This window comes from Pleurodeles waltl, chromosome 1_1 (assembly GCF_031143425.1).
Source record: "Pleurodeles waltl isolate 20211129_DDA chromosome 1_1, aPleWal1.hap1.20221129, whole genome shotgun sequence".
NCBI classification, from domain to species: domain Eukaryota; kingdom Metazoa; phylum Chordata; class Amphibia; order Caudata; family Salamandridae; genus Pleurodeles; species Pleurodeles waltl.
In genome coordinates, this window is record NC_090436.1 from 841,008,807 (window position 1) to 841,297,164 (window position 288,358).

Sequence of the window (288,358 nt, forward strand, 5' to 3'; positions counted from 1 at the left end):
GTCTGAGATGAGACTGTTTTTCTCACCCAAAGCAATCTCATACATGACGGAATGCTGAAGCATTTGCCACTCTCCACAGAGAATTCACGTGCAGGTCTCTCAGGCAAGGAAGTAGAACCAACGATGCCATTTTATCATGAACAAACTGGGGCCCCTCCTTACTGTCTCTCTACAACCTTTATCCAGAATTATTTCATGGTCTGGCAACAACACACACTGGCTGTCTCCAGTTTGTATGACACATTGATTCATTCCGCTGCACCAACATTGGCCACACTTCGAATCAAATGTCAAGAGAAACCTAGGTACAGTGCTTAATTTGAGCTGGTGATTGCCAGTGCGGAGCACCAGCACTTATTTTTGGGAACCTGCACTTATTTCCCCACATCAGATATTCATCCAGTGCAACAGCACAGATCTGAAATACGGAGGAAGGAAAAAAAACAAAATCATCACAAAGGGAGAACGCAGTAACCTTCAAGAGTGAGAAAAAGGGCAAGACGTTTTCCTGCAGTGGATTAAAGACTACCTGCATTGGTATTTAGGATAGCAACTTTGAATTGCACTGGCTGCTGGCTTCTGAGCAGAGCTTCAGGAACTAGCACTCTTTCTTTCATAGATTAAGCGCTGCCTAGATACAATTTGAAGATGGCATATTGACTAATATCCAAGTCTATTAAGAATCAAGGGTTTGAGAGGCAAGACTTTACTTTCACATGAATGGTACTGCTACCCACAATGACTGAATTAGGCACCTATGCATTTTGAATGAAAGTGTTAGAGGTGTAACCATGCAGATTGGGATACCATGCACATTCTACAGGCCTGCCTCACAATCACCCAATACTGGTCACTGGTATGAGAGTCGTTACCAAGATCCTATCGCCAAGAATTAATTCACAAGGCTACTCTGCAAACTATATCGGATATTCTGGGTTTGACAATGTAAAACCTTTTTTGATTTGGGTTACAAATTATGTGTGCAAATTGGAATTTGTAATGGTGCCTATGACAGGGATGAGGAATTAACGATTTTTCTCTTAAAATAATAGGATTATCTCATTTATAACTATGAATAATAATGTGGTATATTTATGCCATATTTTCATGTTCGACTGGAGGATGTCGCTCTAAAGGCGCCTCTTGGTTTTCTCCCCATCTCCACCAACTTAAATGAGAATGCAGCCGGTTGGAAAGGAGATGGAGAAAAACCTATGATGACTCTTTAAAACAGGACTATAGCAAAGCCATTAGTTTATTCCACTTTGAAATTAAATCAGCCGTATCCATTTATTTTGCCTCTAGAATTGAGCAGGCGTCTAACTCCCCTAAAGAGCTCCTTTATGTGCTTAAAGAAATTGTACAGCCACACTCTCACACAGACTTTATGGATGCTTCCTAAGAACACAGTAACAACCTCGCACTATTTTTTCAACAAAAAATATTAAATATCTATTCGACCTTTCCAGCAACCTCCCCTCAGGCTTCTGAGTTGATAGGTCAGTAGACATTGTACCCCATCTCCCTTTTGCTATTTTTTCTCCTCTCCGAGGACATGGCCATGAAATCACTTGCTACTCTTAAGTCAGGCTCTCCCTTTGATCCGGCACCTCCCCATGTGCTGTCTCTAGGTGACCCGTTATCACACCTACCATTACTAATCTTCTGAACTCCTTACTTTCTAGGAGCTCTGTTCCGGACCAGTGGAAACATGCCATTGTCAAACCCCTGTTGAAAAAGCCTAATCTAGACGCATCCCTGCTTAGTAATTATAGGCCCATCTCTCTGTTGCCTGCCCTGTCTAAAATAATTGAAAAGCATGTCAATGTCCAACTTTCGCGCTTTCTGGAAGATAATAACATCCTTCATCCTACTCAAATGGGTTTCAGACCTCTCACACCACAGAATTAGCTCCGATTGCAGTCACAGAAGAGGCTAGAAGGCATCTTGATCAGGGTACTGTGACGGCCATTATACAGCTGGGCCTCAGTGCTGCCTTTGATACCGTTGATTATGATATATTACTTATGAGAATGAGAGATGTCAGAATCTTGGGTGGTGCCCTGAGATGGCTCTCCTCCTTTCTGGAGGGGAGATCATTTCAGGTCCTCGACTGGTCTTTTCTCTATAGCTATTTTAAGAGCAGTTGTGGAGTGCCACAGCCTATGTTGTTTTACATTTATATGTCTCCTTTAGCAGAGATTGTTAAGCCTCACGGGCTCTCGCTGGTGTTGTATGCAGATGACACTCAGTTGGTAGTCTCAATATCCACAAACACCAGCACAAACTGTCCGTCACTCACCCCCTGCCTTCAAGCGGTGGCCGGATGGATGTCTCAATGTAGGCTTAAACTCAACGATAACAAGACCTATGTAATGATACTAGGACACCATCCCCATCTGGATTACAATCCTTCTATTCTGGAACCCTTGGGAAATCTCCCTCCTCCTAAAGTATTTATTAAGAGCTTGGGAGTATGGTTGGGCCCTCAGCCTACTATGGCACACCATGACAAGAAGGTTTCCGCCACATCTTTTGGTCTGCTTAGGCTTCTGAGGAAGGTTTACAAAATCCTCCCATTTGTTGCAAAGAGACTTATTGTCCGGGCCCTTATCATTTTACGCCTGGATTATGGTAATGCATTGTACCTTGGGGCCCCGAAATATATGATCAGGAAGTTGCAGGTGGTGCAGAATGCCTCTGCCTGTCTGCTCCTAAATATACCGAGACATGTATCAGCTTAATCAGCTATTTCTTCACTCCACTGGCTCCCAGTTGAGCATCACATAACGTTTGTAACCTTGTGTTATGTTTACAGGTCTCTGCACAATAGAGGTCCTTCTCTGCTTAGGACATTAGCTTCCTTCCATATGCCAGTTAGACCGCTCAGGTCCTCTTCAGCAGCTTTAGCCTTCGTCCCTAGAGTAAAGAAGTCTAGATGGGGTAGAAGTTCCCTAGCGTACCTCGGAGCCAAGTTATGGAACTCTCTACTTCTCAGTCGTCGCCTTACTAGTCCTGAACTTTCCTTTCAGTGAGCACTAAAAACTTGGCTATTTAGAGTGTAACCCCTCAGACTATCTCTCTGAGTCCTTTCTCAGTGCTGGGAGGCCTTCGGGTAGCCATGCGCTCTATAAAAGACTTAATATAACATAACTTAATTATTTTAAAATTAATTGAACTTCTGGTATTCTGCTCACCCTACTCCTGCTCATTCCTCTCCCAATTATCTAGCCGCTGCGAGTGTCTGGAGGAACACGGAAAGCAAGATGGACACACAGACAACAATGATGTAAATGGACTGCAGTGTTAGAAAGCATGTATTGTGAATGAACATTTCCATTGTGTATTCCAATGGATCATTTTGAAGTACTTTCACTGTTAGTTGTGTTGCAGGTGTGTAGAAGAACATAATTCTATGAGCAACTGTTAAGAGAATGTTAAGAAATATATCGTACATCTCTGGAGTGCAGCTCGTGAGAAAGGAAGCAGAAGATTTCTTTTACCTTAAGAAATGGGATTAATATTAAGAACCTTCCAGTTTTCCAAATTTGTTTTTGAATGCCATTTTGACCTAACCATGATCATATCATGCTGAGTTTGTAGTTTTATCGATAAATATGCATATATTATGTATACAAGCTCCTGGTTTTGAAGGATGGAGGCAACATTCCATTTTCCTCCTGAGAATCTGTCCAATTATTTTGAGATTTCCCCACTTAGGATGATGTCAGTACTCTTTACGAGTTTGACACTTAGGCACATATTTATGAAAAAGTGTGGCATTGAAGCTGATGCACCACTTTTTCTGCAACCTCTCCCCCCCACTGGCACGTAACAGCACTATGGTTGTGCTGTATTTATAATACGGCGCACAATGGCGGTCATTATAACTATAGCATCAACATTTTTATGCTATTTTGTGACTTTGCTACACTAACATCAAAAATGTTGATGCTAGTGTAGCAAAGTGCAAGGAGGCCCATCAGTTTCTATGTGTGCATCATTTTAACACCTGCTCTGTGCAAGCATTAAAAATGATACCAAAAATGGTGCAGTCAAATCTATTAAATTTTACTGTACCATTTTTGTGGGCCTCCTACTGCCTTATGCCCCCCCTTGCATACATTATGCCTTGCACAGGCATAATGTGGTTCAAGGGGTTACAAAGTGGTGCAATGCAAGCATTGCACCACTTTGTAAATATGGTGTGAGGAAAAGGTCACCTTAACCCTGCCTTAGCATTAAAAAAATTATGCTAAGGCGGTGTTAAGACGATGCAAGGGGCTCTTAAATATGCCCTTTAGAATTCAAAGAGATTTTACGGACTAACTAGAGTTTCAGTCATGTCCTGTGATTCTGTATGTGAGGCTTCACGACAAAATATGCAAATTTCTCTGTAATGCTTAATTTGACAATTCTGTATCAAACCTTTTAGCCTTCATTTTGAAATCTGGGGTCCATTTAAATAGCGGTACAGAAAGTTATTGGGTTCATTTCATACAACATCGCCATGACCCCAGCTATCAGAAGTCCCCACACACTTGAACTGGTTAAAAAATTATTACCATGGCCAAGCATGAAAGCATAATTTATGCACTTAGGGACAGAATTATTAAGAGGTTGTGCATTGGTCATGCCTTGAATTGGTGCCAGAACAGGCTGCCTAGTGCCACACACATTCCTTTGCATCATAGGGGAACGGTTTGTGGGTGATGTCTAGCTTAGCTTTTTGTGATGGAAGGTTAGACTTTCCGTACAAAAGAAGTATGTTAAAACATACATTAAACTTTTTCAAACATTGTAGGTATGATGTTCCATGCAGCCGACCACCAAAGTTTTAATGTATGGAGAAATAATAAAATTTCTCCAAGTTAACACCGGCCTCACAGAGGTGTTATTGTTTGGCACAAATCCCTGTCAGTCAAGTCAAATAAACTTTATTTTGGCTACAAAAGCCATAAAAGCGCATAGCTGCAATAAATACAAATAAATACACAAGGTAATAAATATAACAATACATAAAATGATAAAAATGGAATAAAGATGAAATACACTCACACAGTGCGATGGGACAGTCTAGTTGGAATCATTAAACAGATAAGAATTTCCCTCTGACAAACCAGCTAGCTCTGAGGAACTTGGCAATGGCGATCACTAGCGTTGGCCTAGTGTCTGAGGATTCGCAGGGCTATTTCAGAGCTGTGGACACCCAGCAGTCTACATGCCGGGGCCAGCCATTTCCTACGTGAGGCGGTGTACGCGGGGCAGACAAAAAGGACATGAGGGAGATTCTCGACGGGGGCTTTGCAGGCTGGACAGGCGGTTGATTCATTGTGTGACCAGCGGCTGGTGAAAAGTCTTAATGGTAATGTTCCAATGCGGAGCTGAAAGTACAGTTTCCTTTCCCTTGGGACCGTGATTATGTCCCAAAAAGACTCATACTTGGATGTCTCTTTTAAGTTAACAAAGTCACAGGATAATGTAGCGTGAAGTGCAGCTCCTATATCTTCGTGATCTGCCATTTGCCAATATAGTTTCTTTAATTCGCTTTTCGAGGGAAAGACGGAGGTGGTTGGTGAATTCCAGAGTTCACTGAGCCCGATTGAGTAGAATGACCCCTTGATGTATCGTAGCCAGGGAATTCTGTGAAGATGATCAGCTTTTAAAATAACCTGCAGGGCTTCAGTAAAGGTTTCAAGCTCTGGAGTAGTCCAGAGACGCCGCCAGTACAGCAGAGGGCGTAGGCGGGCTTTATGACCAATGCGTTTTATGCCAAGATCTTTAAAAAGGGGGAACAGTGGAGTGCTTGGCGGAAGGGACACAAGGTTTCTCGGGAAGTTGTTCTCTGCGATGGTTATGTCTTGGATTTTAGCATAACCCCATAGTTCGGCCCCATAAAGTGCTGAGGTCACAGCCTGGGCTTCGTATATCTGTATTGCTGGGCGAATTGGTTTTGTGTGTGAAAGGTGAAAGTTTTTTGATAGTACCCCTGTTGTTTGCTTTAGTTTTAAGGCTTGCTTTCCTATGTGTGATTTCCAAGACATGTTGTCAGTCAATGTTATACCCAGGTAGCTGAAAATGCCCACCTTCTCAAGTGTGGTGCCCTCTAGTGTAAACTTCCCTCTGAAAGATCTATGGGGATTAAGGGTCATTAGTTTTGTTTTAGAGGCATTGATTTCAAGTCCCTGCATTGAGCAGAATTTCTCAAAACACGTTAGGAGTTTCCTTAGTCCACTAGGGGTCTTGGATATCAAGAGAGTATCATCTGCAAAGAGCAAGACCGGGATTTTTTGTGTGCCAAGAGATGGTGCGTCAGCCTCCACTCTAAGCAGGGAAGGGACGATTTCATTGATATACAGAGAGAAGAGGGTTGGGTGAGGACACACCCTTGCCACACACCCCTTGATACATGGATTCTGTCAGTTAGTTGACCCTTGTTGTCCCACCTAACTCGTGCGTGGTTGTCCTCGTGGAGCCGTATCAATATTGCTAGGATATACTCCTTGATTCCCATTCGGGAGAGAGTGTCCCCTAGTTTGTTGCGAGGTACTAGGTCAAAAGCAGACTTTAGATCCACAAAAGCTACATAAAGGCTCCCTTTGCCAATAAGCACTGTTTTCCAGTATAGAAATAGGAACCTGAGAGCTTGCTCAGTGATAGATATTTTCTTCCGGAAACCGGCTTGGAGAGGACTAAGGATATCATGTTCGGTCATCCAGTCTTCGATCTTTCCCAAGAGGCAGTGGCAGAAGACTTTTTGCACACAGTCAATTAGACTAATTGGTCTATAGTTGCAGGGAAGTGATCTGTCGCCCTGTTTAAAGATTGGGATAACAATAGCCCCTTTCCAGGTCTCTGGGATAGGCGCCCCAGATGCTATAGCGCTCACTATGATGGTGAGGTATCTTGACCAGGATGCTATGTCGGCTGAGAACAGGTCTGCTGGGACACCATCCGAGCCAGGCGCCCTGCCGCGTTTTATGGTGCCTAGGGACTAAGTTATGTCACTTTGTGAGAACAACTGGGGTACTTGAGTGGTGGGTGCTAAAGAAGTATTTAGGCAGGGTTCCATGGGAACAGGAGTGGGGCTATCATGGGCATGGGAGTACAGCCTGCTAAAATGGTCTACCCAGTCCTTCGGGGCAATGTTGGTTGTAATGTCCAATCTTCTGCTTTCTGGGCCTCGCGCTGCCAGGGACCAGAACAGACTACAGTTCCTCTCGCGGACAGCGTCACTAAGTGCTGTCCACCACTTGTCATCTTGGTCACGCTTGGCTTTGCGTATGGCTGACTTGTAGGACTTTCTAGCTAGGCGGATGGCAGTGGCATTCTTGGATTTAATAGCTTGGATTAAGCGCTTATTTTCGGGACCGACACATTTTATTAAACCAGCGGTGTCTACCTATGGGTCTCTTGCCATCATGGGCTGGGGATACTAAGAAGTGGGCTGCGATATCCCTGAAGCATGATGTGTGGATTAAACTTTTTTCCTTATAGTGGATTGCAGGACCCACCTCTAGGTTCATTAATGTAGTCTTTATGGTGTTATTGGCTGCGTTGATGAGTGTGTGCAAGGCCACAATCTTGTCCCACTTTAGGTGTCGTTTGACGTTAGCCAGGCTGATACCCTGTGGTGCTGCTACCGAGGAGTTAATCATGGGCGAGAGGTCGCCCAAAGCTAACGTGTGAACAGAGAGAGGATTATGATCACTTTCAGTTCTTTCAACAATCGTCATATCGATGACTAGGGGCCATAATCGTATGTCAAATAGACAGTAGTCGATTCTGCTGCTGTGGTTGGTTTTGTTGAATGTGTGATGGCCTTTGGTGTCTGATTTGGTTCAGCCATTTAATGCTCTGAGCCCAAATTCCATGGTCAGTGACTTAACTTAGACAGCAACCTGCGTCCATCTCTTGATGGGTGGAATGGACAGGGCGGGGATAGACCAAGCTTGATCCTCCTTGTCTGTGGACCTAAGAACATCCCAGTCTAGAGGTTCGAATGTGACATCAAAGTCACCTGCCACAATGGTTTTATGATGGCGGGGGCAGTTTTGCAAAAGGGCTGCCAGGTCACAAAGGGTTTTGGAGACTTGACCCCCCCTGACCCCTTGGGTGTAGATATTGACACACAAATCCCTGTCTACAAATGTTAGTAGGTCGGGTGTTGGGTCAAATATCAAGAGTGGTAACCTTGGAAACACCAAGATGCTCCCTTGACTGAAAATAAGGCAAAGTACTAATTTGCATTACTTTTAGTAAACTTTCCAGTGAAAATAAAGTTTTGCACTAGAAAATAAATGAGACCTCAACACTGTGCCGTGTTTTGTGTCTCTTGTGGGGATTTTACAGTGGCACCAAGTGTTGATAGATTTGCTCCTAAGCCACTATTTTTAAGTTAGTATGGGGACATTTTGTGAAAACCACATTATGTGAAATCGAACCATTAGATTAACAAGCCCATCATAGCAACAGTGGGATAGTATATGTGGATCTTTAACCCAACACTTCACCTGTAAACTCAGGGCCATATTTATACTTTTTGACGCAAAACTGCGCCAATGAAAGTTTTGAGTCAAAAAGTTTAACGCCATTTCTTTGCACCACCCGGGCGTCAAATTTTTACTCTAACCATTGCGCCACCTCGTAAAGCAAAATGACGTTAACGTGGGGAAAATGACTTTAATCCAGTTTACAACGTCGCATACCGGATAGGTGCCATTTTTCTCCGCAATACCGTCAAAAAGCGGCGCAAACACAGCAAAATGTGCAAAGGAACCCCAACATGGGTCCCAGAACCCAGGGGAGACCCCAGGAAGACCCCATCGACCAGGAACCAGCCAGGAGGACCCAGACAAGAACCAGGAGAGGGAGAAGAAGAAAGGGAAGTGTTGTTTCAGTGTAGAGGAGCACGAAATACTGGTGAAAGAGGTGACGGAACACCAGCATTAACTTTTTGTCACCTCAAAATTGTGAGGAGAGAGGCAATTTGGCAACCAATTGTGGACAAGATAAACAGTGTGGCAGAAGTACGGAGAACAGTCACTGAGTGCAAGAAACGCTGGCATGACTGCAAGCGCAGGACCAAGAAAAAAATGGCAAGGAACAGGAAGGCAGCACTGCAGCCTGGAGGTGGGACTCCAGCACCGCAGAAGGCCCTGGACCAGATGGAGGAGATGGTGGCACCCATCATCCCAGAGGAGATCGTCACAGGGATTCAAGGATGGGACAGCGCAGACTACCAGGAAAGAACACAGATGTAGGGTAAGTTGCATGGGGTACAAAAATGCCTAAATGTTAACTGCAAGCAGGGAGAGGGACATACCTACTACATAATGCATGTCAGCCCTGAAAATCAGGCAGTGGACAGGGCAAAGGGACACGGCACAGGTGCATGGGCTGTGCATGGGAAACCAGGGGTACAGCACAACACAAAACCAACAACCTTTGCATGGGGGTACTTTGCCATGCCAAGGATGTTGGAAAAGCAAAGCCGGGCCAGGAGGGTAGGGTGCAATGCAAAACTGGCCTGCTGTCACACGACAGCTGGTATTGTCACAACATGAACTAGGGCTCAGTTTCCAGTCTCAGGCCATATCCGCAGGTGGCATTTACCATTAACAACAGTTACCACTACCAGCTGTGCTGTGTGTGCAGGTCAAGTAGCAAATGGCAGTTAGGTGCCCATGGATCAAACACACCCAAAATAGAGGCATCAGGATGACGACGTTATCAATCCCATGTAATTCCTAACAAAGTGTAAATCCTGTCAAATGCTCATGTCCATATGTGCAATAAACATAATGTATTGTTACGTACATTATGAAGTACACAGCAGTAATGTCATGCCCATGCTGCACATTATAGGATCCACCCCGTTCCTGTGTTACAACAGCTGCAATGCCACATTTCAACATCCCAACTGTCATACTGCTAAGACAACAGCATTGAGGGGGAGGACATATGCGTCTAGCAAGTTAAACACACCTGCACAGTCATAAGAGGAAATTGAACACTGCCAGGCACATTAGTGCAATCCAATGTAGCACACATTCCCCAACATCAACATGACACACTACCAATGCTGACACCTGTATCATTGCCATGCCAATGCTATACAAAGTATGTGCTTGGTCTCAGCAACATAGAGGTGTATGTGAAATATCAGAGACTGGGTCAGTCCCATATTGTTAAGTGTGGTGCAAGTGGCATCAGAACACCCACAGTCCTTTCCAAGGCCTCACCATGCTAATGGAAGTAGACGGAGGGTTGAGTAGGACAAGAAACATACAATTTAGACAGAACCTACACCTAGAGGATGTGACACAGATAATTCCCCAAACTGCCCACACTACATGTGACATGCAGGTGGGGCATTGGCCTGTGAGAATGCTAATATTAATGAGAGGAACAATGAACAGGGACCAAGATTACAATGTCTCACTAACAGGAAGTCAGTAACGTCACATTACAACTGCCACAACACAGACACACTAATTGTACAATATCTCATTGCAGAGGACGATGGCTCTCCTGTGGATATGCCTGTCCTGGACTTCCCTGATGACATGGATGACGAGCTGACAAACATTAGCCAGCAGACCCTCCAAGATGTACTTGGAACCCTCCTGACCCGACCCTCAGTCGCAAGTAAGAGTACAGATGGAGCAGCCATCACAAAGGACCCACCCACCACCCCAATAGTATGACCTACCAGCTCCAACCCAGCTGAGGACTCTGAGGACACTGGTACCACCTTTGAGAGGACGGTAGTGGGAGTAGAGCGGGAGCTGGCCAAAGAGGTGCGGGTAGGGATGCAAAATATGGCAGCCAGCCTTGAGGGGATGCGCACATGCATGATGTCATATGCAGAACAGGCAGCAGCCAAGCAATTGCTACCATCCCTCCTCCAAGGACTACAACAATGTGTGAGGGATTTCACCACAGCACTTAGAGAGTTGCCACAACACCTGGCATCCCAAACATTGCACTGCATCCACAAATGCAATCATGACCCCCCTCAGGGCCGACCTGGCTGCCTATCACAGTGATGTAGTTGCTATACTCAAGAACCAGCAGCTCCTCCTTGCTGCAGTAATGCCCTTTATAGCCCCATAGTTGGCAGCTACTGGGAATTCTGACTCCACATCTTCCAACACTGAAGTGTGTGGTGCCCCTTCAAACCCACCACCACCAAGGGCAGAGGAGACGACACACACATCAGAAGAAGACGCGGAACAGATCACCTTCACCCGTAGGAGTACCCAGTAGCACAAGTTCATGCCAAATGGGCACTGATTTCCTAGGTTCTATGCTTGTTAACATGCAAGTCTTGCTACAGTTAGTAACATGCACTGTTTTCCAGCACACTGTTCACCTTACCACTATGCACTACAATTGTTTCTCACTACCTCATTGGCAATTCATGTTCCTCTGCACTGAATGACACTTCACCCCAGCATGTCCAATGATGTGTCCCTCACCGTTGCACTTGTGTTTCGTCACAATAGAAGGTGTCACACTAATGCACTTACAATCCTGGACTATGTCAATATTGCACTACAGCACCTTAAAATAAATAGCTCTTACACAACCACTTTGTCTCTGTGTAATGTGACACATCAACTGTGTAGGAGATTTGTGATGTATGTAACATGTCAATAGCCATAGAAGGTCAATACAACAGTGTAGAAAGAATGTGGGCTGATAACTATGCACTGGGGTCTGGATTTTATCATCATCCTTTGGCTTATTTCTGAAGTTGAATGAGAACAAACAGTATAATGCTGTGTAGAACTGAAAAAGTCTGCTCCAAATTATGTATAAGGTGAAACTCAATATGGCCAACATTCCCTTCAAGACAATCTTTAGGTATGTGACATCTGACTATAAACTTTAATCACACACACACACCACACAGCAGGAATGGATGTGTACGAGTGTATGGGCAATTATGTAACCTGAGAGTACAATGTAAGAAATGATACGTGTCAGTTATGTATACCGAACTTCATAAGAGTATGACATCACTCAGCTTATCATGGTTCACATGAACATCAGGCTGCAGGCAGACGTCCCACAGTGGCCAAGATTCCAATTCAGGACTCAAATGATGACAGATTTAATAACACACCAACCTTTACAACAAATTGGGAACCATAATAACCTTGAGTGGTGGGTGCAATGGATGGCAGATGCATAGAAAAGTAGCTTTGTTGTAGCTGCCAATGTGACAGCTCAGTTGAAAGTGGGAATAACCATGTCAATAATGGGATTCTGATGCAGGATGGAACACAAATGCAAATACTAAATTGACACTTCAAACTCATGCCAAGGCCCTGATCCCCAAGCATATGACACATACTGTAACGGAGTACCTAAAACTTTCTTTTTTAGTAATAAAGGAAACTTAAACTAGGGGAAACACCTTAACTAACCTAACTTATCCTAACTATACATTACCCACAACTGGCCCTAACTACCCTAAGCTAAACTTACTTACCACATTTAACTAAACACTCTAAACATCAAATCTCCATCCCCCTTATATGACGGGGCACATGTAGGACAACATGTTCTAACCTAAATACATACTAACTTATCCAAGACAAATGTATGTTTTTTTGTATTTTTTTATATTATATATTTGTTTGTATTTTTTTTAAATATACTCAGAAACCCCAACGTCATCCCCCACCCAACCACCCAGAAAAATTACATGTAATAATATAACACCCTCTACCCCCAACCCAAGTATACTAACTAAACTAACAGCCTACTCTAACCTAACACTAAGCCCCCTATAGCCACTAAAGAAAAGAACGAGGAAAGAGGAGGGAGGGGAGGGAATCATGAGTGAGGATCCATAATTTACAAATTGGCCCTTTGCAGGATCTTTTTGATACCCCGCAGTCTCCTGCTATTGCTGGACACCTCCTGCTGCAGTCTGTCTATCCTGCACAACATTCATTGTATGTCACGTTTCAGTGTCTGTAAGTCCTGATTGTCTATCACACCAGCTGGGGTTGTCTGGGTACCACTTGTAGATGACATTGCTGGTGCCAGTGCTGTGGTTGGAGGGGGAAGCACAGGAGGTGCTGCTTGTGGGCCCAGAGTGCTACAGTGGCTGTCATCCTTGGGGCCACTGTGGTCTGAATTGTGATGGTGGCTGTTATGGGCAATGCTGGCCCTCCTTGGGCAAATGCACTCCATACCCCGGTGTCTCTCTCATGGCGATATCGACGTGCCATATTGCGGAACCCAGCCTTCACATCTAGTATGTGCGGTAACGCACTGCCCGCCTCTGGAATTCCGGTATCTCCTGGCCATTCATGTTGGCAGCTGTAAAAATAGAGAAAGCCAAACATTACTGACATCATTGTGTGATACATCTACAGATGATATTCTAACACTTCTTCAAAAATAGCACATACAGTCCAAATCACAGTACAGATGATAGAATGTCCCTGAGGAATGACATGCCAACGCAGCCTACTGATCAACTATCTAACAGCACAGCAATGCACAACAAGGTGTACACTTAATTAAATGATCTGTGCATCTTTGTACTGCTATTAGTCACATAACAAATGCTGCAAGTACTCCACATGTGCCAGGCCAACTAATAACTATCTTTTGAATGATAGTCAAGGCCTACAAGACCTGGGATTTGTAAATGGAATGGGCTGGACGGTATGCAGTAGGTAATCATGAAGGTGCATTGTAGTTGGGAACACATGAATGTTTGAATTACATGTGTGTCTTCTACACGGGGATCATTACACCTAGGTACACATATTTTCTAGCCCTAACCCTGTGCCTCGGGGCGGATGGACATGCAACACATACTTTCAAACATCAAGGACAGCCAGGAAGCTTTGGACAGCTGTCCATGGGTTTAGTCAGTCCACCACAGGTAAGGAGCGCTGCCAACTAGGATTGACTCAAACATTGGACAATCACATCAACACAAATTTTCTCAATGTGGACAATTGTCAACATCATTACATCTCACTGACACTTTTCCAACATTAAGCACATTGATGCAAGCACCCATCTGGCCTTGACCTGTATGCACGCCTATGGCATTTACTCAAGTGCCACATAAATACAGTACAACATGTGGAGCTAGATGCTGCCAGAAAGTCAACCATACAGTCCTACATGTTCATTACTTAACAGGGATGCTCAAGTCTGTGGGTAAAACTTCTGCATCACTGGTCTGTGTGAATCAGGGTATGACTTGCTGACCAAATCATGACACTGGCCACCTCCAAATTAATCATTGGCATACATGTTGCAACAAACCTCCCTGTTCACCTGCCCATGCCTCTAGCTCAGCACTTGACTCCCAATATATGACTCTCTGCCACTGAATGTCCAACTCGAACATGGAACAAAATGTCAACCTCCAGTCAAGTCACATATCAGATCATGGGCCAGCACATCATACCTTGCAATGAGTCCAACACACAGGAGTCAATCACAGAACAGCTGCAAACACAGGACAAACATATTAACACTTACTGGATACGTCTGGGTCCACAAATCGATCCACTTCACCAATTGTACATGGGGCGGGTCCACCTGTAAAACATGGAAGGGTGATATGTACTCAATGTCTGCTCACTCTACAAAACTTGGATCAACAAATTACTGTGTGTGACGTTTTATATGAAAGAGCAGCACATCAGACATGACCCCCCACCCCCACCCTGACTCCCTCCCCTACACCCCCACCACCCTGCCACCCCCCAAAGGTGGCAGGACCCCCCTCCCCACCCCGACCCCAAACATCACAGCACTCACTCACACACGACATGCACGCAGGCACCACCAACACACACACGCACACACACTGACATACATGCCAACATCCACACACACAGTCTGACACACACACCCACATTCAAACATACATGCACACATCCATACAGATATGCCCACAGACATACACGCACTCATTCCCAATCACACAACACCCCGCAAGCATAAACGCACTCACACACCCCCTCTACATACACACACGCACACCCCCATGCACGCACACAACACCCCCCACCCCCCTCCCCTAACAGACGATCGACTTACCTTGTCTGTCAATCCTCCGGGAGGGGACGGGATCCATGGGGGCTGCTCCGCCGACACCACACCACCAACAGAACACCGCCATACCGAATCACAGGACGTGATTCGGTGGGCGGTGTTCTGTTGGCGTGGCGGTGGAGGTGGAGCAACCTCCACTTCCCCGCCTCCCGCCAGTATGGCTGTTGGAGGCTCTCCGTCCGAAAAAGGACAGAGAGCTGCCAACAGTCATAATACGGCGAGCGGAAAACCGCTACCACTGGCAGTCTTCTGCATGGCGGTCCCTCAGCGGTCTTGAGAAAAGACCGCTGAGGTCAAAATTACCCCCATAGTCATGCAAACATGCATTGACACTGTCACTTCAGTGAGTGATAGACACACATATTCACACATGCACTGGCCCTAACAATCATGTGGTGCCAAACAGGATTACTCAATTTTGTGCTTAATGAATTCTAGCGGGTACTCCATTTCGTCATTTGTTATTATGAGAGACATGCAATGCCACATTCCTGGTGCAGTGCAATACCAGTGACTCAGGTATTGTGGCTTGTGCAGTTACTGTGTGATGCTCATGTGGGTTGAGTTTCGTTCAGGAATTATTGTGCTTTCAAATGTCCATTATATGTGTGCAAGTGTTGTATGTAGGGTAAATATGCCATATTGGCAGTGTACCCAGAGGCGTATATGCCCCCTATGACAGCATGATGGCAGGGATCCTGTGTGTTACTTGACAATGTTACGCTAAACATGGATTGGCCATTTATCTGATTCAAAACAACAAAAAGATGTATGCTGACAGTGTCTAAATTGAGCATTCGTGACAGAATGCATGGGCACAGGTGTAGTGTAGTCATTGCACCTGAAATGTGATACTCTGGGCCCTGTGTACCTATATCAAGTATTGTAAATCACATTTTGCCACATTCATTAACTTAGATTTGCCAATTTGGGTGATCTGTGATAATACAACTGAACTGACACTGTGCGCTAATTAAAACATGGGTTAGCAAATGTCCTACTTCTGCAATCTTGATGAGGTAGGTCTCTATTTGAAAGCACCTTGGGAATTGCGGCACTCACAGGAATGCAGGCCGGCTGATCTTAGCATACCACCATGTCTGTGATAGCCTTCACACTGATAAGTTAATAATTGTACATATGCTGCACTATATCAGCAGGGGTGTACCAAACATAAAATAACAAACTATTTCATCACTTAAAATGAATAATGGAAGCAGTCAGTGGTCCCTTGCACAACATCATGCAAATAAATAGTTTATGACCATGCATTCACAAAGAGCAGGGATCCCATGATGACCCATTCACTTTAGAAAATTGTTTGGCTATAAAGTGACACAGATGGTAACTGCAAAAGCTCTGTACCAGCAACTGTGCCCAAGGCAAAAATGTTGTTGGGCCATTGTACTCATTGATAGGATTTCAACGCCTACTCCGAAAAGCCACGAAATGAACCTGTTTTGTGCTACTGGAATCTGGTAGCATCCGGGCACAATTAGGTTTGGCCATGTGAAAGATTTTCTGTCCAGACGTAAACACACAGAAACAATTAACTTAGGGCCAGATGTTTTTGTTTTTTTATGTGTAGCCTTTGCTTCATTTGTTTACGCTGCAGCTATGGAAAGAAGCACAAAAACGTTTGATAGTGGCAAGTGTGCTATACTTTGGCATCCAGAAATAATGCAAATGCTGCACAAATAAAGTAGAAATATTGGCCTAAGATATTAGCAGAGGTTAGGAAGATCTTTGTACGTATGGTCATGAATACTGTTCAGAAATGGTTTAAAAAAATGGGGACTACATTGGTTTGTTGTATTTGCATGTGAAATACATCCCATTCCTGGAACACTCACAGGCCCTGAATCAGAACTTGGTTTGTGCCGCATTACCATCATCTATTGACGCCAAAGCAGCAGTAATTTACAAGATAAAGTTGTCTTTTGTAAGTTTGTGCAGCTTTTGCGTCAATAAATGATGGTAATGCGTAGCGAAAATTTGATAAATCAGGGACACTGTTTGTTCAACTTGCATTCCACATGTCAACAAACATTGCATGCAGCATGTCACAAAATCTGCTACTGTCACTCCAGAGCATTGTACTGTACACATTAGTCTAATTTGTACTCACCAACAGGGCCACCAATCACCACATCTAGGTGGTCTAGCAGGTCCTGCTCTTGGGCCACCAGGTCAGCCCAGAGATGTTTCAATTGGTGGTTGTTGTGCTGGCTGTTGAAGAGGTTTCTTAGGTGGAACAGCACCTTTGCCCAACTGAGCCTCCTTGCCTCCGTGTGATACCCCTGTGTCACCCGGCCCCCAGCCTCCAACATCAGGGGGAGGAAGTGGCACACCAGCCACACGAAAGCCCCCAGCTCCTCCTCACCCATTCTCCCCAGACGTGGCATTCCCAACATCTCATAAACAATTAGGATAGAAAAGGGTGAAGAGGGAAAAACAGGGAAAGGAGGTATGGAAAGGAAACTTAAATAACCCACAGACAGCCCAACAATACCCCAACTAACAATACCCACAAACACACTTCCAACAGTACAAAGACAAATCTAATTACAATAAATGGCAAAAACACACTTACACTGATTAACACAGACACTTACCAAAAAACAGAATACAATACCAATAGCACACAGGAGACAAAAGCACAATATTCACAGAGACAACTCAATACACAGCCACACAGTCTAGAATAATCACAGACTGCAAAGTGAAAGTGAAAGTACACCCACTGTACCATTTCTGTAAACAGGACATCCTATTACATCACTTCCTGTCTCAATTGCTGGGCTTTTTTTGATATTGCGTGAAAATTTATGATGCATATGGGGTTTGTGTCAATACTTTTTGATGCATATGTATGAAAATTCCACTGCATTCAAGGATCAATACATTTTTAATGGTTAACTGATTTTCTGGGGTTCGATGTTGGAATTAACGCTAGGGACCAATCAATGTATTATGGGTGTGAGCGTAATTTTTTAACGCATATGTGTTATATTTTTATGCATATGTGTTATATTTTGATGCATATGCGTCTTGTTTGACGTTTTTGCATCAACAAATATGTCTTTAACTGTGTTTGTGTCATTTTTCATTTTTTAACATGCATGCCGCCTATAACTATACAAAGATAGGATGGTATGATCTGCAGTGTGTGTTCTAGTGTTTGGGCACATGTGGCAGACCACATTACTGCGGACCATAATACTCATGTTGTGGTGCCGGATTAGCTCTCATAACAGCAATATAAACTTTTGGAAGAAAATTGGTATTTCCTAGTTTGAGCAGGTGTTGCATCAATAGAGGATAGCAAGGCTACGCAACTAAACAAATAGACTCCTGGCCTGTGTGCTTATGTCTGTGAATTGGCTATTTCATTTGTTGTTGTGCCTCTGTGTGAATGTCACAAGACAATTTCTGTGTTATGTGCATGTATGATTGTGTTATATTTGTGAATAACCATCAGATGCCATTCATTGAGGTACATCAGTCATGATATGTGTTTGTTATATCTGTTGTGTCTTATGCTGTGTGTACTTCTTTGACTTTGGGGACAAAACATTTCCCAGGATGAACTAAATACAGGATAGATAGAGGATGGTTGATAATAGCTATGTCAGATATGTAACCTATCACATTTAATGAAATGTTGAAAACCACCTCATGGTCACTCGTGTATATACTACCCATGAGTCAGGCATTTGAACATGCTAGGTAGGTACAGTGTTTGTGACACAGAGGGGGTTATTCCAACTTTGGAGGAGGTGGTAATCCGTCCCAAATGTGACGGATTTACCACCAGCCGTATTACGAGTTCCATAGGATATAATGGACTCGTAATACGGCTGGTGGTATATCCGTCACTTTACCGTCACTTTTGGGACGGATTACCACTTCCTCCAAAGTTGGAATAACCCCCAGAGTCTCAAATCCAATCCTAAAATTGTTATGTACTCCACAGTTTGAGTCGTGTAAATGACCTATGTTTCTCCTGTGGCTGTGGAGGACCAGCAGACCATGCTGCATGTGTTCACATATTTCCAGTGGTTCATTGAACAAAGGTGTCCAGTTCAAGTGTGTGGCCATGTGTACCCTGTGTCAGTACTGACCTCCATGTTGTCACAGTTACGTGCAGGTCTAATCATGAGTCTGTGGAGCCAATCCCTGAATTAACAGAGTATCTTTCAAAGCAGATTTGACCTAGAGCCAAAGATCAACTAATGACACACATGGAGATAGTCCAGCTACTTTAATAAGGCTGACGACAGGGCAACCTTGGTGTGCTTAAAAACTTTATGGATCAGTAATAGGAAACAGGCAGCTTTCATCACAACATATGTTCACAGGGTGGGCTCCAAAATTCCCACTGTAACAGGGAACATCAGTGCCTCAGTGCTGACTAATTTCAAAGCTAGTCACCACGCAAGCACCATCAAAAGGTGGCAGCAGAAGTGAATATGTGTGTGGACCGTCAGGGCACAAACATGTTTTGTCCTTACATACACATTAGCAACCCTTGTTTGTTGTGCTGGAGGCACCGTACCGAATCCATGCATACAGACATAGCACACTGTCACTGTTTGGCACTAATGAATACATGCAAAGCCAGACAAGGGCTGGATTAGGCCATTTGAATACATGTCCCAGAACAGAATACGATAAGTAAACTGATTAAACTACACTATAGATTTGAGGATTCATCGTAGATCTACCAGACACAATAACCCAGGAGGAAAGAGAGGGCATGGAAAGCAACTATGAGACAAAGGTAGCCACAGGGAACCTCTATGGTTTATGCAAAGGCAGGAACCAGTCAGGCTAACAGGATGCAGGCTCTGTCAGGAACAAACATGAACAAGGCAAATACACAGTGAGCAGACACTGACTGGGAAAAGCAGGAACACCACTGTGGGAACAAAAAAATAAATGTGCTGTGATCTGCCAAGGGCTCTGGTACACAAGTGATTTGTATGCCAATGCAAAACAAGGAGATTCAGAAAATGGCAGCTTCTAAGCAGTACCAGGCAGCAGCAAGGCCAGTGCAGGTTCAAATGGCTGGTCTGCATGGAAGTGCTCACAGATGTGTGCACCTTCAGTCTCTCACAAGTCCTGGAGTTGAGAATCTAGTTCAAAGGGCCAACTGGACTTTTCACATGGGAAGCAATGGACAGTTGATTACAGGTCCTACCGAGTACCAGGCAGTGCATTATCCGACCTGAAGTCCATGCAGACTAATGAACTATGACTATGGCATGCCATACTGAAGAGGGAAGCACACAGGAGTCAGAATGGCAGTCTGGGTGTGTGTAGATGAAGATTCTCAGGATACAGACAGTCCATTTACAGAGCCCCCTAAAAAAGGGAGGGCAGAGACTGAAAACATGGCAGTGGCAGGACTTATTACCTGGGATGGACTGCGCAGGGCATGTCTTGTGAGCAATACGTGTCATACTTGACATCCATTTTCAGCTTAGATGGACTTCTTGTCACACATGTTCATTGAAGAGATAGCTGATGTCACACTTACTGCTGTCAAGGGTCTGGTCATACATTCCTTTTACCAATGCAATAGCACATCCACTGCCTCATGTATGAAACTGTTTTTTACCTTATGATTGATGGTGTCTTAGTTGTGTGTAATTTTTTTCAATGGACCATGTTGGCAACATGGATGTGTCTCATAGCTGTGGCCTCCGATATTGCCCTTCAATTGTGAAATAGAGAGGATATATGTCATTTACACTGTGTGTGATGTTTGCTGTACATTCATACCCATCAAATGTGATGTGTTTTTTTTAGTATCCTAATCTGTATTCCTGAAATGCTCCATGAGGCTAAACTCTGGTTATGATTCCTAGGGATCATGCGATGCATAAATAATTACCCAGAGCATGATTTAGTGATGAAGCGAAGGGTTTAATTACATATGATAATAAAGTGTTGATGGTGACTATAGTTAGAAGAAATTTTGTATGATGTGTTGTCTCCTACGCAATCCTGCAGCTGTGTTTGGATGTTCACCCTCATTTTCACGGGTAGCATCTTCCTCTTCCTCCTCTTCAGGCATTTGTGGATCTGGTTCATAGAGGGGAATGTTCCTCCTCACACAAATGTTGTGCAGGATGGCACAGGTCAAAATTATCTTGCAGACCATTTCAGGGGAATATAGGAGGCTGCCTCCAGTAATGTCCAGGCACCTGAATCTGGACTTCAGGGTGCCAAAAGTCCTCTCAACTATGGTGCGTGTCTTACGATATGCGTCATTATACGCACCCTCTGCTGCTGTGCTTGGGTTGGGAATTGGGGTCATGATCCATGTCTGGATCCCGTAACCCTGATCAGCTGAAAGAGAAAATGAGGGCAAGTATTTGGTTGTTGGTTGCACCATGATTATCACTTTGCATGGCAATTGTTATCTTGTGTCGTCTGTGACTCATCAGTGTTTGTGGTATTGTGTGGGATCCTAGGCTTCTGTGATGTTCTTTCTGCATTGGCTTCTTTAACTATCACAACTGGTGTTTGGCTGATTGACATGACATCAGTGGTATATTTAGAAACTTGCAGTTCAGTGTGTATCTCCCATACGTTATGTAATGTGAAAGAAGTATCTGTGTGCCTACACTGGAGGTGACATGATACTTCCACACACACAATCGATTCCACTGTGGTGGTAACACGGTTACACTATATGCCCTGAACATCCCATCCAATTTGACATATATGATTTCAGATGAAATGCAACAGTCAGGCCCTTTGATTTGGCTAGGTGACAATGCACAACTCATCTCCATAAGTTGGCAGCACTGAAGTGTTCACAATTGACAATGCACAATTATCTCATGTGTGACACGTTCTATGCAAACCTATTTTTGTACCCTCACTGAGTTGCCTCATGTGCAAACGTGTACCTACACTAGTGAACCTGCTCCAGGTAAGCTGGCTAACTTGGTTGTGGGGGTTGAGGTTTTAGTGTCAGAAGGTCCATCTGCCTGTACATCTGTTATGCACATTGGAATTGTCTCAATCCGTATGTGTAGCAGTGTGCACTTTGCATTAGTGTCACATCCACATGTTTTCATGCCACAGTCCACTTCCTTATTGCTAGCTGGCAATGTCACCCCCGGAGTGATGTGAGATGTTGGTACTGCCTCAATTATTCCATGTCACCTTCATTAGAGTCAGCATCATCATGCTATGTGTCTCATGCTGTTTGACCTGCAGCAAAACATATTACACACCCCTTACACAGGACGTATTGCTTGGAAGGGTGTGGGATTGAGTGTTATTGATGTGAAATTGAAAGATTCATCTTCCAAGTTGTACTGCCAATTAAGGCCATGTCATTGTCACTGTGTGTTTTAAATAGGTCCTGTGTGGCTCTGAAGAGGCATCTCTTGTTATTTGCATCTGTCATTTGTCCATGGGTGCGTACCCCATTGGGTCAGGATATCAAACATGACTACCAGTGTCACAACCTCAGTGTCTTCCTGGCCACGTGTCAATGTAGTGGTGTATGTGTTGGGTGCCCTACAGGGTTGCTGTGCTGTGTGTAAATAACTAGGTTTCTGTACTTACCAACAAGCAGGCCATTGCCACATCGCCCATCCTGGAAGTGCTGATTGATGGTGCTGTGGCAGAAGATGAATGAATCATGTACACTCCCAGGATACTTTGCCATGATGTTGGTGAACAATCCATGGTGATCCATAATGGCCTGCACTTTGGTGGTGTGTGTGTGCTTCCTGTTGCAGTATAGATGCTCCATTGCAGCAGGTGGCACAATCCGTACATGTGCGCAGTCAATGGCACCAAGCACATGCAGGAAGCCATTAATTTGATAAAACCCCTGTTTGGTCTCCTGCTGCTTCTGCTGTGTGTTGGGGAAGCTGATGTGGTGGGGTGTGAGGGAGATGATGGCATCAAGTACCTTGGGAAGGAAGGCAGAAAATGAGGGCTGTGAGATCACGGCAACCAGGGCACCATTGGTTTGAAAAGAGCCACTTGCCAACGTTTACAGGACAGCTAGCAGCTTGGTCTCCAGTGGAATGATGTGGGGTGTCTGCAAGCTGGCTGCCAACTGTGGCTCAATGTGGCGCAGCTGCTGTATGGCTTGCCAGTTTAGTCTGTACCTCTGGATGATGTCATGTTCCCTGAGGCCCTGAAGGGTTGTCCTGGTCCTGAATATCCTCTCCTGCCTTCTGCGTTGCCTTTGGGGTCCCTGTTGGTGTGGTGGTAGCTGCTGCTGTTGCTCCTGTGCCCTGCGTCTTCGTGCATGCTGGATGAATAGCACCTCCATGTCTTCCTTTTTGAGCTCTAATGCAGCCTCAGTGAGTTTTCGTTAAGTAGTGGGGTATTTGCCCCAATTTAAATCAGGATTTGCACCATTTTCCGACTCCGCCTACCAGATGTGCATCTATTTTGTGCGGTTGGATAAATATGGGCACGGGTGTTTAAGTCATTTTTTGGAAGGGAACGCCTACCTTACATCTCATTGGCGCAAGGCGGTTTCACGCATCCAGGAAATGGCGCACACTGTTTTTTTTTTTACATTAGACGGGTCTAGCGTTAAACTATAAATATGGTGTTAAGTTTGCACCAAATTAGCGTAAAAAATGACGCAAATCTGGTGCAAAGGGAGTATAAATAAGGGCCTCAGTGCTTTTCCCAATCACTTCCCACCTCACTAGGAGCGGCAAAACATGGTCATAGTCAGCACACATGGGATTCTGGAACATAAAGCACCCAGAAGCACAAACCTTGGCATAGCTATTGCAATTCAATAAGCTCCCTATCTGCATGTAGATGAGTTTCTGCACTGCTTTTATACAGTGGAAATAGGTGAATCCAATAAACACTTTTATGTGAAAATTGTTGCTGTATTAATTTATTTACAAACTTTTGTAGCACCCTTACAATACAACAAATGTTCTTTTCAACTATTATTCTTATGACACATTTATTGGAAATGAAAATATATTCATCATAATGTAAACACATCCACAATGAGCTTTGGACATAGTCCTTCATCAGGGGATATTCATGTCTCTAAATCACATTTTCACTTTGGACCCGAAGAGATGCAGTGATTCTATCAGGAAACCAAGTACAACTGGACGCCTTTTATCAATTATGACTCCTTACATATAATGCCTCATAATCCACCGGGACTTGCAACCGATGAACAACATCCAGTTCTTCTACCACATCTGTCAGACTGGGATTTCTGAGTAGCGAAGGAGGTACCTGGTCAGTCTGGCAAGATGTACACCCTATCCAAATCCAGGTTCACTAGCTTGGTAGAAGTAGTGGCACTATTGAACGATATAGTCGTGACATATAGACATTTACAATATGTATTAAGGACTTTGAGTAGTAGGCAGGTTCCAGTAGGACCTCTAGCAGAGGGACAAACTACCATTCAGGCAAAAGGCCAAAGACAAAAAATGATATGATGGAGAAAGAGCCCAGGATGCATGACGATAATGAGCCTAGACCTCAGTGATCAATAACGTTTCCTGGAATCATAGAGACCTTTGATGTGCACAGAGGATGCTCTGCTCCCCTTCCTCCAATGTGCATGTTCTAATCCGAGCCATCAGTAATGTCAGCAATCCACATCATTAGCCTAGAGTATGCAGCCCTCACCTCCGGTAGCCTTGCCAGGCACAGGCCTCCATGTTATGCACCATCCACAGGCCCACACACCTCCCAGTATGTACATGCAAGTATCATGCTCTGTCCAGCGCTACAAACAATCCATGTAGACCAAGAGTAAGTTAAGTACAGAGCCAAAAATCTTTACATGAGTGGGCAGGAAGGAACTATTCCAGAGATACCCAGATAAAAACGCCCATTCACACTACGATCACCACAGTGATTCTGTCACTTAAATCCAGGTAAGGGCAGCAGCACTCTACTACTCTAAGGGTAGTTCTTGGTGCATCCCTCCCAGTCTAAGAAGACTGCAGGACTATGAGAAAGGCCTAGGCCATGGCACATGGTCTGTGTCCATCTATGACCACAAATCGGTACCAGGATCCAGATATCCGTGTGGTTGGGGTACTCAGGGCAGGGGTGCACAGCCGTCATTCTGAAGAGGACTTCTGCATCCCAATAAATGATATCTACATGTTTTGATTTTTGAGGCTGTAAAAATATTAAGCTGGATAAAATATGAACCAAGTATATGCACACAGCATCAGAATAAATGCCATATTGAACTAAAAGTGTGTGACAAACTGGCTTTCATTTTTTTATTGTTGTGATTGGACAGATTGTTTTTTACATTATCTTCCACTGTCTGTCTCTATTTGGATGGCTCTTAAGGGGCCTTCCCTATTGATGCCACGTCTATAGAGAGTTATGTTATGCCATGTTATGTTATGTTATGTTATGTATATTTATTCGTACAATATCATCCACAAGGGTATCTTGGTGCTGATCAGGTGTGTGTACCTAACCATGCCTATGGTAGGTTGGTTTATTGAAGAGCCAGGTCTTCAGCTTCTTGTGAAATGCAAGAAGAGAGAAGGAGGCTCTGATGTGGAGTGGGTGGCCGGTCAACACTTTAGGAGTGATGTAATTAAATACCTGTCCTCCTGATCTGATTCTGTATCTGTGTGGGATGTGTGTGAGTAGGAGTCCTGCAGAGCAGAGGTGTTTGGGTGGTTGGTGGGAGATACAACTGTTAAGGTAGATGGGGTCTAAGTTGTGTAATGCCTTGAACGCTTGTGTGAGGAGTCTGAAATGAATGCCTTTGTGCAGTGGGAGACAGTGGCGCTCCCTGAGGTCTGGGGGATGTGAGTTCTGTGTGGGAGGTTGAGGATGAGTCTGGCTGCTGAGTTCCGGGTGGTTCATAGTCTTTTATTAAGTTGCTTGGTGATCCTAGCACAAATGGTGCTCTCTTAGACCAACTGGTAGTGATAGCCTTTCTAGTGTTACTTGGAAGCCATTTGAAGATATTCCTTAGCATCTTCAGGGTGTGGACGCATGATGCAGTCACTGCATTGACGTGCGACCATGTCCAGTTTGATGTCAATGATTACTTCAAGATTTCTAGCATTATTGCTGGGTGTGCGTTCTAGTTATGCTGGCCATCTACTGGAGTCCCATGGTGAGGTGTTCTTGTTGAAGATCACTACTTAGGTCTTGTCAGTGTTGAGTTTGAGACAGTTGTCTTTCATCTAGTTAGCAACTTCGATTATGCAGGTAGTGAACTTGTTTCTTTTATTGTAGGTCTAATGTAAGAGGGAGAGTATGAGTTGCATGTTGTTGGCTTAGAAGAAGATGTTGATGTTGTGTGTGCAGTTGATAATGGCCAGAGGGATCATGTATGCCTTGAAGAGGGTTGGAAGGAGCGATGGACTATGAGGCACTCCAAAGATGGGTTTGCGGGCTTCTAAGGTGTAAAGTGCCAGGCTGACAGATTGTTTTCTATCTGTTAAGAAGGTGAAGATCCAATGGAAAGAGGTTCCTTGGATGCCAAGTTTGCACTGGCATCTGATGAGGATTGGGTCTGAAACTGTGTCAAAGGCTGTAGAGAGGCCCAGGAGAATGAGGGCTGCCATGGCTCCTCTGTCAGGGATCATGTGGATGTCATCTGAGGTTGCAACATTGAAAGGAAAAAAACTCTCCCTCTGGGTTGTCTCTTTGGGTTTTCTCTCAGCAGTGTGTCGGGGTCAGTTTTGTTAATGTGGTAAGCTTTCCACACAAGATGGGCCATTAATTCATACATAAAAACACATGTTACATTTTCAGTTCCTGCATTTAAAATATCAAAGGAAAGAGTCCTGTAAGTAATTGGATTATTTGTTGAGGGGGTGAAAACACCACTCAGCCAACAACCACAATCCTTGTCAGGGCGAACAACAAAAATGACTTAATTAACCTGTGCTTAACCTTCTGGTAGCTCAGCAAGAATCTGTGAGGCTATGTGTAAAGTATTTATGCACCACACGACCAGTAATAAAGTGTAAACACAACAGAAGAAAAGAACCTGAACTGATTTAGAAACAGAGAGTAAAATTATACCAGAATGATAGAAATCCAATTAAAGCACTGGAGATATTCAATTTTACATTTTCTAGAGGAATCAGGGGCTAAACTCACAAAGCTCGGTTGTATACAGGGACAAGATTTGTCCCACTTCAAAGACTAGAGCAAAGAGATCTATTTGCATTGGAGGAGATCGTGAGGAGCAGGATGGCTGTCACAGATGGCAGAGTCTAGGTGCAAGCCAGCCTGTTCACAGATGCAACGAGCCCAAACTTCACCATTTCACCTTTTCTTCTGTAGAGAAGCTCAAACTAATGCTAGCCAAGGGCTGAGGACCTAGGGGCACCTCTTGGGGATAAGGAACTCACTCCAGCACAAGCCAGCAGGGCTCAGACAGGTCTATCTATTTGCAGGTCCAGGTGGGTCTAGTTGCAGTAGGTCAGCTGGGCAGGCCTCTGGAGCTTGCTGTGTCCCTTTAACTTATACATGAGGTCAGCCAACTGATCCTTAGACTCACTCTGTCTTAGCCTGTGATGAAGGTAAGCAGGTCCAGTCTTCCTTCTCCGACAATGAGGGTGTCCTTCAACAGCCAGGCACTTATTTGGCTGCAGAGCAGTCCTTCTTCTGTAACATCCACAAGTGCTTGAGTGTTCTCAAGAATGTTTTTGGAGGTCCAATATTTATACCTGGGGCCAGCCTTTGTATAGAGGGACTCTCTTTATCACCCCCACATCTGATTCTGAAAAGTTCTTCCCCTTCTTCTGTCAAGGCTCCAAACTGCCTGGGGGGTAACAAAAGGCAGACAGGCCTGGTGTCAGATTCCTTTATGTGTGTGTGAGTCAGAACCCTTTGACCTGTAAGTGGGGCTGATTATAGCTCCTCCCCAGTCATCCTGCCAAGATGCCCCATCCTGTCCACACCTAAGCCCCCTCTTCATCACTGTCTGGAAGGAATCCACAAACTCCAATAGCAGAGCCACTCACAGCCATGTGACTATGGATAATGTCAGAAGGTAAAAATGGTTGGGAAAAGAAAATGATGAGTTTCTAAAAGGGGCATTTTCAGAGCTGCGACTTAAAATCTGGCTTTACCATTAATAAGCATTTTAAATTACATCTTATTTAAGTGTAAAAACATATTTCTATCTGCTCCCAATCCAAAGTTATCACTTATTAAAGGTAATAAAATAACTCAGTATTAGCCAATGGAAGAGATAAGCCTTACAACAGTGACAAATGACTTTAGGAGTTTTTCACTCTCAGGACATGTAAAACTTAAACACACATTCCCTGATTTTTAAATACAATGTACCATGCCCTACTAGCCCTTCAAACCTACCTTAGGGGTGATAGAAGTATTAAAAAGAAAGGTTTGGGCTTTGGAAAAAGTTTTTTTTGCCAGGTTGAAATAGCAGTTTAAAGCTGTACTACCGCCTTCAGTAGCTGGCTGAGGTGTGTTTCTAAAGGTTACTTTAGTGGGTGGAACAATGAGTGCTGCAGGCTCACTAGTAGCATTTAATATACAGGCCCTTGTACAGCTAGTACCTTCTACTAGAGACTTCTATGTAAATCAAGTGTGCAAATTAGATGTAGTTCAATTTTACCACATTTGAAGGTGAGAGCACAAGCACACTAGCACAAGTTAGCAGGTGTAAAGTGCACAGAGTCCTAATGGCAACAAACATAAATTCAGCCAAACAGGAGGAGTGAAAGCAAAGTGTTTAGGGTAATGTCACTCCAACGATGAACAGGACTAACAGGACCCTACTATAAATATTTACAATTGCACAATGTAATTCCACTTTTATACCAATTCCTCATTGTTGAATAGATAACATTTCTACAAATTTTAGAAAATGTAAAAATTGCTGTTGATTAATGTAAATAAATATTCATAATAATCTACCATTATCATTTTGTTCAGTTATTATTTTTAATGAGTATCATGTTTATACTTTCTAAATGTGAAGAAGTTAGGTATCTGATGAAGCTGCATTGACATGGAATTCTGAAGCTGAGGACATATTGAGAATATTAGTGGCTGCACCAATTTCCAAAGTTTATACAGTATTATCTGCTATTGTCTCCCTTTCTTTTATTGACTCCTGACGAATATTCTCGTTTTGTTGGTCTCGATACCTTAAGGAATTTGGGGGGCATATTTACAAGAAAGTGGCGCATCATAGATGATGCACCACTTTTCTTGCGCTCCCCTACCGGCACCTAACGACACCATGGTTTCACCGTATTTACAATGTGGCACACTATGGCAGTCATTAGTGCAAGATCATCAAAAATGTTGACACTATTGTGGTGCTTTGCTACACTAGCATCAAAAATGTTGATGCTAGTGCGGCAAAGCACAAGGAGGACCATTGACTACAATGGGTGCATCATTTTAACGCCCGGTCTGAGCAGGCGTTAAAAATTATGGAAAAATGGCACAGTGAAATGTAAATTTCACTGCACCATTTTTTAAGGTCCCTTGCACCAGAATGCCTCCTTTGCATACATTATGCCTGACATAGGAATAATGTGGTGCAAAGGGTGGCAAAGTAACACAATGCAAGCATTGCACCACTTTGTAAATATGGTGTGGCAGTGAAGCCACCTTAGCGCTGCCTTAGCATCAAAAAATTATGCTGTGGTGGCACTAAGGTGGCGCAAGGGGCTTGTAAATATGCCACCTAAGTGTTGGACAAAGAGGCCCATCTTTGGTGGTCCCTTTGAGTATCAAAACAGTGTGTCAAGGTTGTTGTGTTCTTATTGTTTGTATGTCTTATAGCTTGAGGATGGCCTTTCTTTGTAGAATGTGATCTCCGTTGTGTGTAGATGACATCCTTATGAAACATATCATGGAGTTGTTACAGGGATGAAAAAGGTTGGTGTTTTGTACTTTTCCCTCCTTTGTGTTCTCAATTTAATTTTAGTTTATTGTATTCAGTCTAATGAGACCCTTGCATACCAAGGTTAACAGCCTTTTTATGCATATGTAATATTGATGGGGAAAATGACTGAGTGTTCTATTGTGTTGAATGCATGCAGACTTTGGAACTGAGTGTGGTGAGACATTATCCTTCACTATGCAAAGTTTAATATTAAACCACGTGTGGCCTAGCAGCTCTGGAAGGGTCTAGGCTGTGGAGAATATAGCACCTGGCGATGTGGGTGGGAAAGCCACCCGAAACCATCCCATCCCAAACACTACCCTTAGCTGTTCTTCAAACTCAAACTTTCCCACCTCATTCAACCAGGGCATCTTTTGCATCACTCTTCTTGAGAAAACACACTTTCAAGAGAATGGAGGACCACATGAGTGGCCCATCGGGATGCAACAGCATCAATGGATCTAGGTAGCAAGGTGTTTTCTGCTCAAATTGAGAGGAGTGAAGAAAAAGAGCAAGGAAACATTGGCAGGGACCTGAGTGTCTCTTCCATGGAAGTAGGATCCAGGGCAACGTGGAGAGGCAGTCCAGATTGGAAGAAAATGAACTCAAATAGGACACACCAGAATTTGTGTAGGAGAGTAAGTAGGGGAAGCATCAGAAGTGATAGAGAAGTGGGAAATGGGAAGCAACAATTTGAGGAACCCCACGGAGTAGGGTGTGGATGAAACAGACAGTAAACAGTTTGCTTGGGGCTTTGAGCAACTAGTGAGCAGAGCAGGGAAGATTCATGAGGTGAAGCCTACAAAGTGGAGTACATTAGGGGCCTTAATGAGTTATCCAGAGATCTCATGATCATAGTGATGGAGGGACCAAATGAAGCTAGAGGCGAACAAACAGGAAGGGTCAAAGCATCGGCAGAGAGTTGAAATTCAAGTCTGTTTTGTATTACGTGATGGAGCAAGTGAGGTTAGGGTGGAGAAAGGGGAGATATGCAGTGAGGACTGATGTGCAACATGGGGAATGATCGTAAGGCTGGAATGGAGAAAATGGAATTGATGAATGGCCCTTAATATTGCACAGAACCTGTGCTAACAGAGGCTGTGATACCACAAAGGGGAAATAAAGGTGGAAGTTCAAAGGCCAAAAGTTATTTAAAGCATGGAAAATGCAGTGCTAAAAACATGGCAATTAAGGTGAATTAAGCAATGTATGGGCATGAGGCGGGACCTAGCAGGCTGGATTATATGTTAGAATATTGTGAACAACAACATTGTGACACCAGAATATCATGTTAAAAAGGTTGTGGAACAGAATATTGTTGAATAAGGTAAGTATAACAACATTTTAATTTATATAGCATTATAAGTAAAAAAGGATGTATAAACGAAATAAAATGTTTAAACAACTAATGTTAATAAAGTGTTTATTTATATTTACATTAAAACTATAAAAAATGAATTCGACAACTTTCAAATTACATTAGATGAAACATATTAACAATAACTTAAAAGCAAAACATAGCTAACATATACATAACCAAAACATGTATGCAACTGAATTATAATATTAGAATGAGTCTAAAACTTTAGTTTTAATTAGTACCGTGAACTAAGTAAATAATATATGCATTATATTGTTCATATATATTTACAAAAATGTAATTGTCTAAAAATATATCAAATTAATAATAGTAATGATAATTTAAACAATACAATTAAAACATTATTTTAACAATAACATATATCACAATGAATTAAAAGAATAAACATAAAATAAAAAGAAAGATTTAAAAAGCATAATAGCTTAAATAATATAGACTTAAAAATATGAAATATTCAAAAAAATAACAACTATTAAAAATAAATAATACTAGTAAAAATGTTAGACTCATGTGATTATCAGGTTAGCTGATCTAACTTAAATGTAAGCAAAAAAAGAAAACTGGTAACCTTTGGAATGGTTACATTTACTATTGCCATTTCAATTGTAACAGAAGCATGAAGTGTTTACCTTTGGTAGAGGTTAGATTTATTATTCGCCTTCAAATCTAAGGAAAAGCTTGGGAGTGCCTGACTTTGGTCAGGTTAGATTTATTATTGTTACTTTATCTAAACAACAATAGGGACAGTGTTCGACTTACTTTAATATTCCTATCTGAATATAAGTAAAAACATTGAATGTTTTTGAATTGTAAAAGATCGAGACTCTCTGACGCTGTGGATGGATGTTACTCAACCCTATGCAATTAAACTACTGCAGGGTTTGAATGATATTTCTTTATTGGATTCTAAATGAATACTACACAGATAAATTGATATAAAAAAGATAGAGGGGGTCATTCTGACCCTGGCGGTAAAATCCGCCAGGGCCAACGACCGTGGGAGCACCGCCAACAGCCTGGCGGTGCTCCCATGGGCATTCGGACCGCGGCGGTACAGCCGCGGTCAGAAACGGAAAACCGGCGGTGTACCGCCGTTTTCCCGCTGCCCTGGGGAATCCTCCATGGCGGCGCAGCTTGCTGCGCCGCCATGGGGATTCCGACCCCCATACCGCCATCCTGTTCCTGGTGGTTTTGGCCGCCAGGAACAGGATGGCGGTAAGGGGTGTCGTGGGGCCCCCGTAACAGGGCCCCACCAAGATTTTCACTGAAAATCGCGACGGGTGCAACTGCACCCGTCGCACCCCTTCCACTCCGCCGGCTCCATTCGGATCCGGCATCCTCATGGAAGGGTGATTCCCGCTGGGCTGGCGGGCGGCCTTCTGGCGGTCGCCCACCAGCCCATCGGGAAACTCAGAATAACCGCGGCGGTCTTTTGACCGCGCAGCGGTATTCTGGCGGCTCCTGCCGGCCCTGCGGTTACCGCGGCCGGCGGGAGTCAGAATGACCCCCAGAATGTTGTATTTCAGCCCTAAGGAAACACCATGATAGTTGTGAAACATGTTTTGGCCTTTTTATGTGTTGTTTCAACAGACGCAAGTCCGTCTGCGCCCGTCCGCGCCTGGACCGCGCCCAGCGCCACTCCCCCTGGTCCGCACGCCCCCGCACCACCATACGTCGCTACTCGGCCAGCGAACCCTTCACCCTCAACCCCGATCCCTCCACAGCTTGCTTCCAGGCCACACCGAAGCACACCAAAGGTCCCTTCTCCTGCCGCACCTGCAACTTCACCTGCAACAGAAAAAGGAAGCCTGAAACAACCAACACCAACCACCTCCACTGCATACTCCTCAACACACGCTCCGCATGAAAGCACGCCATCCAGCTCTGGGACCTTCTCGACACCACCGCCCCAGATGTAGCCTTCTTGACCGAAACCTGGTGGAACGACTCCTCAGCCCCTGACATCGCCATAGCCATCTCTGACGGCGACAAGATCACCAGAAGAGATCGCACCAACGGAATCGGAGGAGGAATAGCCATCGCCCACAAATCCACCCTCAAAATCCACACCCACACAGATGACACCCTCAAGACAGCTGAACACCTACACTTCCAGATCCACACTGACCCCAACACCACCCTCAGGGGAACGCTCGTCTACCGAGCCCCAGGACCACGAGCCCCCTTCAGCGACACCATTGCTGACCTCACGAGCACCCACGCCCTCGCCTCTTCGGACTACATCCTCCTTGGAGACCTCAATTTCCACCTGGAGAACAACAACGACGCCAACACCGCATCGCTGACCGACAACCTCTCCAACCTCGCACCCAGACAACTAGTCAACACACCCACCCACATCGCTGGCCACACCCTCGATCCTATCTTCTCTGCAAGCAACCACGTCACCTTCAGCCACACCACCGAACTCCACTGGACCGACCACCACTGCGTCCACTTCACATTCAAGAAACACACCGAACACCACCGCACCCCACTACCTCCTCACCGCTGCTGGAGCAAAGTCACCGAAGACCAACTGACCAGCACCCTCGCCCAGAACCTGCCTACCGACCCCACCGATTTAGATGCCACCGCCATCAACCTACGACGGTGGATCTACGGCTGCGCCAACACCCTCGCACCACTCAAGAGACCCACTGTCAACCAAGAAAAGAAAAAAGCCGCCTGGTTCACAGACGAACTCATCACCTCCAAACGCAGCTGCCAGAAACTAAAGAAGAAATGGCTCCTCGAACACACACCCAACAGCCTGGCAACCCACAAGGAAGCCACCCGCAAGCACCACCAACTAATCCGACTCGCCAAACGCTCCCACTTCACAGAACGCCTAAACAACAACGCACACGACAGCAAAGAACTCTTCTGCATCGTGAAATAGCTCTCCAACCCCAGCGCCAACGTCAACGACATCCCACCATCCCAAGAACTCTGCGACACCCTGTCCACCTTCTTCCATCAGAAGATCGCCGACATCCACGACAACCTCAACACCACGCCTCCGCCAAACTCACCCCCGACAACTCCTCCTGCGCCAACCGCCTTACCGCCTGGACCCAGGTAGACGACGCCGAAACTTGCAAGACCATGAACTCCATCCACTCAGGATCCCCTTCAGACCCATGCCCACACCACGTATACAACAAAGCCGACTCTACCATCGCACCCCAACTTCGAAAGGTCATCAACTTATCCTTCGAAACTGCGATTTTCCCAGACAGCTGGAAGCACGCCGAAATCCATGCCCTCCTCAAGAAACCCAAGGCAGACCCCAACGACCTCAAAAACTTCCGCCCGATCTACATCCCGATCTACATCCTCCCCTTCCCGGCGAAGGTCATCAAGAAGATTGCCAACGCTCAGCTCACCCACCACCTCGAGGACAACTCCATCCTGGACCCCTCCTAGTCCGGCTTCAGACGCAACCACAGCACCGAGACTGCTCTCCTCGCCGCCACAGATGACATCAGACAACAAATGGACAACGGCGGAGATCCTTCTCCTACCTCGCCGCCAAAACCTGGAACACCCTCCCGACCCCCCCTGCGGCAGACCCACGACCTTCTAGCCTTCAGGAGACTTCTCAAGACCTGGCTCTTCGACCACTAGCAGCACACCTAGCCCCCCTCCCCCCGAGCGCCTTGAAACCCTCACGGGTACGTAGCGCGCTTTATAAATATCGTAATTGATTGATTGATTGATTTCGTCTTTATTTAAAGGAACTAACTTTTTCAAGAATTGGACGGTGTTGCGAACTCTAATTTATGTTACTGACTTATAGTAAAGGTTACATATATAAATATAAATCCTAGTGATTATAAACAAACATTTGAATACCTAAGAACATAAAATTATTTAAAAAATAAAAAATATATACTATGTAGACCATTGAAACTAAATGTAAAAAAAATATTTATACAAACAAAATAATTTAACAAATGAAAAAGGAATTAACAATAAATGCACTTCCTTCCTTAATACCAAAAAAAACAACTCCCCACAAATCTTATGATAAATTCTAAATAAATCTGTAATAACTTTATAATATTATTAAAATGAAATAACTAAAATTAATACCAATGATAAAAATAAAATACATTTAAAAAAAATATTTATTAAATGCACTTAACAAGAAACATACCCAATAATTTACATACCAAATAATTAATTAACATGTTTACATAATTAAGTACCAATTAAATATTTAATTAAAATGTATACATAATTCGAATGTAAAGATAGATAGATAGATAGATAGATAGATAGATAGGTAGATGGACCGAGCTCCCCATTCAAAACCAACAACTCACAATGAATATATGAATTACTAATATTACTATTATACTATAACAAATTAACATGTATATTAAAAATCACAAAAAAACACCAAAGATATAAAATATCAATTAATCATATGAACCATGTATACAATTAATCACCAATGAAGTGTTTAATTAACAAAAAAATAATTACATATAAAGAACAATAATTTATAATTCAAATAACTTCTTTCCCTATCACCAACAACCTGCTACTAAATCATAAATTACTAATTACATGTGAAAAATGTAATTTCACAGTAAAATTTACAAATTATACTCAAAAAATTAAAACAATTACAATATGACATCCAATATATATTATATTATTTCAAATATATTTACTACGGCTATATTATAGTGAACAATATTATATATTTTGATATGTTTAAAAAACAATATTATATAAATAAAAAATTATATTCCTATCTTATATATTCTGTTCCCCGATGTTTTTGTAGTGACAAAATTTTTGACATAATGTTCATATCACTCCATATTTTTGATTCAATATTTTTGTTGTTTGTTGCAGGCTGAAAAGTATTCAAGACAAGTTCAAAGCAGAGAGACGTTTGAAGCCACCTAAAGACCATTATATGCAGATGTCTGTCAATGGTTTAGAAGCACACTTTTGATCAGTTTCTGGATTTTTGGGATCCGATGAATCTTTTGAGGAGTTTTGAGAGGTAAGGTGAAACAACAATATTACCATCAATTTACAGTGTAACCCAATTTCCGACACACTGTGTTTCAGAGAAAGTAATGAAAGTTACAGAGTTTTATTACAAATTCAAAGCTAGCGTGATGTATATGAGTCTCAGAAGCATACTATATAAGTACAAAATCACTAAAGTGAATAAAAGCTTCTGATCAGATTAATTGTACTAGCATACGACATACAATCTTTCAGAGTTAGCAATACACGAGATGAGAAAAAGCACTGGATGGTCTGAATCCAGATTAAGGAAGGGTGGTGAACTCCACTCTTCTGGGGAGGTCCAAAGAGCTTTGGCACTCTGTGCCCTAAGCAGAGCGGGGAGTTTTGAAAAAACTCCTCCAGCCGCCGGTGGGGTAAAGTTCACCGGTGCACTCATCCATTCAGCTGAACAAGACATCAAATGGGCGTCAGGCATTCCATAGTCTGTGTCACATTATGAGTAATGGTGCTAACTTGTGGTGTCCATGTTAGAGTCAGGCCTATCCCTACCCTGTGGCCGTGACGTTATCAGTCCTAGCCAGTAGCATGATGTCTAGTTTAGTAATGTCACCAAAGTTTATTGTCTAGGCTTTCTCTAGTAGATATTCACTAACTGTCCTCACAGACATATTTGCTCTGCTTCTCACACCTCGAAAGGGTGTCTGCGCTGGTTCCTTCTTGCAGACATTCACCCCGTTTCCCTCAGTGAAATGGCTGTCTTGGTTTTGTTCCCCTCACAGAGAGGGAAGCCCTGCTCCTTGCCCCTCACAGACCCGACGACCTCAGCTCCTTTGCTCAGTGACATACACCCCCCCACCTACCCCTCACAGACATGGCCTTGTCTGATTTTTTTGACCACCATGATTACAGTTTTGAATCCTGTGGAGTCTGCACAACTTTTAGCCTCCAGGACTTGACATTGCTGAGTCTTCACTGTGAGGGGAATCCAGGGGGCACTGGATGCTGCCAGCCAGAAGGGAAAGAGGTGATGTAAGAGGAGGAAGAAGGATGGTGGCACAGACTGATCTCTGAGAGGTGAGTGCAGTGCAGGTGGCTGCTCCTGCGATGCGAAGGGGGCAGTAGCGGAGGTAACATGGGGTTGGGGGCAGCTCTGTCATAACAGCACCAGGCATAAAAGCACTGTGGATGTGATCGACGATGTCAACTGCTGCGATTTGTTTATGTTATTGTACTTAAACGTGTGTGTACCTGCGTGCAATGCATATGTCTTCAGTAATTTGTCTATAACACACCCCTTCCTTGAGAGCTCTCCTGTCATTGATTCAATGCAGAACGAAGGAAGCGCTTGCAGATTTGTCAATAGCCTACCTTTCTGAAAACAGCCTGGTTGATTTGTCCATATATTGTTCTTTGACAGTGGATATCTTGTGCCTTATGCCATACTCCCTGCATCCTCTTTCTAGCAATTCTGGGTGATTTGTGTGGAGTGCTAGATAAGGTTCAAGGGAAAAGCAGGGTTTGTTGGTAACGCTAGAGCATGTGTAAAGAATGTTACTGCTGTCAAATATCCCTGTGCGTGCCTCAAGGTCTCTGGGGCATGCCTAAAAGTTAGTTTCACTCATGATGTGTATCAGTGTATTACTGTCTGGGAACCCGGGAGCCAGACAGCCATGTTCAGAATCAAGAAGTATAACAAAAACTAGGCCACAGTAGTCTAGGCATGGTAGAGGCCGCCTCCTTGCTATATGATTGTGACTCTCAGCAGAACTCCTGCCGAGAAATCAATAATGCAGGCACCCCCACTCCCCTGTGCTACAACAAGGGCTTGTTCACTGAGAACAGGACAGAGGTGGTGGGGGTGGGGGTGACCCCTGCACTGATGGGAGGTGTTTTGGAGATGTGCTGCCTTCCTTCCCTTGTCACAGGCATAGCGCAATCCGCCACTTTACTTCAGTGCTGGATGTTATCTGGGTAACAATGATCATGGTGACAACGGAGTGCAGGAAAGGCAGGTGGAGTGCAAGGCTGAAGTCCGCCTCTTAGGCAGTGCAGATCAGAGGAGATACCATCTGCAGAGGGTTATAAGGTTACATTGACACCCAAACACAGCACTCAACAACCAGTCCTGATTTACAGTGCCATCTGCTGCCCCAGGCTGCAGTCAGCCTGTTGATATATAGGAATAAAAACATTGAGCTCCACATGCCGTCCGATAGGAAGGACAGCTCCCAGAAGATGCTATTTATCTCACGAGAGCCACTTAGCCTTCTTGACACTTTCTACACAGTGCTCACCCTGGTAATGCCATTTTTCTCAGTCTGCAAGTATTGGCAAGTTTTCTGTGTGCTTCACGCCCTTTAGCTGACACAATCACATGATCATGTGAACATCCACATTAGTATTAGGACCGGGCGGCATTCTGCCACATTCGGAGCTCCATGGAATTTCAAGATACCTTCCTTGGAGTTCTGTGGAATAGAACTCTGCATGCTCCTCTCACCCCTAGTCCAGATTATGATTCTCCTGCCTACACAATGAATCTGAATACTCTATCTGTTCTAATAGAGTAAAAAGGGTCCCCTAAGAATTCTCTGAATTAAGGGAATTGGAAATTAATCAAAAGTGTCAGCATCACAGAAACCTCAGTAGAAGTTCTGCAAGACAGAGGTGCGTAGCATAAAGCCACTAAAGAAGGGAGGTTTTTACCTCTCTAAGGGCCACATTACAAGTTTGGCGGGTGGACTGCCAGACTTCCATAGTGGCGGCTGACAAAAGACCACCATATTGGCAGTCATATAGACAAAAAAGCCACACTGCCACACAGCCCGTCGACCAACCACGAACCATATTACAAGTTGAAAGTCACATTGGCAGTTCAGCCATGGCAGTCTACCAATGGCAGTCTGAACCACGATGGTTCGTGGTCACCACAGTAAAAAAGAACACCACATTGGATGGATTTGAAAACAACACAGCTGACACAAATTGCTACACTAGACACACCTGCAAAGCACACTATATAACAAACCTCTTAACACAACACAAGCCTTTGCATCTACAACACCAAACACAGTAGCTACAGTGAACAATAGAAAAAAAAATAGAATAGGCACCCTTGCAATTCTCCAACATCACGCACCACACCATTCACACCTCATTTTTCCAGGCAAATCCATTTGCACTTCCCAACTTCACAAACTCACCATCACCTGATAATTTCAATCCTTTCCCATAGCACCACCATATCACCCCAGAAAAATCCCTGTTTCCTGATGATGAGTTAAGAGTCATGGTGGATCAAATCATAAGAGTAGAGCCTCAATTATTTGTAGAACAAGTCCAGCACAATACTATCGCTAGGAAATGGAAATGTGGCAAAGGATGGTCAACAGAGGGAATTCTGTAAGCCCCACCCCACGCACAAGGGACAACATCAGAAGAGGTGGAACGACCTGAGGGGGAAGGTACATTCCATTGCATCCAGGCACCAGCTGTAGGTCCTTAAGACTGGCGGTGGTTCCCCATCTCCTCAATTACAACTCAGATCCTGGGAGAAGAAGGTCTTGGCCATCCTGCATCCCGAGGGCTTGACCGGAATACCTGGTGGAGTGGAGTCAGGTAAGTCACAACACTAAAATATCTCACAAAAAATGTATTGTCATGCATGCTCAATGCTCACTTTTGGCCACCTACACTGTCACCTCACTCAGCAGCCCAGTGTCCACCTGTCCATAGACCAGTGTCGGGCATATCACATGTGAACTGGACTCACCTGGGTGACCAATAGCTGTGTACTTTGTGTGTAGTACAGGGATAGACAGCACTACAATTTCCAGCAGGCACTGTTCTACAATTACAAAAACCAGAACAGTGTATCATACTCAAATATACCTTGTTTGGCAAATCCCTAGTGAAGTGTACCCACCTAAGAGGATGACATTTGTGTAGTGTGTGGGTAGGACAGGCACTGACAGACTGCTAAGGCCAGGAGGCACTGCTACTGTCACTCCATCCAGCCACCACAGTGTCCTCTGCTCCAATGACCCTTGTTCCTGAACTCACCATTGAAGGGTACCCACCTGAGAGGTTGATATCTGTATAGGGTAGTACAAGCACTGACAGGACTGCTAAGGCTAAGGCCTGGAGGCACGGCAACTGTCACTACAAACACCAGAACAGTGCCCCCTTCCCTGAAGACAACAGCATGTCAAAGCTCATGTGTTGTGTACACACTGGGGTAGTTGTCAGTTATTGTGAAGCAGTGAGAGTGATAGGACTGCAACTCACAGCAGGCACTGCTCCCTCTAATCAATACTCCAAAACGGTGTCCTCTCCTAAAATACCCCTATGTACCAAATCATCACAGAAGTGTACTCACCTGGGAGGAAACAAACATTATAGTGTGTGTAATACATGGAGTTACATAGCTGCAACTCACATGAGGTTCCCTTACTGTCCCTCCAAACACTAGTCCAGTGTCTACTTGCCTAAATACCCTTCTTTGAGAATTCACACATGAAGTGCACTCATTTTGGGGGCTGACATATAACAACTGCATGAAGTACAGAGAGTGACAGGACTGCTAAGGCCAGGAGGCTCTGTCTCACAAAATCCAAACACAAGCCCAGTGTCCATCTGTCCTAATATCCTTGTTTGTGAACTTGCAATTGAAGTGTACTCACCTAGGAGGATAACTTATTTATTCTGTGTAGTACTTGGAGTAACATTGCTGTAAATTTGGGGAGGGCCAGTCCATGTAACTCCAATCACCAGGACACTGTACATCTGTCACAATGCATCTGTTTGTGAACACACAAATGAACTTTACTCACCTGGGAGGGACCAAGAGACAGATCATGGTACACTCTGTGATGTGGCCAAATGCCTAGATCCATCTTGAGCAGTTAAGCCAAGACAAAATTATTGTGGACAGGAAGGACAGCTCAACCTGTGTGCACCCAAAAAAACATAAGTCAAAGGGGTCAGGATGCATCACATGAATGGTATTGGCAGCAGACACATTCACGATGCACTGACCACATGATGACTACAATCACATATAAAACAATGTCCAACGTCTGCCTGTACAACAGTCTACTAGGAATTAAAAGGATTAAAGCCACATCCTGCCCAGTCACTGTTTTGCAAGATGTATGTCACACATTCTGCAGCTGGTTGAATGAAATTGAATTAGTATATCTCACAATTGTCAGGTCTGTACAATAGACAGGATGTGTACCAGTCACATAAGGAAAACCTGTCAATCCAATGTGTACACGGCCTTGGCTAAATGTCACTGTAAACTATTGGAGGCAGATATCACAATACAACCTGTAACATTGTATCTCTAACATCAACAGGTGGAGCTGCCACTAAAACACTGAGACAGCAGAAGAGACTGCCACCACCCACATGGATGAAGCTCTCAGTGATGACAACACTCTTGCATATCTGGACATTGAGAACAGCTCTGGCTCATGAGGGCAACCCGGTCAGACGATAACAGGGAGCCTCACCATGACCACACTGGCTCCTCCGAGCCTGGAAGTATCTACTTCTCAGGCAGCCATTTGCACCCGAACCTGTGTCCCGAGGACAGTGAATACCATCTTGTGCCCCCCAATCCAGGATCCTGAGTCACCGCAACATACCTCTGACAATGATGGCCCTGGAACTAGTGGTAGGGGGCAAGTTGTGCCAAGGGTTCAGACATGTGGGGATAGGGTGCATGGGAGGGATGTTGTGGGCCAGCAGCATGAAGTCACTGGGGATGGTCCTGGCCAGGACTCCATCAGCCAAGTCCTTGGAGCCTATCAACAGTCCCAAGGCGCAATGGGCCAGGTACTTACCAAACTCAAGGAAATCAAGCAGCTGCAGATCAACTTCCATCAAAAGTCATTGAAAAGTGGGAGGCCACAAACACAATCCTAACCTCCCTGTAGGGCTTGTTCAGGGAGATTAGCAGTATCCTGTACAGGGGCCATGAACAAAACTACACCCCATCCTTTGATTCAGCAAAACCACGGTTCTTCTACATCGGTGGCAGCCACAGGAAGGAAGGCCCTGTCAGGGGAAGCACCTGCCCCAGACACCCCTGCCTCTATAGCTGCAGAATCCCCCTGCAAGCAGAAATGCCCACCCAAGGCTTTAGGAGGTGCAGATGGCAAGACACCAACCACTGCCAGCAAGTGAATTCTTCCTGATTTCACTCCTTCTTGTGCCAGTTATTCACTCTGTTTATTGTTCTCCAACCACATTCCATATTCCATGGTAGTAGGACACTGGACTTTGGACTCCAAATGTTAGGCATCTACTAATATGATTTCATCCACCATGACTGATCCCCTCAATTTCATCTTCTGTAGCATCAGATTTTCATTTCCTGCACCCATGCAAATAAACTCCCCAATCAGAAAAACATTGCCGCTTTCTTCTGTTCCACATGTTGAAATGTTGAGATGTAAGCCCTTGTGATGCACATGAGGAAGACACAAGATTTTAATTAAAGGAGGGGTATGTCCCAGGTAGCATCATGCTGAGGATTAATAGCAACACAGTGATACTGGTCACACCAAACATTTTATTGCACTGTACAGTACATAAGCTGTCAAAATATCTGGACTGTTATACTCAAGAATGTCTGAAGCAAAATAAATCAGACTAAATATGCCAAAGTGCCATACCCCAGACCACAGAAGAGAGGGCTTTGTCAGACTTTGTCCTGTAGAATAGGCTAACAGATTAGTGGATGTTCTCACCCGCTTGAGCTCATCAGATACCAAAACAAGGTTTGCCAACATTACATAAGCCATGGCAGAGGGCAATACACCAGTCCCTGGTCATACGTCCATCCTGATACAATGGCAAATCATCTGTGCGTGTGATACAACCTATCTCAGTGTTGTGGCACAGGCACTTTGGCCTGCAATGAGGAAACACATCTACAGCTACAAATAGGTTATACAGGATCATTGTCAACACATTGTGAAGGGAAAAAGCAATGACTGCACTTGATTGGAATTATCTAAGGCCATATGATTGCACACATGTGAAAACTGGACCAATACACCCCATCAAACCAGTGTATACTGCACTTCAGATTTCCCCACTCACCCAAGCTACCTTGGCACAGGACTCATACACCCTAAATATGTGACCAACATTACCTAGATCAATCCATGTCCTCTTCTTATGTCAGAACAGCATAGAGATACCAGCCAAGGTCACAACTCTGAAATGTCCACATGAGGATGGCATGGTGAAGGTACCTTGATAATGAATAATACAAGGAGTTCGGATTGGGAATTTATACCTATGACCTTAAGCTCATAGCAAACATCAGTGGATACACTTACATTAAAATGAGACTGACACACACCCTTCAGATAATCAAGGTAGTGAAATGTTCAAGTCTGACTTAGGCAGAAATGCTTGAATGTATACGGAAAAGCATACCATCCACAATCTGTAGGGAAAAACACCCTACTCCACACATCCTGACAATTACAGTTCCTCATACAGTTACAGTGATAACATAGCAATACTTACGTACGCTCAGGTAAAGTAATGATTGATGAGATCTGCCTGCAAGCCTTCACCTTCCTCCTCATCACTGTCATCCTCACTTGGCATTTAAGGATTCTCAGCCGGTGGCACTGCTGGCTCTCCCTCATCTGGAATGTATGGGATATTCCTTCACAGGGCAATGTTGTGGAGCATGCAGTAGGCCACAATGATCTTACACTCATTTTTGGGTGAGTAGAGAAGGGCTCCAACTGTCTTGTCCAGACACCTAAATCTGGCTTCCAGGAGCCCAAAAGCCCACTCCACAACCCGCCATGTTCTTCCTTGGGCCTCATTGAATCATTGAAGCGTATTTCCCCTTGCGTAGTTGGGTTCCTCATCAGCGTCAACAACAATGAATGGTTTGGGTATGCAGAGTCCACTGTTATGGAATTTAACATATGTGCAACTATTAGTCCCTCTTATTGGATTTGTTGCAGCAGACATTGTACATACACAAACAGGAAAGATTTGACTTACCAACCAGTCAGCCCAACTCTGGGTACAGTTGGGACATCAGTTGAGGGATTGTGCTGTTCCGCATAATGAAGGCATCATGGACTGAACCTAGGAAACAGGCACAGACTTGTGAAAGGTGGAGATCTCCCAAACAAGCCACTTGGACATTGATGGAATGGTACCTCTTTCTGTGTCAATTCACTTGTTCATTGCAATGCGGTGGGACCAAGGCAACATGTCTACCGTCAATGGTTCCCACCACATGTGGAATGCGTCCCAAACCATAGAAGTCAGCCTTCACATGGGTCAAATCCTCACGTTAAGGAAAGCAGATATAGCTGTCCAGGTGTTTCAACATTGCTGATAAAACCAGTCTGAACATAGGCTACAACATCCCAGCAGATAGGGCCACTTTATTTTGGAAGGACTCTGTGGCCAGGACCTGCAGAACTACCATAACTTGCACAATAGGTGGTATGCTAGTTGAATGATAAATGGCTGGCATCAGATCTTGCTCCAACTGACGACATAGGTCCGCAATTGTTAGCTGATTCAGATGGTGAATCTTGATCATATGGCGTTCTTTCATGGTCTGAAGATATGGCAGTGGACGATAGACAGGAGAATGTCTGATCCTTCACCTCCCTGGGGACCTAGGTATGACATGTGAATTGCCAGTATTAAATGTGTCCCTTGTATCAAATCACTATATATGCCTAGCAATGTACAACAATGGTTTCTGAGTAGAAGGAGCTGCGTGACAGGAAAAGACAAGCATTTAATGATGCAAAAGCCAACTATTTCAGAGGTGTGACACATTTTTCAGAGCCATATAACACGTTTCTGGCCTCTAAAATGGTGGATGCCTGACCTACTCCACAAGACATTAGGAACAGCCTGTGACCACCCGCTGGAAATTGTCATGGTGGTTGCAACTGCGGCAGACACAGACATAGGCCAATGGCTGTGTCCGCTGGCAGTGACGGCCACGTACGTGGCAGATGTAACCACCATGTTCTGCAAAATCCCTCGCTTGGCTCCTGACACTGCTGCCAGCAAGACCTCCACTACCTGAGCTTCAGTGTACCACCTCTAGTAGCAATCATGCCACATCCAGCAGGTGATAGGGCCCCAGCCTTCTCACCAGAGGATATGGATAAGCTTGTGCCGGAGGTCCTACCCTTGTATGAACAGCTCCATGGTGCACCAGAGGAGCATGTAAGTGCCTCATGTGCACAGGTTTCTCTTTACTTCAACATATATTCCCCCCCCACAATCTAGAGTGTCACCGTGTGTGGCAGAATGTGAACTCAAAGCCCTGTAGGTGCAGCCAGTGTGCATCAATGGGCGAGTCAATGCGCATGTATTTGTGTTAAGTGCCAGGTGTTGACTCCTGATACATTGCGGTGCGTGTGCATTGAGTGTTCCCTGATCCACCTTGTGTTGGATGAACATAACTAGGTGAGGTGAAATAAAAGCCATCCCCAGACATCTCTCAACTCATTGATGTTATCAATTTTAGAGCACATGTATTTTCATGACAGCGTGAGCTGTGTATGCATGTTGTATGTGCCAGTTGTGTGTAATGTGAGCTATGTGTATGGTACCACAGACATTTCAAACCATATCTGCTCTTGCTAAGCTGTTGTTTGGAAGGCATATCCTGACTTACTCTGCCCCTCTGGTTGGCACAAGAACACCACATGCCAATTGGCTGTTGGCACCATGATGTACTGTCATGCATGGAAGTGTTGGGAATGGAGTTTCATGTAGGTCTGTCTGCTCAGCCTGCAGGGACCAGGGCCTGCCAAATGTATCTCACTGTATTTGTTCAAGTCTGGGCTGGTATTGAATCAATGTTGTTGTGCAACTGTGGCACTGTGCCTACTCCCTGTCTCCCAGCACATTATGTTATGAGGCCACATATTGCTTCTGTGCTGATATCCAGCATATTGAGGCTCTCTCCTCTGACAACAATATACATGGTATTAGGGGAGGGCTGATGATCTGTGACTGAGGTGCACTTGGCATCTTTGTCAATGTGTGTTTCAGAGGCTTGACTGGTCCCTTGATCTCACAGCCCTGTTGTCACTTTCCTACAGGTCACGTGTCTTCTATGCAGGCTCATTGCATTGCTGACATTGCATTAGTGCAAACAGTGTGTTATTTACTAATGACCCATGATATGTGACTCAGTTGTCTGGTCACATTAAAGAAAATGCACAATGCATACCTATTTTATTGTGAAGGTAATCTATGTATTATGACATATATGTAAAAATGTGTGTTTTTTGTTGATGAGACACACAGACCCCCACCCCCTTAAGAGGCATGAGTATGCATCTGTATTTGCACATGTCCACACGTGGACAGACTAGATTCTTTCTGTGCTCACCATGCCAATCCCTTCATTGTTACCCGTGTGTGAGTTTGTACCCTGGCTGTTGCCTGAGGGACTGTATGCAGAGGATTATTCTCACAGATTGGGAGTGTTTTGATGCATTCATGGCATGATGTGTCTCATAGTGTCTCTGATCTCTTTCAGATTGCTAGATCATGTCCCACAAGATGTCAGTTGACCTACCTAGTCAGTGTAGGGCCTGAGCTAAGTGGTGGGTAGGGCTGCATATTAGGAAGTGTTTGGAGTCATTTCCCTGTATTCAATGACAGTTATGTGCCACACGTGTCGGTATGGGCAAGACAGGAGGTTCTTATATTGGTAAACCGACATGTATGTGACTCAACCATTTTTGATGGGACTTGACATAATTTCTAGTCTTGTCATTTGCATCCATGCAGGTCAACGCCCATCAGAAGAAAGGGTTTTTGAGAGTCATTGCCAAAAAGATGCGGACCCTGGGGGTCGACAGCCGGCGGGGCGCCTGCTGTCCCAAGAGGTGGGAGGTGTTGCAGGAGATATGCTAATATGAGAATATGCTAATGAGTTACGCATAATAACTAATGAGAAAATTTGACATTTGATTAACAGTAATTGAAAATAACATGTAATGTGCAAAATGTGCCCACGGGGAGTGGTCACCATCTGTGTTAACAGTACTAAATAATGTGAATGTTTAATAATTGTACTAATGTGTTATAATGAGAGATATAAATTTGTTATGATATTTCATATCCTTAAATTAGCTATACCAGAGGCCTAGTCGGCACTGGGCCTTGCTTGCTTAAACGTGGAGACGTGATGAGCTGCCGCAGACTGGAACTGGAGAAAAGAGTCCTTGAACTGTACAGAGTTCACCATGAAACACTACTAGAAAAATCTGCAAACTTACCAGCGGACAGGAGACGATCAGAACAAATTGATACAATTATGTGTAGAGTAGGCTAAATGTACTTTCCCAAGACTCGACCAATAGAGCTACAGACTAAGAGTTGGGAGACACAATTTTGTTACCTGAAGAAAACGGATGATGTACTCATCAACAAGAGGACCTCTCATGTTAATGGAACTTGACTCTCAAAATAACGTAGACAAGTGGTAAACAAAAATTATAGGTTAGAGTCATAAACCCTGATAAGGTTGACCAATGGGCAATTGTGGGACGGCCTGAGAGACCCTGATAAAAAGTCATGACATGAGAGGAAAAATCAGAACGGAGAGGTGAAAGTTGATGACATCAGGAGACGCTGTCCGAAGTGCTGAAACTTGGGATTGCCACCTGTGAGCCCGAGTCTTTTTGATGACTGATGACATGGAGACAAAGTCTGACTCGTTGCTGATCTATCTTGGATAGGTAGCTATAACTTGACTGACTAATGAATGCTTTTTTTTCTACCAACTGCGCTGTTTTAAAATGTTTTTCTCTTCTAGTTAGATTTCCCAAATTAATGATTTTTGACTAAATTGTTTTAGCATGAAGACCCACATGCTGATGCTAATTTTGAGATAGGTAGACTGACAAGGGTGACTTAGACTGACTGACTTATATTGCTGAATTATTTGATTGCTCATGAATTGCTATGCTTTGTTTAACGTTGGTTGCATATTAATAATGTGCTGAGAATTAATTGCTTATGTTGCTAATATAGTTTGGTAATCATGATATTGTTGAATAAAGGTTTATGATTAGAACTGTAACTAATAGGGAATAAAACAAACTAACTTTCATATGAGTGATAGTGGTTTTTCTGATTAGATTAGTTCATGGTATTTTAAGTTGATTGGATTGATTTGTTGAAACTGTCTTTTACTTCCTATATTTGACTAGGATACCCTATGCGATCCAAAAGGTTCATCAACCTATACGCGTCCCCTTGTAAATTTACTTACTAGGGAGAAGGCGCGCTAGCATAGGACCAGAGATGCTGAGCCTGGATGATTGTGGAGGCCCAGCAGGGGCTGTCCTTCTAACGTGGGCTGGGTGCCCGTCGGACAATGACCCCCCCAATGGCCCACATTCTGGCAGTGACCTACTCAGAGCTGGATGAGTGTTTGTGGGCAGCACAGCAACCACAAGGGGGTGAGTACACTGCAAATTCCTTCTTGTGCCATTGCCAGGTGATTAGGTGAGGTAATAACTGCTCCTGCTGACAATGAGGGATGAACCATGTGTCACACAGTAAATGGGAAATTGTTTGTGTTAACATGTCATGTGTTTCAAACTGGTGTGCCTTGCCTTTTGGACCTGGGACCTAGGATAGAACTGGTGGTAATCCTCAGACCATTTGCTCAACACGGACCACAAATAGTTATGCTCAGTGATCCTTTATTTACTGGCTGTTGTTCTATTGAGTGTAGATCACTCTTCCTAAATTTTACAGGCTAAAGGTAAGTGCAGGTGTCCATCGTATATATGACATGGCTTACATAGCTATTTGTTTGCATTCCCTTGGTAAGTGGGGAATATCTATTGACATGAATGATGTGTCATCACTGTTGCCAACACTCCTTGTGCCTACATGTCAGCATATGTCATTTTCTCTTCAGGAAACATGATTATGTTGCAGTTCCATGCATGTTTTACCTATGTTGATGGGATTAAATCTGTATTCCCTCACATGTATGTGCATGGAAAACTCTTAATAGAATAGTAAATCAGCAATGGGCATCCATTTCATGATGTGCCACAGACAGGAGTGTGTCACCATTGTTCATTGTTTGACATGTACCTTCATGCGTCATAGCATGTTATTTGACATGTAGAACTGCAGTAACTATGAGAGAGGTGACAGGTAGGAACAGAGTGTGGAAACACTTTGTGCTTATCTATGCCCTTGATGTGGAATCATGTGGAAGAGTGAACTGCACATGTGTAATGATTGAGGATTGTGCCTTGACTGTTGGCATGCATCATGGTGTGAATTGCAGTGATGTTGACATCACATGTGTTTGGGTACAGGCATCCATCCACAGGTAAACACCATGATTGACATGTCCAAGATGTGGTTAGTGATGTTGGTGCTCATTGGGCACCAGCTTGAGGGCCTTCTAATATTTTCATATAAAGTTCTGTGTCACTCCATCATGCAAAGGACAGATGTCTACAACAGAAACACTCAGAGGATGTCATTGTAATGGGTGACAGACAATAGTGGTGACTATCCTGGGCTTTGCTAATTCATTGTTTTGTTTTTTCTGGGGACATCTCTCCCTGACATATTGAACCTGACGTGAACAGTGTTAATTTCAATGCCACATGTGAGACCTATCTGACTTACATTGATACTACCTCCTTGACTCTTTTGTGACAGATGTCACTTGGTGAAGAGTACATTGTCGAAATGTTTCCTGTGTGACATGGTTATTTCCATGTAACCTACTGCAGGATATTGAACTGCAGAACATCATTTCAAAATGGTGGTTAATTATGTATGTGCTATATAGATGTTTGCATAACCTTTTGTCGGATATGTGGGAATGGAATTTACAATGGGATACTGTTGATTGCCATTATTTGACTGAGATCTGTAGCATGTGGCTCAGCTTTGAGGATGAAGAGGACTCCTAGTTGTTGAATGTTTAGTGTGGTTCCAAGACTTCACCCATGCAATTGTAGTCATCTGAGTTCCTGATTTTACTGTGGGCCACTGTAGTAAATACAGATGGCATGCATGCAAATGTCATGGCACATGTATGCACCACTCAGGTGAGTAGTTTTGCTGGGGCCTATTTGACCTTATGGTATTGTTAGTCAATCTGAGTTGTGGTTGAGGTGTTATCATGGACATGTGATGACCATATTCCTCTTTTACCTTGCAGCATCAGCACAGGAAAAGTAGAGGAGACGGGGTTGAGACAAGTGGGGATGCATCTGGCCTTGGGACCTTGGGTCTAGAGATAACTGACACAGAGGGACCCAGTGGCCCGGAGTGCGAGGGGAGTGCCACGGGAGAGTCTGGATCTGCATCCCCATCATCCTCGGATTCCTGTTCCAGTGGCCACTCCCGAGTGTTGGCAGAGCCATTGGGGCATCCCCCAGCACCATCTTTGTCTGCCACCCCCTGTTCTATCACCTCCCTTCCTGTTGGTCCCCATCCAGTTGGGCGTGGCCCTTCACCCAAGAGAGTCAGCGTCTCCTTTGCCACAGGTACCTTCACCACATCTCCTGTTACTGCTGCTGCCCTCAGTGAGGAAGCTATTGACCGTCGGAGAGGTATCTCTTTGGGTCAGTCAGCCAATGTGAATGTCATCCAGGGACTAGCGACCGAATTGCAACAAACAAACCAGTTCGAGGAAGGCATTCATGGTGCAATGGCTGGCTTACAGAGATTTATTCAGGCTCTGGCTTCCACACTAACAGCAACCAGTCACCCCCCACCTTCTGTCCCCCCTCTACCTACCTCTTCCCAGTCCAAAACCCCACTTCCCCTACCTACCCAAAGCACACAAACAGATCTGCAGACATCCACCTCAACAGACAAACAGAGTGCACACAAACACAAGCACCCCACGAAACACTGGCATACACACAAACAATATCCACCTACAGACATGACAACAGCACAACTTTCCTTTACACCCACACCACCCTCAGCATCACACACACAACATCAAGCATACCTACAGACACCACCACAACAGTCACTGACACAGCCACCATACCCGTCCTACCTGCAGACACCACCCCAGCAGACCTGCAGACATCCACCACAAACATCACACCTGCAGACACCACAATTACAGACACACATACATCCACCACATCCACCATACCTGCAGTCACCACCTCAACAGACAGCCACCCACACACCACTGGATCCCTTAGCACCTCCATCCCCCCAAGCCCAAGACACATAAACTCCCTCACTTACCCACCCAACAGACACCAACCACACACAGGCATACCTCACATAAGCACATACCCATGACATCCACACTTACACTGCCTACAACCACTCCCTCAATCTCCAAATCCCAACCCCCTTCTTATGACCGTCCTGTGTAGCTAAAAAATGGTTCCTTTGTGAACTTGACCTTTCCCCTGTTCTCCCTACCATACCACACCCAAAAGGACTCCACCCAGATCCAAGGCCGTCCATACTACCTCCAAGGCCTCCCCTGCCCCCATGCAAGCACCCATATCCCTCACCACCAAGAAGAAGCCCAACCCTCCCAAGAAGAATACCACACCTCACAAGAAGACCACCCCTCCCAAGCCCAACCCCCTCCTCCAAAATCTGATCATCTGACCCACCCCACCTCTGGATAATCCCTCAGGTGCCTGCCTGCCCCCTTGATGCCCCTTCCTGTGAAGGTTCCCTGGTAGTTAGGAGTCCAGTGTTGTTGGCACATTACTGTGCTATTATGGACCATAAGATGGACTGACCAATGGCCTTTATTCATATTCATTTTTTAATAATAAACCCAAACAGTTGTTGTTTTTGGGGTACATCTTTGTCCTGCAATTCCTTTTCTGGGTTGATGTCGTTCCTGAGTGGCTTTGGTTGTGTGCCTGCTATTGTGTGTGTTTGATCCTGGTTGTTGCCCCATGTGCTGTTGTTTGCAGTATGTGAGTTTGTGGGCAGTGCTGGTGTCCCCCGAGAGAAGGGTATATGTTGTGTGTATAGGTATGTGTGTGGAAATGCAAAGCTTGTGTCATGGCCCAAAACGCTATTTTTAAGGTTAATGATGCAGGTAGGTGTTTGTACTTATGGTTGTTGGCGTCCACATCTGCGCGGATTTCATTGTCTTTGGATGAACAAGACCAGCAGCATGACATTTGTGAAGGGCTCCATAGCAGCACTGGACATGTAAGTCGGCCTGCAGGTGAGTGTCTTCCTTTATACTGTCCGTTTCTGCCTTCTGATATATGGTGGTTGGACCTCCATGGTCACATTGGTGGTGTGAGACCTCATGATAAGTCTAGGGGTTACACAGGCTCTGCTGACCTGTTTGTGCTTCCTTGTGACTGTGGTGGTTTGTGCTACCTGGCAGTGCCAGCAGACAGCTGGCGGTCTTTTGTTAGTATGGCTACCATACTCATAATACAGTCCAACCACCAGATCAATGGCGGTGCGACTGCAACCACCTCCATGGTGGTCCACGGCCCACCAAACTCGTAATGACCCCCTAAATGTCTATGGGCCCGCTCTAGTCAAAGGACAAAAGGAATCTGAATCTCTAAGTAACTAAACATCACTCTAAACCTTGCAACCATTAAAGAGCTGACGTCATTATCGCCTCTAACATTCCACCTTGCACACACAAATTGGGAAGCCTATTAGGCTTTCATCTCACAAACTGAACATCGGAATGACCATGGATGCCTCTAGTGTCCAGGAACTTGGAAGGGAGTTCATCTTCACATTCTCCTTGTTAGCGCTTCTTGTCCTTGGCAACACATTGGGGGTTATTCTAACTTTGGAGGAGGTGTTAATCCGTCCCAAAAGTGACGGAAAAGTGACGGATTTACCACCAGCCGTATTACGAGTCCATTATATCCTATGGAACTCGTAATACGGCTGGTGGTATATCCGTCACTTTACCGTCACTTTAGGGACGGATTAACACTCCTCCAAAGTTAGAATAACCCCCATTGTCTAGTATCCCTTAACTACTAACAATAAACTCTTCATTTACTGGAGACGTGCAGATGCACCTGCAAATAAATATGTAGCAAGAGCAAAACTCCACATTGAAGGTTAAACAGAGAAAAACATTTTAGGCCTTAACTCTAGCCAACTTAACATAGGACTCAATGCCCATTCGAATACATGACTATGGGGGTCATTCCAACCCTGGAGGTCGGTGTTAAAGCGGCAGCAAAACCGGCAACAGTTTGGCGGGAAAAAAAATTGAATTCCGACCCTGGCGGAAACCGCCAACAGAGACCGCCACATTAACACACCGCCCGCCACGGCGGTACAAACAAACAGCGCGGCGGTCACCGCCAACAGACAGGCGGTAGACAATGTACCGCCCACTGTATCACAACACACCAATCCGCCACCTTTTCCGGGGCGGTAGCCCCGCCGATAAAAACACGGCGGAAACAGCCATTTAGAAGGGAAAACGCTCACCTTCATACACCCCACGAGGAATCAGGACAGCATGGAACCTGAACTCCACATACTCCCAGCGATAGTCTTCCTGCTCCTCTACCAGGAGCACGAACGCCGGCGCAGAAGACAACGGTGAGTACTGCACCTACGACACAGGGGAGGGGGGAGGGGAAAATATTACGGGTACACACATACGCGACACACCCACCCTCACCCTCACCCACTACAACACACACATCAATGCATAGCAACACATCAGAGTTACACCCCCCAAACCCCCCGGAAGAATGCAAATACAAAAGGAAATGATTCTAAACATTGGAATATATTGTATTACTGCCCAAAAAATATATATACACATCAAAAACTCTTATATACATAAATGTACAAGTCCGAGCATTGTAGCAGGCATTCTTCGTGGACCACTGGGCCTAAATCACATGGGCAAAGCCCACACAGGATACCTGACTCCAACGGAGAGAACATTGCAGGGGCATCAGATAGCAAAACTACAGGCACCTCAGGGGGAAGGGAAGGGGGGGCACCTCAGCCAGATGAGTGCACGACGCCAGATCCATGAGGGGCCTCCATGGCCACTGTTCAATCCTGGGGAGTGCAAAGCCACAGTCTCACAAGTCCAGACAGTGGGTGGGCTGCCCACTGTTACATCCTGGGGAGTGCAAAGCCACAGTCTCTCAAGTCCAGACAGTGGGTGGGCTGCCCACTGTTACATCCTGGGGAGTGCAAAGCCACAGTCTCTCAAGTCCAGACAGTGGGTGGGCTGCCCACTGTTACATCCTGGGGAGTGCAAAGCCACAGTCTCACAAGTCCAGACAGTGGGTGGGCTGCCCACTGTTACATCCTGGGGAGTGCAAAGCCACAGTCTCACAAGTCCAGACAGTGGGTGGGCTGCCCACTGTTACATCCTGGGGAGTGCAAAGCCACAGTCTCACAAGTGTCCACTGGTTCTGGAGGGGGCCTGGTGCCCAGTGCAGCGGTGCTTGAGATGAAGAGCCCAGTTCAGCGGTGCTTGAGACGGCGGTGCACAGTGCAGCGGTGCTTGAGATGAAGGGCCCAGTTCAGCGGTGCTTGAGACGGCGGTGCCCAGTGCAGCGGTGCTTGAGATGAAGGGCCCTGTTCAGTGGTGCTTGAGACGGCGGTGCCCAGTGCAGCGGTGCTTGAGATGAAGGGCCCAGTTCAGCGGTGATTGAGATGAAGGGCCCTGTTCAGCGGTGCTTGAGACGGTGGTGCGTAGTAGAGCGGTGCTTGAGATGAAGGGCCCTGTTCAGCGGTGCTTGAGATGAAGGGCCCAGTTCAGCGGTGCTTGTGACGGCGGTGCCCAGTCCAGCGGTGCTTGAGATGAAGGGCCCTGTTCAGCGGTGCTTGAGACGGCGGTGCCCAGTGCAGCGGTGCTTGAGATGAAGGGCCCAGTTCAGCGGTGCTTGAGACGGCGGTGCCCAGTGCAGCGGTGCTTGAGATGAAGGGCCCAGTTCAGCGGTGCTTGAGACGGCAGTGCCCAGTGCAGAGGTGCTTGAGATGAAGGGCCCTGTTTAGCGGTGCTTGAGACGGCGGTGCCCAGTGCAGCGGTGCTTGATATGAAGGGCCCAGTTCAGCGTGCTTGAGATGAAGGGCCCTGTTCAGCGGTGCTTGAGATGAAGGGCCCAGTTCAGCGGTGCTTGAGATGAAGGGCCCTGTTCAGCGGTGCTTGAGACGGCGGTGCCCAGTGCAGCGGTGCTTGAGATGAAGGGCCCTGTTCAGCGGTGCTTGAGATAAAGGGCCCAGTTCAGCGGTGCTTGAAACGGCGGTGCCCAGTGCAGCGGTGCTTGAGATGAAGGGCCCAGTTCAGCGGTGCTTGAGGCGGCGGTGCCCAGTGCAGCGGTGCTTGAGATGAAGGGCCCAGTTCAGCGGTGCTTGAGGCGGCGGTGCCCAATGCAGCGGTGCTTGAGATGAAGGGCCCTGTTCAGCGGTGCTTGAGACGGCGGTGCCCAGTGCAGAGGTGCTTGAGATGAAGGGCCCAGTTCAGCGGTGCTTGAGACGGCGGTGCCCAGTGCAGCGGTGCTTGAGATGAAGGGCCCTGTTCAGCGGTGCTTGAGACGGCGGTGCCCAGTGCAGCGGTGCTTGAGATGAAGGGCCCAGTTCAGCGGTGCTTGAGATGAAGGGACCTGTTCAGCGGTGCTTGAGACGGCGGTGTCCAGTGCAGCGGTGCTTGAGATGAAGGGCCCTGTTCAGCGGTGCTTGAGATGAAGGGCCCTGTTCAGCGGTGCTTGAGGTAAAGGGCCCAGTTCAGCGGTGCTTGAGACGGCGGTGCCCAGTGCAGCGGTGCTTGAGATGAAGGGCCCAGTTCAGCGGTGCTTGAGACGGCGGTGCCCAGTGCAGCGGTGCTTGAGATGAATGACCCTGTTCAGCGGTGCTTGAGACGGCGGTGCCCAGTGCAGCGGTGCTTGAGATGAAGGGCCCAGTTCAGCGGTGCTTGAGATGGCGGTGCCCAGTGCAGCGGTGCTTGAGATGAAGGTCCCAGTTCAGCGGTGCTTGCGACGGCGGTGCCCAGTGCAGCGGTGCTTGAGATGAAGGGCCCTGTTCAGCGGTGCTTGAGACGGCGGTGCCCAGTGCAGCGGTGCTTGAGATGAAGGGCCCAGTTCAGCGGTGCTTGAGACGGCGGTGCCCAGTGCAGCGGTGCTTGAGATGAAGGGCCCTGTTCAGCGGTGCTTGAGACGGCGGTGCCCAGTGCAGCGGTGCTTGAGATGAAGGGCCCAGTTCAGCGGTGCTTGAGATGAAGGGCCCTGTTCAGCGGTGCTTGAGATGAAGGGCCCAGTAAAGCGGTGCTTGAGATGAAGGGCCCTGTTCAGCGGTGCTTGAGACAGCGGTGCCCAGTGCAGCGGTGCTTGAGATGAAGGGCCCTGTTCAGCGGTGCTTGAGATAAAGGGCCCAGTTCAGCTGTGCTTGAGACGGCGGTGCCCAGTGCAGCGGTGCTTGAGATGAAGGGCCCAGTTCAGCGGTGCTTGAGACGGCGGTGCCCAGTGCAGCGGTGCTTGAGATGAAGGGCCCTGTTCAGCGATGCTTGAGACGGCGGTGCCCAGTGCAGCGGTGCTTGAGATGAAGGGCCCTGTTCAGCGGTGCTTGAGACGGCGGTGCCCAGTGCAGCGGTGCTTGAGATGAAGGGCCCAGTTCAGCGGTGCTTGAGACGGCGGTGCAGCGGTGCTTGAGATGAAGGGCCCTGTTCAGCAGTGCTTGAGACGGCGGCGCCCAGTGCAGCGGTGCTTGAGATGAAGGGCCCAGTTCAGCGGTGCTTGAGATGAAGGGCCCTGTTCAGCGGTTCTTGAGACGGCGGTGCCCAGTGCAGCGGTGCTTGAGATGAAGGGTCGTGTTCAGCGGTGCTTGAGATAAAGGGCCCAGTTCAGCGGTGCTTGAGATGGTGGTGCCCAGTGCAGCGGTGCTTGAGATGAAGGGCCCAGTTCAGCGGTGCTTGAGACAGCGGTGCCCAGTGCAGCGGTGCTTGAGATGAAGGGCCCTGTTCAGCAGTGCTTGTCACGGCGGTGCCCAGTGCAGCGGTGCTTGAGATGAAGGGCCCAGTTCAGCGGTGCTTGAGACGGCGGTGCCCAGTGCAGCGGTGCTTGAGATGAAGGGCCCTGTTCAGCGGTGCTTGAGGTAAAGGGCCCAGTTCAGCGGTTCCGGCCATGGTGGGGAGGTCATTTGCCACCTGTCCTGTGGCTGGCGGGGCCCTCCTGCCCATCTGTCCTGTGGCTGGCAGGGCCCTCCTGGGCAGCTGTGCCGGGGCTGTTGGTGGCCTCCTGCCCACCTGGGATGGGGCTGGCGGGCCCTCCTGGCCAGCTGGGCTGATGGCAGTGTTGTCGGGCGTGCTGCCCTTCCCAGCCTTCCCTGATCGCCTGTGGCCCTTCCCCACCTTGGGCGGTGTGCCAGCTGTCTCTACACTTCCTGCCGGAGCCATTGTAAGGGTTTTAGTCCCTGGTGTTTTCACCCTCTCGTGCCGGCCACTGCCTATCTTGGGATGTTTCTCCGGGGGTGGGCTGCCCGTGCCTTGGCTTGGCACCAAACTGGCTGCCCTGGAGGGTGGGGCACTCCACAGTCCATGGCGGACTGTGATGACAGGGGCCGGTTTTGTCGTGGCTGAGGTGCTGACTGTAGTCCTATGACATGGACGGTGTGGGGGAGTTGGTGGAAAGAGGTTGAGTTTAGACAGGAAAAGCTTTTTAGGAGCAGTGGGACGGGTAGGTGTAGTGGGTATGGGAGTGGAGGAAGAGGTTGTGGTTGTAGGAGTTGTAAGTCTGGTGTCTTTGGGTGCAGGTGCTTGGGCTGGAGGCTGTCGTGAGGTGGATGGATGTTGGGTGGGTGGCTGCCTGCGTTTGTGTATCTTGGAAGAGGGGGTCACAGACACACTGGGAGAGGACACAGTGGACGTGTAAAGGGCAGTGGGGGTTGTGACTGCACGTGTGCGGGGGTTCTGGTGTGTGTGCTGCTGAGGGACGTAGTGGCTGAAGATGTTGTGCATGCAGGTGTGAGTGGAGACGTGACAGGGAGGGAGGAGGGAGACGAGGAGGAGGGGGACACAGTGGAGGCAGTGGGTGTTGGTATGTCTCTATGGGGATGTTGCTTGTGTGAATGCCTGTGTGATATGTGGTGCTTATGTCTGGCTGAGCTTCCCTTGGGTGTTGAGGTGTGTGCAGGCTGGTCTGATGGTGTGTCTGGGATAGGCAGAGGTACAGGTGATAGGGTATGGGTGGAGGAAGTTGGAGGGGGAGGCTAGAGACAGGGACAATGGCTGCCATCAGTGCTGAGGCCAGAGTCTGGAACGATCGCTGAAGGGCAGCCTGACCAGAATGAATGCCCTCCAGGTATGCATTACTCTGGTGCACCTCCCTTTCTACGCCCTGGATGGCATTCAAAATGGTAGACTGCCCAACAGTGAGCGTCCTCAGGAGGTCAATGACCTCACTGAGGGCAGCAGGGGTGACTGGGGCAGGGCCTGAGGTGCCTGGGGCGAAGGAGATGCCCACCTTCCTGGGTGAGCGGGCACGGGCCAAACGCTGAGGGGCTGCTGGGAGGGCGGTGCTGGTGCGGTGGGTGGCAGCTGTACCTGTTGTTGCGGGGGGCACAGATGTTGCCGCCACCACAAGGGAGCTCCCTTCAGAGGACGAGTCGGTGTCACTGATGTCTGCCCGAGTCCCCGCTGTGGAGCTCATCTCGCCCTCCGTCCCACTGGTGAATTCGGAGTCCGTTGCGTGGCCCTCCATGGCCATGTGGGATGCAGCTCCCTCGTGCTCCGATGCCACTTCTCCTCCGCCTGATGATGCTAATGCATACATGAACAGGAAGACCACAAAAAAGGTGGGGGGGGAGAATAAAGACATGTTGAGTGCATGCATTGGGGACACCGTTGGCGGACAGGACAGACACAGAAGCCCCTTGCACTACGCCGCGCACTTTGGGTCGACTACTCAATCCGTGGGACATGGCCTACAAGCCTATGGACGACATCTGCACACATAGATGACACAGGGCCATGAATAGCTGTACTTGGCACCCTACAGAGGTGGGGGGCGGGGGCACAGGGCCATGCCTTACGGAGGGGCCTAGCCTACATAAATCGCCCTGGCCTAGGGATACCCACAGCCCTCCTTCCCCACCCAGACACCTCCACTGCGCGCAGTCATCAGAATGAGAGTGTACTCACCCCCTTGTGTCTGCTGTGATGTCCTCACGCGCCCATCCAAATCGGGGTAGGCCACCGCCAGGATCCGGGACATCAGGGGGGTCAAAGTCCGACTGGCACCCCTCCCACGTTGGGAGGCTATCCCCAGCTGAGCCTCCGCCATCTTCTTGATCCAGCGGCGGATGTCCTCCCATCTCTTCCGGCAGTGGGTGCCCCGTCTGTGGTGGACCCCCAGGGTCCGGACGTCCTTGGCGATGGCACGCCAAATATCGATCTTCTGGTGGGCGCTGACCTATGTGAAATGTACAGGGGGAGAAGAATAGTCATCACCTTCTGCACCCTCAATGTGAGTGGCCCCCCATCCCTACCCTTGCCATGTGGCACATGCTCTCACCGTCGTTTGATGCATGCCTCAATCGCTCCCCTCCCCACCATCTTTCATCCACCCCACTCAACACAGGCATAGCCCATAAAGCATGCTCCCAGTGTATTTACCTGTTTGTCTGGAGGACCGTAGAGTAGTGCGTACTGGGGGAGGACCCCATCCACAAGTTTATCCAACCCCTGAGCAGTGAAGGCAGGGGCCCTTTCCCCAGTCGCATGAGCCATTGTCTCTTCCAGACCGAGGTCACAGCAGCACTTGCAGTGTAGGTCCTCTCCTGTCGAAGATCAGGTATCGAGTGATTAAGCAGATAGAAAATGACGGTCACGCCCGCGGCGGTGTGTACCGCGGCGGTGCATACCGCGACCGCCGGCGCACATCGTCATTGGCTCCTGAGACCCATAGGGTTCAATGTTAACCAATGCTGCTTTGCGCCGCGGTCTTCGACTGCCTACCGCCACGGTGTGCCACGCCAGCGCATTTACCTCACATCCCATAGTCGCACTTTACAGGTCAGGCAGCCGCCATTTCAGGGGCCCACATGGCTTACTTTTTACTGCGTCACACATACCTAGGCCTTGCATCAACAGTCATACAAACCATTCAATGGATTGAGAATCGTGTTATGTGCAAGCTGTGGTTACGTACCTGTGGGTTGATTGACTCTGTGCTTGCTGTTGTCCTTAATAGGCACCGTCCGCTGGGACATGCGAGGAGATGGAGGAATCCTCCGGTGTACAGACCGCTGGTGGACCTGTCGACAATGGAGGAAAGACATGTCATACTGACATACAGGCTTGACCGAGCCACTATTCATGAAATGTGTGCCCAGCTGGAGCCAGACCTGATGTCACCAATTCGCCAACCCACAGGGATCCCCCCTCTAGTGCAGGTGCTGTCAGTGCTCCATTTCCTAGCAAGTGGGTCATTTCAAACAACAGTGGCCATATCAGCAGGGATGTCCCAGCCTATGTTTTCCAAGGTGTTGTCCAGAGTGTTGTCTGCCCTGCTGAAATACATGCGCAGCTACATCGTTTTCCCTGAGGTGGGGGATTTGCCTACAGTGAAGGGTGATTTCTATACCCTTGGACATATCCCCAACATCATAGGTGCCATTGATGGAACCCATGTAGCTTTGGTACCCCCCCACAGGAGTGAACAGGTGTACAGAAACAGGAAGAGTTATCATTCGATGAATGTGCAAATGGTGTGTTTGGCAGACCAGTACATCTCCCATGTTAATGCCAAGTACCCTGGCTCAGTGCATGACGCGTACATCATGCGGAATAGCAGCATCCCTTACGTGATGGGTCAACTCCAGAGGCACCGTGTGTGGCTAATTGGTGACTCTGGTTACCCCAACCTGTCATGGCTACTGACCCCAGTGAGGAATCCCAGGACAAGGGCAGAGGAACGCTACAATGAGGCCCATGGGCGGACCAGGAGGGTGATCGAACGCACCTTCGGCCTCCTGAAGGCCAGGTTCCGCTGCCTCCATATGACAGGTGGATCCCTATTCTACTCACCAAAGAAGGTGTGCCAGATCATCGTGGCCTGCTGTATGCTTCACAACCTGGCTTTGCGACGACAGGTGCCTTTTCTGCAGGAGGATTGTCCAGATGGTGGTGTTGTAGCAGCTGTGGAGCCTGTGGAGAGTGAAGACGAGGAAGCCGAAGAAGACGACATAGACAACAGGAACACAGTAATACAGCAGTATTTCCAATGACACACAGGTAAAAATACACACCGGCATATTACATATACTTAAACACTACTACCTCTCTACTGTCTGTCCTTTTCACCCAGTGTATGTTAACTGAGTTGTGACTTTCCCTTCCGATTTCAGAGATGTGGGCCCCACTGTGTGACATCTGCTTTGTTTCCCCATGGACTACAGCTGTGTGACATTGGTATGTTGGCATCACAATGTAAATAAGCATTTTGGCACGGTAATGTCTAATACATTTCTTCAAAATCACAGCCAGTTGCAAATCAGTGAGGGGTGATGGTGGAGGAATGTCCATGGCAGAGTCCAGACTATTTGTATCACAGGTGCATTGTCCAAATGCCTGTGGAAAGTGGAGCTGGGGCAGTTTAAGGATGGACAGGGTGACAATGTGGGACAGTGGGATGACAATCAGGGAGGTATCCTTTCCTGGCGGGGGTCTTGGCATCTTACTCTGTCTTCTTCCTGGATGTCAGGGACCGCTTGCGGGGTGGTTCTCCTTCTGCAGGGGGTGGGGTGCTGGTGGCCTGTTGGTCCTGTGGCGGGGCCTCCTGTCCACTAGCGCCGGCAGAGGTGGTAGGCAGTTCTTGGTCCATGCTAGTGTCAGGGGCCCTTTGTGGTGCCACAGTGTCCCGCAATGTGGTGACTACCAGATTCAGAGCCGCTACAATGGTGCCCAGGGCAGAACTGATGGTTTGTAGTTCCTCCCTGAAGCCCAAATACTGTTCCTCCTGCAGGAGCTGGATCTCCTGAAACCTGACCAGTACCGTCGCCATTGTCTCCTGGGAATGATGGTAGGCTCCCATGATGGAGGAGAGGGCCTCGTGGAGAGTGGGTTCCCTGGGCCTGTCCCCCCCCGTCGCACAGCAGCCCTCCCAGTTCCCCTGTTTCCCTGGGCCTCTGTCCCCTGGACCGTGTGCCCACTACCACTGCCCCCAGGTCCCTGTTGTTGTTGGGGTGGTGGGTTAACCTGGGTGCCCTGTAGTGGTGGACACACCGCTGATTGACGTGTCCTGGGGACAGAGGGATGGGCCCGCTGGGTGGGTGCTGTGCTGGTGTTCCCAGAGGGGGGAAGGTCTACTGTGGCCTGTGGCTGTCTGATGGGAACCGACTGTCCCGAGGTCCCCGATGGGCCGGGCTGGTCATCTAGATCCAGGTCGACAGAGGTGCTGTCATCACTGTGGGCCTCTTCTGGGGGTGGAGTGGAAATGTGTGGACCCTCCTGTGCGGTGACGTGGCGTTCGGGTCCTGCAGGGGTATTAAACCATGATTATTGCATCTGTGTGTGCCATAGTGTGCAATGGGTGGGTGCCCGTGTACCCCAGTGCTTGCATTCCTGTGTGGGGGCTTTTGTGATGGTGGTTTGGGGGGGGGGGGGATGTGCAGTGGGCATGCTTTGGTGATGGGTGTCCATGCTTTGTGGTCGCATGCAGGGCTTGGGGTTGAGATGGGTGGGTTGTGATGGTGAGACATTTGCAAGGAGTAGGTGTGATGGGGGTGAGGGTGAGGGTGGGGGTATGAGTTGGCATGCCGGTGGGGGATGAAGTAGTGAAGATGAGACTTACCAGAGTCCATTCCTCCAGATACTCCTGCGAGGCCCTCAGGATGCAGGATCGCCAAGACCTGCTCCTCCCATGTTGTAAATTCTGGGGGAGGAGGTGGTGGTCCGCCGCCAGTCCGCTGAACCGCAATGTTGTACCTGGATACCGTTGAACGCTCCTTCCCCCGTAGGTCGTTCCACCGCTTCCTGATGTCATCCCTATTTCTTGGGTGCTGTCCCACAGCGTTGACCCTGTCGACTATTCTGATCCATAGCTCCATCTTCCTGGCAATGGAGGTGTGCTGCACCTGTGTTCCGAAGAGCTGTGGCTCTACCCGTACGATTTCCTCCACCATGACCCTGAGTTCATCCTCAGAAAACCTGGGGTGTCTTTGTGGTGCCGCCATGGGGTGGTGTGGGTGATGTGTGGGGTGGATTGTGTGGTGCTAAGTGTGTTGATGTGTATTGGTGTGTTGTGTGAAGTGCGTGGTAATATTGCTGGGTGATGGTATGATGCGCGTCTGGGTGCTCGGATCTCTATTTCTCTGTGCGTGGTCCCGATTCCCGAAGAAACCAAATCCATCATGAACTCTATCCACTCCTGCGCCCCTTCGGACCCCTGCCCGCACTTCATCTTTAACAAAGCCGACGACATCATCGCCCCGCACCTCCAGACCGTCATCAACTCTTCTTTTTCTTCTGCTACCTTCCCCGAATGCTGGAAACATGCCGAAGTCAACGCCCTACTAAAGAAACCTACGGCTGACCCGAGCGACCTGAAAAACTTCCGCCCCATCTCTCTTCTGCCTTTCCCAGCCAAAGTAATAGAGAAGACCGTCAACAAACAGCTGACCACCTTCCTGGAAGACAACAACCTGCTCGACCCCTCACAAACCGGATTCCGAACCAACCACAGCACTGAAACCGCCCTCATCTCAGTCACTGATGACATCAGAACCCTGATGGACAACGGTGAAACAGTCTCCCTCATTCTGCTCGACCTCTCGGCTGCCTTTGACACCGTCTATCACCGCACCCTAATCCCCCGCCTCCGCTCCACCAGAATCCAAGGCCAGGCCCTGGACTGGATCGCCTCCTTCCTCTCAAACCGTTCCCAAAGAGTTTACCTCCCTCCGCTTCGCTCAGAACCCACCGAGATCATCTGCGGCGTACCCCAAGGCTCATCACTCAGCCCGACACTCTTCAATGTCTACATGAGCCCCCTCGCCAACATCGTACGCAAGCACGACATCATCATCACCTCCTACGCCGACGACACGCAACTTATACTCTCCCTCACCAAGGACCCCGTCAGCGCCAAGACCAACCTACAAGAGGGTATGAAGGACGTCGCAGATTGGATGAGGCTCAGCCGCCTAAAGCTGAACTCTGAAAAAACGGAAGTCCTCATCCTCGGCAACACCCCGTCCGTCTGGGACGACTCCTGGTGGCCCACAGCCCTCGGCACCGCACCGACCCCCACAGACCACGCCCGCAACCTCGGCTTCATCTTGGACCCTCTTCTCACCATGACCAAGCAAGTCAACGCCGTGTCCTCCGCCTGCTTCCTCACCCTCCGCATGCTCCGCAAGATCTTCCGCTGGATCCCCGCCGACACCAGAAAAACCGTGACCCACGCCCTCGACACGAGCCGCCTGGACTATGGCAACACCCTCTACGCCGGGACCACAGCCAAACTCCAAAATCGCCTGCAACGCATTGAAAATGCCTCGGCCCGCCTCATCCTCGACATACCCCGCAGCAGCCACATCTCCGCACACCTGAGACACCTGCACTGGCTCCCAGTCAGCAAAAGGATCACCTTCCGACTTCTCACCCACGCACACAAAGCCCTCCACGACAAGGGACCGGAATACCTCAACAGACGCCTCAGCTTCTACGTCCCCACCCGCCTCCTCCGCTCCTCTGGCCTCGCACTCGCTGCTGTCCCTCGCATCCGCCGCTCCACGGCGGGTGGGAGATCTTTCTCCTTCCTGGCGGCCAAGACCTGGAACTCCCTCCCCACCAGCCTCAGGACCACCCAGGACCACTCCGCTTTCCGGAGACTCCTAAAGACCTGGCTGTTCGAGCAGCGATAACCCCCCCTTTTTCCCCTAGCGCCTTGAGACCCGCACGGGTGAGTAGCGCGCTTTATAAATGTTAATGATTTGATTTGATTTGATTTCTCTAGGAGTGGAGGTTTTTGTGTGATGTGGGTGTGTGTTTTATAGTGTATTGGGTGTGTGGGTGTGGTGTGTGTATGTGTATCAGGTGTGTGTATTTTGAATTGTCCAATGTGGCTGTGTGTTGTAAGTGTGTGTGTATTTTGAGCGCGGCGGTGTGTACCACTAATAGAATACCGCGGTTCTAAGACCGACGCGTGGATTCGTGTGTCGTGATAGTGTGGGCGTATTTCTGTTGGCGTGACGGTGTCGGTTTGGTTATCGCCAGTTTCTCGCTGGCCTTTGGTGTGGCGGACTTTTGTGGATGTCTGTATTTTGGCGGTTAGCGTGTTGTGGGTCAGAATGACCGTGGCGGTTTACCGCGGCCGCAGCGGTATGTTGGCGGTCTTCTGACAGCGGTATGCGCCTTTTAACGCCAAGGTTGTAATGACCCCCTATATGTGCATTTCTCATTAGCATAATAAATGAAGGATAATTATGAAAATATCATTTCATTAGGATATCATAATACCAATACATTTGAATAGAGTTGCATAAATATGACTTGTGTATGACTTTTCTACATTTCTTCTTATAAGTGAACCTCAATTATATAGCTTCCAGTGCACCACATTTACATGTAATCCGTTTGAACACACAATATGTATTGTTGTGATAATTTTCATTGACATTTCTGAAACACATATGCAGCTTTGCTCCTTCAACAGCCCCTATTTGACTATCTTAAGCTTGAGCCTACACCGAGTCCTTACCTTTAGAATTCAAGATATGAATGCTCAAAGCCCATTCCATGTTGATTAGCTTCTGTGCTTGCAGCAACTGCGCTACATCTGCCTTATTCATCCTACTTAGAGTTAGCACCACCCTCCACACAGTCAAGCAGATGGAAATGATAGCTTAAAGTATCATCACTAGCGTGACATGCAGGGCTTGCTGGATATCGGAGTCTGGCAGCAGTGACGGCATGTAATCTCTGAAACATGTAGACTTCCTGAAAGCTAGTGCCTGCCATGACGTGATGCTTCAGTTTCCTTTTGGAGCAAACCTGGACCTCAGTATTGTTCAACATATGAACCTTGAACGTTAATAAATAATGTCATAACTGTTAATTTAGGAATCATGCAGGGAAATAAAATATAGATTTCACATTTCATTTAATTATGGGTGCAATACAACAATCTTATTGATTAGTATCATGTACTCTTGCATGCTTGAAAGAATAACTAAAATGACCATCATGTAGTTGGATAACAACATTGACCTTACTACTGCTCTGTTCAAAGGCACTGAGCCACTAGAGAACTCCTTTGTTAAGGGCAAGCTTCCCCAACCATTAGCATGTCTGGGTAAATATGTTTATGAGTCCCACTTTGAATGACTGACTGATCAAGCTGTTGAATTATAAGATGAATCCAGCAGCTCCAGAATAGTGTAAATGCATTGTGAAGGGAATTTCATCGTTGAGAGGAGTATCACATCATCACATTCCAGTGCTTGCCATTTTTCATGAGGGAAATCTACTCACAACAGTTAGTGGTCTACGTTTTTTCATATGTCTTGGTGGGCAGAACTTGTGGAGTTTCACTCCACTGAATTCCGTGGAGTTACATGAAAACTCCACAAGATGCTATGGACTTCCGTGAATGAGAGGAAATCATGATCCTGCGCTGCTCGCACTGATTTTTAACTCTGGGAGCTCATTCTGCACTGAGCACCATGAAGCATGCCAGAGGGCGGTGCTGCTTAAGATGGTTTTTGTGTTGATTTTGCTGCCACTCGAGTAGATTTTCTACTTGAGCAGCAATTTTCTCAAAGTGAACGGTTGGGACCACCAGCAACCACCTGTTTTGGGAAAATCTCACTGGGTGCCCTCCTAGCACCCAAAAATCATGCTAGGGAAAGCCAATTCTCGCTCTCTCTTGCCAACTTACCATTGGCGAGCTGCGTGCAAGAAAAAACTCTGCCATGTGGTGGTTGGCAGAATTTGGCTGGAACTCTGCATTGTAAGGCAAATGGAGTGGAATTTATTGCCCACCCCTGTTGAGCACTCACCCACCGCTCTGGTAGCTCACTCCTCTGCAGCATCCATACATCAGAATGAGGGACTCCAGAACTATTAAGAGCAATATTTTACATGCTTTTGGTGCCCAAAGGCAACTTATCAGCTGTGGTGTTGGACATGGAGTCCTTTGTGAATCATCCCCGCAAAATGTAAAACTATTTGCAATGCTCCTGGTAACTCGAATGTGGAAAATATATCCTAAGTCAAAGTGACCAATGGCTGATAGGGACTGACCTAAATACCATCTTGATGTATGTTTGCTGCTGCTGTTAACATGAACTCTTGTTAGATAGCTGCAGCTGTCTTCACTTGTTGGAAGACTTTGCCAGGATACCAATGGGCCGTTTATAATTTAGGTTCCTACTCTGAAGTAAGCACGACATTCCGGCAAAAAACAGCACTTTAGAAGAATGCTTCAGATTTTAGCCGCCGTAAAAATAAAATACCATGGCTATAGCTGCTTAAAAGGTGATGGAAATATCTGAGAACTGAAAAAGCTGACTTCTAGTCTTTGGGACGGTGAAGCGTATAATGTAACTGGTTGATAGTGAGAGAATGTCCTTTTGCATGACTGGGCATACAACATATTCTTTGTTCAGGCTCTATGTTGTAGGCTAGAACAGAATTCTAAGTATTACAAGTCATCTATGATTCTGGGGGCGGGGTTACTTATTTAAATCTTCTGACAGCCAGTGTCCAACCACTGATGCAGAAGACACATTCCTCTGTTTCTAGGTGTGGTTCTCCAGACTACATAAGCAGCCCTTGCTCAAGGCTACGCTCTTCTCATACGGAGCTTTTAGTGCTGAGAAGAAGTCCTCTCTTTTGAAGCCAGTAAGTTTATTTCTTCTATTTGGTTGGAAAGTTGTTTCTCATTTGAAAAGATGTGCATACTAGCTTGCAAACGTAGTATGCTTCTAGCCGTGACGGTGTGGTGCTGGAGGGAGGTTTAATATGTTTAAACTTGTGTGGGGCGTGGAACGGATAAAACTAGTGTTAACTGGGTTCCGTTAGTAAATTATAGTAGTTGCTATAAATCTATTACAATACCTGGCACTTAAATGCTGTGTTTCTTAATTAGATTTAAACGTACAAATGCAACGACGAACGTAAAAAAAGAAAAAAACCTGAAACTGCCTTTTTTGCTCTTTTGGCTGCCTTTCATGGAAAACTGCAGAGCGAATCTTGCAGCGTGAGTCACTGGAAACGAATGATTCAGTTCTTGAAAAATGTGGGCACAAACAGCTCTTCTTCCTGGGCGTGTCATGTGAAGGCAAGCATCATTCCTGAATACAGTAGACGTGGAACTGTTCAGTGTGTCCTTAATGAACTTTCTTGGGTTTGGTGGCTGTGAAATCATTCGCTGCGCCTCAGAGGTGTGCTATGCAGAACACCCCCCCCCCCCCCCAAAATAATCATTGTATCAAAAAGAATCAGTTTAGCCTGCATCCAACACATTCTATTCTCTTTGAGCGGTTTTAATAGATTTAGGAAAAGTGCTAGCAATTCGTGAGGGTTTAACAATGAATCGGGTGCGGCTCTGGTACCGTCGCTGAGTTTTCTAGTCTGCTATAAACTTGCACTACAGGTTTTCTGTTCTATTCTGTGCGAGAACAAGGGTGTTTGCTTTCTTGGCTGGAGTACAAATCCTGCACTGCAAATCCAGGCATGCTGACTTGTACAGCTCAGTAGGAAAATATTCCAAAATCATATAGTGACATAAACAAGCTCCTTGCCACTAGGTAAGGACTGTTCGGGGTGGGCGAGGGAGAGGGTGTGCCCCACTCATAAGAAGTACTTTACATGTGGGAAAGGGGGGAGATATGCTTCAGTGCCATCTCCTGCAGTTACACAAAGAATGGAACGTATCTATAGTGGTGCTCAAATTAATGTGCTCAAAATAATGTAATACCCTCTTCCCCCAGAGGTTTTGTTTATATTATTTCAATGTAAACATCCCTTCTTTGATCTTTAACCCCTTAGCTGCTGGGCCTTTTCCCCCCCAGTGCTGAGCCCTTTTTTGGCTATTTGGGGTAGTTCGCGCTTAGGGCTTCATAACTTTTTGTCCACATAAGCTAACCACGCCAAATTTGCGTCCTTTTTTTCCAACATCCTAGGGATTCTAATGGTACCCAGAGTTTGTGGTTTACCCTGGAGGAGACCAAGAAAATAGCCAAAATACAGTGAAAATTTAGTTTTTTCCAAAAAAATGGGAAAAAAGGGCAGCCGAAGAAGGCTTGTGGTTTTTTCCCTGAAAATGCCATCAACAAAGGGTTTCTGGTGCTGAAATCACTATCTCCCCACCTTTCAGGAACGGGCAGACTTGAATCAGAAAACCACATTTTCCAACACAAATTTGGCATTTTACTGGGACATACCCCATTTTTACTATTTTTGGTGCTTTCAACCTCCTTCCAGTTAGTGACAGGAATGGGTGTGAAACCAATGCTGGATCCCGGAAAGCTAAACATTTCTGAAAACTAGACAAAATTCTGAATTCAGCAAGGGGTCATTTGTGTAGATCCTACAAGGTTTTCCTACAGAAAATAACAGCTGAAATAAAAAAATATTGAAATTGAGCTGAAAACAACAGCCATTTTTCTTTATGTTTTACTCTGTAACTTTTTCCTGCGATGTCAGATTTCTGAAAGCAATATACCGTTTTGTCTGCTGGACTCTTCTGGTTGCGGGGATATAAAGGGCTTATAGGTTCATCAAGAACCCTAGGTACCCAGAGCCAATAAATGAGGTGCACTCTGCAGTTGGTTTTCATTCTATACTGGGTATACAGCAATTCATTTGCTGAAATATGAGGAGTGAAAAAGAGGTATCAAGAAAACCTTTGCATTTCCAAAATGGGATCAAGATAAGGTTTTGAGGAGCAGTGGTTATTTGCACATCTTTGAATTCCGAGGTGCCCATACTAGCATGTGAATTGCAGGGCATTTCTCAAATAGACGTCTTTTTTACACACTCTCTTATATTTGGAAGGAAAAAATGTAGAGAAAGATAAGGGGCAATAACACTTGTTTTGCTATTCTATGTTCCCCCAAGTCTCCCGAAAAAAATGATACCTCACTTGTGTGGGTAGGCCTAGCGCCCGCGACAGGAAATGCCCCAAAACACAACGTGGACACATCCCATTTTTTCACAAAATACAGAGCTGTTTTTTTGCAAAGTGCCTACCTGTGGATTATGGCCTCTAGCTCAGCCGGCACATAGGGAAACCTACCAAACCTGTACATTTTTGAAAACTAGAGACCTAGGGGAATCCAAGATGGGGTGACTCGCGGGGCTCTGACCAGGTTCTGTTACCCAGAATCCTTTGCAAACCTCAAAAAGTGGCTAAAAAAACAAGTTTTCCTCACATTTCGGTGACAGAAAGTTCTGGAATCTGAGAGGAGCCTCAAATTTCCTTCCACCCAGCGTCCCCCCAAGTCTCCCGATAAAAATGATACCTCACTTGTGTGGGTAGGCCTAGCGCCCGCGACAGGAAATGCCCCAAAACACAACGTGGACACATCACAGAAAACAGAGCTGTTTTTTGCAAAGTGCCTACCTGTAGATTTTGGCCTCTAGCTCAGCCGGCACCTAGGGAAACCTACCAAACCTGTAAATTTTTGAAAACTAGAGACCTAGGGGAATCCAAGATGGGGTGACTCGCGGGGCTCTGACCAGGTTCTGTTACGCAGAATCCTTTGCAAACCTCAAAAGTGGCTGAAAAAACAAGTTTTCCTCACATTTCGGTGGCAGAAAGTTCTGGAATCGAAGAGGAGCCTCAAATTTCCTTCCACCCAGCGTCCCCCCAAGTCTCCCGATAAAAATGATACCTCACTTGTGTGGGTAGGCCTAGCGCCCGCGACAGGAAATGCCCCAAAACACAACGTGGACACATCACAGAAAACAGAGCTGTTTTTTGCAAAGTGCCTACCTGTAGATTTTGGCCTCTAGCTCAGCCGGCACCTAGGGAAACCTACCAAACCTGTACATTTCTGAAAACTAGAGACCTAGGGGAATCCAAGATGGGGTGACTCGCGGGGCTCGGACCAGGTTCTGTTACCCAGAATCCTTTGCAAACCTCAAAAAGTGGCTAAAAAAACAAGTTTTCCTCACATTTCGGTGACAGAAAGTTCTGGAATCTGAGAGGAGCCTCAAATTTCCTTCCACCCAGCGTCCCCCCAAGTCTCCCGATAAAAATGATACCTCACTTGTGTGGGTAGGCCTAGCGCCCGCGACAGGAAATGCCCCAAAACACAACGTGGACACATCACAGAAAACAGAGCTGTTTTTTGCAAAGTGCCTACCTGTAGATTTTGGCCTCTAGCTCAGCCGGCACCTAGGGAAACCTACCAAACCTGTGCATTTCTGAAAACTAGAGACCTAGGGGAATCCAAGGAGGGGTGACTTGCGGGGCTCGGACCAGGTTCTGTTACCCAGAATCCTTTGCAAACCTCAAAAAGTGGCTAAAAAAACAAGTTTTCCTCACATTTCGGTGACAGAAAGTTCTGGAATCTGAGAGGAGCCACAAATTTCCTTCCACCCAGCGTTCCCCCAAGCCTCCCGATAAAAATGATACCTCACTTGTGTGGTTAGGCCTGGTGCCTGCGACAGGAATAGATCACACAAAGGTCAATGTTGGTCCTTACGTGAGGCAGCTGTTGACCCTGGGGTGATCCATTCCTGACACAGACACTAGGTGTAGGCACTCAAGTGGGGTAGTGTTTTTATCAGGACAGGTGAGGAGTCACTGGGTGGTAGGAATATTGTGGATCCCAGCATATTCCTGTAGTTTGTGTGACAGAAATGCGAGAAAAATCGAGTTTTTTTTCAACATTTCAGCTTTGCAGGGTATTCTGGGTAAGAAAACTTTGGGGAAGCCACACAAGTCACACCTCTGTGGACTCCCCCGAATGTCTAGTTTCCAGAAATGTTTGGGTTTAGTGTGTTTCTCTATATGGCCGCCGAATCCAGGACCAATAAACAGGTGCCTGCCTTACAAAACCAGTTTGTTTTGCCATGGATAATTTTGATGTCTCCACAATATGATTTGGGTGGTGGAATTTGGGGCTGAACTAAATTGGGGAGCTCCCAAGAGAGCACTCTCTCTCTGCTTGCCGCCGCATTCACCTGCTCTCTGGGTTGACCTAACCCACTATTACCCAGTTGCACAAACAGCTTGCGAAGGGACAGCAGGACTGTCCTCATCACCTCCCTCATAATGTACTGGAAGAGGAGTTATCGAATGGGACTCCTCTGACTGAAAAATCACTCCCAGAGTCTGCGCCATTGTCCTATCCCTCAGATGCTGTCTCAGTATCTGATGTCTCAGTCTCTGATCCTATGTCAGAGCGGTCCTCTATAACCCGAGTGTAGGCAGCAGTCATCCATCAAGATGCCATCTCTGCTATTGGCTAAACTGTTGCTCTAAAACACTAGCCTACGTAGACAGTCACAAAATCGATGGTGTGTGAGATACGTGCAACAGTAGAGGCCACCTTACCTGCGCTTCTTCCCTCAATCAGCACGTACTTTCAAGACACTCAAAAAACACCTTGTCACATACCATTCGTCACAGTCTTTAGCACCTCCTGCGCCCAGTCCAACAATCATTATTGGTGCTCCCACTCCCTCCTCCTCGGATTCCCTCATTACCACCCAGCAAAAGTGCCCTTCATCTCTCCATAGACTTTGCTAATGTACTCAGCTATTTACATAAAATACAGATTTGCTCTTTGCAGTAGGCATATAAACCTTCTGCGCTTCTTTATGGCACTAAAACTGCCACTAGACAAGTCGGACCCTTTTCCCCCCAGGGAAACCACACACATATTGACAAAAGTGATATATATATGACAGCCAGTCACCTGAAACTCAACTCAAGCAAAACCGAAATAATCCTCTTTGGCCCACACAAAAACACCTGGGACCCCTCATGGTGGCCCACCACGCTAGGCCCTGCACCCACCCCCGCCAACCACGCACGCAACCTCAGCATCATCCTAGACTCCTCCCTCTCGATGACCCAACAAATCAACGCTCTCACCTCCTCATGCTTCAACACACTCCGTATACTGAAAAACATTCAAATGGATCCCCACAGAGACCAGAAAAACTGTCACTCACGCACACATCAGCAGCAGGCTTGATTACGGAAACGCCCTCTACGCCGGCACCACTCTAAAACTCAAGCGCAAACTACACGCATCTAGAACTCAGCAGCACGACTCATCCTCGACCTCCGCCGACACAAACACATCTCTCCACACCTCAAATCCCTCCACTGGCTCCCCATTGACAAAAGGATCACCTTCAAGATCCTCATCCTCGCACACAAATCACTCCACAACACAGGCCCTGCCTACCTCAACGAGAGTCACCTTCCACACCCCCACATGAAACGTCCGCTCAGCTGACCTCTCTCTCGCCTCTGTCCCCCGCATCAAACACACCACCACCGGGGGCAGATCCTTCTCCTACCTTGCACCCAAAACCTGGAACGCCCTCACAACCCACCTTCGCAAGACCCAAAACCTACTTCTTTTGAGGAAGGGCCTCAAAACCTGGCTTTTCGAACAGTGAACCTCCCAGCCCCTTTCCCTCCCCCACCCCCCCCCAAGCGCCTTGAGACCCTCACAGGTGAGTAGCACACTTTATAAATCTCTTTGGTATATATAGATCTACCTCTATATATATATATATATCTATGTACATAGATATATCTATAGATATATCCATGTACATAGATATATCTATCTACATAGATATATAAATATAGATCTATATATAGATCTATTTTTTTTAGTTGTTGTATGGTTTCCTTGGGGGCCAAAATGGCCCCCAGGGAAACCCTACAACATCTAAAAAAAAAATTGCCCCCACAGGGGGTCACCCTGCCCACGGACGACCCCCTGTCATTTTTTTTTTTTTTTTAATTATTTAAAAAAAAAAAAAAAAAAACAATCCCCTGGGGGGAAAAGGTAGGTGCCCCCCCAGGGGGCACCTACCTTTTTTTTTTTTATTAATTATGCCCCCGGGGGGGGCGGCCCGTTTTCCGAGGGGGCCGCCCCCCCAAAGTGAAATCCCTGGCGTCTAGTGGTGTTTCCTGGCCCCCGATCGCAGCTGTGCTGCGATCGGGGGCCAGGAAACACTTTGAGAAGGCCTCGTAAGAAAGGGGAGACTCTCCCCCTTTCTTACGAGGCCTTCTCAAAAAAAAAAAAATCCTCGGGTGATACCCTTCCTGGTGTCGGCCACTGGTCGTGACCCGCACCAGGGAGGGTGTGTGGGCGTCGGCCAGTGGCCGACGCCCGCACCTAACAGGTTAAGCACATGGATTTCATTTTATGTAAAGGCGAGAGTTTCATTAATTGAAGATGATTGGCATCGTTCAGCAATTTAAATATGAAAGTTAGTTATGTTTTCTGAATACAAATTCTATGTTAAGCTATTGAGATTTCGAGGAACTGAATTCCAGGTTGAAAAAGCTCAGGTCAGATGGCGGCTGGTGTCTCATAACACAAGGAACCAAATTTAGAGCACTCTGCGCTGGTTTTTGTTACAAAAATGATACAAACCGGTGGAAAGCGTTGATTTATGTATTTACGTTTTGTGCAGGAAAGAAGTCCGAAAGTTACGCCAAATAGCACCTTGTGCTAGCTTACGTCAAGAGGACATACCATAGGTGGTGAACGAGTGTTCCACCACACATGGGGGTTTAGCTAAAATCCCTACTGCTCTACTGCTATCATTGGATGACAGGGATATCTGCCATCGTATAACCCCCCCCCCCCCTGACAGGAATAGCGTTAGAGATACATTTTCTTTGCTAATTTATTTTTTAACTTTACAAGTGTGCTGTTCTGTCCAGCACATATATACAGTTATAAAAGTGTTAAACTATGTCAGAGCATAATATTTTGTACAGGAAGGGTTTGCATATCTTCACTCAAACAACCTTGCTCTATAATGCAAGGCATCCTAAAGTGCACCTTGGCAGATAGAGAGAAAAACAGTGCAATAACTTTGTAGTTATGTTGCTGTAATGCTCTCTTACTTTCATGGAGTGCAGCACAGCAAACTATGCTGTACTGCCTTGTGTGAATTCTTTGTAAAATTTCCTCCATATGTAGGCAAGGCATAGCACGTGAGAGCTCCGAGGTGATAAATCTGTTTGAATAGAAGGAGCCACTGGACAGTATTTAGGGTTCAGAGAGTTTGTTATTGGGGGTATCCATTTAAGTGGGGTGTGAAAAGTGGGGCATCTTGGCGCCAAAGGCCAGGACCACTCAGGGAGTACGAAACGGTTAATGTTTTAGCATATGCTCAATGTCACTACTAAAATAGGACTCCCAATAAAATATTAACTGACGAGCCCCAAAACACCTTGCACCTACCTTCTGAAGACTTTTCCAACTTTTACTCCCTTTCATAACTCAATAGCATAAAAATCGCCTTTGTCACAATTCCCAGACACAACACACAAGGGCTGTATCATACAAAAGTGTAGTAGTAGTATAGATGTGGGCGCAGAGACAAGGAAGCTGTCAGAAGGTCCACTAACAACGTGCCACCTAAAAGGTGGTGCACTGTTGGTGCGCCCCCTGAAGGCAGCCCTCTGCAGGGGGGAAGGATTCCTATGGACTCCCCCAGGCATCTCCTTACAGGCCAGTGCAGTCACTCACTGAACCCGATTGCAAGGGGGTCTCTAATCCCTCCTAAAAGTGCAGGTGGGTTGTCAACTGCACAGTGAAACAAGGAGTACAACAGGCATGTGCACCTGATTTGTGAGCCCCAAGGGCACTTTGGTAATACAGAAAGGGCCACAGATGTTTGCGCATCCCTTTCTGTAATACAGATAGCACTGGTGCACATATAGCGACAGCTCTACCCCCAGAGAGTGTTCCCTCATTTGTATGGGAGTGTGGCCCCATGCAAATGAGGGAATCCCTTTGCCTCTGCACCTGTGCCGTATTATAGATGCGGGTGCAGAAGCAAGGAAGCTGTAAATTGGCACACTTACAGTGTGCCACCTAAAATGTGGCGCGGTCAATGTGCCTCCTAATGGCAGCCTTCTGGAGGGGAAAAAGGGGTCCTATAGACCCCACAGACATCCCCTTACAGGAAGGTGCAGTCACTCACCTCACCCGCCTGTAAGGGGATCTCTCCTTCCTCTTAGAAGTACAGGTGGGTTGCCACCTTCACAATGAAACATGGAGGGCTGCATCAAAGCTGCTCCATTTTTCACTTGGATGCTAGGCCCCCAGGGCAGCGCAAGTTTGCGGCTGCACTGGGTTAGCACATTCAATGTAAAAGGGTGCACTTTCTCTGTTTGCACTCGGCGCACCTGTTTTAAGGTGCGCCGTTGTGCAAACAGAGGAAGTGCGCCCTATGTGTATTATACCCCAGGTGAAACTTGAAGTCATATTAGAAAATCATCTGATAAAGAAACAACAGTTTTAACTCACAAGAAGGTGCTGCATGCTGTTGGAAAAGGACTAAGGGCCAGATGTACAAAGCATTTTTCTAGTTGCAAACGGGCCAATTCGCAGAAGCGGCCCGTTTCGACTAGAAAAATGCTTTTCGGGATGTACAAAGCCGAAACTGCAATTCGGTAACTTGTTACCGAATCGCAGTTTGGGTTTTGCGATTCGGTATTAGAAAGGGGCATGTCAAGGGCATCCCTTCCTAATACCTAATCTAAATGGTATGTATGATTGTTTTGTGACCGTGAATGCGGTCGCAAAACAATCGCAGTTAGCACCAATTTCAAATTGGTGCTAACCCATTCGCAAAGGGGAATGTGAATGTATGCGTAAGCATTTTTCCAACGGACCACTGCCTGCTCTGAAAAAAGGAAAAGCAAACTTTTTCTTTTTCTTTTTGAAATGCATTCCATTTTCCTTTAAGGAAAATGGGCTTTATTTAAAATCAGTCACAGACATAGTGGTCTACTGTTCTCAGCTGGCCACCATCCCTGTGAGTGCGGCCATTCCCAATGGGGTCGCAAATTGAGACCTTCCTCATGAATATTCATGAGGTAGGTCATTTGCGAACCCATTGCGAATCACAAACAGTGTCATTGACACTGTTGTACATCCGGTTTTGTGAGTCGCAAAACGAATCTTTGTACATGTGGCCCTTAATATTGCTGTTTTTTATCACATATAATTGCAAGAACAATATTTTTTCTTGGCCTTATGTTGTTACATAAGGTGATATGACATATGAGATTTCTCGAGATTCCCCGTTCCTTGAGTGAGTTTTACAACCTGCCCAAACATTTTTTCTGAATTCTGGAACTTCTAGTCTCGATTTTATAATAGGTTAAACCAAAATGGCGGCTACACATCCCAACATGCAATGTAAAAGAATGGGCTGGTTAAACCACTCAAGAATGAAACTGAGAAGCTTGAAAGCTCGGAGAGAGGTGTTTCATTCTGCCATTACCTGTTGATGTGTTGGAGCGTGTCCCAGGCCTGTTGGCTCTTTTCTGTTAGTGTTGGCCGCATGCATGAGAGCCACCGCCCTAGCCACCGCGTTCCATTGTATCTTTGACCTTCCACTGATGAGCCAACTTATAGAGTTTGTGTGGTGCTGCGCTGAATATATGACACATTATAAAACAGGCGTATAAAAAACACTTAATTCCAAGTACTGTTAGTGCTAGCTATGCTAATTATTTTAATTCAACTCTAAAGACAGACGGGCGTGGCTTCACTGAAGGAAATAACAATCTCTGGATATACATATTATATGTAGGTTTTTTTCTTTTATACTGAACAGTGGATTATTGAATATACAGAAATTTACAATACCTGCAGGGTGCAGGATTCTAATTTGTGGAAACAAAATCATCGGTTCCTGTTGGGCTCTCAAGATATTTGGGTGATATGACACTGTGGGGCATATCACACGAAAACGTCATAGGAAACCTTGGTCAGTGTAATGGAGTGTCTCAGCAGATGATGTTGAATGCAACTAGGGCTGTGAGTGACATTATAAAGTGAAGAGTATGGTGTGCCGCCCCACTCGCCACCTCCACACTTTGACGGCGCAAGGCACAGAAGTTGGACTATGAAAGTATGTTACAGGCCGCCTCGGCCTTTCAAGGGGGATGTGAGGGGCCCCTCAAAGTTAAATTCAGTCCCTGACTGTACATACCTTTAAACTGGCCCTGATCTCCGTAAATTACAAGTGCAGGCGAAAATACAAAAATCCCTTACCACAACCTTAACTGCAATAACAAGGGTTTGAGATGAGCACCCAGACCGCACTTACAAAGCGGACAGTGATCCTTCCCACTCGAGTAGAATGCTATCCTTGCCTGACCCTCAATGGGGCTAGGAGGCGCACTACACTGTCTGTGAAGCATAAAATCCTCATGTCCGTCTAGGTTGGTACTTGGGGGCATTTTACAAGCCCCTAGCGCCTTCCTGCGTCACTTTAGCTTTTTTTTTTTTTACGCTAATGTGGCGTTAGGAAGGCTTTTTTGCTGCACCTTATTTACAAAGTGACACAGTGCTCGCATTGCGCCACTTTGCACCCCCTTGCACCACATTATGCCTGCGCCAGGCATAATGTATGCAAGGGGAGCGTTCCGACGCTAGGAGGTCTGCAAATATGTCGCAGTGAAATCTGCAAAATTGCTGCTCAAAGCAGGTGCTAAAATGATGCACCCATAGAAAGCTATGGGCCTCCTTGCACTTTGCTGCACTAGCGTTAAAAAATTTTATGCTAGTGCAGCAAAGCGCCACAATAGCCTCAAAAACTTTGACGCTAGTGGTCTAACGACCGCCATGGTGCACTGTATTGTAAATAGGGTGCACCCATGGTGTAGTTAGGTGGGGCAGGGGTGACGCAAGAAAACTGGCACATCAGCACTGATGCGCCAGTTTCTTGTAAATATGCCCCTTGGAGTCCTCTACTGATGAAGGGCTTTCAGCATACATCCCAGGGGCAGGCGCTTCACTGTTCATCAAAGGAGTTTGCAAATGGGATTCTTTCAGTTGCATGCAGCATGCCCCCATGTACATGAGGGAACCATTCTGCACGATTGCACCACCACAAACGTAACGCTCATGTAAAGAGTACTACTGCTACAGAAGGGGATATGAGTAAACCTTTAACCCCCTTCTGCACCATAAAATTACATAGAATGCACAGCTAGCTTTATTAGCAAGTTACGGTTGTAGCACAGTTTTGGTAATAGAGCCGCAGCTGAGACTTTCCACCTGGTGATAGTTTGTGATGGGTGCAGATGGAAATTGGTTGCACATCGACCACAGAGTCTGCTACTCTGGTTGGAATGCAGTCATCTTGGCAAAATGGTGCTTTGCCAATTTGAATACTTCCAACGCATTGCAAAAAGGCATTTTTCTCAGCTTTTTGTAGTAACTTGACGTTTCCACTAGGTGGTGTCTTTCCTCACTTTATAAAAGTTCTGGCCATGACCGTAAGAGACTGAAGGGGCCTTGCAGCTTATAGTATGATATCCCAGTGCAAAGTGTACTATTTTCATATGTTTACATAGATTTTTAGACCCGGACAAGATGGAGAGACCTCAGGAGCCACCTGTGTATATGGCAATTATGGAAAGATTCCTAGGAGAGAATTTATGCTCCACAATAAATATGCATTTTCTCCAAACTCACAAATTAGAGGCGCCTCTGAAAGGAGAATGTAGAAGAAAGTGCGTCTGCATGTAACCAGGATGTTGCCGTGCTCTGGTGTTTTTCACTACGAACTTCAATGCTGTCTGCACCTCTGTTTCGATAAGACTTGTTTTCAGAAGTCCGTTCCGTGGTAGACTGACAGCTACTGTATTATTTCTGATATTTCAGGTTTTTATGCCAGTGGAAGTTTCCTGCAGATCATTGCGGATTTGCTGTTCAATGCTATACATTTGGGCATATTTAGGGAAAATGTGGTGAAAGTCAGCGCAGCACGTTTCCTTGCTCCGCTGCCCTGCACCACAGGAAAAGGGTAGGAATGCACCTTATCTATGAATCACAGCCCATTCCTATCCTTTCCCCTTGCTCTGGCACCATTTTATCAGCCTAGCACCAAAGGAAGCACCCTTGCACCATTGTGCAAGGGTTCCTCCATTGCACACAGGATTGTTTTTGTACAGGAAAGGGCACCATCTTGCACAAAAACAATCCATAGATGTGCTTCCCTCTTTCTATGTGTGATGCAGAATGCAGCACCTATAGAATGAGGAAAATACAAGGAGAAATACATTTCTCCTCGTTATGCCTGCCCTAGGAGTGCAAGATTTTGAGGCATTCCCAAGTGCATGAGTCCTTCTAAACCAGGGAATGAGTTACTACCCATGGGTGTTGCGTGTGTGAAAAACCCACTGAAACACCCATAGAATGCCACTGTGATGGAGAGTAAGGTAACGCAGTGACTTGCACTGCTTTGCCTTACTCCATATCTTTGGGGCCATGAAAAGCCATGCAAGAGGCTTTGCATGGACTCATAGATATGGGTCTGCAGTCTGCGCCACCAGAGCATAAAAAAAAGTGATGCTCCTGTAGCGTACAGGGCTTGTAAATATGCCCCAGAGTAAGCAATATAATTTTGCTGTTGGTGAAAACAACATTAGCTTGCTCCTATGTGGTTCTCTGTAGACGTACACTGTTAGAACACAGAGCTATTGTAGCAGAATACATAGGGAGGCTTTGAGAAATGTTATGCAGATGCAGGGCTACCAGACATGCACAGAACCAAGTCATCTTGTGAGATACAGTCATGCTTCACTTTCTTCTTACCGTCTGGCAACGATGAACTACCAATCTTTGCTAGCTTACTCGGGCAGGACAGCTGCTAAAGATGTGGTTCTATTTTTAATTGACTTAGATTAATTTAAATTGATGACGGCAAACATTTTTTTTCTTAAATTAATAAAGGCGACTTAGGAATGTCTAGTGGACCATTAACATCTGTCACTTTACACTAGTGTATGGCTTCTGGTCGTCTTCAAGAAATGTTTGGGAAATTAAGGGTGGTTGGGGAATTAAAGAACAGTAAACTTCTACGGAAACTCTGTGTGGCTTCTTACCACAATACACATAGGGGGTGATTCTGACCTTGGCGGTCTTTTCGCAAGACCGCCGAGTTACCGCCGCGGTAAAGACCGCCGACCGCGGCGGTATGCCGCGGCGCGTATTCCGACCGCTGGGAGCGTTCCGCCGGAAAACCGCCAGCAGCCACACTGGCGGTCGGCGGGAAAGTGGAGACTGGTCAACCTCCACCGCCACGCCAGCAGAACACCGCCCACAGAATTACGACCCACATTTCTGTGTGGCGGTCTTCTGTTGGCGGTCTTCTGTTGGCGGTCACGTCCCTATGGCTCCCGTCGCCTCCCGGAGGACCAACGCAAGGTAAGTTGATCGTCCGTGAGGGAAGGGGGTGGGGGGGGTGTTGTGTGATGTGTGCGTGCATGGGGGTGTGTAGAGGGGGTGTGTGAGTGCGTGCATGCGGGCGGGGGGTGCTGCTGTGCCTATGGGCAATGTGTGTAGTTCGGCGGGTGCGCATGTTGGCATGTATGTGTGCGGGTATGTGCCCCCGTTGTGTATGTGTGTGTGTAGGGGGTGTGCATATGTGCATGTTGGGGGTGCGTGCATGTCGGGGTGCGTGTATGTGCATGTCGGGGTGGGGGGGGCAGGGGGTTTGTAACATCTCTGGGGGGTGGCACGGGGTGGGGGGTGTGGGGGGGGACTCGTGGGGGGTAGTGGGGGGTGGGGGAGACCCCTATCAGTGCCAGGGATGGAATTCCCTGGCCCCGATAGTGCCTACCGCCATGGTTCGCATGGCGGTTCCCGACCGCCAAAAACCGCGGCGGTAAGCAGGGTCATGATGCGGTTGGCGGTCTTGGGTCGACCGCCGGGCCGGAGTGCGCAAACTCCAGCCCGTCGGTCATGACCGCCGTGGCGGTCGGAGTGGGAAAGTGGCGGTCGATCGCGGCGGTGACCGCCGCGGTCAGAATGCCATTTTTTGGACCGCCGGTCTGTTCGCGGTCCGACCGCCGCCTCTCCGCCGACCGCCGGGGTTAGAATCACCCCCATAGTCCTTTGAATGAAAACAAATGCACCAGGGTGGACCAGTTAACCTCTGTTGTGGCACATGTGGTGTACCTTCTGCTGCAGGGTGAACAGGAAGGCTACGATCAACCCCAGAGTGTGTGTCAGGCTTGAGTTAGAATGGCAGATGGTATCAGAGGAGACTGTTAATCTGGGTTGTTGTGGAGGCACAAAAAATATTAAAGTACTTCCAAACTGGTCACTGTACTTGATGTGTTCGCAGAAAGCTGCCCTATGAATATGTTTCCACTTATGTTTGTCTTGGTGCTGTCTGTAAGATATTGGACTATTATTTGGGGTGGATGACTGCCCTACACAAAGACTGCAACCTTTGTCAGGGTGTATCCTGAAAGTCACTAAATTAACTTCAGCTCCACCCACTGGTAGCTACGGCAAAGAGCAGACATCCTTAACTTTGGGCAGTGTGTAATATACTTAGTATTCATGCAGTGCCATAGCAGTGCTAAAGTAAATACAAAAATAAATAAATCCCAAACCGAAATACAAAATAAGAGGACAATTTGATGAAAATAGTGACACCAAGATTAGAATTTTTAAAGGTTTAAGTGAAAATATCTCTGGAAAACAAAGTACCGGTGGTACTCAATGGTCACTGTAGACTGGGAGCTAGGCACGATTTGAGGCAAACTACAATGGTGCCCTTTTTGTATACATAATGTGGATTGGTCCTGGTGAATGTGAGGAAGTCAAAAAGTTTGACAAAGTTTCAAAGTCCTAAGAGAAACTGGGAATTAAAGAAAAAACTGTCTCTCGCAGGACAAATCTGAATTATGGTCGCTACCATGGAACTTCTTGTCAGATACCTGCCACAGGTTGGTCATTTGGAGTGTTTGAGATTTCAGCTTCAAAACGTTTCTAATCTCCCAAATAGAAAGGAACGTATTCACTTTTTTCAGAGATGCTGGAGCCTTTCAGAGGGAAAAATCTGAATATCCAACTGATGCCTTGGAATTACTAGTCGGGTACTTCTTGGGGTAGGTCTCTTGGCTCTGGGGGTCTAGTGTCAAAGGGGGTCATTACAACCTCTGCGGTCTTGCAAGAAGACCGACGAGGTTGCGGGAGACAGAATACCGCCATTGCCGGCAGTATTCCTGGCTCCCTATTATGACATTTCCGCTGGGCCAGCGGACGGTAACAGTGTTACCATCCGCTGGCCCAGCGGAAATGTCACATCAACATTGCTGCCGGCTCGTAATAGAGCCGGCGGCAATGCTGATGTGCAGCGGGTGCAGTAGCACCCGTCGCGCATTTCACTGCCCGAAATTCGGGCAGTGAAATGTGCGACGGGGCTATGCCTGGGGGCCCCTGCACTGCCCATGCCAAGTGCATGGGCAGTGCAGGGGCCCCCAGGGGCACCCCAAGTCCCTTTACCACCAGCCTTTCCATGGCGGTGTTTACCGCCACGGACAGGCTGGCGGTCGGGAACTCATAATCCCCAGGGCAGCGGTGCTTGCACCGCTGCCCTAGGGATTATGACCACCAGGCTGAAGCCTGGCGGTATGTTGGAGGGGCCGGCGGTATGGCCGTGGCTATTGCGCCACAGTCATAATTGCTGGCGGAACACCGCCAGCCTGTTGGCGGTGTTACCGCCACCTTACCGCCAGCCGCCAGGGTCGTAATGACCCCCAAAGTTTTCAAAAGTGTCTAAACTTGTCCTGTTGCCAAAGCAACCACAGGACCCCAGGGAAGTACCTAAAACTCTTATAGTGCCAAGCAGAGACCACCAGAAAAATCCAGTCCAAGTTACAGTTGTCACTGGCCTGCTGAGAATTGCAGTGCAAAAGCAGATTTTTGTGTCTCTGTAGCCGCTTAGGAGACCAGCCAACTGACCCTTTTAGTTAATTTCTTTGTCCTGGATACAAGAGAGGGCAGGTCAAGAGCTCCTCACTGGTCACACACAGCAGGTCTGGTCCTCTTCTGTTCTTTTGTGTTCTGATGGGGAGCTTTAGGGTGTCACATTTATGACTGCCACTAGTTAGCAGGTGGGGTGACCCCTGTGCACTCCTTAACTAATGGGATAAAAGTTCTGGGGGCAGCCTCATCCACTTTGCTCCTGAATGCCTTACTATAAACAGTCCCAAAATGCTATGTCTCAGGGCATTTTCAAGATGGCAAAGTCTTTGGTCACACTAAACTTGGATTCTGTGGCTTGTGGACATGTATGGGAGTGCACTATGTTAATCACTACTGTACTCCCTCATCTAACACTAAGATCCAGCTTGAAGCAGGCACCATACCCGCAACAATTCTATAGGCAGAATTCTAGGAGGACACAAGCTATGTCCTTCAGCAACCAGACAGGGGATAAACAGGAACTGTCCTGGCATCCTGCTCTCTCCTTCTCAAGTGCACATATTTGTTACATGTGGGTTAACAGGACTGTCATTTGATGTTGTGATGTCAACAGAATGCCTTTAACCCTCACCAGGCTTATTGTATTGAGCTCAGAGCAGTCATCTCTGCCCATTCATGTCCACTTTCCTGGGAGAAATTTCACACTCTTGCTCACCTCTTCCTGGGCTGAGCACAAGCTGGGAATTGCTGGAGAGGTAATGCAGATTACCTTCCGGGAATTTGGGGCATGGAAAAGATACCTTTCTAAAAGTTTGTTGTCCTTAATATTCATTAAAAATACACATTTGAATTGGATTTTTAATTATTAAAAGTATTTTATTTAATTGTTTTTCTAACTGGTCTTATTTCCAAAATACTCTATTAGTATTTTAATCTGTACTCTGATTTTCTACATAGTGCTGCTAAGCCCTCAACCATGTAGACAGCTTTTCTGGCCTTGCTCCTGTAGGGTCATTGTAATTTTAATACACTACCTGTCCCATCATCAACTACCATGGGCCCTTGCTTGTGGGCTACAAGGCCTACATAGGGGGGACTTACTAATATTTTAAAGGGAATTCTTTATCTGACAAAAAACATTATTTTGACAGGTCACACTGCACGTTTTACATTGTATCAGTCAAGCTACACAAGGTAGGCCTGTAGCTGTGTTTGTACTGCCACTGTAGTGAATGGCACAATTGATGCTTCAGTCCAAATGTGACATTTAATGTACAGACAATGGGTGCACTTTCTACTCCATATACTAGGGACCTAGCAAGTTAAATGTGCCAACTTAGAATAAGCCCAATAAACCATGTTTAAAAGGGGATCACAGGCAATTTACTGTTTTTTATCAGGGTGAAGTGCACAGAAGTCTAAAGCAAGCAAAAATAGGACCTACAAAAAGGTGAAAAATCTTTGGCAACAACATAGAAAAGGCAGATTTCCTACACTGTTCCACTACTTTCCAGTGGCTGGGATCTGTTGCTGGTGTACCTTTCCTTACTGCTAGCGCTATATTGACAGGATCATTTCAATATTTAGCTGCATGTTTGTAGTGAGACTGTCCGGGTGATGCTAGAGCCCATGTTTTTTCAAGTTAAATCTTGTGTCTCATATGTGACAAAAATGAGCAACTGATACAGGAATGTTTTTCCAGGGATAAAATACCAGGGTACCCGCTAAAAACTGTTCATGAAAACATTGCACAAAAAAAAGTGATGGTTCCAATGCCTTGGCCTAATTCAGATACTTGCTTGTCAAAAAGTACAAGATCTTTGAAGGCAATATAGATAATCTGTCCAAATGCCTACTAAGAAAGAGAAATAAAATGACTGTGTCCTGAGTAGGAGATGGTATTTACACAGGCAACATCAGATATGCTGACTGAAAATTGAAGTACGCAAACAGTATATCAGTGCTATGAAGGATTGTCCAAAAAACAATAGTGGGCATATTTTGGGTCTGACCAAAAACACGGAAAGAGAAGCCATGGAAGTGGAAAAACATATTCATTGATGGACCAGCAGTTAAAGACACTCCAAGAGTGAATGTATCAGGGAGAGATATCTGGAGAGTTTAGTTTTGGATAATAATGTGATAAGATTATGCATAGGATACCAAGCCAGCAATCTGTTTGCATCTTTTTTGTAAAGAAATATAAAGCAATTCTAAGCACCAAAAATGTCAAATTTGTTGTTTCGTTTTTCAAATATCTAGGAAGAACTAATGTTACAATTCTAAAATCTTCCGAAACCACTAATTAAGTTTTATTTAGTCTCTTTTCTCAGATAACACACTCCTTGGGCTATTATCTTTTCTTGAAAACGAAGAGGAAGGAAAGAAAGATAAATAATACTTTTTTCTGGACTTTTTCATGGGTCTGAAAAGACTAAGGGCCAGATGTAGGAAGCAGTTTGCACGTCGCAAACAGCGAATTTCGCTGTTTGCGACGTGCAAAATGCACTTTGCAATACACAAAACCAGTTTTGCGATTCGGTAACCTGGTTACCGAATCGCAAAACGGGTTTGCGAGTCACAATTAGGAAGGGTTGTCCCCTTCCTAATCGCGAGTCTCAGTCCATAGCAGGATTGCTTTGTGACCGTAAACGCCATTCTTATTCCTGGGAGGGCACGATGTCTGCAGCACACACTTTTCACCATGGACACCGGCGGTCTGATCCAAATTGTCTGCCTACATGAGTATTTGGAGCCGTGTGCTCCTCTTATGTGTTTCAAGATTGTGCATCGAGACCTGTGTGGAGAATGGGAACTGGGCTTTGGATCAGATGTTTGGCCTGTTTGCCTTATGCGTGTAAGAGGATGTTGTAAGCACTTCTGAGAGGAGCCGGGGAGGAGGAGGCTGGGTGTCCTGGCCCTATCCCCTCGCAGAGGTGGCCCGATATGGAGGTGTGTGAGTAGCAAGGAATGCATCGACCTTCTTTGAGCTAGGTCAGTGCCAGCCTAGGCTTCAAATCACCCCTCTAGGTGCTGTAGATCCCACTGGGTGGCCTTCTCAAGCTCTTCTGCACCTCAACGGTGCCAGGGTGGAAGTGTGTGCCCAGTCTCAGGCCTCGGAGTGATCTATAGGGAGTTGACAATCCCGAATGTGGGACCTATGCATGTAACAGAATTTTCTTCTCATGGAGACAATTTGCTCTCACCGTGCCGATATACTTGAACTGATTGTTGCCCAGTGTGTGTGATGGTGAGATATGCATATTGGCGGCCCTTGCCTATGCAACATTTATGACCATTTTGAACTCTCCTTGCTCTGCTCAATTAGCATACACTGAGTTAATGAATCTTCACTGAACACTGGGCCTGCATTTGTGGAAGTCAACTCACCAATGTACCACTCCGACCGCCATGGCGGTTGCAACCGCTGTGCTGGAGATAAGAATCTCCAGCCCGGCGGCCGCCATTGTGCCACCAGAGGTATAATGACCCTGCCTATCACCATGGCGGTAGGCCCTATCAGTGACATGGAATTCCTTCCATGCCACTGATAGGGGGCCCCCTCACCCCCAAACCTCTTCAAACACCCCCCACCCTACATCCATGCCCACGCAGACACACACTCATCCACACATACATACACATGCATTCATTCATTCACGTGCACATCCGCACACACATCAAAACATACACGCAGGCACGCATTCACATTTCTATACATACACACACTCACACACATTCATACACACATGCAAACAACACTAAACACACACTTGCATTCACCAACACACTCACACATACATGCACACACCCCCACACACACACACAACACCCTCCTCCCACCTCCCCCATCGGAGCCTCGACTTACCTGTATCCAGGAGGCCTTCCGGCAGGGGACGGGACAGGGCGTTGCTACCGCCAGCAGCGCCCACCAGCAGAACACCGTCAGGCCGTATTTTTTGTCATAATACGGCTGGTGGCGGTCTATTCGCATGGCACTGCTGGTGGTAGCAGCGCCACCTAACCACCATCTGCCAGTATGGAAACAGCCGGATTAACACCCTTCTTGTGACTGAAATCCGGCTGTGGTCATATTATGGCGGACGGATGGTATGCGCGTCAACGGTCTTTTGGTGGCCGTCGCCGTTGCGGTAGGCGGTTTTTACCATCCATTGTCATAATGGGGGCCTATGTGTCCCATTAAGACTTCCTGATGAGGTAAATGATCCCCAGAGGTGATATAACTTAATCCAAGTGGGAATGCAAAATAAACATTACTTGTTAGTCAATGTATATGTCCTCAACTTTGACAGCCCTGCCTTTTCACAGCAAATGTGGTATATCTGTGAAGATATGATGCTGCAGACTATTCTCGGGTGTGGACATTTTAGTCTAGTGCCTAATAAGGCCCTGGACTGCCCTCACCCATAGGCCACACCCATGAGGGACCCGCAAATTCATTACTTGACATTATGGACACACGTCCTGGTCAATATCTGGAGGGACAGGCAATCCTCACTCTTAGGAGGGCAACAACATGTCCTCAGCATATGGCTCTTGGGCTAGACTGCTTGATTGGTATGTGAGACGTGTGTGCCTGGGCTAAATCCATTATACGCATGACTCCCACTTTGTTAGATTACTCGCCGGTTTGGTTGATGAATGAAGTACTTGCCTCACAACACCATTCCCTCAGTTGATGACTATCACCCTGAGAGGAGAGGAAATCTGGGATCTTCAAACTATTTTCAACTTAATGACAATTCTGTGAGTTGTGTGGACACACAATTAGGAGGGCTTTAATATCTACATGCTAGAGGTATGTATTGCTAAGCAGCATGGCATATGTAGGGCTCTCTTGGGTTGCATTGACAAACTGGGAGAGGAATTACATACACCACAGGCACTTTACAAGTAATACAATATGGCCCAGACAGTGGTGGATTTAAAAAATACAAGCTTGTTTGGTGTAATGAGGTAGTTGACCAGGAAGTGAACTATCTACACAACCACAATACAGCAAGGGCCTATAGGGAGGGCGAGAAACCGGGTAGGACCTTGGACACACTAATGCGCTTTCCTAGGTCAATTTAGGCTATAGTGCAGATTGAAGGAACACATTGTGAGATGCTTTATGAAGCAGGCCACATCTTGTTGGAGTTTACCACACACTACACCAGCCACTATACTCTTCTATCTCTCACAGTGAATTCAAATCATACTTTGACTATATTATGCTGGTTTGGCTAGCTGATGCAAGCCAACAATTTCTTGATACTCTCATAACCCTGGAGAAGGTAGCTACTGTTATCTCTGGTATGTGTACTTATTAGGCCCCAGGTAGTGTTGGTACCCTAGGGGAGTTTTACAGACATTTTTCACACTTACTTGCTCCCAGACTGTTGTAGGTATTCAAATAGGAGCTTGTGTCTGGTGTGCTCCATCACTCAGTGAGACAATACTCATAATGCTTTTAAAGCCAGTCAAACCTTCTACGCACTGTCACTCTTACTGGCCCCTTTATCTCATCAACATAGATTCAAGCATTTTAGACAATGTCCTAGAGAGAATATATTTCTTTTACTGTTGCCAGAATTTGTCCTGCCAGATCAGGAGGGATTTATTTTGGGAAATTGACTACCTATAACTTGAGGACCCTATATTTATTGCTGCACCAGCTCAACCGAGATATGGCAGCTGTGGTGGTATTTCTGGACATCACAGGCTTTTTTTCTCTCTCAAGTGGGATTTCCTATTTGCTGTGCTAGGGAGATTAGGATTCCTGTTGAGTTCTATAGAATGGATCTGATTGTTGTATATGGTGACTATGAAAAATTGGATTATTAGTTAAACGGTTGAGCCCTTTCTTAAGCAACAACCACAATCCTTGTCAGAGTGAACTGCAAAAGTCACTAAATTACACTACACTCTGGTAGCTTGGCACAAAGCAGTTAGGCTTAACTTGAAGGCTATATGTAAAGTACGTTTGCAGCACACAAGGAGTAATAAAGTGAAACCACAGCTCAAAAAACCCTGGTAAATTTAGAAAAATTGAGTAAAATGTAATAAATTATTTGACACCAAATTAGCAAATATCCAACAAGTAGAATTGGATATACACAATTTCAAAGATTTAAGTTAAGTATAGCACCTAAAAGCACAAAGCACTTGTGGTCATTTGATTGTGCTAGACCAGGGGAAAGTCCAACTGCAATGGAAAATGGGCTGGATACAGGGACCAGGTTAGTCCTGCAGAAAAGGTCACCTTCTCAAACTCCGGCTCAAGGATTCCAGTTGGCTGTGGAGAAGGTCTCAAGGAGCAGGGAGAGCATCGTAGACAGTCAGCACTGTAGCGCAAAGAGCAGGTAGGCGTAGCAAATGGTTACCATTGCAGCATAATGATCTGGTTGGCATAGCAGACATCGTTGTTGGAAATGTGCATTAGCAGTCACGATGGGCTGTCAATACTGTAGCGTGAAGGGCATATCTCACATCGCCGGTCATCGTTCACTGAAGTTTTTCATTGTTGATCAATGCGCCGGCAAGATCGTGGCATGAATGGGTCCGATTAGTGGCAGCGAAGATCACAACATTTCAGAATTTCTCCTTTGTGGTCAGAGGAGTGCACCTTGTTGCCATCCAAGGGCCCAGGATCTCTGGTGGCACCTATTGGGCCTTAGAGACTCACTATTGCAGAGTCCAGCAGGGCTTAGGCAGGTTCAGTTGCAGTAGGCCAGCTGAGTAGTTGCAGGGAGGCCTATGGAGATTGTTATGCCCCTGTAACTCTGGATAGGGGGTCAGTCAGCTGAAACTTGAAGCCACTCAGGTAGCCTAGGATGAAGGGAGGCGATCCAGTCTTCATTGTCATACAGCAAAGCTGGTCTAAAGCAGCAGGACAGTCCTCTGGCAACTGGATAGTCCTTCTTCTGCAGTATTCACAAGCCCAGGAATTTAATGAAGAGTGGGTCTTAGGGTACTATTTTCATAAGTGGTGCCAGATTTGAAGTGGAAGACTCTTCTGGAATTTCCAACCTTTCTGTCCAGGCTCCACTGTGATTAGTGTGAAGATCTTTGTGTGTGCACTGAGGCAGCTACTCTGAAGTGGTGGGGCTGTGCACAGCTCCACCCTCCTCCCATTAAGATAACCCTTCCTGCCAACATACAGGCCCCACCATTGTGCGGCTGTTTGGGAGGAATACACAAAAGCCAACTACAACTCACACCTAGTTAACTGACCCAAGATACAGGCTGCAGGCACCAAATGGGTAGGGCAAAAAAATGTCAACTTTCTAAAAGTATCATTTCCAGAATTGTGACATAAAATCCGACTTTACTATTAAAGAGGATTTTATATTACAAATTACTAGACACCAAATAGGACATTTCTACCTACTCCCAAAGAAAAGTTATCACTCATTAAATGTAATAAGGTAACCCAATGTTATTCTATGGGAAAGGTAGGCCTCATAGTAGTACAAAATGAATTTAGGAATTTTCCACTACCAGGACTTGTGAAACTTTAAAAGTATATGTCCAGATTTATAAATGCAATACACCCTGCCCTGTGAGCTGTTTAGGACCTACCCTGGGGGTGTCATATATGTGTGAAAAAAGGGATTTTTAGGTCTGGCAAGAGATTTAGTTTGCTAAATCGAATTGGCAGTTTAGTTCTGCCCACAGGTGGCTGCAAATAGCAGGCCTGAGACATGTTGAGAAGGGCTACGTAAGTAGGTGGCACAATAAGTGCTGCAGGACCACTAGTACCATTAATATTTGGCTCTTGGTATATGGTATACCACATTTCTAGAGACTTATAAATATATTAAATATGCCTATAAGGTGTAAGCCAGTTTTACTGTGTTTTAGGGAGAGAGCACAAGCACTTTCACACTGGTTAGCAGTGATAAAGTGCACAGAGTCCTAATGCCAACAAAAACAAATTAAGCAAAACAGGAGGGGAGAAGGTAAAATGTTTGGGGGAAGACCACCCTAAGACTGACAGGTCTACCAGTGCCTACAACTCGAATTCGGTTAAACGGCTTCCTCTCAGATTCTATTAATATTGGAAGAGGCACCCGACAGGGTTACCCTCCTCTTTCTTTACTTTACCCACTACCATTGGAGCCATTGGCATGTGCGCTTAAACAGCTTCATGACAACAGAGGTCCCAGCTTTACAGCACACAACATTCTCATATGCCTATACGCTGATGCCATCACATTATATCTACTTGACTCGGGTAGAAATCGCAGTCCTTTCGTCAGAGAATTTACTGTTTTCAAGTCCTTGTCACAGATATCAATAAACTGGAATAATAATATTCGCTAACCCCAGGCGCATATGTCTGTACATTTGACTAGACATTTTCCTGTGGAGGGTCCTTCATTACATATCCAGGCATGTGAATTAGTGAGGATAAAACAACAGCCATTGTGGAAAGTTACAGAGTTACAGTGGCTACGATTGAAGACCAAATGAACCATTGAAGTTGTCTCCCTCAGTCGTTGATGGGCAGGCTTGGTCTAATGAAAATGGTTATCCTCCACATTCTGCTGTATTTGTTTTACAATATTCCTGTTCCACTCAATAAACAATTCTTTTAGACATGAGATCTCTCATGATCACACTTGCTTGGGCCAGCAAAAAGTCCAGGATTCGGTGGGGAATCCTAAATCTGCAATGTGAGCAGGGAGAATTAGCAGCACCTGATTACACATATATTATCACTGCACAAAAGCACAGTTCACACACTTTTAGTTGCACCCCCCTATGAATGGCCCACCTTGCTATTGAATGAGACATTGCACATACAATCCAATTAAGGGTCAGATGTAGAAACATTGGGAATACCAATTCCTAATCTATGAAACTCATTGAGTTTCATTTAGGGATTTCTTTTGGGTAGCAAATTGACCTACCTCATGAATATTAATTAAGTAGGCCACAGTTTCCAACCCATTAGGAATCACAGCCATCACAAGGATGGTTACCTGCTGAGGTTAACAGACCACCATGTCTGTGATTGCTTTTTAAGCATGGTTGCCTGCTGAGGTTAACAGAGCACCATGTCTGTGATTGCTTTTCAAGCAGTTTTTTTTAAATGCAGCCTGTTTTTTTTCGTAAAGGAAAACGGGATGCATTTAAAAAGCAAAACAATGAAACCTTCCAGTTTCATTTTTTAAGAGTAGGCAGTGTTCCATTGAACCACTGCCATTCTCTTCAAAAATGGTAAAGTATTACTGTTTTGTGACCAGAATTTGGTTGCAAAATATTAATACATTTCTTATCAATTTGGTATTTGGAAGGGACACCCAAAATATGCCCCTTCCATATACCAAATCGTAAATGCAAATTGAGATTCGGTAACGAGTTACTGAATTGCATTTTGTACATTAGAAAAATATTTTTTCCGGTTGCAAACGGCCTGATTCTGTGAATCAGGCCATTTGCGACTGGAGAAATGCTTTCTACATCTGGCCCAAAGTGTCTTAATAGGTCTTAAGATTCACCATACCAAGATCAAAATCAACTCTGTCCTCAGTACCCAGTAAGCTTTGGAGGGGTTAAGGAGAAGACTGTCTTGCCAAATTCTTAGTGCCCCTGAACACTCACTGACCCTTCAATTCTTTATCAGCTTTCTATGAAAATACCTCTCCTACATCAATTCCAAAGTTAGGTATTAACTTCAATTGGTCACATATTCCCTGAGAGCAAAATCCTTGTTAGTTCACACATCATTGCCAGGGATGACTCTTCCATATTGCAGACGTTCACATATTACCAGCTTCAGGCATTATACAAAGCAAACTAGCCTTCATTTCCCCAGGAACCCAAGCCTTGTAAGGGATTATCTCAGATTTTCTTTATCTCCTTGAGCAAATATATAGTTACTAAGCTCTATATAGTGATGCAAAGCAAGGTTCTTATGGTTTTGCTCAAGGCCAGGTCGGATTTGGAGACTATTCTTGCTTGTGCTATATTAACTAAAGAATGGCATTACTTTTGTAATCAGAAAGTGGTCTTGACTCCAAAAGGAAGGCTAAGACTAATTCCATTTCAAATCACTGTGCCAAATATATTGTACTAAACTCAAGTCTGTTACATACATGTTCATTGCATAAGATGTCATGTGCACAACGTAGATTTTACCTGTCTGGTATGATGTTGCTCGAAGATCAGCAATGTTGGAGCCAAATTTGCACTCTACTTTCTTCCAAGACTGAGGAAAATTTAAAGCCTTCACCTACACTGGCTCTTTTTGGGTGCACCATCAATACATCCCCGTATGTGCACCGATTTATCTCTGTATCCCTACTACTGTCACAATCTGAACTTCTCTTTTCAACTTTGATGTGCTGGGACAGTTCCTGACTTTGGTTCTTGAAGGTTCTGGTCTGTCTGAGGTAAGGTCGACCCTTTCTGGTAGCCATGGTGCTGCTGACAGTGTAAAACAAGAGCAGACTGTGCCTTCCAGAAGGAGTCCCAAAGAGGTAAAACCCCCGAAGGGATAAAACCTCTTTCTACAAGTGGAAACTCCAAGAAAGAAAGAGAGGTAAAGGAGAAGTCCAGGGAATAGCCGGGAAGTCAGAAAACTCCAGGCAAGAGCAGAAGGCCCCAAGGATTCCAAATAGGAACAGGAAGCGACAACAAGATATGAAGGTACACCAGACAGGAGCAAGGACACACCAGTAGGGAGTGTTGCAACGCAAGGAAATGAAACATTTAGCCCCTCATATACCCATTGACAGGAAGTCATGCAACAGGAAGTAAAGAGCCTCCATCTTGAATAGGGAAACAGTAATGAAAGAGATAGGAAAGTTGCCATGTTAGACTGGTACAACAAAACCCTTCCCTAGGCATTCTGTGAACAAGACTGTGGTTTATGGGATTATGGGAAGAAGACGTGCAAGAATATGGCCCCCAGGCAGGAGAATGGCTACTAGCCAGTTTGTAACATTTGCTCTCCAAACATAAGGTAGGTGTGTCAGGGCCCCAGCAGAGTGTTGAATTGGAAGTCGCGGTTCCAAGACTGGAACTGCAGCATTCCTGAAATGCCAAAGACAAAACAACGGGCCGCCAAATGGACCAGTGGTGCACCTGACATAAAAAAGAAGGTGGTGTTGTGGAATGCACCCACAACACCAAAACATTAACAGCAGGCTGCAGCATTAAACGGCGGCATGCCCAAGAAAAAGAGGGAGGCGTTTCGACAGCGCCACAGCTGATGTTGGTGAAGATGGTAATGTCACAGACTGGACTACAGCCCACGGCGCACCAACTACTGGCAAACATAAGAGTTGTCTGCATTTGGGGGAGCACCCTTGAAGGGTGTCCTAAGCTTCCACCCTGGCCTTCTAGCCAGGATGATTACCCAGCCTCCAGTGGTCAGGTTTGTGAAGGGCTGCACATCGCCTCTTGTTGGCTTGGGTATTGGTCCTCTGTCTTCTTGCTTGGGCTGCCCCACTGTCATGCTGTGGTGGTACCCACCTGAGACATGTGGGTATGGTGTCTCGGTGCACCCTTGTTAACATGAGTGACCATGGAGGCTCTTGTGTGGTGCAGTGTGGGCCCCTCAGTACTTCCTGAGGAATTGCTGTAGGCTGCTCTCTGGGTTGGTGTCTTCCACCATGGCTATCCGGAGTGTTTTGTTCAGGTGTGCATGAAGTGCTAGATTTCCCCATTGGCCTGTGGCCACTTTGAGGTGATGCATCTGTGCTTGATCCCCAGCGGTCCCAGGAGTTCCTTGAACTCAGCCCCTTAGAAATGGGGCCCATTGTGGGTCTTCACTTCTTCTGGGAAGCCAAACATAGCAAAGGTTTTTTCTAGTACCTGTGCCACATTTACAAAGGCAGTCGACTCCACAACTTCTACAATGGGGTAGTTGGAGTAGCGGTCTATTATTACGAGGGTCTCCCTCCCGTCAAGGAAGCTGGCAAAGTCAATATTGATTTTGGACCAAGGTGCCTCACAGGGTCCTTCAGTTATGATGGGGACTGGAGTTTCACTGGTGCTTGTCAGTTGGCATAGTGAGCATTGCTTCACATGTTCATCCACCATCTAATCGAGAACATGTAACCATTCCTTTTCCCGCATCAGCAATTTAATCCTTGCGGTGCCTTGGTGCCCCCCTGTGCTGGAGTGATGGTTCTTTGTTGGAGCCTGGCAGGAATTAATATTCAGTGGTCTTTTAGCACCGGGGCCTTGGGTATGGTGCTTAGTTCATTACAGACTCTCCACCTCTTGACTAGCCACTCTCTTTCGGATTCAGCCCGGTTGGAAGCGTCTGTGAGGAATCCTTCCCACAATTCACCTGACATGTCTTATAGAGTAAGTGCTTTGGGGCAGACAACTAGTGCATCTTCTTGGTTCGGTGGATGGTACAACAAAAAGTCTGCTGGGTTCCTGGAGCCAGCGCGGTATGTGACTTTCATCTGGTAATGCTGCTGCTGCATTGCCATTCATTATAATCTTGGAGGGGGATGTGGTGCCATACCCTTGAAAAGCGAGACAGGGGACTAATGGTCTGTGAGTACCTTAAATGCTCTTCCACTGAGGTAGAGGTGGAAATGCTCACAGGCCCACCTGATGGCAAGGGCCTCTCGTTCTATCTGGGCATATCATTTCTCAGTGGCTGTCAGCACCTTGCTGGTGAATGCCAGCGGGGTCCACTTTCCAGGCTAGATTTCTTGGGTAAGCATGGCTCGGAGGCCAACTGGGCTTGCATCCACCACTAGTTTGGTACTCTTCTTCGGGTCGAAGTAGGACTCTTTCTTTGTGCAGCTAGAAGTGGCTCTGAAATGGTGGCAAGAGGCTCTGCAACTGTGTTGAGATTCAGTATGAACCAGCTATAGTATGTGGCCATTCCCAAGAAACTGTGCACTTCTCCCACTGTGGTCGGTGCAGAGGCTTCTTTGATTGCTTGGGATTTTTGTGGGTCGACTTGGGCTCTGTCTTGACCAAAGATGTATCCAAAGAACTTGATGGATGTTTGGACAAAAAAAGCACTTCTCTCTGTGGAGGGTCAGGCCATGGTCTGAGAGGTGTTGCATCATGGCCTGGAGATGCTGGCGATGTTCTTTGGCTGTGCTGGAAAAAATGAGGATGTCATCGCTGATGTTCATCACCCCAGGCAAGCCAGAGAGCGTCTCCCAGATAGCATCTTGGAACACTTCAGTAGGTGAGGATATGCCACAATTCAGTCGTTTGCACCGGCGGAGCCCTAAATGAGTGTTACCTGCTCTATTCCACTAGCCACAACTGGTGATATCTGGCATTTAATTCTTGCTTCGTTTAGGTCTGTGATGATGTCATCAATGGTCAGTGTTATATGCCTCTCCAGTTTGATTGCTTGTTTGGGGAGACTTATATCAATGCACAGGCGTATCTTCCCAGGTTGTTTGTGCTTTTTTGCGATCAACATGGGTGACACCTTTTCAATGACACTCTGTTCTTCAAGCATTTGCAGTTCTTCCACTAATGGGTGTAGGTGGAAGGGGACTCGTTGGTGACACAGGGTGGTAGGACATATGGCTTTGTCAACATGTAGCTGGATAGAGGGGGCCTTCAGGCATCCTAGGCCTGTGAACAGTGCAGGAAGTTGTCTTAGCAGGTTGTTGAGTTTGATAAGATCTCATGCTGCGCGTGAATAAGACTAGTCCAACGTCTTCGGCCAGGTGACTGCCAAGCATTGTGTCTGCTTCTTTGTCCACGATGTGGAAGGTGGTTTGTAGTTTCCTATCATCCGACTTGACTCGCACGGTTATTTTTCCACATAAAAAGTTAAAAGGTAGTGGTTTGTGACTGCCTTAGGTGAAGATCTTCATGTGGGATGGCACCAGCTGGGGGCGCGGTCCGAAGGGTCGATAATGCTGGATGCCCATGGCATTTACGGAGACATCTGTGTCAATCAGTGTTTTGACTTGGGACCCTGCAATGTCAACCACACAAGTTGGTTGGGGCCTTAAGTTCCTTTTGCTGTCATTGGTGAAGGATATGAGAAATATCTCCTCTTCATCTGGGGATAAGTCTTCTGGTTTATGTCCCCATTCTCCATCTGTCTGGTTTCGGTCTTGAGACCCTGAGCCTTCCATGGACATGTGCCTCATGGTTCTTGTGGCTGGGTGCCTCCCTCTCATGTTTCTGGTGCTTCTGCGGGATACAGCTGTAAGTGGTTCATCTTTCCACAGTTGGAGCACTGCCATCCTTGGGTGGGGCAGGACATGTTCCTTATGACCACAGTGTCTACAGTGTGACCCTTGCCTGGTTGGGGCTGTTGCCCGGGGTTTCCCTTTGAGTTGTGCTCCTAGCATTGCACCTACACATTCCATTTTGACAATGAGAGCTTTTTCTGATATTTAGGTAATTCCAGCTTTCATCTCGGTGGCCCTGGCTGATGAGAGGTCGTGTGACCTTGCCATTATGAGAATATCTTCAAGGTTAATTCTCAGTTGACTTAGGATGAGCCCTCGCAGTGTCTTATTGCAACAGTCTTGGATGATTTGGGCATAGATTTCTTTGGGTTGATTATCCTCCGTGCAGGTGCTGGCCAGTTCTTGTAGTCATAAATACAGATTTGCTTTCTCGTTGTCGTGCCTGGCACAGTTTAAATCTCTCAAAATCAGGTTGAGATGTAGGTCAAAATGATCATTGAGTGTTTTTACTGCTGCATCAAAGTCATCTACCTCACCTGGGTTGGGAAGATGCTTCAACAGCTTATATATCTCATCACCACCAAAGTAAAGCAATAATGACCTTTTGACAGCTCCATCTCACTCTCTGGTGGAGATGAAGTAGTTCTTGAGTCTCCCAACCCATATTTTCTATTGTGGGGAGGCTGTCACAGGGACAGCTAGCTTACTGAAGGGGGGTAGCGCTTCCACCATGGTGTGTTGCTGTATAACTTATGCAATGTTGGTTAGTACTGCCCGGTTGTCTGGCATGATTGTTACATTGAGGGGCAGGCACCTTGGCAATTAGAACTTGTAATGTATTTTATTTTGACCAGTGGATGATGTCTTTATTTTCACTAACTATGCTTTCAGTTGTTTCCTTTATCAAGTATTTGTTTATTTATGTTTTGAAATGTAGCAGCACAGTATGTGCACTTGAATGTGCTGTTGAATCAGTGCATTTTCAGGGCATTAGAGCAGTGCGGCCTCAGGGGCTGAGCAGTAGGTTCCTCCCAGAGAAAGTGCCTGGCCTTTTCAATATCCATACCTGGTTGCGACACACCGTGGTGGGTGGGAAGAGCTGCTGTGGTAGGCTGCGGCAACACAGGAGGGCTCTGGGCCTCAAGAAGCACTGTGCAATTTTCAACAGATTCTCTGGCACTGGAAACCAGGGCATGGCAGTGCTGGTGTGCGAGGACCAGGAGAAGAACTTAGGGAGGCTCGGGACACTCTGCATGCCTGTGAGCAAGAACGCTGTGCAGCTCGGGGTCAGGATGAGACAGTTAGCAGGTGTTCTCCAGGGTACACGGGCAGTGCATGAGGCAGTAGACAAAGATCCCACTGTACTTTGATCATACCTGGAGGGGGTCTCAGAGGGTTAGAGCTGCTTGCAAATACTGCCGGCAGGTGCAGGGCTTCAGCTCCGATGTAGAGGCTGGGTCAGAGTCACTGTGGGCTGACAAGGAGACAGGATACAGTGGGCCCAGTGGATATATTGAGGTAGTTGGGGCAGTACTGGCAGACTTTCCTTGTCATCTGTGTAATGGCCCATGCAGGGCCTGTAATACATGCCTTACACGCACTTGCAGTGACAGAGTTCACATGTGCACTTATAGTTGGGATCAAAGACCATGTGCGGTCTTGTCCCACTTACTCTATATCCTCTGCCCATGCTGGGCCAGAGGGTGGTGCAGACTCTTTCTGGTGTCACAGCAAACTCCTAGCAACTAGACCGGCATTGCACAGTTTGTTACATGTGGCACTACTTTAAATACAAGGGCCCTATAAGTTGTGCATTATCAGATTTTCTAAATTTTCCTCACCAGAAAGGCATGTCGAGAAACACACATGCTAACTTGGCATTCCCGCACCCTGCACCCACCGTCTCAGATTAGTTATGCACGTCTAATTCTAATAAGGTGCACGCACTCTCAACTTGTAATCGAGTAACTAAACATAACAAGCAAGTGTTATATTAAAGTGATTTGTTTTGTATGATTCATGGCTGTTCTGAATTTGGTGCTAGGTCCTTGGCCAGAATTTGTGAAGTGCGGTCTGGTGATGGTAACTAGGGATGTTGCATATCAAGCATTGTGTTTATGGCTGCATCAAAAGTAGCTGCTGAACCGGCTCCATGTACAATTTTTTTGAAACTTTCACGCTTCCTTTTCGGTCTGGCTAAGCAACAGCTTCAGCAGTTTAACAGCCTGAAATGTTCTTAATAAAGCAAAGTAATGCATAATTATATACATTGAGAAAACGGGATTTGGGTCAGCTTGCTTTGTAATTGGTTAGCTTGAAAATTAAAATTTGGGTCAGACTCGAGCACTACTGATGAAATATGGGAATGGGTCCGTTCCACTTGCCACTGGCTTTTTTTCACTGTGTCAGCTTTATTTTTCAATTGTGTTAACACAACAGCCATTGGGTAATTTCCTCGTCAGCTGAGTGACTGTATTTTGCCTATACACATGAGAGGCGTAGTTAATTAGATGACGGTATGTGTTCTTGCCTGTGATCCCCGGGAGTATTTTTTATTGTTCTTTTCGATCCTTGTATTTTGTTTTTAACTTGTACTAGAATGTTTTGTCTGAGCAGTTGTTAAATGAAATATTTCAGCATAATTGTTTCAACTGCATTTCTTTCATATGATAGTGTTTTGTCAATTTCTGAACATTTTTTGTGGAGTTCTGACCTCAGGTTGCACTTTTAGTTACTGGGTATTTTAATCTATCTATCTATCTATCTATCTATCTATCTATCTATCTATCTATCTATCTATCTATCTATCTATCTATCTATCTATCTATCTATCTATCTATCTATCTATCTATCTATCTATCTATCTATCTATCTATCTATCCATCTATCCACCTATCCATCTATCTATCTATCTATCTATCTATCTATCTATCTATCTATCTATCTATCTATCTATCTATCTATCTCTCTATCTATCTCCTCCTTGGTGCTTCTAAAATGTTTTACATATGAGATGTGCATGCTTTATCTTTAGAAAAAATCTTGGATAGGCATAGTGGGCAGATATTAACTGTTTATGGGCCGCTAAGCAAGTGGAGTTAAACCATCTATAAAGTCTAGCCTCAAAGGAGACTGACTTAGTGACATTGTCGAGATTGCAGAGCATATGCTTTTAAAACTTTCTTGTATACCACAGGGGCCAATCTCACAGGACAAACATGTTAAGAAGGCATCCTTGTTCTCAACAGTGAGTTTCCTAATAAAAGTATCTGGGCCAATCTTATCCCTTCTTCTAAGCCTCTAAACTTAGATTACTCAGAAGTGGGGAACTTTCTCAAGGAATCTGCCTTGTTTAGACTTAGGGCCTCTTTATGAGTTTGGCGGTTCACGGACCGCCAAACTTGCGTTGGCAGTCAGACCGCCGCACTCCTGGTAGCCTGACTGCCAGATTATGAGCGTGGCAGTTGGACTGCCAAGAGACCGCCACCATTGCTGGGATCACGGATCCCGACAGGTTGGCAGAAGTCAAGTCATAGTCAGCCACAGCAGTGCTGCCTGACACAACTTCACTTTCCACCAGCCTTTTCATGGCGGGATCCCCACCATGAAAAGGCTGGCAGAAAGGAATTTCTGGTGGCCACAGGGGAGCCCCTGCACTGCCCATGACTATGTTGTGGGCACTGCAGGTGCCCCCCCCTGTCCGCACCCTCAGAATGTGCACTATCTGCTTTGCAGATAGTGCGCATTCCGAGGGTGCTAGTGTGCAACGACATTGGCATCAGTTCCCTAAGGGGGATTTCCATTGGACTGACCAGCGGAAACATTGTAATACGGCATTTTCACCAGTTAGCCTGGTGGAAACCATCGTATTATGATGGGGGTGAGGCTGCTGCCTTGATGGTAGCCCCACCCCGCTGTGTTGAGGGTCCCAGCAGCAATGTCACTGAGATCGTATTTAAGCTCTTAAAGTACCAACAATTCGGGAACATTCTCAAGGAACCGGCTTTGTTTACAGTTATATTCCAAAATACAGTATGGTGGTTAGGATTGCTACTGCAATTACTAACTATTTAGAACCCTTTAAGAATTAGACAGAGGTCATTTCAAGACAATATAAAATCCATTGTACTCCGTTTCAAGTTTCTATTAATAGTGAATATTTGGAATTTAGCCTTATCAGTCATCTCATTTAGAAGGGTTCAGTCACATTTCATAAATGTCATTGTCATATCTACAAGAGGACCAATTACAGATGCTGCACTATTAATGTGAAGAAAAATCTATGACCTTTCCACTGAACTTCTGCACCTCATCCACCAATGACTAAAGGTATCACATTTCACGTGTTGTATTGATAATTGTAAACTTCCTTCATGGTATAATATAATGTCTTTTATGCATTTTAGACATGTCCTTTGTGTCAGAATTCTTGAAAGGAGCTTACTTCCTAAACAACCATGACGATGTAGTCAAATCCGTAAGTTAACCTTTTGTTCAAATTATAATTGTGTTTTATGTTTTTGAATCAGTCATAAAGAAGACGCCAGTAGTACAAGTTTGTAAAGGGCATCCTCTAACATAAATGGTGATTCTACCCTTACATTTCCTGCAAACGTCTTCTAGGTCTGCTGATACAAAGTTTGAATCTTGATGACTTTGTCTTTAATTCTTCAAAAAGCAACATATTAATCAGTGTGTTAGGTTGTAGATATAAAAAACATTTTGAAAAGTGTTGTTACACAAGTGAGTGTCTGCTGTGAGCTATTGTCTTCCAATTTTCCTGAAAATGGTGATCTATTTGGATGACATTCTCATATACTTAAAATGCAGTATCATGTTCATGTAACAAAAATTCTAGATTGACTAAGCAAGCGCTCTTTGTATGCCAAAACCGAAAATATTTACTCAAAATGTTCAGCATTACTTTCTTGGGGTTTGAAATCTCCAGGCAAGAAATCAGTATGGACTCCTCCTAGGTGAAAGCAGTTATAGAATTGCCCACTCTTTCATTTAATAAAGGAAGTGTGAAGGTTCATAGCTTTTGCTAACTTTTATTAGCAGTGTATACAAAACATCTCTACTCTCATTGAGCCTGCCGTCCATTTGACAAAGAAAGGAATTCAGTTTACTCGGGTAGAAGAGCAAGAACATGCCTTCTTAAGACTAAAGGCCACATATACATCTGCAGCAATATTGGAATGTCCTTATGTGCTTCAGTTTTTGTCATAGAAACAGATGCCTCATCTTTTGAAAGCGGAGCACAGTTATCACACACTGACCCCAAGGCATTGAAACTGCATCCTGTTGCTAATTATTCTGTAGCTACATATTCCAAACCTTTTTAAATTTACAATGTGTGATAGGGAATTACTAGTAATTACAAAACCTATATCTTACTTGAGACATTACCATGAAGGATCTCATCATGATATCACTGTGTTAATGTATCATAAGGACCTATTTTACCTAACCTTAATGAAGTGTACGAATGCCTGCCATGCTGATTGACTCTTCTGTTCTAGGTTAAACTATGTCATTATCTACAGACCTGAAAATAGATATGGCAAATCAGATGCTCTCTCACAACACACTGAAAACACAAAAATAATCATCACCATTCCTTACATCCTTACTTATCAATAGAGGTTCCCTCTCGTTTCTTTGATCTATTCATGAAAACATTGCAAACCAGTGAGTCTCAGCAATAGATTCTGAAAGAAACTAAACATAGTTCATGACAGAGAGAGTAGCTATATTGAGGGGAAGCTGTATTCTTTTTGGAAATCTACACAGCAAGCTGTCATGAAATGGTGTCATCACTCCAGTGGCTGGCTTCCAGGACAGAGAAAGATATTGGAGATGGCTCTCAGAGCAGATAAATCTTTCATTCTGAAATGGTCAGGTTCCATATGCCTTTGTTGTTCCCTTACTTAAAAAGAAGGATTGTGAGCCTATTGCCTCACCAAATGGAGGCTTATTTCACTACTGCTGTTTGCAAATAAAGGTATGGAGATTATAGCTAATATACAATTATCTGTGTGTTTGGAAAAAACAAATTATTTGACTCAACACAATCAGACATTAGATCAGAACATACCACAGAGTCGGTCTTGAAGAATGTACTAGACAATCAATCAGTATCTGACTATTGACAAATAAGTCCTGTTTTCCTTATTCGGCTTGATTTATCTGCTGGTCTCAACCCAGTCTCTCACCCAGCGTTGTGCTGATTGAGGCAGATGGGCCAGTGTCTTAGGAGGTTCAGTTTTTTGATGTAGAACAGATCACAGTCTGTACTTTTTGGCAGATTTCCATCCTCAGCCTAAAAGGTGGTTGAGCTTTTAGAAATGTCTACAGTGGCAAACTGGATAATTCAAAACAAGCTTCAGCTTCACATGGCTAAGACTGAAGAGCTGGTTGGAATAGCTAGGCTAATGACTGATATCCAAACAATCCAGAGCCAACGCCCAAACTCTCCAAAAATGAGAATTCTGTAGCATTTGTAATTCTAAGTTAAGGCTAGCCCCACAAATCATTATGAAATATACTGCACCTTGTTTCAGGATGTTAAAGATCCTGAAAAATCCTTCTTGTTTGCCCACTGATTGCAAGGAGAAACCATGGTTCAGGTATTGATTATGTCCCACTTGGATTACAGGAATTCTCTTTATGTGCGGCTACCTACAAATTGCTTAGGAAGACTGAAGATAGTCCGGAGCATGGCTGTTAGACTTATTGCAGGTTCTACCAGGAAAGATTCAGTATGGCATCCTCACTCGAGGCTTTATGTGCACCTCATTACAAATGTGTGATATTCAATTGTCTTTGTATGGCTCACTGGGTATTTCATGGCACAGGGTCAGTCTTTTGTCACAGAATAAATTAAAAAATATACCCCTGTCTGATATGTGAGATCCAAAACATTGCTTCTTTTAAACGTCCCCAAAACCAGGACGATTTGGTTGAAGGCAAGGCATTTTATGTCTGCACAATGAAATATTGGAACCGTCCTTTTGCACTGACCAAGGAAGATGTCTCCCACACCAAGCGTAAGATGCAGTTGAGGACTTATTTATTTAGTCAATCTTTTTTATTTCATAATTGTTCTTCTCTAGTTTCTTCCAGGTTGATATTCTCTTCCTATTCCTAGTTCCTGCACATCACAAACTTTGCTGAGCTGTTCATTGGGCCTGTTATGCTGCTGCATTGCCATCCATCATGCATCAATGTTTGCAGATGTGTGACAGAAATCTCCAGTCAGGCAGAAGCTCTATTTAGAACAGAAGTTTTAGTTGGGAGTCATAGCTCAGGACCTACATCTCCAGCAATGCAGATTCCTGAGGGTTAGGCTTTTCTGCCGCCTGTCATCTTTGCCTTGCACTGGTGACATTTATTTTAAAAAGCAGTTTTGGCACCCACTCACATTTTTATGAAACTGCCTTTGTTCAGAGCAGGCATTAAAATGACACTCCCATAAAACCTATGCGGCTCCCTGCACTTGCTACACTAGCTGCAACATTTTTGACGCTAGTGTAGCAAAGCACCATAGTAGCATAAAAATATTTGTCGCTATTTTTCTACCTAACGACCGCCATGGTGCACCATATTATAAATACGGTGCAACCATGGTGTTGTTAGGGGCCGGTAGGGGGCCACAGAAAAAGTGATGTATCAGCTCCGAGCAGTTTTGCTCAGAGATAGACATAATGACAGGGCGCCTATTCCTCAGTGCTCAGTCCACAGCTCGTGCCCAACTGTACAGTCTGAAAGTGATTAATCCTATTTCCCAAATCCTATATCATGTCTGAGGAGTGTGGCCCATCTTTTTGCTGCTGGCGACTGACCTTTCTTGTCTTTTCCTCCCAAGGTATTATGTTATTTAGGCCCATATTTATACTTTGTTAGCGCCGCATTTGCATCATTTTTTTACTCAAAAGCTGAGCAAACTTACAAAATACAATTGTATTTTGTAAGTTTGCACTGCTTTTGCGTCAAAAAATGACGCAAATGCGGCGCTAAAAAAGTATAAATATGGGCCTTAGTGTGGGTGTGTGACATTAGTTGGTAAATCCAATTCAGTTGAAGATGAGCTGTACTTATGTGGCCACGTGACTGCTATCTTTCACAATTTCAGGATTCTGCGCCATCTTAAGGGCCAAGTACCACCCTTGTTTGTATTTTCCCTTCCTCCTCAGCTCACCTGTGCCTATTCATCCAAGCCTGTTCAAACAGTAAAAAAAAAAGCTGATTATATGATTTATATATGAGTCGAGGATACCCACAAAAATAATGCTGTAAAGTACCGGCGTTAGTTCTGGATTAAAGGTTTCACTTCAAAGAGTCTCGTTATTCTAAACAAATGTATTGCTTATAGGATGACGCATCACGCGTTAAAGGAACTCCAGGCTTCAACGCTGCCACTGATGCTGCAAACCTGGATAGAGCAATCAAGGCCAAAGGTAAGTTTAAAAGCTCAAGAGACTGGATTGAGTATGCAAATGTATAATTCCGGGGGTTAGTCGCATACAATGAGATCTAAAATGCCCAGGTCCAACTCTCCAGACATTATCATTTACAGCTGTTCTCTTTTGGAGCAGTGCCTGGCCCAGCCTTTTACTGCTGTTTGTACTGTTGACAATTATTAGTTTAGTCATGCAATAAGTACTTTGAACTGAGCTCTCGGACACTTTCTTGAAGGATCTAGTATGTAGCAGTGTGCACCCCTCTACTTCAACTACAGTAAATTGGCGTATTACCAAATTGGCCCCACTTCATCAACACTTTTAGAGTAAAGGTAAGAATTAGGGTTAGATTTTGTGGTAGCACTAGGGTAAGAGTAAACAGCCGGGTCAGACTTAGGGTCGTGTTCACGTTAGAGGGCCCATCTCTAATTGTTCGTAGCTTTAATTAATTTTATTTGCCAGTCTTACTTTCCTTTGGCCCGTTTTTTCGCTGCCTAACTTGTGCCTGTTCCTATGGTCAGGAGCATAAGCCGGTGTTTGTTTCTGCTCTCCAAGGTGCCGCCTCCCCTGTCTCGGGGGTGATACATTATGGCACCCACAGCATGGCTCTACACCTGTCCTTGCCCGGAACACACATAGTGCTGGGGATTCTTGAATGGCATGAATTCATTATGTACATATTAGGCACTAAGAAATTTCCCACCCTATGTGATGCTCTCATTTACAGACCCGGCCCTAGGAAATATTTAAATTCTAAAATTACTGAATTGGTTTAAAATTTCAGACCCTGCTAGTTCTACGTGACTTCACCCTTCACATGGATAACATTCATAATCAAGATTCGTGTGTGCTTCTGGATGACACACCACTGCTTAAAATGTTGCAAAGTTAAAACATAAAATAATAATAAAATTAATTTATTAGCATTTTGTTTTTTTTGCTGCTCCCAGCCTGAGCTGAGACTGAAGGTCGGGCTGGGCCTTTGCTGCTGATTGGCAGCAGGGGAGAATTGGTACCCACTCCATTTTAATGAGTGCATGTCACTTTGGCCAACTATCTTGCAATGGCTAGCCTGACATGTGCACTTTAAACCTCTCCAACCCAATATATCTCCTACAGCTGGGTGTAGGGCAAGCAAAGGCCTACAGGGCCTGATGGAGCCGTGCCAGCCTGCTCCAACCAATCCTGATGCTTCTCTCATGCTACTTAAAATTATCAGCAGCATGAGAGCAGTATGTGTAGTGGTTAGGGGAGTTGGCTCTGAAACCGAGGAGAACTGATTTGCATATGGCGGGCCCAAACTGGGATGGTGTGGTGAGCAAAAAGATTGATTTAAACCAGATCCTTGTGACTGGGGGTGAGTGTTTGCATTTGTTCAGCATTCCGTTCATCATCTGTTCTTTTTGCATTTGTCACCCCAGGTGGGAAGGATATGCCCAGATGTGGGTCCCATGGGGACTGTGCCACTGGATTCAGGCTAGCCTGGCTAGTGAAATTTGATATCCTGAAACCGGTCCTAGGATGATTGTTTCTGGTCCAGGGAGGACCTGGCTTTGCAGTTCAGGCTGAACTGTTCCCATGGGGAACAGGGTCAAGACTGTTTTGCATGTGGCTGGGTCCAAGCTGGGGTGACGTGGTGAGCAAAAAAACAATGGATTAAACCCAGATCTTTGTGACTGGGGTGGGAGTGTTTGCATTTTTCAGCATTCTGTCCATAAGCTGTCTTTTTGCATTTGTTGTCCTAAGTGGGAAGGGTATGCCAGATGTGGGTCCCTGGGTCTCTGCACCACTAGATTCAGGCTAGCCAGGCTTATACCCTAAAACCGTTCCTAGGATGCTTGTTTCCGGTCCCGAGAGGACCTGGCTTAGCAATTCAAGCTGGAATGTTCCCATGGGGAGCAGAGTCAAGTCTAACTTGCATTTGGCTGGGCCCAAATTGGGGTGGCGTGGTGAGCAAAAACATGATGGATTTAACCCAGATCTTTGTGAATGGGGATGAGTGTTTGCATTGTTCAGCATTCCGTCCATCATCTGTACTTTTTGCACTTGTCACCCTAAGTGGGAACGGTGTGCCCAGACTTGGGTCCCATGCTCACTGTGCCACTGGATTCAGGCTAGCCTGGCTGATGAAAGGTGATACCCTGAAACCGGTCCTAGGATGCTTGTTTCGGTCCAGAGAGGACCTGGCTTGGCAGTTCGGACTGGACTGCTGCCATGGGGACCAGGATCAAGACTGATTTACATAAATCTGGGTCCAAACTAAGGTGGCGTGGTGAGCAAGCAACAAAAAAAAAGGATTAAACCCAGATCTTTGTGACTGGGGGTGAGTGTTTGCGTTGTTCAGCATTCAGTCCATCATCTGTTCTTTTTGCATTTGTCGCCCTAAGTGGTAAGGGTATGCCCAGATGTGGGTCCCGTGCTCACTGCACCACTGGATTCAGCCTAGCATGGCTGATGAAGGGTGATACCCTGAAACCGGTCGTTAGATGTTTGTTTCCGGTCCATGGAGGACCTGGCTTGGCAGCTCGGGCTGGACTGTTTCCATGGGAACAGGGTCAAGACTGATTTGCAGATGGCTGGGCCCAAATTGGGGTGGCTTGGTGAGCATAAAAATAAATAAATGATGGCCTAAACCCAGATCCTTGTGACTGGTGGTGAGTGTTTGCATTGTTCAGCATTCCGTCCATCATCTGTTCTTTTTGCTTTAAATTGGACTTGGGCATCTGGTTTAATGCAACAATTAATTTGATACTTTGAAATACCTGTTTTAGTAGTTCCATTGAGAAGTTAGCTGGACTGAGAGGTCAACCGGTAACTCAGTGTTGGCCAATGGGGTTACTAACTTTTCAACAACAAAAATGATGATTTGGAAGTTTTGCTGTTAGAAAATATGTTATAAGTATATGCCCTACTAACAAAAAAACAGCTCCTTCTTTAGGGCTCTGTATGCCATCCTTATGGGAGACTTGTGTATATTGTTAAGGGAAGTGGGGGGCTTTGCCATTGGCTTACAACTGCTCTTCCAGGCTGCAGTGGCAGATCCATTTTGTACTTTGTTACACACGGGTTGAGACAATCAGAGTTGCAGCCCTTTACTTGCCCTTGGTACCCCCTAGAACACTGGCACTGAGGTCTGGTTAGCAGACCTCAGTGCACTCTCAGAGTAAAAACATACAGCAGCATTAGTCCAAAACCTTGGGGGTGTTCATGCAAAAGGAGGCATTTCCTTGCACTGTACAATGCAGATGGTTGATTGGGTACGTATCAGGTGCTTGAAACTCAATACCAACAAAATTCAGAGTGTGTTGTTTGGTAAAGTAACACCCTACTGGGCAGATGGTTAGGTACCTAGGGAACTAGGAACACCCCTCGGCCTACCAACACTGCCACAAATCTCAGCATCATTCTTGATACTTACTTATACAGCACTCTTAAAACTGCTTTACCACACTCATAGAGCTCTACATAATTTTGGCCCAGGCTCTCTCACATTAGACTCTCCTTTCTTCAGACCACTCCACTACTGCATTTCCCTCTGCAGCAGCAAACAGCGGTCCCCCAAATCTGACTCTCAAGATCCAGTGTACATTCTTTTTTTCTATCTAGTTACTTCGAGCTGGAAGTAATTGCCTCTTTCACCACCAATGATGCGTTAATTAACCATCTTAAAAAAACAAAGCTTAAATCTTGACTATTCTGAACTTGGAAGCTGTACAATTGCAACCTGGTAGTTTTTGAGCTAGGATACTCTTTCTGGGTGTGCGAGCGTGCCAAAATTGATACAAATCGTCCCAAAATACATAACATACCATCACAGTGGCTAGTGATGATAGGTGATAGTTGAGGCACTTCCATCTGGAAAATTTATGTCACTCAGACAGCATCAGCAGGTGCCCAGCAGTTGTGCTGCCAGTGATGACAGTGTTTTACCACTACAAACATTTTTAGGTAGTGCAATTTGTACTTTATCCCTCTCAATAATAGGGAATATCTTGTGGAACCTCTTCATAATCGTCAGGACTATCATAATCTTTGGTAGTCAGTCCACAGTTGCCCATCTTCTTGGACTGCCAGTATTCTGAAATCATTCAGCTCTATTTACCACATTTGAGCACTAATTGAATTAGCACGAGAGCTACAAAGGAGTTAGTTACAGGCACCCTTGGGGGCTTGGAAATGTTTGGGGACAGGGAGAAACTCACCCTTCTCAACCCCCAAGCCTCCTCGATCCAGTTGTAGTTCTTGTTTCTGCTGGTCATGTGGGTTGGGGTTGAGCTTGTAAATCCTAGACTGTCTTGCTTCCTCAATGTCCTTACGGTCTTTCCAACTGCATTGAGCTTTTTTTCTATTGATCAGGCCCTTCCTCCAAGCAGGTACAGACCTGATTCTGGTTCAGGCAGGTAGTTTTTCCTTCTCATCCAGGTCAAGTAGCACTGTGATCCTGGAGGCTTCTCAGCTTTAAATATAGTCTGGAAGAATAATGGCAACCATACAGAGTGTGCTTTCTACATTACACAGGTGCATACGCCTCTGACATGTCTCGTGAGCAGTGATGAGCCAAATACCAGCTTTCACAGTCAGTACTTACAATTCTTGGATGACCACTGGTAATCTGCTAAAACCAATCACAGGGCTGCAGTGTTTAAAAGTTCCAAGGTTCCTGCGATCCTGGTCAACCTTTTTTCCACTGTACCTGGCTAAATGTGTGCTTCCTGCTCTGGTGTCCACACTGAAACCAATTTGGACATTCATCATTACATATTCACATTTTCTGGAGGCTTCGTTGTCAGGTGAGATGGCCACAACACAGGAAATGGGGGAGGGCTGGGTTTTCACAGATGTATGATGGTAAAACACATGCATGACTGCGTTGTTTCCACGAATGCCTTTAGTACTCATGCCCTTACAGCGATTTTTCATTGTAAAGGCATGTCTAGTAAAGGCATGGGTGGAATGGCAAGCGTGGTTTTCGCATGCCATCCGCCTCACCCACCCTAAAAATACAACTTAAATGTAAAACTACCCCGACCACCCACCCGACCCTAAAAACTACTGCTATATCCCCCACCCACCCTGAGCCCTAAAACCGACCCCAACCCCCCACCTGCCCTAAAAGCAACTGACCCCACCCCAAAAATAAAACTACCCATCCCGTAAAAACAAAATTACCCCAACCCCCACCCTAAAAATAAAACTTCCCCCAACTGCCCTAAAAATAAAAAAATAAAACTACCCCTATGCCCACCCACAAAATAAAACTACCCGACCACCCACCCACCCCAAAAATAAAACTACCCTGACCCCCAACCCTCCCCTAAAAACTACCCATATACCATCCAACCACCCTGAGCCTTAAAACCTACCCCAACCCTCCACTCACCCTACAAACAACCGACCCCAACCCAAAAATAAAACAACCCCACCCCTAAAAACAAAATTACCCTGACGCCCCACCCCTACTCCTGAAATCCCACCCTAAAAACTAAATTACCCCGACCCCCCCACCCCGCCCTAAAATCCATAGTACCCTGACCCTCTACCCCCACCCTAAAACCCATAGACCCCCGACCCCCCACCACGGCTCCTTAAAAAAAATAACCCAACCAACCCCCAACACTAAAAACTAACCCCAACTCTCTCCCAGCCCCACATACCTGACCGTGTCCTACCCCAACCCCTGCCTTAAATACAAAATTACCCCCACCCTTAAAACCTGAGCCCCACCTGTCCTAAATAGAAAATTACCATGACCCCCAACCACCGCCTCTAAAACCCACCCCCACCTGCACTAAATACAAAATACGCCGACCCCCCACTCTGCCTTTAAAAACCCAACCCCCCCCTCTGCCCTAAATACAAAAATACCCCTTCCCCTTAAAACAAAATTACCCTGACCCCAGCTCTACATCAAAAACAAAACTACCCCCCAGCCCCACTTACCTGACTTACCAATGCTGACTCCCTATTTCTCTGCCTTAACCACGCATGTGTGTTGTTCAGCACGTGCGTGGATAAGGCAGAGAAAAAGGGAGTTGTTGTTAGTGCAAGTGCAGTTCTGCTTCTGTTAACAACTTTGCCATGGATTCTGGTGTTGTTGTTCCGGATGTTTACCGGGTTTCACTCTCGCAGGGGAACAGACTTAACCAAATAAACCAGTCTGACTACCTTCCCCATTTCCCCCTCAACCCTCCTGGGTACTCCACTTTTGTGGAAGTGGGTTGGAGAATGTGTCTATGCAGACTATGGTTGCCAAGATGGACATCATCAGCCCATCTCATCGAAGATCACCACCTTGGGAGGCAGACACCCACATGACACATGTCCAGTTGTATACAAACTCTCACTCTCTCTCCCCACCCAAGCATCCTTGATTCATGATGACCAGTGGTAGGCAGCTTCCCCACAGGAGTGGAGATAAAAAAACAACTTTGCCCCTAATTATAAACAGTAGCAGTATAGTCTTGGTTGGCAGGGCAAAACCCACTCTTGCACACATCAGAGTACAGTAAAAGTGGGAAAAACACACGTCTCTCCTGAATTACACACAAGAGTTTTTTGCTGATGATATTTGCCAGAATAGAATATATAATTAGTGAGGAACTATTGTTGTGTAGGTTCTCATTATCATAATAAGGCTACTGGATTTGGGGGACAGGATCACTTGGATTGTGGGTACTAAGTATGATTCCACACCACATGACACCCTTCAGCCTTATCCGGGTTCTCTGGCTAACTAATCTCTGGCCAAGATGTTTGTGGCAACCGGGCGCATGACAAGAAGGACTCCTCAGGGGAATCGTGGTCAATCAGATCCCTTCCCTTTCTCTCAGTTACCAATGGGTCTCATACAGGCAAAGACAACAGAGGCAGAAGATGGTTCAATACAAATTTATTGAAACAACTGCATCTTAGATAAAAAGGCATGTATTGTAATAACTAGGATGATAAAACACAATAAAAACAAACAGGTGACTAACAGAGTAAAACACAAGAATAGTCCTACCATACTGTCACTAGGAGTGATGTATATATTTCTCCTACCTATACTATGTCTGAGCACAGTGTTATAAGCCTAATCTGCCCCTCAGGTTTCCCCCTTGTGGGTACATCATCCCTCATACCTGAAGGAAGAAACCCGTAGTCTAGAGAGACACCGTCCCCATGTGGACCAGGGGTTCAGCCGTCTAAGCAAGTAGCTGCAGCAAAGCAGTCAGCAATCAGCAGGCAGTCCTGTTCATCTGGCTGGAATCTCCCTCTAACATGTCAGGGACAAAAGGGGTATTTTTATAATAAAATAGCTGGCATTCTAAGAAATAGTCCCCACATATGAATAAGTGTTTTCTGTGAATGTTGGAGACACAGCATACCACATTTGTCGGCAACCCTATCTGACTGAAAGCACAAAGTGAAATAGATGTCCTACTAAGAATGTAATGCTTTCCTAGGCAAAAGTACAATGTGATAAAGAAAATAAAACAGCACCACAAATGTTGCTATTGCTAGAAAAATAAAGCATTGCTGAATAAAATATAACAGGGTTAAAGTGCACAGCGGCAGGCCTAGATTAGCTTAAAACAACGTGTCTAAAATATGGCTAAAATAGCTATACAACACTATCAAATTGCCCCCAATAATAAAGCTGCTGGGGTAGATAGCCTATGCTAAGAATTTTAGATCTTAAAGAGGAGCTTGTAGTGATATTGTTCTTTTAGTATATTTTATGCAGTTTAAATGTAGGCCACTGCAGAGTTAGTAAAATACTACAGTGAAGGTGTCCCCTAAACAAGGAAGGATCACCAGCAGTTAGGATCTCTTTGTTAAATAAAGCGAAGAAATGATGAATGCAAGCTGTATTCAAAGATTTTTGTTGCACATGCCACACTAGCAATAGTTCATAGTGATCAACAAGGGTTTGTTCCAGGATGAGATTGTTAGACTTTTCATCCTTGGCATGGACTCCCCTAACTTTTTGCCTCTGTTTCCCAGGTTGTTGATGTGCGCTAGACTCTGTTTTTGCTGTTTGTGTTACTCTGGGCACTTTACCATTGCTATCCAGTGCTAAAGTGCAAGTGCTCCTGTATAAAATGTGTATGTAATTGGCTTTCCATGATTGGCATTTTTGATTTACTGGGAATTCCCTATTACAGTGCACTAGAGGTGCCCAGGGCCGTAAATCAAATGATGCTAGTGGGCCTGCAGTACTGGTTGTGGTACCCAAAATAGTAGCTCTGTAAACATGGCTCAGATCTGCCACTGCAGTGTCTGTGTGTGTAGTTTTAAACTGCCAATTCGACTTGGCAAGTGTACCCACTTGCTAGGTGTAAACCTTCCCTTTTCTTACATGTAAGACACCCCTAAGGTAGTCCCTAGGTAGACCCATGGGCAGGGTGCAGTGTATGTTTAAGGTAGGACATATAATCATATGTTTTATATGTCCTAACAGTGAAATACTGCTAAATTCGGTTTTCACTATTGCAAGGCCTATCCCTCTCATAGGTTAACATGGGGGCTGTCTTTAAATATGATTAAAGCGTAGATTCCCTTTGGGAGCGGATGGACATATGGAGTTTGGGGTATCTGAGCTCACAATTTAAAAATACATCTTTTAGTAAAGTTGATTTTCAGATTATGTATTTGAAAATGCCACTTTAGAAAGCGAGCATGTTCTTGCTTAAACCATTCTGTGACTTTGCCTGTTTGTGGATTCCCTGTATGGGTCAGTTTGACAGTTGGGCTGTTTGCACCTCTCTTTAGACAGTGACACAAAGGGAGCTGGGGTGCAGCCTGCATATTCTGATGAGACATCTGTGCTAGGTAGGAGGGGAGGAGTGGTCACTTACACCTGAAAGGATTGTGCCTGCCCTCGCACAATGCAGTCTCCAACCCCCTAGTGTGTGTCTGGGCCTAGCCTGGACAAGGCAGGATTCACAAACAAGAGATACTCTCCCTTGAAGTAGGCCTACTTCAAAGGCCAACATAGGTATAGGAAGAGCACCCAAAATTACAGATTTTAGATCGCTTCTGGACATCAAAGGGAACTTCTGCCTGGAGAAGAGCTGAAGAGCTGGGGAGAAGTGCTGCAATGCCTGGGACTGTGATCTGTGGATCTATCCTGCAGTTGCTGCTTCTTCCTGTGCCAGGGGACAAAGACTGGACTTTGTATGCATTCCTGCTTGTGAAGAAATCTCCAAGGGCTTGTCCTGAGCTTGCCTCCTGTTGTTGAAGTCTCAGGTCCAAAGACTTCTCCTGCCAGCACCTGGACTCTCTGCTGAGACTCCTGCCCTTCCAAGTGGTGCCCTATCCAGTTCCTGGGGCCTTGGAAAGTGAAGCTGGCAGACCAAGACTGAAAATCCACGAACAGACTGCCATGCGGGCAAAATATCGACGCACCTTCCCAGACGTGGCTGAAAAAAGATGCCGGCTTCGTGGCAGAAATTGACGCATCGAGGCTGGAAAATCGACGCACCTAGCTGGAAGAACAACACGCAACAGCCACTGACAGAGGGTGATAACGTCGCAACCCACATATCGTGGTTTTGCTGATACCGTGGGACAGGATTTTCGATGCAAACCTTGCTGGGCGCAGAAAAACAATGCAACACCTGCTGCTGCCCTGATCGAAGGATCCCTCCCCTGCAGGGAGGAACAGCGATGCACGCCAACCTGACCGGAGAAGTAGAAACGATGCATGGTCTCCCTTGCTGGTGAGAAATCGATGCACTGCTTACCTTTTTCGGTGCACACTCACCCGTGCATGCCATTTTGACGCTACCCAGGTACTTTTCAACACTAACAGTGTTTTTACTGTTTTCCCAAGGATTTAAGACTCTTTTGCTTTCAAAATTAAAAACTTGACTTGAGTATGTTGGATTTTTACAGTTTTGGTCTTGTTTTGTTTAGAGAAATATTTTCTATTTTTCTAAACCTGTGTTGTGTCATTTTGTAATGTTTTCACTGAGTTACTGTGTGTGTTGGTACAAATAATTTACACCTAGAACTCTAAAGTTAAGCCTGCCTGCTTGTGCCAAGCTACCAAGAGGGTGAGTGGGGGTTAACTGAGGGTGATTCTCCTTTACCCTGTCTAGAGTTAGGGCCCTTGCTTGGACAAGGGGTAACCTGACTGCCAACCAAAGAACCCATTTCTAACAGAGATCATTATATACATGCACATAACATAGGCTCCATCTTGGTAATCTGTCTAGGTGCCAACCATGTTGAATGAGACTTCCTGTGGTATTCAGTGGTGAAATTTCAGTTCGGAACAAGGTAAATTAAGGCACTCCAAGACTTGTATGTATCCCCACGCCAGTCGAGTAATGAATCAAATTCAACTTGCTCCTATGCAGACTTGTCAGGATGCAAGACATGACTGCACTTTCTGACCTCTTTTTATTGTACTGTATATTGAACCACTAATCACAGGACACTGTTCAGGAATACAGGTTTAAGCAAAACAATGGAGGTGTATTGCCGCCATTCCTCGATGCCAGCCGGACGTCATAATTAAGGAATGATGCTAGCCGGCGCTAAGGCCCGGTTAGCGTCAAAATAAATGATGCTAACCGGGTGGGGGAGGCGTAGGGGAAACAGGAGGTTGTGCGTCAAAGAATAACGCTAGTCAGGTTAGAGTCAGAAAAATTACACACTTTTTGATGCACAACCCCCATGGACATGACTCCTGTCTTAGTAGAGGCAGGAGTCATGCCCCCCGGCCCAGTGGCCCTGCCCAGGAGACTTATGCACAGTGCCATGTGAGGGGGCCCAGGTCAGCCCCCCGGCACTTTAAAAAAACAATTAAAACTTACCTGGACTTACCTGGGATGGGTCCCCCATCCTTTGGTGTCCTCCAGGTGTCGTGAGGGTGGCTGGGGGTGTCCCTGGGGGCAGGGAAGGGCACCTGTGGATTGCTTCCATGGTCTCTGACCATGGAAATGAGCCCACAGGTCCCCTAATGCCTGCCCTGACCAAGGCGTTAAATATTGGCGCTAACCAGGCTTAGCACCATTATTTAAGGCCCTCCTCTTCCTGTGTGTGACTTTTGCAAGGGAGGATAAATAAGGCTCAAAGGCCTTAGAGTCATTGTTTTCCCTGTAACTCCTACCTTGCATCTCATTGACGCAAGGTAGGTTTTCACTGTAAAAAAATGACGTTAACTCCAATATTTCGACGTTAGATGTGTCTAGGGTTGAAATATAAATATGGAGTTAAGTTTGCGCTGGATTTGTGTAAAAAAAATGACGCACATCTGCACAGAGTACAAATATGCCTCTGAATGTATTACCAACCCTAAAACTATGATACTTCCTCAAATATTGTTTTTATTTTACACCCAATTGGCATTCCCGGTTTTTGACATTAAAACAACTGCATGATTGAATTTAACTGGAATAATAATAAAAAACAGCCGCTTTGCCTTTCAGTGCAAGGGGACCGACCGGCTCTTGCAGAGGAAGTAGTGATCGGCAAGTGGGTGTAGTGTGTGACTGCACCCACCTGCATGAGGATGCCCAGAGATTTCTTAGGCCCCTTTAATCTCTCCCAAGGGGTGTCCCCAGAAGGCGTACTCCTGTGCGCCACTTCATACACAGCGCACAGTCAGTATACTGCATGATGGCCTGTTTGCCCCTAAGCTGGTTCAGGAGCAAAGACGTTCTCTGCAAATGAGGGAAGCCCTTTTGGGATTGAGCTGGGAAAAATGTACACTGGTGTATTCCATGTTACAAATGGGGCCATACAAGTATGACCTGCCCCTTCTCTATTACCAAAGTGCCACAGGGGAAAAACTAAAGTGCTAAAATGCCCCATGCGCACCAGACGCTTTCTGTAATATGGCGGCAGGTGTGAAATAGCAGCTTATATCCAGTGCTGTTCAGATATCTTACTGACTGAATGACTGAGAGTAAATAAGGATGGGCAGATTTAGCAGTTCAGTTGCATGGGCGCAAATAGATCTAAGGCATGTTTTTTAAAAGGATCTTTACTGAAAATGAAGAATTAACGTGTTGTCAAACCATGATCAGCAAAGCACAAACATCAGGCTATTACAATCTGAAAAAGGTACATTCCTGTTCATGTTTAAAGTCACATTGGTTAAATCAGAGGATTATGGCTCGTATTTATGGAAAATGGTGCACAACTGCGCTAGCGCAGTTGTGCGTCAAACAATTTACCACAAGCTACTGTTATTCCCTGGCGCCATTCGTGTGCCATATTTAAAAAAGACACACAATGGCACTAAGGAATGGTTAGCGTAAAAAAAAGACGCTAGCCGGGTATGGATGGCCTTAGAAAAAATGGCGCTAGTGGGCCTAGAATGACGCTAGACTGATTAGCGGCAAAAATCTGCCGCTCGTCAGCCTAGCATAATTTTTTGCCCGCACAAGCAGCCAAAAAAGTGACGCCTTTCTAATTATAGACAGGAGACATTACCACAACCCCAATGTCCACCACATGGGACCAGTGTCCCTAGGACAACCCAACAGACCCAGTGCCAGCGAGGGGGGCCCATGTACGTGGCCCCCAGTGGCACACAACAGACAAGCATGTATACTTACCTGGGATGGGATCCCTCTACCTGTAGTGTTCCTGTGGTGTGGGTGGTGCTGATGCTGGCGGTTGAGGTGGACATCTATGTGCCCAATATGGTGACACCAGTGTGGACTCCATGATTTTTTCCATAGACATGTGCTTAACATCACTTTAACACCTGGTCTGACCCGGTGTTAAATTTTGATGCTAATCGGCCTTAGCATCCTTTTTTGGGTCCACTACCTAAGTGTGCGTCATTTGTGTTACTGGAGGTAAGTGTGACGATGGGGGCACCTACCTTTCATATCATTGTCGCAATTCGGCACAAGGTGGCTTGGCGCTTCAAATAAATGCAGCTAACTCAGATGTTTTTATGCTAGACGGGTCTAGCTTCAAAATATAAATATTTAGTTAAGTTAGTGCCCCTTTAGCGTAAACAAAAAATAAATGATGCTAAGGCAGTGCAAACTTTCCATAAATGTAGGCCTAAGTTCCAAGGAGTTCCATGTAGTAACTAAAACTTTGCAATTGCTATACATGGATCACTTTGAATGATACCACGGTTGATTGTGTGCATCTGACAGTACTGATCCTAGTTTTCTTAATCCAGAAAGGTCCGTGGCTCACAATTATTTTACCTTGACTAAAAGCTGGCACTATTACACAGAGAAAGGGAATGCCATGTGAGGGATACTGTTTATTCGTAATCTGACTGCACTGACCAAATACCGATTTGGTTAAATAAAGCGGAAGTTCCAAAAATTGATTGAGGCAGAAGGGCACAGGTATCATCAGTGTTATAGTTTGGAGAACCTACTAAGGAACCTGGCTTTCCAAATAATTGTCTCAAATGAAGGTGGCACAAACTTCATGCCTCGATTTGAGGGCACATCTGGTGAATCACTCCTGTCGCACTCACTTGAAATGCCAGCTTAGCCACCAGAAAATTGTGGGGTCTATACAGAAACTAATTAACGCTTTTGTCAAAGGAAGGCTTAACCATATGATTTTCGTAGTTACTTAATCCTTGAATCCATATAACATGCCAAACCTACTTTGACGAATTTTCCACTCATAGAATAATCACTGGTTTACAATTGCATTCAAGGTGCAATGTGTCTTTCCTTTTTTAACACCCTGATTTTTTGGTGTGAACTTCACATGCATATTCAATGTTTTCTAGAGATAAGTTGTACTTAGGTGCTTAAAATGGTATGCGAATCTGACTCTTCTTCCATATCTATATCTATATCTCTATTTATCTATCTACCTCTCTCTCTCTCCCTATATATATATATATATATATGTATATATACATCTATATTTCTATTTCTATTTTATATATATATATATATATATATATATATATATATATATATATACATATATATATATTCACTTAAAAAACAAAGGTTACAGGGGTGTTATAGTTAGGCTCACATATTAAATGCGCAAAACCTTAGAAATTCAGCAGTTATAGTTAGAGATATCTCAAGTAACTATAACTCGTGCCCTTAGGTAACTATAACTCGCACCCTCATCATGCACTGCTAATTATCACACAAATTACAGCACTCATGACATCTTTGATAACACCATTAATAATATCAATGAAATATTTGCAGTAACATCTCTGACGAACTGTGTATAGTGGGGCTGTCAGTTATAGTTACCTTGGGGCACAAGTCATGCAGGCCATGCAGAAACCCCCCCTTATCAACCCACCCCTGCTGCGCACACGGCCATTGGCCGTGTGCCTCAGAGTTTGGCCAAAGGGCCTTGCCACAGCCAACCACTATAGGCACCCAGCTGAGCACCATGCATGGCCTTTGGCTGTGCACAGCGGGGTTGGCAGCAGCTAAACCCCTATATCTACCCAGAGAGAAATTGAGAGATGGAGAGAGAGAGAGCTTTTTCAGGCTTTGATGAATGATATACTTAGAATGAGATATTTTCAGACAAATTGAAAAAAAATCATTTGGTAAGTAAGTAGAGTGAGATCACCTTTCGGTATGTACCTTAAATATTTGAAATAAAAAAAAAAATGTCACTTGGAAATGTCGATAGTCACACTTAGACAGTCAAAGACCTTAACAACTATGTTACAGGTGATTTTGTAAATAACGAAACATATCAAGACTTGAGCCTTCAACCTACTGTATGAGGGTCTAATAGCTGTCCCAGTACTAGTACTTTCAGGACCGCCGGGTGAGCCTGAAAGCCCCCGGTGCCCTATCCTGCTCCTGACTCCTGCGGGAGCCGGCATTGCTCCTGCATGCGGGAAACAGATGAAAACTCTGCTTTCTGCCAATGGGAGCTGTTTGACAGCTTCCACTGGCAGAAAGCAGAATTTGTTTGCTTTTGCTGTCAGCTCACACCAATCAAAAGCAAACAGCTATGTCCCACGGTGGCCACCCCAGGACATAGCAGGAGCCGGCCCTGGGGGGTGGCGGTCCCCAGGGCAATCACTGGTTCCTTGAGGGGGGCTGCATGACCCCTTTCCAACATGTATTGCTCCGGGAAGGTAGTAGTCCCCAGGGCTAGGCGTCTGCAACAGAACCCCCTCATTTTTTTATTTTAGCCCTGGGAAGGTGGTGGTCCCGAGGCTCTGGTGGGGGAGCATTTGGTTCCCCTCATACATAATTAGTTTTGCCCCAGGGAGGTGGTGGTCCCCAGGGCAGTGGAGGGGCCACATGGTACCCGCATATAATTTCACATTAACCCAAAGGAGGTGGCTATCCCTAGGGCTGCAGGGGGAAGCGTGCGCCCCCCTGCATATATGATTTGCTTAGCCCCGGGGAGGTGGCGGTCCCCGGGGCTGCAGGAGGGGCCATGTGTCATCCACATACCTAAACAGTTTAACCCCTCAGAGGTGGAGATCCCCTGGGAATAAAACTGCCCTAGGACGGGACCCCCCTGCACCCCCTCCCTAAATGTTACATCCTCCGGGACCTGGACCACCAGGGGCCTTCTTAAAAACAAGCGCCGGAGCCCATGTTTGGTTTTCTTTTAATGTTTTCCATGAATTTGCAACCTTGTTGCAAATTTGTAGCAAAAATATAAAAAAGAAAGCACTTTTTAGCACTGGCGGTGTCCCTCTGGGTCCCCAGCACCAGCGCTAAGGGGTCAGGGTGACTCTACCTTGGCCTCTTTTCTTTTTTTTCCTTTTTTTGTAGGACTCGGCTGAAGCTAAGTCCCAAGATGGCTGCCAACACTTCCTGGTTGAAGTGTTGGCAGCCAATCAGAGCCCTGCAGGTTTCTGCATGTGCTTCTTATTATTCACGAAGTTGTAGCAGCCATAGATACACAGATTTGGATTTCCTTTAATTTCTCAACAACTACTGAACGAATTTAGACCAAATAACAAAATGCACAATCTGTGTACCATAAGCTACCTTGCTGCCAAATTTGGTGTAATTGTGTCCAGTGTTTTGAGCTGTAGTCGTGTTCCATACCCCTATGGGAATTACCATTGAAAGCACATGTTTTTTGACCCTCCTTTTTCTCAACCCCTGCTTGATGGATCACCCCAAAACATTCAGTGCACAACAAGAATCACCGGAACACTTTTTGAGGAAAAGTTTGTGAAGATTTTTCAAATGGTGCTAAAGATATAGGCAAGTCAGAAAATGCTTTTTCTATGGCAACATGGTCCTAACTATAACTACCTACTGGTGGCCAGTAGTAAGTACTATATATATATATATATATATATATATATATATATATATATATATATATATATATATATATATACACATATATATATATATATATATATATATATATATACGTATATATATATATATATATATATATATATATACATATATATATATGTATGTATATGTATATATATATATATGTGTGTGTGTGTGTTTACATATAGGTATACATATATATCACATTCTTGTTATTTAGTTAGATGCAATAAGATAAGTTCACAACACCATCCCCCCAAAAATAATTTATTTCTGCCAAAAAATGTTTCTCTTTTAGGTGTAGATGAAGCATCGATTATAGACATTTTGACAAAGCGAAACAATGCAGAACGACAGCAGATCAAAGGTGCTTTCCAGCAGGCTGCAGGAAAGGTAAATATGTTTATATATTTCATTTAACTCTTCACACTTACATGATCTATTTACAAAAACTCTCTGATTGATTCTCTTTAATGTGCACCTTCTGACAATGAGAGGGAAGGAACTGACTCTGCATCCATAAAAGTTAAACCTTTATAGGTATAGTGGAGAATCTCAGAAATGGAAGTATGGAGGCTGCAGAGCTGTATCACTGTTGGTACTACCCAAGTATGCAAAATAGTGGCCATCCTGTCTACATCAAGGCTGGTTTGCTTTTGATGTACCATGTATTCCTTGAATAGAAGTAGAAATGCCCCATTCCCAAACTGTCTAAAGTAGTCTCTACTGATTGCCTTTGAACTGTTCTTTTTCATTGGTCTATAGCACCAGTGTGCTTTCCTTCACAGGGGCAGCATTAAACAATTATTCGGTTTTCCCTTCTGTCATTTATTTGTCTTTCTCTGTCCAGGTCTTCAGTCAATTCTTTTGTGCTCATTCCCTTTAGATTTTACCGCTAGCTCTCTTTCCTAAGAAGAAAAGTAATTCCTTTACTGGGCATGTACAGTAGCTTAGCTCAAAATGATGGGCAAAATCTTCACACTGGGTGGGGGCTAGTGCGACTCCATTGCAAGACCCGGAAGAAGTCATATTATACCCCCATTTGCCATTCAGCAGCTTCTGGAAACGAATAATCATTTGTTTTTACATAGTTCTTCACAAAGTGTTCCTTTATCCAATATCTATAAAGAGCTGTTACTACTACTCCTACAATTTAGTGGGACTCAATTGGTAACCTCGGGATTAGACGTCGAGTTGCCTTTGTTGGGATTTAAACTTGCAGCATGCAAGTCTAAGCAGATATCTATGTCAAGTGTTTTATGCACTGAACCGCCTTGTCATTGTGGTTTAAATCAAATGTCAGGACGTGGCACTGCTGTTACTATCAGCAAAGCACTGTTTAGAGCTTGTTTCAGTTGTAACAATACCTTTTCTTCACTCTTCCTTCTTTGTTGTCGATGAGTAGGAGCCACAGAGCAACCGCAGGATAGGTGCAGGGAGAGTGGAATGAGACAGGTCACAGGTATGGGAAGACCACAGGAGACACCACAGTGTGTGCTCACCGAGTATGCAACCACTCCTTATCGCTTGCACTGCCTTGGAAGGCTCAACAATGGTGCTACTTCTGGCAACATGTTGGAGTGGAAAGACCATAAGTAGGCACTATACTTTTTGATATAAAACTGCACTAGAGTAGTTTTGCATCAAAATGTTTAGCACTGGCTTGCGCCATTCATTAGCACCAGCTGTCCGCCATATTTATGGAATGGTGCAAGCCGATGCAAAGGGTGGGCTAGCGTAAAGAAATGGGTTAGCCGGGTGGGTGTGGAGGTATGGGAAAAGGGGGTTTTGCTAAAAAAAATGACGTTAGGCTGGTTAGAGGCAAAAAAATGCCTCCAACCAGCCTACTGTCATTTTCTGATGCAAAACCATCCATACCACATGACTCCTGTTTTAGAAAAGACAGGAGTCATACCCACCACCCCAATTGCCAGCACAGAGGACCAGTGTCCCCTGGACATGGCCATTGCACCCTGTGCCATGCAGGGGGGGACCAAGTTGGGCCCCCATTGGCACTCACTTAAAAAATAATACTTACCTATACTTACCCTATTACCTGGGATGGGGTCCCCCATCCTCCGGCGTCCCACTGATATGGGTGGGTGTGTTCCTGGGGCTTGAGGAGGGCACCTGTGGACCCATTCATGGTGTTTAGCCATGGAAATTGGTCCACAGGTCCCCTAAAGCCTGGTCTGACCCAGGTGTTAAATAGTGGTGCAAAGCAAGCTTTGTACCATTATTTAGGCCCTCCTCCCACCCATGCATCATTCCAGCATGGGGGAATAAATATGGGGCTACGGGGTTAGCACCATTTTTTAGATTTTGACGTCTACCTTGCATCTCATTGATACAAGGTAGGTTCAAGCATCTAAAACATTGTCCAAACTCCAATATTTTGACATTAGACATGTCTAATGTCAAAATATAAATATGGAGTTAGTTTTGCGCCAAACTTGTGTAAAAAAATGACGCAAATTCCACGCAAATGGAGTATAAATATGCCCCAAAATGTCTCAACATACATGAGTTTTCAACTAGGATTGCAAAGCATTTATTGTAACCTTTGATTCTCAGGTTCCATACTACATTTATGATTTTGTAGTGTACATGTAAGCAGGCTGCAATGTTCCATTTCTGTGTTGAGTCTGGTTAATGTTTTGCTTTCTTTGATAGAATGTTTTATTTTGTTTCCATGCTCTAAATGAAATTATTTTTAAGCTATGTTTAGGCATTACTATTCAGCTACACATCTTAAAATTACATTTTGCCTCTTTGGAATGATTTCCTAACAGTCTCTGGAGGATGCTCTGAAGAAAGCCCTCTCTGGCCGTTTTGAGGAGGTTGTCCTGGCTTTGCTTAAAACTCCAGCCCAATTTGATGCCCATGAACTGAAGTATGCCACCAAGGTAGGACAATACTAAATATCCAGTTATACCATCTGAACTGTAAGTACGTATTCATCCAAACCATCAGTTGCTGCAGAAATCCACCATGTTTGATTTAATAATGTCATACACTGAGTAATAAAACCACAACAGCCATGCATAGACCATTTCAAATACTCTCATAAAAATAAATAAAAGCACATTTTAAATAAGAGGCAGGCCTGGGGGAATCTGGGAGCAGGGGGAGAGAGGACTCATGATAGGGCAGAGGAACAAGAGGGGAAGAGAGCAAGAGAGCAAGGCAAAACATGCAGTGCCATGGAGTGCTCAGTGGCTCTAAAAGATGGTGCTGTTGGCTTTGCCATTGCTTTTTTGCAATTGAACACATGCATGTCAGGTGATCTTGAAATGGATTTTGTTTTAAAGAAAACCCATTGGCTGCTAAAAAGCACACATGAATTGAGACACATGCAAACAACATGTGTGGACATGCATCATGATGCACAGTGACATGGATGTCAATTTACCAAAATTCCAGGGGTAGCGGATGTTACATCACACACCAATTCATCTTCACTTTTAATCACACACACATGCTTTCACATACACACACATTCACTTATACATACACTCTGTTTTACATAAACACAATCTCACCCGCAAACATGCACACAGCATACACTATTAATGTAATAAAAAACTGATTGAAAACAAGGAAATGGAGCCTAAAGCAACGTCAAGGACAAGCTCCTCTAGTGTTCCTGTCACTGATTTTGCCACCTCTGAGGTCAGGGGTCGCAATGGCAGTACCAGGGGTTGCAAACGGCAAGCTGGGGATCGCAGCTGTGAACTATGGCAACCCCTAAATGATGTCTATGCACAGTAACCAGTATTCATTTTCGGTTCCAACATGGCAGCCAGTCATGTTAGAATGATAAATTAAATGCTGTGTCTGAAGGGAAGAAAAAGGTAGCCAGTTGCTAGGCAGCACGTCACAACTGCTGGGCCCTCATAATAAAAACACAACAAATTCAAAACTTAAAACACACAGTGTGACAGGAACAAGGATGTGGAGCTGGATGGGTAGAATCTGAAAGGAAGGTGGGAGGAAGAAAAGGAGCTCTAGAAAAAAATAATAAAACAATAATTGCCAAGTTATGTATTGTTGTGTGAATGTTGAGTGGGTGTTAGAAATTAGGTCTCTGGTTGGTAATCAGTTTGCACTGTGTCCAAGCAGGGACCCTCACTCTAGTCAGGGAGATACACACCTAGGATAACCCCTTCTCACCCCCTTGGTAGCTTGGCACAAGCAGTCAGGGTTATCTCAGAGGCAATGTGTAAAGTATTTGTTCAATCACACACAGTAACACAGTGAAAACACCACAAAAGTTCTGAACACCAGTTTAGAAAAATAGCCAATACTTGTGAGTGAACAAGACCAAAATGCCCAAACTCCAACATACACAAGCAAAGTTAGGAATTTTCAAAGATTAAACTTCATTATCACGCTTACAAACACAAATGCTTCAATTTGGTGTTATCACGGCGTTGTGACGGAGTCATTCCCAACAGTCCAATGGCACCGGTAATGGAGTCAAACAGACCTCCAGGTACAGTACTTTGTGAAAGTAAGGAAACTAACCGGTGCACGGAGATGGGGAAGAGAGGTGTGGCTGTATCCGGTGTGGCGTTGGTTCCAGTGCTGCGGAGCAGTGGAGTGTGGGCGTCTGTGCAAAGCGTAGGGTCCTTGCTGTGGAGCAGTGGAGATGAGGTGGCGTCAGTGCAAAGCATCAGTTCCTTACACTCCAGCGGGGTTGATGTCTGGTAGGTCAAGATGCAGTGGGACGACCCACGGGGTTGCAGGTGCCATGTCGGAGTTGGGTGTCACGAACTTCAATGGCCCGTCACTCGGGACTCATGGAGTCACGGGACAACAGTAGGTTGCGGCGGCATTAGGCCTGCGATGTCAGACGGGGTTGTCGCAGTCCAGTGAAGACCACAGCTTCGGTTGCTGTCGGCATTGCGGGGTCAGGCAGCAGCGTCAGTCCGGGTGTCATCTGGCATCAGTGCACTTGGTTTTTCTTGGTTTTGAACCAGTTTTCACTGCCAGGGGTCCAGACCTGGAATAGGCACCACCTGACGAGTTAGGGTCCACAGCAAATGAACCCAAAGGATGGTAGGTGAAGTCTTTGCTGTCCCTGAGAGTTCCTAACAGGAGGCAAGCTCATTCTAAGCCCTTGGAGAAACTTTACAAGGAGGATACACAGCAAAGTCCAGTTTTTGTCCTCCTTAAGGCAGAAGCAGCAACTGCAGGCCAACCCAGCAAAGCACACATAGCAAAGGGGCAGTACTCCTCCTTCAGCTTTTCTCCTTGGCAGAGGTTCCTCTTGATCCAGAAGTTTTCTAAAAGTCTGGGGTTTTGGGTACACAAATTATACCCATTTCTGCCTTTGAAGTAGGCAAACCTCAAAGGAAAGTGTCTGTTGTTTACAAGATCCTGCCTTGCCCAGACCTGGCCCCAGATATACACCAGGGGGTCAGGGACTGCATTGTGTGAGGATAGGCACAGCCTTTTCAGGTGCAGGTGTCAGCTCCTTCCTCCCCAACTCTAGCCAAGGGACTCATCAGGATGTGCAGGACACTTCCCAGCTCCGTTTATGTCACTGTCTAGAGGGAATTCACAAAGAGCCCAACTGTCAGTCTGATCCAGACGTGGTTTCCACAGGCAGGCAGAGGCACAGAATGATTAGGCAAGAAAAAGCCCACTTTCTAAAAGTTGCATTTTCAAACTGACAATCCAAAAACCAACTCTACCAAAAGGTGTGTTTTCAAATTGTGAGTTCAGAGACCCCAAGTCCCATATCTCTATCTGCCCCCAATGTGAAACTACCCATAAAAGATATTTAAAGACAGTCTCCATGTTAATCTATGGGAGGGATAGGCCTTGCAATAGTGAAAAACGAAGTTTGCCGTATTTTACTATCAGGATATGTAAACCACATGAGTACATGTCCTACCTTTAAAATACACTGCACCCTGCCCATGCTACCTAGGGCCTACCTTAGTGGTGACATGTGTACAAAAAAGGAAGGTTTGGGCCTCGCACGTGGATACACCTGCCAGGTCGAATTGGCAGTTTAAAACTGGACACACAGGCACTGCAGTGGCAGGTTTGAGCCATGTTTACAGGGCTACTCATGTGGGTGGCACAATCAGTGATGGAGGTGCACTAGTAGCATTTGATTTAGAGGCCAAGGACACCTCTAGTGCACTTTACTAGGGGCTTGCTAGTAAATAAAGTATGCCAATCATGGAAAAGCTAATCACCAATACAATTTACATAGAGAGCACTTGCACCTTAGCTCTGATCAGCAGTGGAAAAGTGCCCAAAGTACCAAAAATAGCAAAAGAAAAGTCCAGCACACATTCAGAAATAGAGGAAGCAGAGGCAAAAATATAGGGGAAACCATGCCAAGGATGCCAGGTCTAACACTGGGTGTCTGTGAGAAGAGTCCAGTGGATGTTAAAAAGGCTAGGCGAGAGTACCAGTCTTTTGGGGAGGAAAGGAAGAGGTCAATAAGGTTAATAAGGGAGGAGCCTTGGTCCCATTGTTAATGGACAGTGCCAGGTTGGGCCAACATAAATCATTCTTTCTTCTCTTAGTGCGACACACCTAATCTGGAAGTTACAATCCCGGAAGCCCAGTGAGTGACACATTTCACTAGCGCATTTCAACCTATAGAAAGCGACCTGCCTCCAAATAGGGTTTTAAATTGCTTCCTCCAGTCAAACCCACTATGAGTACATGGAAGGCTTGGACCTGAAAGTGAATTATTTAAAATCGTACAACATGATATGTGGGCCACTAGGCATGAAATCCACACATTTTAAAATGGGGGGGGTGGCACCATCCTAAAATGAAGAAATTATTTTATCTATTTAGGTATTGTTTTTAGCTCATCCTTAGGTTGGAAAACACACAGTCTTATGAAAGCCCAACAACTGGGAAAGAATGTGGAGAGCATTTTTCGCTTTGTAAAGTCATTAGGTCACAAACCTTTAGTAAAGATGATTGCCCTGTATAAACCCAAATGTATCGCCGTCGCAACTTATGAAGCAGGGGCTTGGGGATACCAAAATCAGATAGACTTCAATATATCGAGAATGCCATTACTAGCAGACTGCTTGCAGTTTCAAAAAATATGGCTAATTTTATAAGTCACAAGGAGCTGGGCCTCCCTACATAGACAATCAAACAAAAATTTCACTACTTCTTTTAGGGATCAAGTGCTGGGAAACCCCACAGGCAGCCTTGGTCAGAGCTTGCATGTCAGACTGTTATGCCTTAGAAAATATGAATAAGATACCTTGGTTGATGTATGTAAAATCAGATTTTCTCAAATTTGGCTTAATAGAAATGTTCAAATCTCCTACCTATCTTCCACCAAACGCTAAGTCAATTGTGAAATCCACATATGCCAACTGTTGTGTGGAGGAAAGGTTACAACGTATGTTGGACATGAAAACAATTGAACATGATTTGCAGATTGTCACAGGCAAATCATTTGAACCATATCTGGGATGGGTTGAGATTGCAAAGCACCGGCTCCTTTTAACATACTTCAGATTTAATTCATTTTAAAGTGGCTTTTCTTTTACAATGCACTTAGCAGCGGGAATTACCCCCATGGCACTGTGATAATGCCACCAAACAAAGCACGTCACATTATCTTATTTTGTCCACTTTATGCAGGCCCAAGAAGTACCTTTCTGATTCCTTTGTTGCGACAGGTCGAGATCAGGAATACTGACCTGCAATGGAATTTTTACAAAAAATAATCATCAAAAAAATAATCATCAAAAGACATGTGCCATTCAGTGCTAAATTTAATTAGGAGTGCAAACCGGATTAGAAACCGCTATGAGTTTGTTAATTTAAACTGAGGTATTGTTCTAAATGAGTATGAACTTTTTTTCAAATTTCAGAACAGTATTGAATGTAATTATGTGTTTTATTGATCACTTCTGCCTTTTATGTTGAATTTCATTTATGCTATGTGTTACATGCTTTTTATGGCACATCGTCGAAATAAAGATGCAATGACTGACTGACTGACTGAGTTACTGGTTGGATGGATCCGTGAGTGAGTAAATGGCTATGCAGATGAATGTGTTCATGGATAAACAGTTGAGAGTAGAAGTGAATGGTGGAATGGATGGATTGTTGAACACATAACACTAAAGTTACAGGCTAAGGGCTTGAGCAGCACTAGTGTTAATTTTATAAAGATCCCCAAACTTCTCACTATTATCCCAATGCTAACCATACACAAACGACAGGCACCATCATGGTAAGTAGGCCCACATTATATACAGAATTGTATTATATGCCAATGCAAGACTTATGAAGGAGTGGGCACCACCGTGCCAAGAAAGCATACAATATGTAAAGAATTGCCACTTGTTTGCGTTTTAAGATTTGCCCCATCATTCAGTAATTTTTAGTGTGTTCAGATTTACACCAGCACTCATTACTCCTTAGTGAATGTTCAGAGTTTCACCATCACTCACTGAATATTGGTGTATGCTGTATGCTGCTCTGCACCACCTTTCACTATTTACAAGCAATGAATGATGGAGGAAAAACCCTGGACATATATCACTGATGTCCATCTGAGGGCTGCTGTAAAGTAGAAACCAAAGCAAAGGTTTCTCTCAATGTAAAGTTGCATCATAGATGTAGAAGCACACTTGGTTACAGCTCTTTCAAAAAATTACAGGTTATCCAGAGCCCAATTTAGGGCAGCCATTTTGCTTAGCATTTTCAGAAAACAGCAGTTGTTCACAGACTCCCAACATGGCTATACCATTGTGACATGGTAGGCACAGCGCTTAATTTGAGCTGGTAGTTTTCAGTGGGTGGCATCAGCACTTATTTTTGAGGGCCGCTACTTATTTATCTGCATCAGGCATTTACTACAAGCAAAAGAAACATTGGAAAGACGGAAGTAGAGAAAAAAGAAAAAGCGTCATAAAGGGAGAAATCAGAAAGCTGCAAGAGTGAAATGAAGAGGCAGGGAGTGCCTGTAAATGGATTACAGAGGACAGAGATGGCTTTAGTATAACACTGCCTCAGTATTCTGTGCTCCCGTATTTAATTGCAGTAGCCGTGTGTTTCAAAGAAGAGATTTGGGCACCAGCATGTTTTTATGGGCAAATTAAGCACTGGGTAGGGATCTGCAAGTATGGAAATCTAGTCAATGAAAACGAGAATACAGGACAAATAAAATCGGTCGTTAAAAAAAAAAGTTGACTAAAGACGAGATAAATTTGAAGTGGGAGTTTACCTAGCCTATAAAAAGTAGATTTCATTGTGTAGAAGCAGTGGCAGCTATGCTCTTTCAACTCTCTCAGTCCAAAAAGCTCCCCAAAATAAAAGCAGAGTCTGGGTTCCTCTCTCTGTCTGTGCACTCTTACTAACTCACAGAGTAGCGACTGCACAGAGGAGAGGCGGGCATTCAGAGTTCAGCTCCTGGTAGCAGATTCTCTGCAGGGCAACACTTGCCTCCAGTCTCTGACAACAATCAGTATGATATTTAGGTCTCAATCCCACCAACGGAACACAAAAAATGACATAATATGAGCTTTGGCTAGGCAATGAGATCACATGCCATGAAATACGATTCAGGCCAGAACAAATGATAAGGCGGCGATAAGGTGGCTTTTGACTCATGTAACTTCATAAAATACAAATCAAAGGCATCATACACAAAATGCGTTGGCAGTTACAAACCCTCAGACTCAGTAGATCTCAAGGTTTGCAACAACTAAAACAGTTTTTTGAAATGTAGTAAACCCAATTAATGATTCAGAAAAGGTTTTCCAAATCGTTAAAGGAAACAACGTGGAATCAGTATTAGGAATGGGTGTGTTTAGGGCATTCCTTCCAGATATTGATTTCTTATAGTATCTGTGAGTGTTTTGTAACCGAGAATCTGGCCCAAAAACAAAAATAATTTACCACCAACGAAAAGGAAATGCTAAAATAATAATCTCAAAGGGACCACCTCTCCTTTTTTAAATGTTAGCAGTTTTTTATTGTTAATGAAATATTTTTCAGGAGTAGGCATTGATTACAACCGGAAACACTGCCTACTCCTAACACAAGTTTGTGTTTTTAAAGATTACTTTTTCAAAAGCAATTAAAGACATGGTGGTCTGCTGGCCAATCTTAGCGGGTCACAATTTGCGCCCGTCTTCATGAATATTGATGAGGTAGGTTGAATAAGCAACCCACTACCATTCTGTGTTTTGTGAATTAACCTATTAGTAAAAATGTCAGTTTGAAAAATGTAAAACCATCTGGTAAACGTTGCTGCACAATTTGCAACCACTTATACCCATTTGATTCTTTGTACACGAGGCCCCAAATGAACTTTGATAGCTAGGGCCAGCTTCATCCTTACAAGATCTGTACAACTGGCATGACCAAAAAGGGGTTGCCTCACAAAATCACACTCTCACTTTGATTGCAAATGCTAAAATGCTGTTATGGTATCACTCACACCCTCACTGAGTAAAATTATGGAAAAGCATTTGATTTCCTTACTTTTATTCCCGTACAGGGCCTGGGAACAGATGAAGATACCCTCATTGAAATTCTTGCTTCAAGAGAAAATAGAGAAATCAAGGAAATCAATAGGAGCTACAGAGAAGGTAATTCTTGATTGACTTTCATATAACATTAAAGTCCTACTCAATGAATAACAGTGGCATAAATTGTCTGGCAGGCATCTGTGTTGATAAGAGAGAGGAATGTATGGAGAACGTTTTGTGCATGCAGAGGAACGAAACGAATACTGAAAGACAAGAAAGAAGCCTATGGTACAGACAGCTCACAGGAATTCCACAAGCTCATTCACCTTACCAAAAGGAGCCAGCATGACTTTCTTAAGCAACATCCCACTCCTTGATATTTGCAAAGTAGTAACATGGCCATTCATACATATTTTAAAGAACTTTACTGTTAAAAAGGCCAAATATGTTTACAACATAACTTACTACAAGTTCCTCTTATATAGGCTCATATTAAAGCTAACTCGACGAGACACTGCCATTAAGTTTGCACACATCAAGTGATATCTAAACTGCTTCAAACAGAGTGTTACTTACCTGTAACCAACTGCAGCTTGTCTTGTTGCAAATTAACATACATGACCAGCCACTACTCTTGTGCATGTAAAGCATGAAATAAGTCATGATGTCACTAGTGAGTTGACTCAGTTGGTGACCCCTCAATTCCAGCGTCATTGTAACTTAGGCATGTTGTTCAGTATATCTGTGAAATAAACTATTACACACAGATCAGAGCTGTGTATCATAAAACACGTTACTGAGGAATCTAATTTTTTTATTTTCTATTTTTCCCCAGAGTTCAAGACTGAGCTCTCCAAAGACCTTGCTGGTGACACAGGAGGAGATTTACAAAAGGCGTTGCTGGCTCTAGCCAAGGTACAGTATACACTAGTTTCTTACATTCAGATGATTTTCAAACAAAGGATTATCGAATTAGATCCTGCTGTAATGTTGATTCAAACACGCACTCGGATCATTCTCCAGTTACTTGTCTTAGGGCCTCATTACGCCAGACTCTTGGTGATGGTTGGAGTGCCACACTCCCGGTGATCCTACAGCCATATTATGAACCTGATGGTCGTACTGCCAGGGGACTGCAGTCACTGCCGAGAACAAGGTTCCTGATGGACTGACGGCGGTCAGACTCATGGTCAGCCACGGTTCCACTGAACTCAGCACGGCTTTGCTGATCATGAATCCTGTTTCTGCCAGCCTTTCCATGGCGAACACACCGCCATGGAAAGGCTGGTGGAAATAGATTGCTAGGTGACACGGGGGGGCCTTGTACTGCCTATGCCAATGGCATGGGCAGTTCAGGGGTGCCTCTGCCCAACACCCTTGGAATGCACACTGCCTAGTGTGTATTCCGAGGTCCTCTGTGGGACGGCATTGACCTTGGCTCTATTAAGAGCCAAGGCCAATGCCGCTGCAGGGTTTCCACTGGGCTGATCGGCAGAAATATTTGTTTTCTGAGATTTCCACTGGTCAGCCCAGTGGAAACTTCATAATGTGCCCAGGGAAGGGGGAGTGTGTGGGGGGTGCCAGCACCGCTGTGGTCTGCTCTTCATACGGCGGTCGGCCCGACCGTCGGCCTGCCAGCCTCGTAATGAGGTCCTTAATCTTTAATTCTGTGAGCATGTAATGTTTACTAAATGTCTACTCTTATTCATATTTAATCATTAACAAATGCACATCTTTAAACTATCTTGGTTGTGTTTTCTCTGTAAATGTAACAGTATTTTAGATGGTTTTCATTTTTGATAGAGGACTTGGTGACTGTTGACTTCCGTTGTTCCAGTAAATTTATTTGTTGATAAAATTCAATTTGTACATAAAAATAAATGTGATCATTTTAAATGCTTATTTTCCGAAATGCTTTTCATCTTTGTATCCTGCAGTGACTACCAAAGTTTAGTCCTGAAGACCCTAGAAAATCCATGAGTTTATGAACTGAAAAAAGCAAAAATAAGACTTTCAGTCCTCTTGTAAATGCACATTTGGATTGTATGTTGTGCAGCTACTAAAATTGAAAAAGTGGGTGCCACATTCCTGTTATTAGAATCACCCAATAAAGTTAGACTCACCAAAACAGAAATGATTTGGTTTTCCTGGTTTAAACTGAAAAGTCCAGGCAAGGTCATATATATTTCTATGGAAGTAAACTAGAGTTGGGCAAATATATGAGATTTGAAGTGGGAGTGGGGAAATTAAAGGGTATGGTGGTGGGAGGCATGCAGAAGGGGTTTTATTTTATATTAAATGTGATTGATCGTATGCAATAGCATATAAACAAGATGTATTGGTCAGGTTCCTATCACTGTAAATTCATGACCCCAGTAGAGTTATATGTTTATAAACTTCAAAGCCAAGTAAGCTGACTAGCACTTGCTTTGTGAGGGTTTCAGACTTTGTCTTCTTCCTATAGATTGTTACATGAAGGGGGATCTTTTTAGTGAAAGAACCCCCATTTACCTGCAAAGCTAATAGGTTAGAGTTCCGCACTTACTGAAATATGTATTAAATATGTTATGAGGAGGAAGCACCTTTCTTAATGCTTTGTGTTTAAGAAAGGTAGTTTAATCTGGAGGAAAGTTATTTTGGCATACTTCTTTCTAGTTGTATTTCACTGTCTAAAAGACAATCAAAAAAAGGGTTATTAAGTGGACGTTTGTGTAGCTAAGCGGTCCTTCCTTCACAGAATTAGCATGACAGAATAACTCTAGATTACAAATTGTATTAAAGAATTGGAATATCACAGAGAAAAGGACATTTAAATACCAATTGATAGAAAATAATAATCTTTGGTCACATCAGCGACAACCCGGATAGTCTTATAAGCCCCCCCCCAAGCGCCTTGAGACCCTCACGGGTGAGTAGCCGCATTTATAAATATCTGATTGATTGATTGATTTGATTGATTGATATAAGTTGACTGTATGAAGAATCTTGGCTGTAATGAACACTTTCTATGAATTCAAATGTAACGTTTCAGATAAACTCCCCAAGGCCTTGTAAACTATATTTCCCAAATATCTCTTTAATGACACAAAGTAAATCAAAAATCACATTTCTTTTTCCTCTTAATTTCTATTGTTAGTTTTGCTCTGCCTGGAAAATCACCTATAAGAATGAATCTCTTTATCTTCCTTGGGTGCTAGCCTACACCTAAGCAATCTTTTTTTAGACTTAACTCCCAACACCCTTTATATTTCACATTTGATATTTTTGACCATTTACAGGAGTCAACAAACTAGTCCTTATCTGTCTTAAATAATATGTTGACCTCAACAAGTAGCTAGAGTACTAACATACCATTGTCCATGGCCTTTCGAAGACAACTAGAACATCTATTTCAATGTATCTGACAACCCAAAGAGCAGTAGGATGAAAGCATTGAAAACACAATGTTGCCCATTCCATACTTTCACTAATAGGTTTAACAGTTTTATTGATAACACATCAGTTCATCAATCGATGTAATGGAGAGTTTAGAAAGTGAATAAAACTACCGGTGTTTTAGACAGATCCACATTGGCCTATTTCATTCCTCTTCTCTTTTTAATTTACCAGCTAGCCTGCAAATGTTTAAATCATGGTGGTAACACCTGAAAAAGCTATGGTAAAATAATCCACTGTTTATTTTGTGTCATATTAAAATTGCAAAATCCATGTTGGTCTTTTTCTAATGTAAATATTTCTAAATAGTTACAAGTAAGGCCTGATGAGAAATCAGCAATGGGGACAGAATCAGAACTGTGGTCCTCATCTTGAAAATCCTCTCCAAACCAGCTGTAGAGTTTCCAGGACTTCTTACACATTCCCTAACATTCTTAATGTTTTTTCACAGTTGCATTCATTAGATGTATTTACTGTGATAGCAAAGTGCATTCCCCACATATTGCATTGTATGTGCATGCCAGTCTATCCTGCACTTTTAATTTCACTTTTTGCCTAATAATGGGTCTGTATGGCATCAGTTCAATCTTACACATATTCATTGTATGGCCATAGAGAGGTGAGTACCCCTTTAATGACCCTAAACATGGCAGCAGAAACGATGAATGGTTGTGCAGATATATGGCAATATCATCCAGCTATGCAGAATTTTCTCAACGGAAATGGATGCACTTGATATGTGTATAATCTCCAATGAGTCGTAGGAGTTGCCAACAAAAACAAAAGGTAGAAAGGCTTCTTTTACTGTTGCGTATAACTGTAGTAACATTTATATACCTTGATTGACCATGAAGTCAAATATTGCACCTTTGGCATTCCATGACTGTCCAATGCCTTCTCTGTTCTAAAAGTCATGTCTGTTGCTTCCATAGAGTCTTTACGGCCCCAAGCATCACTAAGAACACTAGAAAACAATCATATATTCAAGAGTGGAGTAACACAAAATGTTGAGACCCCCTGACAAAAGAGATAAGGGACCCCTGAGTATCCAGTATCTGCAAATCTGCATCATCTTTGGAATTCATAGGGCCCCCTGCCCTGCAGGAGCTGCAAGAGCCTGTATTACATCGCTGATATTCAAGGATGAAATTTGCCCCTTAACAAAACCCTTTTGATCTGCCCTAACTAGCTAGTACAGTAATGTGTCTAATGGTTGAACGTTGCCAATACCATATCGATAAATATAGGAGAACCTAGACACATTTATTATGCCTCAAAAGCTCCCATCAAAGTTTTGGGGCCAGTGTTGCCAACATCAACTAAGGCAGGACTGGCCCTTCTGCCCCTCTAGCACGTCTGCAGTATGCTGCAGACTAGGGAACTCCTTCAAAAGCAGGATGGACTGCCATGAACCAACAATACACCTGTGGCTCCCTTCTCCTCATGGTATGATGTGGGGCTGGTTTAGTTATTTTTGTCAGGACTGATTTTGGCTTCCATTTGGAATATGACCTCAGAGTTGTTTCTCTGGAGCACCATTATCTGTGAACTGAAAGAATGAGTTTTATAATTTGGCATGAAGGGCCTTATTTATACTTTTTGGTGCAAAACTGCACTAAGGCAGTTTTGCCCCAAAAAGTTTTGCACCGGCTTGCACCATTTTTTAGCACCAGCTGGGCACCATATTTATGGAATGGTGCAAGCCGGTGCAAAGGGTAGGCTAGCTTAAAAAAAAATGACGTTAGGCAGTTTTGAGTCAAAATAAATGATTCTGACCAGATTAGCATCATTTTTTGACGCTAAGGGCCATATTTATACTCTGTTTGCACTGAATTAGCGTAAATTTATGGAGTTAAAGTCATTTTTTGGAAGTGGAAACCTACCTTGCCTTAATGAGATGCAAGGTAGGCGTTCCTGTGCAAAAAAATGACTCTATGGCCTTAACACCATGGGCCATATTTATACTCTGGTTGCGCCGAATTTGCGTTGTTTTTTTCGACGCAAATTCGACGCAGAACTAACGCCAACTAACGCCATATTTATACTGTGGCGTTAGACGCTTCGGGCGCCAAAGTGCCCGGAGTGTGCGTCATTTTTTAGCGTGAACCCCTTCCTTGCGTTAATGATATGCAAGGGAGGCGTTCCCGTCTTAAAAAATGACTCCCAGGCCTTTACGTGGTATTTATACTCCCGGGCAAAAGAGACGCCCGGGAGTGGGCGTGGCCAAAAACGGCGCATTTGCGCCGCTTTTTAACGCCTGGGTCAGGGATGGCGTTAAGGGACAAGTGGGCTCAAAATGAGCCCAGAGTGCCCTCCCCTGCCCCCAGGGACCCCCCCTGCCACCCTTGCCCACCCCAGGAGGACACCCAAGGACGGAGGGACCCATCCCATGGACATTAAGGTAAGTTCAGGTAAGTATTTTATTTTTTATTTTTTGTGGCATAGGGGGGCCTGATTTGTGCCCCCCTACATGCCACTATGCCCAATGACCATGCCCAGGGGACAGAAGTCCCCTGGGCATGGCCATTGGGCAAGGGGGCATGACTCCTATCTTTACAATGATAGGAGTCATGTTGATGGGGGATGGGCGTCGAAAAATAATGGCGCAAGTCGGGTTACGACGATTTTTTCGACGTAACCTGACTTGCCCCATTTTAAGACGCCCATACGCCATTTTCCCCCTACGCCGGCGCTGTCTGGTGTACGTGGTTTTTTTCCACGCAAACCAGGCAGCGCCGGTCTGCTTGCGCCGGCTAACGCCATTCCATAAATACGGCGCCCGCATGGCGCTTCAGAATGGCGTTAGACGGCGCAAAATTTTTTGACGCTAAACTGCGTTAGCGCAGTTTAGCGTCAAAAAGTATAAATATGGGCCCATATTTATACTCCCATGTAAAAATGGTGCAAGGGAGGGAGGAGGGGTCAAAAAATGGGGCAAAGCTTGCTTTGCCCCATTTTTTAAGACCAGGGTCAGGTCAGGCTTTAGGGGACCTGTGGCCCTATTTCCATGGTGGAACACCATGGAATAAGCCCAGAGGTGCCCTCCCTAGGCCCTAGGGGCACCCCCCACCCACACTAGAGGGCTGCGAGGATGGGGGACCCCATCCCAGGTAAGTACAGGTAAGTGCATTTTATTTTTGAAAGTGCCATAGGGGGCCCTGAAATGGGCACCCATACATAGCACAGGGTGCAATGGCCATACTCAGGGGACCCCTGACCTCTGTGCTGGCCACTGGGGTGGTGGGCATGACTCCTGCCTTTTCTAAGGCAAGAGTCATGTGGCATGGTAGGTTTAGCACCATAAAATGACGCTAGTCTGGTTAGAGTCATTTTCTTTTACTCTAACCTGCCTAAAGCCATTTTTTTGTGCTAAACCCTCTTCTTCTATACTGCCAGCCCCACCAGACTAAAGTCATTTTTTTTAGCCTACCCTTTGCACCGGCTTGCACCATTCCATAAATATGGTGCCCGGCTGGTGCACAGAAATGGTGCAAGCCGGTGCTAAACTTTTTGGTGCAAAACTGAGTTAGTGCAGTTTTGCAGCAAAAAGTATAAATAAGGGCCAATATTTTGTAAGTTTGCGCCACTTTTGCGTCATTAAATGACGTTAATGCGGTGCAAAAAAAGTTTAAATCAGGGCCTTGGTGCTAGATGGGTCTAGCACCAAAGTATAAATATGGAGTTAGATTTGCACTGAATTAGAGTGAAAAAAAAATGACACTAATTCGGTGCAAACAGAGTATAAATATGCCACAGAGTATAAATATGCCCCTAAATATGGCGTTAAGGCCATAGAGTCATTTTTTGCACGGGAACGCCTACCTTGCATCTCATTAAGGCAAAGTAGGTCTCCACTTTCAAAAAATGACTTTAACGTCATAAATTTGGTGCTAGAGGGGTCTAGCACCAAAGTATAAATATGGAGTTAGTTTTGCACCAAATTAGAGTTAAAAAAAATGACACTAATTCGGTGCAAACAGAGTATAAATATGCCCCGAAATATCTAATAAAAGGTGTTTAGAAGTTGGTGTTGATACCTTCTAGGTCAGAAAATATGATTATTTTAATCACAATACCATGTTGCTTCATTTCCTCATGGACATCTCTGAAGATCTAACCATACTCTCTGATTTCCTCTAGTATGTTCAGTGTTCCACATGCAAATATATGTACCTACATTCTTTGACAGATTTTCTAGAACTTTAATTTGAAAATGTTTTCTGTAGTGAGTTGCTCATTTTTTTTCTTCAGTTCCTGTCAGATTTCGAGAAGCTATCTGATTTGCTTTTTGGTTGCAGCCTACAATGTAGTTGTCCTTGGATAGGAAATTTCTATCAATTTGTTTGTGTTTTGTTTTCAACAAGATTGTTATTGCAAATTATACTTTATTCATCCTTGTTTTGGTGCATGTACTTTTCCAGGGTGAAAGGAGTGAAGACACCCGTGTGAATGATGAACTCGTTGATAACGATGCAAGGGTAAGACTTAAATTCAAGTGAGTCACTGCAACCTTTTCCCTCAAAGTCTCCATATCTGTATTAAAATCCAGAAAAGACAAAAAATGTACCATTAACCCCTAAAAAGGAACCTATGTGAAGAATTTCTAAAACTTTCCTCTTGTCTAATGCCGTAGGACAAGCCTACCTTTCCATTCTCATTGCAAGAGCCTCAAAGTGTCATTTTACAATATTAGCCACTCACACAGTCTCATTGTTTTCATTCCTCAACTTTTGAAGGTGCACATTGTACAAGCATAAACCAATTTGGTGCATACCACAGGACTGCAAATGCTTCAAACTATGTTTTTGCATATGCTATTTAACTTAATCTAGGAATACAGCACCTATAGAAAAAATAAGCTATGGTTATCGGTTAACGCTTTTGGATAACACACTCCTATAATTTAGGTAATTACTCTGGATCTTAAACATGCATTTATCCACACATGTAAGTTAACTCTTACACTTTGAGTAACTTTACGACTTTTGGCTAGACAACATTTACTAGCGTAAAGTTACTCAAAAGTGTACACTCATCCATCGTCCCTCCCTGAATTCAAGAAAAAGAGCCTACTTTAGAAGTGTAAAGATACTAGTTGTAACTTTTCACACATAGGTGGAAATCTCTGTCACTGGTGCAGAGATCCCCCTACACTAAACTATACAGAATAGTTTAAAAGTTTACTAAACTTAAAAGCAGATTAATAAAAAATTATAGAATTAAATATTAATGTTACATATTAATGTAAATGAAATTAAAGTATTAATTTAACCACAGAGCAAATGGAAAAATTATAAGCATTATTTACTTTACTTTTAATTAAATATTTTATTTTTAAAATATTAATTTGAATTCAAATTAATTACCTTAAGACTCAAATTGAAAAATTCCTACCAAAGGTTTATTTATATGTATTTCTTATATAGTAAAACAATATTTAAAGTTTTATATTGAAAAAATAAAAAATTAACTTATTTTTAAAAAATGTAATACATTTCGTTTAAAAAAAGTTGGTTAACATGTTTAATAATAAAACATTTTATTACTGTCTCTTGGGAAAATGTAAATCGAAATCTACAAGACCAACTTATAAAAAATATATATTTTTTTCAATTTTATTTTATACAAAAGAACATTTCGTAGCAACAACTAGTATTTGTGTGATCCATTTTATTTTCTAAATAAAAATTTTAAACACATATACTGACCCACAGTCTATAATTCATCAGTGCCATAAGTCCATCAAATGCTTTTTCTTAATTTACATAGTTGCTTTAAAATGTTGGATCCTTAAAAGATATAAGCCCGTTGGATTACTGGCACTCTTAGTTATGAGAACACAGGAACTCTCTTTGACCAGAACAATCCAAGATTTATTTTTATATTTTATGATAACATGATATTTAATTATATGTGTGTGCATGTTTCGATAAATTACATTTATTGATAGGTTTAAATGATATTTATCGTTCCCTGCTTCCTTTATTTTGTCTTTCTACGGGATGGTATTGTAGTACCAGTGGTTGTTTATGTGTGGTGCTGGACATCCTCCAGTTCTAATATGGAGTACGTTTATAACTGTTATGGGTATTTATTTGGCTGTAGTAACTTTAGAAGCACAGGGATGAGCTTACTCTTTTGTGGGTGGGTGCATGTCCCTTCCTAAACCCCTTCCATTTATTTGTAAATATTCCCTATTTTCCAGCCATTCTGCCCTCTCCCTCTCACATGTACTGTTAAAACATATACCTACATATGCTGAGATCTTTGCAGTCAGGGCAGAGATCTCCACATATTAAAGGTAAGAGAAGCAGAGGCATAGACCTCTGCACACAGATTCGTGAATAGCTTTTATAGTACATTAATAGTGCAAATGTAGTACTACTAAATGTTGCAAAATGCAGTTTGTGAATAGGCCCCTCAGCCTTCTATCCTTTTGGCAATTTAGATGTATGAAAAATGTGTTATTACGGTCTCGAAATTCACAAAACGTCACTTTAACTGAAAGATGTGAAATTCCACAACTTTTACTCGTGTGACATTTTGCAGTTTTCTACCTGGAACCAGGTGAACTAGAAAAATCTTTTTGGAGACTGGTTGGAACACAAAATATCTCACAGGAGTAATTTTATTCTCAAGCCAGTCCACTTGCTCATTTCTCATGTAACTGCTGAATTTGAGCTATACCCTCATGTTGAATTTTCACTTGAGATATCACAAAATTAATTTCCCAAAATGTCATGTAATCTCACATTGTACTTTTGGAATATTAGAGGGAAAAACACAATTTTACATTCCCCTACCAATCATATATTTATCTATTGTATTTATTTATTTATGTAGGAATTTTGCATAGCGCCAAAAAGTGACCTTGCTGCCACTTAATTCTTCCCAACAGACAGTTATTGCACATAATGGATAATAGTGACAGACGTTTTAGGATTGGTTTCCATTAAAACCGTTTGCATTGTTAGTCAAATATATTTTCAGAAGGAGCAATATGTTTGACAGAATTGTGTAGTTATTTAAAAAGAGTGAATTACACAGAATTTTGATGCATAATACAATAGTTTCTGGTGAAAAATATCTAAACAAATCATCAATATTCCAAAGAGAGGATGACTCCTACATGTTCCTTGTATGAGGAGGGTGAGCTCCTCAATCAAGGTGATTAAGGACACTGTCTCCAGTCTGGAGACCATACATAAAAAGCATTGGTGCGGTCACAAATGGTCCAATTCACAGAAAAATGTTTCTCCAAATGTACAAACACCAAGTTGTGTTTGTACACTATTACTGAATCGCAATTTGGGTTTGCAAATGAGTAACGATTCTGTACTTCGAAGAGGCGCACTTTCCAAATGCCATATTGTTATGGTAAGTTTTACTACCAATTTCTAGTCACAAAACATTAATACTTTATCAGCAGTTTAAAATTGGTGGTGACCCATTTGCAAATAGGAAGGGGTCCCCTTATGATGCCTTTTCCTTTAAAAATATAAAAACGTATTTTTTTAGGAGCATGTACTGCCTGCTCTTAGAAAATGAAACTTAAATGCTTACTTTTCTTGTTTTAAATGCATCCTGTTTTCATTTAAAGAAAATGGGCTGCATTTAAAAAAAACAAGTTTTCTTATTTTAAAAGCAATCATAGATATGGTGCCCCACCATCCTCGTGATGGTGGCAATTCCTTATGGGTCACAAATTGCAACCTATTTCATTAATGGTCATGAGGTAGGTTTATTTGCGACCTAGTAGGAATTACTGATTTCCTTATTGTAATTTGGAGATAATCACAATTAGGAAGTTGGTATTCCCATTGTTTGTACATCTGGCCCCTGATCTTTTCAGCTACAAATCATCGATATCATTAGTTTAATGAAAGAACAAGGCAATACCTAGAATATATTAGGCTATTATGCAAAAGTTGAGGATTAGAAAAGTCCTGAAGAAAGGAGGTTACTCTTTGTAACAGCCAGTGAAATGGTTAATCTCGGCCCAGGTACAAAACATAAAAACAGGGTGCCACATTCCAATTTCTTACAGCAAAAGCTCCAGACATACTCAGAGTGTTATAGTGGAGGTTGAAGAGAGATTTTAGAAATTATTTTTTACAGATGTAATTGTGACCTCTTTTGAGAATATTTGTTGTTTCTGTTCTTGAGAATTAGATCAGGTTCCATTCCCAACAACCACTAATATAATGCGCCCCCAGGAACTGTGAGTTAACCAACCAAATGCTGCTGCCTATTGTGCTGAAATAATTTTGATCTTGTGTATTGCAGTGGGTGGTTGATCAAGTACTATGTTAGTTGGAATGGTCTGCTTACTGAAATGTATGGCTACATTACATAGTTTTGTTAGGATACACGCCATAGCAGTTGTATATTTGCAAGGCACTAAAAAGTTTGAATATACTAAGTGATGCTCTGGCAGAAAGTGCAACAGCGATGCCAGATGACAGAACAGGACGGTTGATCTTGTTGAAGACCATAGTGCCAGTTTGCAACATTTTCAGAACACTATCTAGTAAATTAGAAAACGGTCAAATAATATAGGTGCACCTCTTTATAGCAAGTAATCTACAGCAAAAGTGATAGTTATTTCCAGAGGAAGCCAACCTAATTGCACACACACATACATGTACTGACTCACATACACAACTGGAAGCACAGCATCACAAGTACAGGTCCCCTTGCCATGTGAACTCATGGACATAGTTGAAATGTGTGAATGTTGCGTTATTGTGGTGCCAGTATTCATTTTGCAAAGAATACTGGCACCAGAATGACATCTGTGTATGTGTGCGATATGTGCCTTGTACAAATGTGTCCCCACCCATGTCCAACACAACTGTGTCCTCGATATAGCATGTCACAGTAATTTAAAATAATTACTGTGACATGTATAGGACTGCAGTGGCCCCAAGCTCATGCCATATAACATAGACAGGCAATGCAGATTCCCTACCTTTGAGTCCGACGAAGGGGGGTGGGGTTGTGTTTTCTCCGTGTTCCAGTAGCAGCAGTGACGGAAGGTCTTGTCCAGTTGTTTGCAATCTAAAACAGAAGTGGAATCGGGAAAAAAGGTAGGTTATAACCTAATTTCCCTTCCCCAATCTGCCAACTCATGTGTGGAGGTAGCATCACCAACGTTGGCTTGCGGCAAGGCACATCCGAAATCTGCTCGGCAGAAAGGGTGGCTGGAGTCTTCCCATCAGTCGCTTTCATCTTTGGTGCCGTCAACGCAGTTGAGAAGTTCTGGTGGAATTGGCTGGACTCAGGCGGTTATCGGCTATAGGACTGCCAGCATCTAAATTGGGTGGGTGGACCACTTAGTAGGCAGACTGGGTTTTCATTGAGAAACTGACAGCGGGACCAATACTGCCGAGAGCTAAATCAGACCCTTGGATGACTATTTGGAAGTCAAAAACCTCCAGTGGGACAAAGCTGCAAGTTATAGTCGAATAGGTCTCCATGAGGCAGGATACCATCACTCAGAGGTCCCAATGAATGGGATTTGCTGATACAGAGAAGAACATAGTGGGAACCACAAAGTCAGGCTTACTGGCGATACACCTTGGGTGGATTGGCTGGCTTAAAGGTCAGTTCTTTTAGCACTTTTTGGTGAAAATGGCCTAACGTTTAGCATTAGGCAGGAGCAGCACCGTTAACGTCACTTCCAAGGGTCCAGGACCTGGAGGGCACCACTTGGGAGGTTAGAACTCACTCCAACAGAGGCCAGTTGCAGGGTTCAAGGTCTCTTGAACTTGTGTTGTCACTGTAGCTCACATAGGAGGCCAGCCAACTAGCCTTTGGGGTCACTCTAGTAGTCCTGGGTTCAAGGAGATGGTCTGCTCTCCTTCAAGCAGCAAGGCAAGCCTCAAGCAGCAGGGCAGTCCTCTGAAGAACAAGGCAGCAGGCCTCAAGTAGAGACAGCCCTTTGGAGTACAAGGCAGTCCTTTTGAAGTCTTCCACAGGTCCACGAGTGTACTGAAGAGGTAGTTCAAGAGGTCCAATATTGATACCTGGTGCCAACCTATTAAATGGGAATGACATCCTCACTACCCCGACATCTGATTCTAGAAAGTTCTTCCCTTTCCCTGCCTAGGCTCCAAAGGTATGGATTGACAAAAGACTGTTATTTGGCTTCTTTGTGTGTGTGTGGTGGAGGCAGACCTTTGAATTTAACTAAGGAAGGGATTGGGAACACCTTCGCCTCCCGCTCCATCCTGACAGGATGGCCCATTCTGCCATCACTAGTCCTACTTTGTCTCACTGATTGTCTGACTTTCAGGGATGAAACACAAAGGCCAACTGCCAACTTATTCACAGTCATGTGGCTAAGGATACAGGCAGCAGGCACCAAATGGCTGAGGCAGGAAAATATCAACTTTCTAAAAGTGGCATTTTCATAATTGTGACTTAAAATCCGACTTTACCATTAAAGAAGATTTTAATTTACAATTGAGATGAGCCCAAACTTGACATCCCTATCCGTTCCCAATCAAAAGTTAGCACTTATTAAATGTAATACGGTTAGCAATATTATCCAATGGGACACAAGTTTGAGTCCCAGCATTGATACCTCAAGCCTTCCATCATTTCCAAAGATTGTAAAATTAACATCATTATATTGGATAAAAGTATGCTGTATGAAATACTTTATAAAAAGGCAAGTTTCTATTATTATAAAACACAGACAAAAACATTGAATGACTAGCTACCTGTTTCCAAAGCAAAGACAACCTATCATGTGTAAGCCCACTTAAGTTCACATACATACTATAGTGGATACTAACTTTGAACAAACATAGTGGGGGAAATACACTTCGTCTCTTTGCAACGACTGTTAGATATATATACATATATATATATATATATATATATATATATATATATATATATATATATATATATATATATATATATAAATATATATATATATATATACACACATATATACACACATATATATATATATATATATATATATATATATATATATATTTGCCTATGTTTTCCTAATCCTAACCTTATTATTCACTGTTTTGCCATTGACAAACAGGGGCAGTGCATGTTCAACTGAACAGTGCAGTAAACAATTTTTGACAAACCAATAATAATTTCAAATGTGATTGTCTTTATGTTTTCAAATAGGCTTTGTATGATGCTGGGGAAAGGAAAAAAGGAACAGATATCAATGCTTTCATCAACATCTTAACTTCGAGAAGCTACCCACATCTTCGTAAGGGTATGTATCATTTATACATTTCTTACATAAGCTAAGGTCAGTAAACACAAGTTTGAATGTGTTCACAACCTCAAGAGATTATTTAGTGAGTTCTTCTACATTGATAAGGTTAGCCTCTTGGGTGTTAAAGTATCAGCATAACTGTGACTGTTATATGTGAAATAAACTTATCAAGCACAAATATGCATTTTTAGGCTATAAACTAAGGGGTCTAATCACAAAATGAAACTAACATGTAAGTAAATCTACACATACAACTTGACTTTTACACTTTTGAGTAACTTTACTATTTTGGGCTTGTTAGAAATGGGATCTTTGGTTGGCAGTCAGGGTACTCCCTGTCCAATCAAGGAACCTCATTCTAGTCAAGGTAAAAGAGAATCACCCTATCCTAACCTCCGCTCACCTCCTTGGTAGTTTGGCACGAGCAGGCAGGCTTAACTTCAGAGTGCTAGGTGTAAAGTATTTGTACCAACACACACAGTAACTTAATGAAAGCACTACAAAATGACACTACACTGTTAGAAAATATTTATCTAAGCAAAACAAGACAAAAATACACAATACTCAAGTCAAGTTATCAAGTAAAAAGCAAAAAGAGTCTTCATGTAATTTTAAACACACACTAACGCTGTTAGCGTCAAAATGTACCTTGGGCGCATCCAAAATAACCCCGCACGGGCGAGTGCGCATCAAAAAGGGCTTGCGATGTGTCAATTTCACTCACGAGCAAGACCTTGCGTCATTTTTCGTTTAATTGGGTCAGTGTGCGTTATTTCTTTTCTCCGTAGGAGAGTGATTCGTCGATGTGGTCAACACTCTCTCGTCCGGGCAGGCCTTGCGCTGTTTTTACATACCTACCAGTGTTTGCATCAGAAATTCAACCGCACGATGATCTGAAAACCGTCGACCTTCCGGTCGAGCGTCGATTTTCAGCCACGAAGCCGGTGTTGTGTTGTTTTTATAGTCGCAGATCGGAGTTGCGTCTATCTTTTCCCTACATTGCGGTTGGTGTGTGGATTTCTCACTCTTAGGCTGCCAGCTTCTCCTTTCAGGGTCCCAGGAACTGGATGAGCACCACTTGGCAGAGTAGGAGTCTCTCCAGAGACTCTAGGTGCTGGCAGAGAGAAGTCTTTGCTGTCCTTGAGACTTCAAACAACAGGAGGCAAGCTCTAAATCAAGCCCTTGGAGAGTTCTTCACAAGATGGAAGACACACAAAGTTCTCCAGGCAGAGGTTCCTCTTGGTTTCCAGAAGTGTTCTAAAGACTGTGGTTTTGGGTGCCCTTCTTATACCCATTTTGCTCTTTGAAGTAGGCTTACTTCAGAGGAAAGTCTCTTTTGGTTGTGAAATCCAGCCTTGCCCAGGCCAGGGCCCAGACACACACTAGGGGGTTGGAGACTGCACTGTGTGAGGGAAGGCACAACCGTTTCACAAGGTGTGAGTGACCACTCCTCCCCTCCCTCCTAGCACAGATGGCTCATTAGGAAATGTAGACTACACCCCAGCTCCCTTTGTGTCACTGTCTAGTGTGAGGTGCAACCAGCCCAACTGTCAAACTGACCCAGCCAGGGGATCCACAAACAGGCAGAGTCACAGAAATGGTTTAAGCAAATAAATGCTCACTTTCTAAAAGTGGCACTTACACACAATCTTAAAATCAACTTTACTAAAAGATGTATTTTGAAATTGTGAGCTCAGAGACCCCAAACTCCACATGTCTCTCCGCTCCCAAAGGGAATTTACACTTAATCATATTTAAAGGTAGCCCCCATGTTAACCTATGAGAGGGACAGGCCTTGCAACAGGGAAAAACGAATTTTGCAGTATTTCACTGTCCGGACATATAAAACACATTACTATGGGCCTGATTACAATTATGACGGATATCCCGCCTGCTGTATTATGAGTTCCATAGGATATAATGGACTCATAATACAGCTGGCGGGATATCTGTCACATTTGGGATGGATTAACCCCCTCTGCCAAAGTTGTAATCAGGCCCTATATGTCCTACCTTAACCATACACTGCACCCTACCCTTGGGGCTACCTAAGGCCTACCTTAGGGGTGCCTTACATGTAAGAAAAGGGAAGGTTTAGGCCTGGCAAGTGGGTAAACTTGCCAAGTTGAATTTACAGTTAAAACTGCACAGACAGACACTGCAGTGGCAGGTCTGAGCCATGATTACAGAGCTACTTATGTGGGTGGCACAACCAGTGCTGCAGGCCCCTAGTAGCATTTGATTTATAGGCCCTGGGCACCTCTAGTGCACTGTACTAGGGACTTATTAGTATATCAAATATGCCAATCATGGATAAGCCAATTACATACACATTTTGTATAGGAGCATTTGCACTTTAGCACTGGTTAGCAGTGTTAAAGTGCCCAAAAACAGCAAAAACAGAGTCCAGCACACATCAACAACCTGGGAAACAGAGGCAAAAGGTTAAGGGAGACCATGCCAAGGATGAAAAGTCTAACAGGGCTATTCACTATTTAGTGCAGAACTACATGCCACCATCCCTGTGAATCAGGAGGTGGAGCAAAATTTAAGAGAATAAAGTTACTACAGTCAGTAGAGAAGCAGTTGTAAGTCTAATCCAGTACGTGCCCATCCACTGACAATGCAATACCCTTCCACGGAAACTAATGAAGGTAGGGACTTAAAATAAAACCCCATAGGAAATAAAGCTAGATTACATTACATCATTTAAAATAGTTATAAATGAGTGTTATAAATTGGATTTAATGTTAAAAAGTGTTAAAAAATAAAACTTGTTTAAACAATGTATTTTAACATATTTTAATAATTTTTTTTAATGTACAAATTAATGTAAATTAACTTCACTAAATATAAATAAAGTACTGTAATTAATTCATCACCATCATCATCATCATCATTAGCTTTATTTCGGTAAGAGTAAATACCACAAAAGCACATCACAATTAACAGTTTCGTGGTTTAGCAAAACGACAAGCTACATAAAAGAAATTTTCGATCATAAAAGATTAAAAAAGGTGTTGGACATAAGCATTTTCCTACTGGAAATTCATACCTTATTATGAAATTGTATAAAAATACATAATAGGTATTAAAAATCAAATACAGACCTAACCAAACATTTCAGATAAAATAAGACGTTTCTATTTAAAAATATAAAAGTATCTAAGCATAAAAAAAAAGAAAAAGATACATCTGAGCAATGTAAAATGATAAATACATACAAAAATAGGTTCATCAATGACTGTTCCCCACATCCATTGTTAGCTTTCCCTCTATTTTTTTGAGTATATTCAGTCTATTGTGCCAGATTGAATCTAGATATTTTGCCAGGCAGCAAGCCACTAAAACAGATAAGTCAGATTTAAAAATTTCCAAAGCCAGTGAACAGTTTTTAAAACCCATTTTCCTACATAAAGGAATAATCCAACGGATTCTTTGTTTGTGGTATGCGGGGCATTGAAAAAGGATGTGGGTTATAGATTCTTCTCTGACACAGCCCATCGGACACATCTTAGAAGTGCAGCTAGTGTTAGACCATTTGCATGTAAGGGCACGCAGAGGAAGAGAGCCTATCCTAAATCTAATATATAATGCACGTGCATGTGGTGAAGAAACTATGTCCATATTCTGCACAGATTCATAGTGGCATTTGAGTTGTAAGAAGTTGCCCGTCATGGAAGATGGCGAAACAGCAGACAATTGTAAAAGTTGGACATAGAGCCAAAATGCGTCCTTTAATATCTGTGTTGCATTTTTTGGGATAGAAATAAGACCCCAAACCAAGTAGTGAGAAGGTCCGTTCTATGTATACACACCACTTGATTTTTGGACTGGTGTTGTTGGCCATCAAATTGGCAAGCCCACATCTATAGGGGGCAAGGGAGTCTAATGACCTTAAACGAATCCAATATAACAAGGGCCTAAAAGCGACGATCTGGCTGATGGGGGGCAGATTTAAATCCATTCGGATTGGGAGCATTGGGGTGCTGGAAGGGACTCTTAGCAACGACATTAAAAAGGAGTTTTCCACCTTTGTCAGATCATCTAAACTACAGTGGCCCCACAGTTCGGCTCCATAAATGGCCCCCCCTCTTGCTTGTAATTTGTAGATTTCGACAGCGGGCGTCATGGCAAAGCTAGGGGATCTAGCTGCGAATCTTACAATGCCACTCGCCTGTTGTTTCAATCGCAGGGTAGCCTTCTGGATATGACAGTGCCACTTATGCGAGTCTTCTAATTTCAAGCCTAGGTAGTCAAAGTTGCTGACTCTTTCCACTGTGGCACCCTCTAGATAGATAGGTCGTCGCATCCTGCCTTTTTTATCCCCAAACACCATACACTTGGTTTTTAATCGATTAATTTCAAGGCCATGGTCATTACAGAAATCCATGAACCTCGAGAGCAGAGTTGAAAGACCTGTGGCTGTTTGGGATATCAGCAGGGTGTCATCGGCAAATAAAAGGCAGGGAATCTTAATTATATACATCACTTTTAATAATTGATACATAATCAAACGTATGTTTATTTATGTTGTTTGAATATTTTTCTAATTTCAGATAATAATTTTAATGTAATTTAATCTATTCAAAATAATTACATTTTAAACCTAAATTAAGCTAATAATGCAGTAAAAAAAAAAATGTGCCACATTTAAAAAAAAAATACGAATTAATAAAATAACGCATTTTAATAAAAAGTATTTTTAGACTTTTTTTTCAAGTTCATTAAACTTTTTTCCTTATACTGTGACACAGGGAAGTTTCCTCCATTTACTTCGGTTATGGGTCCATTAGGCCTGTACTAACTTCAAAAGTGCTGGGTGTTAATAGGGATGGGCTTAATCTTTTGTGGGTTGATGCACTTCCCTCTTCCTAAACTGCTCCATAACCCCTCCCTTAAGCCCCTTTGCTACTCTTTTAACCCTTCCACTTTAGTAGTATTATCAGTTTTCTACCACCCCTCCCTGCCCCTCCCACACATGCTACTAAAACATATTCTTATATGTTCCGAGACTCCACAGTCAGGACAGAGATCTCCATGTAGACAAATATAGGCGAGGCAAAGGCAGAATTTGTACAAATAGGTTTATGAATACCATTTTGTATTATGTTAGTAGTACTATTGGTGTGCTACTGAATGCACTACAAAATACAATTTGTGACTAGACTCCTCTGTAATCTACTGGTTTTACAGTATTTTTATGTTGGAAGATGTGGAACTCTACAGGCAATACTATAATATTTAAAATAGGTTTAGACCAAGAAAGTATGAAACAGAAGAGGAATGTACCCCTAAACTATCAATAACACAGATATATCTGTATGTATATAGAATAACTTTGCTTACAATGAATAATGAAGTTTCAAAGGTTGCTTTTTATCAAATGGTTAACATCTAAATTATGTACTCCTTGTTTTGCTTGCTATTATAGTCCTGTGAGTAAAACATTCAGTGTAGTGATAAAAATTACGAGTTGAGAAATTACTAGTCTTATGTTTACAATTCATATTAGGAAATACTGTTTGTAAATCATTTTAGATCTACCCACTTATGACTTGTTTAGCAAATCCCTGAAGCAATCTAAAACATAAACCTTGATTTGATTTCAGTACCAAAAATAGCAGCACTTCCTGGTCGATTTGAAAAAGAGATTGATAAAGGACTGCAAGTTTGTCAAATTAAATAACTTTTTGTCTAAGAGCTCATTTTGGCACCTCTCCTGTTTAATAGCTAACATGGTGTTAGAGATGAAAACTGGTCCATTGTTGGTGACTTGTTAGTTTTCCAAAGAATGCATTTTAGATCAATCCAGTGATGTTAAAGGTGTGAGACGTATGCATGTGTGGTAAAGCTTTTCATTTGAGTCAGAAAAAATATATGTATCTACTTTCATCATATTTTGTATGTATAGAGATCTTTCAACAAACATAAAAAAACACTTTCTGAAAGAAATGGGATCACCAATCTGCAATACTACAGGAGTTTGTTTACTATAACTTAAATAGCATGACACTGTCGCTCAATTCTAGCTGTTTCTGAACATAAACTAGGGTATCTCACCACCACCGTCAGTGGTGGTGGGAGCATAGGATGGTGATGGATGCAATACATATTTGACATATTGGGTAAGGTAGAAATGACCACGAAAGGTAAGGAATCCAGTGGCTTTAAATGATTTGTTTTGAAGTCTTAATATTCAGGCCAAGGTGAGGACTGGTGCCCATTTAAACATTTTCTTCCCCATATTTGGAAGAATATTTGCGTTATTTTGAAAAACAAACAATCATGAGTGCCAGAAAGGGATGTTCTTGTCATTTTTGTCTTGTAATTGAGAAGCAAAAACAAATAGTCAAAAACAAGAAAGTGCATTATTGTTGATTTTGCATACTACCTGTGCTTAGAACCTCCCACCTAAAGCAGACTATCCACATTAGACATATTGCAGGTCCTCACCAGTCTGTCCCTTCATACCCACTTTTCATAACACTAATATTATTTGCTGAATTATTCTGCCACACTTAACACTGACTTGTTGGGACTGTCCTCAATAAAATGCTAATCTTGGCTTATTGGCAAATTAACCCGTTACGTCTGTTGTTGAAAAACATGCAGGTGTTAAGCATTCCATGTTCAGACTGTACCACAATGCTAGAGGTAGTAGCAATGGTATTACTCAATAACTTGAGGCTAAATATGAATCATTGCATTTACACCTCTGGTTATTATGGGCAAGGCAAGATTTTACAGAATGGTGGCCCAAGTTTATCAGCCTTTCACAAGTGAGTGGCAGGTGAAGAAGTGAATGAAGGGATGCATCATTATCAGGGATCTCATTGCTGCAAAGGGGACACTCTCAGCCTAGTACCAGTTCTCAGAGCATATATATTGTCTTTATGACATGCCATAAAAGAATGCCAGCCTAATATGTAGGATATGATTTCATACATGCTAGATATCAAGGGCAAAAAGACAGTTGCTTCAGGATGTTGAATCCAATGTTCTATTCCTGCTCTGAATCTGAGGATGTTGACTCTCCCTTCACTGTGTGACTATGTTGTGGCCACTATTGCAGATAATGGGTCCTAATACACATTTATATAGAGATTAGCAGGGATATTTTAGCATTCACCATGGATGAGAAATGAAGGAGCGGCAGAGCTTGAAGTGCAGTCGTAGCCAAAAGCAGAATCCATGTGAGAGGGGCTATTGGGAGATATCTGTAGGACACTTTAAGGTGTAGTTTAATTTGTAGATTGCAACACGTTCAAGGGAAAGCTGTATTGTTGAGAAAAGAGAATGAAGGGGACTCACTGAAGGATTTTATGAAGAGATGGGATTTACTTACAGATGGATAATGTTGGAGGGGTGTGGAAAGTTGGTAAGATGTTATGACTTTCACCAAGTGAATTGTTTTGTCGGCACACACTTTAAATATACTTTAAATACAGTATATTGAAAAATTATTATATGTGAACATGCTGACACTTGGTGCTAGTGACTCTGGCTGTTAGTATGAATGTTCACATAATTAAAGGTAACCACTAGCCACCATCTTTTTTATGAAGCATACTAAATGTGAGACTAATTTAGAAAACATCTCACCCATTTTTAGTACTCAATCACATATATACAGACCCCTGAAATGGAAACCTAGGGTTCTGGCTTTCTTTGTAGGTAAATCACTATTAATGTTACCACTTCGATTTTGTTGCACCTCTCCTGCAGGTACTTTGCAGTCTTCAAGAGAGACTCATCAACGATTGACTATATTATCTCACAATTTAAGAAAGTACATTTTTTACACTTTTTCACGTATCACCTGACTGTTGAATTATGTAGGAGTTTTATAAAAGGTCACCATGGTCTTCCAGTAATGTCAGAGTGCTTTCATGAAAAATCCTACTTAAAACCCGTGTTGCATTCTCAGGGGCGTAGCTTGGACACTAAAGGACTCATTACGAGTTGGGCAGTTGAATAGCCAGAACTCCAATATGGCAGTGTTGAGGAGGCCGTCAAGACGGCAGCCTCACCCTCGTTGTATTACGATTTTTCCACCAGGCTGACCGGCAGAAACGTCACATTACAATGTTTCTGCTGGTCAGCCAGGTGGAAACAGTGCAGCGGCATTGGCCTTGGAGCAGAGGCCAATGCCACTCCATACAGCACCCTTGGAATGTGCACTGTGTGCCGTAGCAGACAGTGCGCATTCCGAAGGTGCTAGCAGGGGGGGCCCTGCACTGCTCATGGCATGGTTGTGGGCAGTGCAGGGCCAACTCCCAGTGGCTCGCAACACTGTCTTTCTGCCAGCCTTTTCATGGCAGGGACCGTGCCATGAAAAGGCTGGCCGAAAGCAAAGTCGTGATCAGCACAGTGGTGTCTAACTCGGCACTGCATAGCTGACCACAACTTTGACCACCGCCAACCCATCTGAATCCCTGATCCCAGCGGAGACGGCAGTCTCCTGTCAGTCCGACCGCCAGGATCATAATCCGGCCTTTGGACCACCAGTATTGCTGTGGTCTGACCATCACTGCGAAATTGGCAGTCCGTAGACAGTCAAACCCGTAATTAGACGCCAAGACTTGGGAGGGGGGGTGAACTTCAGACTGCCTAAGAATCACTCTGCTATGTAATGTTAAAATATGTTATAGACAGACAGGGTGCACGAAAGGAGCTTAAAGGGCAGCGGAAAGTTAGAAGACTATGGATTGGAGGGGGTACTAGGTGAGAGAAAATACAATATTGGTAAAATAACCAATATTTTTGAAGACTTTCAAAATGGAGAGGGGGAGAGCGTGTGTGTTTTTTTGTTGGTGTGTATGAGAAAATACCTTGTGAAATCTGACAGACAACTCACCATATCCAGCTGAATGCATCTGTACCCAACAATTTATGAGCAAATACATGTATTAGGGGGTTGTAACACCCCAACCCTTCCCCAGTGGTACGACCCTGTGCATCCACTAGTGAATGCCTTTTTGTGACATTGTAACATTCTCTACAAGGGAAAAACAAAATGTTTTAAAAGTGTGACCTTGAATCGGGTGCTTACCCCTAGAATGGGATAAAACAACCTTATATAATTTCAGGGAAGAGCTCAGAACCATCAGATACCAGGACCTTCCTGTACTCTTGTCCATCTTCATTTATCAGCAGATTTTAATCAGTACCTAAATTGTGCTGGTGGTTCCTGGTGGGCAGCACCAGCACTTATTTCAGGGAAGCTCAACACTATGGCCGTAATTACAACATTGTTGGTAGAAGCAGCTTACCGCCGTGCAGAAGACCACCAACACACCGCCGCGGCCGTGGAATACCGCCACAGCTATTACGCCCCACAGTTCGGAATCCGCCAAAATCTAGACACCCACACAAGTCTGCCACACCAAAGGTCAGTGATAAACTGGCGAAAACAAAACCTCCACCGTCACGCCAACAGAAATACGGCCACACTATAACGACACACAAATCCACGCAGTGGTCTTTCAACTGCGGTATTCTATTGGCGGTACACGCCGCCGCGCTCAAAATACACACACTCTTACAAAACACAACCACATTGGACAATTTGAAATACACACACCTGATACACATACACACACCACTCCCACACACCTATCACAATATAAAACACACATCCACATCACCCACAAACTCCTACGACCAAAAATTCCGAAAGAAGGCCAGAGAGAGACAGCACCAGCAAGAACAACAGCATCCACAGGCACACAACACCATCACCCACAGAATATCCACGCACCTTACACAACACACCACTACATATCAGCACACTTATCACCACACACTCCACCCCACACATCACCTACACCACCCCATGGCACGGAAAAGACACCCCAGGTTCTCGGAGGAGGAGCTCATGGTCATGGTGGAGGAAATCGTCCGGGTAGAGCCACAGCTATTCAGATCACAGGTGCAGCACACCTCCATTGCAAGGAAGATGGAGCTATGGCGAAGAATAGTGGACAGGGTAAATGCAGTGGGACAGCACCCAAGAAATCGGGAGGACATCAGGAAGAGGTGGAACGACCTACGGGGGAAGGTGCGTTCCGTGGTTTCAAGACACCACCTGGCGGTTCAGCGGACTGACAGCGGGCCCCACCTCCTCCCCCACAACTAGCAACATGGGAGGAGCAGGTCTTGGCGATTCTGCATCCTGAGGGCCTCGCAGGAGTAGCTGGAGGAATGGACTCTGGTAAGACAAATCTTAACTATTACATCCCCCACCCTACCTGCATGCTATCACATACCCCCACCTTCGCCCTCACCCCCATCACTCCAACTCCTCACATATGTCCCAACATCACAAACCACCCATCCCAACACGAAGCCCTGCATGCAACAACAAAGCATGGACACCCATCACCAAAGCATGCCCACTGCACAAACCCATACACCCCCCTAAACCATCATCACACGAGGTCCCACACAGGAATGCAAGCACTGGGGTACACGGTCACCCACCCATTGCACACCATGACACACACAGATGTAATAAACATCCTTTTATACCCCTGCAGGACCCCTACCCAACGTCAACGGACAGGAGGGTCCACACATGTCCACACCACCAACAGAAGAGGCCCACAGTGATGACAGCAGCTCTGTCTAACTGGATCTAGATGACCAGCCCGGCCCATCGGGGACCTCGGGACAGTCGGTTCCCCTCACACAGTCACAGGCCACCACAGAGCTTCCCCCCTGTGGAAACACCAGCACAGCACCCACCCAGCGGGCCCATACCTCCGTCCCCAGGACACGTTAATCAGCTGTGTGTCCACCACTACAGGGAACCCAGGCTAACCCACCACCCCAAAAACAACAGGGACCTGGGGGCAGTGGTAGTGGGCAGACGGTCCAGGGGACAGAGGCCCTGGAACACAGGGGAACTGGGAGGGCTGCTGTGCGACAGGGGGCGGACAGGCCAAAGGAACCCACTCTCCACGAGGCCCTCTCCTCCATCATGGGAGCCTACCACCACTCCCAGGAGACGATGGCAACGGTACTGGCCAAGTTTCAGGAGACCCAGCGCCTGCAGGAGGAACAGTATTTGGGCTTCAGGGAGGAACTCAGAACCATGGGCTCCACCCTGGGCACCATCGTAGGGGTGCTGAAGGAACTTGTGAACACCAGGAGGGACACTGTGGCACTACAAGGGGCCTCTGACACTAGCATGGACGATGAACTGCCCACTACCTCCGCCGGCGCTAGTGGACAGGACGCCCGCCACAGGACCACCACACAAGCACCCCACCCCCTGCAGAGGGAGAACCACCCCCCCAATGGTCCCTGAGATCCAGGACAAAGACAGAGCACGATGCCAAGACCCCCGCCAAGAAATGAGACCACCCTGAATGTCATCCTACTGTACTACTTTGTCACCCTTTCCATACTTAAACTGCCCCAGCTCCACTTCCTATGCCCATATGGGCAATGCACCTGTGAGACTAATAGACTGGACTCTGCCATGGACATTCCTCGGCCATCACCCCTCACCATTTTACTACCCCCTCCAATATTGAGCACTTAAATAAACACCCTTGAAGCACAAAACAATCTGGAGTCAGTCTGTGATGTCGAAATAGTGTATTAGCAATGACAGTGACAAAATGCTCTTTCAATTGTAATGTCAACATACCTATGTCACACAGCTCTAGTCCATGAAGAATCTAAGCAGATGTCACACAGTGGGACCCACATCTGTGAAATCGTAGGGGAAATTGACAACTCAGTGACCATACACTGGGTGAAAAGGACAGAGAGTAGAGAGGTAGTAGTGTTAAAGTACATGTAGTAGGCAGGTTTGTATTCTTACCTGTGTCTCACTGGAAGTATTGCTGGATCACTGAGTCCCTGTTGTTCATGTCTTCTTCCTCTGCTTCCTCGTCTTCACTGTCCACAGGCTCCACAGCTGCCACAACACCACCATCTGGACCATCCTCCTGCAGAAAGGCACCTGTCGTCGCAAAGCCAAGTTGTGAAGCATACAGCAGGCCACGATGATCTGGCACATCTTCTTTGGTGAGTAGAACAGGGATCCACCTGTCATATGTAGGCACCGGAACCTGGCCTTCAGGAGGCCTAAGGTCCACTCGATCACCCTCCTAGTTCGCCCATGGGCCTCATTGTAGCGTTCCTCTGCCCTTGTCCTGGGATTCCTCACTGGGGTCAGTAGCCATGACAGATTGGGGTAACCAGAGTCACCTGCAAATATCGATGGACAACTGTTAGACACACACTAACCTGTAGGGATATCCCCAGACCCAGACAACCATTCCCACTGTCTTGCTTCCAGGTGCTCACCTAATAGCCACACACAGTGCCCCTGGAGTTGACCCATCACATAAGGGATGCTGCTATTCCGCAGGATGTAGGCGTCATGCACTGAGCCAGGGACATTGGCATTCACATGGGAGATGTACTGGTCTGCCAAACATACCATCTGTACATTCATTGAATGATAACTCTTCAGGTTTCTGTACACCTGTTCACTCCTGTGGGGGGGGGTCCAAAGCCACATGGGTCCCATCAATGGCACCTATGATGTTGGGTATGTGTCCCAGGGCATAGAAATCACCTTTCACTGTAGGCAAATCCTCCACCTGAGGGAAAACGATGTAGCTCTGCATGTGTTTCAGCAGGGCAGACAACACTATGGACAATACGTTGAAAAACATAGGCTGGGACATCCCTGATGCTATGGCCACTGTTGTTTGAAAAGACCTACTTGCAAGGAAATGGAGCACTGACAGCACCTGCACTTGAGGGGGGATTCCTGTGGGATGGCGGATTGCTGACATCAGGTCTGGCTCCAGCTGGGTACACAGTTCCAGGATTGTAGCACGGTCAACCCTGTATGTGATAATCACATGTCGCTCCTCCATTGTTGACAGGTCCACCAACGGTCGGTACACCGAAGGATGCCGCCATCTCCTCACATGTCCCAGTGGACGGTGCCTATGAAGGACAACAGCGAGCACAGAGTCAAACAACTCAGAGGTACGTACCCACAGTTTACACAGAACACCATTCATACACCAAAGGTGGCCTGTATGTGTGTTGAGTCAAGGCCTAGGTATGTGTGACGCAGTTGAAAATGAAGCCATGTGGGCCCCTGAAATGGCGACTGCCTGACCTCTAAAGTGGAACAATGGGATGTGAAGTAACTGCGCTGGCGTTGTACACCGTCGCGGTAGGCGGTCGAAGACCGTCGCGCAATGCTGCATTGGTTAACATTGGACCCTATGGGTCCCAGGAGCCAATGACGATGTAAGCCTGCGGTGACGGTACGCACCGCCGCGGACGTAAGCGCCATTTTCTATCTGTTCAATCACTCGATACCTGATCTTCGACAGGAGAGGACCTACACTGCAAGTGCTGCTGTGACCTCGGTCTGGAAGAGACAATGGCTTGAGTGTCTGGGGAAAGGGCCCCTGCCTTCACATCGGAGGAGTTTGAGAAACTCGTGGATGGGGTCCTCCCCCAGTACACGCTACTCTACGGCCCTCCAGACAAACAGGTAAGTACAAAGGGAGCATGTTGTATGGGCTATGCCTGTGTGGAGAGGGCTGGATGTAAGAAGGAAGGGGGGAGAGTGCTGCGTGCATCAAAGACGGTGAATGCATGTGCCACATGCCAAGGGTAGGGATGGGGGCCAATGACTGTGACGGTGCAGTTGGTAATAAAGTTTCTCTTCCCCCTGTACATTTCATGTAGGTCAGCGCCCACCAGAAAAAACATATTGGGCGTGCCATCGCCAAAGATGTCCGGACCCTGGGGGTCTACCACAGAAGGAGCACCCACTGCCGGAAAAGATGGGAGGACATTCGCCGCTGGAGCAAGAAGACGGCGGAGGCTCAGCTGGGGATGGCCTCCCAACGTGGGAGGGGTACCCGTCGCACCATGACCCCCCTGATGTTCAGGATCCTGGTGGTGGCCTACCAGGAGTTGGATGGGCACTTGAGGGCATCACAGCAGCCACAAGGGGGTGAGTACACTCGCATTCTGCTGATTTTGCGCGCAGTGGAGAGGTCTGGGTGGGGGAGGTGGGCTGTGGGTTTCCCTAGGCCAGGGCGAGTTCCGTAGGCAAGGTCCCTCCGTAAGGCAGGCCATGTGGCACCCCACCCCACCTCTGTAGAGTGCCAAGTACACCTAGTCATGCCCCTGTGTCATCTATGTGTGCAGATGTCGTCCATAGCCTTGTAGGCCATTTTTCAGTAATTGAACAGTGGAGCCCAAGAGCGCGGCATAGTGCAGGGGGCTTCTGTGTCTGTCGTGTCTGCCAACGGTAGCGGTAATGCATGCACTCAACATGTTTTTCTTCTGTCGCCCCCCCCCCTTTTGTGCTCTCTGTGTTCTTGTGTGCATTAGCATCATCAGGCGGAGGAGCAGTGGCACCGCAGCACCAGGGGGCTGCATCCCACATGGCCCTGGAGGGCCACACTACGGACTCGGACTTCACCAGTGGGAAGGAGGGCTAGGGGAGCTCCACGGCGGGGAGAGGAGCTGAGACCAGTGACACGGACTCGTCCTCTGATGGGAGCTCCCTTGTGGTGGCGGCAACATCTGTACCACCCCCATCTACAGGTACAGCCGCCACCCCCCCTTCCAGCACCGCCCTCCCAGCAGCCCCTCACCCTTTGCCCTGTGCCCGTTCACCCGGGAGGGTGGGCATCACCTTCGCCCCAGGCACCTCAGGCCCTGCCCCAGTCACCCCTGCTGCCCTCAGTGAGGAGGCTATTGACCTACTCATGTTCCTCACTGTTGGGCAGTCTACCATTTTGAATGCCATCCAGGGTGTAGAAAGGCAGTTGCAACAAACAAATGCATTCCTGGAGGGCATTCATTCTGGTCAGGCGGTCCTTCAGCGAGCATTTCAGACTCTGGCCTCAGCACTGATGGCAGCCATTGTCCCTGTGTCTAGCCTCCCCCCTACACCTTCCTCCACCCAGACCCAATCCCCTGTACCTCAGCCTATCCTAAGCACACCTACAGACCAGCAGGCACACACGTCAACACACAAGGGAAGCTCAGGCAAACATAAGCACCACACATCCCGCAGGCACTCACGCAAGCATCACACTCATGCAGACACACCAACATCCACTGCCTCTACTGTGTCCCCCTCCTCCTCGTCTCCCTCCTCCCTCCCAGTCTCGTCTACACTCACACCTGCATGCACTACCTCTACAGCCACTACGTCCCTCTCCAGCACACCAACCACAACACCCTGCTCACATGCAGTCACCGCTACCATTCACACGTCCCCTGTGTCCTCTCCCAGTGTGTCTGTAACGCCCCCTCCCAAGATACACAAACGCAGGCAAACACCCTCCCAACAGCCATCCACCTCACAGCAGCCTCCAGCGCATGCACCTTCACCCAAAGTCTGCAAACGAACACCTCCTACAACCACAACCTCTTCCTCCACTCCCAAACCCCCTCCAGGTACCTGTCCCAGTGTCTCCCAAAACCTTTTCCTGTCCAATCTTGACCTCTTTCCCACACCTCCCCCACCCGTCCATCTCCTAGGTCCCGAACTAGCACCTCAGCCACATCTCCAGGACCAGTGGTGCCTGTAGTCACTGGAATCTGGAGGGCACCGCCCACCAGGGCAGCCAGTGTGGCACGGAGCCACAGCACAGACAGTCCCCCACCTGTGAAGCATCAGAAGTTGGCCAGTGCCCGTGGGAGAGGGGGAAGACTCCAGCCACCAAAGCCGCTCCCAGGGGTCCCGGTGGGAGTGTGGAGTCAGCTGTGACACCTTCCAAGGTGGGGAAGGGCCACAAGAAACCCGGCAAGTCTGGGAAGAGCAGCACAGCGGAGAAGACTGCCATCATCACCGCTGCCCAGGAGGCCACCGCCAGCACCAGCCCAGCTGCCCAGGACAGGACCGCCAGCACCAGCCCAGCTGCCCAAGACAGGACCGCCAGCACAAGCCCAGCTGCCCAACAGGGGCCCGCAAGCACCAGCCCAGCTGCCCAGGACAGGACCGCCAGCACAAGCCCAGCTGCCCAGGAGGGGCCCGCAAGCACCAGCCCACCTGCCCAGGAGGCCACCGCCAGCACAAGCCCAGCTGCCCAGGACAGGACCACCAGCACAAGCCCAGATGCCCAGGAGAGGCCCGCAAGCACCAGCCCAGCTGCTCAGGACAGGACCGTCAGCACACGCCAAGCTGCCCAGGAGGGGCCCGCAAGCACCAGCCCAGCTGCCCAGGACAGGACCGCCAAAACAAGCCCAGCTGCCCAGGAGGGGCCCGCAAGCCCCAGCCCACCTGCCCAGGAGGCCACTGCGAGCACAAGCCCCGCTGGGCCATGAAGGACCGCCAGCAAAAGCCCTGCTGGGCCATTAGGGACCACCAGCACAAGACCGCTGAACAGGGCACGTCTCAAGCACTGCTGAACAGGGCACCGCCGTCTGAAGCACCGCTGAACAGGGCACCGCCGTCTCAAGAACCGCTGAACAGGTCACCGCCGTCTCAAGCACCGCTGAACAGGGCACCGCCGCCTCAAGCACCGCTGAACAGGGCACCGCCGTCTCAAGCACCGCTGAACAGGGCACCGCTGTCTCAAGCACCGCTGAACAGGGCACCGCTGTCTCAAGCACCGCTGAACAGGGCACCGCTGCCTCAAGCACCACTGAAGAGGGCACCACCATCTCAAACACCGCTGAACAGAGCACCGCCATCTCAAACACCCCTGAACAGGGCACCGCCATTTCAAACACCGCTGAACAGGGCACCGCATTTCTCAAGCACCACTGGCTCATGAGCGGCAAGGGCACTGACGCAACTGAGTCCGTCACGGGGTAAATGATGCACTATGGGCACCATGTCCCCTCCAGAACCAGTGGAGACTGTCATCCACTCACCCAATCCTTGGCAGGATGAAGCACTCTGGGCACAAAGCCCCCTCCAGAACCAGTGGAGACTGTCTTCCACTCACCCAATCCTTGGCAGGGTGAAGTACTCTGGGCACAAAGCCCCCTCCAGAACCAGTGGAGACTGTCATCCACTTGAGAGACTGTGGCGTTGCACTCCCTGGATTGAACAGTTGGTAAACCACCCACTGTAGAGACTTGTGAGACTGTGGCTTTGCACTCCCCAGGATTGAACAGTGGGCAACCCACCCACTGTAGAGACTTGTGAGACTGTGGCTTTGCACTCCCCAGGATTGAACAGTGGGCAACCCACCCACTGTAGAGGCTTGAGAGACTGTGGCTTTGTACTTCCCAGGATGTAACAGTGGGCATGTGGCCCCCTTGTGGTTTTGGCATTGTGCACTCATCCGGCTGAGGTGCCCCCCCTTTCCCTCCCCGTGAGGTGCATGTTTAGTTGCTCTATGATGCCCCTGCAGTGTTCTCTCCGTCATGGTCGGGGACCTTGTGTGGGCCTCGCCCATACCGTGTGGTCCCAGTGTTCCACTGACTTTATTAGAGCACTACCTGGACTACTATGCTTGGTATATGTTTTGTACATGGTGTATATATATATATATATATATATATATATATATATATATATATATATATATATATATATTTCTGCCTACTTGCTTTTAATATATTACAATGGTTACACTCATTTTCTATTGTCTTTGCATTCTTCCGAAGGGCTTGGGGGGTGTAACTGTGATGTATTGATTTGCTTTAGTGTGTGTGTTGTAGTGGGTGAGGGTGGGGGTGTTTTTTACCGCTGGCCTGTTGGCGGTGTTACCGCCGCTTTAACACCGTCCGCCAGGGTTGTAATGACCACCTATGTGGCCTCTGCACAGTCCTGGTCCCTGTCTGCAGCTGCTTTAAATTTGCAGAGCAACAGGAAACAGCTGAACAGTCCTTTTTTTAATTCTCAAACTGACACACAAACATAGAAGGAGAGCCAATACAGTTTTTCTCTACCATTTTTTGTGTTGGCAACCCTTCTTCTCTTTCCATAAGCCATAATGGAAATAAAAGAAGGGCTGCAGTGTTCATTTTGTCAGGCCTATTGTAGAGCCAGTAGACAGTTATCGGGTCTCAAGAAAGGAAGGTAAACCCAAACCCCCAGCCAGTCTCTCCATCCTCTTGGGGACTGGCACTTTTCTATTGTTTTGTTTTATTTTTACAAACTAAGCACTGATTTTATTAGTGTTGCCCAAGGTGTTCTCTTAATTCACCTAAAAGAGACGTGCAATAATTGTAAGACTGAACTGACATGGTTCATCTTTCTTAAAACCACATCTTCCCGGTTAAGAAATCATCTTTTGTTTGTTATACCGCATTTAGAGTGCCTCAAGGGACTGTACTGTTTGTAGTTCTTGTCAGTATCACCCTCGCACTGTTGTAGTTTATCATTGATGACTATTAGTTAAGGTGCTGTGTCTACACATAGGATATGAAATCCATTTCAAAACGTTTGATGATTTTAGTGGATAAAAACAAATAGACATATAAATGTAGAACCTGTGGTGAAATGTAGTGAAGAGTGATGTTCTGCTTCTGGGTTACTAAGCCACTCCATCACACTACACTTACAATGTACATTTCCTGTTTGGCAGCGACTTATCTTTTGGCTGCTAAATAATGTAGTGACCAAAAATGTCTCATTGGATTGTCTTTACCCTCCCAAGACAGTCCACTATACAACCTTAAGTACTCCAATTCTGTCCACTCTTTCCTGTTTTGAAACCACTGCGAAAACTCCCAATTAGGCTAAAAGTGATAATCTCTATCCTCTGTTTCTAAAACCTTTATTTTCATTGCCCCCAGGATGTCGTATCTGAAGGTTAACTTGTTTTCAGCTTAATAGACGGATGATGCCATCCGCTCTTAACAAACATCTGCTCGTGCCAATCATCAAGCATTATTATGGAGGAGTCTTTTAAACTGTATGTTCTTGCCTTTACAATTCCCTCCATCCTTACTGTCTGTCTGTTTCCCACTTCTTTTGTTGCCTACTCCCCTTCATTCTCTCTCGCTGAACAGCCTCTCTGAACGTCTTCCTTGTGAATTAATTCTAAAGATGCTGATCAGAAATTCTCTCTGGATAGAAACAGGGCTAACTAAATAAGATAGTTAAGAATGTTTCAGCTTTTCCAGTACTAACGAGAGTGGTTCCCTGTGCATGCCGTACGGCCATCGGCATTCATTACACATGTAATATTGAAAAGATAATCTACATTTTATGGCTTAATCAGTGGTATTGTTTTACTTTATTGGTAATATTTGGTAGTAAAAGCAGTGTAAATCACTCTTACTTACTGGAGGAGGACATCTGGTAGGGTGTAAGTTAATTCCTCTGTTGTGAGTATCAAAGTATGAGCCCCTGGAGATATTATTAATAGATATAATCGCCCTTGTTAGATATCTAAATAAATATATGCTAATTTGTTCAACAACTTTATCAGTTCATTATAACAATTCTGTTATTTCAGATCCAATCTTCCTATGAAATGAATTGAGGTAGATCATCATACATTACAAATACATTTCACCCACTTTATTGAAGTATTTATAGATACCCCTCTAGAGTTACTGACACACATGCATAGATAAACAGTAATACCCAATCAATTCTTATCTTGTTTATTTCTTCAGATGTTAAAGTATTGTTATGTTCAATTGAGGCAATGCTTGTTTGTATTGTAACTTTTATTTTTGTGACTAATCTATCAATATACATATGCTAAATAGAATAGTTTATCAAGTCCATCCTCCTTCCCTTTGGTATGAATGAACCTTTAAATATATAATGGTATTATGTCTGATCTTACATTGGAGAGTATATGTATAATGAGACTCTGTTTACATAGCCATCGCTGCACCACATGTAAGAAATTACATTTTGTTACTTGCTTTACGTCTTGCGATTGACTGACATTGTATTTAGCCATTAGGAGAGCTTGGTGCACACTCAGGTTTATATTTAGAACTTGGGTTACATGTCAATTCAGATTAGGCACCCCTGTTCTGGAGTACCAGACCTTTGCATCCATAAACTCTTGGAAATGTGCGCGCTTAGAAAAAATATTGGAAATAAAATCTGCACCAACGATCACAGGTGCTATAGTTGGTTGCTATCAGTATGTCTGTTTTTTGCCAAAAGTGGTATGACTGTCTCATCTCTTCTCTAGAAACATTTGTTTCCCCAATATACAACTTTTGTGAACAATTTAGGCAGTTTAGATCTATTAGAACTTCCAGAGGCGATCAGAGAATTCCTTGTGGGAATCATGGAAAAGCCCCTTCATGTGTTGTAAGGGATTCTTTGAAAGTATATAAGAGGGGTTGTGATAGCAAAGGATGCCGCTATCAGTCGTACTAGACAATAGAACCGGACCCTAGAATAGAGGGTGCAGGAGAGTTTAGAAACGTTTTTAAAGCACCCCTCAAAAAAAAAATATATATATATTAGATCAGGCCAACTGGGATTTAAGCGAACGGTTTGTTAGTAGGTGTGAAGCAAAGTTCCAGGCCTATAGGCAGAAAGTTTATGGGGAAAGCAATTTTACGGGTACATTTTTTGCATGGCAGTTACACGAGCAGGCTGCCAGTAATATGATCTCTGCATTGAAATGCCGATTTCTGGAATAAGATGTACAGAACATAGCAAGTTGGGGGAAATTATGTTAGAACATTATAGATGGATATATAGTCAAATGGTTGAGAGTGAAGCAGTAGGGGAATTCTTAGCTGGGCTCACTATCCCCACTCTCTTCAAGGAAGATAGGGAAAGTATTTCCTGTCCTTTTGCCAAGGTTAAACTGGGTGGAGGTGGTTAAAAACCTCCTGAATGGAAAGGTATGTGGTCCGGACTGCCTTCCTGTAGAATTTTTCAAAACCTTTATTGATATTTTGGCAGATTATCTTTTGCTGGTTGCCAATACAATGTTGTACGGGGCATCATACCAATATCATTTCGTGCAGGAAATACCATCAGTTTCTTAAAAAAAAAAGACAAAGACAGATTCATATCGCTCAATCACACTTTTTAATTCTCACTATAAGATCATCATGAAGCTTGTGGCTAACTGCTTTAATTCGATAACTGCCAAACTGGTCCATCATAATCAAAATGGGTTTGTTGCTGGTCGCCAATTGGCAGCAAACACACATTTCCTAGCTGTATTCCTGCTGTCATCCTTTTATTGAATGTAGAAAAAGCCTTTGACCTTATGGTCTGGGAAACACTATTTGATATTCTAGGGAAATTTGGGGTCCCCTCCCAGATCATGTGATTGTTGCGAAGGATGTATCAGAGTGTGGAAGCCAATATTATAATAAATTCTGTAGATGCAGGTAAATTACAAGTTTGCCGGTATTCCAGCAGGTGAGCCCACACTCGCCAATATTGTTTGCCTTTTTTATTGAGCATCTAGCTATCTCTATTAGACAAAATGCTGCGATCTGCCCTGTTATCAAGCAGATGTGGAAGATTTAACTATATGCAGACAATATCATTTTACTCCTTGATAATAATAGGAGCTCACAGGAAAAAGCTTTTGAGGTCTTTTCACAGTTTGAGCAAGTGGGGGGATATAAGATCAATAGGAAAAAAACAGATATTATTCTATGTGGCTGTAGGTCGGACACACTACTACCTGAATGGATCTCTAGTCTTTTGGCCAGGAAGACTGCTGTGCCCCTCTGTGCGGCTTGAGCAGTTGACAATCCTCTATAATCTGCCCAGTTTTTATGGATAGAAAGTTCTGGCAGCTTCTTGACTGTGATATGGGTCTCTTGCAGCAAAACTATATAAGGATTTTCTGCTTTAACCCACGCTTCTATTGCACCCCTCTTCTTCCTGTTGTTTAGGCCATTGGAGTTCAGCGAGACAACCTTTACTATGCAGTTTAGTTCAGCCATTCAAAATGTAAACACTGTAGTGTCATTCTGACTTACTGGTTTTTGCTGTTCCCAAAAACAGCTTTAATGGAGGAATCATAGTGCAAATATGCCTACAGTGCAAAATGCGTGTAAAGTAGCTAAGGTGCATGATCGCAAAGAAGTGTGGACCGCCTAAGTGCAACATGGCCCTACTAGTTATTCTCCCAGGTGTTTGAATCGACGTGAAAATATGCATGAAGTGCAAGATGTGCCTAAAGTGACTGCGGTGCGAAATAACCATATGGGGCAATTCATCTATGTGCTTTAGGGCACTTCCCCTACTGATTATTCTCCCAACATGTTAACTTATAAAAGAGTGCCCAATTAACCTAAAATGCCCATAACAATGCAGTGGGATACTGTATTGCCTATTTGAGCAGTAGCAGGCATAGAAATTTAAAATGCCGTCTGCACTTTCCACAGCTTGGTTCCTCCCTATCATCTTTGAAGTGCATGCAGTGGAGATGTACTGACCCAGTCTCAAGGATACCCAGCAATTAAAGAGCTTGACAAGTCTCCTGCCCATCCCCATCACCATCCTAAACCTCTGGCCAATACTGTCCATACCTTACCCTACATGCTCCACACACCTCTATGGGCCTACTGTCCTGAGTTGAAAAAATATTCACTGAGATATAGCCGCTCCCCAGTTTTTGCCCCATGTACCAACATCTCATCAAATAAGTCATCTTTAGGATCTCATTTTTCCCCCCGCACATTTTACCCTGAACCCATACACTGACACCCCCCACTCTGTGCCTCCACATACCCTCTCCCCAGAGTGATCTATACCTGATGCCCCCCACCTAGGGACTCTAAGATCACTCCTCCCTCAACCCCTCCATCTGCCATGCCTAACTAACCCCCCCAGCCCCACAGACCCCAAAAAGATGCCTTAACATAGCACCGTTTTCACGCAGGACATCAGAGAAGATCTCAATTTCATATAATCATGACGCTTATATAGTTATAGACAAAGAGCCTATCAACCTCCCTGCTCAGCCTAAATAGCACATTCTACTGTCCTGCCCCCTCATTTGAATTCCATATTGAGAGCAAGAAGGCTTTAGCAGCATCAAATGTGTGGTGTATGTTTGCCCGTCCTTTAAAAAGGACTTTGAGGTTTGATTGTTGCCCAAGGCCAGTGGGAACCCCAACTTTCTGGAAATCAGGAATCAGTTCTTTGAATTCATGCTGCCTTTGTGCCGCAAGCGCAGACATGTCTGTGAAAAGTTTAAACGTATAATCTCCGGGAACCTGATAAGCCTTAGCCTTAATTGGCAGTGCAAGAATTCGTTCTTTAATGCAATAGTCCAAAAAGTTCACCAATATCATCCGAGGATATCGTACGTTGTGGGACTGAACTGCTGGAAATCGATTATCATGCGTAATGATGAGATCCATGTTGCTATTTGCTGATTCTGGGAAGACATGACGAATTATAAGTTCTGAGATTAATTTAATAACAGTCTGCCCATTCTCTCAGCCTTCTGGCACCCCAGTGACTCTTAAATTACAGCAGCGTGATCAATTTTCAGCATCATCTATTGGTATCTGTAGTTCGGCCAGTTCTGATTGACATTGCTCTGCCTCCTTAATACGGGTGTTCAACTGCTGCATATTGTTGCTGGTAAGATTTAATTGGGCTTCAGTCTTTCGATTTGCCTCTTCTTATGACAGTTTTAAAGTTTTGAGCTTGTCCAGAATTTGAAGGAGCAAGCTCTCTGTTGGCTTATCACCTTTTCCATCCTTCTCGCCTCCCTTCTGGTTTTGAATAACTGACTTAAGATGGCCTGGTTTTATATAAAGAGAGATGTTCATACTTCCAGCCCTATTGTCAATTCCCTGCTGCTCCGTCCCGGTACCCATTGAGCCAGAAGTGAGCGCAGTCGATGTCATGCTGGAAGAGATGTAAGGGTCTGAGCAGCACTGGAATTTAGAAAGAGAGCATTGTGCAATGGGCACCGAATTGCATCTGGGCTGTCTACCTCTTGCTAAGTGGTCGATTGATTGTATTGACTTGGGGGTTTCTTAGGCTCCTTTGACTCGACAGTGGTAAATAGCGGGTAAGTCTGAGGACTCTCACTCCTGTTCTGCTGAATACAGGCATAGCCAAGCTTTGACTGTGGGCTTCGCTCAAAGATGAGTAAGCTCTGCAATAAGCTTGTGCCTTCATCTAAGATCCTGGACTTGCGCCCCACCTGACTGCCCTTTGCCATCTTGCTGTGTACAGAGTCATGTTCAGAAACCAAGCCTGTTGCTTGAGAAGTGGATGTAGAGGCTAACAAAGAAAAGGGGGTAGGGAATAAAACCATCTGAGGAGCTGGTACTAAACCAGGAGGTTTATCAAGTGCAGATGAACGTTTCCCCTTCAAATTGCAAGTAGACTTGGTAGTTTTACTAACAGAGCATGCCTTGATCACGCAATCTTTTTTTGTTGAAATAAAAAAATAAAATAATAATAAACCCCCTGAAACCCCCTCCATTGTTCAGGTGCTGCTTGGAGGCCACAAACCACACCCACGCCTACTGTGCCACTTCCATGGTGGTCCAGAGCATCCACCAAACCAGTAAGAGGCCGTAGTGCCACCCTCACGGGGGGAGGGAGAGGGGAAGGGGTGTATAGGTTAAAAACTTGACATTGCACAGTATAGTGCCTTGCCCCCCTCCACTTTTTTTATCCTCCTAGTGTTAACGTTCCATAAAGAGAAAATACTCCCCAAGACAGTGCCCGTCCATCGAGCCTGGTAAATCCACTCACAAGCAGACAGGCACTGTGGTCATACTTTCACACTGATCTTGTTGTCCACAATGCCTTGTTGTGGCCTCAGCCGATTAGAGATCCCATCAGCTGCTGCTCGTAGATGCAGGGTGATCCAATTTCGAGATGGGACCCACCATGTTTCCTTGAATCAGCCCAACATACTCAGAAAGACCAAATCATGTGCTGAACTAGCATTCACACTGAATGGGGAGAGGGGGGGGTCACGAGGTGTACAAAAAAACGGATCCAGAGAATCACCAGAAACTTGTTATGCTTGCCCGCACAGCGTCATGCTGCTGTGGAACTAGGCACGTGCTCGGTGCTCCTGGGGTGCCTATCCACATCATGGCACGTCCTCACCAGCAAGGAACTTCCCCTCTCACACCTTTGACAATCAGCCACGGAGCATGACAGGAGCTCCCAATCCACCTGGCCTCGTGTTGGCGATCCTTTGTCATGACACAGACAACAGAGATGGGACTTGGGATGTTATTATATCCGGAACAGTACCAGACTTTTCTAATCGGAATATCATCTGAAATAAATTCTATTTCCTAAACAACACTTACAAAAATATCACTAAATTAGGGTTAAAAATATAAGATATCAACCCAATGGGATTATATTTTTGTAAAAGACACTAAGGACACAATAGTTATGTTAAATTATATTTCTGTACATGCTACTCTGAAATACGGCGATCAGATTCAGAAAATGTCAATGACTTTTGAATTGCCCAACGGATGGAATAAATATATTTGTACGTATTTCTGTATGGATGTGCCCATGCATGTGAAAGAATTTATGCATTTATTTTAATAGTGTTTTGGAAACATGAGGCAGGTGAGACAGCTAAAGATGGCCCCGGTTGTGAGGTCTATGAAGGATTGTTTTATGTTCCTGTTAAAATAATTACAATGTCTTTGCTACAACAAACTAAAAAATAGTTTTTGCAAGGAGCTCCCTTTTTGTTTAGTTTAGAGAAGGCACACTATGTTGTGCCATTGCTAAAAAGAGGAAGACATATCTGTGGCAATATATTACCTTATGTTATCTGATAATTCACCATCTATTCACCATCTATTTAGTGTTTCAGAAATATTCAACCTACAGCAAACATGACATGAATAAGGTCCTGGACCTGGAGCTGAAAGGCGACATTGAAAAGTGTTTGTCGGCCGTAGGTACGTACCTTTAATCTAGTGATCATCTCAGATCTTTTCCAAATCTAGCACTATAGTCTACAGCCTATGTATGGAAACATTGTTCCCTAAATAATGTGATTGTAAAACAGAACATACACAGCCATCCAGCCTCCATTATTATCAACCTTCTGTTCACCACTGTTATGTTTCTACAGTAACAAATGCTATTACTGAAGCACAGAATGCCACATGGAGGCCATGAGTCCGTGACATACCAGTGCAGCAAATCCTAGGGCCGCCATAACATTTCTTCTTCTTTATAGCTCCTCTAAAATACCAAGTTTTAAGGTTGTGTCGTATGGAATTAAATCGCCATTTTCATACCAGTGAATCTAGCTTTTGACATTTTACATTCGAACATTACTGTACAGAACATAAGTCTGCATTAATCTGTCACCTGAAAATTAGGCGAATATCTATTCAGTGATGCAAATTAGAGGATCTTTATGACAGAGGCAGTTACTTAATTTTAGGGATGAGCAGGTAGTCGTGTGGTCAAGCAGGGGGATGCAGGTACCTCAGGTGGTACACCTTGATGGGTGGGAATACTTCGTTAGATGGAGAATGCTTAATATCTGGGTTTGACGCAATAATTTAAAGTTGGTCATTGACACTACAGTACTCCCATAAAAGGTAGAACTTTCCCCGTGGACGTCAATTCACCAAAATTCCAGGGGTAGCAAAAGTTACATCACACACCATTTGACCTATACTTTCACTTATACTTACAGATACACATGTGTTCAAACATACACACACTCCCTCTCTCACATAAACCCATTCTCACCCACAAGCATGCACACAACATACAGGTAAATGACCTTTTTACCTACCTCAGCTGCCAGGGAGCGTCGTATTCCAGTTAATTGGGCTCCATGTTTTGTTACACTAATAGTGAATATTATAATAATATAATACTTTTCACTATTAATGTAACAAAAAATAGACAGAAAACAGACAGTGTAGCCCCACCCAGTGTTCACTAGAAAGAGCTGCCCCTGTGTTGCTGGCACTGATTTTGCCACCTCTGAGGCCAGAGGTCACTAAGACAGTGCCAGGGGACACAAAGGGTACGCCAGGGGTCGCAGTTGCGACCTCTGGATACCCCTAAATGTCGCCTACAGTTTACCCCCTTTTACTCTCGGAGAATGCCTTGCACTTTCCCCCTCTTGATCGTCTTCTTCTGTTTCATCTCGTGTACTATTAGGGTGTGAGCATTTTATAAATTCTCTTTATATATGCATGCATGACCTTGGTGCATGAGCAGGTACTAGCATTGGGGTGAATTGGGCACAGTGTGAGTGTGGAATGCATTCAAAGGAGAAGAACGTTCCAGAGTTGTAGTTATTATAAGTTTGATTTGACATTAGGGACGGGCAGAACAAGTGGGTAGATCCCTATGGACTGACTCTTAACATGTTATGGGAAATTTACATTTGCCAATGAGAAACGGTTGAAGGAGAAGAAGGAGGCAACTGTAGTAGTGGAGAGTGCACAAATTAAAGTTTGTAATGGCATCACACACGTAGAAAACATGGCTGATTACAACCCGGTTTTCTTCCAGCCTTTTCATGGCGGTCTCCCCACCATGAAAAGGCTGGCAGAAAACAAGTGCAGGGGAGCACAAGGGTCCCTGCTGTGCCCATGCCCATGGAATGGGCAGTGCAGGCCCCCCCGCCCTGTACCATCGGATGTGCACTGTCTGCTTTGCAGACAGTACACATTCTGAGGGTGCTGGTCTGCCCCTCTGTGCCACGAGATACCACTCGGGTTCTTCAAGGGAGCCGAGTGCTACCTCGTAGCACTATTCCCGCCAGTCATGCAATGTTCCCGCCAGGCAGCCCGGTCAGATCGGTGGGAACATTGTAATAGGGCAGGGGTGATGCAACTGCCATGGCGGTGGCATCCTCCCTGCCAGTTTGGCGTTTCAAGGTTGGGACCGCCAACCTTGTAATGATGCAGCATGTGTGGTTCAGCAAAGATGAACCTTTCCATAGTTTATGATTTGAATTTCACATTATCAGGCACAAAATAGATTTGTAATGCCTTCATGTATGTAACATAAATCAATTTCTCTATTCCCCTTACAGTGCAATGTGCAGTCAGTAAGCCAATGTTTTTTGCTGGAGAGCTATTCACCGCAATGAAGGTACTGTACTGCTTTTATTAAGATTTTTATATTTGGCTTGCTGTAGGAATGGGCTGTCAAACCTATCCTAAATGTGCCCTGTCTCCCATCTCATAGCAAGTTTAGCAGTTTCACTCATTAGGTCGAGCGTGAAGCTCTCTGGCCTGTTGTAATCTAACTGTGGGCTTTAAACCACGCTCAATGCATGCCCATCACTATCACTTGTTCATGAGCTTGCCTTTCAAAAATCCTTTGTTATCATTGGTAAATGCTTTATGTTTGTACCTCCTTGGGGCAGTTTTGTTACTGCCTTGGCCATCGACTCTGTTAAATGGATAATTGCACGTTTGCCAATACGTTTGACTGCCAGCAAACTTATTTTTTCCTTTTGTGTCTCTCCTTCGCGCTCATGGTGCTTTGAATCGGATTGCTTAGTCAACTGTTTTACTTTTAATTTTCTTTTTATGTGGCAAGAAATGTCCAGCTAGGAATTTACAATGCTACAGTTGTTCTTGGGTATGACATAAAGTACGAACGTGTTTTTGCCCAACTCGTATTGCCTTTGTTTTTATTTTACTCTTGTGAAAATTTGGAATGTTAAATATGTTGATATGTAGAAGTTTTCCCAGTTTGTGAAAGCATTTGCTGATTTGTGAGAAGGTCAGGATTATCATAATCTTCTAAAACATTTAAAAAAGAATATGTCAGGAAAGAGCTTTATCGGTCATATTATCTTGTAAGCTGTGCCAAAACAACTGAAATATATAAGACGGCAACCAATTTCATCATGATTCTTCATATGCTGTTGATCTAAAGCTGTGTCCAAGTATGTTAGTTTGTGTCAGAAGAAGCAGTCACTCAGTATTGCATACCAAATCTATTTTGTACTGGATATGCCTCGCTTAAATAATTCTAGATAGAAAGACAACTGCAATACAATGAAACACAGAAAGACCACTGCCCTACGGTGAAACAATAGGCACCTTAATTGATGCCACCCCAATATTCTCCAAATGAGTTAATATCATGAATCTCTGCATCACACAGCTAGCTTAGTAAATGTTTTAACAGACAAATATCAGAGAAGTCACCTACTTGGCTAAGCACAGCAAAAGACCCCTTGGATTAAAAAAAATAGAAAGTGAAAGCACACCCAGGTGCACTACAGCGCTACTGGGGAAAATCAAGTGACAGAAATTAAAACGTGACTTTACCATCACAAAAGCATATACAAATTGTGCAGCAAAAATGCAAAAAAAAAGTCATTCATTTGCACAGATTTCAAGTACAGTACGCCCTTCAAATGAACTATATATAATTCTCAGAGAATTCCACAACCCAGAATTCACAATCACTGAGATACCACACTCACAAACTTTCTGCTGAGTCCTCACTCAGGAACTTGACCCCAAAGCAAACAAACTGGGAGCCCCCCTCGTAGGCTAAACAACCAAACTTCATCCAGGGCCAGCTTTAGCAAAGATCCGGACGGGGTGATGTCAATCTTGGTTGTAGTCAGCCAGGGCAGCGCTGAACTCAGTGAATCCTGGCCGATTACAACCTTGTTTTCTGCCAACCTTTTCAGGGCGGTTTCTCTACCATGAAAAGGCTGGTGGAGAACAAGAGCGAGTGCCATAGGGGGGGGCTGCACTTCCCCTGCCTGTTGGTGCTGGTCGGCTCCCTCTGTGCTACGAGATAGCTCTCAACTCTTTTTAGTATGCTGGATGCTATCTCGCAGCACTGTTCCCGCCAGTCTGACCGGTTTGAACACTCTATCACAATGTTCCTGCCAGTCAGACCAGCATAGACGGGGGTGCCACCACCATGCCAATGGTGTCCTCCCCATGAGTTTGGCTGTTCAATCTTGAGACTGCCAAACTCGTAATGAGGCAGAGAGTCATACATGTATAAATTACTCGACAGGCAATACTATATAAGACAATGAGGATTACAAGGTGTAGGAAGCACATGTTGTCCATACTACTAAGCAGTATATTTTAGGACATTGGTCTGGAGAAGCACAAACTAAGGATTTAAAATGCACCACGGTGGTAGGGCTATAGTAAAAGTGTATTTCTACCCAAACTATCCCTTTTTAGCAACATTGCCATAATGAAAGAATGGGGAAAAATAGATAGGGGGTCATTATGACCCCAGTGGTTGGAGGTGATGTGGAGGTAGTACCGCCAACAGGCTGGCGGTACTTACTGCCACATTATGACATTGGTGGGTTGGCTGAAGCAAATCTGCCAATGTACCACTCCGACTGCCATGGCGATAGCAGCCGCTGGGCTGGAGATAACAATCTCCAGCCCGGCGGCCGCTATTGTGCCACCGACGGTATCATGACCCTGACTGCCGCCATAGTTTTCGTGGCATTCGTAACGCCACGAAAACCATGGCGGTAGGCCCTATCAGTAACAGGGAATTCCTTCCCTGTCACTGATAGAAGGCCCCCTCACCTCAACACTCCCCAGACACCACCACCCCTCTTCATCCAAGCTCCCCTCCCTCCCTAACTTCCCCCTTACACACACATACGCAGACACACACTCATCCACACAGACATACATGCATACATACACACATGCATTCACTCATTCATGCACACATCCGCACACACATCCAAACTTAAACGCAGACATGCATTCACATTTCCATTCACACATGCACTCAGAGACCTTCATACATGTACTCACACACCTTCATACACGCAAACTACACTAAACACACACTCATATTCACGCACACACTCACACATACATGCACACACCCCCCCACACACACACAACACCCCCTTCCTCTGTCTGAAACCCGACTTACCTGTATCTAGAGTGTCTTCTGGCGGGGGACGGGATGGGACGGGGCGCTGCTACCGCAAGCAGCGCCCGCCAGCAGAACACTGCCAGGCCGTATTATTTTTCATAATACGGCTGGCGGCAGTCTACTGATGTGGTGATACTAGTGGTAGCAGCACCACCTTACCACCATCCGCCAGTATGGCCACAGCCGGATTTCCACCTTTCATGTGGCAGAAATCCAGTTGGGGTCATACTATGGCGGACGGATGGTAGCTGCAGCGACGGTCTTTTGGTGGCCGGTGCCGCGGCAGTAGGCGTTTTTTACCGCCATTGTCATAATGAGGGCCTTAAGGTTCTAGCCTATAAATTGAAGTTTACATGCAGCTTTTTGATGTCAGTTCCCTGTGCTATATTAGGATTGTAACTTATGAACTTCAAAGAACAAAAGATTCCATGTAACAAAAGCAGTAGTACACTGATCTATCCACATAAAATACAGTTCTGTGATCTGCATGGTACACATTCTTTGTGGCAGGCATACTCTCTGCGCTAATTTGTGATGAGACAAAAATTCCACTAGACAAATCTCTGATCTTTTTCCAGCGAGAAAATTAATTACCAGAGTTATCTTGACATTTAATTTTTATTGTTGCTGAAAGTTGCTGGGCACACAACGAATCCAGCAGCAGGTGCCTTTAAAGCCATAAGGAATTTCTAAACACAGCACCCCCACGCTCAGCCCCAGGTGCAGATGCACCAGTTGCATCATCCTAAAGCCACTGACTTTTTCAAAACCTTCCATACACCAAATTAGCTGAATTGGTACTAATAAACAATCCTTACCAAAATCCTTAGAAATCTTAGCAAACATATCTGGTTTGTGGCAAGGGACACAGCCAATAACTTCATAGACTCAGTTGGCTTCCCCTCATTAGTCTATGATCCCCTCAAGATCTGCTTGGTCAGAGCATTCATTAAAAACACCTAGGCCTATATGACCCAGCCAGGTAAAGAACTGTGTCTTTTGCACCATTTCTAGGAAAGATGATTGAAATAGCCGCTTTCTTCCAGATCTTCAACTTTGTTAAAGAAAGCAATTTACTCTAGGACCAGCAATCTGGTATCCACTGAAACAAGCACATACTCAGTCTTGATATCCTTTTGGTATAATTTGAAATTAAGAGTGGACACAAAGGTATGATAGCACTACTTTATCAGTGACTTTTGGTACTGTCTATTACCAGACTCTACTACCAATACTACCAAGACTAGAAGAGCTTTGCACTCAATAAAATACCCTGAATTGCAGCCACTTGTAACTACTCAGGCCGCATCCCAATCCACCATTTTTTGTTCACCATCAACCTCAATGTAGAACCAACCCTGATGTGGCCCTAAGTAGTTACCAGTGGCTTTTGTGATATGCTTTTTGTTATATGCTTGTTGTGCAAAATTCCCACAATTTTTCTGTTATGCCTTGTCACAAAATTACACAAGGATCACAGTAATATTTCATCACAAGTGCATGGTAAAAATGCGTACGGTCAGAAAGCAAGCAGTTGCTTTTTGTGAAGTCTGCAGTTTTCTTTCTATTTTTTTTAGTGGTAAAGACGTCTTTGTATAAAAAATGGATGACAAGACGCATTTCATGCTAAAGGTAGATGCTGACTCTTTGGACATTTCCCTGAGTGCCAGCTTTGTATGAAACACAATTGCAGCTTTGTAGGAAACACAATTGTACACTCATGCTTCTCCCTGACCTGTTTTGCTGCTGTCTGACAGAGCGACATCTGCTCCATGAGGGATATACTATGCTGCGCTCAACATCACAGGGCATTAATTAAACAATTTGACTACATACATCGCATCACCAATACACAGAAAATAGCAAGGCCTTGCCAGTTCGACAAGGCCATCTATGGTATACTTTGTATGAAAAGGCTAAACCTTGGTATCAAGTAAAATCACAGACATTATAGTTCTTGCATAATATGGTGTGGGCTGGCTTACGAGCTGAGGAATCCAGTCCCTCCTAGGAGCTGTGAAAGTTTTAGGAGCTAGATTGGGTGGTGACAGAACATAAACCACTTTCAGTCTCCTGTGGTAATTGGCTGTTTGTATCAACACAAGCTGATGAAAACAGAGAAGTTACTTATTAAAATTTCTGACTTCTCAAGCCTATCTGACATGTTCTTGGTGGAATAGTTGATCACTCCCAGGTCCCTAGACTGCGGTGTGATTCCCTCTTGGGCCCACCATTGCCTGGATGTAATTGTGAGACTGTCCAGAGAGAAATCTCCTCTGCAATATCAAGGATCAGCTATTAGCATTTTCCAGACTTCATCAAAGCTGACCAGGAAGCCCAAAGGAAATTCAAAGTGAAGGTGCAACTAAGGGCTGGTAATGTGTAATGTTGTACCTGGAAAATTTGAAAGTTGAAGGGAATGCACACCAATTTACTCACCCCAGAGATGCCATCAGATTTGTTTAAAATGAACTGGTCTGAGTGGGTGCTCATGTTCCATTAACCCCAAGAAATAAGTTAAAGACATGATGAAGCCTGCGACCAATACCAGCGACATGGAGTGATAGAGTGATGTAATGGTACCATCAAGTAATGAATTGACTAGCAGTGTTAAGTGACCATCAGAATTGTGTATGTATGTCTTTGCCTTAACTACTCAGCTGACACAAATGAGTCTTGTCAAACATGCAGGTATAATGTATGGAGACAAATCCTAACATAAAGCTGGGGGTAGAAGCCTGATTTGAGGTGATGGAGTCACTTTAGTTTGCCTGTAGTTTTTCAGTACAACATGATATTTATTTTCACCGCCCAGTAAAGTAGCAATAATCTCATCACTCATCATTCTATATTGGAATGCTGGAGGTCCAAATAACCTGCAAAAAATAAGATGAGTGTTGGCGTACTTTGATAGGCATAGGATAGATCTGGGCATGCTTCAAGAAAACCATTATGAGATAAAAAAAAACAGGCTTAGTTTGTGGGATGGTGACGATTTAACAAGTAATTTGCTTCATATAGTTTATATGCTAAGTGTGTGTTTATTGGGTAACAAAACACTAAGCTTTGTGCTAAAAGATAACTATGAAGACCATAAGTGTAGATATCTCTTGTTTACAGAATGTATTTTAAATCATCCCATTACCATTATCAACACTTGTGAGCCAAATGCCGACTGTTCAAATGTTTTTGATACAATCTTAACTATCTGAAGAAAAGCAGAAGGTGATATCTTAATACAGACGGGTCAAAGTGGATTTAAGACAAGGTTGACTGAAATTCCAAAGCTGGAGGAGGAACCTGAAGAAAGCCAGAATGTTAATTCAGGTTGCAGATATGCTTGATCTTGTAGATGGTTTGAGATCTCATCACCGACAGACCAGAGAGTTTTGTTTTACTCCTCTGTTAATGATTCTATGTCATGTATAGATCACTGGTTTATTTAATAGGAGGTGACCACTTGGGTAACAGACGCGCAGCATCTCCCATGTACACTCTCAGATTACTCCCCCATACAAATGTCACGGAATGCACCTCAGGTAGTCTGTCTGGCCATGAACTGAAGGCTCCTCTCTTGTTGACCCAGTATTTTGTTGGATAAATGTGCAGTGATCACTGAATATTTTCAAAATAACATCGGGTCAGTTCCTAGGTTTACTACAATGTGAAAATCATTTATAGTTTATATGAGGTGTATAGCAATGTCAAAACGATCTGGTATACCTAAAGATATTTAGATTAGGAGCCTGATTTAGAACATGGTGGAAGGGTTACTCTGTCACAACGGTGATGGATTTCATGCCCTCCAAAGTCTAAATCCCATTATGTTCTACGGGATTTAGATTTCGCCCTATGATATATCTGTCATCCTTGTGACAGAGTAAGCCATCCACTGAGTTCTAAATCAGTACCATAGTTGGAATGCTTTGAGGGAGTTATTAAGAGATAATAGTATCAGACGTCCAGTACAGAAGATGCCCATCACTTAGTTTAAAACCCTATTGGCAGAGTTTCCACACTTTGCTGGCAGAGGAGTAGCACTTCTGTGCAAATACTTACTGACTTGCCAAAAGGGTGATGGGGAACGGCTAGGCAAGCCTTTGGCTCGGCTGTTTGACAGAAAGTTAAGAAACACAGTGCAATAGAAGAAGAGCATAAATCAGATGTGACAGCTGTGGAATGCCGGCAGAAATTACAACATATTATGAACAGTTATATTTTTCTAAGATTGTTCATGCAGATCAATCACTAGACGAAATAGCACTTGAATGGTTATGAAACCATCATAGACAATTGCTATGTGAATTCATTTCTACACGGGATATCGTAGAAGTCATAGACACAATGGCAAGTGGGATGGTCACAGGAACAAATAGCCTGACTGCTTATATGAAGCATGCAGGGATATATTTACTCGTCAGCTCCTGGTATTGTCCTTGGACTCCAAAGTTACTACAGCCTTACTGAAGCATGGTAAAGATAACAAAAGATGTCAATTCTACAAGCAAGTTGATATTAAACACACTACCGGAAGTATTTGAACACATATTAGAAACTTAACGACTAGCTGTCACCAGTGTTTACACTCACAGGTGCTCATTTTTGTGGTCTGGCACCTATTTGTCTTCATCAGACATTTACCGAGAGGAGGAGAGAGAAAAAAAGACTTAAAGAGGAATAAAGGAGGGAGGGTAAGACAGAAACACTGCAGCTAAGGGAGAAAGCAGGAACCTGCAAGAGTTACATAAAAAGACAGGGAGAGTCTGAAAATGAATTAGAGAGGCATTAGGTGGTTTCAGGACTATGCAGCATTGGTATTCGGTGCTCTGACATTCAATAGCACACCGTGTGCTTTTGAGCAGAGCTATGGGCACCAGCATTCATTATTTTACTACTTAAGCAATCGTTGCTCTTTGCAAGCATAAAGCCACTTCCCCCATCACAAGCAAAATATTGTCTACAAAACATGATGACGAGTAATAATAGAATTCAAACATACTCATCATTGAAATTAACCTGCAATCAAAAATGATGCATGGAGCCACTAAAGAGCTAGAACAGCCTCTCACTGCAAAGCAGAACATATTTTGGATAAAATGGCACCCCTCCCCCTCCATTGCCCAGGTAGGAATTTATCCCAAAAAATGGAAATACAAATTAAACACACCCTTTACACCAAATTGCCAATATCACTAGGAATGCTTCGATACACCAACTTTTGGAACATATGAATCTAAAGATAAACTTGATACGCTGATGGATGGGGAAATGCTCGCCGTATTTTAAATTTATCCTGTTTCTCTTTTTTATTTTGTGTTGTACTGTTTCGTTGGTCTACGTTTTGTTGATATAAATGTGAGAAAGTAAGATATGATGTTGCATGTAATGTGCAATTTATTTGTGCTTACAAAACAATAAAAAAAGGGCAATCGGGGTAATACAGTAGGAATATTGAGTAGAGACCGAGAAACGGAATTCTTTGTATTGATAGTATTTGGATTCTCTTCCACTTCATGTACGATTTTCATGATGTTGATGATTTTTATGGCAAATGTGGTTAAAAAATTGATGGATTGTGTAGTTTTAAAATCGATAAATAATATTTAACATTGTGTAGACATAGATTAACAAACATTTTTCGGACTGGATGAAAAGGAAGAGATGCTTGAGATTATGGCTACAGCGGATGGATACTGATGTTAAACCCAACGTGGGCAAATTTTTCATTCATAGAAGACTTCTTAGAATGTTGACTTCTTTAACAAGAGGTTTGACTGGCCAAGATTGGGTGGAGGTTTTAATCAAGAGGCAGGCTGGTGCTATTGGAAGCATCCTCTACAAAGTCTTTACCACTCACTTATTTTACCATACATCCTTTACTACACATTGCTTTGGCCATACATTGCCTTTAACACACAAGTCTTTACCACACATATGCCTTTACCACACATGCCTTTACAATGAAATGGCGGGTATATTTCAGGTAAGTGCATACATATATATAACCTACTGGGTGTTGCCGGTAGACAGTTACAGTTAAGACCATGTTTCCATTGGAAAAACGTTTTTTGACTTGCCTATATCTTTAGCACCGTTTGACAAATCTTCACGAAATTTATTTAAAAAGTGTTGCGGTGATTCTTGTTGCGCATGGAAAGTTTCAGGGTGATCTGTCAAACAGGAAACAAGAAAAAGGGGGCTCAAAAAACATTGCATTCCCCATGTTAATTTGCATGGGATTCTTTAGACATGACTACAGGCCAAACCACTGGAAGGAAATTTGGCTGAAAGCTAACTGTTGGTATGCAGAGCACTTTTTTGCTTTTTTTTGGAGTGAATCTGTTCAGTAGTTTTTGAGAAATTTAGGGAAAATCAACAACAACTTTTATTCGGTATGAAAAAAATTCATCCATTACAATAAATAATCTCCAATACATTTGTTGAAATTAGCAATAAAACCATAAATAGTAAGAACACCCATCAAGAATAAAAACATATATAACACATGCATAGAAACAATAAAATAGAAAGATTCATTCTAAAAACTCTACATTGTTATGCCAAGTAATAGCTCCCTTCAGGAATGATCCCAGCCCCTTCCACACCAATGCATCTGAGGCCATCTGCAGCCACATAAAAGCAGGACGATATTGCACAAAACCCATGGGCCTTAGGAGAGGTAATAAAAAACGAGTTCTGAATGGTGCATAGAAAACACAAAACAAAGTAAAATGGGGCAAGGTCTGTTGGGACACCCCATCACAGGGGCAGGGTCTAATACATTTGTCCCCATACTGACCTAACGGGAAACACAGGTTACTTCTGATGATCCCCAAATGAAAACGGGTTATGAGAGACCTTTCCCTCACATCCTTTATCTCTAAGAGATAGCGCTCAGGGCCTACCCACATCTTTAACATAATGAAATCCCTGACCGATTTTTTCCCTAAAGCCTCCCCCTCCCTCCTATTCTTCTGGATTCTTAAAAAATTCTCCTTAACCCATTTCTTATCACACCTGGTCAGGCCTTCAGGATGATCAACCAAATCAGGCCGCCCCAAATCACGAGCCATCTTCCTTATGTGCATCAACCAGGGAATATTCTTTACATTGTCATAAGCCAGACAATCCTTTAAGATATCCCTATTCAGAGTGGCATGTTCATTAGTCCAAATTGAGATCCATAGCAGAAGGGGAGCCAACTGAATCGTGTCCTGGACAAACTCAAGCTCCAACTCCAAATGAAGACTAAAACCAGGGATATTTTGTCCAACTCCCAATAGCCTTCTACAGAACCGATTTTCTTCCACAGTAAGGGCTCGGGAGTCCCCATACCCCCAAAGTGCAGCACCATACAGCAGGACGGGGAGGCATTTCCGCCTATAAATTTCAAGCAAAGGCTTGATGGGTTTACTACCTACCCTGTCAGCAAAGTCAAAAGTCGCGCCAACTGCTGCATGAAAAAGCGCACCCCTTCTGGCAATACAAGGTTTCCAAGATCCTTTCTCATCAAAAATAATCCCTAGGTATGGAAACTCATGGACCCTAATAATAATTTGATCCTCCACCCTTAGCTCCCCTACCCTACTCAGGGGTTTTCCACACACCATAAAATGAGATTTCTTAAAATTGACCTCTAAACTCAAAGCTGACATAAAGGTGGCATAAGCTCTAACTATTTCCCGGAGACCATTCATAGTACGGGCCATGAGGACTGCGTCATCCGCGTACGTTAGCACAGGGATATCAGTACCATTCACGTTTGGAACATCCCTACAATGTTTCATCAGAAAATCAGACAATCCATTTGTATATAGAAGAAACAAAGTAGGAGCCAGAACACACCCCTGGCGCACACCCCTTGAAAACTTAAAGGCCTCTGAGCATTCCCCATTCGACCCCACCCTCACATTTGCAACCGTCCCAGAATGTAGATATCGGAGCAACTCTACAATATTAGGATCCAACCCTAACTGATTTAATCTCTCCCATAATATAGACCGATTCACCTTATCAAAGGCACAGCTAAGATCCATAAAAGCAAGATAGAGCGTACCTTTCCTAGCCTGTGTGTATTTGCCGATCAACATCAGTAGGTTGAGACATTGGTCTCGCATGCCAAGGCCTTCCCTGAAACCATACTGGTCCCGGCTTAAGAACCATACTGGTCCCGGCTTAGGGAAAATCAAATTTGTATATCTCTGGCCGTAAAGTATTTGTGAACAAAGACAAGCTTGTGCAGGGAAATGAACAGCTGGGATTGGTTGCCGACACTTCAAACCAGGAAGTGTTGGCAGCCATCTTGAGAAAAAAAGTAAAAATAAAATAAAAGGGGCCATGGTAGGGACACCCTGTCCCCTTAGAACTGGGTGGGGGGGTTCAGCAAGAGAAATATTTTTTTAAATTATTTTTTTGCTGCGATCTCGTGAGGTTCGCAAATTCACGGCAAAAAAAAAAGTGCGGGCTCAGAGGCTTGTTCTTTTTTTATAGGCCCCGGGGGCATTACAAATTTAGTGTGGGGGACTCCAGTCTCCCCCACAAGTCTGGGGACCACCACCTCCCCAGAGCTTTTATTTTTGTATGTGTGAGGAGGCCCGTGACCCCACTGCTGCCCTGGGGACCACCAACTCTCCAGGGCTTTCAATTTAATATGTACGGGTGGCCCATGGCCCCCGCACCTCAGAGACCACCATTACTCAGGGCCTTGGTTTAAATATATGTGGGGGGCACAGCCATCCCCACACAACACAGGGACCACCGCCCTCTGGGGCATTAATGAATCTATATGCAGGGGGCCCATGGCCCCCCACTCCCTGAGGACCCCCCCTAAATAAAAATAAAAATAAGTAGGCCCATCCAGGGGCAAAATTAAAAGCAAACGTGGGAGACAGCACTTTTTTTTAAAATTCACAGCAAAATTAGCCAGTGGGCAAAATATATATATATATATATATATATATATATATATATATATATATATATATATATATATATAAATATATATATATATATATATATATATATACATATATATGTCTATAAACCTCCTTCCTGAGATCGCCTGCCCCAGTGTCATCCATCTGTTTGCTTGGGCAGAACCAGGAGATTGCACAAACCGGTACAAGCTGAGTGATTTAAAAAATATATTTTTTATTTCATTTTATCGTCAAGTGCAAAGTGCAAGGCACTACAAGCAAACTGGCCTATGCATTTCAGCAAGAAGCGTTCGACTGGGCCTTCACGTGATAGGTGTATAGAGTGACTATTTAAACACTCACCGAGTATTTAAAAAGACAAATACACCACATTTAGACATGAAATTCAAAAAATTAGTTCATACATTTAATTCCGCTTGTTCCTTCAATGTTGAAAGTGCAATACTTGGAATAATGTATTTTTAATAAAAAATGAAGTTGGAAATAGACAAACAGGAATTAAGCACATTTCATGAAATATTCACCAAATCTCCACATGTATACAGGTAAAGTACTGGATGCATGTTCAGGAGAAAAAACAGTGAAGTTGAAATCGACAAAGCCTGTTGCCATTTGTACAGCAAAATCTTTAAGCATAGGATTGGCCCAGTGTCATCCTTGCCAAGTTGTAAAATGACAAATGCCTTTCACCACTCTAGGCACAGTATTGCAGCTTTGGATTGGTAAAATAACATCCAAGCCAACCTGGAATAAGCAAAAGCAACCCCTGGCACGTGTTTCGATGTAACTACATCTAATCAGAGAGGTTTAGTTTTGTCCAGACACAAGGGAGCACCCAGTATAAGTCAAAACAAAACACTTTCAGGGTTAGGGAGCCACATAAATAATGCAAAACAAAAAAGAGAACTCTGGGTAGTTACAAAGTTTAGGTGGAGAGCAGCTCCAGTAAGTAGCATCCTGCAACACCAGCGACACTCTAGATTTGGTCACCTCAAATGTCTCTTTTTCTACCAAAGTTTTTAAACATAGGATTGGCATAGTGCCATCCACGCTGAGCTAGAAAGTGACAAAGTCTTTTGCCATTTGTACAGCAAAACTCTTTAACGATGGGTTTGGCCCAGTGTCATCCTTGCCGAGCTGTAAAATGACAAAAGACTTTCACCACTCCAGACACAGTGTTACAGCTTTGGAATGGTAAAATACCATCCAAGCCAACCTCGAATGAGCAAAAGCAACCCCTAATATGTGTTTTGATGTCATTACATCTCTGCAAAGAGGGTTAGCTTTGTCATTTTACAGCTCGTCAAGGATGACACTGGTCTTGTAACATTAACTTGTGCCCTAAGGCAACTATAATTTTCACTCTCGCCACGCACTGGTAATTACCCACCAATTATGGCACTTATGACACCTTTGATCACATCATTGATAATATGAATGTACCATTTGTGGTAAAGGTTTTGATGTAAAAACTGTGCATGGGGGGTGCAAATTATAGTTGCCTTAGGGCACAAGTTATAGTTAATTGAGATAACTCTAACTGCAATAAGAAGATTTCTGACGTTTTGTACGTTTAAAATGTGAGCCTAACTATAATATAATTTCAGTGAATTTGTATGGTTTTTAAAATTCTATTTCCTAACTATAACATCCTGGTAACCTTTGTTTTTTTTCAGTGAATTTCTATGTACTTTTAACGTATAGCAATTTTTATTTCTGTACGTAATTCCAACCACTGCTGCACATGATCTTCAGCCGGCCCTGTGGCCAACCCCCTATAACCACCAAACCTTACACTGTGTACAGATTTCACCCATCTGCAGTGGAGGTTGCCTACAAGACCTGGCCTGCAACCAGACCCTGCAGCCAAGCTCCCTAACCACCAAACCCCATACTGCGCATTGCCCTTTGGCGGTGCATGGCAGAAGTTGTCCACGGCCTCTCTGGGTTTGAGAATAGGGGTGAGGGGGAGTGTCTGGGGTGAGAGTGGCTGTCAGATTGTCTGTCTGGGTGTGAGAGTGCATACATCGCTGTTTTAGTGGGTGTGCCAGTGTGTGGGGGGGCTGTTATTGGGTGCATGAGAGTGTCAGTGGGTCTGTGAGTGGGTGTGTGACAGTCTGAGTGGGTGCGTAGCTGCCTGAGTGGGTGCGTGAGGATCTAACTGGGGCTCTGAGTGAGTGCATGAGGGTCTGAGTGGGTACGCAAAGGTCTGTGAGTGGGTGTGTAAGTGTCTGAGGGGGTGTGTGAGTAGGATATTTATTGAAAGAAAGACAGAGAGAGAGACAAAGAAAGTGATAGGGAAAGAGATAGAAGGGGTCATTATGAGTGTGGTAGTCTATAGACCGCCACACATGCGATGGCGGTCTGGACCACACCCAATGCGGCAGTTCGACCGCCACATTGCAACCCTGGTAGTCGGACTGCCAGGGACTCCAGCTTCGCCAGGATCTTGGATTCAGCCGGACTGGCGGTGGCAGAGTTCCTAATCCACCAGGGCGGCACATTCCGACCTCAGTCTCTGCCAGCCTTTTAATGGCAGTAACACCGTCATGAGAAGGCTTGCAGAGAACAGGTGCAGGAGACCACATGGGGTCCCCTGCCCTGTCTAAGCACTAGGCAAGGGCAGTGTAGTTAAACACTTGCCCAGCACCCTCGCAGTGTTCACTGTCTGCTTTGCAAACAGTGCACTTAACGACATTGCAGGCATCGGGGGGACAACCTGGGCCCCGGCCACAATCCACATGGGCTTATTTGCTCTGGCCCTTTACCTGCCTTTTTGCCAACCTTTGCATGGTGGTGACCCAGTCATCAAAAGGTCGGCAAAAGACAGGTCATAATACACCTGTGGTGCCAATGCTGGCATCACCACGATTGACTGCAGCTGTTCCTACTGCTGCAGTAGCTCAGGTGTCGGTAGCGACAGCGGTCCCAAGACTTCCAAACTGGTAATTAGCCACAGGTCTTAAATATAAATATAATAATTACCTACTGGCATTGTGTTATTCTGCTATCACCATATAGTTAATTGTGGCCTCCCCATGTTGCGCCTAAATATATTTCTTCTAGTCATCAATTCTGCTTCCCTCACTGCCCTAATCATGTTCTCTTTTTGCATTTGGTCCACTTCTGAATTCCTTCCTCTGACTAGCCTAGGTTCCTTACTGATTTTGTGTCTCTCACCAGCCCTGTGCTCTCATCACTTCCAAACACCTCAACTAGCCAACTAGGTCCTCATTTTCTCTGTGTACTGCTCAGATTTAGTATAAAATATTTTGAATATGGTGCAGGAATACTAAAACAAGAGCAGACTGTGCCCTGTAGGGGCAGGTGGTAATGCAAGAAATGGGAAGATAGAGGAATGTTGCTTTCTGTTATGAGGCTTTCTAAGCACCAGTAATCTAATGTTTTTATCATCAAGATACAATAATACTGTAATTGGAAGATTACCGACTGAAACCAGTCATGTGCACCATAGAATACAGAATCCAAAAAGTAGAGTATTTTTTTTTATCCAGTGAATGTTGCAGGTACAGGAAAAGTGATGAAAACCTAACCAATCAGGGACAGAGAGTTGGTTTAAATAGGCATGACTCATCAGTGTGTCTTCATTTTTAAACAATTTTAAAGTATTCTCTAAAAAGGACCTTGAGGAAATGTGAAAAAGACTATCCATAGAAAATGTAACTTTTGAACATTTTGTCAGGAAGCATCAATTTATAGTGATTTGCATGAGTAGAATGCTGAACTTTTGGTGACTAGTGGGACACAGGTTTGGGCAAATGGGCGTAGTATCAGGGTCAGTTTACATTGTTGGACTGTAGTTTTTTTTTTATGTGAAACAAACATCTGAACTTTTCCCAGTGCTTTACAATAGGGAGACTCTTAAAGTTTGCTGACAATTAAAAATATTAAAAGTGATGTATAGGAACATTTGAAAGCACTTGAATTATATTTTAAATAAAAAAATAATGCTTTTGTAATTAAGTAATACATATTATTATATCTAGATTTTTTATCATCAAATTATATTTATTTTATTAATGTTTTAGCTATTTTAAATAATTTCATTTTAAACAAATTCCCCTGGAGCTTGAATTTTAATTAAAATAATATATGACTTTTAAAAAATATATAAATTAAATTAAATGTTGGAAAATTATAGATATTTTAATCATATATATAATTTTGTGAAAACATTTTATAATAACTTTTTAATTTAAAAAATGAATATAACTACTAAACATTAGTTGCAAATAGTTAAATGCATACTTTTGTATAATTTTTAAGACACAATCAGTAATTACAATTTTTTTTTTAATTAGGTGAGATTTGTTTTATTATATCTTTTTTTAATTTAAGATATTTACATTTATGTATTTATTTATTTTTAAAACCAAGTGATTCATTTAAAGGTACTACTAGTAACTTTTCACATATATGTGGAGGTGTCTGCCACCAGGACAGAGATTGTTTTATGAAAAAGTATACGGAAAAGTGTAAAAGCTTATAAAACTTTTTTTTAAAAGTTTGAACCTACAATATTAATGTTATGTAATTTGACATATTTATTTGAATTGTAGAATAATATCAAAAGTTACAGCATTAGTAACTTCATTTCAATTGACAGTTTAATTATTTTGGACATATTCAATTACATGAAAATTAAATGAATTTATTTCCCTGAATTTTAAAAATATATTTTGTTGCTTTGCATTATAAATTTCTGAAAGAGAAGTTGTATAGAATTAATTTAAAGTAATTTATATATATTTATTTTTAAAATATTTTTAATTTGGAAAGGGTTTTAAAAATATTTTGCATTAAATAATTTACTTTAATTTAACATTATTTCCCATGGTGTTTTATTTTAGGTCCCTAGCTCCATTATTTTCCATTGGAAGGTGTTACAGTAACAGTGTTTGGCCAAACAATCAATCAGTCAATCGGTAGATTTATGGAGCACTACTTGTCACCCGTGAGGGAATCCAGGTATTGGCAGCGTCCAACTGTTTAGCCGAATAGACAGGTTTTCGGGAACCTTCAAAAATGTGGAATAGATAGGGAGATTCATAGAGGGAAGGGTAACTTATTTCATGTCTTTGCTGCTAAGTAGGAAAAGGAGCAATTTCTGTATCCGCTACATCAGATGCAGGGGTTAGAAAAAGGGACGCGGAGTGGAGGTGTCTGGTGGGCTGATGGAAGTTCAGGCGGTGGTTCAAATAGATGGGTCTGCAGTTGTGCAGGGCCTTGTACGCATGGGTCAGGAGCTTGAACTGGCATCTTCTCTGCACAGGAAGTTAGTGGACTTCCCTGAGATAGGGGGTGATGTGGGTTCATCTAGGGAGATCCAAGATGCAGTATTCTGTATGCTCTGTAATCTTTGGGGGAGGTAAGCTGTGATCCCTGCATAGAGATCCATGGTGGTGCTGGACTTACTCTAGCTCTGAGCTGGAGTACATTTATGACTGTTTTAGATCATGGTTGGTTGTTTTTATTACAAAAGTGCATTTTGGAAATAGGAATGACCTACTCTTTTGAGGGTGGGTGTACATCCCTCTCTACACCCCTCCATACTCTTCCATTAGCCCCTCCCATTTCGCAGTATTTCCCCTGTGTCCGTCCCCATTTACTACTAAAACCTAGACTTACATTTGCAGAGACTCCACAGTCGGGGTGGAGATCTACACATAGAAAAAGACAGGAACCTCAGCACATATGTTTATGAATAGGACTTTGTAGTATGTTATTAGTGCTATTGTATTAAACCTACCAAATGTACTACAAAATGCCATTTGTGCGTAAGCCCATTTTAAGAAAATTTAGTGAAACAAGCGAAGTAGTTTGACATTATTCTATGGGAGTCTAAACGTCGGCTGACAAATAGAAAGATAAATATATATGTAATTAATACAAAAAACGAGAACAAAAGTTCAAGTAGAATTCAGCATTTGTGCTGAAATCAATCATAGGAAAATTGTAAAAGATGAAGTAGCAAAGTGCTGATGTGCATCAAACAAATAGTGAAGGACAAACATGCTGTATGTAAACAAGACAATGACAGTAATTAGGTGGTTTTGATGTTCCTAGGAGCTTTAGGGGAACTACACTAAGAAGCTTCTCAGGATCCCTTTATTATTGGAAAGTAAGACCATCTAAAGATGTTAGGAAGTCATTGTTTTGACTTCACTAAGTGATTTACACATGGCAATCAACAAGGTTGGGTCAGTTACAATGTTGCACTAGCAATCCTTCTTTCTCTAATGAACATACGCAACAGTGACATTTTGGTGGACCAGGGATCAGCAAATCTATTTTGAATTTGTGAAATTCCAAAGAAAGGCTAAAATCAATGTTCCAGGAAATCCAGTCAGTCCTTATCATGAAGAATGTTCCTTACCTAAATGGAGCTCTAAAAACCAAATTACAATATAAGTACAGGGTCACTAAGGGTTCACTGAGGGGTACAGACCAAGAATTGCTCTGTGATAGAAAGGACAGAGGGGCATATTTATACTCTGTTTGCTCCGAATGTGCGTCAAAAATATTGACGCACAATCGGGGCAAACCCTGCCCCATATCTATACTTTGACGCCCGACCCCGCGGGCGTCAAATTTCCACCATTTGCGTCATTTTTTGGAAGGGGGAACCAGCCTTGCGTTAATTATATGCAAGGTAGGCGTTCCCTTCCAAAAAATGACCTTAAGGCCTGTGCCCCTTATTTATACTCTGGCGTCATTTTGACGCACAGGAGGGGGTGGGCCTTAAAAAACGGCGCACAGCCTGATGTGCGCCGTTTTTTAACGCCTGGGTCAGGGCAGGCGTTAAGGGACCTGTGGGCTCGGCAGGAGCCCAGAGGTGCCCTCCCCTGCCCCCAGGGACACCCCCTGCCACCTTTGCCCACCCCAGGAGGACACCCAAGGATGGAGGGACCCATCCCAGGGAAGTAAAGGTAAGTTCGGGTAAGTATTTTTTTCCGATTTTATTTGTGGCATAGGGGGGCCTGACTTGGGCCCCCCTACATGCCACTATGCCCAATGACCATGCCCAGGGGACATAAGTCCCCTGGACATGGCCATTGGGCAAGGGGGCATGACTCCTGTCTTTGCTAAGACAGGAGTCATGTCAATGGAGGTTGGGCGTAAAAAAAAATGGCGCAAATCCAGTGTGAGGCCTGAATTTTGCCTCAGACCTGACTTGCACCATTTTTTGACGCACAACCCCCATTTTCCCATACGCCGGCGCTGCCTGGTGTGAGTCATTTTTTTTTACGCACACCAGTCCGCAGCGCCAGCTAACGTCATTCCATTAATAAGGCGCCCGCATGGCGCGTTGGAATGGCGTTAGCCGGCGGTAAAATTTTTGACGCACAACTGCGTTGGCGCAGTTGTGCGTCAAAAAGTATAAATATGGCCCAGAGGATTTTAAAGTTTAGGAGTGATCACATCTAAATGTGGTTGCCAGTAACCAGGGGGATTTGTGATGGAAATCAGGGGATGGGGAGAGAAATTTCTTGGTCATCCCGCTCCTTGAATTCATTCCACCTGCCATCCATGGAGATGAGCCTAATCAGAGATTCAAATCAATCCAATATTGTATATCATCGAACCTTCTATACATATTATTCATCCTTTCCTGGAATGAGGCAATATGTGATCTGGTGGACTTCATTTCTTTAGATAACTCTGAAGTTGTTTTTTCCAGTGACCACAACAACATCCGAGATCTCCTTCATAATGGTATCAAGAATTATTTAAGACATTTTGCTGGTTCAGTGTTGTGCTTTGGATGGGTGTCAGAAAACATTTCTGAGGACAGTAATTAACAAGACAATTTCAAAGCCAACATTTGGATTAAATGGAACCTTATTCCTGGTCTTTCTCTCCAGGTTTCCAGTGACTGCAAGTCTGGTTTAAGGCATCCCTTCATGTACCAATATGGTTCCTTTGGCATTGGATATCAGCAACATTAAGTAGAGCAATCCACAGTACCTTTAATCGGGGTGATATTCTTAGCCAGAGTTACTACGGGTGTAATTGCTGATCCAAGTGTGGAATTCCCAAGAATAGGATCCCTTGAGTCCAGGCTCATATTAAATTTCTCCCCCAATGGCACATCAAAATCAGTTTTAAAATTGTCATCTTCTGAAGTTTGAGTATCTGAGCTAGCCATGGAAGTTGGTTGTAGCAGATAAACACCAAACGTTTACATGCAACTGACTGATGAGAAAGACAGTGTCACGTACTGATCCATATAATCATACTCCACACCGATGGTTGAGCTAGATTATTTGTGTAGTATTGTACAGCAGGTAATATTGTGACAGAAAGAAAAGCTACAATGTAGCACCATGTAGTAATCCATTAACATGCCTTTGTCAAAGATGACCACCACATATCATCTCACTCATTCTCAACCAGTGCTTCTGTAGCCTCCTGTCTTAGAAGGTGGAGTAAGTGGTAGTTACCCAATCACTAATATTTCTCAGAGATGATAGAAAAGTCTGAAAAGTTAGTTATCTTTTATTGTGCAAAGGAGATGTGTTGGGCAATCAGAGATATTGGTCTCACGTGCCAGAATTTCAAGTTGGTAAAGCTGGGCTTAGTGCTCCAGCACCCATGAAAACTCTGTGTGAAAATACTGGGTCATTCATAATTACACCCATAAAAGGCTCCCTGGCATAAAATGTCATAATTATAAGTATAAAGTATATTTTATATATTGTTAAACAAATACAGAAAGCAGGCCATAAAACAACAATTTCAAAAATTTAGGAAAATATTCTACTGAATGTAAGTGGTTTGAAGAAGAAGGCTACAATACCTTACAGGAATATTTTGATATTGTTCTGTTATAGCATAATGTCTAGACCATGGCATTATGCAATTATAAGAGACGTTGGACCCAATTTAAAGTTTAGCTTAGGGGATTATTCATCACAGTGGTTCTTCCAAACTGAATGCCCACTTTTGGATTTTGTTGAGAGTTTGACGTACACCTCCATCATATGATAGAGCCTTCTGTCAACATTTCAATTAATCGACAGGGGCCACCGTGACAGCAGTTCCTACCAATGCAAGAGATGTCCCACATGGAGCCAAGTCCAATGCCGTCACACAGAAGGCCCCCCTAGCACCCTTGGAATGGCACAACAATGTTGTGGGAAGTGCAGGGCTCCCTGTGGCCCCCAGCACTTGTTCGCCGCCAGCCTTTTCATGGCAGCTGAACCACCATGAAAAGGCTGGCAGAGAACATGGTTGTAATGAGCATGGCACCACTGACTTCAGCGCCACTGTGGCTGATTACAACCATGGCTGCCATCATCCCGTTGGGATCAGAGATCCTGGCGGAGAGGTGGTCTTTTAGCGGTACCGACTGACAATCTTGTAATGTGGTGGTCGGACCGCCACAGCCGCAGCGGTCCGACCTTCACGGTGAGTCTGGAGGTCTTCAAACCACCAGTCTCGTAATGGGGCCCTAAATATCATGAACAAACAGAAGAATGAGTATAAGAATGGAAGATATGCTATAAAATCTATAATTGATTTCAAATATTAAAGTACCCTGTACTGAAGTTATTGCAGACAAAATTAAACATGCTTTGAAAATTAATGTAGATGGATGGAGTACTTAAGGTAGAATTATATTTTTGAATTAAAGGAATATTAAAAATATCGTGTCTGACAGATGGTTGCATGGCTGGCAAGGGCGAGCAGGTTTTGTAAATCAAACCAATGACATGGCACACAAGGAATGTGCGATGTTTGAAAAGCAGTAGTACATAGTTTGTTTTTAATTTCTGTTTTTGTTTGTTCAATACAGCTCATAACAGTAAAATAATAACTCCCTCCCTTCTCCGCTGACAACATAAATGCTTAACCCTTGGAACAGGAAAATCACCCCAGAAGTACATAGTTGACTATTTGTAATTTGTGATGTGTGTAGTACAATAATTCAAGCATATAGACATTATATAGAATTACAGGAGAACTGCTAAAAAATGTTAGTATTTGTGTTAACATACTCTACTCATTCTAGCTCTAAGCAAATATAGGAGATATAAGGATAGTTGGTGGTATGATTACATAAAATGTTTATTTTCACTTTCTATTTCATTACTTTGTCTACATCCTTAAAGGAGTTAGATTTGTGGACTTGGTTATGGCATTATGATATGGCTACAGTATCACTGCGATCTAGGTGGCTTTTATTAGTTGTGGCAGTTGATATATATTCAGTCTACCTGTCCTACTTTTCATCATGAAGGCTTTTTGTGCCTATGAAAGAAACATATTCTTCCAGCTGTTTGTCTTATTCATCTCATCAGCAATTTCTTCAAATAAGGGTTTTATCTAGTTTGCTGCTAACACTTGATATGTTATCTCAACAGGGATCTGGAACTAATGACAAAAAATTGATCAGAATTATGGTTTCCCGAAGTGGAATTGATATGAATGATATTAAGGTACATTTCAAACGCATGTATGGCAAAACGCTCCGGCAGGCTATTTTGGTAAGTCTTTTGCATATCTATCACTTTCTTGTATCCTGGTTCCTTTTTGTGTGTTGTTCTTTATTTTTAAAATTGATAAAATTATCTTCCAGCAAGCTAAGGATATCAACTGCAGGTCAGCAGAAGGTCCAGTTTGTCACAGGGGATGCCCCCGGTCCAAGAGTTATCCCGCCTGCAATATATAAATATGCCCCACGGAGATGGCCTTAGTCATGTCCCCTCTTTTCCAACAGTACCTGCTAGGGTCAACCATTCTCGAGTCATGGTGGGGCTCACTACTGGTACCATTATACAAATAAAAGGCCCAGATCAGCCCTGTAAATTATAAGGTAATCACGCCCCGTACACAGAAGGGAAGTTCTTTCCTGGTGTCTTAAACTCGAAGCTCCAAGATTGGGCTGAAAGTGTAAATATAATTCCATTGAGCCAACGGGCTTTCAAAGGGGAAGCCATATTGAGGACAACCTCTTCTGCTTGGTCCACCTGAGCGAATCAACCATGACCACAAAGACAAAGGCCCTATATGCAGGTTTTATAAATTTCCAAACAGCCTTCCATAGTGTCTCAAGATCAAGGCTTTGTGAAAGACTGAAGGCCTGGGCAATTCCAACCAATCTATTGAACACAAATATTGGACTTTATACAGACAATTGGGTAAAAAGAAAGGTCAGCACGAGATAGTCTACCACAGCAAAAATCAGTACTGACAAGGGCCTAAAACAAGGATGCATATTGGCACCGCTGCTATTCAGTCTGTATCTGGCGGACCTGCCAATCCATCTAGAGCGGGTGAAGGCGTTCCCCCCAAAAATGGCAGGCCCCAGAATACAATCTCTACAGTATGCAGGTGACACAGTGCTTCTGGACCAGACATCAATATGTCATCAGCGCCTTCCCAGCACTTTTATGACTTATTTCCAAGAAAACAGCTTGAAAATAAATGCCACAAAAACAAAAGTCATGGTAATTTCACCAAAACTGAAGAAGCATGGGGCCTGGTTTATTGAGGAGTGCCCCGTGGAGGTAGTGGAAGCCTACACATACTTGGGGGTTTGTTTGGACCACGTGGGCACACTTCAGTGCATATTCAGGCTCAGCTACCGGTCACAAACTCATTGGAGTGGGCCTTCCGTAAGCTCCGGAAGTCATTGATGAATCCTGACCTAAGACCCTTGTTAAAAGTGATGGGCAGTAAATTACTTCCAACTTTAACACATGGTGCAATTATGTATAGACAGAAAGTGGCTAATTGGCTTGACAGGATACAATCAATCTGTTGCTGCAATGTATTTTCTCTACCAAACTTTACAGCACATGCCCAAATTCGTCAACAGTTTGGCCTGACGTCCCAGCATTGGGATCAGAAAGCCAAAGCCTTCACATATTGTGTCAATGCCAAACAGGCAAAAGAAGGCACAACAAAAAATACAATCTGGGACATAATAAAAAAAAAACATCAAACCAATTGGTACAAATATTTCAGTCAAGCACTGGACACTAAAGGCCAAGAAGATTTGGGAAACTGGTCTCTCAGGACCAACGGTCTGCAAACTAATGATCAAGCAAGCAAAGCTAATCTTCAGGGAGCAGGATTGCAAGACTATCAAGAAACTCGTTCATGGCAGCTGAACAGCCACTCTTTACGAGTCAGGGACTGTGCCTATCTACCTCTCCTTGCCGTTCAATGTGGCCCTCAAACAGGAGTTAATGAGATTGAATTTGGTGCTTATACCACTAAAAACAAATGGATATGGCCAGACACACTACAAAGCCCAGGATAGGCAGTGTAGATTTTGTGCAAGACAAGAGGAATCAATAACCCATATCCTGTGTTTATGTGAGAAGATGCTCCCACTTAGAGTATTTTGGCTTCGACCAATATGGCGTGCCCTACATATCTGAACTTGTAGCGCAGCCGTGGAAGCATGCTTGAGAAGTGAGTGCTCGCAGCTGGCTGCAAGATTTGCAAAGTTCCTGAGAGCAGTCTGGTCATTTCCATCAAATTCATCAGACATTATATCATATGCCTTTGATTAGTTCTTTGCTGATAGTGTGGATCCCAGAGGTGCCTTAAGCCCACCCGAGATCAGTTGACCACCCTATTAGGAGCAGGAACAAAATAAGCCACATTTCAGACCTTTCTGTTTTGTTCCTTGTTTTTAATCACTAATGCATTTCTAAAGTTATCCTACGATCATAATTAGGAAATTTACGTAAACATTATTATTTTATAATGCTTAAATATGAAAGAAATCTATCAAGGTATGATTATTGGAATGATTTTAAATAATCGCACAATAAAATAATTCATCTGCTTTCATCACCCAGATCTGCAAAGGTCCAACAAAGAACCACTCACCCAGTTTAGATATCTCTGCGATGTTGACAGAGATCTCTTTACTGAAAGTGTATCTTCTGGTACGTAGAATGCACTTTCAGCAAAAAAGAATGCCCAATGTTCCCCATTAATATTCAGAAACAAACTTCCAAAGCGTTTCTGACACAGTATATTTTCTTCCTGTGGGCTGGGGACATGTCTGCCTTTTCCTCCCCAGGAAAGCCATAGCTCATAGGGCAGGCCCAGTCAGGAACAGTGAGTGGAACAACCCTCATCTCACAGTGAGTGGGACTTCTATCACTGTAACCTGCTGGCCATGTGGCGAATGAGCCTCGTAGCCAAGGTTTTCTGATGGCTGACCTAGCTCTCTAAAATGTGATTGTTCTCCCACTCCCAAACTTGTGATGGACGGTGCTAATTTACAGTGGGGCTACTGTCAATTTACAGTGATAATACTGCTTCACCAAGCCTTGAACCTGGAATTAAATACATTTTATGGCTGCTTTTTATGAGGGGAAAACGTACAACTTAGTGATGTTATTTAGGTTCTCCTTACTTAGTTTGCAAAGTAAACTTATATGGAATAGCACATTAGCACATATTCTAGCTCAACTAGAACATACTTCTGTATTTGTTTGTATTTATATTTAAATTGTTAAATGCATTAATTATATTTAAATTGTTAGATGCATTAAATGTAAACCTATTACAGTTCACTTCTTACATTCCAAAAAGCAAAGGTAAAGTGTAAATTGAGTCGGTTTTCACAATGGAAGACTATTGAGTACTCACATTTGGCTACTTGGGTCGAGCTTCTATAGCATTTATTGAAGTTATTTATGACCCAATTCATAATTTGGCGGGCAGAGGTTAAGTATGTCAGGGCAACAGAGTATATTACTCTGTTGACATTACAGAGTCCCTATCTGGAAGAGATGGCGGTATTTTGGTGGTCCGACTGCCAAACTCTTAATTTGATGGTTGGATCGTCAAAGTCCCTGTGGTCCGGACCACCATCGCGAGTTTAGTGATTGCTAGACTCTTAATTAAGCCCTTAATCTCAACATTGTCTATGCATTCTTCCAAAGTTGGGACACACCATACAAAGACATGTCAGAAGACTTCAAAACATTACCACCTTTCTTGCTTCCGATCTAAAAAAATACTGTTTTAAAAAGTACTGCTGTTATTTTATGAGAACAATTAGGAACAATCTAGCACCATTAAAACTAGCTGTCTTAAACGGGAATTCATGCGGCTTACAAAAATCTCAACATCAGTAAAAGAACAGTAAGTAGAATCTCTTGCAACCCTCAAAGAGCAAAGGACACAACATAAAAACCCATATGTACAATGAAAACAAAGTAAATGAAAATAAAAATAAATTGAACTACAATCCATCCTAAAGCTTGTTTCAACATAATAAAATGTTGTGTAAACCAGTCACAGCAACATAAATTAATAACTCACAAAGCACTGCTAAAATATTGCCAACTTCCTTATCAGCAAAATAACTTTCACAAAAGCCAAAAAAGTGATGCATTTCTGTTATTCAAAAAGACCTACTAAATCCTGGTCTTCCTTTGTCAAACTTGAATGTTAAGTGATATTATAGACCATCCCCTCTATCAACCCTGCTTTCTAGGCAAATAACCTACTACAAACATCTCTACTAATAAACAGCAGACATATCTCTTATCAAGTACTCAAAATAGCAACGTCTTTCCTTGAAGAAGTTGTATCTCCATCTGCTCTGAAATCAGGTCAAGTCAACCCACTCCTGTGCAGATAGTGAGCATTTTGAGGGTGCTGGTGCCCCCCGCATGTGGCAGCATTGCTGGTGGCTCTATTATAAGCTGGCAACAATGTTGCTGCCACTTTGCCACTGGGCAGCCTGCAGAAACCTTGATTTCTCCTAGTCAGCCCTGAGGAAAAGTCCTAATGGGGCTGGCGGGGAGGTCACCAGAACAGCGGTGACCACCCCGTTGGGAGTTTGGCGGACAGGTGCTCCCATCCGCCAAACTCATAATCGGGCCCTTCGACTTCAGAAACACAGTGCAGCAACTTCTCTTCACACAGCTAGATGGAAGAAATACAGTTTTGCCCCACATTGTCTACTGCTGTCTTAAAAACTATACTCCATGACACTGCCTCCCTCATTACAGTTGGAAAAAGTCAGACTACATTACTGGAACAACTTCACTGGCTTCCACTTGAAGTGAGGATCAACTTCAAAATCCTTTGCATAATCCACAAAACAATCCACCATGGATAACCCATCTATCTGATGTATAAACTATAATTCACAGATGGACAACAGAATACTAGGATCACAACAAGACTAATTCTCAAAATCCCTAAATCCCAAAAAAGTAAAAACATCAAAAAAAGTATTCTCAAGGCTTGTCTTAAGAATATGGATCTTCTCTGACTACATCAGGACTAATTCCAGGTTTTCTTGCATTGCATAAAGAATTGAACACACAACTCTTAAACATATACTTTAGTGACTAATGCCTGCCCAATATTACTTCTCAGTATGTTCAATTTTGTCCTCTAATATGCTACCCTTTAAGGTGTAATTCACTAATATATTATGTATAAGCTTTAAAATGCCTTCAAATAACTTACCATATGTTATGTGTAACGTCCTGACCTGATATGTAGCTAGGTCCATGCTATAGAAATACAACAAATAAATAAGATAAATAGATATGTTCTCCTGATTTCATAACAGGAAATACCACCACTTTGCATCCACTCTTCTATAACCTCAAGCCCAAGGCACTGCTCCTGGGATAAACAGGTCAGGGATATTTACAGAAGGTTTTCTTCCTCCACTACCCCTGTCAGTGGTGTGGAGAATGTGAGAGGCACCCTTGATATTAATTTTAGTGTCACCATCATATGCCATTCAAATATTTTAGAGCTGTTTCTCGAGACATATTGCCAACTCAAGGTTCATCCAAACTTTCTGGCAATGAAAATTCAGAAGATATACCTTTCCAGTTCACAGTCACCCAATCTAGCAACTTGTCTCATGAGGTCATATAATTTGGTTACCTTAACCTATCTTCAGAATGCATGAATATTCTTAAGGAAACATGAAGCCCCAATCTTGCTATAGTGCAAAGTGGAAATTCTTAGTTCATGCCTGTGAACGAACCACTGTAGCTCCAGTAAATGCAACTACATCACACATAGGGGCAGTTTTACAGTTGCGCTGTACTTACTATACAGCACCATGGTGGTCATTATTGCAACAGCATCATCAATTTTTTAGGCTTTTGTGCACTAGTGTCAAAAATGTTGACGCTAGTGCAGCAAAGCACAGGGATGCCCATAGATTATTATGGGTGCGTCACTTTAATGCCTGACCTGTGCAGGCGTTCAAAATGATGGAAAAATGGTGCAGTGAAATCTTGTAAACTTCAATGTGCCATTTTTTCGGGCCCCCCTCCATGGGAAAGCCCCCTTGCATGCATTATGCCTGACGCAGACATTAGGATTATGCCTGACGCAGACATTATGTGGTGCAAGGTGTTGCAAAGTGGTGCAATGCATGCATTGCGCCTCTTTGTAAAGAAGGCGTGGGGGAATGGCCACCTTAACACCGCCTTAGTCTCATTAAAATGATGCTAAGGCAGAGTTAAGGCGGTACTAGAGGCTTTTAAATCTGCCCCATAGTGTCTAAAAGTCTATTCAAGTACTTTATTTGCAATTGCCTGCTGCTTACAAAAAAAACAGTTCATGTTATTAAAGCCTTCATTAAAGGGATTAGGAGGATTATCTCACCACGATAACCCTATATGCCACTTCAGACCTCAATATTTTCCTGTCAAGATTTATAGGTGCACATTTTGAACCACTTCGCTCTTGCTTATTACATGCATTCACATGGAATGTTGTATTCTGGGTGCAGTCGCTTTGTTTGCAGAGTTAATGATCTCAAAGCACTATGAGTGGAGAAACCTTTCATTAGGTTCACAAATAAAAGTTGGTTGTTGTACACATTCATGATTCCATCCAAAGGTTGTATTTCCTAACTAAATGAAATTATTGAACTCCTGCAGCCAGTTTCACAAAGGTAGACTTTTACCTTTAGTGTACCTTTACTATTATGTTTCTGGTATTCACAAAAAACAAATGTATTTTTACTAACAGTAATTTTAATGAATGACGGAGACTCCACATATGAAAACATAGACCGGTCCCATGTTTTTATGTGGGGAGTTCTCTGCTCCAACTGAGTAATCTCTACAGTTATAAACTTAATATTAGTAAAATCATACTTGTGGTTTGTGAATACCCACAAAATAGTATACTTACACAAATGTGTAAGTTTACCTTTGTTTACCTTTAAGAATCAAGGGCCAGATGTAGCAACCCTTTTGCGAGTCGCAAACGGCGAAAATCGCCGTTTGCGACTCGCAAACGTGGGTTTGCAATTCACAAATGCATATTGCGAGTCGTTACCGACTCGCAATATGCATTTGCGACTCGCAAATAGGAAGGGGTGTTCCCTTCCTATTTGCGAGTCGGAGTGGTATGCAACTCCATTTGCGACCGCGTACGCGGTCGCAAATGGAGTCGCAGTTACCATCCACTTGAAGTGGATGGTAACCCACTCGCAAACGGGAAGGGGTCCCCATGGGACCCCTTCCCCTTTGTGACTGGACCCCATATTATTTTTTCAGGGCAGGGAGTGGTCCAAGGGACCACTCCCTGCCCTGAAAAATCCGAAACTAAAGGTTTCGTTTTTTTTTTAAATGCAGCTCGTTTTCCTGTGAGGAAAACGGGCTGCACTTCAAAAAAAAAAAAATGCTTTATTTAAAAGGCAGGTCGCTAACATGGAGGCCTGCTGACGTCAGCAGGCCTCCATGTTAGCGAGTGCCTATACTCGCAATGGGGCCGCAATTTGCGACCCACCTCATGAATATTCATGAGGTGGGTCATTTCGACCCCATTGCGAGTTGCAGTCGGTGTCTGAGACACCGTACTGCATAGCAATTTGCGACTTGCAAATTGCGAGTCGCAGGGACTCGCAATTTGCAAGTCGCAAATTGCTTTTTTTGTACATCTGGCCCCAAGCCTCTTATATTCTTACAAATTCTTGCAAGGAATAAAGGAAGGGCCCTGCATTCACTGATTGTCATACATGTGTGCACTCAGGTACCACACAGACAGACCCAAGCTTCTACACAAAAGAAAAAAATTGTTATTTGTCTCTTTTGCCCCCACACAGCTTGACAAACCCATTTCCTAAAGAAACAACCAGATGGAATGTTCAATGCATTCAGATTTGCTATGGTTTTAAAATTAAACCACTCACAGCCACGCCAAAGCCACATTTCACATGTAGAAAATGGGCCAACATGGCTTTCAAATGCAAATTTACACTTTTAGATACTTGTAAGTTAGCATTATGACCTTCTGCTCAGATATTCACAAAGCATGTTGATCAAAAAAGTTTTTAAAACATTATTTATTAAAATTATCTCTGCTTCTTATCGACTTCAGCATTAGGGGATTGAGCATTGTGTTTTAGTCAGTGTAAAGCATGTGATGTACAACATCACATGCTCAATCAGAACATATTACTTATAACCAAATATGTGCTTGTTGTTGTTGTCTAGATTCATATGAGCCACCCATCTCACCTATAAAAGAAATTTAAAAGGGTAGCTAATTCGAATTTTTAGCCATATATACTTCATATGCCCAAGCAGACATGCCCACTAAAATAGCCCTTTAAATATGCCTCAGGCCAAGCCTTACACTCTCCTTTTATTACATATAAGTCACCCCTAAGTTAGGCCCTTTGTAGCCCAGAGAGCAGGATGCAATGTATATAAAAGGCAGGACATGTACTGTTAAGTTTTACATGTCCTGGTAGTGAAAAATTCCCAAAGTTGTTTTTCTCTACTGTGAGGCCTACTCGTCTCATAGCCCAGCATTGGGAATTCCTTAATACACATTTGAGCTGTAATTACTGACCAGAAAGAAGCAACATCATGTTTCATATCTTTGGAATGGTAATGATAAACCCTCTTTAATGGTAAAGTTGGATTTAAGATTGTTATTTCAGAAATGCCACTTCTAGAAAGTGGTCATTTCTCTCCTCTTCCTGCTCTGTGTGCCTTGTAGCCTGCATCCAATACACGTCTGTGCTAGGTGACAGACACACTTTGTACATTCCCTGTAAACAGCCAAAACACAGGAAGGGTGGGTGTGACAAAGGTCTCATCGGCATTCATGTTCATTTAGATGGGGTTTTCTAGGCAGGAAGGATGGAGGGGAGCTGACACACTAAAATAGGGAAATGCCTGTCCCCACACACAGGTCTGATTATCCCCTACTAATGGGGGGGGACTGCTGCACTTCAAGGAGCTGCTTTGAAGTCATCCCCACTTCAAAGGCACATTTCATTATAAGTACTGGTGCTCTGATATTACCAAATCACTAGACTACTGGACCTGGGAAGAACTCTGCTAGAGTAAAGACTGCGGTGCTATAAGGATTGCCACTTTGCCTGGACTGACTGTTCTAACTAATTGCTTCTTGGCTTTGCTGAGCTGCCGTGCTGCCTTTCTGATCTCTTCCCTCCTGAGGACAGGGACTGGACCCTTCTAAATTTAACTCAGAAGTGACAACAAGGGCTTACTGGCTTACCCCCTGTTCTTCTGCAGACTTAGGGACATCAAGGACTGCCTTCAACTCTACTGTTGTTGCTGGATTCTGCCATCTATAGGTCCTATCCTTGCCTGAGGTGTCCCCTCCAGTCCTAGTCCTCAGAACTGGGTTCTGCAGCTGATTCCTGTAAGAACTGATGCATCATCACCACTGCACCAATTGAAACTGACACATCAACCCATAGACACCAACACAGAGGCTGTTCGACAACAGCAGATTCAGAGCCTGCATAGCCCGACAACAACGTTCTGTGTGGCTCGACGACGATGCATTGCATTCATCTCTACAGAGTTTGACGCCAATGCGGGACCCAACTATGAGGCTGTATGATGACACAGTGACCTAACTACATGGAAAATCTCACTGCATCACCCTTGCATTTGCTCCTCAACGTCAATGCTTGCTCCAACCAAGGTACTGTTTCAGTGGACCCTGCATGGGCTCTGTAGTCGGCCTACCCTCCATCATGGTTGGCACTGGTCCCACACAACCTCAATTAACCTTTTGACCGCCAGTTACTTCTAAGCACTATTTTTAGTTTAATCTTTAAAAATTAATATCTCGACTTCTACTGATTGGAGTTTTGTCGTTTTGGTCTTGCTTTACTCAGATAAACATTCTTTATATTCCTAAACCTGTGTGGAGTCTTTTTGTGGTATTTTCATTGTCTTACTGTGTATTGTACAAATACTTTACAAAATGCCTCTTAAGTTAAGCCTGCCTGCTCTGTGCCAAGTTACCAGAGGGTGTGCACAGGTTAATTTAAACCATGTATCTGACTTATCCTGACTAGAAATGTTGTCCCTACTTGGACAGGGAGCATACCTATGCCAACTAGAGGCTCATTTTCTAACATTGGTGATCACAGGTGAGGATTGGATTTGTATTTATGCAACACCATATAGTAATTCAGTTTTCACTACAACTCTACACTTAAAACCAATTCAAGCTGATTTCAATGATCTCTGTTCTGACATCTTTTTTTTTATTTTTCCAAAGTCCTTTTGCCCAAGCACCATTTCTCTCAGCATTATCTGTAGTCCTACCTGGCAGTATGGAATTTGAGCTGGCCAGCCTGGAGGCATTTACAGTGTCCCAGCTCAAGGGGTTCTGCCGGTAGAGAAGGATGTTCCATAAGGAAAGAGACAAGAAGGCAGAGCTTTAAAAAGCCTTTACAGCATAGGCAGCAATCTACCCAGATGGAGAGATGGATGAGGAGGAGGGAACTGTGTCTGAGGAAGAATCAGAGCGGGACCTGACAGCGGGTCCTGTTGTGCACCCTAAAAAGGGGGGGTGCAATCTTCTCCCAGGACTGGAAGTCCACTCTAGACCAGTCAACAATTTGTCTTCATGGAACCTATCCTCAGAGGAGCTCGAGGACAGGAGGAAGGAGAGAAGCTGAAGCAGAACTTGCTAAGCAATAGAAGTAGCAGGACCTTTCTAAAATGGAGAAAGAACAAACTCTAGAGGAGAAAAAGCTGGCCATGTAGGAGAGAAAAATGTCCCATGAGCTCAGCATGAGAGAGGTGGACATCAGAGCCTTGAGAGAGGGATCCAGCGACAGCAATGGTAGCAGCATACCTGTAGTGTCCAATGGTGGGTCCAGAGTCAGGATACCCAAGGATTTGGTGTCCAGGTATGTGGTGGGGGATGACCTACACAAATGATTTGCAGCCCATGAAGTGAATCTGAGAGTGCACAAGGTCCCAGAGGAGCTCTGGGGTGGTAGTCTATGGAGGTATATGCCCACAGTGGGGAGGGACACACTCCTTACATCAGAGGCAGAGGACCAGCCATGCTACACTGCAATGAAGGGCATCATAGTCAGTAAATTTGGACTGACCCATGAGAGGTATAGGACCATATTCAGAGGCAGCCACAAGATCTCATGACAAATATGGATGGATTTCTTGGATTATGCCAGCAAGGCACTGAAGGGCTGGGTGAGGGGCAGCAAGGTTGATGATTATTCAGGGCTGTACAACTTACTTAATTTTAAAGGAGCACATGCTTGATACTTGTTTTCCGGTGGTGTGTCAGCATCTGGTTGATAGCAAGCTTACTGACCCCAGGAAGCTTGCTGAGGAGGCCGACATCTGGGTGATCACCAGGGTGTCAAAAAAAAAGCCATCTGGGAAACTCCTAAAAGAGTGTTCAGGGTTTCCACCAGAAGAAAGGGGGGGTTAAAAGGCAAAGATCTCTAAAGGCCTCTAAACAACTCATGGGGGAAAGGATCTAGTTCTTATTCCCAGTCTGGACACCAGAAGAAAAACTACCCTAACAAAAGTCAACCACCAAAATATTCCAAGTGCTATGAGTGCTACGACTATGGACACTACAAAAAGGATCCCAAGTGTCTAGAAAGAGCACCACCTCCCACTAGCAGGAAAACCCCAGGGATGGTTATCGTAGCCTTGGGGGAGGAGGAGTTATCCCAGTTAATGGGGGAGTTAAGTGGGGTTACCCTAGTGTCCCTGGGTGACAGTGAGGTGCTCCTAAGATCCATGTGCCCTCAAATACTACAAAGTACAGGCAATGGGTCCCCATCAATGGGCAAGGTGTTGCGACTCTGAGGGACACAGGTGCCAGCATAACTATGGAAAGGAGACAGTTGGTATCCCCAAAGTAGGTGATTCCCCATGCATCCCACCAGGTTGTGGTGGCTGACAACAGAGAGTTCCAGTATCCTGTGGCCATTGTTCCATCTTTCCTTTTGAGTGGGGGGAGTGGATAGTACTTCTGAAGGTTGCTGTGAGGCCTGCCATGCATCCGCATTGTTGGTTGGGTAATGACCTTGAGTCCACTGTCTGGAAGGAAGTGGAGCTCAAGACTCATGTGGAAATGTTGGGGTTACTGGAGTGGATCTGTGCTAGCACAAGGTCTATGGTTGCCCAGGAAGGGAATCAGAGAGGGCTAGAGCCTAGAACAATGGCCCAGCCTACTGCCAAAAATGCAGAGGGTGTGGGAAACCAACTCCTGAAAGTACTCCCTCTGAGATGGATGGGGTGTCTATGGTGGCTACTCCAGATTCCACTGAGGAGGGCACTGCTTCCCTTGATGACCTATCTACACTTGCTGTATGGTATGTAGAAGGAGACCCCACCAAGGAGACGTTCTGTAGGGCAACAATGTGTGCAACCCTTGAGGTCATGAGGCACCAGGCTGAACCCCAAGCAGCAGGCAATATCTCTAGAAACTGCTGCATGTACTGGGAGGACAACCTCCTTTATATTGAGGTTGAGGCTCTGGTGCATGGGACAGCAAGGGCCCTGCAGGTCTTCCAATGCAACAGGGCTTTCCAACTGGAATTGGCTCATGAGATTTCCCTGCCAGGGAACCTGGGTCATGACAAGACCTTTGCAAGGCTTGCCCCCCACTTTTACTGGCTCAAGATTAGAACTTCATCAGATACCTTTTGTAGGACATGTGTTACCTGACAGGCTAGTGGGGAAGAAGGGCAGAGGCTAAAGGCCCCCCTTATTTCCTTGGCTCTCATTGGCACACCCTTTGAGTGGGTGGACATCGATATTTTTGGGCCTATGGATCCCCAGACTAACCCAGGTCACAGGTTTATCCTGGCCTTGGCAGATCATGCCACTAGGTATCCACAGGCAAAATCTCTGAAGACCATAACTGCACCTGCAGTGGCAAAGGCCCTGATGGGGATTTTTATCTGAGTGGATTTCCCCAAGGAAGTTATGTCAGACGGGCCACAAACTTCATGTCTGCTTACATGCAGTCAATGTGAAAGGAATGTCGGGTAACCTACAAGTTCTTCACTCCTTACCACCCACAAACCAATGGGCTTTTGAAAGATTTGACAAGACCCTCAAAGGCATGACCAGAGGCCTTCCTGAGGCCTTGAGGAAAAAGCAAGCTATCCTTATGCCATGCCTGTTGTTTTCCTACAGGGAGGTACCACAGAAGGGAGTGGGCTTTAGCTCCCTCGAGCTTCTATATGTGCAACCTGTCAAGGACATTTAAATTTGGTCAAGGAAGGTGGGGAGCAAGCTCCTACGACGATCCCCCTGGATGTAGTAAGCTACATGCTGGCCTTCAGGACCCAAAGGGCTAAATTGTGCAAGCAAGCTTCTGACAAGTTAGAATCCAGCCACACTCTGATCAAGGAGTGGTATGACCAAAATTCTACAATTCTGAAATTCTAGCCTGGGCATAAAGTCTGGTTTATGGAACATGTAGAACCTGGGGCCATCCAGGAATGCTGGACTGGGCGCTATGAGGTGATTAGAAGGAAGGGCAAGGACACCTACCTGCTGGGTTTTAAAGCCCGTAGGCAACGCCTCAAACCTTACTATGAGATGTCTAAGCTCACCTTACCGTTGGTAACAGATGGAGGAGAGGAAAGAGGGAGTGAACCTCTCGCTGACCTCTTTGACTCCAAGGAGAAAGATGGGTCTGAGCTGTGGAAGGAGTACTTCTTTCCCCCACTCTTACTCCTGAGCAGCATACTGACTGTTGCTAAGTATTCGGACAATTTGTCTTACTGTTCTCCCTTACTCCTGGGATTATCCACCTGCGTACCCATGATGTGGACACAGAGGACATCTCCCTGTCAAGAATAAGTCTTTTAGGTTGTCCAATAAGGTGAGTGCCAACATTAGGAGTGATGTATCTAAAATGCTGGAGCTGGGGTGATAGAACCCTCCAGTATCCCCTGGTCCAGTCCTGTGGTTCTGGTACCAAAAGCTGCCCCACTGGGCACCACACCTGAACTGAGGGTCTGTGTGGATTACAGAGGGCTAAATTCTGTGACCAAGACAGATGCTTATCCCATCCCCCAGTCTGATGAGCTGATTGACCAGTTAGGGGCTGCCCAGTACTTAAGTACCTCTGATCTTACATCAGGGTACTGACAGATTGCCCTAACAAATGGTACCAAGGAGAGGTCAACCTTCTCCACTCCAGAGGGCCATTACCAATTTTGTGTAATGCCCTTTGGGCTAAAAAATGCTGCTCCCACCTTGCAGAGGTTGGGGAACCAGATGCTCGCTGGTATGGAGCCCTTCTCAGCTGCCTAAATGGATGACATAGCTGTCTTCAGTAGCACCTGAAAGGACCACCTCTTTCACCTCCAGGAAGGGCTTCAGGCTCTGCAACAGGTAGGCCTGACTACCAAGGCCAATACATGCCAGATAGGGCAGGGGTCTGTGGTATACTTAGGACACTTGGTGTGCCGGGGTAAGGTGCAGCCCTTCCAGGCCAAGAATGAAACTATCATGGCCCGGGGGACCCCAAAACCCAGTCTGAAGCAATCTTGGGCCTCACTGGGCACTATAGGAGGTTTGTCAAGGGATATGGCACCTTTGTCGCCCCCTTGACTGAGCTGGCATCTAATAAGCAGCCCAGAAATGTGATTTGAATAGAGGCAGGCCAAAACGCATTTGACTCCCTGATGCAAGCCATGTGCACAGCCACTGTGCTCAAGGCCCGTGACTTCTTCAAAGAGTTTATCTGCATTCTGATGGGCCTTTCTGGGCAGGAAGGGTGGAGCGGATATGAGACTTACAATTAAATAGGGAAGTGCCTGTCCCCACATAAAGGGCTGATCACCCCCTACTGATAGTCTGGAAGCACACTGGAATGAAATCATGATATGTGCATTTTAATGAGCTGTTATGAAATCACCCCAATTTCAAAGGCACATTTTGGTATATGTACTGGGGCTCTGACCCTACCAAATCACTACACTACTGGACCTGGTAAGAACTTTGCTGAAGTAAAGACTGCTGTGTTGTAAGGGTTGATACTTTGCCTGGACTGACTGATCCAAGAAACTGTTCCTCTGCTTTGTTGGGATGCCCTGCTGCCTGCTGATCCCTGCCCTGCTGGGGACAAGGACTGGACCCCTCTCACTTGAACCTAGAAGTGACCAAAAAGGCTTGCTGGCTTGGCCCCTGCTTTTCTGTAGTCTCAGGGACATCAAACACTGCCTGCAACTCTCCTGTCCTGGTGCTGCTGGACTTTGCCATCTGTGAGTCTTACCCTTGCCTGAGATGCCCCTCCAGTCCTCAGAAGTAGGTTCTGCAGCTGATGTCTGCAAAAACTGATGCATTATAACCACTGCACTGGCCTGAATTGAGACATCACCCCTTCAATGTTGACGCAGTGGCTGTTAGACAGAGGATTCACAGTGGCATCGCCCACCAAAAATGCTCTGCGTGGCTCGATGATGATACATTGCATTCACCTCTTTGAACCACGATGCATTGCAGGACCCGACTGCTCGGAAAATATCACCTCATTGCCCTCGTATTTGCTCCTCAAAGTTAACTCTTGCTCCATACAAGGTACTTCTGCAGCAGACCCTATGTGGTTTCTGTAGCCATCTGACTCTCCATCGCAGTCAGCCTGAATTTTGACTTTGCACCGGTCCCTCGTGACTTCAAGCAACGTTTTGACTGCTAATGACTTCTAAGCACTATTTCTTAGTTTAATCTTGAAAAATTAATATTTTGACTTCTAGTGATTCGATTTTTGTTGTTTTGGCCTTGTTTAACTCAGAAAAATATTCTCTATCCGTCTACGCCAGTGTGAAGTCTTTTTGTGATGTTTTCATTGTGCTCCTGTGTGTTACACAAAAACTTTCCACATTGCCTCAAGTTAAGCCTGCCTGTGCCAAGCTAGCAGAGGCTGAGCTCAGGTTAATTTAAAGTGTGTATCTTATTTACCCTGACTAGGATTAGTGTCTCTGCTTGGACAGGGCCTATACCTCTGCCAAACAGAGACACAATTTCTAACATGTTCCTATCTGTGTTATAAGATGAATATCCCTTGATGTTGTACTTTAAACCTAGGAACGTGTAGACAAATGTTGAGACTACAGCGTTATTTTGCATGTAATGTTTAGGTCTGCTTGGGTAACAGATTTGTCAGAACAAGGGATAATGATTCCAAAAATCCTTTTCTGCTGCATCAATATCATATCTAAATTGGCATGAAAACACTCACAGCCATTTTACTGAAATATCACAGACCTTGGGCTAGGCCCCTCTTTGCTACCATTTGTGGTTGAAGCTTGTTCAGCCAAAGACAGTTCTTGTTGAGCAACTTTCACCTCTTCGGACCTTGCGTTCTTCTTTCAGTGTAGTCAATTTCATCATAGTTGACACACTCCTTTTATGTTAATTCTGTTACACTTCTTTTTTTTTCTTAAATCACAATTCTGCACTTCTCTGGGTTTTCTTGGTGCATTAAATATGATGTAAATTGCCTCATTTGAAACTGTTGTTTTTTTCTTCCGCCGTTCTACATTTTTGCCTATTTTATCACCTGCTTTTACCAAACACACCTCACAAACATGGGAGCCACCTGTAATTGTTTCCAACTGAAACAATGCCATGAATTAAACAGCATCTTCGTCTTCCATCATTTTCTCTGTTTTCAATGTTTTCACCTCTTCTCCAGACTGAAGACTCAATTAGATTGATATACACTTCTATGCACCTCTACTACCACCTCTTGTCCAGACTGAAGACTCAATTAGATTGATATACACTTCTATGCACCTCTACTACCACCTCTTCTCCAGACTGAAGACTCAATTGATTTAATATACACCTCTATGCATCTCTACTACCACGTGCACTAAATCATGTTTAGATTTCATTTTCATGTCAGTGCCTATATCCACAATCAAATGTCCGTCGGTGTTCCTGTAGTGTTTTATTTCCTCTCACTTACTGATTTTCATTTATTAAGGGATTGTTCCCAACTACAACTTTAAGGATATTTGTTACAAAATCAAGACATGATTAGAATTTTCAATACGCTTCTATATGAGTGAACAATCAAAGTTTAGGCATCATTTAGAACTTCAATCAATTTCAATTTCAAAATCACGTTCCTTTTACAATTAATGCCAAAGACAGCCAGTTTCTGAAGTAATGCATCCTCATTGGATAGCTGTACCTCGTCATAATGTTTTACATTGAATGAATGAACATGTACCTAATACGTTATATGAACTATGTCATTCACCCTAGAAAGGGTTTAGATTAATTTCAAATCAGCATCAGAACTATTATCTGACTCTCCTTGGGTTTAATATCACCATTGAGACGAATCAAGTGAAAACATGCATGGAGTAAACTGACAAGACTAGGGATCATTTCGATTATGTCCATTCTTCATTATCAGCTCTAGCCATCTATTTTTATTTGTCTCCAAACCTGAAAAAGTGTGCTATTTCCTGTACTTCATGAAACACAACCTTTTTGGAATCACACAATTTCCCTTGGGCAGGCATTAATGATACTGTTCCCCTTTTGTACTGTGGTGCTCAGTGTCTCTGGCATTCAAAGGCACCAACTAATAATACACATCGTTACTCTAACTCATACTGTGATACATTCTTTCGCAAATTTCAGCATCTGGGGGCAGCCTTCTAATAATGCCACTTAATTTTGGATGGTTCATTTGTACTGCGTTCAGGGTTCACCTGTCACTTCACAGCTCCATATGAGGGCCGACTTTACTGCATTGTGTCAATAATCCAGGAGCGTGGGGTCCTTGTCATCGCTAATATGTGGGGGACACACGCATGGCATTCTACCCAGTGATTACATGAAAGGAGACTGTTCAAGAGATGTGATGGAACAAAGGGCTGGTCTCCCGCCTATGTCCCTGCAACTCATATGACCTGCAGTGATCCAAAACCTGCCGCTCTGGCTGTCAATAATATTCCATGAGGAAAAGTGCCAACAGCATTCACACAGAAAGGCTTCAGTCATAATGTAAACACCAAAGCATAACTATTAGCTCAGTCTAACCTAAAACTAAAGCACAGACAATTTACAACCTCAGTACGCTTCTGCTAATCCTTTCTCAATCAAGTACACAGGCGTGACTGCACACCATAGTGCAGCTAGACCTGCAGTAGCGTCCATGTGAAGTTGCTACACCAGTGCACCACGTGACTGCAACATCAAATTGGCAAATTTAGAGTGTAGTGACTTGTGCTGGTCTCACAGTGTGTCCTTACCAACAATGCACTTCGAACAGCAACGTTTCTGGTGGAGAAAATAATACAATAATATACATCATTTATAGATGTAATTGTGCAGATTGTCTATGCTGTGGGCTACTCATGCCCGGAAGGATAGGGCACCGGGATTACGCGTGTAAATCTGCAGTTTGCACATATTAACGTGAATATTACCAGGGAAGTTTGGAAGCAAAAAAGATTGAATAACTGCCTTCAAATATTTGATGTGTCTTTAATTAATAGATTGCCACATATATTCGTGAATCTGGACCTGTGTACAATTCCAGCATAAAAGCTAAAAGAAACATAGATCACTTAGGTTGGATGCAGCCAACTAGCTTTGAACGAATCGACAAACACCGTAAAAACAGAATTGATATATGGAGAGGAAGAAAAATGTCTTCTCGTCTTGAATGCCATTAACAAAGTAGCACTCAAACATTTTTAGCTAAACAATAAGGGCCAGATTTAAAATCCCCTAGCACCTCCTTGCGCCACACTAGCATCATTTTCTTTACACTAATATGACCCAAGGAGGCATTTTTCGCCGCACCATATTTACAAAGTGGCGCAAGTGACACCACTTTGTGACCTGTTGCGCTACTTTATACCTGCGTCAGGCATAATGTATGCAAGGAGCGTTCTGGCATTAGGAAGTCTGCAAAAGTGGCCCAGGGAAATCTAAAACATTTCACTTCACCATTTTTGGCGTCATTTTTAATGCCTGCTCAGAGCAGGTGTGAAAATGACGCATCCATATTAACCTATGTGCCTACATACACTTTGCTCCACTAGCGTCACAATTTTTGATGCTAGTGGAGCAAAGCGCCACAATAGAACCAAATATGATGATGCTATTTGCCTAACGACCGCCATGGTGTGTCCTTTTATAAATATAGTGCACACATGGTGTCATTAGGTGGGGCAGTGGCGATGCAAGCAAACTGGCGCGTCAGTACTGATGCAGCAGTTTCTTTTAAATCTGGCCCTAAGTCTCTTAAAATGGGTCAAGAGGGATAGTATTTGGTCCTAAACAAGGATATATACTTTCACTACATTAGTGGTGAGTGTGTGTGTGTGTGTGTTTGTGTGTGTATTTAACTGGTCAGGCAATGCAGCTGTGGCGTAATGAAACTTGAGGGCCCCCTCTTGCAAAATACATGGAGGGCCCCCCTTCCAAACTAATTCAGGGGCTCTCTGGCCATTGTACTGTGCTGAAGGTGGCCCTTGGAGCTCATGGGACTCCGCACTGCAGGGGCTGTGGGGGCCTGTGTTATGCCACTGCACTGCAGTTGTTTTTTATTCATATTATTGTTATTTGAACACCTGATGGTTAAGTCATACCCTGTAAACATATTACATTTGTATATTTGTTCAGCAACTATAATACATTTTGGTTCCATATTTCAATTCACAGGATGAAACCAAAGGCGATTATGAAACCATTCTGGTGGCTTTGTGTGGAAGCGACTACTGAACTGAAGTTCGACCGAAGAAGAAATTGCAAATGTGTAGTTGTCTCAGTCATGCACAACTAGCAATGCCAAACGAATATTGCTGAACAGAAGCTATATGGTTAAAATGCAGTAGCTTGCTTTCTGAAGGCAAAATCTCATACATTCCTATAACATACTCAGTGTTATTTTCTTGGAAGTTTTAACTTTTAAAATTGCAGTGTAAAAGAAGTATTTGCTTATGTATCACATGCTTGAATCGAATTTACTGTATCTCTGACTTGCAATTTATAAAACAACTGTTAAAATTATCACCAGATTCTTTCGTTGACAAAAGGTACATTTCATATTTTTAAAAATTAATAAAGAAATAAAGTATGCAATAAACGTGTAAGGAAATCCTTCTTTTTACATGTTGACCTCCACATGTTTGGACTGATGGTGCTGTTTTTTCGACTCTGAGAGTGCATTGAGGCCTGCTAACTAGACATCAGTGTTTATACCCTTATACAATCTGCATGTCAAATTGGATACACCCAACTGGCAAGGTCTGACTTACTTATAATTCCCTATATATGGTACTGAGGCTACCCAGGGTATGTAAGGCAGAGCTGCACTCAAGGCTGCATCACTGTTTGAGCTACCTTTTGTGTGACAAGGTACAAAATGGCTTCCATCCTGCCACGTCAGACTGGAAGGACATTGTTTTTCACTGCCAGTTCAACTTTACCATTGAACCAATTGCTAAGCCGCCCTATCCCTTAACATTATATGTAATCTCCCCTAAGGAAGACCTATAGAATCCTGTGGCATGGAGCTTTATAACACATATGTTTTGCAATAAAAAAACAGCAACACTTCTAAATTGTCATTTTGCTGTAGGTAAAGCTACCAGCCCCATTCTTTACTACAGAGTTACCGGATGGAATGTCAACTTTGCTAACTTTTGACTGGGTCTACGAAAGTGGGTCATGTAAGGTATCAAATTAATTGTGGCAATAAATGCAACCTGATGCCCACATAAAACGTATTGAAAGTTGCCACTCTGTGCTCGGCTCGACTAGCTGCCTCACAAAGTCAAACACACGCAGACAGCTTTTCTGACTGCCTGGGAAGACGTGTGAATGACTCCCATCCTCAGGGACAAAGGCAGAGCCACAGCACTGAGATGTCACCTCTTCTGCCAGGATGTCCACTCGGGGTTAGCCCAGAGGTGTACCTCAAAGGGGAAGCTGCCTTTGATTGGCTACCTGGCCCAACGCTCCTAAGCAGGATGCCTTTTGTTGCTGTAGATAGCATGAAGAAAGGGCCAAATTGAGATAACTCGACTCCAAACTGGATTTAGCATGGTTGCATTGCCCTCAGGTAGCCACACCCCTAGGGTGGGCTACCTTGCTCCTGACGACCGAGAAATGGTTGTGACATCTTGAAGAGGGCAAGAATGTGCCAGTCTGGAATAGCCAGAAGCCACACAACCTAGGAACTTTGTCACCTGGTAGGAGGGAACGCAGAAGCCCACTGGTTTGTGACCACGTGGTCCCCTCAGGGCACTTTCATGGGATATATATGGCACCCTTGGCATGTTGACCCTCAGTACTCGCTGGAGTTGGAAGAAAATTTTAAAAAAGACCACTTCGCACCTGTTGGTAGGGGCAGAGATAGGCTGTGATGCTGGAGCCACTGCACCTGCTACACTATGGGCTAGTGGAGTTTGAACCCTGTTCTGTGTGCCCGGCTTGGGGAAAAGCTGATTCCCGGCCTCAGTCTGAAGTAGAGACACCAAGGGTCAGAATGGCACTAGGGTCATTAAAGGTGAAAGAGCCCAAGTCACAGACCTGATAGCCAAAGCAGAATGTTTGCCGCTCCTGGATGCTAAGGCACCCCTAAGGACAATTCAGAGATAGCTAAAAGGTGCACCCATGTGTGCTGGACCCGTGGGTATTGGTTGTGATTTGAATGGTCAACCAAGAGAGGCCCCAGCATCCACCAAAGATTTGCACCATGACTGCTGTGTTGCAAAATCACAACGTCTGCATCAGCAGCTTGTGGAACCCTGCATAGAGGAGTTCATGGGCATCTGGACCATTTCATTGCTGTGTCTGGTGGTCATCCTGTGAAGTTTGATCTTGCTCTAAAAACACTCTGTGAACAGGTAACTCTCCAAAGTATCCTTTCTGGACCCTAGACCTCTGTCCTACTGGACTTGGTCACCCTACTTGGGCCACAGGTGTCAAGCTATCATTTCCAAACCTTTCAAAAGTTTCCAAACATTTTGTTGGTCAATACTTGTTTGCAGTTGATATGAACATAATTTAATATTTCTATATCTGTATCTCAGGATCCCTACAGTGGATTTTGATGATTAAAGTCTCTAAAATTTATAAAATCCGGCTCTATTTTTATAAATTGGTCTCTTGTTTCTTTCGTGTCACGTGACTTTCTTATTCTGCTGTGAGGTGCTGTTAAATGCTTTATACAGTGTTCCTTTGCTAAGCCTCACTGCAGAAAGCCAAAGCTACCCAAGATTGAACTAAGGTTAAGTAAACATAGCTGACTGGACCCAAAATGGTATTTGTGAGAGTACTGCATGGTAAGGCTTCCCAGCCACACCATATAGTACACCCAAATCCTCACAAAACTTGTTTCAGACTGGAGGAACGCCTCCTCGGCCCCAGACATCACCATAGCCATTCCAGATGGCTACAAGATCACCCGCAGGGATCGCACCAACTGAGTCGGAGGCGGAATCGCTATCGTCCGCAAGAACACCATCAGAGTCACGACCTGTACCAACGACACCCTCAGCACCGCCGAACACCTGTACTTCCAGATCCACACCAACCCCAATACCACCCTCAGAGGAACCCTCATCTATAGATCCCCCAGACCACGGCCTCAGTTCTGCAACTCCATCACCGACCTCGTCAGCAGGCACGCCCTAGCCTCCGCTGACTACGTCCTCCTTGGCGACCTGAACTTTCACCTGGAGAATAACAATGACCCCAACTCCACCACCCTAATCGACAACCTCGCCACCCTCGGACTCAGACAACTCCTCACTGCCCCAACACACTCCGCTGGCCACACGCTGTACCCTGTCTTCTCCGCTACCCTCCACGTCACCTTCAGCCACACCACCGAACTCCCATGGACCGACCACCGCTGCATCCACTTCACCTTACAGAAACCCTCCACGCAACACCACACCCAACAGATCCCCCGCCGCAACTGGAGTAAAATCAGTCAAGACCAGCTGAACACCAGACTCGCCTGAAAACCACCCACCGAACCCACCAATCCCGACCTCGCAGCCTGCTACCTCTGGTGCTGGATCGATGACTGCGCCAACACTCTCACCCTGCTCAATAAGCCTTCCAACAGAGGTGCCAACAAGAGAGCCAGCTGGTTCACCTCGGACCTTCGAGCCTCCAAGAAAACCTGCCTGAAACTGGAGCGAAAGTGCCTCCTCGAACAGACACCAGACAACCATGGTGTCTTCAAGAACGCCATCCGCAATCACCATCACCTCATCAGATCTGCCAAGAAAACCTCCTTCAAAGACCGCCTGGACAACAAGGCACACAACAGCAAGGAGCTCTTCAACATCGTGAATGAACTCTCCAACCCAAGCTCCAGCACAAATGTCATCCCACCTTCACAATACCTGTGCAACTCCCTCGCTGCCTTCTTCCACCACAAGACCACAGACATCCATGACAGCTTCAACAGCCAGACCACCCCACCAATCACTGACTCCTCAGACTCTCCACCCACCTTCAACTACGACCCCCTGCTCGTCTGGGCCAATGTGAACGAAGACGACACAATCAAAACCATGGGCACCATCCACTCTGGATCTCCGTCAGACCCATGCCCGCACCAAACCTTTAACAAAGCAAGCGCCACCATCGCACCCCACCTCCGCAAAGTCATCAACATCTCCTTCGAGACCACGACCTACCCCCAGAGCTGAAAGCATACTGAGATCAAACCCCTACTCAAGAAATCCATAGCGGACCCGAGAGACCTCAAGAACTTCCGTCCCATCTCCGTGCTCCCATTCCCGGCCAAGGTCATCAAGAAGATTGTCAACAGACAAATGACCCACTACCTTGAAGAAAACAGCATCCTGGACCCATCCCAGTCAGGGTTCCGCAGCAACCGCAGTACCAAAACCTCCCTCATCGCCTCCACCAACGACATCAGGGCCCTGCTTGACAACGGCGAAACCACGGCCCTCATCCTCCTGGACCTCTCGGCCGCATTTGACACCGTCTGCCACTGCATCCTACGCACACGCCTCCACAACGCAGGGATCCGGGACAAAGCTCTGGAGTGGACCACCTCCTTCCTCTCTGGCAGAACCCAGAGCGTCCGCATCCCCCCTTCCGCTCCGAAGCCTCCAAGATCATCTGTGGTGATCCCCAAGGTTCATCCCTCCACCCTACACTTTTCAACTTCTACATGGCCCGCTCGCCCGCGTCGCCCGGCTACACAACCTCAACATCATCTCCTACGCCGACGACACCCAACTGATCCTCTCCCTCACCAAGGACCCCCTCACCGCCAAATCCAACCTCCACTAAGGAATGAAGGCTGTCGCCGAATGGATGAGGAACACCAAACTGAACTCAGATAAGACGGAGGTCCTCATCCTCAGTGCCAACCCCTCAGCATGGGACAACTCCTAGTGGACGACCGCTCTGGGAGCAGCCCCAATACCCACCAACCACGCACGCAACCCGGGCATCATCCTCCACTCAACACTCTCCATGACCAAGCAAGTCAGCGCCGTCTCCTCATCCTGCTTCAACACCCTCAGCATGCTCCGCAAGATCTAAAGATGGATCCCCACAGATACAAGAAGAACAGTCACCCAAGCCCTCGTCAGCAGTAAACTTGACTACGGAAACGTCCTCTACGCAGGAGCCTCAGCCAAACTCTTCAAACGACTGCAATGCATACAATACGCCTCCGCACACCTGACCCTCGATGCCCACCGCCACAGCCACATCACTCCCCTTCTGAGAGACCTACACTGGCTCCCCGTCAACAAAGGGATAACCTTCAAGCTCCTCACCCACGCACACAAGGCGCTCCACAACACTGGTCCAGCCTACCTTAACAGACGACTCACCTTCTACACCCCGTCCCGCCAACTCCGCTCAGCCGACCTTGCCCTCGCCACCATCCCCCACATCCGAAGAGTGACTACCGGAGGCAGATCCTTCTCCCACCTCGCGGCCAAGACCTAGAACACCCTTCCCTTGCCCCTACGACAGACCGAAGACCTGCTGACTTTCAGGAAGCGGCTCAAAACCTGGCTATTTGAGCAGTAGCAGCACCCCACCCCTCAGCGCCTTGAGACCCTCATGGATGGTAGTGCGCTCTACAAATACACTGATTGATTGATTCAGATATTACATTTTTGTACTCATGAGATTCACTTTGTTGGTAATTTTCATTTATGTGACTGTAATTGTCAGCTATTGTTCACCTATGTTATGTGGTGAATATTTAATGTGAAGATGAATCAGTGATTTTATGGAAAGTTTGTAATGCGGTCTTTACTATGCAGGATGTTGTAATGAGATTCTTTACCACACAGGTAAGTACCAAGAAGACCCTTTTCAGACAGTTTACAATTCAGGACTTTGTCATGCCTTTATGTGTTTTTCTTTCAAATACCATTATTTTCATGTCACCTAAGGGACCCTGACTCTTTATACTGTGGATCAAAAGAAGGTACTGTAAAAAGAGTCCAAGCAATCCTCAGAGGTATCACAGGGGCACAAATGACATCTTAAATGCTCTCTTTTTGGGTAGTGTGTTCGAGCAGTTAGGTATATCAGAGGATAGTGGTAAACAAGTAAGGCACATACTCATGCAGTGAGTGAGACACACACTCAATAAAGAATTCCAACATCAATTTATAAGAATAACACATACTTTTATATAAACTTTGATATCAAGATTACTAGAGTCAGGTGAGTACTTTTCGAGCTATGATTTTTTAGAGTCATTAACAGTAGACACAGTGCATTTTTCATAAAGCTGCAATGCAATCCCATGGAGGAAAACAAAGACAGCAATCCAGGTAGAGTACAACGACTTACGGGACCAATCTCCTGGAGTTAAGGGGTTTTGGGGCAAGGTCCAAGGCCACAACAACAGGTCATCTCAGGGAGTTCTGGTGCATCCAGGTGCAGAGGTGTGTTATGGCGTCGGGTGCTTTATTCAAGTCTATGTGGATTTGTCCAGTTACAAAGTTGCTGCAGAGATGGACTGTAAGGACAGTCAAGGGAAAGCAACAGGAAGGCTCAGCATTTGAGGTCCTTGGTCAAGTGGGGACAGTGTTAGTCCACTCCACCTCGGGCTGTGAGGCGTGGGTGCAGGGGTGTCTTCTGGAATCGAGTCCAGCACTGGAGATCCTTGGAGTTGCGGGGGGCGTGCAGAAACACACTGCAGGGGCAGGCTGGGGGTCTAGTCCGACCAAGCCAAGAATTGGGCTCAGGTCTCATGAGGTGGGAAGATGTTGGGACACCTTTGGTTTTCTTCTTCTGGGTTCGGGACAGACGGGTGCAGAGGTGTCCTAGGGTGTCGGGTCTTTGCCTCCTGGTCACTCTTGGTTGCCGGGGGTCTGCAGAAACAGTCTGCAGACACTGCAGTGAAGTCCACAGTGAGTGACCAGAGGGTGGGTTTATGTTCTTGAGTGCCTGGGAACCACACTGACACCCTTGGCCCACTTCAACACAAGCTAGGTGGCGTGGGTGTAGTGGTAATGTCTGGCGTCGGGTTTTTGGCAGTCCGGATCCTCTCAGTTCCTTCTTGGGTGCCTGCGGATGCATGGAAGCAGCACTTCCACTCCAAGCGAGTTCTTTTTGATGATTTGCAGAGCACTGGCAGCTCTTCCAGTTTCTTGGAGGCTGCAGTTGCTGGATAGACCAGTTGCTCTTCGAGGGTCCGGTGCAGCAGGAAGGTCGGCAGTGTTGGTGCCAAGTCAGTCGTGCTCCTTGGTTCTCGGGTTCATCAGGCTTCTTGTCCACTCCTTCTATTTGAGTCAAACAAAGATCTGAGGAGCTGGTATCTAGGGCTCCCCTAAAATACTCAATTTAGGGGGCGTTAAAGGGAGTGAAGGGTAGAAGACAATAGACTACTTACCTTGGGGTCACTACACCTCTTAGATGACTACTTCATTTGGGGAGTGGGCAGCACCCTGTTCCTAAACTCCACCACATGCAAGATGTCGGAATTTCCTAAGTTGTGCGCACTTCAGGATGGCCACCTTAGGAGATTTTCTAGTCTGGATGTGTGACAAACCTCCTGCATAGCTAATTGCCAGATGGGCCCTGGGACAGGGGGGTAGACATCTTCCTCTGAGGAAGGCCAGTCCTGCATATCAAAGGCAGTAGGCTTCTTTGAAGCTCCTGCCTTGGATTACAGGGGGGAGGGGGGTAACACCCCAGCCCAGACAGGCTTTTGTTTCTGACTTCTTGAGAGCAGAGGCTCTCTGCCTGGGAGGTCAGATTCTCATCTGTTGGTGGCAGGATGGCTAAAACTGGCCAGTGAGCTCATCATCAGTTGGTAAGATTTCAGAGGCTACCCCTACGGTGCCTTCTGGGTGCATGTATTCACACATCCACCCACTGGAATCAGTGAGGGTTTATTAATATGAGATGTTTGATACCAAACATCCCTAGATTCAGAAAAGCCGTCATGTAGCTGGGGAACTCGTAGTGGCCAGTGTCCAGCACATATATTTAAAATGGCTTTCCTGTACACTTACTATGTCTAAAAATTGACAAAGAGATAATAGGGTATATTTGCTCATGCCTATATGCCCTCACTTGTTATATAATGCACCCTGCCTTAGGGCTGACAGCCTGCTGTAGGGGTGACTTACAGATGTTGCAAGCAGTGTTTTAGGGGACATGGCAAACAAGTGTGTGCCATGTTGTGTTTTCAATTATGGGAGCATCTTGCCACAAAGCCTGCAGAACGTTAGTGCTGCGTCCCTCAGAGTGGCACAAGTTATGCTGCAGCTCTGAGGGGCCCTCTTCAGTACCCATTCCCTAGTTACCAGGGGTACCATTTACTAGAGACTTACAGCGGGCCTGGAGGGCCTGGTCACTTGGGGATCAACTGACCAGGTGTCTCGTTTTAGGGAAGGAACACTGACAGTGTCGACCTGGTTAGCAGGAACCAAGTGCACTTAAGTCAAAGTTGCATCTAAAAACCCAGCAAAAAGTGGGCAGTACTGCAACCAGAAACCAGCTCCCTACACAAGCTCACCCACCAGTCAATAGGCCAGGAGGCTCAGCAAACCTTAGAAAGTCTTCCTAGTCTGTCAGGCGAGGAAGAGTAAGGAAGCAGGCTGTGTGGTTGCAGTGCCTACTCTGTCTCACATCCTAATGTTCAGGCCATTTCCTTTGGGAAGCTGACCCACCTTAACAGTCTTAGGACCCCATTTAGAATGCTCTTTGTTGGCTTTCTCCTTTTCTTTGGGATGAAAGGTGTCCACCTCTATTAACCCTATCCTTGCCAGAGAAATCCCCAGCTAACCCAAAGAGTTCATGCACAAATGGAGTAACCCCACCATGACCAACAGAGTCAGGGGTTCTAGCTTGTTATTTCACATGGGGTCAGACTACCATGCCAAGGACAGTGCAGCCATAGGGGCTAATAACCAGCAGCGGCCACTGACAGCTGTCAGTGCCCAGAACTACAACTTTAGCTCTTCACTGACAGGTGAAGGGGCTAGGTTACAGGCTTCTTTGGGTTTAGGGTGCCTGTCTGCTGTTTTAGAGTGGGGGTTACTATACCGTGTGAGAGATGGCATGGGAACTATGAGTAGGCCCCTGAAGGCAGCAGCACTGATTGCGCCACCCTCTTGGGCCATGCATCCAGATGCACCCATCACTGCCATTGCAGGCTGAGTGTTCTGGTGCATTCTGCCTATGTGCCCTGTCCACCATACACTGCATTTACTATGGGTAAGACACCCCTCTGGCAGACCTTTCAGCCCTAAGGCAGGGTGCTCCATAGTATATGTGAGGGCATAGCTGCATGAGCAATATGCCCCCAATGTGTCCTTGCCAAACCTGGGGCATAGTGAGTGAACAGAGCAGCCATTTTAATACATGTGCTGGACCCTGGTCAACATGCATTTCCCAGCTATAAGATGGCCACTCTGTTTGGTATCAAACAGTTGGTATCAAACAACTCAGAATGATAAATCCAAACTGGTGTCAGTATTGGATTTATCCTTAAATGTACCCAGGGGTCACCTTAGAGGTGCCCCCTGCAAAAGCTAAACGTCCTGGCATGGTTGCTGACTGATTCCATCCAGCTGCTACCTCCAGACAGCTAATATGCAAACCTTAGGGGAGAGCCCTGACTCTCCGGTTTGTAAGACAATACCCTCTTGGGTTGAGGAGCTATACCCCCTCCCTCAGAAATGTGCACTGTCCTGGCGATGAGCTTCAATGGGCTAACCGCACTTGAAACTCAAACCCCAAGCCTGCTGCTAGCAGCAGCTGATATCCCCCTTTGCAAATATCCACTTTTGGCAGGAGCCAAGGTGGGAAACCCATCAAAGGGTAGGAGGAGTGGCCTCACCTGGCATGAGCCACCGCTAAGGTGTTGCCTGCGAGGTGGACCCTCTACTTTATTTTCCTTCCATCTTGGATGGAAGGAAAATAGCCAATTAGGTTTAGGGCAGTGACCCTTCCTACAGGAAGTGATCACTATAGTGGGTGTAGCCACCCAAAGGTAAGTGTCCCATTTGACACTACCAGGTTCCCCCTAAAATACCCTCTAAATTCAGTATTTAGTGGGCATCCCTGGACCAAGAAATTAGATTCAAATGGACAAAGAAGACCAGCCCAAAGAAGAAACAAGGCACGAGAACTGTAGACCTGCTGCACAAAGAAAAGGTGCCAAGCTCTGCCTGCTGCACCCAGGACCTGACAATCGCTGCTGCGGAGGAGCTGGACACCAGACTGACCTAAAAAAAAACAGAGGACCTCCAGTCTTCACAAATCACCCAAGATCTCCCTTCTGAGTAGAGGTACCACTCTGCAATCAACAAAGTACCAGCAACCCAGTGATAGTCATTTCACTGACCGGCTGATATGTCCCGAACTTGAAGTTGTGGTGGACCTGACAAAACAGCAACAACCACCAGGACAAACCCTGAAATTGTGCCAACTGTGGTGGTACTGTGCCCCCTGGTGGCCGTACTATACCAATACCCTGGGTATTGGTCAGCTGATATAGGGCAAAAAGAAAAACAGCTCCCCCAGAGCTGAAAAAGGATAAGATGGAAGCCCCAGTTGAGGGACTTCAGGAACACCCTGGACCTCACACCACAGTGCCTCCATTGTCCTGTAAGCCACCATCAAAGAGACTTACCTCCAGCCCCAAAGGGCTCCATTGAGCAAAGCTTCTGGATCAACAACTCTCTCTGCACCTGGCTGCCCTGTGCCCAGCAACAAGGAACCAGCTGTGCCCCAAGAGTCCCCCACCCCCTGCGACCTCGACACCACAAGGGCCCCAAGGCACCCCCTTTAAATATGCAAGAACCACCTTTTGGCAAGTGGTCACCCTGAGAGGCCTGCACCATCTCCAAGAGACTTTTCAATGCTGCTCCAGCTGGAACCAGGAGCAGCCTGAGCCTCTCCAGCTGGCACAGTGTGCCCAGGGACGACCGCAACCAACCTGCAAAAGCAAAACCTGTATTTTTTTATAAATTGATCTCAAGCTATTCCTTCTAATGTGTGAGATGCATGATTGGTACTGTGAGTACAACAAATGCTTTGCACTTTTCCAAGATCGGCCTAACTGCTCGAACAGGCTACCCAAAAAATTAGCACATTAGGTGATCTAGTTTTTGCCTTCTATATTTGGTGGGTCAGCAATGGGATAAAGATTTTAGATTTGCTGATACCACTGCAAAAAGTTTGGGAGCAAACGGATAAGTCTCCAAATTGTCTTTAGTTAATTATTTTTGCTTTTTAATTGACTAAAAAAGGTTTAAACGTCATTACTTTAGTTGGCTATCCAAAAAGGGGATTCTACATGTCAAAATGTCAGAAGTAGAGTCCAAGACCCAGGAATTCGACCTGGGACCTTATGAGGCATATAGGTATGACAAATTAAGGAGACTCCTCAGGCTGTACCAAAGGCGCACTGGTAAGAGCCCCAGTGCAGAGAAACCTAAGCTTCTGGTGGCCAGGTATAAAAGTGATAATACCCCAGAAGATTTGGACTATTCAGTAAAAATGCTGGGTGGTTGGTTAGCTGAACACAAGGTACAAGATTATGGTGAGCCATATAACCTGTTCATGAAAGAGCATCTGCTTAGTGATTGTTTCAATGATAGGCTACCTCAACATCTGCTAGACCTAGGTCCTCTTTCACCTCAAGAGTTGGGGAGGAAGGCAGACCACTGGGTCAAAACAAGGTTGACCAAAACTACCACTGGTGGGGGAGACCAAAAGAAAGAGGCCAAAAAGCCCCCCCCACCTCCAAGGGAAAGATGGAAGCCAGGCTGAAAACAACAAAGGGTCTTCTCAAGGCCCCCAAATGCCTGCACAGGTGGGTGGGCCCAGAGACTACTCACAGTCCAGGGGAGGGTACAAAGGTAAACACTTTGACCACAGCAAGGCTTGGTGCCAAGATTGCAAAACCAAAGGAGACCAAACTGGAGACTCTGGCTGTTTAAACAAGAAAAATACCGCTAGTCAACCTGCAGTAAATGCAGTTGCCAATATCCAGATGGGGTCAGAGGTGTGGCCTGACCATATCAGTGTTCCCACAGAGGCAACATTAGTCACTGAGGGTAGGGTAGAATTATCCTGTGCTGTCTGGCCAAGTACTATGCAAAAATACAGGCAGCACCTTTTGATTAATAGGGAGGAAATATTATCATTGAGGGTCACAGGAGCTAGTATTACCATGGTAACTCAGCACCTGGTCCACTAAAATCAGTTCCTGGTAGGGAAGTCTTATCCCGTCACCAATGCTGACAATAAGACAAAGTACGATCCCATGGCTATCCATCACTGTAGATTGCCTGCTTGGAAATGATCTGGAGCATTCCCTCTGGGCTAGAGTTTAACTGAAGACCCATGCAGCAGTGATAGGGATCCCTGTGTGGGCATGTGTCAAGACAAGGGCACAGAGAAACCTTTAGTGATAAAAAGGATAACTGGATCCTGAAATAGTGGACCAGCCTCCCAAGAGAAAAGGCAAGTAGACTGGGGGTCCAGCTTCAAAACAGATGTCAAGACAGGACCCCTCTTCTCCGGAGGAAGAGTCACCCACCTTAGAGGGAACTGAGCCTGAAAAGCTTGGGCCATACCAACCAGGGCTCTTGGAACCCAGGGGGACCCTACAGGGAAAGTCTGTGCCAGGGGCAGAGAATCTGTCCAACTCTTGAAGGCCTAAGGCAGCAAGCTGCCCAGAAGGTGCTAGGAAGTGTCAGTTGTACCCAAAGGGTCTATTGGGAGGAGGGGCTGCTGTACACTGAGGCCAGAAACCTCAAGCCTGGTTCAACTAGGAGCGTAGTAGTGTCCCAGAAGTTTAGAGAATTTCTTCTCACTCTAGCCCATGACATTCCCCTAACAAGGCATCTGGGCCAAAACAAGACATGGAGTAGGTTAGTTAACCACTTTTATTGACCAGATATGCCCCAAAAAGTGAGGGACTTTTGTCAGTCCTGCCCCACCTGCCAGGTCAGTGGCAAATCGGGTGGCCACTTAATGGCCCCCTTAATGCCACTTCCAGTGGTTCGGGTCGACATTGTTGGCCCCCTTCTCCCTCAAACAGCTTTAGTACACAGAGATATACTAGTGATAGTGGATCATGCCACTAGATATCCTGAGCCTATACCCTTTAGGACAATTACTGCACCTGCAGTTGCAAAAACCCTCCTGGGTATCTTCACCAAGGGTAGGGGTCCCTAAGTCTCAACAGAACCAGTCAGCAACTTTGCCAGTTAGGGTTAGCTTTTGCAAGGGGCACCTCTAAGGTGGCCCCTGGGTACATTTCGGTTTAAATTCAACACTGGAACCAGTTTGGATTTATTATTCTGAGTTGTTTGATACCAAACAACCCGGGGTTCAGAGTAGCCATCATGTAACTGGGAAACTTTTGTTTGACCAGTGCTCAGTACATGCATGTAAAATGGCTGAACTGTTCACTCACCATGTCTTGGGTATGTCAAGGACACAGTGGGGGCATAGTGCTCATGCAGCTATGCCCTCACACATAGTATGGTGCACCCTGCCTTAAGGCTGGAAGGCCTGCCAGAGGGGTGACTTACCCATAATATATGCAGTTTATGGTGGACAGGGCACACAGAGGGTGTGCCATGTTGAGTTTGTCTTCTTAGGTTTGCCCCAGTATACTCAGCCTGCAATCGCTGTGCTGAGTGAATCTGGGTGCAAGACCTTTTGGGGTGGCACAGTCAGTGCTGCTGCCCTCAGAGGTCTACTCTTACTATGTTTTTGCCCTGGGTACTGGGGTACCCATTTACTAGGGACTTGTGGGGATAACTAAAAGTGTATCCAATTGTGCCAAGCATCACAACAGATTTAGGGAAAGAGCTCTGGCCCAGGGAACCTGTTTAGCAGGGGCCCTGTGCACTGCCAACGTCTAGAACATATCAACATCAAGTGGGAGCGAACCATACAAAAAGAGGCATCCTCTCACAATACCCCCCCATACAAAAGAGGATGAGACTACCCTTTCCCTAGTGAGCCTTCATCTTCTAAGCGGGGGAACCTGGAGAAGCCATCTGCATTAGCATGGGCAGTCCCAGGTCTGTGTCCCACTTTAAAGTCCTTTCCATGTAGGGAGATGGACCATCTAAGCAGTTTGTAATTTTCACCTTTCATTTGTTGTAGCCACCTGAGAGGCCTGTGGTCAGTCTGAACAGTGAAGTGAGAGCCAAACAAGTATGGCCTCAACTTTTTCAGGGCCCAAACCACAGCATTGGCTTCCCTCTCTGTGGCATTCCATTTGTATTCCCTAAGGAATAGCCTTTTAATAATAAAAGCAACTGGCTGGTCATGTCCATCATCATTCCTTTGGGAGAGGACTGCTCCTACTCCCAACTCTGAAGCATCTGTCTGGACTATGAATTCCCTTGAGTAAGGTGCTTGTAGGACTGGAGCAGAGCACATTGCTTTCTTCAGAGTGTCAAAGGCCTCTTGACAACTCACTGTCCAGTTGATTTTTCTGGGTATCTTTCTGGAGGTAAGCTCTGTGAGGGGAGCAACTATTTTGCCATAATCCTTCACAAACCTCCTGTAATATCCAGTTAAGCCAAGGAATGCCATGACTTGTGTCTGGGTTATAGGAGCTTCCCAAGCTAGAATAGTCTGAATCTTGCTTTGTAGAGATTTTACTTGGCCTCCACCAACCAAGTAGCCCAGGTACACACCTTTTCCCTACCCTATCTGCCACTTACTGGCCTTGATAGTGAGGCCTCCCTTTTGCAGGGCCCCAAGGGGCTTTCCCAGGAAGATCAGGTGATCCTGCCAGGTGGAACTATAGACAGCTATTTCATCTTAGTAAGCTGCACTAAATTTTTCCAGCCCAGCAAGAACTTGGTTCACTAACTTTTGGAAGGTGGCAGGTCCATTTTTGAGTCCAAAGAGCATAACAGTGAACTGATAAGGCCCACTAGGAGTAGAAAATGCTGACCTCTCTTTTGCTCCTGTGGTCAGGCCAAAATGCCAGTAACCTGATATTAAATCAAAAGTACTCAGATACTTGGCTGCCCCTAATCTGTCTATGAGCTCATCAGCTCTTGGGATTAGGTGTGCTCCTGTTTTGGTTACTGAGTTGAGGCCCCTGTAGTCCACACAAAACCTCATTTATTTCTTGTCACCCTTGGAGTGAGGTTTGGGGAATAACACTACTGGGCTGGCCCAGGGGCTCTCTGATGGTTCAATGTCAGCCAAATCCATCATTTACTTGACTTTGACTTTTATGCTTTCTCTGACATGGTCAGACTGTCTGTAAATTTTGTTTTTGACAGGCATGCAGTCACAAGTGTTCACATTATGGGTACACCTGTTTGTCTTCCCAGGGGTCAGAGAAAAAAGCCCAGCATACTGGTTGAGCACTTTCCTGCAATCAGTCTGCTGTTGTCCTGAGAGTGTGTCTTACAAGATCACTCCATCCACAGAACCATGTGGGGATTACTTGAGAGGAGATCAGGGAGAGGTTCACTCTCATCTTCCTGTCCCTCACATGTGACCATGAGCATGGTCACATCAGCTCTGTCAAAGAAGGGTTTTAGGCGGTTGACATGGATGATCCTTTTGGGTTTTTTGCAACTGCCTAGGTCCATTAGATAAGTGACGTGCCCTTTTCTTTCAAGAATGGGGTAAGGCCCAGACCATTTGTCCTGGAGGGCCCTTGAAGAAACAAGCTCCAACACCAAAACCTTCTGCCCTGGTTGGAGCTCCACCATAGCAGCTTTTTGGTCATACTAAAGCTTTTCAAGCTCTTGGCTGCCCTGGAGATTTTTTCTGGTTTTGTCCATGTACTCAGCCATTCTGGAACATAGGCCACGCACATAGTCCTCAATGTCCTGTTTGGGCTCTTTGAGAGGTCTCTTCTAGCCTTCCCTTCAAGACTGAGTGATCCTCTAACAGGGTGCCCAAACAAACGTTCAAAAGGTGAAACACCTACTCCCTTTTGTGGCACTTCTCTGTAGGTGAATAGCAGGCAAGGAAGTAGGACATCCCATCTCCTTATTAGTTTTTCAGGGAGTCCTCCAATTATTCCTTTTAAGGTCCAGTTGAATCTATCTACCAGCTCATTGGTCTTTGGATGATATGGGGTAGTGAATTTATAAGTCACTCCACATTCCTGCCACATATGTTTCAAATATGCAGACATGAACTTTGACCCCTTGTCTGATACTACCTCCTTAGGGATCCCCACCCTGGTAAAGACAGTGTAAAGATGAGGACGCGTAGTGCTTCTTTATTTCTTTTTTTCATACAGGTTAAAAATATACAACATCTTCCAGTGAGGTCCTCTCTCTCAGCTCCCTTTTCTTCCTCCTTCAGTCTCCCTTCTACATTCCATATGACCTCACAGAACCCATGGCATTCTAAATCACTGTCCAGGTTCACAAGACATCTTCACACATCTTCCCCCTTACATTGTGAAACAAAATAATACATTTTTTTTCCAAGGATACATTTCACAATATCTAACAGAGTGACATGATCAACGTCTACATTATACAGACCACAAAAAAACACATTTAAATATTTCTAGTATTGCTCCTTGTATTAACGATTAATCTTACATATATTTCCAAACTCCACATCGACCGATTCTCCCAAACTACCACATTCTGCTTGGTTTCCTTTACCTTGTGTGGAATTGAGTACTTACTATCCCCTTTTTGAACAATACCTCCTTTCTTTATAAAAATCCAATCACCTGCACGTATGTGTCACTGTTTGACACCCATCCTTCTATTATAATACAGAGTAGCTCTCCTTTGCTTCTTTTCAACTCTTTCTTTTACAAGTTCTTGAACCACTGTCACTCTTTCCTTTTCCCTCAACCACATGGGGAACTCCTTCACTCCAGGCTCTCTTCCCTTCAGAAACACAAATGGTGATACCCCTGTAACAGAATGAGGAGTCGTCCTGTGTGCCAACATCTTTCTTCTTAACTCACGCACCCTTGGGAAATGCTTAGGCAACGATAATTGAATATTTTCCATCACAATCCGATTCCCTCTTTCTACCAAACCATTAGCCTGCGGATGAAACAAAGCAACCCTTTCATGAGTTATTCCCATCCTAGCTAAATAGCTCGTCATTTCTTTAGATACAAATTGTACCCCATTGTCCGACACAATTGTTTTAGGAATATCTTCCTCTACAAAGGCCCCTTCCAAGAAATCAATAACATTCAATGTACTCACTTGCTCTGCTGCTTTAGTCACAAACCACTTAGAATGATGATCTAATAATACTATCATATATTTACTCCTCAAACCAAGTTTAGAAATTGGACCAATGAAGTCTATAGCTAATTTCTCCCAAGGTTTGCTAGGAAACTGCACTATCCTCAAAGGCGGTTGTCCTACTACTTTGGTTTTGTCACTATTTCCACATGCCATACAATTACTTACAGTCTCCTCTACTTCTTGATCCATACCTGGCCACCAATAAAATTGTCTCACTTTCCTTTTCATCATTTCTCTACCTAAATGGCCTTCATGGACAATACTAATTATGTGCTTACAAACTCCAATTGGTGGAATTAACTGTTCTCTCCTCATCAACTTACCACCTTGTAGACTCAATTGATCTCTAACTTTAAGATAATTAGACAAATCATCATTCAATCTATCTTCATCCTTCCACCCACATACAACTTTTCTCTCAACCTCTTCCATAATCAAATCTTCTCTTTTAGCAAGTTCTCATTCCTTCACGCTTATCGCAATATTCTGCAAGATCAAGGTACGACTTCAGTTTTTCCTTGTTCCAAGGGACGGGAGCATTCTCTATTGCAGTCACTATACTTTTTTTTGGTTTAATCCAATTACCATTCACAACATGTCCCAAATACGTTACTTCACGTTTCTTAATTTGACATTTCTCCATTTTTATATAAACTATGCTTCTCCAAATCTTTGCATCACTTCTTCAAACAACAAGTCATGCTCCACCTCATTCTTTCCTACAATCATTATATCATCTTGGAAGCATAGCACACGGTTCAGATCCCGATAATATTCGTCATCACTCTTTGGAAAACGGAGGACGCTGAGGCTAGTCCAAAAGGCATCCTTTTATAACGAAACGCTCCCAACGGCATAACAAAAGACGTCAAGGCCCATATTTATACTTTTTTAGCGCCGCATTTGCGTCATTTTTTGATGCAAAAACGACGTAAACTTGCAAAATACAATTGTAATATGGGCCCAAGTGTCTAGATTGTTCATGTAATTCAACTTGATGATATGCAGATGACATTTCAAGGACAGTAAACACCTCAGCTTTCCTTTCCATCGTCAACATCTCGGAAATATTCAGAAGTGGTTGTCTATCAACCCATATATTCTTATTTAAATCTCTGAGATCTATGCATCAGCAAATTTTTCCTCCTTCCTTCCGTGCCTCTAAAATTGGTGCTAACCACTCAGAAGCTTCAATTGGTTCAATAATATCCTCTTTCAATAATTTGTCCAATTCTTGTTTTACCGGATCTCTCATCATGTGAGGAATGTTGTGATTCTTGTGAACAACTGGTTTAGCATTCTTCTTTAATATTATTTTATGCGAAAAGCCTTTCAATAAACCTAATTTACTTGAAAATACTTTAGGATACTTTTCAAACAAATTATGTTGAAACTCCATATTAACTTCTTCCATTTTGAACCCCTCAGTCAACATCACTGGTTCCTTTGCATTAGGATTTCATATTATGCCCAAGTCCTTTTGATGACGCCATCCCAATAAATCTGATCTATAATCTGTAATGTAAACCCTTCCATAAACAGCTCTATCTTTGAAAGCATCTGTCATCCATTTAATTCCCAGGATTTCCATTCTTTTTTCCTGCATAACCAACCACTTTTACGTCTGGTTTATCAAGTTGAGAAGTTTGTGCACACGGCCATTCTGATTCATATGTTTCTTTAGATATAAGTGTGAAAACTCCCTGAATCTATTAGCACATTGACGGTCACATTGTCCAAAACATTTGGGCATGTGTTTTTTTCAAATGACATTACTTTTAACTCTTATTTGCGAATCATCAATTGTTAGATTAACTGTACACTATACACCGGACATCAAGTCTTCAGATTCTCCATTTACCATTAAGATTACCTCACTAACATTCTCGCAAACATCTTGGACTTCTTGATCGATCACTTGAATTCTCTTATTGCTTCCTGTCTCCTTGAACATGCACACTTTTGCAAAATGCCTTCTCTTTCCACAATTTCTACTCAATGCTTTCTTAGCTGCACACATCTTACTAGATGCAATGTGTCCTGGGGCTACGCACCGATAACATTTACTTTCTCTCCAAACAAATCTCCTCTGGCCCCCAACTTCGCCACTTTTCACTTTTCCTTTCTCTACATTATTTGTTATACTCTTTTTATCCCTTACAGTCTTGTCTGACTCAGACTTATTTCTAACTTCCTTGATGGCACTGTATTTTATTTCCTGACCCGGTTTATCAAATTCTTGCAACCACACAGCCCCATGTTCCATTCTTTTGGCGATCTGTATAGCTTCTTCCAAGGAGGGATCTTTCATTAACAATTTTTATTTTATTTTTTTATCGTAGTTGCACCTTACAATTTGATCTCTTATTAATGAATCAGTTAATTGTTCAAAACTATAAGATTGTGCCCGCCCCCTAACGCTACCACAAACAATGCAATGTCCTCATCAACCTTCCAGAACTAAGCTTGTTTTAGGGATAAACTGGATGTCCAACATCTGTATAGATATATTGAACACATTCATAGGTTGACCATCACCCATCCCTAAAGACACTTCTGGTAAATCTTCATAAATTCTTCTCCCTTCAATTCTTAGATGATGCAGAAGAATAGCTTGTTTTCTAACTGAACGATAGTGATCACTATCAATTGCTAAGATATAGGTTAGAAAAATCTTTTCCCACTGTTTCCATGGTATAGGAGGTTCACCCGGTGTTGAAAGAAAAGGTGGTGGTGATGCTATGCTTTGATTCCCCAAGTGTACTGTATTTATCTACTTTTTTTTTCCTTTACCTAAATAACATCAATTGAATACAATAGATTAATATAATGAATTAAAATAATAAACTAATATAACAAGCTATAATAACAAGTTATAAAAACTAACTAAAATAACAAACTCCTTCTTGTTGTTGTTGCTAGTCCTCTTTTTATTACTTTTTCTCTTCTGTTTGTTGTTGTTACTCCTCTTTCTATTACCATTTCCTGGTTCCAGATGATTTTAGTCTGTCTTTTGTATCATTGTCGTGTACGAGGCTGAACAGTGTCGAATCCAGCAGGTATTGTAACCCGATAATGGCCGTATCACGCTTCACTGTGCGACACCCTCAGATTTGTCAAACTTTATTTCGCGCACACTGTGCTTTGAAAACAAGTGTTATAGTTTGAGCCGTCACTGGGCAATAGCCTCATGCTGCTTACAGTACGTGTTCCACCGTGTGACACTCTCGTGCTGCCTGCCACTGTTACCTCACGCACACTGCACGTTAGAGACTCGTTAGTGCTGTGGCTCGGGCTCTAAGTACTGCGCATTTTTTTTAAAAACAACGTTCTCACGAGTATCAGTATCAGTCCCTAAATAGTTTTTAAGATTCCAGCTTTGATTGAATACCTTCACGTTGCTTATATTGTCAATTCATACAAGTTAAATGAACTTGCCTTAGATCGTACTGTTGTTGTGTCAGTTGTGGTAACTATTGAAGATCGAGATTTCTAGAGGTAGAGATGTCCCTTATAATTAATCCACCCCCTGCGCAGATAGGTCCCTCGTTGCCAGTATAAAGATGAGGACGCATAGTGCTTCTTTATTTCTTTATTTCATACAGGTTAAGAATATACAACATCTCCAGCAGAGCTCCTCTCCCTCAGCTCCCTTTTCTTCCTCCTCCAGTCTCTCTTCTACATTCCATATGACCTCATAGAACCCGTGGCATTCTAAATCACTGTCCAGGTTCCCAAGACATCTTCACAGACACCAAGGAAGGCTTTGGCCACTGCAGGTGCAGTGATGTTCCTAAAGGGAATAGCCTCAGGATACCTAGTGGCATGATCCACTACCACCAGAATGTATCTATCTCCTGATGCTGTTGGAGGGTCAAGGGGGCCAACAATGTCAACCCCTACCCTCTCAAAGGGAACCCCAACCACAGGCCATGGAATTAAAGGGACCTTTAAGTGCCCACCTGCTTTGCCACTGGCTTGGCAGGAGGGACAGGACTGGCAAAAGTCCTTCACTTTTTGGGCCATAGCGGGCCAGTAGAAGTGGTTAACTAATCTACTCCATGACTTGTTCTGGCACAGATGCCCTGCTAGGGGAATATCATGGGCTAAAGTGAGAAGGAAGTCTCTGAACTTCTGGGGCACTACCACCCTCCTGGTTGTACCAGGTTTGAGGTCTCTGGCCTCAGTGAATAGGAGCCACTCCTTCCAGTAGACCCTCTGGGTACCACTGACATTTCCTAGCTCCTCCTGAGCAGCTTGCTGTCTTAGGCCTTCAAGAGTGGGACAATCTCTTTGTCCCTGACACAGATCTTCCCTAGAGGGTTCCACTAGGCCCAAGAGCTCTGAGTGGTAAGGCCCAAGCTCCCCAGGCTCAGTTCCTTGTAAGGTGGGTGACTCCTCCTGCTCCGAGGAGGCTCCGAGGAGAGGGGTCCTGTCTTGTGATCGGATGTGAAGCTGGTCCCCCAGTCTTCTTGCCTTTTCTCTTAGAAGGTTGGTCCACAATTTCAGGATCCAGCTCTCCTTTTTCTCTCTGAAGTTTGCTCTGTGCTCTAGTCTTCAAACAAGCCCACTCAGGGAATACAAACATTGCTACATGGGTCTTTAGCTCTACCTCAGTCCAGGGGGAAGGATCCAGATCATTACCAAGTAGGCAATCTACAAGGATGGATGAGGACTCAACCACTTCTTTCTGCCCTGCTACTCCTCCCCATTCAAAGTTTACCATAGCCATGGGGTGAAACTCGATCTCTTTGTCAGCATTGGTGACAGGATAAGACCTCCCTTTTAGGAAGTGAGTTGAGAGAACTAGGTACTGAGACACCATAGTAATGCTAGCCCCTGTATCCCTCAAGGCTTATGTTTTGTTTTCTCCCCATTAATCACAGGGTGCTGCCTGTATTTGTTCATATTACTTGGCCAGGCAGCACAGGATAAATCTGCCCCACACTCAGTGACTAATGTTGCCTCTGTGGGGACACTGACGTGGTCAGGCCACACCTCTGACCCCATCTGGATATTGAACACTGCATTTACTGCAGGTTGTCTAGAGGCATTCCTTTTTTTTTTACAGCCAGAGTCTCCAGTTCAGTTCTCTTACAGTCTTGGCACCAAGCCTTGCTCAAAGTGTTTCCCTTTGCATCCTCCCCTGGACTGTGAGTAGTCTCTGGGCCCATCCTCCTGTGCATATTTATGGGGGCCTTGAGAAGACTCTTTGTTGTTTTTACCCTGGCTCCCATCTTTCCCTTTGGGGGCGGGAGGGGGCTTTTTGGCCTCTTTCTTTTGGTCTCCCCCACCAGTGGTAGTTTTGGTAACCCTTGTTTTGACCCAATGGTCTGCCCTCCTCCCCAATTCTTGAGGGAAAGTGGACTCAGGTCTACCAGATGTTGATGTACTCTATCATTTGACCAATTACTCAACAGATGCTCTTTCATGAGTTAACTATACAGCTCATCATAATCTTGTACCATGTTCACAGCTAACCAACCACCCAGCATTTTTACTGAATACTCCACAAAGTCAACCCAGGTTTGGCTCTGGGATTTTCGAGCCTCCCTGAACTTTATCCTGTACTCTTCAGTTGTAAATCCAAAGGCCTCAATTAGGGTACCCTTAATGAGGTCATTGGATTTAGAATCTGTCTCATTCAGTATTAAGAGCCTATCCCTGCACTTTCCTGAGAATAACGCCCACATCAGTGTGCCCCAGTGTTTCTTTTCAATTTCCCACCCAATTCAGGCTCTCTCAAAGGCAGGAAACCATTTCACTATATCATCCCCTTCAATGAAGGGAGGGACAACTCCTTTTAGGAGTTTAATGTTGAAAGCTTCTTCTTTCAACACTTGTATGATGCCACCAGAGATGGGTGCCAAGCCCAACTCTTTTCTTTGCTTTGCTCTCTCCAAAAGCTGACTTTCTAAAGCCAGTCTTTTGGTCAGCCTGGCAAGTTGCAGGTCTGTGTCTGTGGGGGCTTTAGAGCTGCTGAGTGAAGAAGAGCTAACATTCTCCACATTCTCCACAGGAGCTTCATCCACCTCAGATGTATCATCATCATCAGCTGGGGGATGATCTCTTTCATACTGGGCCACCAGAAACCTAAGTTTCCACTGCAAATCTTGTACAGTCTGCAGAGCCCCCTTAATTGGTCGTAGGTAGATGCCTCAAAGGCTCCGTGTGGAGCTCCTGGTTTCTGGACTCTGACATTTTTACCTTACTAAAGATGGGACCTTTTTGGAATTTAGAACTGCCCTGTTTTGATAACCAACTAAAGCAAAGACTTTTAAACTTTTTCTAAAGTTGTAAGACCTAACCAGGGCGCTAACAATTACTTTTAAAAGTTTGTAAAAATGTTAGTCAAATAGAAAAATCAAAAACAATTATCTAAAGACAATTTGGGGAGTTATTCGTGTGTTAACACAATTGTAAGAGTGGTATCAGCAAACACAAAGGCCCTCATTAGGACCCTGATGGTATTTTGGTGAAAAGTACTGCCAACAGGCTGGCGGTACCTTTCCCTAAAATATGACATTGGTGCGTGCCAAACCGCCAATGTACCACTCTGTCCGCCAGGGCGGTAACAGCCACCGGAAAGGAGACTTCGGTCTCCAGCCAGGCAGCCGTCACTGTCCCACTGGCGGGATTATGACCCCGCCTACCGCCATGGTTTTCGTGTCTCCCTTACTGCCACGAAAACCATGGCGGTAGGCACTATCAGTGACAGGGAATCCTTTCCCTGTCACTGAAAGGGGTCTTCCCTGTCCCCTACTACCTCCCCTGGTTTCCCCCACCCTCCCTCCCACTCCAGGACCCCCGACATACATGCATATACATGCACCATCGAACACAAGCATTCACACACATACCCACATTCACCCACGCATGCATACACCCATTCACACACACATCCACACACACTGACATACACACAGGCACACACACATTCACACAACACAACAAAGACGCACACTCACAACCATACATGCACACACAAATTCCACACGCCACACACCTGTATACACGCACCCACCAACATACACACACAAACACACAACACCCCCTACCCCCTTCCCCTGTTGGCGCACCCGACTTACCTGATTTCAGGGGGTCCTCAGGCAGGAGATGGGACGGGGCGCTGCTGCCAGCAGCAGCTTCTGCCAACAGAACACTGCCAGGCTGTATCATGTGTCATGATATGGTCTGCGGCGGTCTACTGGCAACCTTACCGCCATCCGCCACCATGGCCGCAGCTGGAATTCCGCCATCATTCTGGCGGAATTCTGTCTACGGTCATAACATGGCAGATGGCTGGTAGCCGCTGCAACAGTATTTTGCCGGCCGTCGCCACGGCGGTAGGCGGTCTATAGCGCCATTGTTATAATGAGGGCCAAAGTCTTTATCCCACCGCTGATACACCAAATGTTGGAGGCTGTCCCTCTATGCAGTGTTTTAAATCAAGCACACTATGCAGAGGGTTCAGGCAACCAAACGTTGGTTTCCAGAGGTAAAAATTAGACAACCCAATGCTCCAATTTTTAAGGGTGCTGGTCGAGCAGTTAGGCTAATCCAGGAGATTTGCTAAGTATTTGCTATACTCACAAATCCAATCATGCACCACACACACTCAATGAATAACTCAAGACCAGAATTTATAAAAAATACTTCAGACTTTTACAAACATTTTAAGACCAAGATCTTTAGAATATGTTCAGTACCTTTCTTGTTATGATTTTTTAAAGTTTTGGTACAGTTAGTCCTTCTGTGCGTAATTACGTTTTATTGGAATCAATGCACAATCACCGTTACAAATGCAGTACAAATAACACGATTGAGTTACCAGTCTCTTCTCTTGCAGGATGGCCGGAGTGGTCGGTGGGCACACTGTGCCAGCTGGAGAGTCTCAGGCATCTCCCGGTTGTGTTGGGGGCAATGTTGGAAAGGTTCTTGGCCCAGGCACATGGCCACCTGGAGGGGCCACTTGGAAAAGGAGCTGGTTTTTTAGAGTTAAAGATGATGCGTTGGGGTCCCTTTGGGGTGTTGAGGTCGCAAGGGGTTGGGGACCCGGGGCACACAGCAGATCCCGCATTGCAAGGCCCAGGGCGGCTAGGTGCAAGGCATTTTGGAGGTCTTGGATGCTGTGCGCAATGGAGTACACTTCTGCTGGAGGTGAGTTTTTTGAGGGTGGGTTACAGGACAATGGGGGCCCTCTGGTTGGAGGTCCAGGGTGTTCTTGAAGTCCCTCGACTGGGACTTCCCCTCAGTCCTTTTTCAGCTCTAGGGGAGCTGAGTTTCTGCCCAGGGTATTGCTCTAACTCGGCCACTAGAGGGTCTAGTGCCACCAAACTTTGGCACAGGTGTGGGTCACATCCGGTTGGTTGTTGGTGGGTCATCGGGTCCAGCTGTGACTTCCGGTCATGGAGATATCGGCGAGTCACTGGTTTGTGGGTCCTTTGCAGGTTTCTTGATTTTCTTGAGTGGTGCCTCCACTCAGGAGAGAGATTTAGGCTACTTGCAAAGCTGGAGGTCCTGTGGGGCTTTTGAAATCGATTCAGTGGTCAGCTCCTCTGCAGTGGCGATTGTTGGGCTCTGGTGCAGCAAGCAGGGGTCTTAGAGCCCCTTCTGGTGCAGCAGGTCCTCGGTTCTTGTCCTGGCAGGTTCTTTGGTGCTGTCTTCTTTCTTCCTGTTCAATCTAATGTCTTGGTCTAGGGGAGCCCAATAAATGCTGAATTTAGTGGGTGTTTTAGAGGGAACCATGTGGTGTCCAATGGGACACTTACCCGTGGGTGGCTACACTCACTACAATGACCACTTCCTGTGTTAAGGGTCACTTCCCTAAACCTGATTGGCTATTTTCCTCCGTTCCAAGATGGAGAAAAATGAGATAAAGGGCCCATTTCTCATGCAAGCCCTTGGGGGTGGTGCATGCTCAGTGAGGCCACTCCTCCTACCCTTTGTCTGGTTTCCCGCCTTCGCTCCTGCCCAAAATGGGAGTTTGCAATGAGCGAAGCCCTCTGCTGCTAGCAGCAGGCCTAGGGGGCTTGAGTTTCAGAGGCAGTAGCCCTATGAAGCTCACCGCCAGGGTGTTGCACATTCCTGAGGGAGAGGGTGTTAGCTCCTCCACCTAGGAAGGGCATTGTCTTACAAACCAGAGAGCCATGGCTCTCCCCCAGGTTTGTATGTTGGCTGTCTGGAGTGGTAGGCTGGATGGAACCAGTCAGCAACTATGCCAGTTAGGGTTAGCTTTTGCAGGAGGTACATCTAAGGTAGCCCCTAGGTACATTTGGGGTTAAATCCAACACTAGTACCAATTTGGATTTATGATTCTGAGTTGTTTGATACCAAACAACCCGGGGTGCAGAGTGGCCATCATGTAACTGGGAAACGTTTGTTTGACCAGTGCCCAGGACATGCATGTAAAATGTCTGGACTGTTCACTCACTATGTCTTGGGTTTGTCAAGGACACAGTGGAGGCATGCTGCTCATGCAGCTATGCCCTCACACATAGTATGGTGCACCCTGCCTTAGGGCTGGAAGGCCTGTCAGAGGGGTGGCTTAACAATAATATATGCAGTGTAGGGTGGACAGGGCACACAGAGGGTGTGCCATGTCGATTTTGTCTTTTTAGGTTTGCCCTAGTACCCTCAGCCTGCAATGACAGTGCTGAGTGCATCTGGGTGCAGGAACCTTGGGGGTTGCACAATCAGTGCTGCTGCCCTCAGGAGTCTACACTTACTATCCCTTGCCCTGGGTACTGGGTACCCATTTACTAGGGCCTTATGGGGATAATTATGAGTGTATCCAATTGCGCCAAGCATCACAACAGATTTAGGGAAAGAGCTCTGGCCCAGGGACCCTGTTTAGCAGGGGCCCTGTGCACTACCAACTTCTAGAACACATCAACATCAGGCAAAAAGTTGTGGCTAATCATGCAAAAAGAGGCATCCTCTCACACCAGAGTACTCCAGGGAATTCATAGTCCAAAGAGATACTTCTGAAATGGTGATAGAAGAGGTCCTTTCCCAGAAAAATGATGATGGACATGATCAGCCAGTTGCTCTTATAAGCAAGATATACTCCATAGGGAACAAAATGCCATAGAGAGGGAAACCTTTACTGTGGTTTTGGCCCCGAAGAAGCTAAGGCCATACCTGTTTGGTTCTCACTTCATAGTTCAAACTGACCACAGGCCTCTCAGACAGCTACAACAGATGAAAGGTGAAAACCCCAAACTGCTTAGGTGGCCCATTTCCCTACAGGGGCTGGATTTTCAAGACGGACACAGACCTGGGACTGCCCATGCCAATGCAGATGGCCTCTCCAGGTACTTCCACTTAGATGATGAAGATTTACTAGGGAAAGGGTAGTCTCATCCTCTTTTTTTGGGTGGGGTATCCCCCTACTTTTTGCCTGATGTTGATGTGTCCTAGAAATTGTAGTGCTCAGGGCCCCTGCTAACCAGGTCCCCTTGCCTGAGCTTTTTGAGCATGAGCAATATGTCCCCACTGTGTCCGTGCCAAACCTGGAACATAGTGAGTTAACAGAGCACCCATTTTAATACATGTGCTAGACACTGGTCAACACGAGTTTCCCAGCTACATGATGGCCCCTCTGAACCCTGGGTTGTTTGGTATCAAATAACTCAGAATAATAAATCCAAACTGGTGCCAGTATTGGATATAACCCTAAATGTACCCAGAGGCCACCTTAGACATGCCTCCTGCAAAAGCTAACTATCCTGGCATGGTTGCTGACTGGTTCAACCTAACTGCCACCTCCAGACAGCCAGTATACAAAACTTGGGGGAGATCCCTGCCTCTCCGGTTTGTAAGACAATGCCCTTCCTGGGTGGAGGAGCTAGCACCCCCTCCCTCAGTAGTGTGCACTGTCCTGGCGGTGAGCTTCAAATGGGCTAACCGCCCTTGAAACTCAACCCCCAAGCCTGTTGCTAGCAGCAGCTGGCATCCCCCTTTGCAAACCCCACTTTTGGCAGGAGCAAAGGCGGGAAACCTAACAAAGGATAGGAGGAGTGACCTCACCTGGCATGCCCTACCTCAAGGTGTTGCCTGTGGGGTGGACCCTCTTCTTCACTTTCCTTCATCTTGGATGGAAGAAAACTAGCCAATTAGGTTTAGGGAAGTGACCTTTCACAGGAAGTGGTCACTATAATTGGTGTAGCCAACCACAGGTAAGTGTCCCATTGGACACTACCAAGTTCCTCCTAAAATGCCCACCAAATTCCTTATTTAGTGGGCATCCCTGGACCGAGAAATTAGATACAAAAGGACAAAGAAAAACAGCCCAAAGAAGAACCAAGGCACAGGAACTGTGGACTTGCTGCACAAAGAAAAGATGCCAAACCCTGCCTGCTGCACCCAGGACCTGACAATCGCAGCTGTGGAGGAGCTGGACACTGGACCGACCTCCAGAAACCCAGAGGACCTCCAAGCTTCACAAATCACCCAAGATATCCCTTCTGAGTGGAGGTACCACTCTGCAACCAACAAAGCACCAGTAACCCAGTGAGAGTCATTGCGCTGACCGGCCAATATCTTTTGAACCTGAATATGCTGCAGGACCTCATGACACACTGACGGCTGCCAGGACAAACCCTGCAAGTGTGCCAAGATTGGTGGCACTGTGCTCCTTAGAGGCCGGAACGTACTAATACCCTTGGTCGTGGTCAGCTGACCTCGGACAACAAGAAAACCAGCTCCCCCAGAGCTGAAAATAAGATCAGGAGTAAACCCTAGTCAAGGGACTTCAGGAACACCCTGTAACTCCTGCTAGAGTGCCCCCTTTGTCCTGTAAGCCACCTTCAAAGAGACGTACCTCCAGCTCCGAAGGGCTTGATTGCGCACAGCTTCTGTATCAACAACTCGCTCTGCACCTGGCCGCCCTGCGCACAGCAGCAAGGAACCAGCTGTGCCCCAAGGGTTCCGCTCCTGTTGTGTCCTCGCCACCGCAAGGGGACCCCAAGACACCACCGATAAATCTACAAGAGCCACCATTTTGTATGTGGTCCCCCTGAGTGACCCTGCACCAGCTCCATAAGACTTTTCAGGGCTGCTCCAGCTAGAACCGGGAACCAGGAGCCGCCCGAGCCTCTGCAGTTGGCACAGTGTGCCCGCCGATGGCCCTGAACAACCTGCAAAAGCGGAACCTGCATTTGTATAAATTGGTTTTGAGTTATTCCTTCGAATGTGTGAGATGCATGATTAATACTTTGAGTACAACAAATGCTTTGTACTTCTCCAAGATTGGCCTAACTGCTCAACCAAGCTACCTCAAAAATTAGGCATTAGGTGATCTAGTTTTTGCCTCTGGAAACCAATGTGTGGTTGCCTGCACCCCCTGTACAGTGTGCCTAGTTTTGCACACTGCATAGAGGGCCAGCCTCTTACTCACCCTTCTTCCACTCTCTTTTCTGTTCGCTTAGGATCCACCAACTCAAGCTCAATAGTTGCCCGACCAGTCAGGACTTCTTTTGAGTCAGGCTGGGCTTCACCAGTGCCAACTTCGGAGTCCTCCCCTACAGGAGCAGAATCTCCTTGGCTTAGTGGAACTGTGGCAAAAAGTCACACACCCTTCTAACACTTTTTTTCTTTTCCTTTTCTTGTGGGGCTTACTTGCACTCACTGCAGGGGCAGCACCTCCAGAATTCTTGGGAGAGAACTGACACTGGATCAGCTCCTCTTTTGGGCTATGAACAAACTCTGGGAATTCATTACCAAAGATACAATCAAGGGGAGGTCTGTTATGACTACCCCCCTTCTCCACCTAAGGGACCCAGCTATTTCTAGGGCCACTAATGCCACAGACCTAACAGTGACCTCCCCATGGATAACCCTTACCCTGACAGTTTCATCTGGGATATACTGCTTTTAGAGTACCAGCCTGTCCTGCACACCTGTGTGACTGGCACAGGTATCTCTCAGGGCAGTGGTTGGGAGTCCATTCGCCAGTAGGTGGTGGAAGGGTTTATTCTCCTCTGGGATCTCAAACTCACTTGTTGGCCCCACTCTCCAGTTAAAGGCTAAGAGGGCCTCCTTATCTGAGGAATCATCCTCTATGGCTACACCGGAAACCACTAGGGGTTTACTACTGGGTTTGATTTTAGGACAAGAGGTGTCCTTGGTGCAATGCCCTGTCTGTTTACAGTCAAAGCACCATGTCTTTGTGGCATCCCACTTTTAACCCTAGTGCCCATTTTTGTTTTATGAGGTGCTCCCCCTCCTGAACAGATTTTTGGGGCCTACAGAGGATACCTTTTCTTTATTTTTAGGGTTGTCCACCTTTTTTCTTGAAGACGGGGGTATTTCTTCTGGTCACGCCCACTATGCCTTGTATTGGACACCCCAGTTCTAACCCAATGGTCAGCATTCCTCCCCAGTTCTTGGGGAGAGACTGGCTCCAAGTCCACCAGGAATTGATGCAAATTGTCAGAAGTACAGTTACTTAATGGATGTTCCTTTATAATCAAATTATAAAGCCCATCATAATTTTGCACCTGATTTCCCTTAAACCAACCACATAGGGGGTTATTCTAACTTTGGAGGAGGTGTTAATCCGTCCCAAAAGTGACGGAAAAGTGACGGATTTACCACCAGCCGTATTACTAGTCCATTATATCCTATGGAACTCGTAATACGGCTGGTGGTATATCCGTCACTTTACCGTCACTTTTGGGACGGATTAACACTCCTCCAAAGTTAGAATAACCCCCATAGTGTTTTCACTGTAAATTCCACAAAACCAACCCACAACTGAGTCAGGGTTTTGTGAGTCTCCCTGTACCTGATTCTATAGTCCTCAGTGGTAAGTCCAAAGCCCTCAATCAGGGGTCAAACATCTGCCTCATTCAGTGTCAGGAGTCTATTCCCTGTCCTTTCCTGAGGACACTTACTAAAAGATAGAGCCCCAGTGCTATTTGTTAACATCTCCGGAAACACAGGCACTCTCAAAGTCTGTGAACCACTTGGTGATATCATCACCATCCTCATATTTGGGGACAATCCCTTTGGGGTGTCTAGGGTCGAAAGCTACCTCTTTCTCCCATTTTTGGTCGAGCATAAGCATTTAACCTCACGTATACTTTTAGTTGAATTCTTATGGCTTAAAGCAATTTCATTTGTTGCTTGCCATGTCCTTCAAAAATTCTTGCTAGTGGTTAGTCTTCTTTTTTCTCCCTCCTTTTTTTGTTTCAGAGCAGTGACCAACTACTGTATTATTCCACTTTGTTTTCTTTATCTTTTGCTGTGATGGACTACTTTTGTCATTTCTTTGTTGCTCACTTTCCACTATGGGTCTTTTAGGGTGGTAGCTGCCTGCATTTTATTGCAGCATTCCACTCCTCCCACTTCCTCCCATGTCACTGACATTTGTTTTGGTTTTATTCTAGTGCTGCCCTCATTTACCTTTGGATCCTAAAATAAGCTTATTTTCCAAAAGAAACATCTGGTGCCTAAACATTTAGCTCACTGCTCACGAAAGCCACAATATGCCCTTTCTGGTAGGATGTAGCTAAACCTAGAAGCAATGATGTGCAACTTGCAGAGCCTAATCTGGAGTCTCTCTCTCTCTCTCCAGCCCCCCTCCCTGCCAGCCCTCAGAGACATCCTCAGACAGGGCATTGCTTATCTCCTTTATTGGGACCATAAATCTTCTCATGCCTCTCTGCTATTGTTAACTTCATTAGAGCCTTATTGAAATGTGAGGCAAAAATCCTTGCAAGACTTTTCATTCTGTTAACATAAAAAATACTTTTCCAGCCTTATTATCCAATTTCTGTTCAGACATTTACACAACTCGAGGTAGTGCAGTCATCTTCTCATCTCTCCTCAAGCGCTTCTGATTTTTGATGCCAGTAGCCACCAGTGAGCACCAAAACATGGCAAGAAAAGATGAAATTATGAGGCATGGTTAAGCAATGTATATGGCGAGAAAAGTCCAGTTCTGAATTTACAATGCCAATAGCTCTCTCTCAAGAAAATATGAGACCTATTGCATTACAAATGCTTGTTAAGGCATTGCTGCCACCAGAGAAGGGACCTAGGTCCATCTCAATTCTTTATTTTTCTTGTTTTAAGAGTCTGACCCCAAGAGCCAACCTCTTGGCTTGGATGTCCAGTTCTCTGTCTGGATTCTCTAGTATTTCTCTGGACCTGGGGGAGCCTGGCTGACCTCTAGGTACAGTCTTGGAGTAAAGGATTCTGCTGTTACCCTCTCCCTCAAGGGTATTGGAAGGAGAACCCTCCCTTTGAGCACTGCTAGCAGTCTCATCATCACTGACTAGGTCATTCTTCTGTCCCTCTTCAGTGTTTCTTTGTGGTACTCAAACCCTATTGAGCTCCGACAGTAACTCATGGAGGTGTTCTTTGGTTGGGTTTGAGCCTATTTTAATTTTGCTGGACTTTTAGAGGTTCCTCGGCTTCTGCATTGACAGCTGCAGGAAAGGGGTCAGGTTGAGTTCTACAACTCTGTCCTATGAGGCTGAATTTTTTTAGGTGAGTAGAGACCTTTCTAGAATCTTACACAAAAAAACTAACTTTTTTTTTTAATAATCAACTTTATTGACTTTACGAATTGTGATACAGACTTCTTGGAGGGCACTACAAGGTAAATTTCGAATACAATTCATGCTACGCACACAACATCCATTTTGACACAATGACACCCACTTTGTAACAGAAAATATCAAGAGAACATAATCGTTGCCATGGCACAAACTTCAACCCACTTGGCCCAACCATTTACCCCAAACCCGCTCATGCTTCGCTGCAAATCCTCTTGCTTCAAATATCAGTTTTTTCTGCATCACACACCAGTCATGTCCCTCACGCCACTGTGTCAGGGTTGGGGGACTAGGACTTTTCCATTTGACTGTGATGTCACACTACGCTACCATGGTAGCGGTGCCCAGGAACTCCTTGTCTTCTCGGGAGCCCCCGGAGCCCTTGAATACTCCCAGCAGGTGGACCAAGAGGGTGTCTGGGACCTCCCACCTAGGACATGAGTGAGCTCTTCACTATTTCCAGCCAACATTTGTGGATTACAGTACCATACCATGTGGTAAAAGTCAGCTGGGCATTTTGAGCATTGAGGGCAGTCAGGGCCAGGAAGAAAACCTGCACGGTATGGTCTCAATGTAGATAGTATGTTTGGATTATTCTCAACCTGGACGAGATGATTATGACCCAAGGGGCCATAATGGTGTCACACACAAGTCATCATCTTCCAGGTGTCCCAACCATTGTTCCAGCATGTTCAAAGGTAATCAAGGGTCGTGGAGGCATTAATAATGATGGTGTGGTAGATCTGCAATAATCCTCTGTTCCCCACTACTTCCATCAGGACTTTGGCATCTATTGTGATAAACTCCAGCAGGGAAGTCTTGCTGGGGACGTGGGTGGTGAGTGCGCGTTGGAGTTGCAAATATTTGTAAAATTGTGTAGACTGCAATGGATAGTCATCTTGGAGCTCTTGAAAGGAGCGTCAATGAGACCCAACCAGATGTCCCCTAACTGTGTGATGCCTATGTGGTCCAAATTCTGGAAGCCCCCCAGTGTAGCCACCTTCGTCAGCCAGGTATCATGCCACAGTTGGGTTTGGAGTGTAATTTTAGCCTCCCAATGTGTTTGTCAGAGTGCAGCTCTCCATGTTAGAAAGAGCACTCAAGTGACCACTGGGAGGGTGGTGGTTATGCCATAGGGCATTGCCATAATCCCGGGGAACCCCAGAGATATGAGCTCTATTTGATAGGCTTGGTCCATCCAGCCACCAGAAAACCAGTCATTGATTACTAGTAGTTGGGCTGCTAGATAATAGAAGCAAAGCTTAGTCGACTGCTGGCCCCAGTCATGGGGAAAACATTAGCAATGAGGTAGAGCCAGGCGGGCTTGGAGTTGTTCCAGAGAGACGTAGTGGTAGGTCTACCTAGGGTCCAGACCAGTGGTGTGGCAAGTGGATCATGAGGTTCTTAAAGACATATTGAAATCTAGGAAGGATCATCATTTTGTAGAGGCCAATCCTCCCCATTACGTTCAATGAGAGGGATTGCCAGCGGAGGAGGTCCACTTTCACCTTCCTGGTCAGGGGGTTAAGGTTAAGGGGCCAGGTGAGCTCAGGAAGGAGTTCCACTTAAATCACTAGGTAGCGGAAACTGAGGCAATGGATAAGAATCTCAGATTGCCATGCCATGCACTTGCAGGGCTCATTCAGCGGTACCAAGACCGATTTGTCTGGGGTGACCTGCAAACCTGACGCTTCACCAAAAAGTTGGAGGACCTGGGGACTGCAAGAGCCCATTGTCTTGGGGTCTGACAGAAATAGTAGGACTTCGTCCACATAAAGAGCGATGCAGTCCTCTTAGGTGGCATTCCAGCACCAACCTTGTATTTGACTATCACAGCGAAGAAATCGAGCCAGCGGCTCGATCGCTAAGGCAAAAAGAAAGGGAGACAGGGAACAACCCTGTTATGTCCCTCATCTATTGGGGAAAGGACTCAGCTGACCTGAACTCGAGCTATGGGGTTGGAGTAGAGCATGTGGACGAGACTGCAGAAGTTCTGCCCCAAGCCTGTTTTCAATAGCTTTGTCCAGGTACCCCCAGTCCACTGTGTCAAATGCCTTTTCAAAGTCTATAAGCAGTAAAGCCAGTCAATTTGTCAGGAGGTGGAGTTGGGCTAGGACAATGTGGAGCTGTCAAAGGCAATGCCGAGATGGCTGCGCTAACCTCCTGTATCGAAAGGGACTGATCTAATAGTAGGGACTCAGCCTGGAAGAGTCTCGGGAGAGGCACCTCCCCCAAAAAGGGTTTGTCCTGTTCATGCTTCTTATGTCAAGAGAAAGAGAGAGAGGGCCCTCCTATCTCTGATATTCCACGGGGGACAGGGCACCGTAACACAGTGAAACAATCAAATTCCCCCAAGGGAAAAGCAATCCAATCGCACCACACACTCAATCGAACAATCTCTCAAATGACCAATCTAAAAACAAAGGAATCTAAGAATATTAATTTAATATTACAAACCCGAATAGTTAAAATCCAATATCACAATAAACATCAATAAAAACCACATATAAAAACAATAAAATCAAACTAAAGGGAGACAAAGAAAGACATCTGCACTAGTCTATTATAGTTAGACTGTCCCAATTATGGTAGACTTAGGCCAATCAACTTCTGTCACCAATCCTTGTTCAATTCCGACCTACTCCTATGGGTCCAGTAATGTCGTGTAGCGCTGACACGTTTTGGTGGTCTTTTGAATCCTTTCACCACCTTCTTCAGGACTAGCAAATATGCTCCCAACACTTAATAAACCAAACCTGAATGGGCCAACAAAACAATATATATATATATATATATATATATATATATATATATATATATATATATATAGGCACACTTCAATATGTCCAGAGACTCAATACCCCCCTTCACATGGGCCCCAATTTTAATACTCAATTCCCCAAATACAGTACCCCAAATTTTAATCAAAAACCTAGATTCCTTTATATCAATCGTCACTAAGAGAGATTTCATTACCTACAAACAAGATCACTCTTTAAGGGGAAAATGTATATATAAATAGATAAATATACAATACACCAACACTCACCTCCATTAAAATCAAATCAAACCATCCACACCAATCCATATGTTAATATGTATACTTTCCTTTGTTTCCCGATAGTCTTTCGCAAACCAATTTCTACATGGACAAAATAAAATCCATTAATAAATTACCACATTCTCCTCCCTAAAAATTGACCATCATTAGATCACCCCGTGGTATCCAAAATGGTGTCCAATATTAGTCATCCACTCCATCCACAACTCATTAGTTGTCACCATTCTAAGTGCATGTAGTCACATATATGTGTATAATCAAATAAACAAGAAACAAAAAATAAAAGATAACAATTTAATTTCATACACCCCATGCAGTATCAACTTCTCTTTGTCATATATCATGCATATTAATGTGATAACATTAATAATAAAAGAAACATAGTGTGAAGTTAATATTAGGCTTCTGTTGTCCATGGAACTTACCATGGAATCCACACTTTCTATTGCACAGTGAACCAGGACTCTCTATTGTCCATGCGGTTCCCAACTTCATTCTTCGTCAATGAGTGTGATGTATAGAGTTGGCAATACTGTTTGACAAATGTCTGCGCTATATCTCGAAGGGTATGATGAGGGCACCCTTGGGCATCCACTACCTCTGGTATCATGCGGTTAACCAGTGAATAGGAGGCGAACCAGTAAAGGAGTTTGCTATTTTCCCCCCAGCCATAAGACCTAGCCTTCAAAGCGCTCCACATCTGCCTTTCTGTTTGGAGTGATATATGATGGGTTTCCTCACATATGAACCGCAGTCACCAGGACATGTTGTCCTGGTTGCCTGTGGTCAGTTCTTTGTCAATGCAAAGGGCCTGGGCTTCTAGGCGAGAAAGCTGTAGTGACTGGGTATGCTCCTTATGTCTGTTAGCTCTTGGCATATCCCCTAATGGTGTTCTTGCTGGCTGCCCATAGGGTACTTGCAGATCAGACTGAGCCATCGTTAAGTTGGAAGTAGGCCTCTACCTCCTTGAACAGTACCTGTCTGCAGTCTTCATCTTGGAGAAACCAGGTGTTGAGTCACGACGTGGGGCGATCAGCACCCATGGGTGATCCAGTGTGAAGGAGGAGGGCAGCATGATCCAATATGCAATGCAAAACGATTTGGAGGTGGGAGTATTTTCTAAGGCCTAACTATCCAGTAACCTTTTGCGTTTCTGAATGCAACAGGACTGGGGCACGTAACCTGGCCCCTAACAGACCAGATTTCAAATTTAGGGCCTCATTATGAGTGTGGCGGTCCGAGGACTGCCACACTTGAGTTGACGATTGGATCGTCGCACTCCAGGCAGTCCGAGCACCCAATCACAACTTTGGCAGGCAGTCCCACCTAAAGACAGCTGACCCCACTAGGATCATAGGTTCCGATGGGGTGATGGCGGTTGGACATGTTACCAGCCATGGCAGCACTGAACTCAGCAATGCCTGGCTTACAACCTACTTACAACCACACTTTCAGCCAGGCTTTTCATGGTTGGGTCCTCACAATAAAAAGGATACTGGAAAACTAGTGCCAGGGGCTACAGGCAGGACCCAGTTTAACCAAGCCAATAAGTAGGCTCAGGTCACATGAGGTGGGGAGACACAGGGACACCCTTGGTTCTCTCCTCCTGCGCCTGGGGCAGACGGGTGCAGAAGTGTCCCAGGGAGTCGGGTCTTTGCCTCCTGGTCACTCGCGGTCTGCAGACCAGTTGTGAAGTCTACAGTGGGTAAGCACATGGTGGGCTTCTCTTCTGGAACATATGGGGACCACAGTGACACTGTTGGCACAATTCAACATGGGCTAGGCAGCTCAGGTGCAGTGGTGATGTCTGGCATCTGGTTTTGGCAGTCCTGGTCCTCTCATTTCCTTCCTGGTTGATTGTGGATGCAGGAAGGCAGCTCTTCCACTCTAAGAGAATTCTTCTTGGTGATTTGCAAAGCACTGGCAGCTCTCCCAGTTTCTTGGAGGCTGCAGTTACAGGACAGGTCAGTTGCTCCTCAAGAGTAGGGTACAGCAGGCAGGCCAGCAGGGTTGCACCTAAGTCAGCCAAGCTCCTCGGTTCTCAGGTTAGTGTCTGTAGGAGGGTGACTTAGTATATGGTGTACACCAGTGGTTCCCAACCTGTGGTACGGGGACCCCTGGGGTTTCACGAAACCTCCTCAGGGATTCTGCAACTGCTTGGAAAATTAAATGATATTAACAGATTAAGGGCCAGATGTAGCAAAGTGTTTGCGCCTCGCAAATGGCGAAAATCGCCGTTTGCGAGGCGCAAAAGCCACTTTGCTATTCAGAAATGCATATTGCGAGTCGGGACCGACTCGCAATATGCATTTCCGACTCGCAAATAGGAAGGGGTGTTCCCTTCCTATTTGCGAGTCTGAGTGGGATGCAATACCATTTGCGACCGCGTACGCGGTCGCAAATCGTATCGCAGTTACCATCCACTTCAAATGGATGGTAACCCACTCGCAAATTGGAAGGGGGCCCCTATGGGACCCCTTCCAGTTTGTGAATGGACCCCAAACATTTTTTTCAGGGCAGGTAGTGGTCCAAGGGACCACTGCCTGCCCTGAAAAAAAAACGAAACTAAAGGTTTCGTTTTTTTTTTTAAGTGCAGCTCGTTTTCCTTTAAGGAAAAAGGGCTACACTTAAAAAAAAAAAAAAATGCTTTATTTAAAGCAGTCACGAACACGGAGGTCTGCTGACTACAGCAGGCCTCCATGTTTGCGAGTGCCTTGACTCGCTATGGGGCCGCAATTTGCGACCCACCTCATGAATATTCATGAGGTGGGTCATTGCGACCCCATAGCGAGTCGCAGTCGGTGTCTGAGACACCGTACTGCATAACAGTTTGCGAGTTGCAAATAGCGAGTCACTATGACTCGCTATTTGCAAGTCGCAAAATGTTTAGTTGCTACATCTGGCCCTAGGTCCTTAGCTTTCAGTAATGACTCACTGGGGGGTTCCAGAATTCCAATAATGATTCAGTCGGGGTCCCTGGGTTCCAGGAATGATAAAGTGCAGTTCCAAAGAAGACAAAAGGTTGTGAACCACTAGTGTACACTTATATGTGAGGCATCTGCCCTGAGTCCTGAATCCAGGAAACCCTAAGTGATAGTGTAGGAGGTTCTAGATAACCAGAGCTCTCAAGGGGTAGCTATGTAGAGCAGATAAGGCTTATCCAGGACGGTGTAAAGCAGATGTAAATACCAAACAGGTCAGTCAGTGATTTACACAGAGGAAAGAACCACACCAGTGTTAAAAAAATAGTCTAGATTTATTGTAACACACACTAGAACTAACTTTGGTATATCTCCTAACTAGAGATATGATCATTCAATAATATACTTAGAAAACATGTGCCCCATAGGGTGGCCAAACCACATACTAAGAAAATTGAATGTGAGAATCACTCCCAACCCAAACTGCCCCCAAAGGGCCCTTAGGACTAGGGAAGCATAGGAAAACCCAAGGTAAGTAGATAGGATTCCACAGATGCCCATGTGCAGAGATGTAGCCCCGGTCAGTGTCCGTAGGATAACAATGAGATGTTGTGGTTGGAGTTTTTGAGGGTTAGGATTTACCTACAGGACCCTGAGGAAACCTGTAAGGACAAGGGATGTCGGATAGTGCCCCCACCTGTGAATACCCAGATCAGTGGAGTACATACAACAGGGAGCCCAGGTGCATAGGAGTGAAGCTGTGTCAGAACTCCAGTTGAAGTCAATGGAGACTGCAGTTGTCAAGCTGCTGTTGTGACCCGTGGACCTGGTCAGTGGAACCCAGCCATGGATTCCTAAAGAAGCCAGCCTAAGAGGAGAAGGGACAGAGTCCAGACCACCTGGAGGTGCCAAAGCGGTGCAGGAGGGCAATGCTCACCCTTCTCCGGAGATGCTTACCTGTTGGATGGTGGTCGAAGAAGTGCAACTGTGGAGTCTAGGAAATGGAGGAAGACACCTGGAGTAATTTACAAACTTTCCCACACCGGTTGTTCAATTGCAGAGGGGTCAGTGGTCAGCGGGACCACCAGCAAACCTTGGCAAATGCAGGGAAGTATTGCAAGAAGGTTGCAGGATTTGTGGGGACCAGCAAGATCTAGGTGACCCACCCTTTGCAGGTAGGTCAGGGCCAGCTCCCAGCAAGCAGGAGAGACGGAAGAAATTGATGGAGCCCCCAGCAGGACCCTCTGGCAACAGGCAAAGCGAGTTGCAGGTAGGCGTCAACAACACAGTAAAGAAGGATGCCCACGTTGCATGAGTTGCAGAAGGGATTTTGTTCTTAGAGCTGGAGAGTGCTGGGGGCCGGGGCTCCTTGGAGCTGGAATGTCTTTGAACTGAAGAGTCATCAAGCTTTGGCAAGAACACACAGACATGGTGCACAGGAATTCCAGTCAAGCAGCTCTAGGGAGAGGCTACGGACTTCTCCATTACAAAGAAGACAGGTCAGACCTCTGGAGAGCTATAGAACCACCATTTGTGTTGTAGTGCCTTGAAGAGTCCATGGAACAGCAGGATCCACAAACTGGTTGTCATCATTGAGGTGCCTGCACATGTAGAGAAGAGACTCCTTCACTTCAAGGATGTTTCCTTCTTGTTTTCATAAGTACACAGTGGGTCCTTGTGACTCTGGAGGATGCAGTAGGAACCCAGAAAACATAGTCTGGGATTTGTAGGTGAATTTCTGCTGATGCAGTGTTGCCCTCACACTGAGAACCAAGCACCTTGCCCTTAAGCTGAAGGACTTACTTTAGGGGTGACTTTTAGAGTCAGAGTGCTGTGACCATGATATAAGACTTTTATCTGGGATGAAAGGTGAATGCACCTTTTCACACAGGCTCCAATGGCAGGCCTATAGTCACAGCTTGCAGGGGCCCCTATTGCTGGCACAATACTTGCTGCAGCCCAAGGGGAACCCCTGGTGTACCAGTGCCCTGGCCACCTATGTACCATATACTACAGACTTACATTGGTGCACCAGCATGCCAATTGTGGGGTGTAAAAGTCATTTGCCAACTCAATTTAGGGGAGAGACCACTGATACTGCAGTCCTGGTGTAAGAGGATCCGAGTGTACTACAGTCTAAACACACTGACACCAGGCAAAAAGTGGGGGCAGCTATGTCAGAAAGGTGCTACTCTCCTACAGTTTCCAGTGAAAAAATGAGGATATGGTATCATGTGGTCCCCTAAATACTCAATTTAGGGGTGTTCAGGGGAGTGAAGGGTAGTAGCCAATGGACTGCTTACCCTTGGGGTCACTACAGCCCAGATGACCACTTCCTGTGGGAAGTGGGCATCACCCTGTCCAGTGTCCCTAAATTCCACCACATGCAAGATGGTAGAATTTCCTAAGTTGTGTCCACTTTAGGCTGGCCACCCTAGAGGCGTTCCCAGTCTGGAGGTGTGACACACCTCCTGCATAGCTAATTTTCTTGCCTGTCCAGGTGCCAGAGAGGCCCTGGGGTGGAGGCGGGTTGGCATCTTCCTCTGAGAAATATCAATCCTGCATATCAAAGGCAGTTGACTTCTTTGAAGCTCCTGCCTTGGAAGGCAGGTCATCCTGTGGGGAGGGGGTGGGTAATACCTCAACCCAGACAGGCTTTTGTTTCTGACCTCATGAGAGGGGAGGCTCTCCCCTTGAGAGGTTACTAATGTGCCCTCTGAGTGCATGTGTTAATGAATCCATCACTGAAATCAGTGAGGGTTTATTAATACGAGTTGTTTTATTCCAAATATGTACAAATAGCTACATCATGTAGCTGGGGAACTCGTAGTGACAAGTGTCTAGCACATGTATGTAAACTGGCTTCCCTATAGAGTTTATATGTCTAAAAATCGACAGACATAGTAGGGACATATTTGTCCATGCATATATGCCCTCTCTTGCAATATAGTGCCCCCTGCCTTAGGGCTGAAGGACATTACAAGCAGTGTTTTAGAGGACATGGCACACAAGTGTGTGCCATGTTGTGTTTTCAATTTTGCGAGCAACTTGTCATGCAGCCTGCAATGGCAGTCTGCAGAAGGTTGGTGCTGGGTCCATCAGAGTGGCACTAGTTGTGCTGCCGCTCTGAGGGGCCCTCTTCAGTACCCATGCCCTAGGTACCTGGAGTACCATTTACTAGGAACTTACAGGGAGGGTGAAGGGCCTGGTCACTTGGGGATTAACTGAGTAGGTGTCTTGCTTTAGGGAAAGAGCACTGGCACCGGGGACCTGGTTAGCAGGAAACCAGTGATCTTCAGTCAAAGTTGCATCTAACAACCAGGCAAAAAGTAGGGGGTACTCCAACCAGAGCTCAGCTCCCTGCTTCATTTAAAACGAGGAGAGAGTTAAGGGAAGGGCTAATTACGCTTTCAGAGGTGAATAGTGGTAATGGATGGTAAGAGTGTTTTAGGATTCCGTGATGGGTGGTTATAAAGGGAGGTAGGGGATTTTGGGGTTCAGGGGCATATAGTGCAAATGGAAGCATATTTTTTGGATTCATGGGTGGGTAATGGGAAAGGGAGGTAAAGTGTGTTATGGTTCTGGGGCAGCTAGTGTTAAAGGGAGGCAACAGGCTTTTTAGGATTCAGGGTGGTTAGAGGTAAAGGGATAAAAAGGATTTCTAAGGATCTTGGTGGATGGGAGTAAAGGAACATAAGAAGTGTTTATTATTCAGGGTTCAGGGATAGGTGGTAGTGAAGTAGGTAAGGGGCTTTTAGGGTTAAATGACAATGTAACTGGGTCAGGGATACAGAGAGGGATTTGTGGGTCGTTGACTTTAAAACACATAGAGAAAAAAACAAGTAAAATATCTTTCCGTTATTTATTGCCTCTAGACTTCTCTCGTTTTAGAGTTTTTCCTGTTTGTCTATTTTGTCCTATCATAGTATTTTCCTCTTTGTTTATTAAGTTCTTAATGGTTTGTTCCTGTTGACTCTTCACAGGAATCTCCGGTTTTGATTTCTCAGGTCATCCTCAGGGTAACATTGCCTGCACATGTAGAGAAGAGACTCCTTCACTTCAAGGATGTTTCCTTCTTGTTTTCATAAGTACACAGTGGGTCCTTGTGACTCTGGAGGATGCAGTAGGAACCCAGAAAACATAGTCTGGGATTTGTAGGTGAATTTCTGCTGATGCAGTGTTGCCCTCACACTGAGAACCAAGCACCTTGCCCTTAAGCTGAAGGACTTACTTTAGGGGTGACTTTTAGAGTCAGAGTGCTGTGACCATGATATAAGACTTTTATCTGGGATGAAAGGTGAATGCACCTTTTCACACAGGCTCCAATGGCAGGCCTATAGTCACAGCTTGCAGGGGCCCCTATTGCTGGCACAATACTTGCTGCAGCCCAAGGGGAACCCCTGGTGTACCAGTGCCCTGGCCACCTATGTACCATATACTACAGACTTACATTGGTGCACCAGCATGCCAATTGTGGGGTGTAAAAGTCATTTGCCAACTCAATTTAGGGGAGAGACCACTGATACTGCAGTCCTGGTGTAAGAGGATCCGAGTGTACTACAGTCTAAACACACTGACACCAGGCAAAAAGTGGGGGCAGCTATGTCAGAAAGGTGCTACTCTCCTACAGTTTCCAGTGAAAAAATGAGGATATGGTATCATGTGGTCCCCTAAATACTCAATTTAGGGGTGTTCAGGGGAGTGAAGGGTAGTAGCCAATGGACTGCTTACCCTTGGGGTCACTACAGCCCAGATGACCACTTCCTGTGGGAAGTGGGCATCACCCTGTCCAGTGTCCCTAAATTCCACCACATGCAAGATAGTAGAATTTCCTAAGTTGTGTCCACTTTAGGCTGGCCACCCTAGAGGCGTTCCCAGTCTGGAGGTGTGACACACCTCCTGCATAGCTAATTTTCTTGCCTGTCCAGGTGCCAGAGAGGCCCTGGGGTGGAGGCGGGTTGGCATCTTCCTCTGAGAAATATCAATCCTGCATATCAAAGGCAGTTGACTTCTTTGAAGCTCCTGCCTTGGAAGGCAGGTCATCCTGTGGGGAGGGGGTGGGTAATACCTCAACCCAGACAGGCTTTTGTTTCTGACCTCATGAGAGGGGAGGCTCTCCCCTTGAGAGGTTACTAATGTGCCCTCTGAGTGCATGTGTTAATGAATCCATCACTGAAATCAGTGAGGGTTTATTAATACGAGTTGTTTTATTCCAAATATGTACAAATAGCTACATCATGTAGCTGGGGAACTCGTAGTGACAAGTGTCTAGCACATGTATGTAAACTGGCTTCCCTATAGAGTTTATATGTCTAAAAATCGACAGACATAGTAGGGACATATTTGTCCATGCATATATGCCCTCTCTTGCAATATAGTGCCCCCTGCCTTAGGGCTGAAGGACATTACAAGCAGTGTTTTAGAGGACATGGCACACAAGTGTGTGCCATGTTGTGTTTTCAATTTTGCGAGCAACTTGTCATGCAGCCTGCAATGGCAGTCTGCAGAAGGTTGGTGCTGGGTCCATCAGAGTGGCACTAGTTGTGCTGCCGCTCTGAGGGGCCCTCTTCAGTACCCATGCCCTAGGTACCTGGAGTACCATTTACTAGGAACTTACAGGGAGGGTGAAGGGCCTGGTCACTTGGGGATTAACTGAGTAGGTGTCTTGCTTTAGGGAAAGAGCACTGGCACCGGGGACCTGGTTAGCAGGAAACCAGTGATCTTCAGTCAAAGTTGCATCTAACAACCAGGCAAAAAGTAGGGGGTACTCCAACCAGAGCTCAGCTCCCTGCTTCATTTAAAACGAGGAGAGAGTTAAGGGAAGGGCTAATTACGCTTTCAGAGGTGAATAGTGGTAATGGATGGTAAGAGTGTTTTAGGATTCCGTGATGGGTGGTTATAAAGGGAGGTAGGGGATTTTGGGGTTCAGGGGCATATAGTGCAAATGGAAGCATATTTTTTGGATTCATGGGTGGGTAATGGGAAAGGGAGGTAAAGTGTGTTATGGTTCTGGGGCAGCTAGTGTTAAAGGGAGGCAACAGGCTTTTTAGGATTCAGGGTGGTTAGAGGTAAAGGGATAAAAAGGATTTCTAAGGATCTTGGTGGATGGGAGTAAAGGAACATAAGAAGTGTTTATTATTCAGAGTTCAGGGATAGGTGGTAGTGAAGTAGGTAAGGGGCTTTTAGGGTTAAATGACAATGTAACTGGGTCAGGGATACAGAGAGGGATTTGTGGGTCGTTGACTTTAAAACACATAGAGAAAAAAACAAGTAAAATATCTTTCCGTTATTTATTGCCTCTAGACTTCTCTCGTTTTAGAGTTTTTCCTGTTTGTCTATTTTGTCCTATCATAGTATTTTCCTCTTTGTTTATTAAGTTCTTAATGGTTTGTTCCTGTTGACTCTTCACAGGAATCTCCGGTTTTGATTTCTCAGGTCATCCTCAGGGTAACATTGCCTCAGAAAAGAGAAGACAATACACCAGGTAAGTTTAAGGTTCTTATTGCACTATCCAATAGAAAATGCATTTTTAAAATTGACTTGCAATGCGCACATGCCCCTTTGACATGTGTGCACCTTACATGTCCTTAATTTTTTTTGCAGGGTGCAGCAGAGGGGGGCTTATGCCCCCAGCACCCTGGGGTTTTGCATTTCCTAAATTGCGTATTCCAGGTAAGAATTCGCAATTTGGGATATGCAAAAAATGCGCAAATATGGGCCTGCAGGCCCATAGGTGCGAATAAGCTCAGAATTGCTATTTGTGATTCGATAACAGCATTTGCGATTTTTAAGAAATCACCATTACCGAATCTCAAATATTATACATACCATTTTGCGACTCTGAAATGGCTATTTCTTAAAAATCGCTATTAGGGAATCGAAAAGTGGATTCTTGATACATCTGGCCTCAAACATCTTAAAGCAGTATGGCAGAGTTAAAAGAAAACTAGCAGCAGAGCAAGTGGAAACAGACACACCAACATGAGTCATGCAGTCCTGTGTTGCCGAAAGCGCACCTGTGTTAGTTAGTAGTGCCACTTAGAGGCTTAGGAAATGCTGAGCCAATCTAGAGATTTATTTCATTTCTTTGCAGAAGCATACCAAGGCTCCTCTTTTTCCACCTCTCCTTTGAAGTCCCGATAGCTCTTGCCATGCTCAGCAAATAAGGAGCAAAGTGCATTAATTTCTTTCTCTTTTGCTGTATTTTCAATTTCTGTGAGAGTGATATTTCCTAAAGATCCTGCATGTGCTCAGATGTTTGTTTTTTATGAAGCCTGAAGCATAAAGTGTAGCTGTGATATAATATTTTTCATTAATGTTACAATTAATGATTTGAGTATGAAGAGAGGTGGCAATTAAAAAGTCAAATGGCATTGTTGATGACATCACTGATGACATCATCTGGTCATTTCGAGATCGTCCTATAAGGTATGTAGATTTGAAGTTATGCAGCACCTGTGCCCAATTTTCTATCACTTCTGATAATGGACATAACTTTGACCACATTTTGGACACATAGCTCATCTGTCAGGTTACCTATATTTGATGGATGCTACTGCCTAAGAAAGAGTCTGTACTCTATTCACCTTAACGGGATCACCCTTTAAAAGGCTTCATTTGACCCTCCATTTTAAATCAGGAGGTTGATAGGCATACATTTGCCACTGATAAGACACCTTCTGCCCATCCCTATGTACATACCTCTATAGTTTGGTAAAATACTCTTTCACACTGTTATACAGTTCCTACATATCAAGTAGGGCTGCACATTTGGTCAGCATAGACTTCAGAATATTGGGGCTCAGTACACATATACCATCAGTATGTTCTGACACAATTCCTAGCTAGTTCACATTGCCTCATCTGAAAACCTAAACTTATTAGGGTTGTAGATAGTATTAGTAACCTCGAACATGACCACTACGACTCCCAAGAAAGTCATGGAAATGGATCTACCCATTCATCATTGTCCTTGCATGGCCAAGGTAAACACAAGAAAAATACAAGAGTGGCTTTTCAAATATTTAGTGAACAATCATATTCTTATATAGAAAGTATGATCTGCAATTATTAGGCAGAGGGAACAAAGCATGGTAACTAGGGGTGGGTGGAACTCCGTGGGGTTACATAAAAACTCAGCGACTGCCCGCATTGACAAATCTAGTGGGGAGGCATTCTTACATCCAAGAAATTGTGCTAGGGGTTACAAATTCTTTCTCATGCTTGCCAACTCAACATTAGCGAGCCACGCATGGGAAAACATTCTGCCATGCTGCGGTTGGTGGAGTTTTGACGAGACTTTGTGCTCCAAGATCCACAGTGGCCTGAGAAGCAAACTCAAAGAGCGGACAAGGTCATATTCAGACCAATCAGATGACACAGAACGCATAGTAGCCTCTTAAGACAGGACTGAAAATGGTTCCTCCATAGACTGAACTAACTGCATAGCCAGACACAAGTTCAGTACACACTCTAAGGGGCACAACAGACAACAGAACGCAGACTGTACACACTAACCACACGTGTCTAAAGGACAAAAACCAGTTCATGTTCAGTTCCTGGAGCGAAAACACTCAAAAGTACTGTGTCATGCATTCATGACATAGCAGGATGTGTGGTAGGTTAATCATTAATTGGCTTTGAGGTGGAGCATTCATTGTGGAGCTAAAAATAAAAACAATGGGCCCAAATAGTAAAGGCTAGGAATAACACAACCAGTATGCCTCCAAAACACTTAAAACTAAAAAGTGCAAAAAGGACTGTATCACTCCAAGTACAGTCTGGAAAGTGCTCACAAATCCAGACCCAATCGCATTTTAAAAAAGTTTACCATTCCTTTTGTATTTGCAGTATTAAGTATTCTGTGAACAAGTTCAAAAAAATGGTGCTGCAAGTCTAAGTGCAGTAGTGATTGAACTTCAGATGAAGACCTTGCAATTTGAAGAACAAATGTTTCTTGAGCAGATGTTCAGGCAACGTCCTTTTGAAAAATAAGGCTTTCAGTCGGCTCACCTTATCATAGTTAACATTAAAAATAGGAATAGAAGGCCATTGGGTAATTTCCTGAACTGTGTGCATTGGGGGGGAGATAACACTTTGTTACTGCAAGTACCATATTGGAAACCATCAACACATGTGGCACTCCCAGTTTCATCCCATAACAACCTTGGTCATTCAGCATCAAATAACTGCCATTTTAAAACATTCTGAGCAGGGGCTTACTCAATGAGAGTGGGAAACCTTTGAGATAACACGCCAAGTTGGCCATGGCCACTTACATGCACCAAGTAGTGCCACCATTTTACAAACTAATGAATGGCTGAAGGAAGTTTCACATTAATTTCCACTGAGGAAGGCTTCAGTTTTTCCACTCACATATTTGTAATTGAAAGGTAAAACCCATGATTTGTGAACAAAACTCCCTCCCATAGCTTCATATCTGCCTACTTGGAAATGTTTCAAACAAGACGTAAACTGAAATCTAGAAATTGGTAACAATATTCAAAATCGACAGTGTCCACCTCAGTTGCTTAATTTATCTTAGGTGACTTTGCCCAGGATGGAGTAGAGACATGTCATTCTGTATTATATTGAATGCAAAAGAAATAATATTATTCAAAGAACATGTGCGAGTCAACAATGTAGACATACAATTATTCACAACAGCCAATTATTTTCTATATATTCCCTGTCAATCTGTCTCAAGCATTCAACAGCTTTTTGCTGAGAGACTTTCCATATTTCATTGTAAATGGCATATAGGAAGTGTTTTGAATGTGGTGTTCTAGGACCCAACTAGAAGTCTTGTAAATCTATGTCACCACAAAGGAGAGATAAGTCTTCTTTAACTGCAGCTAATGTGGAATGTTGTAATCATTGCTGGCATAAGTTTCCTATGCTATAGGTGGTAACAACCCCTGAATGTTGTGACTGTGTATACCAGGAGTCTTGTCTGCCTGCTTTAAAAAGCATGGAAGAGTCGCAAAAACTGGCATGACAACCATTACTGTTGATTGGCCACACTAACCACCTGTCTAGGCCTGAAATCGAAGAATTATGTGAACTATTCAGAATCATGTCATTTTGTTGTTCTGTCAAATTTGTGAAACATTGCCAATTGTATAAACATGCAATGGAGGTAATATAAGTGAGGTGTGTTCAAGTCTTTAGTTTTAGTAAGACCCAGGCAAGTAGTTTGTTGTACTGTTTTGTTCCGAAAAATCATTTGGCAAGATATCAGACAAACTCCAAAAAAATCATCTTTGCCCTGGGCTTCCCTGTGTTGTGTTTCCAAAATTGATTTTAAAACAATGGTTTCTTTCCAGTGATCATAGCCCTGTTGGGTCAATTGGGAAATAAATGAATCCAAATAAATTTGTTTTGTTTGGGTCAGCACATTTTTCTTTGCTGGGGAAGGGGTAAGCCTATAGCAATAGGAAGCTGTGTCTAAAGTGTTGCGACAAGACAAAATTTGCAAACTTTCTAAAAAAATGTTTTTTGACTACCCTCTGGTGGTGTCAGGTAATGCTTCCATTGTGTGAAATTGAAAATGCATGTGGAGTAGTAGCTATATATAAATGGTGTTACACGTCATAGTGATGAATACAAAACATTTCGCCATTATTAGCAAAATGTAAATACAGGTCTTCAGTTTCAAAGACAGTATAACTTTCTAATTCCGAAAGCATGTTTCGCATTTTGTCCTCATCAGAGATTGTACCCAGAGTAATTATATCATCCATAGCAATTATGAACACATAAGGAATTTATAATGTTTCTGAAGGACCAAAAATATCAAATAGGACCTTATCCCAAACAGTTCCATCAGAGACAGGAAATGTTCACAAAGAACAGGTGTCTTCGTATTTTATGTGATGGGGAATGAGGCTTCAGCACCTCAGCTACCAGTTCAGGAGAGTAGAGTTCTAAAAGGTAATATCTATTCTGAAGCAGAAAGAAGACTGTAACAAATCCAATCTAAATAAAGAGGAAAAACAGTACATTGCTAATTTAAATACAGGACCATGCAGGAATCATATAAATCTGTTTCAGCCAAAAATGAAATGCATGTGTACCATGCAGTGAAGTGTGTGAGGAAGACTGACAAAAAACATTAATGTCTACAAAGTAACCAGATGCAGTCAAGGCAAAACATAGGGGCCTTATGTGATACAGGAAAGCTGGTAGGTACTGCCAAAGATGGTGGGTAATAAACAACTTTATTGTTAGAAGAAGTAGTTGAAAACTGTAGACTCACTTTTGATGTGTGTCCTGAATTAGCTGTAGCAGCAGGGACAAGTGAAAGTCAGCAGCTGAATTCCCCAGCCAGGGAGAAGCAATGTTGGTATTAATTAATTTGTGCAGAGGGATTTCCTGTAGGGTAGTGAGGGAAAGCAGGTAGCTACCTAAAAGCCCTTATGGCCTACTGTATAGGATTGGCCCCCTTATGTAGCTTAACTAAATTGATGGAAACAAATCTTATGTTTACAACCAGCAAGCTGTGGCAAAATCACAGATCTGGTAGCTTGAATTCCAAGGACTGGCACCTGTGCTCGGTACGATGGACCAAACTCCTTCTTGTCCATAATCTTCTCTTCAAGTAGATCCCCAAATTTAGGAATCCAGCCGGAAGTTGCTGGGTTCCCCCTCACTTCTTTAGTAGCAGAATGTTTGATCATTTCATTTGAGCACTCTTCCCAGAAGTCTTGGAGTTCCTGTAAGACAGCAAAACGTTCACTGATGTCAAATGGCGTATCTGCCTCTCCTGTGCCAGTGTTATCTAGATCTAGAACATACATCTGGATACCAACCAGTACCTCATAGGGGGTCTAGCCTCCCAATGATCTGCTAGGCAGATTATTTAAAGCCATTTGGACTCCATTTAAGTGATGGATCAAACTACGACCTGTAACGTAATACTCTAGCTGTTAAGGACTGCTTTAAGTCACTGTTCTTCCTTTCCACTATTACATTTCTCTCAGGATGATAGAAGGAGGAATAATGCACAGCAACATCTAGGGTTACCATGGTATCCCAGTAAGATTTAAAGTCAAAAGCAGGTCCCGGGTCAGAGTGGAATGCTGCCACTGTATATGTCCCAATAAGGACTTGTAGATCTTTAGTAACAGTTTGAGCAACAGCCAATCACTGTGTCCATACCCATAGAAATCTAGAACATGAATCTATGGCCAGTAGAATACATTTAAATGCACCATCTGAATTTAGTGGTCCACAAAGATCCAAGTGTACACATTGGAGACGTCTGAGGAGTGTCTTTGGTGGACCAGCTGTGGTGGAATTCTGGTTTGCTGGCAAATATCTCAACTAAGGACATATTGTTTTGTCTGTTGTACAGTGTATACCACCAATTGTGTTTCTGTAGTAAAGAAACTGTAGCCACCAGACCTGCGTGGGCAGGTGCTAACTCCTCAGTGGCAGCTATGATTAATTCTAGCCTGAGGTCCTGGTTGAGTGTCACATGATCAACCACCCCAGGAATGCAAGCAGAAGTTATGTTTTGGGCACTCAACAGATAAGAATATTTTGCTGCATTTTTCTTAGGTAATGGAGTGCCATTGCATGAAGCAGTGATAGCAGCTTTAAAGGCATTATACACACTTGTGTGTAAATGAGCAATCACATCCACAGTAGTAGTCTGAACCACTGCTTTTGCAGCGTTATAGGCCAAGGAATTCCCTGCGGCGTGTGCACCAACACATTGATGACTCCGTGTATGAATTACATGAGACAGTGGCAAGCAATCCCTAAGATGGGCCGCTTTTCCTCAAAACACTTTGGCCCTCATTATGAACATGGTGGTCCGTTCCGCAGTACTGGTGGTGGCGGCAGAAACCGGCAACAGAGGAGCGGTCCGGACCGGCAAATAATGAACCAAACGAAACTCACGCATCCCGCGCACCACCCATCGGCAGGAAAGTAGTCCAGCTGACGATGGCAGAGTTCGCCCACAGGCCGTCGGAGTGGCCCAACCCACCCATCAAATTATGAACACCATTCTGCCGCCAGTTCCGGGGCGGGAACCACTGCCACACAAAGCCAGGCGGAAATGAAACAAATAGAAGGAAACACTCACTGGAGTACCACAAAACGTGCAGTGGCAGTCATGGACAGAGAGCTGCAGATCATGGCACCCTTGCTCCTTGCCATATATCTACATGACCGAGACCGCTGACGAAGACGGGGCTTTTTGGCTCGGGTGGAGCCGGATGCCTTAGGCTCCTAGTGGGCCTTCTTCTTCACTAGAGAAGGGGCACGGGAATGGGAAGGCTGGACGGGGTGGGCTGAGATGTGGAAGGTGCAGAAAGGGCAAGGAGGTGGGCACGTTTCGGGACAAGACGGGGTGGACCAGGGGGTTCGAACAGGTCTACACAGGAGAGGAAACGTTTCTTGGGAGCAAGTGGGGTGGACGTGGATGAGGGCGTGGGAGTGGAGGCAGAGGGAGTTGATGTATGGGGTCTAGGTGTGCGTGTAGTGGGTGCCGGTGACTGCACAGTATGCTGTGGTGTGGTGGATGTCTGATGGGTGGGTGTCCAGCTGCGTTTGAGTGTTTTGGGAGGTGGGGGGTGGACACAGTGGGAGAAGACAGACAGCTAGGGTGGATGTATGTTGTGTGTGTGTCTGCAAGTCGGGTGAGTGTGCTGCATGTGTCAACTACAGTGGAGGTGGTGAGTGCAGGTGTGGTGTATGCAGTGCATGTATCGCTGTCTACTATTGTGGTGAGTGCAGGAAGAGGAGCAGTAACAGTGAGTGACTGTGCAGTGCATGAGGGTGTGCATGTAGAGGGGACAGACAGGGAGGCGGAAGAGGCGGGCACACTGGGGGAAGTGGACGTTGTTGTGTGTACAGGTATATGTTTGCTGTGTGAATGCTTGTGGTTGGAGGTGTGGTGCTTGTGTTTGGAAGTGTGTTTTTTGTGTGTTGAAGTGCTTGACTGCGTGTCTGAATGTGTGCCTTGGACGGGTGAAGGGAGTGGGGTGCTGGAAGGGATAGAGGAGGTTGGAGGGGGGACGGAATGGCCAAGGAAAATGGCTGCCGTCCAAGAGGAGGCCAGAGCCTGAAAAGATCCCTGTAGGGCAGACACGGCACCGTGAATGCCATACAGATAGGCATTAGTCTGCTGCACCTCTGACGGTAGCCCCTGGAGGACAATGCCGATGGTTGTCTGCCCTACAGAGATGGTTCTCAGGAGGTCAATAGCCTCCTCTGTGAGGGCAGCAGGGCTGACTGGGGCAGCAGAGGAGGTGCCTTGGGCGAAGGAGACGCCCACCTTTCTGGGTGGGCGGGCACGGCCAACTCAGTGGGGAGTAGAAGGGAGGGCACTGATGGTATGGGTGGTGGCGGAAGATGTCACCGTCGTGATTAGTCCACTAGTGTCCGCCACCGCCGGAGGACCCCCGTCGGAGGAGGTTTCAGAGTCACTACCACCGGTGGTAGTAACCTCCCCCGTGGAAGTCCCCTCGCCCTCCCACCCACTGGTCCCCTGGGCGTCCGTTGTCTCTGCCTCCGAGGATCCGTGGGCCGCTGTCTCCCCACTAGCCGTTGCCTCAGCTCCCTCTCCTGATGTTGATGCTGTACCAGACAAACACAAGAGAACAGGGATGGGGATACAAAACAGGAGAGACACTTGTATGTAGCTGAATGCTGATACACAATGGCCAGACATACACCTACCCAGCAGACACACCCAACAGGCTGCACCGTGCACTAGGCCCATGACCATGGCCTTGACTACTGAGCAGTAAAGTGACCTACACCCATATCCTGTCATTGCATTGAAGCTGAGGTAGGTGAAACCTGACAGGGACACCCCTACACTCTTTGGGGAGCAGACAGTAGCTGGACACTAGTCAAAACCCTTCTCTAAGCCCCATGACCATATTGCACACACTCATCCTTCTAGGCTGAAGTATGGGCTGTGAGTACTCACCCCCTTGTGACTGCTGTGCAGCCTTCAAGCGCCAATCCAGGTCTGGGTACACCACCGCCAGGATCCTTCGCATTAAGGGGGTCAGTGCCCGACGGGCACCCCTACCACGTTGGGAAGACTTCCCCAGCTGGGCCTCACTGATCTTCCGCGCCCAGCAACGCATGTCCTCCCACCTCTTCTGACAGTGGGTGCTCCGCCGGTTGTAGACCCCCAGGGTCCGTACCGCCTTGGCGATGGCATGCCAATGTGCCCTCTTCTGGTGGGCGCTGACCTAGTAGGGAGACACAGAGAAGAAACACAGAGGTCAGGCACCTTCACGATGGCAATAGCTGGCTGACTGTTAGACACAGGACAGACAGTACTCCCAGAAATGCAGGACAGTGGCACGCAGCATTCCATGCACCAAGCTCCATCCTGGCTCACAGGAACGCACATCAGAGCAATCCACTCCATCCATTACACACACAGTGCCCCCCAAACCCGGACTCACCTGTACCTCTGGCCGGCTGTAGAGTCTGCAGTACAGGGGCAGGACCCCTTCCACCAGTTTCTCCAGTTCTTCCTGGGTGAAGGCTGGGGCCCTTTCCCCTGCACCATGTAGACCATCCATAGCCAGAGGCAGTCCACAGTGGTACACAGAGTGGAGTACTTCTCCACACAAGATCAGGGAGTCAAGTGAGCACACGATGACGAACGCGCGTACGTTCCGCTGCGGAATGCACCGTCACCGCCGGCGGCGATCATGATATGACAAGATTCCCCATTGGCTCCATGTTAACCAATGAGGGTGCGAACAGCGGTAAACACAGGCGAACGCTGTGACGTCAACCGCTAGCGGCCTTAGGTCACTTACACAACGTAGGGGCAGAACTACTGTGGGCAGACATTTGGCATCACCTACGCATCTTGAAATTCAATTTAGTCACAATGCTGGGCCTACTAGCCATATGATTCACATATGTCTCTATCCATAGAGTATATTATCACACATGATTTACTCCGTTCCCTGTCAGTGGTGACAATGTACATCTGTCAGATTGCAGTTATTGTACAGACACTACTATGAAGTATGCAGTGAATGTGTTTAGCAAATATGCCTGTGTATGTGTGCACATGACTCCTTGTTCCTACCTCTCACAGGTACAGACCCTTGTGGCGAGGAAGGGCACCTTCTGTGTACATACCTCTTGTGGATATGGGGACCATGGTGGAGCGTCAGATCATTATCACTTACAGACTCACACGTGCAACTATTCAGGACCTATGTGCATTACTGGATCCTGCACTGACTCCCGGAAATCGTGATCAGCATGCCATTCCAACTGAGGTGCAGGTGCTCTCCGCACTCCATTTCCTGGCCACAGGCTCCTTTCAAGTGACAGTGGGCATTGGTGCTGGTTTCTCACAGACAATGTTCAGCCAGGTACTTACAAGATTTCTAAATGCATTTGTACAACATCTGCAATCCTATGTGCAATTCCCCCAAAGTGCTGATCTCCCTGCCATCAAGTCAGACCTCTATGCCTTTGCAAACATTACCCATGTTATTGGTGCCATCGATGGAACCCACATACTCATCATCCCCCCAAGAGTGAGTGAATAGGTGTACAGAAACAGCAGACCAGTACATATCCCATGTGAATGCCATGTTTCCTGGTTCAGTCCATGATTCATTTGTTTTGAGGAACATTAGTGTGCCACAAAAGATGGAACAACTCCAAGAGGACAGAGGGTGGATCATAGGTAAGTGTGCCTGTCACTAACTGACACATTGCTGAAAAACAGTCTGTCAGACTAAGGACATTCCAATGACGACTCTGTATTGACCATTTCTCTGGGTGATTCTGGCTATCCAAACTTGCGTTGGCTCCTGACACCAGTGAGGAATCCCAGGACGGATGCAGAGAGGAAATACAATGAGGCCCATGGATGTACTAGGAGTGATAGGGCGTACTATAGGTCTCCTGAAGGCTAGATTTCGGTGCTTACATATCTCTGGGGGTTCCCTGGCCTACGGGCCGGATAAGGTGTGTAGGATAGTGGTGGCCTGCTGCATGCTGCACAACGTGGCAGTGACACATTCAATCCCCCTTTTGGAGGTGGAGGGTGCTATAGGTCCTGATCTGTTACCTCAGAGAGGTGAGCAGAGTGATGGTGAGGATGAGGAAGGGGAAGATATAAATTCCAGAAACCAACTGATAGAACTCTACGTCCAATAACTGTCTGGGACTTCTGCCTGTAAATGTGGTTAGTGACTGATACTGTAAGTGTGCCATGTCAACTAAGGGGAATTGGTCATGATATGCGATTCATGGACCTCTTCAGCATGGTACAGACAGACAACATAAGCATTCCCTTCTTGACTTTTGAGAAACACACTGTACCAGCAGCATGCACAATTTGACAATAAAGTTTATCCTGCCTGTTGCATCATTACTCCACTTTGTTCAACATTGAAGACAGGGGACAGTGTTACAGGTAAGCTATGTTGTTTATTGGTGGAATACAGTGAAATGTCCTATGTACAGTGATGGAAGTCGTTATGGTTGGTTGTTCTCAAAACCGACTTGGTGGCAGGCCTGTTTGATTTCATAGGTGGGTTCCTATTTGTAGTTCTGTTCATCATTTAGCCCTCAGCTAAGTGCAGTTTGTGAATGGGTGTGTTGGTTGCTTGGCAGTAGCAGCAGTGTCAATTGTTGGTGGGGGCTTGTTCTTGGATGGGTTTCCAGTGCCATATCTTGGCCTGAGGCTAGGTTTGGGCGCCTGCTGTGGAGCTACTTGGGGTGACATGGTCGGCCCTTGTGATTCCTGGGAGGGTTTTTCTTGTGCAGTTTCAGCTCCTTGGGACAACTGGTCCACCAGCGGTCAGTACACCGGAGGATTCCGCCATTTCCTCACATGTCCCAGCGGACGGTGCCTATGAAGGACAACAGCGACCAGAGAGTCAAATAAGTCAGAGGTATGTACCCACAGTCTACACAGAACATGATTCAAACACAAAATCTGGCCTGTATGTGTGTTTAGAGTAGGCCTAGGTATGTGTGACGCAGTTGGTAATTAGGCCATGTGGGCCCCTGAAATGGCGGCTGCCTGACCTGTAAAGTGGAACAATGGGATGTGAGGTAACTGCGCTGGCGTTGTACACCGTCACGGTAGGCGGTCGAAGACCGCGGCGCAATGCTGCATTGGTTAACATTGGACCCTATGGGTCCCAGGAGCCAATGACGATGTACACCGGCGGTGATGGTACGCACCGCTGCGGACGTGTCCGCCGCAGACATGACCACCATTTTCTAGCTGTTGAATCACTCGATACCTGATCTTTAACAGGAGAGGACCTACACTGCAAGTGCTGCTGTGACCTCGGTCTGGATGAGACAATGGCTCGTGCATCTGAGGAAAGGGCCCCTGCCTTCACATCGAAGGAGTTGGAGAAGCTCGTCGAGGGGGTCCTCCCCCAGTCCACGCTACTCTACGGTCCTCCAGACCAACAGGTAAGCACACAGGGGGCATGTTGTATGGGCTATGCCTGTGTGGAGAGGGCTGGTTGTAAGAGTGAAGGGGGCAGAGTTCTGAGTGCATGAAAGACGGTGGGTGCATGTGCCACATGGCAAGGGTAGGGATGGGGGCCACTCACTTTGATGGCGCAGTTGGTAATGACTTCTCTTCTTCCCCTGTACATTTCAAGTAGGTCAGTGCCCACCAGAAGAAGGATATTTGGCGTGCCATCGCCAAGGATGTCCGGACCCTGGGGGTCCACCTCAGACGGAGCACCCACTGCCGGAAGAGATGGGAGGACATTTGCCGCTGGAGCAAGAAGACGGCGGAGGCTCAGCTGGGGATGGCCTCCCAACGTGGGAGGGGTGCCCGTCGAACCATAACCCCCTGATGTTCCGGATCCTGGCGGTGGCCTACCCGGAATTGGATGGGCGCTTGAGGGCATCACAGCAGACACAAGGGGGTGAATACACTCCCATTCAGCTGACTTTGCGCGCAGTGGAGGGGTCTGGGTGGGGGAGGAGGGCTGTGGGTATCCCTAGGCCAGGGCGAGTTCTGTAGGCTAGGCCCCTTTGTAAGGCATGGCCCTGTGGCCCCCCACCCCACCTCTGTAGAGTGCCAAGTACAGGTATTCATGCACCTGTGTCATCTATGTGTGCAGATGTTGCCCATAGCCTTGTAGGCCATTTCCCAGGAATTGCACTGTAGAGCCCAACAGCGTGACGTAGTGAAGGGGGCTGCTGTGTCTGTCTTGTCCCCCAACTGTAGCGGTAAGCCATGCACTCAACCTGTCTTTCTTCTGTTCCCCCCCCTTTTTTGCAGTCTCCCTGTTCTTGTGTGCATTAGCATCATCAGGTGGAGGAGCAGTGGCACCGGAGCACGAGGGAGCTGCGTCCCACATGGCCATGGAGGGCCTCACTACGGACTCTGAATACACCAGTGGGACGGAGGGCGAGGGGAGCACCACGGCGGTGGCAGCTGCTGAAACCAGCGACACGGACTCGTCCTCTGATGGGAGCTCCCTTGTGGTGGCGGCAACATCTGTGCCCCCCACTACTACAGGTACAGCCGCCAACCCTCCTACCAGCACTGCCCTCCAGCAGCCTCTCAGCGTGTGCCCCGTGCCCGCTCACCCAGGAGGGTGGGCATCACCTTCGCCCCAGACACCTCAGCCCCTGCCCCTGTCACCTCAGCTGCCCTCAGTGAGGAGGCCATTGAACTCCTCAGGTCACTCACTGTTGGGCAGTCTACCATTTTGAATGCCATCCAGGGTGTTGAAAGGGAGTTGCAACAAACTAATGCATTCCTGGAGGGCATTCATTCTGGTCAGGCTGCCCTTCATCGAACATTACAAACTCTGGCCTCAGCACTGATGGCAGCCATTGTCCCTGTGTCTAGCCTCCCCCCTCCAACTTCCTCCACCCAGACCCAATCCCCTGTACCTCTGCCTATCCCAAGCACACCATCAGACCAGCCTGCACTCACCTCACCACACAAGGGAAGCTCAGGCAAACATAAGCACCACACATCCCACAGGAACTCACGCAAGCATCACACACATACAGACACACCAACATCCACTGCCTCCACTGTGTCCCCCTCCTCCTCATCTCCCTCCTCCCTCCCAGTCTCGTCTACACTCACACCTGCATGCACTACCACTACAGCCACTACATCCCGCACCAGCACACCCACCACCACACCCCGCTCATGTGCACTCACCACCCCCACTACCATTCACACGTCCCCTGTGTCCTCTACCAGTGTGTCTGTGACGCCCCCTCCCAAGATACACAAATGCAGGCACACACCCACCCAACATACCTCCACCTCACGACAGCCTCCAGCGCATGCACCTGCACCCAAAACCACAAAAGTTACACCTCCTACAACCACCACCTCTTCCTCCACTCCCAAACCCCCTCCAGCTACCCGTCCCAGTGTCGCCAAACAACTTTTCCTGTCCACCCTTAACCTATTTCCCACCACCCCCCCATCCAACTCATAGGTCACGTACTAGCACCTCAGCCACAAAATCACCGAGACCAGTGGTGCCTGTTGTCACAGGTATGTGGAGTGCACCGGCCACCAGGCCAGCCAGTGTATCACTGAGCCAGAGCACAGCCATCCCCCCCCCCTTGAAGCCCCAGAAGTTGGCCAGTGCCCGGCGGGAGAGGGGGAAGACTCCAGCAACCCAAGCCGCTCACAAGGGTCCCGGGGGGAGTGTGGACTCAGCTGTGACTCCTCCCAAGGTGGGGAAGGGGCAGAAGAAACCCGCAAAGTCTGGGAGGAGCAGCACGGCGGAGAAGACCGCCATCATCCCCGCTGGCCAGGAGGCCACCGCCAGCCCCATCGTCTCTGCCCAGGAGGCCACCGCCAGCCCCATCATCGCTGCCCAGGATGCCACCGCCAGCCCCATCGTCGTTGGCCAGGAGGCCACCGCCAGCCCCATCGTTGCTGTCCAGGAGGACCCCGCCAGCCACAGCCAGATGCCCAGGAGGGCCCCACCAGCCACAGCCCAGCTGCCCAGGAGGACCCCGCCAGCCACAGCCCAGCTACCCAGGAGGACCCCGCCAGCCACAGCCCAGCTGCCCAGGAGGGCCCCGCCAGCCACAGCCCAGCTGCCCAGGAGGGCCCGCCAGCCACAGCCCATCTGAACAATGAAGGACCGCCAGCCCCAGCCCAGCTGGGCAATGAAGGACAGTCAAGTCAAGCACCGCTGAACAGGGCAAGGACTGCCAAGTCAAGCACCGCTAAACAGGGCAAGCACCGCTGAACAGGGCAAGGACTGCCAATTCAAGCACCGCTGAACAGGGCAAGGAACAAGGATGAAGCACTCTGGGCACCAGTCCCCCTCCAGAACCAGTGGAGACATGCATTCACTCCGTCTGTCCTGCACAGGACGAAGCACTCTGGGCACCAGTCCCCCTCCAGAACCAGTGGAGACATGCATCCACTCCATCTGTCCTGCACAGGATGAAGCACTCTGGGCACCAGTCCCCCTCCAGAACCAGTGGAGACATGCATCCACTCCGTCTGTCCTGCACATGATGAAGCACTCTGGGCACCAGTCCCCCTCCAGAACCAGTGGACACATGCATCCACTCCGTCTGTCCTGCACAGGATGAAGCACTCTGGGCACCAGTCCCCCTCCAGAACCAGTGGAGACTGTTATCCACTTGAGAGACTGTGGCTTTGCACTCCCCAGGATGGCACAGTGGGCAAACCACCCACTGTAGAGACTTGAGAGACTGTGGCTTTGCACTCCCCAGGATTGAACAGTGGGCAACCCACCCACTGGAGAGACTTGAGAGACTGTGGCTTTGCACTCCCCAGGATAAAGCAGTGGGCAAACCACCCACTGTAGAGACTTGTGAGACTGTGGCTTTGCACTCCCCAGGATAAAGCAGTGTGCAAACCACCCACTGTAGAGACTTGAGAGACTGTGGCTTTGCGCTCTCCAGGATAAAGCAGTGGGCAAACCACCCACTGGAGAGACTTGAGAGACTGTAGCTTTGCACTCCCCAGGATAAAGCAGTGGGCAAACCACCCACTGGAGAGACTTGTGAGATTGTGGCTTTGCACTCCCCAGGATAAAGCAGTGGGAAAACCACCCACTGGAGAGACTTGAGAGACTGTGGCTTTGCACTCCCCAGGATGGTACAGTGGGCAAACCACCCACTGTAGAGACTTGAGAGACTGTGGCTTTGCACTCCCCAGGATGGTACAGTGGGCAACCCACCCACTGTAGAGACTTGAGAGACTGTGGCTTTGCACTCCCCAGGATGGTACAGTGGGCAAACCACCCACTGTAGAGACTTGAGAGACTGTGGCTTTGCACTCCCCAGGATATATCAATGGGCATGGAGCCCCCTCGTGGATCTGGCGTCGTGCACTCATCTGGCTGAGGTGCCCCCCCTTCTCTTCCCCCTGAGGTGCCTGTTATATTTCTATCTGATGCCCCTGCAGTGTTCTCTCCGTCATGTTTGGGTATCTTGTGTGGGCCTCGCCCATGCATTTTGGGCCCAGTGGTCCACGGACTATGAATGGTGCAATACCTGGATTACTAATCGTGGTGTATATATTGTTAATAGTGTATATATATATTTTTTTGCTTACTGAATTTTGATATATTACAATGGTTACACTCATTTCCTTTTGTCTTTGCATTCTTCCAGGGGGTTGGGGGTGTTACTGTAACGTTTGGATATGCATTGTTGTGTGTGTTGTAGTGGGTGAGGGTGGGGGTGGGGGTTGGAGTGTTGCGTGCGTGTGTCCCTGTTTTTTGCCTCTCCCCCCCCATGTTGTAGGTGCAGTACTCACCGTGGTCTTCACCGCCGGCGTTGGTGCTCCTGGTACAAGAGCAGGAAGACTAGCACAGGAAGAATATGGAGTTCCGGCTCCATGGTGTCGTCGTTCCTCGTGGAGTGTGTAGAGGTGAGCGTTTTTCCTTCGAAATGCCTGTTTCCGCCGTGTATTTATCCGCGGTGAATACGCCCCGGAAAAGGTGGCGGATTGGCCTGTCATAATAGTGTGGGCGGTACATTGTCTTCTGCCTGTCTGTTGGCGGTGACCGCCGAGCTGTTTGTTTGTACCGCCGTGGCAGTCGGAGTGTTACAGTGGCTGTCTTTGTTGGCGGTTTCCGCCACGGTCATAATTCCAAAAAATTTCTGCCGGCCTGTTGGCGGTTTTACCGTCGCTTTAACACCGTCCGCCAGGGTTGTAATGACCACCGTTATGCGTTTTCCATGAGCCAACAGTCTTTCCTTTATAACAGCCATCTGATCTGCAGTCAGTATTTTTTCTGTTAATGCAAAACACATTTCAGCATTGGAATATAAATGCAATTATATGGAGTTGGCACATTGACACCCTCCTTAAAGATGACATGAGTATAACTAGTGGACACTGCATTTATGTGGATCACCAAGTTAGTAGTGTTGACACAAGTTTGTGAGTGTGTGGATGCAAGCATATCAGTTTGCAGTGTTCTGAGAATTTGTGTGTGTTCTGATATCCAACATGTACCGGAAAAGTCAGGATGAATTAAGTCATACACTGTTTAAGCCATTGTGCATAATCTGGTGTATAGGTTCTACCAAAATTCAAAAAACCTAAAGGTGATTGTAGCTTTTTATGGTGTTTGATGGTTGTAAGAGAGCACATTTCTCTAGTAAATGTGGTGCAAGACTTTTTCCTTTTTTAGATAATTCGTATCTGAAAAATAGGACACCGAGAAAGGCAATTTTTGTTTTCTGAAAATAAAATTTGTAGTAATATCCAGCAAGTCCCAAAACTATGCAATCTACTCTGGCCAAGTGTGTGTTTAATTCATCATCCATGAGGTATATGTCATCAACATAAGTCAATATTTCTGAGTCAATTTCTTGTAAAACTGACTTTACTCGGGCAGCAAACCATACTGGACTGTTCCTATATCACTGAGGAAGTCGACAGAACCATCTGTATGACCCCTGGGGCAGAGAACACCATCAAATCTCTGTTTTGAGGCACTAAGGGCCTAATTACAACTTCGGCGGATGGAAAAGCCCATCCCTAATGTTCAGGCAGGGAGGTTGCCCACGATGTTGCTGCCTCCAAGACAGGGCCATTATGAGTTTCCCGCTGGGTGGCCCACCGGGAAACGTCCTACAGCATTGTCTCTGGCTTGTAATAGAGCTGGCAGAAATGCTGAAGTGCGTAGGGTGCACCAGCATCTGTCGCAATGCTTACTGTCGGCACACCATCTCTGCCAGCCTTTTAATGGCGGGGTTGCCACCATGAAACCACTGGCGGAGAAGGGGATCATAATCTCCAGGGTGGCGCTGCTTGTAGTGCTGCCTATAGTGCTGCCCTGGGGGAATAGGAACACCAGTCCCGCCAGATCTCATAGTCAAAGTAAAGTTAGACTTTTGGTTTAAGGTTAGACTTTTGATCTAAATCTAAACCAGAAGTCTAAACCTAGACAGTAGGCTCAATTCACAAAGGTAAACTTAGACCAAAAGTCTACATTTAGACGAAAAGTGTAAACTTAGATGAAAAATCTAACTTTACTCATAGTAAATCACTTCCCCCATCAACAAAAGGGAACAAATTAGCCTGCGGATCAAAACAGGAAGAGTTACTCAGTCAGATATTCCCCAGTCAGATATGTATCTGTTTCTCTGCAGTCCCAGCGATAGAACCACCCTCGAAAGGAGCTCCAGCTCCTCTGTGCGGAAGGCAGGAGCCCTGTCACCTGATTTGTCCGGCATCCTGGCTTTGAAAAGTCGCTCACAGCAGCAAAAAAATCAAGGAGGTCTTGTCGGCTGTAGTGTTAGGAGACAAGTGAGTTTTTTTTACAATGCTGCGTGAACACCGCAGATGTGATCCGTCACAGAGATGGACACAGCTGTTGGCTTCCATGCCTAGCAGTCACAATATGTTAGCCGATGGCAGGGACCGTTGTGGAAGTTACCACCTACTATGCAGTCAATTTCTGCCAACAGCCATCGGGTAGCAAAAGTCCTGACAGAAAGGTCCGGCAGCCTCCATTTTAGGGTGTGAAGCTGTGCATTTTTTAATTGTTAGCGCGTCACCAGCACTCAAAATGGAGGCTAGTATATTTCTAAATGTCAGATACAAACAACACTGTTCTTGACAAGATATGTGAACCGTGACTGTGTTTGACACTGGTAGTGTGGTGGAGGAAGCAACACCTCCATTGACAGTAATTTTAAGAAACATTTTTTTTAAAAAAGTATGTGCAATAGTATTATTTGCACATAATGAAAAAAAAGAAAAAATGAAAAATATTTTTGAGGATCGAAAATTTGATGTTAATGTGTGTACATGTATTACCCAAAGATATTTCTATTGTTAACAAGAATTCAGATATGTGTTGACATTAAAAATATGGTGTGACCATTTCAGCTGAAATTTTCTTTTCCATACATACAGATGTCTGAACCAAGCCATAGGTAGGAGAAGATGGCCTCAGGTGTTCCGGCCCTTCCCAAGCCACAGTGGAAGAAAAGGATGTCAATTTTGGCTAAATAGGCAAACTATCCTGGGTTTGTGTCAGCAGTTGGAGCCTGATCTTTTGCCTCACAATATGAATTCAACAGCTATAACACCAATAACACCGATAGTGAAACTCATGACAGTACTGATTTTGTGGCCACTGGCAGTGTGGCAGTATCTGGGGGCATGTCCCAGCCAACTTTTAGTGGTGTGCTATAGGAAGTCCTTGCTTCCTTGATGAAACACATCAATAACTACATCTGATTCCCATGTCTGCAGGATTTGGCCACCGTGAAGGGAGAATTTTATGCTTTGGGAGGACTACCATATGTGGTTGGAGCAATAGATATCACACATATTGCCTTGGTGCCATCACACAGAAGGGAACATGTCTACTGGAATTGGAAGAAATTCCATTCCATCAATGTGCAAGTTGTCTGCTTACTAGACTTATACATCTCAAGTGTATGTGCCTACTTCCCTGGGACAATATATGATTCATTTGAACTACAGAACAGCACCATACCCATGCAGATGTCACAGCTTGGACCAGAGTGGGCCTGGGTTGTGGATAAGTACAATATGACTTGATGATCTTTTGTCCAAATCCTTGTTTTAGTGAGGGACAGTGGCTTGGTATGTAAATAATCTGTTGATGCGTTGCTTCCATGTGGGAGACTCAGCATATCGTAACCCGCTGTGGTTAATGGAGCTGCTGAGGAATGCAACAACGCCCGGGGAAGTCCGGTTCAATAAGGCCCATGGCATAACACTGAGGCCAGTGAAGTGGGCTTTTGGGCTCCTGAAGGGCAGATTTAGGTACCTGGCAAGACAAGTGGAACCTTTCTCTACTCACCAGATAAGGTGTTGCAAATCACTGTTGCCTGTTTTAGTCTCAGTAACATCCATGTAATCGCAGAGGAGGGAGACTGTGATGAGCCCCGATGATGAGGATATTGAAATGCATAGATGATAGTGGTGAACAAGAAGGAGTTGGCTCATGTCAAGATGTGATTGACCACTTCTTCACCTGAGTATAAGTTTACCATGACAACATTGTAATTTCTAATGTAAGAACTACTTGAGACATAGGGAACATCTCAGTCTACTATGGTAATTTGGAATGGTCAGTGCAGGAAAGCCGAAGACAAAGATGTTAGTGGATCAGAGTTTCACTCCATTGAATACTGTAGTAATTGAGAAGAGGTTAACTGTGCTTGTGCTAAGTATGTGTGTCCTCATAACTTGGAATTTGGGGTGAATTTGATATGTGACAAAATTAATTGTCCCTTGTTATTCTGCTTCAGGGCCTTCACCACTCCATCTTCATTTGGGCATTTCAAGGTTGTGACATTTGCAGTGATATGTTGCTGTTTGAAAGTACAATGTACATATGTGTTGATCATGGGAGAGACACCACTTGGAATAGACAAATCTTTTACAGAGGCAACTTGCACTCTGATAGTATGGAAGTTCAGAAGATGATATCAGACTTGTTTTCTGTGTGATACTGCCATCAAAGCAATATGTGCCACTTGACTTGCTCACATCACTGGGCTTGTTTACAAGCCCCTGTGTGCCACTGGAGCGTCACTTTTAGGTATGGTCCAGTGGCACACATTACAAGGCTTTGCTTACAAGGCTCGTAAAGCCACCCTGCGTGGTTTTTCATGGTCCTGTAAATATGGACTGAGTCAACTCAGCACAAGATGCTGCATTGACTCACCCTGTGAAAGCAAGGTGTGCCATGGGAGTTATGGTGGGTGCTCCCATCTAATACTCATTGCCTTTGACACATTCCCAGATTTACAAGGTTTTGTATACCTGAGAATGCATCAAAAGCCTATGCCTCCCCAAGAGAGGTGTAAGAGAGATATAATATTGAGAAATACCTTTATTTCTCCTTGTTTTTCCTTTTTTTATGTGTGCTGCATTCTTCAATACACTTAGAAAAATGAAAATGCCTCTCATGATTGTTTTTGTGCAGGAAGGTGTCCCTTCCTCCACTAAAACAATTATCCCTACAATGCACACACCCTTGCACCATGGTGCAAGGGTGCCTATGTCGGTGCATGGCAGCCTATTGTGCGCCAGCGCAGAGGAAAATGACAGGAATTCCCCTTTTCTTTTGCATTCCTGTCTTTTTGTGTTGATGCTGGGCAGTGCAACAAGATTCCTTGTGACTCTGCTCTATGCCAAAATCTTGTAAATACAGCCCTAAATGTGTATGTCAAGTCCTAGCATACTGCTCTTTCTTCACATTGGCTAAAACATCAATTTGTGGACAATGGAGGTAGCTGTTGATGTGTCTCCTTAAAGTTGACAGAACCTTTTGTTAGCACACCACTGAATGGTGAATATGTCATTGCACTAGATACTGCCATAGTGTTCTGTAATGGTCATGTGGCCTCGAATGTTACTGCCATGATGTAGACTATTGATGACATTGATTCTTATTGTGAGTGCAGGATGTAGGGCTTCAACGGAGGGCATGCATTAGTGATAGTTTGCCAATTTATTTTGATTCCAGTGCATATTCCTTTTCCTCCATGGTGTCAAGGTCCCAAAGCGTATAACCCTGAATGGCACAGAAAATTGGGGTTACGCCTGGTTATTGAAACCCTGATTTCATTTTTTCACAGACTAGTTTCCAACATATGTAAGTTCCAAATATCGTATGATTTGAATTTGTTTTCTTCTATTTCTTTGGCAAATTAATGTTCAAAAGAATTGACAACATGATGGTGGAAGATGGCCATCACAAATGAAAGGCCATAATAATCCAACAAGAGTCTTGCAGTCTGTGTCCATACAATTTATGTGCATGACACAAAAGAACAGAAAGATTACTCCAAAAATGAAGAAATGAACTAAAGAAATCTATCATGGTGGATGAAAATATGGTAATAGAGTCAAAAACTATTTGGAGTCCAAAATACAACTGGCCTCAGAAAAGGTATATGTTTTCCATGAAATAGTCCACTGAGTGAATGGTAGACACACACTGGAGGAAATTAAGATCTGCGTCTCTTGGAGTTGGTGGTGTTGGTCTTGCCATCCTCTCCTGCTGTTCCAGATGACAGTCCCCCCCGGGTAGGAGGGGGGCACAGCTGCAGGGACTGTGGTGGAAGGAGCTGGCTCCTCATGTGGCATGGCCTCCCTTTCTGTGGCTGGCAGTGTTGTAACTGGCCCAGATGTAGAGGGATATCAGACAGGGGCAGATGTAATGGGAAAACCCTGCACATATGGTGATAGATGTCAAAAAGAACCCCAGTCAGGGAACTCATTCTTTCATTGTGATGTGCTCCCGCTGCACCTCCTTTATTGCTCAGAGCTTGATGACAACCTAGCCCATCACATCTTGGGACTGTTGTATAGCTCCCCAAGACTTGATCTATGGTGGTATGGCTGACAAAGACTCCAGTGTCCTCTTGGCTGGCTCACAGATTCCCTCCCATGAGTCCTACCCCCACTTGCCTGTGCCCTTGAAGCAGTGACCCCATCCCACTGGCTCTTGGCATAACTTGAAATAGTGTTGTTGTCTCAACAGCAGCCAAGACTGGGGGGGGCGCAGGATTGGTGTGCATCTCCCTGGCACACATGGAGTGAAGGTGTCCTCAAGCTGAGATGGTGTTGCAGCTGTGGTGGGAGGTGTGGGTGTGGGCCAAGGGTGACCCACTGGACCTGTCTAGCCAGACAGACCGGATGGATCAGTTGACTCCTGATCATCCGGACTTACAGAAGTGAAGTCCTCACTGAAGGCTAGCTCCTGGGCTGGAGTGGAGGTGTCTTTGCTGCTAGACGGGAGTCTACTGGGCCAGGTGGTTAGACCTGTGAAGGTTGCAGAGAATATGTAGTTAATATGTAGTTTGAGCATTTTATGTGTCTTTGTCTACAAAAGGGCCAACCTAAAAACTAGAAAGAGAGTGATAGACTGATTAGGCTTTTGTATGATTTTCATTATTTTTAAACATGCAGCCTGATTTACACAGATGACAACTCCAGTGCTGACCTTGTAAAGATGTCCAGAAATGCTAAGGTGTTATTTCAGATTTGTATATTACGTATGACGGAAATTCAACCTAGCACAGTGGTGAGTAGATTGGAGTACTGGACCATTCCAAGGACTAGCAGGCTGCAAAACATTACATTTATAGTGGTTCATATTATAAATAAAACTTTAATTGGTCATCAGTGTAAATTAACTTGTGTATAGCTACTACTTCTATTCAGCATGCAACAAAACATTTTTGGAACTCTTGGATTCAAAAGACAGTGAATGATGTAAACATTTTATTTAATTTAGTGTAGCTATGAGAGTGACTCAACATGGCTGATGTACACAAGAAGTGAGATTTTAAACCATAGCATGACATGGTTTCTGTCAAATGCATGAGATTTTAAACCATAGCATGACATGGTTTCTGTCAAATGCATTCATTTTTTTAAATGTGTGGACAAATGGAAGTAGAGGATGGTGGGACAACATTGCATTGCACTATTGTTTTGCAGTTCCAAAATCATGGTAGTTGTAGTCATCTGTTGACACCAAAGACTGTATAGGTTTGAAAAGTAAATTACACATCTCACTTTCAGTGACTATATTGGAGATTAACACACATTTGAAACATGTACACACATATGGGTAGGATGTGAATATGAGAAAATGCTACTTTGAAACACTATAAATTCCTGTACAAATGGAAAGCAAGGGGCAGAGCCAATGCAAGGGATGATCCATGAGAAACAACACACAATCTGCCTATATATATTGCACATTGTTAAAAAGAGACCTACAACCATGATACTAGTAATTGGTATAACACAATACATTTTGTGGAGCCAAGTTTAGATACATCTGTTTTGCTGAGGGTGTTGCAGCATTCTAAATGTCTAACTTAAGGGCAGAACTCCATTTGTGATTGTTGAGACGTAGCTAAGTGTAACTTACCAGACTCTATTCCATCAGGGATGCAGTCAAGCTTTCAAGATTAGGATCTACTCTGTGTAAAAGGTACAGAAATAGAAGCTGCCTTTGTCTCCTTCTTTCAAGATTTGTATTCAGATGAGCTGCGGAACTCTGAGGAGCAGGTTAGAGATTTCCTGGCTACGGTCAGCCTGCCTCGCCTGGAGAGCTCAGGGATGCACATTTTAGAAGGAGAGGTAACTGGGTCAGAATTATTGGACATTTTTAAGGGTTTGAAGAGAAGTAAAGCTTCAGGCCCAGATGATCTCCCGAATGAGCTATATCTGGCACTGAGGGAAGAATTAATTCCGGTTCTATTGAAATTATTTAATCATATGCTCTTAGAGGGGGGCAAAGCACCAAGCTCCTGGAGGGAAGCAGTAATTTGTTTGATCTTGAAGCCCCGTAAGGACCCAACACAGTGCTCTTCTTACCGACCTATTTCATTACTTAACTCTGACTATAAAATTTATACAAGTCTGCTGTCTAAGAGTTTGGGGAAGGTTTTACCGGGACTGGTCCACCAAGATCAGAAAGGGTTTATTAAGGATAGACAGCTACAGGAGTTAGTCCACGATTTATTGGCTGCAATGGATCTGGCTTCGGCAGAGAGGCTTCCTCTTGCAATAATAACTTTTGATGCAGCCAAGGCATTTGATCAAGTAAACTGGTTATTTTTGCAGGCGGTCATGGAAAGGTTTGGTCTAGGGACTATTTTTATTAGAGCAGTTAATGAATTATATAGGTCACCAACAGCGAGAATTCTGATTAATGATGTGCTTTCACAAGAAGTAGCTATTTTTAGAGGGACGCGGCAGGGTTGTCCTCTGTCTCCTTTGTTATTTGATCTATATATTGAGCCACTCGCGACACGGCTTAGAAATAATAGGGAAATCCTCTCCTTTCAGAGTAGGAGCTGGGAAAAGAAGGTCGCACTATATGCGGATGATCTTATGATATACACCAGGGATCTCTCTTTGTCACTTCCTCCAATAAAATTGGCGATAGAAGGTTTTGGTAGAATGTCGGGATATAAAGTTAACGCTGAGAAAACAGAGGTTATGTGTTGGAATATGGCATATGAATCTCCGCTAATTAAACAGGAAATTAGGTATCTAGGAGTTTTGATCACAAAATAATTGGAGGACGTGGCAAGGATAAACTTTGAGAAAACATATCTAGAGACCAAGAAACTTCTAAGATCATGGGCGGCTCTCCCGCTGTCTTTAATAGGTAGATCCAATATTCTGAAAATGATTATTTTGCCAAAATTCACTCTTTTATTTAATACTATCCCGTTGGAATTTAAGAGTA

General features: G+C 45.0%; 1 protein-coding gene across 1 annotated transcript; it reads left to right on the forward strand.

Moving 5' to 3' along the window:
- The first annotated feature begins 68,120 nt into the window (after positions 1–68,120).
- Positions 68,121–218,459, forward strand: LOC138287986 (annexin A1-like). Its single transcript, XM_069229060.1, has 13 exons — positions 68,121–68,256; positions 102,874–102,944; positions 106,842–106,926; positions 123,457–123,551; positions 125,951–126,064; positions 133,669–133,759; positions 134,475–134,554; positions 141,496–141,552; positions 148,235–148,328; positions 174,066–174,161; positions 176,273–176,331; positions 198,461–198,583; positions 218,036–218,459. The coding sequence occupies exons 2-13, from the start codon at positions 102,876–102,878 to the stop codon at positions 218,093–218,095; spliced, it is 1,023 nt and encodes a 340-aa protein (XP_069085161.1). The 5' UTR covers positions 68,121–68,256; positions 102,874–102,875; the 3' UTR covers positions 218,096–218,459.
- Positions 218,460–288,358: the final 69,899 nt, after the last annotated feature.

Excerpts from the sequence above, each read along its gene's own strand:
- LOC138287986 (XM_069229060.1), top strand. The coding sequence starts at position 102,876 with ATGTCCTTTGTGTCAGAATTCTTGAAAGGAGCTTACTTCCTAAACAAC. Across the intron at positions 102,945-106,841 it reads ATGACGATGTAGTCAAATCC|GATGACGCATCACGCGTTAA; the intron begins GTAAGTTAACCT and ends TATTGCTTATAG. Across the intron at positions 198,584-218,035 it reads CGCTCCGGCAGGCTATTTTG|GATGAAACCAAAGGCGATTA; the intron begins GTAAGTCTTTTG and ends TTCAATTCACAG.